General features: G+C 38.5%; 6 protein-coding genes and 1 pseudogene across 13 annotated transcripts; 5 read left to right on the top strand and 2 right to left on the bottom strand.

The window, feature by feature from the left end:
* Window positions 1-13,701: 13,701 nt before the first annotated feature.
* LOC106063891 (uncharacterized) lies at window positions 13,702-31,483 on the top strand. Of its 2 annotated transcripts, none has more exons than XM_056039178.1 (11): window positions 13,702-13,891; window positions 16,012-16,107; window positions 17,767-17,892; window positions 18,645-18,814; window positions 21,959-22,096; window positions 23,362-23,522; window positions 24,728-24,798; window positions 26,841-27,006; window positions 29,764-29,926; window positions 30,870-30,902; window positions 31,194-31,483. In XM_056039178.1, the coding sequence occupies exons 2-11, from the start codon at window positions 16,026-16,028 to the stop codon at window positions 31,347-31,349; spliced, it is 1,266 nt and encodes a 421-aa protein (XP_055895153.1). In that variant the 5' UTR covers window positions 13,702-13,891; window positions 16,012-16,025; the 3' UTR covers window positions 31,350-31,483. The 2 variants fall into 2 exon arrangements, with proteins under 2 accessions (XP_055895153.1, XP_055895154.1); XM_056039179.1 differs by lacking the exon at window positions 13,702-13,891 and adding an exon at window positions 13,990-14,114.
* Window positions 30,836-39,069, bottom strand: LOC106063892 (DNA-directed RNA polymerases I and III subunit RPAC2-like). Of its 4 annotated transcripts, none has more exons than XM_056039182.1 (7): window positions 39,017-39,069; window positions 36,645-36,701; window positions 35,207-35,307; window positions 34,689-34,765; window positions 33,865-33,944; window positions 33,005-33,103; window positions 30,836-31,349 (listed from the first exon to the last, which is right to left on the bottom strand). In XM_056039182.1, the coding sequence occupies exons 2-6, from the start codon at window positions 36,693-36,695 to the stop codon at window positions 33,044-33,046; spliced, it is 369 nt and encodes a 122-aa protein (XP_055895157.1). In that variant the 5' UTR covers window positions 36,696-36,701; window positions 39,017-39,069; the 3' UTR covers window positions 30,836-31,349; window positions 33,005-33,043. The 4 variants fall into 4 exon arrangements, with proteins under 4 accessions (XP_055895157.1, XP_055895156.1, XP_055895158.1 ...); XM_056039181.1 differs by having other exon boundaries at window positions 38,739-39,021; XM_056039183.1 differs by having other exon boundaries at window positions 38,791-39,021.
* A 3,381-nt stretch (window positions 39,070-42,450) lies between these two features.
* Window positions 42,451-76,177, top strand: LOC106075479 (alpha-1,3-mannosyl-glycoprotein 4-beta-N-acetylglucosaminyltransferase A-like). 2 transcript variants are annotated; one of them, XM_056039267.1, is made up of 15 exons: window positions 42,451-42,786; window positions 47,759-47,915; window positions 58,556-58,691; window positions 60,019-60,140; window positions 60,449-60,582; window positions 61,917-61,966; window positions 62,382-62,495; window positions 63,470-63,545; window positions 63,815-63,923; window positions 65,124-65,254; window positions 65,898-66,005; window positions 68,468-68,697; window positions 70,153-70,255; window positions 70,544-70,681; window positions 72,243-76,177. In XM_056039267.1, exons 2-15 carry the CDS (start codon window positions 47,819-47,821, stop codon window positions 72,267-72,269), a joined length of 1,575 nt encoding a protein of 524 aa, XP_055895242.1. In that variant the 5' UTR covers window positions 42,451-42,786; window positions 47,759-47,818; the 3' UTR covers window positions 72,270-76,177. The 2 variants fall into 2 exon arrangements, with proteins under 2 accessions (XP_055895242.1, XP_055895243.1); XM_056039268.1 differs by lacking the exon at window positions 42,451-42,786 and having other exon boundaries at window positions 47,487-47,915.
* A 1,352-nt stretch (window positions 76,178-77,529) lies between these two features.
* Window positions 77,530-181,807, bottom strand: LOC106075470 (alpha-1,3-mannosyl-glycoprotein 4-beta-N-acetylglucosaminyltransferase B-like). Of its 3 annotated transcripts, none has more exons than XM_056037531.1 (15): window positions 181,789-181,807; window positions 178,090-178,200; window positions 125,782-125,954; window positions 124,137-124,305; window positions 100,282-100,415; window positions 94,903-95,036; window positions 91,407-91,456; window positions 86,734-86,847; window positions 86,232-86,307; window positions 85,423-85,534; window positions 84,809-84,939; window positions 84,014-84,121; window positions 82,979-83,172; window positions 81,626-81,914; window positions 77,530-81,005 (listed from the first exon to the last, which is right to left on the bottom strand). In XM_056037531.1, the coding sequence occupies exons 3-15, from the start codon at window positions 125,870-125,872 to the stop codon at window positions 80,979-80,981; spliced, it is 1,629 nt and encodes a 542-aa protein (XP_055893506.1). In that variant the 5' UTR covers window positions 125,873-125,954; window positions 178,090-178,200; window positions 181,789-181,807; the 3' UTR covers window positions 77,530-80,978. The 3 variants fall into 3 exon arrangements, with proteins under 3 accessions (XP_055893506.1, XP_055893508.1, XP_055893507.1); XM_056037533.1 differs by lacking the exon at window positions 181,789-181,807 and adding an exon at window positions 181,628-181,648; XM_056037532.1 differs by lacking the exons at window positions 178,090-178,200; window positions 181,789-181,807 and adding an exon at window positions 158,498-158,874.
* On the top strand, window positions 136,449-139,901 carry LOC129927850 (putative uncharacterized protein DDB_G0282133). The gene is made up of 2 exons (XM_056039390.1): window positions 136,449-136,508; window positions 137,778-139,901. Exons 1-2 carry the CDS (start codon window positions 136,449-136,451, stop codon window positions 139,899-139,901), a joined length of 2,184 nt encoding a protein of 727 aa, XP_055895365.1.
* Window positions 142,879-142,978, top strand: LOC129927933 (U6 spliceosomal RNA; annotated as a pseudogene).
* A 21,357-nt stretch (window positions 181,808-203,164) lies between the features above and the next one.
* LOC106063932 (piggyBac transposable element-derived protein 3-like) lies at window positions 203,165-207,851 on the top strand. Its single transcript, XM_056037982.1, has 2 exons — window positions 203,165-204,071; window positions 204,480-207,851. Exon 2 carries the CDS (start codon window positions 204,488-204,490, stop codon window positions 206,276-206,278), a length of 1,791 nt encoding a protein of 596 aa, XP_055893957.1. The 5' UTR covers window positions 203,165-204,071; window positions 204,480-204,487; the 3' UTR covers window positions 206,279-207,851.
* Window positions 207,852-236,886: the final 29,035 nt, after the last annotated feature.

Here is a 236,886-nt window from a genome sequence, read left to right as displayed (position 1 = left end):
CATTTGTAACGTGTTAAATATTGTAACATTTTGTAAGAGCAACGTATAGTAACTGAAGATAGCATAATTTTATGACATGGTAATCATGTATAATAACAAAGAGTAACTGTATATTTATACAGGTAACAGAGTATAGTATTGTTACAAATGACCAGTGACAGGAAGAGGTTAACGTGTGACCCCGGCGAGATGACACAGGAGCGAGTGTACATGTATCAACAAAGACAGGATGTGACGTGTCCTTACACTGCACCGGGTGTTTTCTGGAATCTACATGCATAAACAAAGACAGGATGTGACGTTTCCTCACGTGTTGTTCCAGAAGATACTAGCAGTGTTTGTGGAACTTTGGAGGAGCGATTAGGGACTCTATATAAGCCAGAGAGTTAATGTGAAAGTCAGTCGTGAGTGAGTCGTATGGAGTCGTAGGTAGAATCGTCTGTACAGTCTTCGTTACTGTTGTCTACTGTGCGAGACAGTAGAAGAGAGATGTGTACGACTCGATGCAAGTTAACTAGGGTAGAGTTCACTGGAGTGGACTAATGTCAGTTAAAGTCAATACAGCGAACTACAGTGGACTTGAGCCGTTACAGTCGATATAGTCGATGTAAGACGTGTGCGGCTCTGATTCGGTAGACTTGAGTACGACTTGGTTCAGCTTTGGGAGACTTGGAGCGACACTGGGAAGTGTGTAGTTGGTCTGTTCTGTGGAATACGGCTCGATGCAAGTTGAGAAGAGATGAATTGCAACGAAGTGAAGAGATGAATTGCAACGAAGTATAGCTAACTGTAAACAGACAGATATTGTACAGTCTTCTACGCTACATGTTACAGCAACAAATTGTTAGAGTTAATAGTCATTAAAGTTATATGCAACTGAAAGTTTAGTCGTCAAGTTCTTTACAGTGTTTTTATTTGTGTGCCTACTAGTACATTTAGCCAGAAGATTCAGAAATACGTAACAGTATAGTAACAGAAGATAGCATAGTTTTATGACATGGTAATCATGCATAATAACACAGAGTAACTGTATATTTATACAGGTAACAGAGTATAACTATCAGGGCCGGATTTACTTAAGTGAAGGACCCAAGTTTTTTCCAAAGTTTTAATAAAATCCACTTATTAGGCCTAATAATAATACTATCTAAAAGCACGTGTAACGATCTTTTGTATTTGAGTGCCAGATGTGAAGATGTCTTGATGTTACGATAGGATAGTGTTGATCAGACATGGCGTATTGGATGTTATAATTTAGTGTAGATTTCTATTTTAAACAATTACTGAACGCTCAAATGAATATGCCCGCCCTCCTAAATTCGGCCCTGATAATTATAAATAGTAGCTGAGTATAGTTGCATATTGCAAAAAAAAATATTTATAAATCGTTAAATAATTGATAGTAACATAAAAAGAGAGTATAGTAACAACAGGGAACAGAGTACAGTAACATAAAGGAACAGAGTACGGGAACATAGTAAAGTAACATCAGGGAACAGTTTACAGTAATATAAGGAAACAGAGTATAGTAACATAAGAGAACAGAGTACAGTAACATAAGGAAACAGAGTACAGTAATATAAGAGAACAGAGTACAGTAACATAAGGGAACATAGTAAAGTAACATCAGGGAACAGAGTACAGTAATAATAATAATTTTATTTATAAAGCGCTGTTAACAAACAAAATGCGCTGTAATAACATTACAAACACAAACACGACAGTGGAAATCAATAACTAATCTAAAAAAGTTTTTAACAAGTAGGTCTTAATGTTCTTCTTAAAAGTGGTATAGCATGTTGTCTGTCTGAGATCAATGGGGAGTGAGTTCCAAACCTTTGGGACATATGGAGTAATCAGTTCTCTAAGGTACAGGGGTATCTTATTGTTATATATACACTGATGAAAAAGTGTGGCGACCTTGTAATCCATTCTCGCTTTCACGGGAAGCCAATGGAGCGTGCGCAAGAGCGTAGTAGCAGAATCTTGTCTTGTTTTTCTAAGTACTATTCGTGCGGCGTTGTTCTGTATACGTTGCAGTTTAGCTATTTCGTCATCAGGTATACCTGCTAGCACGGCGTTGCAGTAGTCAAGGCGGGAGAGTATGAATGCCACAGCTAGCGTTTTTGTTGACTCCGTTGTTAAATATGGTCGGATCTGGCCTAATCTACGCAGCTGCAGATAAAGACCCTTGCAGAGCTGACTTATGTGTGGGTCGAAAGATAGTGTTGAGTTGATAATAATCAGGGAACAGAGTACAGTAATATCAGGGAACAGAGTACATTAATATAAGGGGACAGATTACAGTAACATAAGGTAACAGAGTACAGTAACATCAGGGAACATAGTAAAGTAACATCAGGGAACAGAGTACAGTAATATCAGGGATCAGAGTACAGTAACAAAAAGGGAACAGAGTAAAAAAAGTATAATAACATAGTAAAACAACATAAGGGTAAGGGAACAGAGAACAGTAACATAAGGGAACAGAGTACAGTAACATAAGGGAACAGAGTACAGTAACATAAGGGAACAGAGTAAAGTAACATAAATGAACAGAGTACAGTAACATAAGGGAACAGAGTACAGTAACAAAATGCGACGGAGTAAAAACATAATGTTTTTACAGTAACAAAATACATTAACACAAAGAAACACCGTGTAACAACTTATGGAAACAACTAATATGTGCGTTATATTTAATGACAATATTTGATGCCTAGTAAATACTGAACCAGCTTGGAGCATGTCACGACGAAGCGCTGGATGGGTCTACGTGCTGACTCCAGGTCAACTTGAGACAGAAGATGACACTTTCCTCATTTTCCTCCGCATCTTTAAAATAGCGTCGCTTGAGTCTCTTAAACAGCAGAGACTCTTTCAGAGCAGGAGGCAACGGCAATGTCCTAACTCTCTCTTCTCTGTCCAACCCAGAACCTAGGGCTGTAGAAATACTTAGAAAACATAGAAGTTCCAGTTTAGGAGGTCTTGGTGACATATTCTGCAACACTTCACATGTTAGAAAGTCAAAGTAGTTGAGTGCCAGTTTGTGTCCCGACAGAATTTTGACGTCGCTTTGTGTGAGATACTTGTTTTCTATCAGATACTCCGCCAGGGCCAGGTTTTTTCGTAACAGACTAATACATAGCGGGGAAATAGTTCTGAAAGGCCATTCCTGAAACTCTCTCCCAAACACTAGATCAGACGGCCATAAACCTGATGCAATCAGCTGCTGTACGAATTTCCCATTTCCCATTGCAATGATGCGGTGTATGACGTCAGATTTGACGTAGTTTGCGTTTGCTCCATAAATTAACAATACCGACGCCATTCGTTGGTCATTCCAGAATGGGTACCAATGAGTTAGCAGAAGCGACAAAGCAGTTTGATGAGGGTTGCGTCCCTTCGCGACAATATTAACATCCGCTTTGGCTTTTAGAAGAACATGCATGGCGTCGTAGTGTTTATTATCTGCGGCCAGCATCAGGGGAGTTAAGCCTTCGTTGTTTGTTTCGTTAACATCAGATCCTGAGTCGATCAGCCACTCGACAACATCTGTTAGACATATGTTCTTTTGCCCAGTAGCTGCTAACAGAGGAGTGTTCCCCTCGGTGTCTCGCGTGAGCAGATCTGGGTTGACCCCAAGCAATGATTTGACCATCTCCAAGCTTGTACTGACCGCTTCGCGAAGGGCTGACCCACTTATCGTCCGTATGCTGCATGATTTAAATTGCAGACTAATGGCTTCAGTCTTAGATGCCGAATTGTTACTGTCGTCTGATCGATTAAAGCCTTCCATGTTGATACAACGGACTTACAACTCAGTAGACCGAGGCAACGGTAAGCATTGAATTTCTCTTGGGGATTTTAAAAAAAAGTGTGTTTAAGCCATAAATATAGATATAGAATAGTTTTTTTAATTAATTTTTTTAAATTTAAATTGTCAATTTAGCTGTGTATTATAATTTAATTTGAATTATTTAGACAAAATTTAGAAAAGTATTTACAAAGTTTTTTTACTCAGATGTCAAAATCTGAAATAATAACAGCGGCAAAAAATCTTGCCAGATTAAAAAAACAACAATATTTTGATGAATATATCGGTCAGTGGCAAAAATATTTATAATTAGATTACAAGCTACTTTTGAAAAATGCATCGCCCTATTAAAACAAAGGTCGCATGCTCAGCAATGTCTCCTTGGTAACGGCTCCTTATGTAATGTTTAGTGTCTTAGAAACTGTCTTGAGACACAGGCCTACAGAAAAGAAACACTTTTTTTAGAACGCAACAAAATCACATTGCCGAGAATTCACACAAAACAGATCTAAATAACATCTAAATATTGACCAGTTCTTCAAGAAAAAAAAACCCAAAAGAATCTAAACCCCTATTGACATGGAAAAAAACTTCGGGTGGGGGGGGGGGGGGGGTGTCCGCCATGAAAAGAGAGATAACTCTTTGAAATATTTTCTGCAGCCACAATAGTATTTTACGCTTAAGTCCCTGATGTTATATATCGATACATTAGTAATGGATGCCTCAATGTTGTTATTATTAAATAAATAGATTGTCAGTTAATTTTACCAATGTTAAAATTGTATTACTATCAATTATACTGTTATTCACTAGATTGGAAAATCAAAGACGAATTTATTATTCAGTATGCTTGGACGAATTCGTACAAGTGCTTTTTCTCCCCTCTTGAATACCATATGAGCATGAAATGGGTTGCCTGAATCAGCCAGGAAAACCAACGACTTATCAGGGTTAAAGTCACTGATTAACATGCATAACTAGATAGACACATGAAGAAACGTCTGTGATTTAAAAGATACGATAATAATTTCAAAGGGTTAAAGTTAGACTTTAATCAAGTTGTGTCCCTTTGATGTCACTTGAATGTATAACAGAGTGAATCCGCCTGTGTTGCTGTAGTGTAGGGGGCTAGATCTAATATAAACGTACAAATCAATTACTAATAATAATGGCCATGTCCGAAGATTAAGGATGAGCGCAGTGTTTCACATGGCTACGCACAGGGCCGGTCTTAGGCCACTGCAACCTATGCGGTCGCAGTGGGCCCCTCGCTTTCAAAGGCCCCGCGCTAATTCTATGTGTAATTATTAATTGCAAAATATATACGAACGATTGCTGGAAATGCCCTGTACTTATTAAAATGTTTTGAAAAATATACAAAATTGTTATTTGTGAAAACGGAAAAGGCATTGTCAGCTTTCATGTAATAAAATGAAATAATCGGACGAATTTTCCCCTTAGCCGGAGGTTCCAATACCTTATTTACTTTTATAGACACTGGATATAAATATGCCATAGGTTGCAAGGTTCGTAAAGTAAAGTCAATTTGGTCGCAATTTTCTACTTAGTAAAGAATGAATAAAATGCAAAGCGGAATTTATTTTCTCATACAAAATCTTAATTTTCACTTATCCTTATTCCCACCCAGATTAGGCCCCGCGCAATCAGTTTCGCATAGGGCCCCGCAATTGCTAGGACCGGCCCTGGCTACGCAAACCCACTAACGTTTTGCATATTCTTCCACGCTTGATACAGAGAAAGCCGTCGTCTGCTAGGAGTCTATTAACTTTCTTTCTCTCTTCTCGGGAGAGCTCCAACTGTCTCTTTCAGCGATCATCTTCTTCCACCTACTTGTCCTCTATGCCAAAAGAGCGCCTGAGTTGTTTTGGACAAATTCCAAAATGTCTTCCGTTGTTCTGATTATTAATTCCGATGAATAACTTCCATAAACAGATTTAAGTGATTCACGTTTATGATTTTATTTGTAATGCAAAGGCAATGCTTTAGTCACTTGAATGTAGGACAGGCTTCTTGTCTATAGCCTATACCAGTGTTTCCAAACTGTGCTCCGTGGAATCCTACTTTTCCGCGAGGCCTGAATAGGTGTTCCGCGAGGCCTGAATATGTGTTCCGCGAGGCCTGAATAGGTGTTCCGCGAGGCCTGAATAGGTGCTTCGCGAGGCCTGAATAGGTGTTCCGCGAGGCCTGAATAGGTGTTCCGCGAACTGTTCCGCGAGGCCTGAATAGGTGTTCCGCGAGGCCTGAATATGTGTTCCGCGAGGCCTGAATAGGTGCTTCGCGAGGCCTGAATAGGTGCTTCGCGAGGCCTGAATAGGTGCTTCGCGAGGCCTGAATAGGTGTTCCGCGAGGCCTGAATAGGTGTTCCGCGAACTGTTCCGCGAGGCCTGAATAGGTGTTCCGCGAACTATTCCGCGAGGCCTGAATAGGTGTTTTGTGAACTGTTCCGCGAGGCCTGAATAGGTGTTCCGCGAGGTCTGAATAGGTGTTCCGCGAGGCCTGAATAGGTGTTTCGCGAACTGTTCCGCGAGGCCCGAATAGGTGTTTCGCGCACTGTTCCGCGAGGCCTGAATAGGTGTTCCGCGAACTGTTCCGCTTGGTCTGAATAGGTGCTCCGCGAACTACTGGTATAATTAACTAGTAGCCCAGCACGTGAATTGACCTATCTAAAAAATCAGTAAAGTGTTCCGCTATTACTCCGAATGTGGGAAGTGTTCCGTTAAGGAAAAGGTTTGGGAATCACTGGTCTCTACTATTTGTACTTTACTTGCCATATTATTTCCCTTTAAATTAGTCTTCGGACTTCCTGGTACATCAAGTCGTTCAATAGACTACCGTAGAATATATGCAGACTTATTAGTAGGCCTACTATTACTACAGATTACGTCCCAGTTTGACTTAACTTGTAGGTTAATAATTTACGAAACTGTCATGAGAATTAAGTAAACTTATTTATGGAGGTACCTTGTCAGTACAGAAGTATCCAATCAAAGTCAACAGAATCCTTTTGTGTATGTGTGCTAGACCTCGATGTCTGTGTTGTTACACACAGGTCTAGCCCTCAACGTCACGTCACAACTACTCCAGTTTTTTCAATCCAACAGGATATAGGTCAGACATTTTACAATTCTGCTGGGCCATTTCTTCCGCCTTTAAATTCCGATAAGTCAACAGGCTCTCGTGTTTCATTGCAGCGTGCACGTATAACTTCCCTACCCGTATATCTCTGCCCTACCGGTATATCTCTGCTCTATCAGTATACCTCTGCACTACCCGTATACCTCTGTCCTATCAGTATACTCTGCCTTACCCGTATATCTCTGCCCTATCAGTATACCTCTGCCCTACCCGTATATCTCTGCCCTATCAGTATACCTCTGCCTTACCCGTATATCTCTGCCCTATCAGTATACCTCTGCCCTACCCGTAAATCTCTGCCCTATCAGTATACCTCTGCCCTATCAGTATACCCCTGCCCTATCAGTATACCTCTTCCCTACCCGTATACCCCTGCCCTATCAGTATACCTCTGCCCTACCCGTATACCTCAGCCCTATCAGTATACTCTGCCTTACCCGTATATCTTTGCCCTATCAGTATACCTCTGCCCTATCACTGTATCTCTTCCTTACCCGTATATCTCTGCCCTATCACTGTATCTCTGCCTTACCCGTATACCTCTGCCCTATCAGTATACCTCTGCCTTACCCGTATACCTCTGCCCTATCAGTATACCTCTTCCTTACCCGTATATCTCTGCCCTATCACTGTATCTCTGCCTTACCCGTATACCTCTGCCCTATCAGTATACCTCTTCCTTACCCGTATATCTCTGCCCTATCACTGTACCTCTGCCTTACCCGTATATCTCTGCCCTATCAGTATACCTCTGCCCTATCAGTATACCTCTGCCCTACCCGTATATCTCTGCCTTACCCGTATATCTCTGCCCTATCAGTATACCTCTGCCCTATCATTATACCTCTGCCCTACCCGTATATCTCTGCCATATCAGAATATCTCTGCCCTACCCATATATCTCTGCCCTACCCGTATATCTCTGCCATATCAGAATATCTCTGCCCTATCGTAAATCTCTGCCCAGGGCTGGCCCTAACAATTGCGGGGCTCTGTGCGAAACGGATTGAGCGGGGCCTTGTCTGGGTAGGGATAAAGATAATAAGTGAAATATGTATTAGAAAATAAATTAGTCTTGCATTAAATTGTTTTTAATGAAATCTGACTATGCTGTTTTTTTTTTATCGCGCGTTGGATTGCCGTTTTCCATATTGAATGACACCCCAAAATGACAATTGTGTCAATTTTTCAGGAGATTTGTGTATGCGTTTTCATGAGATTTTAATAATTTCAAGAGATTAAAAGGAGCTCCTGGAAAATTCAGAGGCCACGGAAACCCTGTTATAAGTTATAAGGATTTAATTTAATCATTTACACCTATGAAAGTGCGGCTCCCACTGCGGCGCATAGGTCGCAGTGGCCTTAAGACCGGCCCCGTCTCTGTCTACCAGTATATTTCTGCCCGACCCATATATCTCTGCCCTATCAGTATATCTATGTCCTATTTCGATGTTCAGGTCGTTGGCTTGTAGCCCCAAACAACTTGTAAAACTGAACCGATGTAGGCGTATTATACCTTCAATAAACAAGAAAAAGCATTATAAAAAAAAACTCCTTTTTAAAAGACAATACTTCCTTTGTGCAACATATAGAGCCATTATTTTTTTTCTTAATAAGTAATTAAAGTTAAATTTAAAACAAAAACATTTTTACACTGCCCCTTTCCCCTCTCCCACACGAGAAAGAATCCTGGTCAAGCGAAAGTATAGATCTACTAGATTTTATAATATTCCAATGATATACCAACTGACCTATATATATTATACCTATACTGGAAAACGGAAACAGATTCTTCTCCGATAATGATCTTATCACAGACCTATATATATTTAGCCATATCCGTGAGTTTTGAAGGATTAATTTCCCTTGTTGGCATCAAACAAAACAATTTCTTCACCAGTAATGAACTAAGATAAAATACGTATGTTTATGTGACTAGTTATGTTGATGGCAGTTGTCGAGGTCGTCAAATACTGCATGCTCTCGTATGAACAATAACTCCCAACTATAGATGAACAACATACTGATTAAACTATGAACTCATTTTTGTTTGTTTCAGTGCTAGTTCTTGTTTTTACATTTCGTATATCTAATTATTGTATCAACTCATTTTGTTTTGTTTTTAAATCATGAACTAAACGAATGTTGACTAGCATGACTATAACATGTAGATTTGTTCCGTTTCAATGCTAGTCAATGTTGGTGAGTTCTTGTTTTTAAATTTCGTATATCTAATTATTGTATCAACTCATTTTGGTTTGTTTTTAAATAATGAACTAAACGAATGTTGGCTAGCATGACTATAACATGTAGATTTGTTCCGTTTTAATGCTAGTCAATGTTGGTGAGTTCTTGTTTTTAAATTTCGTATATCTAATTATTGTATTTACCCTTTTTTTTTTCATCCCTCGAAAATCTCTGTCCTCTCTCTTTCTCCTCTTTATAACACTATTTTCTTCTTCCACTGTTTCCCACTCACTCTTTCACACTCTCACCTCTCTCTCTCTCTCTCTCAGTATGTCTTATTCTCCCTTTCTCTTTTAAATTCAGTCTCATTATCTCAACCATCTCTCTCTTCCAGTGTCTCGTGCTCTCTCTCTCTCTCACTATCTTTCTCTCTTTATTCCTGCCTCTTATTCTCTTTCTTGCTATTGCATTCTCTCTCTCATAGTCTCTCTCTCTCTATCCTTCCGGGTCACTTCTTAATTTTTTATATATAGATTAATGCCTATAGTAAAAATGCTTTTTTAAATCAATATTTTAACACTTTTCATACAAGCATTTATTTAAACGAGTAAAATACTTAAAAATTCTAAAAAAAAAAAAACAGCTTAGAACTCCGCACTTACAACTATATCTTTCAATAATGGAGAAGTTATTCGATATCAATCAAATAATTAATAACCAATAATAACCAGTTTTTCATCGATTTGTGTTTTGTTAGTCACAATAAATAATTGTTTAAAGTTTTAACATGATCCGAGAATTGGCGTGGGCGAAATGATGTGTACACTTATTTAAGGAGACGAAACCTACATATCTAGCCTTATCTGTGAATAATGAAGGATTCATTTCCTTGCTGATATCAAACATTGTAATTAATTACCAGTAATTAATTGACTAATTGGTAATTTTTTTAAAAATTTCTTCATGACAAATTATTATGCAAAGTTTCATCTTGATCCAAGAATGGGTGTGTGAGAAATAACGTGTACAAACCTGTTACCAGACAGACAGAAAGACAGACAGAGTTGATACAAACTTTGTAAAAATCAGTCTTGTTAAGTGTTAGATAGCTAGTTTAGTTAGTTGGGTGGCGCACTTTAATGTACTGACAGTGAACGGATATTTTAGAATGACGACATAGACTTTGGGGTTAGAGGTTAAGATTGACTTACAGAAATCAGTTACCGCTAGATTCTCAAGGGGATAACATCGTTCTACAGTGACAGACTAGACTGTGGCCCATTCTGTAATAAACGTTTGTTTGAAGTTCCCCTTGAGTCAACTTGGTCATTGAGTCTGTGATACCTGTTATTGTTGTGGCGGATGTTATGTACCGAACTTTGCAACCATAATGCACTCAACAAGGTACGCACGCGTCTAGGTTAAATAATCATCTTTAGAAATACTTCAGCCACATCTGACTTACACATGCATCCGTTACATAAGTAACCCAACGAAATAACGACAACCCACTGCCACCGCTCCCACTGGGTCAATGAGCAGCCAATGTCGTAAACATAGTGACCGAACTTTTGTCATCTAGTCCATTAGGGCCAATGTCTGAACCTTAAAGAATAAATTGCGACATGGTCGCCCTTCTGTAAAGTCAAGACATAAAGAGACATATTCTATTTCAATTTTCTATAAATCTATAAACAGCTTGGTCGAAAACACAATTAGCAACCAGTTTATTGCAGAGGTGAGAACTTGTCCACCTTAAAGTCTCGGGTATCGAATTTACCTACAGTAATCAACGTCACCGTATCGCTTATCTCCCTTGAAGTTTCGTTACACTAATGAAGATCGAACATTTTTTTTTATATTTGTAAGTAACATTCTATATCATTGTTGTTACAATTTCAAAAGTACGGGAACCCAACGACATCAGAATTTCAATTTTCTAAACAAAGAATATCAGTTGTTTTTTTTTACCAAATTTAATAGTTTTAGGAGCCTTTGTAAACAATAATAATAGTATCGGAATCACTAAATCGTTTTGAAGACAGCTACAAGAATTTCTCGTAGAAAAAAAAAAATTTTTCCTTCGGTTTTAAGGATCTTATAGTTTAGTAGATTTTTCTGGTATTTTATGTGTAATCTAGTAGATAGTTCTTCTGCTTTAATCATTTTCTACCATTCCTTATCAGCTAGAGTGTCATTCTTCGTAGATAATGTTTTACTACAGAAGCATGGTCGAGAGGCTAAGTGTGCTTGAACTTAGCTTGGCTTGGCTACTGATGAAGGGAGCTTCAAATTCAAATCGGCCTCTAAATTAAATTGATCTAACAGACCAGAGATTTTGTCAGACACTATAGCCTATACAAGTTAGTCAGGAGATGCTTTCTTTAGCGTAACTCATTTCAGTTAAAGCAAGTTGGCACCTGTCTTTAGAGCGCTTCTGTGGAGGTGGCATCCCTCTGTTACGCCGACCACCTTTCAGCTCACCCATACGGACACCTGCCCTGCTCAGCGCATCTGTCGAACTATAGTCCCTCTATAGAAGAGAGCAGCAGGCGGCTTTCAAACGAGACAGGTTGAGACTTCATATACAGTTCGCGTTATACACATTCGAGACCACAAGAAAATGCACATCCGAGGACAGACGTAGACGCCGAAAAGAGAACCTAAATCCACCACTGGACAACTGTTGTGTCTGTGTTGTATGTGACAAAATATGTAGGTCGAAGCTGGGACTGCATACCCACGTGATATACTGCACTCCTCACTAATCTTCAGACTTGAAGACAATCCTTATTACTATTAATAACAATAATAATGTCGTGATTATTTAACGTAGCTACCAGTAGACAGTCTAGGAGCAGTAGGGTCTATATCGTCTGTAATCCGAAGAGATTTCGTTCATCCTTGACCTTGTCTTTGTGATTTTTTTTGTTTATTCCTTACTGGTTTTACATTTTCTACTTCTACCAGGGAGCTGTCGCGGAGAGATGTAGCAGACGATCTGATGCAAAGAATGAGGCTTGCTGAGAACGAGGCTTGCCAAGAGAACGAGGCTTGCTGAGAACGAGGCTTGCTCTTAAGAACGAGGCTTGCTAAGAACGAGGCTTGCCAAGAACAAGGCTTGCTGAGAACGAGGCTTGCCAAGAACGAGGCTTGCTAAGAACGAGGCTTGCCAAGAACGAGGCTTGCTAAGAACGAGGCTTGCTGAGAACGAGGCTTGCTAAAGCGTGAGAACTAGATCTTGAACCCTTCCTTCCACTCCTGACATCTTTTTTTAAAACTTCTCCTCTTTAATCTTTCTAGGAAAGCTCTAGAGGACACGCTCAGCTCTAGATCTATTGACTTGTAACTAGGCAGACAAAACGGAGATATTTTAAAGTGATACTAAGCTCATAGAATTGCCACAAGGTCGACTCCCACAAGGCGTTCTGTATGGTGATCTAACAGAAGGCAGGAGAGCCGCTGCTCGTCCACTTGACATTAGCTGGGGAAAAGTAAAGGCGTTTGGTCGTTGTGCTGGCCACATGACACCCTCGTTAACCGTGGGCCACTGAAACAATTGACCTTTAAATCATCTAGCATATTGTTATAACTCTATTCGCGACGCAAAAGGGTTAACTGTGTGTGATTAGCTGACATAGATGACACAGGCCAGTTATACTGTTTAGCGTGCTATATTGAAAGGCAAGGGACAGTACTGGCATGAACTTTGCACGTGAATAGCGCCCGTGTTATGGTCATCTGATCATAAGCCTGCGCAGACCAGAGAGACAGTGTGTAGGAAGGCGGCAGTTCAAGACCGGAGAGCGTTGAGACCGGGACCATTAGTCAGCCACGAAGTCGGTCCTGGTGCAGTCCTCCAGTGAAACGTACGAGTCCAGGAAGAGACAGTAGAGTTTTTATGAGTTTAGTACAGTGATATACGGTCTAACGTTGTAGCAGTTGATTGTGTTGCCAATTGTGTCGTATTGGCTGTTTGATTTGACCATTATTAAAGTACCAGATTATTTAGAGCCTTGTTGTCACGTTCTTGATGTGTTGTGTTGTGTTTAGCAGTGTTTACAGAAGGCCGGAGTAGAAGAGAGAATCGTAACAATATAGATTGCAAGGTCTGAAACGGGGAACTTAGCTACTTCTTTTACTTTAGGGGAACCGTTGATTTAGAGTACGTTTACTTCAAGACTGCGAGAACCGTCTTCTATTGTCATCGTCTGTACCACGAGCCAGCCTCGAATTGAACATTTTTATCATTTTCTAATGAGATTGTTTGCCGACATTCATTATATCTACAATAAACACCAAAAAATGAATGTTGCTAAAGGCAATTAAAACAACAGAAAACATGACGCTTCTGGCTAGTGGACTTCTCTCTCTCCCCCCCCCCCCAGCCCCCTCACCTGACAATGCTCTTGTTAACCCTAACGACCCCCAGTTTTAAGTGTTGTTTAATGATATATTGACACTTCGTTAATGTTATATCGGACTATAAAAATGATATAAACCAATAATAAAAACGGCTAAAAAGTGTAGTGTAAAATAGTTTCATGATTTTGAAATGTAAATTTGAAACTTCTTGTCGGATTGCCACATCTAATAACAGAGAGACTTTTGAATATTATACAAATGTGTATTTGAAATAGTCTATTATAAGTTGACACACCAGGAAACTTGAAGTATTTTATCTAATTAACCTAATTTACCATACCAGTGAAGCGCCTCTGATAAACCGTGGTAAGTGATATCCCTTTATTTACAGTACGTTGGGGGACATTAAAAATAGAAAGTGCTAACTGTCAACACTCTTCTTAAGTCTGTTGCATACATCTTCATTGGGATGTAGGCTACTAGACCAGGATGATTACATTATGTGGACAAAGAAAAAACAACAACACATTTGCTCTTCAATGAGGCTGATCGCATTTCGCCACTGGAGTTCATTGTTGTGTTTTCAATGGTACTGGATATTTTTTTTTTGGTTTCATGTATGGTTTTGCTACATAGAATTGTTGACAAATGAGACTATTAAATTCAATTATATAGCAATTTTTTTGTACTGATATTATGAATGTAACTTAATGCGAATCAAATCAGATATTGGTTTTAAAGGCATTACTATTTATTATTGTAATACCTTGACCTCATTCGCCATTGAAAATAGAACGCTAAAACTTAATTAAACACCGAAAGGGTTGAACATTTGTTAATAATCGTATCTCTGAGAAGAGAGAACCAATCAGGAATTGAGTTTTAATCTTCTTCATTTTTGTTTTCTTTAAATTTATATGTAAAACAAAACTTTTAATTGACTTGTCTTAATGTGTTTGATATAATTCAACCTGTGGCGCCTCTGACTCCAAACTGTATTGACACTTGGGGGGTGGGGGGGGTGGATGAACTGCTGTGTAGGCGACGTCGTTTCGACCATGGCTAATGCCCAGGCATTCATTTCATTTTTATAAAATGATCTATAGTCGCTGTGTCATAGATAGACACTCTATTTATATCTAACTTCGAGTCTGTGTTGAAAGAAATAAAACTTGATTATTTAGCCAGGAAAACCAGTGACTTGGCAGAATTTAAGTCATTGGTTAATATGCATGACTAAATGCATGACGCGTAGGACGTAATCATCTTCTTTTTTTTGAAGTAACGTCTGTATAATAGGCCTATAAGATAAGAAGATAAGATGATTAGGTCTAAATTTGAGTCTGTGTTGAAAGAAATAAAACATGATTAGGTCAAAGACTTTTAAGCGATTTCTTTTCTAATTCCGTTTTTTTTTGTGTGTAGATTATGAGGAAAAAGTTTACTCCGGAATGAGATATTTACTTGAATTAATCAGACTTTTCTTTCTCTCAAAACGATCTCATTTTAGAGTACTATAATTATAATATATTATAATCGTGATCTAATAGAAGGTATGAGAACCGCTGGTCCAGAGGCATAGTTGGGGGGGGGGGGGGGCAAATGCGGCGCGATGCCCCAAGCGCCATCCTCAGGGGGGAGGGGGGGCGGAATGCGGCGCGATGCCCCAAGCGCCATCCTCAGGGGGGCGCGACACGCAGCCTGTATTTCTATGCCATGTTCATGGAAAATGGGGGGGGGGCGCAAATAAAGTAGCCTACCTTGCCCCGGGCGCTCGTTTTGTTCACTACGCCTCTGCACTAGTCGCCCAACTTGTCAGGTATACTGATGTATGCACGCGACATGAAGCTCTTCAAAATTGACACCAACAGATAGGAAAAAGGAGGCACTGTTTAGATCCAGATGGAGAGCGAGCATAAAGGAAGGGTCCTGGATAGCAGAAGGCGTACACACCAGACGTAAAAAGTAGGGTGAATGTGATACAGCGCCTGGTGATTACAGATGCCCAACCTGCAACCGCAGTTACGTATCAAAGATTGGCCTCTTTAGTCACAAGAGAAGTTGCAAAGGGAACAAATGGACTCTAAAAATTTGGAAGCGTAAAATACCACACATTAATCTAATAACATAATTTAATATGGCTGCCTGGTCGGGATGGCTGCCTGATCGTGCGGTTTGCGCGCTGGACTGTCGTTCAGATTTATCGATGGTCCAGGGTTCAAACCCTGCCCGCTCCCATCCCCCGTCGTCCTGCGGGAGGTTTGGACTAGGAAGTAATTATCTTCAACTCTGAAGGAACATCCGAAACATGTAAAACAAACAAAACAAAAAAAAACAACAATATTATTGTTTTCAAATTCATTTTTAGATTAAAAATACAATTAGAGTGGAAAAGCTGTCCTCAAACATATAGGGCAGACAATCATTAGATCTAATCTGGTTATCCTTTTTCATATAATTAAAAGTTTCCTTTTGTTTGATACCAGCATCACAAGTAAATATGGCAGCCATTTTATTTTGTTTGTCATTGGCCTGGATTCTAAGTTGTCTAGAGGCCAAAACAATTACTTCTAATGAAGGAGGTAGGTGGAGTTATATCATATCTTTTCTGTTAATATGTCATGTTTTTAATACATGTAAGTCATGTTTTTAGTACTGTTACTAAGCTTATATCGTTTGTCTAGTAACAAATGTGTAATATTGTGTACACGTGATTTCTCCGACACCCAATCTAGGATCAAGCTGAAATTTTTCATGATTATCAATTTTACCTGACAACATTAGAATCAATTTTAAAAAAGTAGTTAATTAACTATTGGTAATTAATAATATTGTTTTTATATTTCGAACAGATTTATTGTTGTTGGTCTAGATCTATTACCTATTTAATTACTTGACTAATACTTACTAATTGATAAATCACACTTCGTATAAGCTTTGCTATGGAAGTATTTTTTATTTAGGATTTCTTGTTGATATATCCAAGTCATGTTTTAATGTAGTGTGTGAATCTATGTAGGCCAGTGCTTTACAAACTTTTTCAGAACAGGAACCACTCGGTGAAGACCAGTTAACTCAGCGGTTCTCAACCTTTAAAGCTCGGCGACCCTTTTTTTTACAATCCTCCACTCTGCCGAGACCCCCCACCCACACAGCAATAAAAGAGTAGACAAAAACAAACCATATTTTTCGATGGTCTTAGGCGACCCCTGGCAAATCGTCAATCGACCCCCCAAGAGCAGGGGTTCTCAACCTGTGGGTCGCGACCCCTTTGGGGGTCGATTGACGATTTGCGAGGGGTCGCCTAAGACCATCGAAATAATGAATTGTTTTTGTCTATCCTTCTACCGCTGTGTGTGCGTGCGGGGGGTGGTGGTGTCGCGGCAGAGTGGGGGATCGTTAAAAGGGGTCGCCGAGCCTAAAAAGTTGAGAACCGCTGCCCAAGAGGGTCGCGACCCACAGGTTGAGAACCCCTGAGTCAACTAAAGTAGCACTGTCAGTGAATTGTTAATTTTCGCGATTTACAGTTTAAACCGTCGCTTCGTGGTTCTTGTACGTAAAAGTTGGCACTTTCCTGATGACAAATTAGTCAATCTTGAAGTGGGGCCGCATGAGATAAAGGCAAGAGGATGAGACTACACAACGCGTCATCTCCATTGAGACTAACTCTAAAAGTCTAGAGCTATATTGGACTCAACCACTGAGTGCTGAGAAGCCAGGCATGTCACTATCGAGCAAGTAGTAGATAATGATATGTCTCGAAATAAATCAGGGGAGATAAAAATAAAAAAAAAAGTTAAATTGTACTTTTTTTTTTGTTCCTAGATAGTTCACATCTCCCAGAGATAAATAATATAAAGTATAAAATAGATAAATAAGGAAAGATTGAGACATCGATTAGAGGAAAATAAGAAAAATATAAAAAAAATAAACTAATTAAAAAGACAATGCCTCATTTATACAACTTACACAACTTACAGAGCGATTATTTTGTTCTTTAAAAAATGAACTCATTCATTTTACATAGATGCGCCAGTTTCAATATCCTGCCCCAGCCCCAATACTAGTACCAGTTAGCATGATTTGTACAACTAGTGATACGCGTATCACAGTTTGAAAAGTACTGATGTAGGCCATACATTTGTTAACAGGTTTACATATTGAATGTATCTTTAAAGAAACGTATCAGTGATGCATTGTCTGTTGTTATATTTTTTTCTGTTGTTGTACATGTCCTCCAGTTGGACCGCTATGTGGCGCTCATACCTGTGCTACTAACGCCATCTGTAGCAGCAGACAAGGGGAGACAAGCTGTGTTTGTGACAGGGATTACCGCGGTATAGGCAGTTTTGTATGCGTGCCAGAAAGTAAGTAGAAATTAGGTGGCATTTTTTAAAACTTGCTTCCTTCGCCTGTTTTCATAGATCGGGTTCTGTGGTTCGATTCCTCTTTGGGGATTATCTCTGTTTCAACATAGTTTCTTCAACTTCATCTCTCAGTAATCTCGGTACCTTAGTGCTGCTATTATTAGATGTCACATGACATGTCGAAGCCCCGTCATAAGAAAAAATGAACTCGATGGACCTCATTCACCAATCGTAAACAAACAACATTTAGCCACGTGATAATAATGATAAGACAATGAAAAAACCGTATCACGTGACAGCCTTTATGGATTGCGTAACTTGTATAGAAGAGATAGAGAATCATGTGGCTAAATGTTGTTTGTTTACGATTGGTGAATGAGGTCCATTGATTATTGAAACCAGTACAAGTTATTAGACCTAGATATATGTCAAGAAAATCTTGATCACAGTTCTAGCCTATTACAGGTTTTCTTTTAGTCTAGGTTTTCTCTTAGAGAGAGAGAGAGAGAGAACAACATTTAGTCACGTGATAATATTGATAAAACAATGAAAAGAAACTTTTGTGTGTGTTACGTAATTTGTATAGAAGAGATAGCGAACCACGTGGCTAAATGTTGTTTGTTTACGATTGGTGAATGAGGCCCATTGTTCTTTCTTGGGCTCACTCTATAGACAAATATTTAGATACATTTAAAACAGTCTTTGCATAAATCGTACTATTAACCTATGATCTGTTTTGTGTTTGTTTACAGATGACAACTATTGTGCCATCTTCAATGACCCTTCAGTCAAAAGCTTTGATGGCTCCCACGTCCAGGTCCCCGGGGAGCAGATGACATTCGCCGCCCACTTAGGGACCAAGCTGTGCTATCGTAACGACAAGGGAGCCATCGTTACCGCGGCGGGGAGTTGTGATGTGCGAGTAAGGCCTGAGAAAAAATAAAACTTAGTACACATGTTTTAAAAAAACACAATTAAAACCCAAATCACTGACTAAAGTTTGCTGCACTTAAACGTTTTTGGACAATCCTTCAGATACGAAGATGATTAAGTATTGAAACAAAAAAAACCTTATTACACACGTTTAAAAAAACACAATTAAAACCCAAATCACTGACTAAAGTATGCTGCAATTAAACGTTTTTGGACAATTCTTCAGATACGAAGATGATAAAGTATTGAAACAAAAAAAACAACTTATTACACACGTTTAAAAAAACACAATTAAAAACCAAGAAGAAGAACAATGCATGTTCTGTTGGTACGTCTTTTTCTGATGTTCTTTCAGGGATGAAGATTATTACTTCCGGAAAAAAACAACTTAACACAAGTAAAAAAAAAACATAATTAAAACCCAAGTAGCAGAACAATGTATGCTACACTTGTAAGTACATTCTGACGATCCTTTAGAGATGAAGATTATTAGTACCAGGATTTGAACTAGTTCCCATCGTGACTACATTCCTAAGCGCATAAGATACGACCCGGCACCCATTGATATCCTTCAATTGATAAGGCTTATAATGACAATAGGTACCTGGTGTAAAACTAGGGCAGATGTAAAACAAACAAAGTACTCCTTGCACACCACGTGCGATCTATGGAGCAGACGATGTAAAGCTCATCTGTTTCTGTAGCCCACTGTTAACGAGGGTGTCACGTGGTCAGTATGAAGACTAACGCCTTTACTTTCCACAACTAATACCTCTGGGGCCCATTAGAGTTTGCTAGACAAAAAGGGGCTCTTCCTAAAAACCCCGAAGTTAAAAATTAAAAGTCATCATTGATGATTTGTGCGTGAGATTGTAACACTATTGTTTGGTGAGAATCATAAATAAATAAAGGTGTTACATGGACCCTTCGTTACATTTACATTAAAGTATAGCTGTTATATAGAGCTTGTATATGTGCTGATAGCATGCTCAGAGCGCTTTGGTCCAATCTGACTTGTGGACCAGTGTGGGGGGGGGGGGGGGAGGGGGTATCTGGGAGAAAGTAAACACAACTCTGCTCGAGTCGGGTGTCGAACCTCGAGCCCCCTTCATAGGTAGCCAAGCCAAGCCAAGTTCAAGAGTAATTAGCCTCTTGACCACGCATCCCACAACGAAAGCCAAAGCTCTTTACCACTCAGACAGCACGCCCCTGTAGACGTAAAGCCTACGACTAAATAGCCTTAAAGTACGGCACTAAAAAAGAAATTCTTAATACTCAACTCCCGAGATAAAAGAAGCAATTCTTAATACCCAACACCCGAAATAAAAGAATCTATTCTTCATAACATAAAACCCGAAATAAAAGAAGCCATTCTTAATACCCAACACCTGCAATAAAAGAAGCAATTCTTAACACTCAAAATAAAAGAAGCAATTCTTAATACCTAATACCCGCAATAAAACAAGCAATTCTTAATACCCAACATCTGCAATAAAAGAAACAATTCTTAACACCCGAAATAAAAGAAGCAATTCTTAATAACCAACACCCGCAATAAAAGAAGCAATTCTCAATTACAAATGCCCGCAATAAAAGAAGCAATTCTAAACACCCTAAAGCCTCCTTTTATCTGACATCCTATGTGTCGAGATATGAATAGTCTGTAGTAAGTCCTATGTTCTCAAACGTCTGTGTGTAGTCACTCAATGAACTTCTTTGTATGTTCTGTCTGTTCATGTGGATGATGTTGTTATTTGTTTGAGAATCATTGTAATCACAACACATTTTCAATAAAGATCAGTCTTAGTCCTGAAATCTTTTTCCAGTCTAAATGGACTTCGTTTAAATAGCTAACTTTAAATCTCCCATGATCAATCAAACAAATGAAATTTTACATTCCTTTAAGCAATCGTTTTCCCAATTAAAAAATGGTATGATTAATTTGCATGTACTTATGAAAGTCGGACTGCTTAACACAGCGAACGTGAATGATTTGTTTCAATGTTTGGCAAGAAATGAAACAGCCTGAGTGTTGATACAACTGTTGGGGCGACACTGGGAACTATGTATGTAATCAGTCAACGAGGGGCGACGCTTTAAGAAATGACTGTGATCTGAACACTACTCATGCATCTCACTTGACATAGTTCACTTTAATGACTTAACCGTCAATGGGTAAACGTATTTGTTAGAGAGAGGGAGAGAGAAAGAGAAAAAAAGGTGAGGGAAAGAGAAAAATAGAAAATGAGAGAGAGAGAGAAAGAAAGAATGAAAAAGAGAGAAAGAAAGATAGAATGAGAGAGAAAAAAGAGAAAGAGATATTGATAGAAAGAGAGAGGGAGGAAGAAAAAGAGAGCTCGAGAAAGATAGAGAGAAAAAAATAAAGAGAGAATTTGAGAGAGAGAGAGAGAGAGAGAAAGTAAGAGATGTATTAAATACATTCATCATGTAATGAAGTATAGTTTGATTTCATGCAAGAAATGACACCCAGTTACCCTCGTAGATCTTACTAGCTTTATTGATTTTATAGGCCAGTGTAAACAAAGCATTAACTCAATTTATTACTTTTTAGAAACCCAGAACTTTTTTTTTTATCAGAGACTAAAACAATCTTTCAGATACCACAAACAGAATACTAGCTCATCATAACATCATAAACTTAACTTCAAACCGACCCCATCCGAACCGACCCCCATCCATACCGACCCCCATTTTCTCCCGCTCCTCTACCATTTCTAAATGTGAACGTCATAACTGGATGACCCCTATAGTCCAGACACTTATGATCCCTTTAATTCCTATTTCTCATTCTTATATGCTAAGAGAAATCCCTACAAGAGCTCCTTTTCCATAGGTTCATTAAAGCACGAAATGGGTTGCCTGAATCAGCCAAAAACATTCAATGACTTAGTAGAGTCTCTAATTAACAAGCACAACTAATCTGACACGTGGGTACGCGAAGTCGTAAAAATCATTTTTAACGAACGTCTGTAATAAGATAAGATAATATAAGATACTATAAGATACAGTCTTGTATTTTAATTTAATGTGTAGGCCCTATATAAAAAAAAAATAAATGTTTTGACTCCCAATCTATTTTTGATCGCCCGTATATTCGTTGTCATGGCAACAGGTCTACGTCTGGTACTGCAGACGACGAGGGAAGTTCTTCACGTGCGGCATGCTGGTCAAAGTTATGGTCTTCAACAATTCCACAGTGAAGCATCACACCACAAGGATCTATGGGGAAGCGAGTCAAGGACGGTACATAGTAAGTAGAAAGTCAGTCTAAATATGCGTCATGAACTAGACCAAGAAAAAATATATTAACAAGACATTGAAATTACTATTTTTTAAAAATCAATTTCACGCTAGAATGTTACTGATCCTTTTCTCATAACCACTAATGAGTGTTAGATTAAAAAACATCCTTTAGTTGTTGATATGCTAATCCTTGTATCATTTTTCTGTCTTTGATGGTTTCAATAGTTATGAAGTATGTCTTTGCTATTAAATAATATTTTTTTTTTACTATTATTATATTTTTGTTAAGTAATTAAGTATAGGTTAATTATGTTTCAAATTTTCTCTTTAAGTCTTTATGATTTAATATTTGTGAAATGTGAGAACTTACAAATAAAAATTTAAAAAAATAAATAAATAAATAAAAAGCCCACAAAAGAGGCTGGAGGGCCACAAAAAATAGGCATATAAAGCCCCCCCCCCCCCCCCCCCCCAAAAAAAAAAAAAAAGAGGCCTGAGGCCCAAGGATTCCTATGATGACAAAGCTAAAATTGAATAGCGCAAATTCGTATTAAAAAAAAAGATTAAAAAACAATAGAACATCTTCCACCCCCCCCCCACCCCCCAGAAAGAATCCTGGTTAAGCGAATGTATAAATCTACAAGACTTTATAAAATTCCAATGTTATGTCTTTAGCTCTAGACTTAGACTCTTTATATTGGTTAATATTCATTGACATTAGCAATAATAATAAATATTCATTGACATTAGCAATAATAATTAATATTCATTAACATTAGCGGGGTAAAAATTATACATTAGGTATTAAAAGAAAAAATAAACGCTCTATAAGTTGTGTAAAAGAGGTATGGTCTTTTTTTTAAAATAAATATTTTAAATCATTTTCTTGTTTTACTGTTAAAAATGTTTTTAAATTATTCTTCTGAAAAATCTGTCAGTATCCAGTATCCTGTAATTTTTTGTACAAGTTTAATAGCAGTATCTTTCTATTTCCAATACCTTCATAAGACTAAGACTAAGACTGCTTTATTGATCCAGATACTAGGTTGTTGTGATTACCTTCCTTTAAGCAACTGTCTACTTCATTTATTCGTTTTATTTTAGTTTGCCTTATTTGCATATTGAAATGTATTGATTGATGCTTAGATTAAATGCTTAGGTTAATGCTTAGATTAAATGCTTAGATTAAATGCTTAGAGTAGTGCTTAGAATAAAGCTTAGATATGTTTCTGGTTTAACTGTTGATTCTCTATTCGTTGATCTCCGTCAAAGTTTAAGGAAGAGGGTCAGCGGTGCGAGTTTGGTAACGGTCTGTTTGGTGACCCTATCGAGACGGAAGTAGCTGGGATCGGTAGAATCAAATCAGCGTACAATTATTCAAATAACTTCGCCTTTTTGGACGTAGGGGTGTGTGGCATCAAGGTGGGACTACGGTAAGTAACTCTGGGAGATAACTAATTAATGCACGTGTAAGCGCGAGCTAAATTATAAATAATTAAAAAAAAAAAAAAAGAAGCCTTATACGATTGGTAGAGCTCCATATTTACATCCATATGTCTCAATACTGTAAGATCTTTGCCCCTTTTCTTTATGAAACAAGATTAATTGATTACCTATAAGTAGATAACTAAATTGGTTATTTTTTAAAAATGATTCATGTTTGGTTAGGAACACTACATAATTGTGTAAAGTTTCAACTTGAACTGAGAATGGCAAGTGGGAGAAATAATGTGTTCAGACTTTGTGACAGACAGACAGACAGACATAATTGATATAAGCTTTGGTACTGTGTGTCGGGTTCCTTTTTATTGCTTGGGCTTGGCTCTTTAGGGGTTACAATTAAATATTACTATTAATAACAATTATTACTAAACACATGTCAACTTCAACTACAGATCTCCATGAATAAAACAATTTTTTTTAAATATCCAATGGAGCACAAATAATACACAATAAATATTAATACCGGTATTAATAAACAACCACCAGTCCAGGAACCAACCTTCCAACCTTCCTGGACCGGGGACAAGACCCTAACAGGCTAACACACTCTCTAGCACATTCAAGGAAGACTAACTCAATTAGTTCATAACACGTGCAAGGCTAGTCACATTCATAACATGGGAGTACTTAAACAAAGGGATATAACTATCATACCAAAATATCAAAGTAACATATTCACTCTCGCCATACCGCCCCCCCCCCCTTGACACAGTGATTAGTGTGATAACTTGAGGAGGCTAGAGCCTTTGAGTTCGAATCCAGGTCGTTAAACTTAAATAAAAAATAAATTATAAATGCATTTTAAAAGTGATCACGGTAATATTCACACAGATACCCACTTCTTCTCCCCCCACCCCCATTTTTATTACCAAATGGTCCAGATAAGTGATAGGATCAGCGTATTGAGGAAGCTAAAAGTATGAAATAGCGCTACACAAAAACAATGAGTAAATAATATTATTAATCGCACAGTTTTATTGTTGTTGGTCTAGATGTATTATACATTTAATTACATGACTTGTCCAAACTTATTGGTACAACTACGCTTAATGTAAGGTTTTTGTTTTTAAGTATTTTTTTTTAATATTTTTTTTTTTAGTTACTTATTTAGAATGGAATTATTGAATTATTTCAGACCAGTGGACAGTGTTTGGGATCCGCTCATAACTCCTGCTGGACTTGTGGTGACCACATCTCAGGAATGTGGTAAATATTTGTAATCAGCAGACGATATAATATTTTTGTTCTTTAATTTCAATCTAAGCTATGCTAAAACAAGCAAGTGTATAATACGTAAAAAGGGGGAATAACTGTCACAAAATACAGACGTTATTTCAAAAAAAAAAGATGATTACTTACACATATGCAGCTACATCTCTCAATAAGTTGCATTTATTTCCTTTTTTGATACTTTATAAAATAATTAATCCCCAATATAATTAATTAACTAATTTGGTATTTATATAGGTTTCTTTATTTTTTTTTTAACAAATTCATGATATGTACAGTTTAAGCTTGATCCAATAATAGGTGTGAGAGAAATGAAAACACACACAATTTTACTAGACATACAGAGTTCATTTAGGCTATGTAAAAAGATAATTAGTATAATTTAAAATAAAGCAAGCTCCAGCACCAAGCGCAGGTCAGTGTTGAGGCCTTTTGTAACGCTTGGTTTCGGTTTGCGTAGCCATGTGGAACACTGAACTCATCCATAGCCTTCGGTATCGAAGACATTGCCATTGTCTCCCTTGAAAAAAGATCACTGCTACAGCCGGTCAAATATTTATATCTAAATCAGCGTTTCTGCTAATTGTGGGTCGTCTGCGGGGGGCGCGAAGCTGTCTAATTTATTGTTCAAGAATATTTTAAATAATAGACGTCTTTTAAATCTTTTAAGTAGGCCTATTACCTTGCTGTGTGTGTGTGTGTTTTTTTTTGGGGGTAGGGGGGATCTGACTGCCTCTAAAGCCACACTGTGACACATGATACACTCGTTCTGACAAGATCTGGAGCCGTTTAGTTTTCGTAGTACTCTAGCTTAAGCCTTTCCAACCATGCTTTGCAGTGAGATAGCCTACTACTTTAACTGTTACAGAGTGGCCACCCTTGTTTTATACATTCGTAACATCTTTTAAACATCTGTTTATGGTTGGAACCTCTCTGAATTGTTTGCAACGATGCTTATAGTTTCCTGGATCGCCTTGTTGTGTCAGGGAGAAGCTGATGGTGTGGTTGAATTGTTTTGTCTCTGCTGCCACTTACGCCATCTTGAGTCCGGTCCGGACGTTCATGTAACGATGGTGGTGGTGGACCTGGTAGAGATGATGGTCTTCGGCCTGTCGGCTTCCAGATGACTCTGGCTTTCACAGACATGCGTCATACACCTTCCAGCTGGGGATCCATCTTCTCCCAGGTCGTCCATATTTGATTTGATGTTTCTGCAGTTTTTTTTTTTTTTTACAGAGCAGGGTAGCTAGCCCTACACATGTCTCTCCTCATTATTTGAGCCTGGTTTGGGACCGTCCTTGGCGAAGTTTTTCAACTTAAATGCTTTTGATTTTCCCTAGAGCCTGATTACCTCTCTGTTAAGTGTTGTTTTTTTCATTAGAGCCTGAATAACTTTGTTAGATCTGCTTATTCTGTTTTTGTGGTCCACGCTTAACGAGGGTGTCATGTGGCCAGCACTACGACCAACTGCCTTTACTTTTCCCCAACTAACCTCAGGTACCCATTAGAGCTGGGTGGACTCAGAGGCGCCTGTTATGTACTAGTTTTGAGAGTATGTTCGTTTTGTTAGACAAATATAGTGTGTATAGTTTTAGCGACGGTAAAAGTAGTGACGTAGTCAGACAAGACTAATGACGTAGCAGACATAGGCAAGATAGCAACATGGCGATAATATAGAAGTAGTTTACTTTGGATATTAGTTAGAAATAGCGACGTTTAGGAAGACTGGACGGATTTCCCAGTGATAAATAAAGGTCTCATGTTATACAAGTGAAAGTCGTTATTAAGTATATTGTTAACCTGTATTGTTCTGTGGCTAAAGTGAAGTAACAATTGAGATAGAATCGAAGTCAGATAATATTAGCCCACAACACGTCCAAAGATGCCGAAGTTAAAATTCCCAGTCTTCACCAGGATTCGAACCCGGGACCGCAGTTCAGAAGCCACCACATCTTAGATTACCTCTCTGAGGTGCTTTTTCTTTAAAATAAAAATGCAAGTGTGTTGTTTTTCCATAGAGCCTGATTATCTCTCTGTGGAACAAACCATTTGTTCCCCTCCAACTGGCAAAGGGACATCACTAGAGCAGCAAGCTGCAGAATTGTCACAGGAAGTGGGGGATACGGTAACCAAAGAAGATCTGGCTTGTCTCAAGGTCATTTGTGGTGACGTCAATCAAAATTTGTAAGTTGACCATAATAACTTACTCTATCCACATTGTTAGCATTAGAACTGAACTGAATAGAACCATCTAAACTCGCTTTACCCATTTGAACTGATTGTAACAATCTGAACTGATTGGCTTATAAGAATCTGAAACGACTGCTTTATAAGAATATTGTTACGATCTCACCTAATCAAGCCTTCTGTAAACACTGTTGAACACACAACAACACATCAAGAACTTGACGACAAGGCTCCAAATAATCTGGTGCTTTAATAATGGTCAATTAAAATAGCCAATATGACACAATTGGCAATACATCCACACTAAAAATGCTATACGGCTATACTGTACATCACCGTACTAAAATAATAAACTCTATTGTCTCTATATCTCTTCCTGGACTCGTACATTCACTTCAGGACTCCACCAGGACCGACTTCATGGCAGACTAACAGTCCCAGTCTACTCGCTGTCCTGTCTTGAACTGCACTGCCTTACACAAACTGTGTCTCTGGTCCACGCAGGCTTATGATCATCTTATCTTATCTTATATAATACAGACGTTACTTCAAAAAAGAAGATGATTACGTCCTACGCGTCATGCATTTAGTCATGCATATTAACCAATGACTTAAATTCTGCCAAGTCACTGGTTTTCCTGGCTAGCTCAGGCAACCCATTCCATGCTCTAATAGCACTAGGGAAGAAGGAGTATTTGTACAAATTTGTCCTAGCATATGGGATGAGAAATGTGCCTATATTTTTGTGTCTTTCTGAGTATTTTATTAAATTTTGTTTTTGTATTTGAAGAGTATGGTTCAGTGTTTTATGTATAATTGCTACTTTACTTTTGAGTCTTCTGTCCTGAAGGCTTTCTAAATTTAGTGATTTTACTAAAGGTGTTACTCTAGTCAAATGTGAATATTCGTTTGTTATGAATCTCACTGCTCTATTTTGTGTCTGTTCCAGTTTCTTAATGTTTTCTTGATTTGAGGGGTCCCAAACGGAGGATGCATATTCTATTATTGGCCTAACCAAGGTTAAATAACATTTTGATTTTATGTTCTTATTTGATTTATAGAAATTTCTTTTAATAAATCCTAATGCTTTGTTTGATTTTTTTAGTTTCATCAATATGTGGATTCCATGACAGTTTTTCATTTATTATAACACCTAGGTATTTTGCGTTTTTAGTCTGTGTTACTGGTTTGCCATGAATAAGATAAGTGAAATTAATTTGTTTTATTTTTTTTTTGTTACTCTAACAACTGACATTTTTCTGGGTGGAAAGACATGCTCCAATTTGATTCCCATTTCTGTAATTCATCTAATTCTCTTTGTAAAATATCTGTGTCTTGTGTTGTTTTTATTGTTCTATATATTATGCAATCGTCTGCAAATAATCTGACTTTTGTTCCTGAAGTAATGCAATTTGGTAAATCATTTATGTAAATTAAAAATAGTAGTGGACCCAAGACTGTTCCTTGAGGTACACCTGAGTTTACTGTTATCGATGTTGATTTAGAGCCATTTATTATTACAGTTTGTTCTCTCCCTATCAGAAAATCTTTAATCCACTGATGCAGTGGACCATTTATGCCGAAATATTTTAATTTTTAAGCAAACTATGGTGGTGAACTTTGTCAAAAGCCTTAGAAAAATCTAGTAAGATAGCATCTATTTGATCACTATTATCTAAACCTTTTGAAAAATCATCAATTAGTCCTATTAGTTGTGTTTCACATGATCTATATTTCCTAAAGCCATGTTGGTATGGGGTGAGGACATTATGTTTGTCTAAGTGGTTTATGATGTTGCTACATATTATGTGTTCTAGGATTTTACATGTGATGCTGGTAAGTGATACTGGTCTATAGTTTCCTGGGTCAGATTTTTCTCCTTTTTTAAATAGAGGGGTGACATTAGCTTCTTTCCAGTCCCTTGGTACTCTGCCCTGGTTAAGCGATGCCTGAAAGAGTATTTTGAACACTGGGGCTAGCTCATTGCTTAGTTCTTTGAGTAATCTAGCTGGAATACCATCAGGTCCAGACGCTTTATTTGATTTGGTGTTGGCTAAGAGTTTTTGAATTCCGATGACCATAACCAGGGTCCTATTCACGTGCAAAGTTCATTCCAGTACTGTCCCTTGCCCTTCAATATAGCACATTAAACTGTATTATTGGCCTGTTTCACATATGTCAGCTGATCACACACAGTTAACCCTATTGCGTCGCAAATAGGGTTACAACAATATGAACCAATCGGCATATAACAATTTAAACCATTGGCATATAACAATTTAAACCTTTGGCCTATAACAATCTGAAATGATTGGCCTGTACAAATCTAAACTTATTGACTTATAACGATCTGAACTGATTTGCCTATATCAATCTATCGGTTTTCGTATATTCTATTTTTTTTTATAAATAAGTTAAAAATGTGATTACGTTGAGAATCACCCAGATATTCTTTCTCCTCCCACCATTTTCCCAACTGGTCCAGTGATAGGATCACAGCGTAGTGAGAAAGCTAAAGGCACGAAATAGCGCTAAACAAAAACAATTGGTGCAAATATTTCCAATCGCAGATTTATTGGTGTTGGTGTAGATCTATTACAAATTTAATGACATGGCTGATCCAAACTGATACAATCACACTTTGTATAAGCTTTGTTTTATAAAGTATTTCTTTAATTCTTATGTTTTCATCTTTTTTTTTTGATATAACGTCTGTATTTTATAATATGAGTAAGTGTTTTCTGTGTGTCTTAGCCCTGGCGCTCAAACCAACTTGAACAATCTACACGAGACGTGCAATTCTTGCGACAAGAGAACTCTGGTCCAGGCGATCAAACAGTGCTGCTTTATACTTCACAATCCTTCATTCGTCAACTGCTATGACAAACAGACAGATGTAGCCTACAGCATAGTCAAGGTAAACATTATATATTGTATAGCACCACAAGACATTAATAAGGTAGACATTGTACAGCACTTTTCAATGTTGTGAAATGGGAAACACTTTTTTTTCAAACTGAATATGACAATTCGGTCAATGTTATATCTTCTTATCTTATGAAATACAGACGTTACTTAAAAAAAAGATGATTACACCCTATGCAAATCTCTATTATAGGTTCTTCTAGTCATGCATGTTAATCAATGACTTTAACTCTGCCAAGTCATTGGTTTTCCTGGCTGATTCAGGCAACCCATTCCATAGCACTGGGGAAGAAGGACTATTCATGTAAATTATTCCTAGCATATGGAACCAGCAATGTGCCTTTATCTTTGTGTCTTTCTGAGTGTTTTATTTTTGTATGTGAAGATTATGGTTCAGTGATTTATGTATAATTGCTACTTTTAAGTCTTTCACTCTGAAGGGTTTCTAAATTTAATGATTTTACTAAAGGTGTTACTTGAAGTCAAAGTTGAGGTAAGAAATAATTAATGAGTTGTCTCTCTTGTAAAAACTTCACCAGAACATAGACACATTTGAAAAGGAAAATACTGATAGGAACAAGTTTAGAAACTTTAAAGAATTGAAAGAAATGAATTAATTCCATATTTGTTTCGTTTACTTCTCTCAGCTTGCTTTTTTCAAAGAACAGGAAAAGTTTTGTCTAAATTTAATCCAAATCGTTTTCAGTTTTGCTAGTAATGAATTGCTTTAAGAGTTATCTCCTTTTTTACAATGTTTATTTAACAAGCTTCATTTCCATAATTTAGATGTAATATAATAGTACTATTCATTTAAAACATATTTTTCCCCCTTTATTTTATGTTAATAGATTATATTAGATCTTAAAACTACGATGGTTAAAAACAACAACTAGATAAAAAGTTTAATATTCTACATTATATTTTAATTCTTTCAGAAACAAAAAACAGTGTTGAAAAAAACAAGCAAGGTACGAAAAGTATTTTATACAAAGATTTCAGTTTTGTCTAGAGACTAGTCCTATTGGAAATGAATTGAGAACTAGATTAATTAATATAGTATAACAACCCAAATATGTTTCTAATTAAGTTTTAACTATTTCAAGTCTGAAGTAAAGAAGTGTAAACTTAGACCATGTTGACATTCAATAAAACAACAAAAAAAAAAAAGATATAAAACAAAATACAAAAACAAATTTTCTTTTCAATTTCCATTGAAACAGATTATCACTATGTCTAAACAAAGTATTTCTATTTCTCAGTTGACTAGCCTTCTAGATGAGTGTCTCTTTGGTCTGTGTTCCGAGAACAGTGATATGTGCAGGCTGGTACAAAACTCCATTGAAGACTCTGGGTGTGCGGATAAAATTCGGCCAAACCAATACACCATTTTAAACAGCACATGTGAATATTACTGACTGGATGGGAAACAAAGAAAATATCATACTTTAAAACTGAAGCAGTGAACTGTCAAGAGCCCAAAGTTAACAAGGGAAAGAAATGCTAATGAAGCTATGCTGGAGTTGTGCACATTACAAAAAGATGCTTTGTCTTTTCTTTGTTGATTACTTTTAAATCAATATCTGTAGTTAAAACTAAATTCACAAAGTTACAATTGCAAATTAAACTAACTCTAGGTACATATTACTGCTAGTTATTCCACTGGCCTATTTGTTTATTTTCAGCTTTTTAAAAGTAAGTTCAATAGTTTTTTTTTATTTCTAACCAATTTCCTATCCAAATTTAAAAAAACAAATATATCTATCTATCTGTAAAGCTATGATTTTAAAGTAGTTCAATCTGAAGGAGATTTAGGGTAAAGAGTGGTATTGGCCTGCACAAGTCAATTATCAATTTAAAAATACACAGGCTGGAGGCCATGCAATATTTTATGCTGCACTACCATTTAATTTTAATCTTCAGGCTTAAAGACAATCCTTATTTATTATTTTAGACCAGGGTTCAATTATTGAAAAGATGTAGGACACACATATTTAAAAGCTTAGACACAAATAAATAACTTCTATTTACATGAACAATGAAAAGAAATGGCTAGATCCTAATATATCCAATATAAAGAAATTTAATTAGTAATATAAATACTCATAATATCTAAAGTCTAGCATTTTAAATTAGAAATGCTTCAGTAATCACGAATCACATAATCTCAAAAACATTACTATCACAGGAAAGAAAATATCCTTTCACAAATGGAAATTAGCAAGTAACCATCTGATAAACACACACACACACACAAAACAACAATCTATCAGTTTTAATATTAATGGCTGGCTATGTAAACTCAAACTCAGGACCTACAGATAATTATCAAATTTATTTTAAAAAAAACAACAACTGCAATAAAAAACAAAAAAGCCCTTCAATGTGACACCTGCCATAAATGGTATCATGCACAGCATCTGCACACACAGACTCTGTATACTTTGAGTTAGGTACATGGATGCATCTGTGTCTGTTTGGGTTAGCTCATTTTACATCAGGACCGTTCATTGATGCAGACGCTTCTAACTCAAGCAACATCTTAAATCATTTTTTAAACTTCAGAATATAAAACACTGACTACATTAACTCCAACCAAATGTGCAAACCTTTACTGCTCAAACAGAAAATATGGTTAAACATAGAATCTTAGTTCAGAAAAAATTCATCACTGAACTGAAAATCTTGAGTAAAGAACTATGACACAGTAACAGAGAAGTTCTATAAGCACAATTATAGCAAAGAAAAGCTGCTCAAACTCAAACACAGGTGGATGATCATCACATTGCAAAGAACAAATCTCCTTTCATCCATCTTGAATATGTTGGACAGTTTGTATTCATTAAACATATTTTATACACATTTGACAATTAGTAACTCAGAACACTATTACTTTACTAATTAGAAATAGCAAGTAAAAGAGATTTTCTCTTCACTTGATGTTGATTTTCACCTTTTAATTTACTTCATTAAAAAACAAAACAACACTTTTTAAAATACAACTGAAAGTAATCTTCCATACAGAGTGACATACAAGGATTAGCATCTAAACAAAATAGGAAGATCAACTTACTTTGATATATGTACAAGTGACGATGTCATGCCACAAATGTCAAGGATGGCTGTCTAATGTCTCCTCCATGTGGTTCTCTTTAAAGTATTTAGTAGAGGACTAGACAACGGAGTAGAAAAATAGAGAAAAAAAAATTAGCATTGTGATGCAGTGAATAGTTCAGTGTGGTGTACAAGCCTTTAGTACATATCAGGTCAAAGGGCAGAGAATGTACATATATTGGAGTATATTACACACTCACACCACATTATTAGTACATCATACTGTTGAAAAGATGATTGTTAAGAATCCAAGCATCAAACATTAGAACATTGAACATACACTACATGTACTGATAAGAATCTCACAACATTACCACATTTAAAGGAACTTTTTGAACAAAAGTGGCTAAAAAAAAATCAAAAAAATCTTGGAAGACAATGGCCACCCGCTCCATCAGAACTACGTCAGGTCGTCGTGAAGTGGGCGACTGCTGTCAATCAAAACAAGAACGGAGCGGTACAAAAACTCGTTCGTACCTCACTCGGTCAGACTCTATAAATATGATCAAATTCAACTGATAACCAGGACAGTCTTTCGCACACCTATTTCAATCCCCAAATAAAAAACAAGCTAAAAATAATATAGTTACAATGAAAGTAAGGTTTTCTTATAGAAGTACTTAGTATTGTCTGTCTAATGGCTTTAGTTTCATTGGTAAAACTAATTTGATACATTAAAACATGATTCGATTTATGGCTTACTTTTTAAATTAATATAATTCTCAAGAATAAAATCCTATTAATTTTTTCAATGTACAGCACTGAAAATTTTTAGATTTGACAAATAATTTTGATAGATATTTGCTTTACAAATCTCACCTCAAAAGTTGTCAGCATGTGTGAGCACATCTTCTTTAGGTCTCTGAAGGCTTGCTTCAATACATCCACTGCTGGAACACCTAGACAAGGGAATGGCATTTGACTTTAGACACAAAATAGAGCAGTGAGATTCATAACAAACGAATATTCACATTTGACTAGAGTAGCACCTTTAGTAAAATCACTAAATTTAGAAAGCCTTCAGGACAGAAGACTCAAAAGTAAAGTAGCAATTATACATAAAACACTGAACCATAATCTTCAAATACAAAAACAAAATTAATAAAATACTCTAAAAGACACATTCCTCGTCCCTTTTGCTAGGACAAATTTGTACAAATACTCCTTCTTTCCTAGTGCTATTAGAGCATGGAATGGGTTGCCTGAGCTAGCCAGGAAAACCAGTGACTTGGCAGAATTTAAGTCATTGGTTAATATGCATGACTAAATGCATGACGCATAGGACGTAATCATCTTCCTTTTTGAAGTAACGTCTGTATTATATAAGATAAGATTTGTATTTGGGGCTCATTAAGATGATTATCAGAATGATGTGAAACATGCAGGCTACCGATTGATCAGAATTAACAATGGAAACAAATGAATTATCTATAAAGCTATGTTGGTGTTGCACACATTATAAAAAGATGTTTTGTCTTTTCTTTGCCTAGTATCAGTTTCCTTAATCCAGTTAGAAACTTGGCGCTGCATTGCTTGAGTTTTTCTCTACATTTTCCATGATGAAAAAGCTATGCTGTGTGATGACTTAGTGATTGATGTGCAACAACAAAGTTTTAACCAATCAGAAGTTGTTGTGATCCTACCTGTTGTTTGTATACGTAAGTTGATTTTACTTTCTGATGGATGTGTAATGCTGTAGCCAACAAACGTTACCTGAGGACTAAATTAAATATCAACAGTTGAGTAGCTTATTGCATTTAATATTATCCATCAAAATGTAACAATTTAATTGATTATAATTCATTCAATAAAGCTTAGTGTGTTAAAATAACAATAAGGCTTGTCTTCGAGTCCGAAGATCAGTGAGGAATGCAGTATTTTCTGTGGCTGCACAGCCCCAGCAGTGACCTACACATCATCCAGGGCAACCATAACCATTGTCTGCAGGTGGTCGATTGAGATTTTCTTTTCGACGTCTGCGTTTGTCCTCGGCAGCGGATTTTCCTTTAATTAGTCTCAAATGTGTATCCCGCAGCCTTCAGGAGTGACCTCCAACTGTCTCATTCTGAAGCTGCATGCAACCAGGTGCTCTCTTCTATGTCAGCCAAGGCAATGCAGTAATTAGTGTGTTATATATAATATTAAAAAGATGAGTATTTACTTTTTATTCAACATATATTTCAGAGCGTTCCCTAAAGTGTGGTCCTCATCATGAAGAATAAAGGTCATCACAGTCTCATCACTTCCAGCTTTGGTATCCAACTGTAATAGAGACAATAAGATTTACCTTTTTTTTTTGTTGAATTCTGTTTGATAATATCTATCATTTTGGTTACACACATACTTATAAGTTAACTACGTCATGCTGCAATGATACATAGTAAAAAAAAAAAGTTTCCCCTTTCAGACCTTGCCATCTATGGGGCAGATGATATTAAGGTCATCTGTTTCTATGGCAAAAGGTTAACGAGCAGGGTGTTATGTGTCCAGCACAACGACCAACCGCCTTTACTTTCCCCAACTAAAGTCAGGTACCCATTAGAGTTGGGTTGACTCAGGGGTGCCCTAAAAATCCCGAAATCCAAAATCCCAGTCCTCACTAGGATTCAAACCCAGGACCTCAGGTTCGGAAGCCAAGCGCTAAACCATTTGACCACTGCGCCCCCTGTAATGATACATAAACATGTACAAATATGTCATTACTAAGCTTATCAGTCTATTTTACTGTTCTATACTGCTCCCAGTATCTAGTCAGCATACAAGAATTCAAGTGATACATTTCATTCCATTTTAAACAATGTTAAAATGTATTTAAGGGGACATAATGTTTCTAAATGACTTTCATCTTTATAATGTAGAAACACAAGTAACATAAGCATGCGACTCTTAGCTTCCAAGCATTTTAGCTAGGGGCTGATTCTGAAAAGGTATGGGAGCCAAGGCAGAAATAAAGATCACTTAAGTTTGATCGGAAGCTAAAAACTATTATATTTGCCAAAGCCAGAGTATTTTTTTATATTACAACCAAAATCTTTAAAAGTAATCAAAAAATTAATCCCTTTTGATCTTAAGGTAAAATTAACAGATGGTTAAAGATCTTATTTTTATTTAATAACAGAAACAACAATCTTGAGGCTAAGTCCTAACTGTAAAAGATGAGAAACAAGAAGCTTTAAGCATACTCTGAATTTATATTACATTATTAATATATATATATATATATACTACATATATAGTCAATCAATGTTTGTTAACACTTAATAGTAATATTGATTGACTTTTAGAGGTCAGACAAGAGAATTAAAAAAAAAAATTTGTTGGAAATGGCATAATATATATAAGATACTGCTAAATAATGCTAAATAAATAACAACTTAAAATATAACTGATAGGAGTGAAAAATTTTTTTTATGTCACTTTGGGTCAGAATTTTTTTTTATCTCTAGAGATCTAGAATAATATTAACAGAATTTTTACATTTTAAAATGTATAAATAAACTTTACATATAAATCTATATATATAGACTAAATGACTAAATCTAGTTCTATGGACCATTGACTATACATATAATATATATACAAAATTTAACTATGCCTACCACTTCCAATATTGGCTTTTTGGATGTTTGATCTTGGTTTGCGCTAGACATGGTATTCTGAAAAAAAAAATTGATACCCGAATCATTAGTTTTTGCTTCATTTTTATTTGATTAACTCTCTATAACAGTGATGCCCAAACTACGGCCCGCGGGCCAGATCGACGCGATTCTATCCGGCCCGCCAAAACATTGGAACAAAATGTAAAAAAAAAAGTAATTTTAAATTAGAATATTGAAAAAATATTCTCACTCTTTCTTTGAAGATTTCCATCTTTATGTTTGGTATTCTAATATTCATAGTAAATATTTTTTTTTAAATTATAAGAACACAAGTGTTTTTTTTTTCTTTTTCAATAACAATAAGACTTGACAGCTATTTTTAATTTTTGGAAAATTCCGCTACTGTCTTGAGCTAGCCGTGTCCTTGACACCTTGTGTGTGCAACAACACAGAGCATCATTGATGCTTCATTTTGATGTCAAAGCGATTGGTACCGTCAGAGTTTAATGTTTGTGATTTGCTCACATTTTAAGTAGAGCAATGAAGACTTTTCCGATGACGAAGGTGTAAAAAAGTGCTTGTTAGCAAGGTTGGAAGAAATGTGTCCTGAAAAGAATGCAGTAGAAGCTGTCAACATTTCTCGATGACAATTACAAGGCGAGTGGGAGATATGGATGAAAATCTCCATTCACAATTAAAAGACAAAGCAGCGGAATTCGAAAAGTTTTCTATTGCCGCTGACGTGTCCACTGACATAACTGATACCGCACAACTCTTGCTATTTATTTGCAATACAAACTGCAATTTTGATATAAGGCGGAAAACAGATTGAGCTCTCAACATTCTACTTTAAGGACCATTTTTTTTACCAATTTCAAAATTACTTTTATTGACATATTATATATCAAATTTATTGCCCAAGAATAGAGGAATTCAAAAAAAATAAAATCAGAAGCAACAGACAATTATTTAACTTGAAAAAATGAGGTCAAACACACTTACCCCTAATAATGAAAAATTCATCACTCACAGAAGATATGTCCCATAATCCATGAATTTCACAAATTCACAATATTATTTATAGAAAAATGATAAAAATGATGATAGAAATACAAAAATAAGTGTTTTGAAATGAAAATTGGCAAAATGTAATTTATATTAAAAAAAAAATGTACACATTGTTTGGCGACATCACAACTTCAAAAATTGCATAAAACAAAACCACTTCTTTTCATTCAACAGGCGGAAAGGGTACATCTTTTCCACTTTCCAGCCTGTACCACTCTATGAAATAATAAGCAGCTAAATTTGTCTTTCCCAAAAGAAAGAATGATCCAACTTCTGAGGCTCTTGATGGATAATTTCAGTGAAAGTTTTGTGGATTTTTATAATTTAAAAAATGAAATCCGTCTTTTTGAAAATCCGTTTGCTGCCGTTGTGTCAAGTGCCCAGACAGATCTGCAACTGGAACTGATTGACTTACAAAGTCAGACATCCCTGCTTGACAAATTTCAAGTGATGCAGACTTTTGACTTCTAGAAACTTTTCCAAATCCTCGAAAATCAGCGTTAACAATGATCACAATATTTACAAGCCACTGAACAAACTTTTTCAGTGATGAAATGGGTGATAACCATGTTACATAATTGCCTCACTGATTAACATCTACATTCAGTGCTCCGACTTGGTGTTTCATCTATGCAGCCAGATATTCAGAAGATAGTTTTGGATGAACTTCATGCATCACATTAATTTATGTAAGTAGGTTCACAGATAAAACTATTAAAAATAGCTTATTGTTTTTTTTTTTTTTTTCGTTTTTGTGATATGGCCCGCGACACGAATGCCGAAAATTAAAATGGCCCGCAGGCCAAATAAGGTTGGGCATCACTGCTCTATAAGAATTATTAAGTAAGTCTAGATCTAACTCTAAGTGTAAAAGTCACAAGTGACAAAAGTGTAGTTAAATTTATATTGAATAATATTGATTATATTTATATTCATATAATGATATATATTTAATATTATGATATAAATATGATTTTATATTAATATACATCTAGATTTAAATATAACACAACACATTACACTTACACAAGACAAGACAGTTACGAGTGTCAAGAGTTTAGAGTAAGACTCAACCAACTTCTCAAGACTGTGAACAGTTTCAGAACAGTGTGGTCTGGACAGTGTGGACACAAGTGTTGATTTTTTTTAAAAGCAAAAGTCGTTATGAACTATCAAACATTACTTAAATTATGAATAAACCAAAAGCCTGAGTCTAGAATTCAGATTAAAGAAGATGAATATCTAGAATAAAAGTCTAAACTCTGTGACAGATTTTATATTTTACACATGCTTTCATTGCTTACAAGAAAGTTACCAATTTATTTTGTTTTTCAATCAGCTAGAGTAGTTCCCCTTGCTGTCATATTTCAGTTTCGCTTTTTTTCCTTTTATGGTACTGCCTTTGTAACACCTAGACCTAAATAATAATTAATAACGTTAATTTATTGTTATAATACATAACAAGCATTACCCACTATAGCTACTCCCGTTCAGGGGCGGACTGGCTAAATGGGCATTCGGCAAATGCCCGGTGGGCCGGTACCCAAATGGGCCGGTAAGGCCATCGAAATGGCCGCATGGATGCCACTGTGACAAGTATTAAATTGTTAAAGGTTTTATAATATTCTCTTATATCAGTAAACCTTTGAGCGTCGTGTTAAAAGAAGGAATCTTTTACAAACTCTACACTCTACAGTGTCATACTAATTTAATCGAACACATTTTCCCAATAATGTAATAGCCTACACTCGTAGACAAGAGACGAGGTGGCAGAGTGGAAAAGCTTGGCTTACGAACCGAGCGATCCCTGGTTCAAATCCCGATGAAGATCCACCAAGCTCTTATGGTTATCCTGGCATTAGTTGGGGAAAAGTGAAGGTGGGTGGTCGCTGTGCTTGCCACAAGACATCCTCGTAAACCGTGGGCCACAGAAATAGATGACCTCTCTAGAAACAGATAACCTGTATATCTTCTGCCTCATAAATCGCAAGGTCTGAAAGGGGCACTTTATCAAGCTTAACGCTATGATTTCGAGGACAGGTAGAACTGGTTGCCTATCACATGAAATGTAAATTATGGGTCGAATGGTATAGAAATGCCCGGGCCGTTTTTGACACCCGGTCCGCCCCTGCTCCCGTTGATGTGTCCCCTACCTACCTACCTCTTTTTATTTTGCATTTACAAATCTTAACGAATAAAAACATTTGAACGCTCCTCATAACGTACTTTTTAGACCTTGGAACACCCCACTTTTCGCACCCTGTGCATCGCAATGTTTTTATTACTACATTGACTGGAACATACACACTTTTAGCTCGTCAATTTTCGTAACCGCTGCCCCAAACATGCGCATCCTCTCCAGAATAAAACAGTTAGCCCAACATAGTAGGCTTCCACGTACAATCTCTGATATTCTTAGGCTCTATTTTGTTTTTGTTTCCTTTGACCCGTGAATTCTAGTATCACTGATACCTATGCTTCGCATCGTTGAAATAGTTAATATACTAGTTTATTTTGACTGGAACTTTTTTTTTTCAAATCTTTAAAGGGAACGGCCCGCATTTTAACCCTCCCCACTTGGGCCATACAATATACACTTTGCCCGTGAATTCTATTGTGCGGAATAGGTATATCTAGGTAAAATAAACTCAAACCACAACTCTCTCGTAGCAGTATATTGTATAGCATGAAAACAAGTACGCATTTAGTCACGTGGGATGACACGTCATGCTTGTACCGTGAAGTTCAGTGACAAGAAATGACTGTTTCAAAGCAACTATATGGTCATTTTGCTGTCGCGGAGTAATATGAAAGTTCAGGTGCCATCTTTCACACTTTCAGCCGTACGTTTTTTTCCCCCGTTACGGCGAACACCATCTAGTGTTTCTACGCGCTTATTCAGACTAAGTACTCAAAATATCTAGGCGTTATACTATATAAAAATTTACATGGGATCCCCATATTGATGAAATCAGTGGGTGTAGCTCGTTGTGGTTAACTCAGAGTGCCCCCCCTCCCAAAGCGTTTTTCTGCATTTCTGAGCTTCAGAAAATCCTTCTGGCGTCTGCAACGCATTACTTCCCCTAGTACAGCGGTTCTCAACCTTTAAAGCTCGGCGACCCCTTTTTACAATCCCCCACTCTGCTGCGACCCCCCCCCCCTAACCACACATACACACAGCAATAGAAGAATAGACAAAAACAATTCATTTTTTCGATGGTCTTTGGCGACCCCTGGCAAATCGTCAATCAACCCCCAAGGTGGTCGCGATCCACACGTTGAGAACCCCCTGCCCTAGTAAGAAGATGCCTGTCGAATACAATAAAACTATGAAGGGATGAGATGAGTCAATAATGAAGTACGAGAGACATTTGATCATTATGCCAGATGTTTTTACGCTAAAGACGTCAATAAAACGATGGTAGGCCTACTTTACTCGACGTCACTTCATTTTAATAATTTAATTTCTAAAAATATTGGTAATAAAGTCTTTTATGTTAATAATAGCTCTACATACAGAATGGAAGACCACCGCATCCCAAAACGACTCTTGTATGGCCAACTAAGCGAAGGAAAGCGCTCGCAAGGTGGGCAAAGAAAGCGCTTCAGGGACACCCTCAAAGCTTCTCTGAAGGCGTTCAGAATAGACCCTGGCACCTGGGAGACAGGGGCACATGACAGAGCATCATGGCGTCGCGCTGTGAAAACTGTCGCACAGGTTGCTGAGGAAAAAAGAACAACGCAGGCAGAAGAAAAACGCCAGAAAAGAAAAGCAAGAAAAACGACACTAGCTCCAGCTGGAAAAACCTGCCCAGTGTGCAGCCGAACATTCCGGGCTCACATAGGTCTCACCAGCCACACGAGGAGGCATAAAACCCCAGTGCAAAGCCCTCAGCCCCCTGGATGACAAACTGGTCATCATCGAACCACGATGGACGAACTATATATAGCTCTACTCAGATTTGAAATAACTAATAATAATACAACCGATTTTTTAGCCATTAAAATAATGCCTCCATTTCCTTTGTGAGCAGGAAAGGTAGGCCTAATGTACATTTGTTGCAAAGTATAGCTTATCTTTATAAAATATCTTATATAGCTTATTTTATAAAATACAGACTTTACTTCCAAAAAAAAAAAAAGAAGATTATTACCCTGCCCGCTCCCCATCCCCCCGTCGTACAGCGGGAGGTTTAGACTAGGAAGTAAACTATCTTCAACTCTGAAGGAACATCTGAAACATGTAAAACATTTTACAAACATTTCTTCAATACTTCGGTTCAGTGCGTTCTATGAATAATTGCTACTTTACTTTTAAGTCTTCTATCCTGAAGGCTTTCTAAATTTAGCGATGTTACTCTAGTCAAATGTGAAAATTCGTTTATGAATCTCACTGCTCTATTGTGTGTCTGTTCCAGTTTCTTAATATTTTCTTAAGTTGAGGGGTCCCAAACAGAGTATGCATATTAGAACCCATGATCTCAAAAAAGCAAAAAGGAAAAAAAAATAGACGCAAATAAACTAGAGATTTAATTTGTAATTTCTTTCTTATTTTACCGGTAAACTTAAAATGTTTCCCACGGGTCGAAGGTCAACTGTGACAAGAATAACAATTTGAGGAGCCCAAATTTAAAAAAAATGGAATTTAAAATAAATCATATTAAATGCGCAAGTTCAGAAAAATTGGAAATTACCGAATTCAGGGGTAAACTGAATAGCTTGCTATATAAGTCTAGACGAAAAGGACAGGAATCGACAGCAATCTTTCGTAGAACAAAATGAAATAGATCTAGATTCTAAATACATCTTTAAACTTGATATGAGTTTATTAGGTTATAGATCTAGATCTAGCCCTAGAGGTCCATATTTTGATCTGTAGATCTAGACTCTATATCAAGAATCTAAAAAAAAAAACACCAATCAAACAAAACAACAACAACAATAATATTTTATTAAATTATTAGGCCTAGTATAGATCTAGATCTATATTCTAGATCAAGATCTAATAATCTTATATTAAATATAGTAATAAGTTGTGCGAGCGCCACCATAATGGCATAGATCTAGAATTTAGGTAGGTCCTATAGATTTAATTTTAGACAATTTAGACTGAAATCAGGGCCGGCCTTAGGCATAGTGGCGCACAGAAAAAAAGCGAAACTTGGATCAAATATCAAACATAGCAGAACTGTATGGTTCTTATGTCTGCTAGCCTAGCTCCAACAGCCTCTAATATGATTCAAGATTTATTAGCGAATGTTTAGATCTAGGCTACTTGTTAGATTACATGTGTGTTAGAATTTATAGTTAGAAGACCATTGTTTCTTCCTTTTGGTGAATGTCGAAACGTAATCTCTAGTCTGGTGATCATGAATCGTCCATGAAGCACTTTAGTGCTATATGAATTTAACTTATTTGTTGATTTAGATATAGATACAGGACTTTAAAAAAATCATTGCGTTTTTTTCGGTCTTATTTTTTTTTCTATTTCATTTGGGGGAACCCTATTAGCTTCGCCTAAGGCCCCGAATTATCCAAGGCCGGCCCTAAGGTGGATAATGATATCATTATAATTATCGAAATCCTATCATGACATTACCTATGCCATGTGTGTATTGTCATTCTATTTTATCAGAGCAGTGTTTCCCAAACTGTGTTCCGCGGAACCCCAGTGTTCCGCGAGGCCTGAATAGGTGTTCCTCGAACTACTGAAATAGTTAACTAGTAGGCAACCATGTGAATTAATATCTCTAAAAAAAAATAAGCAAAGTGTTCCGTTTCATACTCAGAATGTGGAAAGTGTTCCGTTTAGGAAAAAGTTTGGGAAACACTGTATTAGAACATCATGATCGTAACTACCATGTATTGATTGATCACTGTGACTCCTAGACCCTCAGCGGACATAGGCTTTGTCTGCATTAGGTGTGAAACAATAAGCAGGTCGCAACCTGGTTGGCCTAACCACGTGAAACTCTGCAATCATCCTTAATGTTTGGAATCTATATTGTGAGTCCGTAAAATGTATGTTCCCCCATTCAAACCTATCTATAGCGCAGATGGTGTGAAGATCATCTGTTTCTATGGCCAACAGTTAACGAGGGTGTCATGTGGCCAGCACAACGACCAACCGCCTTTACTTTTCCACAACTAATGTCAGGCACCCGTTACGAACTGGGTGTCAAAATCGTCCCGGGCATTTCTATACCAATTCTAAGTCTACATGTACTCAAAGTCAATCTTTACTTTGAGATTGATGGCTGCCTGGTCGTGCGGTTTGCGCGTTGGACTGTCGTTCGGATTTATCGACGGTCGAGGGTTCAAACCCTGCCCTCTCCCATCCCCCGTCGTCCTGCGGGAGGTTTGGACTAGGAAGTTAACCATCTTCAACTATGAAGGAACATCCGAAACGTAAAACATTTTTACAAACAATGTATCGATAAATGTACATACTGTGAACACTATATCCTAATATAATTAAAATCCCAGTCTTCACCAGGATTCGAACCTGGAAAGCCAAGCGCTTTACCGCTCAGCCATCGCGCTATATTGTCTCTGACAAACTTGTTAAGCAGTGCTACCGACTGGTGTCTCTGACAAACTTGTTAAGCAGTGCTACCGACTGGTGTCTCTGACAAACTTGTTAAGCAGTGCTACCGACTGGTGTCTCTGACAAACTTGTTAAGCAGTGCTACCGACTGGTGTCTCTGACAAACTTGTTAAGCAGTGCTACCGACTGGTGTCTCTGACAAACTGGTTAAGCAGTGCTACCGACTGGTGTCTTTGACAAACTGGTTAAGCAGTGCTACCGACTGGTGTCTCTGACAAACTTGTTAAGCAGTGCTACCGATTGGTGTCTCTGACAAACTGGTTAAGCAGTGCTTCCGACTGGTGTCTCTGACAAACTAGTTAAGCAGTGCTACCGACTGGTGTCTCTGACAAACTTGTTAAGCAGTGCTACCGACTGGTGTCTCTGACAAACTGGTTAAGCAGTGCTACCGACTGGTGTCTTTGACAAACTGGTTAAGCAGTGCTACCGACTGGTGTCTCTGACAAACTTGTTAAGCAGTGCTACCGACTGGTGTCTCTGACAAACTGGTTAAGCAGTGCTTCCGACTGGTGTCTCTGACAAACTAGTTAAGCAGTGCTACCGACTGGTGTCTCTGACAAACTAGTTAAGCAGTGCTACCGACTGGTGTCTCTGACAAACTAGTTAAGCAGTGCTACCGACTGGTGTCTCTGACAAAATTGTTAAGCAGTGCTACCGACTGTGTGAGTGTCGTGAAAAAGAGGAGGTTTAGGCTAGGACAGGGGTTCTCAACCTGTAGGTCGCGACCCCTTTGGGGGTCGATTGACAATTTGCCAGGGGTCGCCTAGGACCATCGAAAATATGGATTTTTATTGTCTACCCTACAATTCTGTATTTGTGTAAAGGGGGGGGGGGTCGTGGCAGAGTGGGGGATTGTAAAAAGGGGGTCGCCGAGCTTAAAAGGTTGAGAACCGCTGGGCTAGGATGTAATGAGCTTCAATTATGAAGGAACATCGGAAACATGAAAAAAAAACAAACATTGCATTTCGAGATAAAAAAAAAAAAAAAAAAAAAAAAAAAAAAGCAGCGTTAACCCTTAAAACGCGTGTGGTAGTTTAACCTCTAAACATCAGGATTGTGTATGCACTCATTGTAAAGCAGTTCAGCACTTTAAGGGTTAACAGTATCAAGTGATCGATATCTTTGCGCAGTTAACACCGATTCCGTAGGTGTTTGTTCTACCTAATAGGGGCGCTTAAAGAAATCATATCTACAAGTGAATGTAAGTCACGGAACAGTTTGGCGTGTACAGTTTCACCCAGTAAAGCGAGGAGACGAGCGCGGGCGACACGTCACTTCTTGGCACACTGTTTTTTTGTAGTGGCTAGAAATTCTTGCACTACTGCGCCCTCACGTTTCGGAATCTATTGTTCTTTGATTAATGTGTTTGTTCAATGAGAGACCTAGATCTGGTCTTGGGGGGAATGAGATAAGAAAAACGGTTCAAAATTAAAAAAAAAATAGCTTCTTGAAAGAGGGTCATTCATAGCAGTGTTTCCCAAACTTTTTCCCTAAAGGAATACTTTGCACGTTCGGAATATTTAGCGGAACAGATTGCTTTTTTTTTTTTTGTTAAAGAGATTAACTCACGTAGTGGCCTCCAGTAGTTCGTGGAACACCTATTCATGCCTCGCGGAACACTAGGGTTCATGTGACCAGCACAACGACCAACCGCCTATACTTTTCCCCCACTAATGTCAAGTACCCTTTAGAGTTGGGTGGACTCAGAGGCGCCCATTAGAGCTGGGTGGGCTCAGAGGCGCCCTTTAGAGCTGAGTGGACTCAGAGGCGCCCATTAGAGCTGGGTGGGCTCAGAGGCGCCCATTAGAGCTGGATGGACTCAGAGGCGCCCATTAGAGCTGGGTGGACTTAGAAGCGCCCATTATAGCTGGGTGGGCTCAGAGGCGCCCATTAGAGCTGGGTGGACTCAGAGGCGCCCATTAGAGCTGGGTGGACTCAGAGGCGCCCATTAGAGCTGGGTGGGCTCAGAGGCGCCCATTAGAGCTGGGTGGGCTCAGAGGCGCCATTTAGAGCTGGGTGGACTCAGAGGCGCCCATTAGAGCTGGGTGGACTCAGAGGCGCCCATTAGAGCTGGGTGGGCTCAGAGGCGTCCATTAGAGCTGGGTGGGCTCAGAGGCGCCCATTAGAGCTGGGTGGACTCAGAGGCGCCCATTAGAGCTGGGTGGACTCAGAGGCGCCCATTAGAGCTGGGTGGACTCAGAGGCGCCCATTAGAGCAGGGTGAACTCAGAGGCGCCCAAAGATCACGAAATTAAAAAATCCCAGTCTTCACCGAGATTCGAACCCCGGACCTCTTAGCCTGCGCACCTCCTGATCACTTAAAGAGTTGGAAGATTAATTTGACAATCAACAGTTGACCTTTGTTGTTGTTTTATTCTGCAATGATTTTGTTGATAGAGTGTTCCATGAAAGTAAATTTGGAAAGAAATAATTTCACTTGTGTACATTTCACTTCTAGATAAGCATCTTCATCATTACGAGACAACTCGTCTTCTCTACATGACAGACAATAAAACACTTTAATAAATCCGCAGGAGATAATTTCTAATCATACAAACTTATGGGCTACACAATAATATCATTGTCTTTACCTTGAAGTGTCATTTGGGGGAAAAAAGTGCATACAAACTATCAGAAATATAACAGTAAATAATAAGCCTCATCAACGTATTCAGTAAGAATATAGGCTAATAGAGAACTAATGGTAAATACGTCAGGGTGAAAGTAACCAGTTCAACAGTCCAAACATAGCTACATGATTTATATGTATATAAATGTCTTATTACATCTATAAAATATCTGTCTAACGTAAGTGTGAATTCTTGAAACATGTGTTCTTATCAATCTTTATCTGACAAGTAAATGATTCTGTTCTAGCGCTAACAGGCATCTGACACACACAAATATGGCTTTGATGGTGTGAGAACTTGGCATAGAAAACAGATCGTCAACTGATCTGTATTAGTAGGGGGTGGCGAGGGCTTTACCTGCGTTGCATTACGAGTAGACGGAAGCAATAAAATACTTGGTTTCTGGTCCCCCCCCCTCTCCCCACATACTTTTTGTCCACTCCCCTCTTTGTCTTGAACTACTTCTGGTAAACTGTAGGCCTATTAATGATCTAACTGTAAGGGTACCGCAGTGTTCTCCGTGTCGCCTCGCTTGACTGACCGTCTACCACTGCCAGCTCTCCACGAGACCTACATCTGGTCTTGATAAAAAATGTCCTTTGTCCCAGCGCGCCTGTGTGCGTGCGCGTCTCTGGTACGATTTTTGACCTGTCCTCCGTTTAGCGGGCCAAAGTGGATTAACGTAGCTAACTTCTACAACTGCTGGGGCTTTGAATCATATAGTGCTGAAAGGCGAGACTATCGTCAATTAACCCACACGAGCAGCCGTTGTTTTACTGCTCTCATTATTTGTCTGTCATCGTGTCACAGCTCTACCTGATGTGGGAGAGTGGCCACTGAAGCACGCGCGCTGACCAGAGGTGTGTAATAATGAAGTGCCTAAACAGAACCCTGATGTTCGTCATGGTCATCTTCTCCATGGTCACTTTATGGATCCAGTTGAAGATATTTCTAGGCAGTAAAGAAGGTAGGAGCCGAGTTCTTTGTAGTGTTACATGTCTTAAAGCTTACAGATAGAAGACATTATCTAGTTGAAGATATTAGCTGGCAGTTAAGTAGCAACAGGATGTTTTAGAATGTGTTGAGTTTAATACCTGTTGATAGACCTGGGCTAATACCTGTTGATAGACCTGGGCTAATACCTGTTGATAGACCTGGGCTAATACCTGTTGATAGACCTGGGCTAATACCTGTTGATAGACCTGGGCTAATACCTGTTGATAGACAAATAACTGTTGATAGACATGTGCTCACTAATAACTGTTGATAGATCTGTGCTCACTAATAACGATTGATAGACCTGTGCTGACTAATAACTGTTGATAGGCCTGTGCTAATACCTGTTGATAGACCTGTGATAATACCTGTTGATAGACCTGTGATAATACCTGTTGATAGACCTGTGCTGACAAATAACTGTTGATAGACCTGTGCTCACTGATAACTGTTGATAGATCTGTGCTGACTAATAACTGTTGATAGATCTGTGCTGACTAGTAACTGTTGATAGACCTGTGCTGACAATTAACTGTTGATAGACCTGTGCTGATAGTGTAATGTGCGGCAATCCCCCCCCCCCTTTAAGCTTCTATGGCCTGTTAAAGCTAGGTTACTAACATATTTGCATCTTATATTTATATCAATATGTCTACTTTACAAATTAGTTTTAAAACTGATTTTGTGTCAAGGCATTTACAAATTATTGCACGAAATTAAAAAAATTGAAAAAAAAGGTCATTTTACCTACCTACCTGTTGATAGACCTGTGCTAATTACTTTTCAACACAATAATAGATTTACTTGTGGAGTGCTTTTGTTTTTCTCGCGAAACACCCATAACGCAATAATTGGGTGTGTCACATTACGTTGAAAAGATTCCGAGAAATATTAATGATACTATCTGTATTATTCTGATAGCAATATGTTTTCATCCAGTGGACTACGCAAAACAAAATAGCACAACAACGCATTTATATTCATATAACAGTCACAGGCAAACATTGCGATCTGCGAACTTGTATGCACTAATTTAATTGGCAAGGGAATAATCGAGGTCTTTGTTTTTATCTTCGATTACTTTTATGGTTGCCTGGTCGTGTGATATGTGCTCTGGACTGTTGTTTGGACATCTTGATGGTCCCGGGTTCATACCCTGCCCACTGCCATCCCCCGTCTTCCTGCAGGAGGTTTGGACTAGAAAGTAAATTATCTTCAACATTGAAGAAAACATCAGAAACATGTCAACATTCTACAAATAAACATGACTTTTTGGCAGGGGGCGGACTGGGTGTTAAAGTCGGCCAGGATGTCAAAATCGGGCAGAGCAATTCTTAACAATCCGGCTCATAAATTGTATATCATATGATGTGATTCGAATTCTAGGTCTATCTGTCCGCAAAATCACTAGGCTAAGTTTGATTATGCAACGATAACTGTACGCCTGCATATATTAAACTCTATATCTTAAAAAGAAATATAGGACTTATGTTGCTTTTTAATCACTCAGTGTGTACCCTATAAAAGGATGAAGCCTACTAGTAGCGCTGTCAACAGATGTAGGCTATTACATTATTTAAGAAAATGTGTTAGATTAAATTAGTATTTTGTATATATCATATCATAAAAAAAAGAATTTGATACATAGTAGCATCCATGTGGTCTTTTCAGTGGCCCCACAGGCCCATTTTGGTACCGGCCCACCGGGCATTAGCCCAATTGCCCATATAGCCAGTCCGCCCCTGCTTTTATGTGATGGTAAAATATTACAACCCTATGCCTTAAAAAAGTGTTTATGTTCTAAAACCCATCTTTCTTTATAATGTTTTTTCTCTCACGGTTGTTGTTGCCAGTGATTTTACCAGCAGCGTTTAAGATCTTACTTTATTTTCTTATTTGTAATGTTCACGTGGCTTAACCAGGCAGCGATGTAGGACTGTATGTTAAATTACTTACGAACAAGCTATTTTTTTTTTTTTTTTTAGTATTGCTTACACGTTCAAACACGTTCTTATCCTACAGGCTATTGTGTTGTGCGTCTTGTCCTATTGTTATACAGAAATGAGAGATTTCAGTTTGTATTGAAACAAATGACCAAAGCTGTTGCACGACCAAGTCATGCCCTTCACATGCCCTTCACATGCCCTTCACATTGTACACCCGACCACCAGTCGCAGTAATGCATTGTGTTTTCTGAAGTAACATAGAGTTGTGTCTCAAGCTAGCGCGTTCTTATTTTTTACTTTAATACAAAAGTGTTCTTCCATACAAGACCACTATTTATCCCCCACACTAATACAATGTATTCCTTGTCGACAAGAGGGATGTCTCGCAAAGACAACAATCCATTAGAAGAAACAATTTCATTCAAATAATTTTAGCGGATACATGTTTGTCACGCAGCGGTTCTCAACCTTTTAAGCTCGGCGACCCCTTTTTACAATCTCCCACTCTGCCGCGCCCCCCCCCCCCTTCCCTAGACACACACAGCAATAGAAGAATAGACAATAACAATCCTTATTTTTTGATGGTCTTAGGCGACTCCTGGCAAATCGTCAATCGATCCCCAAGGGGGTCGCGATCCACAGGTTGAGAACCCCTATGTTAGTGGGATGTAAACATTTTTATAATCACACTTCAAAATAAACACTACACCTATTAATTGCCCTTTATCTACAATTTAAACTAACGCGATTAAATTTTACACTTCTTAGTTTGCTGCTGTTGTTGTTTTTTTCACTTAGCCATTAAAAAGCGCCCAAAGATCCCGAAATTAAAAATCCAAGTCTTCACCAGAATTCGAACCCGGGACCAAGGGTTTGGAAGCCAAGCGCTTTACCGCTCAGTCACCGCGCCACCTGTCACTTAGGCCCAATTACTTTCCAGTTATCCAATGGGCTATATTCTACTTTGTGCTTGTCCAACATAAATCTAGAGTGTTTTTTTTTTTTGGGACCTTTTATGAAGAAAGCTTGCAGTCTTGAAGAATCTATTTATAGCATACATTGTAAGCGTTGAAACGTTGTGCTGTGTCCCCAGACCTATATATATTGATACGATTCTCACCATCCAGGCTCTTTGCAAACTGCACCATACACCACCAATTTAAAGAACTTGACAACTCAGGGCTCCAAAGTAACGGAACGCTTAAATGTAAAATAAATTGCAGCCAATACTGAACAATTGGCAACACGTAACACTCTCCGTATCAACCGTACCGCCGTATCAACTCTTGCACTGGCCTCTCCGTCTCGTTCCGGGCTTGCACTGGGTTCAACAGTTCAGGACTGACTTCACACACTTGGCTCGTTGTGTCGGACTCGATCACAGACCAAGATCAAGAAGCCGTTCCTCTTGACTGTACTTGACAGTACTCCGCACTGAACCGTCGCAATGCTCCGTACAAAACCACACCGCTGAACCTCACTGAACTGTGCTGTAGTCGACCGGACTGTAGAGTACTCCGCACTGAACCGTCGCAATGCTCCGTACAAAACCACACCGCTGAACCTCACTGAACTGTGCTGTAGTCGACCGGACTGTAGAGTACTCCGCACTGAACCGTCGCAATGCTCCGTACAAAACCACACCGCTGAACCTCACTGAACTGTGCTGTAGTCGACCGGACTGTAGTGAACCCTTTTCTGAACCGTCTTGACTGCGACACCTGCGCTCTTTATATAGGGTCCCTACTGGCCTTCTAGAACCGGACAGAACGTCGCTCGACCATTCTGGGTGGTCAGGTGACTACATCCCCCGTGACGCTCCCGAACCGTCATGTTGACTCTCGTCTCGACTGACCGTCGTGACTCGTCACGGTTGACCACTCGTCTAACGCTGGGGCGATTAGCGTCGGCTGACTACACACACACACACCACTACCCCCATCTGTGCCACCACCAGGTTTATAACAATATTATACCTATACTGTGAAGTTCGAGAGGAAATGGTTGTGCTCCGCAATAAAAAGCCAACAAAATGATTTAAAGTTATTGATTGATCTATTTGCCGAAGGTTAAACACTTACCTATAAATAAAACTATTGTGTTTAGCCCATTGGTTTAGCTGTGAAATGTTGAGGAGGCGGGGGATATCAAGGTGCTAAATAGAAAACCTTTCACTAGTGCTTTAATAATAATGTATGCTTAAAAAAAAAAAGTTTATTTGATTTTAAGAATAGAAGAGTTCGGTAAATTTGATTTTAAGAATAGAAGAGTTCGCTCTTACAAGTCCAAAATAGACTTTACTATTTTGAGCATTGAATGGGCGCTGGTGGAGTATTTTTCAAAAGCGCTCTTTGAGTTCTGTATTTTTCAGGTCTTGATGGTCGGACAAACTGCATAAAACCAACCGGCGCTAAAACACACTTATGGTTTTCCTTTACATAGCATTGCCTTTAAAAAAAAAAAAAGCGTTTCCTGACCTTCCGGTGAACTGGAATATAATACTAAAAGAAAACAAAACAAAACAAAAACAAGGTTCCAATGAGTTGACACGCCACGGAACAAAGAAAGTACCACAATAGCTCTACGTTAAGAAAAGTTAACTCTGAAATTCTGTACGGTGACCAAATCACTTTGCTCATGACATTGATATATTTGTTTTCTTCATTTGTGACGAGATATTTTGAATTTGTCACGACGAAAATCTCTATGTGGTGAAGACAATAATATGTATTTGGTGAAGACAATAATCTGTATTTGTGATGACATACATCTGTATTTGTGATGACATACATCTGTATTTGTGATGACATACATCTCTATTTGTGATGACATACATCTGTATTTGTGATGACATACATCTGTTTTTGTGATGACATACATCTGTATTTGTGATCACATACATCTTCTTTCTTCTCAAACAAATGTTTCTTTATTTCTACAAAAGTTTGAAGACAAGGAAAAATAGCGACAGCTGCGAAATTCTTTTGACGCCGTTGACAAATTGTATTACACTCTAATTAGACACTTTTGTTTTCGTTTTTTAGTAACCCCACTTCCCCTTTCAGACCTTGCGATCTATAGGGGAGATGATGTAAAGGTTTCTGCGGCCCACGGTTAACTCTTTCTCTCCTAACTGACGATACCAGCGTTGATTCCACCAGAATGTGGTAAATAATTACGGAAAGAAAGAGTTAACAAGGGTATCATGTGGCTTGCACAATGACCAACCGCCGAAACTTTTCCCCAACTAATGCCAGGCACCCATTAGAGCTGGATAAACACTGGTCATCATCAGGAGTCGAACCCGGAACCTCTGGTTTGGAAGCCAAGCGCTTTACCACTCAGCCACCGCGTTTCCTTTTAGGAACTCTCTTTAATTAAATAGAAATGAATCGACCCCAGAACAAATCAGCTAGTTAAGCATTATTTTCATACTTCCAATAATACACGTACTGACATTGATCTAATTATAAGACAAGGGAGAAGAATCGTGTGGTTTTCAATAAAAAAAACAACAACATTGTTTGAGGCTGTGAATTCCTGTTAAGCTGCGTTACATTTGTATATTACAATGAAAGATCCAGACGAGGGCAAGAACTCTTGTCTCCTGTAAGTTTATTTTAGTGAGTTGCATCACTAAGGTAAACAATGAAGTTTTTTTCAATCAATACAAAATGGCACTATCGATTAGCTGCGCTTGAGTTCCCCCCTCGCGCGGACACAGTCGAATGATGTTTAAGGCTCGTGTATATGGTTCAGGAGTAGACCCATTTGTGTGAACTGGAAGTAATACAAAGAGATCAGTGGCATTGTTGGGATAGGCGATGACGTCATTGGGGGGAAACAACAGTTAGGCAACGCTTTGAAGGATTATATGTCACAAAGCAGACGATCTTTACATGGTCAAGCGGAGCATCAAATTACTTGACTGTCTCTGTATCACGTCTCTGGACATTGTGTCTCTGTATATCTCACTGTGTTCATAACACATCTGTACATCACACAACTCTTCTTCATCACACATCTGTTCATCACACATCTGTTCTTCATCACACATCTGTTCATCACACATCTGTTCATCACACATCTCTTCATCACACATCTGTTCATCACACATCTGTTCATCACACATCTGTTCATCACACATCTGTTCATCACACATCTCTTCATCACACATCTGTTCATCACACATCTTTTCATCAACACACATCTGTTCATCACACATCTCTTCATCACACATCTGTTCATCACACATCTTTTCATCAACACACATCTGTTCATCACACATCTGTTCATCACACATCTGTTCATAATACATCTGTTCATCATCACACATCTGTTCATCACACATCTGTTCATCACACATCTGTTCATCACACATCTCTTCATCACACATCTGTTCATCACACATCTGTTCATAATACATCTGTTCATCATCACACATCTGTTCATCACACATCTGTTCATCACACATCTGTTCATCACACATCTTTTCATCATCACACATCTGTTCATGACAAATCTGTAAATGGCAGATTTGCAGTGAAAAACTTTTGATTCAATTATTATCATTAAACCAATAAAAGCATATGACTGCTAGACATCATACACATTACATCTCTGTATGCTACAAATATGCATATCACATCTCTGTATGTTACACATGCATATCTCATCACTGTTTGTTACACACATACATATGACATCTCTGCATATTACACATATGCATATCACATCTCTGTATGTTACACATATGAACATCTCTATATCACATGTTTATATCAAATGTTACTTGCAAGAAATACGTTGCGATAGAAATCAATTAATTATGGACGATTGTTTAAGACCAGACACATTGATGTGAAGACATTTGTTTAAGACCAGACACATTGATGTGAAGACATTTGTTTAAGACCAGACACATTGATGTGAATACATTTGTTTAAGACCAGACACATTGATGTGAAGACATTTGTTTAAGACCAGACACATTGATGTGAAGACATTTGTTTAAGACCAGACACATTGATGTGAAGACATTTGTTTAAGATCAGCACATCGATGTGAAGACATTTTATGGCGGATGTTTGGTCCAAAAAGCGGAACAGAAAATGAATAGAGGGGTGAGGGCGTTGTTAAAGTTTTCTGTAAAAGTAAAGTTCCCCGTTCAGACCTTGCTATAGCGCAGATGATGTAAAGGTCATCTGTTTGTGTGGCCTACGGTTAACGAGGGTGTCATGTGGCCAGCACAACGACCAACCGCCTTTACATTTCCCCTACTAAAGTCAGGTACCCATTAGAGCTGGATGGACCCAGATGCGCCCTAAACATCCCGAAATTCAAAGTTCCACCTAGATTCGAACCCAGGATCTCCAGGTTCAGAAGCCAAGCGCTTAACAATTCAGCCACCCACCTCAAAGTTTTCTGTATTGGTCACATAAACCATTGGGACTATAGCCTAGAACTGATGACTATGTCTCACTGTTGGCAGACTCAAAGGCTGTGCAGCAAATACGCTTCACCTTCACCTATCTCTTAGTCTGTTGGGGCACCACACAAGATCTGTAAACCATCTTTCTCCATTCCACTGTCTTTTGGCTTGGATAGAATCTCTTTCAGTGGCAGGCCCGTCCATTCTTTATTTTATCTTCCCATCACTTTCTGTCTGCTTCTTCTTCTTTTTCCTGGTACTTTTTCCCGAAGGAAGGTCTCGTGATGTTTTGTAAAATGTTTTACATATTTCGGATGTTCCTTCAGAGTTGAAGATAGTTTTACTTCCTAGTCCAAACCTCCCGCAGGACGACGGGGGATGGGAGCGGGCAGGGTTTGATATGGCCATTTAGTTTTAGTTTGCTTTTTTTTTTTTTTTGACAGTAGTTTGAAGGTCATCGTAGGGTCCATTTGCTGTAGGCCTACTAATCCTGTCTCTAATATCATTGTTTATGATGCGGTCTTTGTATATCACATACATAGATAGATGCATACATACATACAAAGACCGCAGCAAATTCACTACTATTAATAAACCAGGAAGTCTTGCATATTTGAAAGATTATAGGCCTACAATCAGCCAATAGATAAGACAAGATGGGGGGGGGGGAGATATTCTAGACCACGCAATGAAATCGTTTAAATTCCTCCCCCCACCCCCCTTTCTCCAAAAAGCTGAACAACAAAATGTATTGTGGAATAGTTTTGTACTTCAGTAAAGAGAATAAAGTACAAGTCTGTGTTGGTGTGTGTGTGTGGGGGGATGAGTCGAGTTACAGAGAATGGGGCCAGGATTGAAAATAAATCGTACTTCTAAGTAGTGATGGGCAAAAGTTCACTAAAAAGTTAGAAACTTTTAGTTTAAGTTAAAAAAAAAAAGTTAATGCCATTGTATGGCTGCCTGGTCGTGCGGTTTGTACGCTGGACTGTCGTTCAGATTTATCGATGGTCCCGGGTTCAAACCCTGCCCGCTCCCGTCGTCCCTGCGGGAGGTTTGGACTAGGAAGTAATTATCTTCAACTCTGAAGGAACATCCGAAACATGTCAAACATTTTACAAACAAACAACAATTCATTGCGGCAAACAATAATTTTTTAACTGCAGGAACGTCAAGTACACCAATTTTATAGTCTTAAGACAGTTAGGCCTATATAGATCTTAAAGCATTAGGATAACCAACTCTACACCCTCTCTTGACCATAAAGTAAATAGACTGTGTCCAACTGATTATAACAACCTGGTCATCTAGACATACACATGTAGGCGTAGTGTACTGTACGTGTGTAGTCGATGACTACCCTGCATTTTTTTTTTTCATTACGCTTTATGCAACAGTGTTTGCTTAATGTGGAGTGGTCAGACGAGGCATGGCTAGTCAAGCATGTTCTTTACACTAGAATAGTTACACGCCCTCCCAGCCCAGACTGATTTTAACAACCTGGCCAGATAGTCGTACACGTGTAGGCCTATATAGTGTACTGAGTATGAAGTCCATAATGACAAGACCACCCTGTTTTTTTTTTTTTTCAGTACACATTTAACGTTTAACGGTTATGCAATAGTGTTAGTTATATTTTTTAGTGGTCAGACAAAAAAAAAGCACATAGTCAAGCATGTATTTTACACTATAAAATAGTTATACAGGTAAAACTCCAGCAATTTTGTTTCTATTTTATTGGTTACTAGATCTAATTTTTAAACTCTAATTGCATATTATTTAAAGAGAATCTAAACTTTACCGGTATAAGTAATTCAATTTTTTACGTTATATATAAGTTAATATAATTGAAAAAAAAAAGAGTACCATTCTTTTCTAAAGGTTTTAATTGAAGGCAAAAATACAGGAATACATCTAAACTTTACCGGTATAAGTAATTCCATTTTTTTTCGTTATATATAAGTTAATATAATTGAAAAAAAAAAGAGTACCATTCTTTTCTAAAGGTTTTAATTGAAGGCAAAAATACAAGCACACACATTTATTTAGACATCTTTTTAAAAAAAATTGTATTGTGCATTAACGTTTATGTAAGAAACATATATTCCTTATTATAAATACTGATTTTATAATGAATAAATATTTCTAGTTCAACCCCCCCCCCCCCACCATAAACAAAAAATGTTTGTTATAGTATAATTAATTTCTTTTAGTTTAGTTTAACTATATTCTAAATTTCATGATAAACTTTTAGTGTAACTACTTCATTTTAGTTGAAAACTAGTTTTAGTTTAACTTTTGAAAGTTAGTTTAATTAGTTCCCATCACTACTTCTAAGAAGGAGATTATGAGAATTGCTGGTTTGGGGGGGGGGGGGAGTAGACTGGTCACCCCCTTTCAGTTTTGTTTTAGTTTACAACTTTTTAAAAATTTATACATTTTTTCGTGACACTATCTCCAAAAATATAAAGTATTACAAGAAATATAAACATTCATAAAACAAGGAAAAAGAATCTACTTTTATTCGACATTATTCTTTAAATGTGACATTACTCTTTACATATTATGCGACATTATTCTTTACTTGCGTTGTTTTCAAACGTTTGTTTATGAACAAGTCATAAGTCCGGACTATTATCTGTGGATTTAATGTATGTATTACCTCCCCTACATTGAGAATATAATTGCACGCAGATCATTTTTTATTTAACTTTAATTTCTATAATTTTTCATCTTCAGCCTTTCTGGCAATTAACCACCTGCCATGTATTTCTATATTCTATTTTACTACACTATAACTCACTCAAGCTTTTATTTCTATTTCTAGACTACTATATTATAACTCTACCAAGCCTGTATCTCTATGTTCTATTCTACTATATTTTGACTTTTCCAAGCCTGTATCTCTATGTTCTATTCTAATATATTTTAACTCTACCAAGCCTGTATCTCTATGTTCTATTCTACTATATTTTAACTCTACCAAGCCTGTATCTCTATGTTCTATTCTACTATATTTTGACTTTTCCAAGCCTGTATCTCTATGTTCTATTCTACTATATTTTAACTCTAACAAGCCTGTATCTCTATGTTCTATTCTACTATATTTTAACTCTCCCAAGCCTGTATCTCCATGTTCTTTTTCATTATATGTAACTCTCCCAAGCCTGTATCTATATGTTCTATTCTACTATATTTGACTCTCCCAAGCCTGTCTATGTTCTATTCTATTTTCAGGTCTGTACAAAGATGAGAGAAACTCCTCCAATGTTTTCCAGTATTTTGTTCAGTCCAACAAAATCAACGAGATTCAGCATTATAAAACTTTGTCCCTCACAGCAAATGAAACAGGCAAGACTCAAGAGATCTACAGGTACTTTATCAGTGAGACTTCCCTTTCAGGGAGATTTCACTTAGAGTAAGACTTTCCTTTCAGTAAGACTTTACTTTCTATCTACAAATGTAATAAAAATATTTTATCCAAATAATCTTCCCTGTCAAAAAGTTGAGATATTAAAAAAGAGGACAAGACAAAGATACAGACAAAGACACAGACAAAGATAAGACAAAGACAAGACACTGACAAGACACAGACAAGTATCTGAAATAAATGAAAGTGCCACAAAGTTACTAGTACCAAACTATTTACAAGCAAAGTCAGGTAGCATTCTCTCATTCATAAAGCCAGTAACACTTGAACAATAGAATAAGTCACTAATGGTGTTTAGTTATTATATTAAATAATAGTTGAAATATTCATTATATTCTTTCAATCATTTCATTTTTCTTAAATGGTGTTTAAATAGAACTAAAAAATGCATGACGCGTAGGACATAACCATCTTCTTTTTTGAAGTAACGTCTGTATTATATAAGATAAGATAATAAGATACTGGCTTCTTGTCATTTGTTATCCAATGTATACCTTCTTCTCCCAAGAGTTCCAACAAATTAACCTATAGAAACATATAGCATCTTGTAGAAATTGTTTATGTTTATATTCAACAAGAAAAATATGAAAAATACTTTAAAAGAAAAACAACTAAGCTTATACTAAGTGCAGTTGTATCAATTAGTAAGTAAATTTGCAATCGATCCAGACGAACAAAAATAAATCCGTGTGATTAGAAATATCTTAAGGTACTGTTTTTGCTTAGTGCTATTTCATGCTTTTAGCTTTCTCAATACCCTATGATCCAATCAGCCAATCACTTATCTGGAGGAGTTGGGGAAATTGGAGAGGGGGGGGGGGGGAGGGGGAAGAAAGAAACTCATGACTCAAGCTGACATTCTAACCACTCTGCTAGTGAGGTGCATGAAAATAGAAGATTGTATAGTAATTTTTTGTTTGTTTCAAACTTACTTTAAAGTGGCGACCTATGATGGGGACTAATTCAGCTTATACTACCACCTCAGTCAAGTACAATTACTTAAATTTGTTTGAGATACCAAAAAAAATAATTTATTACCAATTGAGTTAATTAAGTAATTAGTGTTTTTTAAAAATTGGTTCTAGTGTTGTCAGGTAATAGAAATAATTGCGCAAATTTCAGCTTCATCTGAGATTGGATGTTAGAGAAATAATGTGTACAAACTTTTTACCAGACAGACAGAGTGAGTTGATAAAAACTTTGCAAAAAATTTGTATGTATTATTTATATATTTATGTAAAATATTATCCTTTATCTTTCAATTTGTCAGTGATGAGATGGAAGACTTGATAGACATTGAACTGCCTGGGACTCACACCTATTTGCCTCACTTAAAGGGTCACCCAGAGTACCTCAAACCAATATTTAGGATGTCTCGGAATAGGTCAGGAGGTAAGGATCAAGTTTCTGGGATAGTGATTACAACAGATGATAAAGGCATAAGCTAGGACAGATTCTTATGAGTGCTCCTTCTTTCCATTAGAGCATGGAACAGGTTGCCTGAGGAAGCCAAGAAAACTGACTTATTATTAGAGTCTCTAATTAGCATGCACAGCTAGATTGACACAAGGATATGTGTAGGGCGTAATTGTCTGCTTCTTCTTTTTTGAATTAACATCTATGATAAATAATAAGATAATTAATAAAATAAAGAGCTAAGAGTGAAGAAGCCACATCAAATGTATGTTCTCTGGTTCTAGTGGACTTGGTTATTGGCATCCCAACAATCAAGAGACTTAATGCCAGCTACCTAGATGACACTCTGAGCTCACTCTTTGCTAATCTTTCTCCATTGGATGCTTCACAATGTCTGATCATAGTCTTCATAGCTGAGGTATGTATAGCATCAGGGCATGGTGGCTGAGTGGTAAAGTGCTTGGCTTCTGAGCCAAATGGTCTCAGGTTTGAATCTGTGTAAAGGCTGGAATTTTGAATTTCAAGAGTTTTTAGGTTTCCCCTGTCTCCACCTCTGATGGGTACCTGACATTAGTTGGTACCTGACATTAATTGGGGAAAGTATAGGCAGCTGTCATTGTGCTGGACACAGATAACACCCTCGCACCGGCCATAGAAACAAGATCTTTACATCTGCCATATAAATTACAAGATATGAAAGGGCTACTACTACCACCATGAAGTTGATGTAAAAGATGTTAATATCAGACATAGTCTACATTAAATGTCTACATTAAATGTAGGGCCTACTACTTTGTATAGCATAAGAAGTTGGTAGAGTGAAAGAGGCTGATGCCAGAGTCTAAATTATATGTCTACATTAAGCGTAGGGCCTACCACTATATTATCTAGTTCACTTCTAAATCTTTGTCTGTTTAAGTTCAACCAAGAATGTAGATAATAAAAATACATGGATTCCCTACTTTACAAACTTCATGTAAAAAACTCTAGTTTGTAATAACAAAACTTGACCTAAGTATTCATACATTACTTCAGAAATGAAAATTATTAAATCTTTGTAAAAAACTCTAGTTTGTAATAACAAAACTTGACCTAAGTATTCATACATTACTTCAGAAATGAAAATTATTAAATCTTTGTCCAAACCTCCTGCAGGCATAACAGGAGATGATTATGGGCAGCTCACAGCAATGTTATTTAGGAAACATCATCAGAAGCTCTTAAGCCAGCAAAAAAAAAAGTTCCCCCTTTCAGACCTTGTGGTCTATAGGGCAGATGATGTAAAGGTCATTGGTTAACGAGGATGTGATGTGGCCATCACAATGACCAACTGCCTTTACTTTTCCCCAACTAATGTCAGGTACCCATTAGAGCTGGGTGGACTCAGAGGCCCAAAGCCCGAAAATTAAAAATCCCAGTCTTCACCAGGATTCAAACCCCAGACCCCTGTTAGGAAGCAAAGCGCTTTACCTCTGAGCCACTGCACCCATCTCTTAAAGCCAGTAATGATAATTAAAATGTCAGGTTCTATGACACTCATTGACAGTCATAGGACTGTGCAGAATGTGTTCACCTTTGTGTACTGATAAAGAATATAACTAGCTAAGACCAAATATGTGTGAATAAAACAATGTGAATAAAACAATGTGAATAAAACAATGTGAATAAAACAATGTGAATAAAACAACGTGAATAAAACAAATGAATTCTTGGCCAAAAGTAATGTGTGTTTTTTTTTCCTTGTGCCAACAGCCCTGGGACATGAACTACTTAAAAGAAATGACACTTGACCTACAACTTAAGTAAGTAAAACTTGGGTATCTCACATGGGCCTCTTTCCAGTTCATGGACAAATATGCACACACAGAATCACCAAGAATTAAACAAATGGTTTGAGATCTCCCTATCCTAAATTTGGTGATCTTATTTTAAAACATATAATATTGGTATTTTTACTTAGAAACTACTATTTGTCATTAATTTAGTAAAATGGGGAAGGTTCTATGTCTTGTGATGTCATTCAACAACTCCTGGTTTATATGGATACATAAATATAAGTAAAATATAACTAAAAAGTATCTTAATGAAGGTAACGGAATATCAATAAAGAATTGATGCATTGCAATTTTATGTTCAGTTAATATAATACTAGCCAATAAAATGCTTACATTTTTCACTAACACTTTTTTATATTGTTTCTATGTCCCACTACTACAGATATCCTGTTGAATTGTCAACTGGTCTTCTAGAGATTATGGCCCCTTCTTTTAAGTATTACCCAGACCTGGATGCATTACCACTAACTCTGAATGATGACAAGGAAAGAGTCAAGTGAGTTTTAAGGTTCCTCAGAAATTATCCTAGAAACATTCAAACTTTTGCAGTTTGACAATAGTTCTCTGTCCTTCTTATTTAGGGTTTCACTCAGTAAACATATTTTCTTGTACTGTCCTTTTCCTCTATCATTGCATTTAAGCCTTACTTTTTAATGTGAAAAAATAAAAAATTATTTTGTGTGTGCAAGTTATGGTCACTTGATCCTCTGTGACTAAAATCTCATCACTTAATCTCCTGATCATTTAATCTCACTCACTTAATCATAGTTAAATAATATTTATAAAGCATGTGTAATGGGGCTGTTAAGACGTTGACTTGACTTTAAGCATTAATGTCTTCTAATAGTCTTACATATTTATTTATACTGTTTATATTTTTGCCCTGTTTGTGCAGTGTGCACCCCCCCCCCCCTCTTTCCATTACAAAATTTAGTGCATAGATATATGCTGCTGAATTTTTTTCTTCTGTTTTGATGTTTTGAGTAATATCAGCTACTATGTAATGGTGAAATGTCTATACATAAAATGTTGTATGCAAAACGAACCTACGCTATAGCTTCAAATTTCTTATCGGGGATATTATGACTGTATGTGCTTTTTGTTGATCTGAAAGGCGGTCGGCACAACAGTGGTGCACCCCACCCCCAAAATGGTTTAAAGACGAGTTTAAATCACCAGTTTATTTTAATTGGCATAGAAGAGAGGACCTAAAGGAAATCTACAGATGAGGACAGAGGTATGCATTGGAAAGACAACATAAATTGACTAATGGCAGAGCTGGATGGGGCAAAATATGTAGATCACAGCTAGGATTGCATAGCCACGTGAAATACTGTACTCCTCCTTAACCGTTAGACTTGAAGATAAGCTTTATTATTATTAGTTCTGGCCTCTTGAAAAAAAACTTTTCTATTCACTTTTGAATTAATTTTTTTTTTTTTTCTTTTTTTTGGTTACAAAAATGTTTAGATGGCGTACCAAACAAAATCTGGATTATGCATTTTTGATGTTGCATGCCTATAGACGAGGTCAATATTACATTCAAGTAGGTTTTTTTGGCAGAGCTACTTTCCTTTGCACTGTATAGTGTATTATTCCTGGACAATGGCAACGAGCTAGATATTATTTCATTGCAGACTCTTTTAGTGTGGTATTGTAAATTTGAATAAAGTATATAGTAATCATTAATAAACTTTAAATTTTAGTCTTCCTATAATTTTCACTATTAAAATAATAGAAGTGGAAATTCTCAATTTTTTTTTCTCAAAATGTTTTTTTACAAGAAATTTTTATTTTTTGTTTGTTTCATTACAGTTGGAAGATGATATTGTGACCAGGCCAGGATATTTTTCTACCATCATGCAAGCTACAGCTAAACATTCAAACTGGACCCTCATACGCTGCTCAGCTCTAGGTTTTATAGGTCAGTTAGTACTTGTAACTATAAGGGCAGAAGATTTAATTCAAAATTATTTTTTTTTCAATGCTCATTTAAAGGATTTTAGCAATAAATTTGTCCTAAACTTCAGCAGTTCATTGATAGCATTTGATTATTCTGATACAAGAGTATGCGACAAAGGCTGCCTGGTCATGTGGTATGTGCTCTGGACTGTCATCTAGATGGTCCGAGGCTCTTACCATGGCTGCTGACAACCCCTCATCCTGCAGGAGGTTTGGACTACCAAACTTGAAACCTCTAAAAAAAAGACTTTTTCTTCACAAATGTCTGTCTCACTACTGTAGTATGGCCATCTGGTCTTGTGGTATGCACGCTGGACTATTGTTTTGTCATTTCGATGGTCCCAGGTTCATACCCTTCTCCCTGTAGGAGGTTTGGACTAGGAAGTAGATTATCTTTAACTATGAAGGAACAATCAATACATGTAAAAAAAAAACAAACTCAGAACACTTACACTGTATATCATCATCTTGGTTTTTTTTTGGTGATTTTTTTGGTTTTCCCATAGAAATAGAGACTACTAAATAAGTCACATGATAAGGTCAACTGAAGGCTATATTTTTTCTCTTTTTACCATTAGCATACTATGTGATGAATTTATTTTTACAAAGCTTTTATCAACTCACTCTGTCTGTCTGGTAAAAAAGTTTGCACATGTTTTTGCACCGATTTCTTATTTTTGGATCAAGTTAAAACTTTGCACAATTATTCATTGAACCTTACAAGACATGATTCAATCAGAAAAAATAACCAATTAGTAAATAAATTACTGTTGATTAATTTTTTTGTTTGACATCAAAATAAGGGTAATAAATGCTATTTAATGAGAGATGTAGATGTATATATGGATTTAATCTGCTTATTACATTTTGATAAATATTTTTCTCCCACTTGTCAATCTCGAATCAAGTTGAAATTTAGCATAATTATTCATAGTCAATGACAAAACACAAATCAATCAAAAAATTAATCGATTAGTAGTGATTCATTAATTTTGTTTTAAATATCAAGAAATGAGCTAAACACTTCCATTTTCATATAAATGGCAGCAATTAGTGGTTCCTTTCTTTAGATGAGCTTTGTTTTGTCTATTGCTTGTTTCCACTTTATCAGTGTATCTATAACATTAGCAGACTATAGGATAATGTATTTCTTCATCTGCAGGCAAAGTGTTAAAGACATCAGACTTACCACTAGTTGTGGAGTTCCTGTTTATGTTTCATGGCAATAAGCCTTGTGATTGGCTGCTGGAGAACTTACTGACAACTAAAGTCTGTACCAAAGACATGCTTCCTGTGAGTGAAGCTTTTGCTTAGATCATACATGTCTTTTGTCAATGTGATCTGTTAACACATGAAAAAGTGCTTGTCAGTGGATGGCTGCCTGGTCGTGTGGTTTTTGTGCTGGACTGTCGTTCAGATTTATCGACGGTCAAGGGTTCAAACCCTGCCCGCTCCCATCCCCCGTCGTCCTGCGGGAGGTTTGGACTAGGAAGTAAACTATCTTCAACTCTGAAGGAACATTCGAATTATGTAAAACATTTTACAAAACATTTTTTTAGTTATATTGTGAGTGGCAGGTCACATTCAGCTATAACACAAATCTATAAAGGTTTTAGATTCAACTCATATCTCTGCTTAATGATGATACCATCATTGATTTGATCAAACTAAATTATATTTTGGTTTTAAAAACATTAAAATGTGTTATTTAAAAAGAGCATGCATTCCCATTTAATTCTATACCAAAATAAACATTTTTTGATTACCAAGTTATTGAAGCTTAATCATAACAGAAAAGTGAACTACAAAAGAGCAAAATGAATAATATTGCCCGATCATGAAAATAATTACGGAGAGAAAGAGTCAACTTGCTACATGTCAAAGTTTAGAATCTTAGAGACTATTGATTTCATTTTGTTTCTTTGATACTTTTCAGAAAGAATGCCAGAAAGCAGTCAATAATATATCAATAGATATCAAACCTCCATTATTTCAACACATTGGCCTAAAGTCTTCTCTGAAAGGCAAAATACAGAAACTTAAGGTGATCTATTCAACACATTGTGTTTTGTCTTCTCTTGAGGGTTAGACAAATGTTTCAAACACTAACTCTATTAGTGCCTCAAGTGTTAGATCGTGATGTCACTTTATTGACAATTGTTCATTGAATTTAATGTGGTTGATACAATTAGTTTGTTGAGTGTAACATTGTTGACCAATCAATTTGTTTGTTGATTTTAACTTTGTTGACCAAACTTAACTTTTTGTTAAATGAATACTTACACAAGGGAATCATTAGTTATAGAGACACTCTAGGACAGGATGTAAAAAATTAAAAAGACGACTGCCTGACAATGTAGTATGACTCTGGACTATGGTCTTGATGGTCATGGGTTCAAACCCTGCCTGCTGCCATCTCCTACACTCCTGCAGGAGGTTTGAGCTGGGATGTAAAAATATGTAATATATAAAACACTAAAACCACAAAAACAGCTTGGCTGCCTGATCATGCCTATAAACAATCATCCTGATTAGTCCTGATGTTCCTGGTTTTGTTCCCTGCCTGTTTCCATCTTCCTTCATCCTGCAGGAGGTGTGGGTAGGATGTTGGCAAATAATCTTTCAATTTGAAGGAACATTTGAAACATATAAAAGAAACTAACAACATTTCTTATGTTAAAATAGGACAGCCTAACCTTCTAAAATAAGTACACAAAGATACCCCCACAGCCACACACACACACACACTTGGAAGCCATGTAAAACATCTTTCAATAGAGCAGTGTTTCCCAAACTGTGTTTTGCAGAGTCCTAGTGTTCCACCAGGTATGAGTAGGTTTCCACAAACTAGTGGAATAATTAACTAATAGGCCACATTGTGAATTAATCTCTCTAAAAAATAAGCATATTGTTTTGCTCAATACTCATAATGTGCAAAGTGTTCCATTAACAAAAAAAAAGTTTGGGAAACACTGCATTGGAGCATGGCACTTGAATCAATCAGGAAAATCTTATTTATGTTAAGATTTAGAGTGTCCAATTGTTAGTCAGTTTCTTTTATAAATTACTTTTGCTTTAGAATTCCTACTTACAGCATGCACTCTGAATCAATCTCTTTGGTGAATATGTTGGGGGAGGAAGGTGGGGTAGAAAGTTTCCATGCTGACGTATCTCATTTTGGAGGCGCAGTGGCTGAGCATTAAAGTGCTTGGCTTTTGAACCAGTGGTCCCGGATTTGAATTCTGGTGATGACTTGGATTTTTAATTTTGGGATCTTTGGGTGCCTCTGAGTCCACCCAGCTCTAATGGGTACGTGACATTAGTTGGGCAAAAGGTGGTTGGTCATTATTTAACGATAGGCCACAGAAACAGATGACCTTTACATCATCTGCCCTAAAGACCACAAGGTATGAAACTGAAACTTTACCTAGGGTACCACATGAAATAACGTCTCAAAAAAAAAAGCAAAGTGTTCCGCTAAATACTCAGAATGTGAGAAGTGTTCCATTAAGGAAAAAGTTGGGAACCACTGCATTAGGGAGTGAAACTGAATCATCCAGGAAAATCAGTGACTTTTTGGAGTTTAAATCTTGTGTCAAAGACTAGGTGAACACATTGTTGCATAATAGTCAGCTTATCTCATTTTGAAAGAAAAATTTCAAAACTTATATGACAAGAACACTGCTGTTCAAACCTATTCTTATTTATGTTCAGATTTAGAGTGTCTAGTCTTATACAAGAATTTTAAATATAATCTAGTTAATTAAGACTCAATATGACTTAATATGATTAGGTCATACACATGTCCTTAGATGAATCTAGTCATGCATCAATGACTTAAACTCTGCCAAGTTGTTGGTTTTCCTGGCTGCTCAGACCATTCTCTAATAGTACTAGGGAAGAAGGAGTATTTGTACAAGTTTATCCTTGCATATGGAACGAGGAATGTGAATTATCTTTGTGTCTTACTGAGTATTTTATTTGATTTTGCTTTTGCATTTGAAGATTATGGTTCAGTGTTTTATATATTATTGCTACTTTACTTTTTCCTGTCTTGGACAGGATAGAAAAATTAGACTTGGCTGTCTACTCACACAGGAGAAGGAAAACTCTAAATTGAAACCTTTATTGTAACTATACCCAACATGAGGCTTTGGGAGTCAACATCAGGAGCCAGTGATCCATAGGCAGCTTACAGCACACAGTGCTACACCTTGGCAGAAACTGTTATGCCTCTTATCCCAAACTGTATTGGCACTTGCCTTTCCTTTGGACAGGGGAGAGGGGGGGGGGAACTGCAGTATGCTGGACAACATTCCCACCATAGTTAATGCCTAGGCTTTCATCTCATTTTAATAAAAATCCATAATCTCTTGGTGACAGAAGGAGGCCATAGATTAACCTACTGTATATGTTGCAGTGGAAACATGTTTTCCATGTTGATTATCATGTTGGTTATCATATTTGACTATCATAATTGATTATCATGTTGATTCTATTTATCAGGAGAAAGCCTTCAAGCTTCCAGTTATCAAAAGGAATAGTTTCCTGTCAGTCAAACGTGATGTGTCTGGTGGGCCTAACCCTCCAGCCAAGTATATCACGAGTAGCATCCCACAATTTGAGAACTTCTCCATAGATGCTGTCTACACTGGCGTGTCGGGCTTCTGGGGTTACACACCAATGTACGGGGACACCATCGATATAGCCTATGAGCCACCTCTCAAGATACATAGGTTAGTGCAGTACATAAAGTGACAATATTAAAGTATGCATATTTTCATGGTGAGATTTTAATCAGATACAAAAAGGCAGTAGATCTATGAAAAGTGAACATAAAATTACATTAGATCTTGACATTAAAACTTCTGGAAGAAATCAGAATGAAAAATAAAAGTTACCTGTAGTGATAGGAAGCAGTAAATGCTCTGGACTGTCACCTCAATGCTCCTAGTTTCAAACCTGCCTGCACTATCCCCCCCAAACTGGAGTAGGTATGGCCAAGTATGTTTTAATCTTCAATTCCTAAGAAACATAAGAAATATGTAAAACAAAATTTTATACAAATGTTTGACATCCAAAGAATAAATTTTACAACAAAATAAAAAAAATAAATATTTTCACCATTTGCGTTCTCTTTGCTTCTTAAATTAATAAGACAAAAAAAACTCAGTCCAAAACACTGCCAATAATACAAGAGATCTATCTGTCAAGACAAACATAATGTCCTTACTTCATACTACCAACATGGCTTTTGGAAATATAGATAATGAGAAACACAACTAGTGACGTAATCATCTTCTTATTTGAAGTAACATCTGTATTATATAAGATAAGAAGATAATAGGACTAATTGATGATTTTTCAAAAAGGTTTAGATAATAGTGAACAAATTGATGCTATATAATTAGATTTTTCCAAGGCTTTTGACAAAGTTCACCACCATAGTTTGCTTAAAAAATTAAAATATTTCGGCATTAATGGTTCACTGCATCAGTGGATTAAGGATTTTCTGATAGGGAGAGAACAAACTGTAATAATAAATGGCTCTAAATCAACACCTATAACAATAAACTCAGGTGTACCTCAAGGAACAGTCTTGGGTCCACTACTATTTTTAATTTACATAAATGATTTGCCATATTGAACTAGTTCAGGAACAGGCACAAAGTAGAGCAGTGAGATTCATATCAAACGAATATTCACATTTGACTAGAGTAACACCTTTAGTAAAATCACTAAATTTAGAAAGCCTTCAGGATGGAAGACTCAAAAGTAAAGTAGCAATTATACATAAAACTCTGAACTATAATCTTCAAATACAAAAACAAAATCTAATAAAATACTAATTTGTACTAATGCTCCTTCTTCCCTAGTGCTATTAGAGCATGGAATGGGTTGCCTGAGCTAGCCAGGAAAACCATGGTCACTTAGGTCATTGGTTAATATGCATGACTAAATGCATGACGCGTAGGATGTAATCATCTTCTTTTTTAAAGTAAGATCTGTATTATATAAGATAAGATAAAATAAGATGCTACAGATCAAATAACATTTATTTTATATCTGTATTTCCACTTTGTCCTAGTCACTAACCAATTCTCACTACCAAATGTACACACCAAATCTTATATACAGTTCATAGAGTTTAATTGTTTGAAGCCTTTTTTTTTTAATTTTTTGTTTTACAGTTACAAAATAGAAACTGGATGCAAAGAGCACCCACTGGATATATCTCCAGCTACCACAAGTATTTGGGTACTTTCTGACAGCTTTAATAGTAATTCAACTATGGTAAATCAGTGACTCAATCTCTAAACCATTAAATAATTTGTATATGCCAGTGCCTTTACTATAAAACAGTTTTGAACTCATTTATTTAACTGTATTTCTACGTTTTAATAGTAATTCTACTATTGTAGGTCAGTAACTGTATGGAAGAACTCTATCTTCAAACCTTGATAAATTGTATATATGTCAGCATCATCTTTGAAACACTTAAGTAGCTTTGAATTCCTTTGAATTTTCAAAAACTCTTTTATGTACTTATGTTTCTTTGTGTTTAACCTTGACCTATTATAGGTGGATAGTTTCTACCAACTGGGCAACTTCAATGACAAGGGCCTGGCTCAAGGACTGATTAGTGCCAACTTCAGTAGCATAAAAATATTTCGGATTCGTTTCAATGAGAATATGAAGACATGGGTCTGGATAAATCAGGTAAACAAATCTCTGCTAATTTATCATCAAGGGGACTGAGTGGTCTAGAGCTTGGCCTCCAAAGTGAGAGGTATCAAGTTTGAATCTCTTTGAAGACTGGGAATACTGGGATCTTCAGGAAACTCAGAGTCCACCTAATTTTAATGAGTACCTGACTTGAGTCCACCAAAGTTTAATGAGTACCTGACATGAGTCAACCTAACTTTAATGGATAACTGACATGAGTCCATCTAACTTTAATGGATACCTGACATGAGTCAACCAAACTTTAATGGATACCTGACCTGAGTCCATCTAACTTTAATGGATACCTGACATGAGTCAACCAAACTTTAATGGATACACCTGACCTGAGTCCATCTAACTTAAATGGATACCTGACCTGAGTCCATCTAATTTTAATGGATACCTGACATGAGTTCACCAAACTTCAATGGATACACCTGACATGAGTCAACCTAATTTTAATGAGTACCTGACCTGAGTCCCCCAAACTTTAATGGATACCTGATATTGGTTTGGGAAGTAAAGGCTGTCATGGTGGCCACATGACCGTTGCCCATAGAAGTAGATAAGCCTAACATCATCTGTCCTAGCGCTAAGTCTTTAAGAGGTTACTTTACTTTACTAATCACCATTATCAAACATTTTTTTGTCCAGTCAGAGAAATATGAAGAACTGAAATATTTGACTAGGGTTAGCTCAATCATAAATTTCTAAAACCATTATGAATTGTGTTTTAAACTATTTAAACTTAAAATGAGATTTTGCAACTACTTGACAAATTTACTAAGAAACAACAATACTGGATCATACAAAGAAAAGGATGTAGTGAATTTCAAGTCACCTTATTGTTTTCTTTGTAAAGGTGTGGTGGCCGTGAAGTAAATCCTGTGGGTTCACAAGTTTAAATTCTGATGAAAACATTCATTTGTAACTTTAGGAGTTTCAGGACAAATCTTATGAGTGCCAGACAATATCAGCGGAGCTATATGAGTTTCCCCCATAAACCATGAACTTGACATCTTCTGCTCTTTGAATTGTGTGGTCTGAATGTAGCGTTACTTAATTCTCTGTATTATTAGCATTGTTCAGCATTTTATAGGAAGTACATTCAGAGCATGGGTCAAGTCAAGGCAAGATCATCTGTCTTGTCTGCATCATTCGCTCTGAGTTCAAGTGATTTTTTTTTTTGCCATCAGCTGTCCATTTTTTCACCTGATCTGAAACACCAACACTTAATAATGTACCATTCATCTTCAGGCCATATCATAGGTATTGACTCCTCATCCCTTGAGGAAGACCTTGATGCTATCATTCTATCTGCTGTGCTGAATCACTTGATCATGTCTATGCACAGCAAACTAGTTCTTTAATGCCTCCACTATCAGACACTTCATACTATAATAAACCATAAACCATAAACTTTGTAGATAGTATAATCTCCTTAACCCAAGACACTGTATTAGTATGGTAGTAGTGTAACTGTAACACTTAAAAAGAAAATAACTTTTAATTTTTCAAGATGGCCCTGATGTCATTGTTTATTTTTACTTTTCAGATTTCCATTCGAGCAGCCGCTACTTAAAGTCAATCAACATGGAGACTTGTGAAAACTGTGATAGATGGAAACTAGTCAGTTGTCACATGGTTCAGTTGGAATGTTTTTACACTACAGTAATAGGATTTTCTGAATCTCTAGTTTTACACATAATACTCTATCACGACTGTCTTTCAATTGGTGTCTTAGTTCTATAGGACTTGATACCAAAGAATGTGTGATTCATTATTGATAATTTATTATTTCATGTTGATTTCTGTAACTCAATATTTGAAACAGCTGGAATGTCTGTTAGTGTTAGTGATTATAATTTTTTTTATATCAGAATTTCTTAGTCATGTATTTGGCTGCCTCTTCATGCAGCATACGTGCTTGACTGTCATTTGGACTTCTCCATGGTCCCAGGTTCATACCCTGCCCACTGCCGTACTCTTTCTTCCAGTGGGAGGTTTCAACTAGGAAGTGGTTGTCTTCAACTCTGAAGGAACATCGGAAAGATGTCAAACATTTTACAAAAATTAATATCACCCAATGACATCTGTTAGAAATTTGCTTTTTAGATTTGTGCAAAATAGTTGACAATTTTAACTTTCTGAATAGTTGGATAAGGCTTAATTTATTACTTCTTTGTTTAAAGTTTGCCATTTTCTGTAGCAATTGAGGTTTTAGAGGGTGGGGTCACTAGCCCCCACACCAAACCCTCCTCCTTTCTCACCCGGGCTTGGGACTAGCAGATGGCGGAGTTGGATAGGGCTGGACAAATAAAAAATGTAAATTGTTCACTGTGTAAGAAAGTTTGAAGTTAATAGCTGAATCTTGAGAACTTTTTCTATAACACCATGGAACATTCTAGTCACTGGGCTGTTAATTGAAACATTCATTAATACTATTGTTTTAGAAGATATGTTTTGGACCTGACTTGGACTTGTTTCTGACTAGATTATTATGTCCTAGAAGGGCGCTGTGGCTGAGTGGTTCAGTGCTTGGCTACTGAACCTTGGGTCCTGGATTTAAATCTCGGTAAAGAATGGGATTTTGAATTCCGAGATTTTTAGGGCGCCCCTGAGTCCACCCAACTGTAAAGGGTATCTGACTTTAGTTGGGGAAAGTAAAGGTCGTTGGTCACTGTGGTGGCCACATAACACCCTGCTTGTTAACCGTTGCCTAATAGATAACCTTAACATCATCTGCCTTATAGATCACAAGGTCTGAATGAGGAACTTTACTTTTGAGTACGTGGCCAGCACAATGACCATTGAGATGACAGTTGGGACAGTTAGAGATACATGTTATGAAAACTTACTGGGTATATAATATGAAAACTTAACCATTGCCTAATAGATAACCTTAACATCATTATGCCTATAGATGACAAGGTCTGAAAGAGGAACTTTACTTTTGATTATGTGGCCAGCACAATGACCATTGAGATGACAGTTGGGACAGTTAGAGATACATGTTATGAAAACTTACTGGGTGTATAATATGAAAACTTAAAGGGTACATCTTATGAAAACTTACAGGGTATATCTTATGAAAACTTAGAGGGTGCATCTTATGAAAACTTACAGGGTATATCTTATGAAAACTTAGAGGGTAATTTATGAAAGCTGGACTTCGGTTTAGGCTTAAATTTAAACACATTTTTGCGTAAAGCTAAAATAGAAATTATTGTTATGAATAGAAATCTGCCGCAGGTCATTTTTTCAACTTTTACAAAACTCATTTCATCCATCCGCACACGCATAGTTTATGGCATTCATTGTATTTCCTCCCACCCCCTCCCCCTAATATGACTAACCTGTACAAAACGAGAAGGTAATTTTTTTTAATGTTGAAAGTTGTAGTTACAGAAATGAAGATAAACTTACGTCCTCAGCTGCTTTGAAAATACTGAATGGTGTGAATGCTAAAATGGTCTGAATTTTTTGTAAATATCAGCTAATGTTGAATGTGAGTTCCATTTAAATTATTTTTATATAGTATGTAAAAATACATTCGGATATCAAATTTGTTAAATTCTGTTTTTATCTACATAATTAGATCACTAATAGTTTTATAATAGTCATAAAACTGGAAGTCTTTTTTTTATATTGAGTTTTGGGACAATTTGATTTTTTGACTTTCAAAATGAATTATATGAGACTGATAAATTGTAATGATCTGCTAGGTGTAGCTAAACATTCACATTGTTAGACTTGATAATTGTTTAGTTTAACTTGCCAGCCACTATTTTTTTTGAAATGGCCTTGTGGTAGTCATGCTTGACTTGCCTTATTGGACATAGCTCTTTTAACTTGCAGTTTTGGCTTCCCCATAGGACTCGGTTCTGGGCTACTCCTTTCTGCCCTCTTTTGCTCCTGGTCTACTGATCTTCTCTATGTTTGCTTTGGTTCTCAGCCTTTCTCTTCCAATGGTAGATTCCAGCCTCTATTTCAATAGTAGTCATGAGTTACAGAATGTTATTATATATATATATGTCATTAGCTGTACAACTTCAAAGCTTGATTTACCATCTTTAGTACTTGATGGTAAGCCCCCAGTATCAATGGATAGGTTTGCACTTGTGATTGTAGACATGCAGCTACTGAACTGCCACGTCATCAGATTTGAAATTTGTATTGCATGTTTTTTTTAAGTTTGTGTAGGGTGCTACTCTGTGTTATTGTTTTAATTATGGTGTACTACTTGCGAGGATGGTATCTGGAGATTTAGCATGTAAACAACAGGGAGGGGGAATACAAATAGAGTACTTGATGACTCACAAACATATTGGGAACTGAAACTTATCCTCTTTTGCATTAAAAGGTAGTCATTCTTATCTTATATGATACAGACGTTACTACAAAAAAGAAGATGATTACGTCCTATGCGTCATGCATTTAGTCATGCATATTAACCAATGACCTAAACTCCGCCAAGTCACTGGTTTTCCTGGCTGGCTCATTTTTTTCCCTTTATATTAGATTAGATATGAGAGAAAATGAATGCTTACATTTATATGTAGATAGAGGTAGAACTGTGATATTACTGTGACAATACTTACATCATGTGTTTCTAATTAGAAGATAATATTACTGAGTGAATACTAGTCAAAACCTTTGTATCAAGCTTCATTAGTTCTCCCTGTTGTACTGGTACATTGAAACCCAATACAATGTTTATGCCATAGGAAGGGACAATGTTTCTACAAAAAAAAATCAACAGATCATTCCCTAAATCATCTACTAGTCTATGTTCACATTACTTGCAGATTTGTTACCTGCAATCTTTTGTGTAAGAGTTAGGAAATGTTCACTACATGGAGCAGACGTGACTCTTTCAATACTTGTGAGTTTAGATCCTCACACTGCACATTGAAATATTGTCAAGATTTTCTACACAGACTAGTTAGTTATTGTTACAAAAATATGCAGCACATTTCTGAACACGTCATAGCTCTTATTTAGCCAGCCATGTTAATTATTTCACTACTAAAACTCTTAAAACTACTTGACAGAGGGCAGGCACAAATGTGAAAACTTTGTCCACGTCTGCTTGTAAGGAACTTTTTTTTTGTGTATGACTTTAACACAGACATAGCAATGCTTTTATTGTCTGGGACGATTTCTTTAAATATTTTTCTGAATTGTTTTCCTTACTTTATTTTTGTTTAATGAATGACTCTCTCCATTGAGTGTTTTGTTCCCATCCATGGTTGATTAGGTTCCTGCTAGTTTGATATCCAATGTATGTATGTAACTAGGGTTCAACATTTAAGTGGGTTTCTCTTTTGTTGCACAAGTTTTCATTTTAACTTGCCTAAGAAATTTTTAAACTTAACATATTTGATTTGAATGTACATTTGGCAGCACCAAACATATCTGAATATTTCATGTGTATCTCAAGTGATGATTGATTCACTCCACTATCAGAATAAATTGTTTGAAATTTTGTTTGTTATCTTTTAAATGTATTTATACTTATTAGACTGGATTGTTTTCAATTTAATCTATGATAATATAGTTTGTTTTTGAGTCCTAAGATTACGGAGAAGTGCAGTATTTCATGTGGCTACTCAGTCCTAGCTGTGACCTACATATTTTGTTACATCCAGGGCAGACATAACGATTGTCTGCAGGTGGTCGGTTTAAATTCTCTTTCCACGTCTACATCTGTCATCAGCTGTAGATTTTCTTTAGTATCCCAGGGCTTTTGTAAGAAAACTCCAGCTGTCTTGTTCTGAGGCTGCCAGGTTGCTCTATTCTATGTCAGTTAAAGCAAGCTGGCAGCAGGTAACCTGATCTTTAAAGCACTTTTGGGGGTGCGTTTAACAAACCTAATGTAGTTAAAATACCAAACGAATCTAAATAAGTTTTGAAAAAGCTCTTGAGTATAGTGAAGCATTGGGAGCAACTTTGGAGGTACGCTGAAAATATAAGATCTTATATGACATTTCTTGTCTTCCAGACTGATTCAGCAATGTTTCTTGTTGTCTACGTGCAGTAAATAGACCGCCCCGGAACTCAACTATCTTAAATGTGTACGCTAAATTAATAATAATAATAATAATAATCAAAAAACTTTAATAGTTAATGTTTATGAAGCAGCAGTTCTTACATCTCTATGATCCTGAGACCTGGTTGCTAAATTGTAAGCAGCAAAGTCAGTTTAAGCTAGTTGTCAAATTAACTTCATTCTTTGCTAGCTTTAATTTCTTTAATTAATGACCTCTTGGGAAATGCAAATTTCAGTTACCATATTTGTGACTAATGCAAATGATAGGAACAAATATTTGACAAGACAAATAGTTGCATACATTTAGTACTAAGATGAAAAGAGTTGAAATAGATACTGTCTTCTGGCGTAAATTTTTGTTTTAAGGAAATGCTGAATGTATTTACAGATTTGGATTTACAATGATCAATTGACCCAATCAATTGATTTCTACATGGGTATGATTATGTTCATTCTGTGTTGCCACAAAATTCATAGGGGAGTGTGTGGCCTTCACAACAACCAACTACTTTTGTTTCCCCAACAATCACATCTAACAAATCTACAATCAAGTTTCTCTCAATCAAGCAGCTTGACAACCACAGAACCACTGTCCAGTCAAATTAAAATTACCAAACGTTTAGGGAATAGTGCTGTTTAAATATATCTTTAGGCTAAGGCAAGCATTTAAACCTATTTGTTATCTGCCCTCCCAACAGGCTTGAACAATCAACAAGTTATGTAAACAAATCAACAATTCTAATTTTGGATTCACCAAATTTCAAACACACACTTCAACAAGCAAGAATAGTTTAGAAATTGTATATGTTTAATGATAAAGTACAGTGAAAATTCTACACTAACAGGTCAGTCAAATCACACAGAATAAAGTATCAAGACGCGCACTCTCTCTCTTCCGTTAATAGTGAAAACAGCAAAGTCTGGCAAATTATATAAACAATTGGCTTTAGTTTCTAGGTGACAAATAGCAGGCATAAAAAAATAATTCTGAAGGAAAAAATATTTCTAATTCATATGATTTCTAGTATTTAGTGTCATTCAACTAGATGACAGAAGCCAAACCCAAGATGAATAGAATTTAATACCCATTTAGAGTGGATCCAAATTTAAAAAAAAAATCTTTTTAAAACAAATATATTAAACCAGTTTTAAGCTTCAAATGATTTAACTCTTTCTCTCCTAACTGACGATACCAGCGTTGATTCCACCAGAATTTGGTAAATAATTACGGAGAGAAAGAGTTAAACCTAGTTTGAAACCACAAAATAAACTTAGTCCATATCCCATGAGAAAGAAATGCTGACATCATTAAGAGACAAAAGATGATGTCAAGTCTTGTCCATGAGACAGCTTTACAACTCAAGTAAAAAAAAAATTTTTTTTTAAACTTCAGTGAAACATTTAAAGATGGTTAGAAAACATATTGGGCTACAACATTTTCTAATTCCCATGAGAACAATAACACAGAAGTGACATCAGAACTTCTAGCATAGATACAAATACATTTGCTGTGTACTTTAAACAGATGTACATTTGTTTACAGTCTGATTATACTTTCCTTTAGTACATCTTGACGACACAATGAAACTGAAAATCGGCCAAGCCAAACTAACTTTAGTACTACTGACATTGTTTCTTATTGTTATGTTTTAAAAGTGTGGTTACAATAACAATGAGGCTGTTATTTAGTAGTTTGTCATAAACATTCAATAGTTGTTTGTTAGGGAAAGGCAACATGTATAATTTGATAGGTCAGTCCATGGGCAGATAACTTATCAGCAAGCAAGAAATGGTAGGTTTTAACTTAAATGCCAGGGGGATGAGACATTCTCTACAGTGCTTCTGCTGTTGGTCATTAATTTATGTAAATTTCTGTTCACTTTGTGATTCCATACACACAGCAGCTTTTGAACATCACATTTTTGTTGACATTAAATTGATAAGATTTTAGCCATTGCCATTTATATAAATCTTTAAAAACAAATGTTAAATCAACATCAAGTACTAAGTGCAGATAAAGGAAAAGGAGAGTTTTAAATAAAGTGAATAATCTGCAGAAAAGAGAATGTTCATTTCCTGAACTAATAATTTGTTCATGTTGTGTCTGAACATAGGCAGCGATTAGGAATGTATTTTTTTTTTTTTTACATGCACGCACCTTGAAGAACCAGACCTTAGAAACAGGCACACACCTTGAAGAACCAGACCATAGAAACACTGTCACACTATGGATTTATTTTCTAATGGATTATGTACCGAATATCTAAGTATGTAGATCTAAATAAACTCCACACAATAAGAACACACAAATTTACTTAGCAGACAGCATATAATTACTAGAATTATGGATCGTGCTTAGTTTCAGGGGCTGTAACCGAGAGCAATTGTTATAGAAGGCCTGACACTGACCTACAACATCGCAGACCTGGTCTACACTACCCACAGGTTGTAATGTCACTGGTCAGCGTTCAGGCCTTCTATAAACGATTGGGTCTCACTGTAACTCAACCAGGGGACATCACAGAATTCAGGTGAGCATCAAATGATATCATAACAACAAGTGACTTGTGGGAACAAGAGGCATCCATGTGGTTGGGGTAGGGAGGGGGTGACATGACAACAAGAAACTTCATCCAAATTAAGCCTTTCACAGGTACCCAATGTATGCAACACACATCTGACAGCGTAGTTGAAATCATAAGAGCAACAAATCAGTAAGAGAATGTAACAATATGAGTCATATATCTAATGATAAGTTGCACCTCAACCACAGTTTTCTGAATTAATAAATTAAGCAAAACATTTTTAAATACTATTTTTCTAGAATTTGCAATGTAAAATTTGCTCTAATAAACATTATTATTAAAATACTTTGAAAAAATACTTTAATTTCTGGCTTAAACAAAAACAATTATCTAGAAACAAACAAACAGTAGAACCATACATTCTAGATTCACAATAATTGTGTATAGACAATCTCAGGAAGTTACATCCAACAGTATTCTCACAATTGTGTTTAATAATTATATCAAATTAGACTATCAGTGGTTTGGACAGTAATAAAACCTTCAGTCCCAAACATTACACGAGAAGAATCGGGACACAAAAAAAAGGGTATATAACTCTATTTAAACAGACTGAGTAAATCACAGTCGTAGATATCTCTGTGTAAAAAAAACAAAAAAAAAAAATTTCTCCAGGAACTATTTACAAGTAACATATTTCAAACTGACAGAAACTTCATAACAAATTTTGTGGCATGCTCTACCTGAAACTATTTACATATGAGAATGACTGAAAAACAACGTTAGAATTGTACTAGGGTGGGTGCCATTAGAATTGTACTATCAACAATTGACAAAAAAAAAAGCAGGACAACAAGAAAAACAAAAGATTTATGAAACTATGAAATATTGTTCAACCAAAGTCGGCCATTTTGCCCAAATTGTTAATTATAACAACAAATTTAGTTTCAAGAATATGCATTAAGAAACCCTACATTCAAATATTTGATTAAACTGTAATTAACCTCATATAAAATAATTAAAGTTGAATTAAAAAAGAAAATAATTGTGATTTTCTAAGGCCCAGTTGAAAATACTTCATCCTCTATTTACCTTTGAAGTTTAGATTTATATCTTAAAGTAGGTGGCAGTTGCAATGCTTAAAGCAAAACAAAATACATTGGGCATACATTTGACTTCTTAGGTTAAAATTGACATTTGTTAAAACCATCCATCTTGAAAATGGGAAATAACATCGAATGAAATTATCAGAGGGCAAAAGTCAACTGGACTCCTTATCCCCGCAAAAAAAAAAACAAATAAATGTGTCTACGCTTCTTATCAAGAAACTGTCCAATAAATACATGACATTGAGAGAATGGATTTCATGCCAGTTTCTCACCGGCTGATCAACCATTGGACTTGACATACTGTCAGTTTGAGGCAGTGAATTAAGTACCATCAAATTAATGTCTGTAACACATTCATACATTGAGGAAACAAAAGCTTGCGCAGTCTCGTGCAGCTGGAAATCTTTGAAACTAACGTAAGCACATTTCAAATTATCTTTCTGTTTGAGCTCTCCAACAATGTCTTATATATAGTTCAGTGCAACAAGTGCATCATGGGATCAAGACAACTGCTTCTTGGTTTTGATTGGCTGCAACATTGGCTTCATAACTTTGAGTGTAACAAATAATTGAGGCATCTGGTTGAATGTCCAAATCTGTCGCTGTTATCTTTTACTTTCTTGAATCATTATCTAGAGAGAGAAAGAAAGAAACTCTAAATGCCTATTTAGAACAAATAACTGAAAAAATTTTGAATTGAATCATTACAAAAAGTAAAGTTGCAATGTTGGCTTGCTCAAGAAGCCAATAAAGTTGTTATTTTCTAGCTCTATGCAGAATAATCTAGAAAATCTTCAAAAATAATAAAATAATCTTTAAATAAACTTAAAATATGTCTAATGCGGTTTTGTTTATTAAAGTATTTGTTTCCTAAAGTATCATATTTTGTATTTTAATACTAATTTGTAATAATAGGTATCAAAATATGGCAAATGTCTATTCCATCAAAAATAGCTTTCACATGTCTTTGAAAGCTATTGAGTTAAAGAAATACAATTGAGTTAAATACAATTGAGTTGTTTTTGTTCACATTTTTTTTTAACTGAACTAATGTGAAATGGCGAAATGCTTTTATTTGATTTCAATTTTGAAGGTGTACAGTAAATAATATCAATTAAAAAAAAAATACAGTGAATGGATATTTCCCTACTGTCACAGAAATTGAATTTTCCCAGAATCATTAACATTCTATCAACATATGAAAAGAAATTCTTACAACCTGACAAGTCATCTTATTGAAAAACAGACCTACCTCACTCAGTATAACCCAAGCATCCGATGGCTCGTGGACATGGATTCTGATTGTATCCACAAGCCCCACTTCATCCGGTACCTCTCCTTGAGCAAGGCCATCGTCATTAAACTTCCCAATGGGAATGAATCCATTTGAAGTATTCTGAATCTCTGCCTGACTCAAGCCAGCACGTGATATGATTCGCTGCCTTACAGTATCGGAGACTTCCTCAGGGGTGAGTATCTCTATAGTGGTATTGTGGAACACATCACCTGGATGGTCCATATTGCCGCTACGGAACAAGTACCTAAAAACAAGGGCATACAACTTTTTAAAATCTTTATACCAAAAATTGTCTCAATGGCTACTACTTTATAATCAATAGTTGTAAGTTACATCCTCTATCCAAATGATTTATTTTATTATCTTGACACTTAAGAAAAAAGATTGAGCTCATTCCATTTAGTGTTCAATTTTAATTTAGTTAAAGAGAGATCAAAGTCACAGAATACAAGCAACAATGAACAAAAGAAAAAGTCTATATTTATTGCAAACATATCAGATGCTAATTATCCTGGAAATAGCAAATGTCGAGTCTGTTTGGTAATCTAGAGGCTACAGTTCAGCTTTTACCATGGGTTCATATTTAATATGGCCATATTACAAAGTCTTTGGGGCTCGCAAAGACCTTCCTTCAGGGAACTGTACCAGGAAAAGAAAAGGAAGAAGAGGCAGACAGAAAAAGTGATGGGAAGACAACATAAAAGAATGGACGGGCCTGCCATTGAAAGAGGTTCTAACTAAGGAAAAGACAGAGAGGAATGAAGAAAGACGGTCGACAAATCTTGCATGGTGCCCCAAGAGACTAAGGTATAAGTGAGGAGAGGTGAAACAGTCTCATACAACCATTGTTTCCAGTTTCTTTTTTAATTAAATGGCAAACACATGAGGGGCTGAGTTTTAGAAAGAAAACTAAAATTAAAATATTTCCTGTATCATCATTTTGGTGTTTTAAGTATAGAATCTAAATACTAAGAATAATCCCCATCCACTCAAATGGATGAGTCACACAGCTGATGCTTATTACAGCCACACCTAATTAATCAAAAACAATTCCAACCACTTCATGAATTACTTGCTCAGTCATTTATATCTGGCTGCTTCCATAAACATGAGTTTATTTTAACAACACAAATCAAATATGCAGTAATGATTTCAACAATGCTTTAGTCTTTCTTGTCTCACAGTGTAACAGGCTTTATAAAATCTTTATCATCTATGATATAGTCTATTATATGTGTTTGGCATTATAGTGTTTTGTCTTGAAAAGCCATTTCTAACGACTGATCTCCAAAACAAGCTGTGACTTACATCTCCACATGTATAGGTGGCGTGTACTTGAAGTCTATTAGGTCCCCCTTCGATGGGTTGGAGGCCCAGAAGAACGTCTCTCCTACGTACGCTTTACTCAGAGTAAATTTCTGGTACGTTTTTAGCGAGGAGGCCAACTGGACTGCAGGGTTGACGTGAGCTCTGTAGAGACCAGCTTTACCAAAGTCACGATCCTGGTGGGATTGCAAGTTGATAAATGAAATTTCAAGACAAGTTCTAAATCAAAATTTCAACAATATTATTGTGTTAATTTAAACATGACATCAGACTATTTGTACAGCAAAATCTTAGGGATGAATAAGTATAGATCCTGGTGGGATTGCAAGTTGATAAATGAAATTTCAAGACAAGTTATAAATAAAGATCTTATTTCAACAATAATTGTGTTAATGTAAACACGTCATCAGACTATTTGTACAGCAAAATCTTAGGGATGAATAAATATAGACTAGAGACACAGAGTTTGAATCAGGATATTTACTCAACATGCTAGTGACATCTGTTGTATCATCAACCTGGAATGTTGTTCCCCTTATCAATAAACACTATGGCAGCGGTTCTCAACCTTTTATGCTTGGCAACCCCTTTTTACAATCCCCCACTCTGCCGCGACCCCCCCCCAGACACACACATACAGCAATAGAAAAATAGACAACAACAATCCATATTTTTGATGGTCTTAGGCGACCCCTGGCAAATTGTCAATCGACCCCACAAGGGGGTCGCGAGCCACAGGTTGAGAACCCCTGCACTATGGGATACTTCAACCATCACCTGACCTCTGTTGTTAGACTTATAAACTGATATACAATCTTAAAAAGAACTCTTAGAATCTTGTGCCACCAAGAGCTATAATCTATCAAAGTACTGAGCTTTCCTGAGTTGTAGACTTTTAACAGTCCTAAAAAAAAAGACAATGGTTGATTCCAGGCTGGTAGCTTTTTTGTTTTCCCTAATGTTGACTATATGATGTTTCACACAATACCAATAAAAACATTTAAAATGAGCTCTCACCTTGAGTTTCTGAACTTTGCCTCGCAATGATGACTCGACTCCAATATGTTGAAATAGAGAGGGTTTAAATCTTCTTCTGACAGACTGAATCATTCTCTGACAATGTTTCTGTTCAGCAAAACACAAAACAGTCATGAGTCAAACTACAAACTATTAATATTCAAATTACGAATGATAAATATTCAAATTACAAATGATAAATATTGAAATTACAAACTATTAATATTCAAATTACAAATGATAAATATTGAAATTTCAAATGATAAATATTCAAATTACAAACTATTATTATTCAAATTACAAATGATAAATATTCAAATTACAAATTATTAATACTAAAATTAAAAAACAATTAATTTGAGTATATTAAAATGAACTTAATTTTTCTGCTCTTGGAAAATGCAGTTGACTAGTCTGATGGTTTAGTAGACTGTGTCAGATTACCGAAAACATCACATTACCAAAGGTAAGTGGTTAGCTGTTATTCATAAAGTTTAACAGCATGTTAAAAAATTTGACATAGTCCACCCACTGGTGTTGTTGCAACAGCAGGCTTGGAACAGTATGTAAATGTGGAGACGAAGATTGACATGTAAAAGTCCAATCAAAACAAATGCCTAGTTAAGTCAAGTTACTTTTTGCAGGGCAGAGCTATAAGACATTCCACCAGACCAGACCAGCAATCTTTTTAACATTATCGATACAGACAAATCTTTAGAGAGAGAATGAAAGAGGGAGGGGAGAATACTTTTGGAAAATAAGAACAAGAAAAGAATTTAGAGTTATTGGACTTACTGCATCTTTCTCAGGGTTACAAACTTTGACCCACAGGAAGTGATCCATCAGCCAATCAATTGGCTTGTCAGCATGAAACATCAAGAAAAATTCCACAATCATGGGGACATCAGATGACTTGAACATTTTACCTGGACGATATCAAATTAAGAAACATTCATAAAGATCAAATAAAAAAAAACACAATTTTAAGTTTATTCTTTGCAGATAAGTTTTATGTATGTTGCCTGTGTTTTTCACAGCAAAGTTTAGAAGCTGCCTGGTCATGTTCTATGAGCGCTGGACTGTCGTTACAGTGTCTTGGTTCAAACCCCGCCTGCAAACATTGCCCATTGTGTTGCAGGAGGTTTAGACTAGGACTAGATTATCTTGAACTCTGAAGGAACATCCGAAACACATTGAAGAAACAAGTGAGAACAAAACATAGAGACTCACCAATAAAACCAAGGACAGAGAACTCTATCATTATCCACTCTTCCTTCTGCTGTATAGCAAAAGTCAAAGCCCATTGTGTTGCAGGAGGTTTAGACAAGGACTAGATTATCTTGAACTCTGAAGGAACATCCGAAACACATTGAAGAAACAACAAGTGAGAACAAAACATAGAGACTCACCAATAAAACCAAGGACAGAGAACTCTAGCATTATCCACTCTTCCTTCTGCTGTATAGCAAAAGTCTTCATGATAGTCAGGTAGCCAGGTTTAGCAACAACATCATCTTCCATCTGTCCAAACAAAAATGTAAGTTTATACATCTATAGAGCTTGAAAGCTATGTAATTAAAAATTATTGTTATTAAGTGGTGTTTAATTCTTGTTGAGTTATTCTGTGTTAGTCAAATGGAGGGTGTGTTGATGTGTGAGATGGTTTGATAATTAGAGGCCATAGAAAAAAGTGTCTGATTGATTTGGAACTGAAAAATGTTGAATAGCTCTGTGTGTGTGTAAAAGCTGAAAAAAACAAAACAAAAAAAAACTAAAGTATGCTTAACAAGGAGGCACGGTGGCCGAGTGGTAAAGCACTTGGCTTCCAAACCAGGGAATCCTGGGTTAAAATCCAGGTGAAGACTGGCATTTTAAATTTCAGGATCTTTAGGCCACCTCTGAGTTCACCCAGCTATAATGGGTACCTGACATTAGTTGAGGAAAAGTAAAGGCGGTTGGCTGTTGTGCTGGCCACATGACATCCTCATTACCAGTGGACTTCAGATAAAAAAAATCATTTAACCCACAGATCGCAAGGTCTGAAAGGGGAACTTTACTTTTTTTTTACTTTGATGCATAATAAACAAGATATGGGGATTGAATGTGTGCCAGTTATTGTATATGTGCATGCGTACATACACGTCTAGTTTTGTGGATACACAGTGAACAACAGAAAAAGACTAGAATCGTAAAATAGAAATGAGCCCTGCTGCCTAACCTGAACATAGTAAACAGCCTTGGGTCTGGCGTACAACATCAAAAATGCATAATCCAGATTTTGTTTAGTTCTCCATCTGTTTTAAAAAAAATAAAATGTTTCAACTCGAGTCAATAATGTTTTTATTCAGAAATCAAACAAAATTTGACATCCCCATAGTTACAAAGTATCTAAATGACGATAATACTTATTACATATTTGAAGTCTAAGGGAGATATGACGAAGCATTAAAAAAAAAAAAAAAAAATTCTAAGATAACATTATTTATTTAATTACATAAAATGTGAATTAAAGATTTAATTTTCCACTACAGTTTATTTTAAAAAATCCAAACCTAAAAAGAAACATAAAGGTCTTAGTATATAGTAGCATGATATTTGTAAATGTTTTGTTTAAATCCTAAATCACATATAGGAATGTTTGTAAGCCAAATATTTCTATGAATACTGCTCAGTCATATTCAGTGTCAGTATTAAGTGTACTATATGGGCAGATAACTCACTTCACTCTTTCTTTTGGGTCTCCAAACGTCTCCTTCAAATTATTTAGGTCTGGATAAAACCCAGCAGGGGGGACAATCACCTCTAAAAGTCCAGAGTCTAGAGAGCTTTGAAACCTGCAAAGGGAGAGAAAAATAAAGGTTTAAAAAAAAAAATAGAAAGATGAAATAATTGTTCTTGGTATGGTAAAAGACATATGACACAACTCAATGCCACCTTTTAACTGTTATACAAAAAAATGTGTTTGGGTATAATAGTTAACAAATGGTTGCAAGCCAAATTAGTATTCATTCTCAATGCATAGACTTTCAATCTACCAACACATACATGACATAGGAACACAAGAATAATAAAGGCTGTGTGTTTGTTGAAATACCCTGGTAGAACTTAATCAGTAGGTTATGTCTATTTCTGCTTCTCCATTGTTTTTTGTTCTTTTTAACATTACCAACAAGCTAACTTTTTTTTTAATTCCCTGACATTTCTATACAATTGATTTCACCTAAATTCCATGGCTACAAGAAGCCTAACTGGCTCTTTTAAAAACCAACCATGTAAACAGCTGAGGTTTGTATTTCTCTTTGTGCCAGAATTTTTACCTTGTGTCTGCTTGAGGCCAAACAAAAAAATCAATACACCAAACTATAAATAATTACAAAGCCAAACATTTTTCATTTAATTTTAATACTTTTTTTCTCTTTTCAAATTGGATATTTCATCAGACTAAATGGAGAACCAGCCTGGCATTAGAACATTGAAAAAAGCTTTTAATGCTGACTTGAACAAAAGCAGTGGGGGAAAAAAAAAACATAATGGAACAAGCAAGTCATTAATGGTACGCCCAGGGATAAAATCTTTTACAGATTTGAAAAAAATTAGGGCAGAATTATTAATTACAACTAGGAGCAAAAACCGTAATTTCATCACCATGGAACCTTGAATCTAAAAATAAAAGGGCAAAATAGCTTATTTTTTTTTATTTAAGCAAAACGACAGTATCATTTAAACACATTTTCACCCGTTTTGCAACAAACTTCAGTTTCTCACCCCTAATTGACCTTTAAACTAATATGTCTTAGAAAGCTCTAGAACAAAACTGATTATCTCTACATAGCAGTACAGAGTGGTAGCCATGTTAAGAGAACAAGTGTATCACATATCAGCCAGAGCTCACATCACATGTTCTGCTCACATCACCCAACAGAAAGAAAAAAAACACACTGCTCACATCACCCAGCAGAAACAAAAAAAAAACACACTGCTCACACCACCCAGCAGCAACAAAAAAAACACACTGCTCACACCACCCAGCAGAAACAAAAAAAACACACTGCTCACATCAACCAGCAGAAACAAAAAAAAGACACTGCTCACACCACCCAGCAGAAACAAAAAAAACACACTGCTCACACCACCCAGCAGCAACAAAAAAACAACAACACAATCTCAATGTAACAGTTTAGAGAAGAGAACTTCATCAGAGATAGACAGGCCAGAAAACTGTAAAATACTTTGAACATTTAATACTTGGCCTTACCATTCTATAGAATGGTTTAATACAGCAGATATTACAGTCTCATTTCAAAGATAAATTGTTTAACATTTTTTTTATCATCTTACAATGATGTAAAGTACTTGGCTTCCGAACCGGGGGTACGAGTTCAAATCCTGGTGAAGACTGGGATTTTATTTTTGGGATCTATAGGGCATCTCTGAGTCCACTCAGCTCTAAGTTGGACATAAGTTGGGGAAACGTATAGGCGGTTGGTCGTTGTGCTGGCCACATGTTAACGTGGGCCACAGAAACATAAAGTTTGCATCATCTATCTGCCCCATAAATCACAAGGTCTGAAAGGGGAACTAACAGTGATGTACGAGGTGAAATATATAACAGAGAACTAGACGTCTAGTTTAGCTACAAGTTGAACTGTGTTGCAATCAAACCAAAACTTGTATGTTTTAACACTACTGACACATGGTGGGGAAAATAATAAAAAAACTATAAGGTCTGATGCAAGTATGTTGGTACTTTGGCTCTAAAAACACAAATGACTCAATAAGTAACTGACTCTATTGATGAGATCAAACAAGTTATAAAAAAATTTGAGAGTTGGTGATAACTGGCACAATGAAAAAAGATGTTGATGCTAATGAGTCTGTACAATATCTAGGCTAATAGAGAAACAAGAAAAACATTAAAAATACTTGATTTTCTAAAGTGTAATTGTATCAATTAGTTTGGATCAGTTATGTAATTAAATTCATAATACATCTAGACTAAAAATATTAAATTTGGGGATTAGAAATATTTTTACCGCTTGATTTTGTTTAGCACAATTTCATGCTTTTTGCTTTCTCAATGCGTAATGATCCTATCACTTGTTTGGACCAGTTGCGAAAGGGGGCAGGAGAAGGGGTATTTGGTCAAATGTTACAGCGGTCGCTTTTTAAATGCATTTATAAATTTTTAAAAACTTGATCGACATTAATTCAAACTCAAGAGTTCAAGCCTCCTCAAGCTGACACACTAACCAGGGAAGTGCTTATAAAAATAGCATATTTTATAGTTATCTATTGTTAGTCTCAAACTTTAAAGCAGCGACCCATTTTTCTCTACAAAATATAAAGGGGATAACTCAATGTATACCACCATGTCAGTCAAGTATGATTTCATTCCCTTGTTCGATACCAAACAAAAAAATTAATTACCAATAGTTAATTAACTAATTGTTTTTTTTTCTATTGGTTCTTGTTTTGTCAGGTACAAGAAATAATTGTGCAATATTTCCACTTGATCCGAGATTGGGTGTGGGAGAAATAAAATAACATGTACAAACCTTTTACCAGACATAGTCAGAGTGTGTTAATATAAGCTTTGTAACAAAAAAAAAAAGAAAAAAAGTCAGACACTAAAAAAAAAAGTGTAGATCTCAAAAGTGGTCTGTTACATAATGAATGTTAAAGACTGTGACATATTGCCTGGGGCAAAGAGAGACTCATTTCTCATTTAGACCCTGTATATTTTTTCAAAGGGTCGTAAGGAAAATCAATAACGTGCTATCAATTTTTGAGTCTACATAGAACATAATTGGCAAACTGACCCCAATTAAGGTAAGGAAGACGTAATCATCTTCTCTTTTGAAGTAACGTCTGTATTAGATAAGATAAGATAAGGAGGAGCAACCATTGTTTGCAGCTTCTCACTGAATGCCTATCCCTTGGATTAAATAATCGTTCTATGGACACCTAAGACTTCCATTATATACCTAATATTACCTACACAAAACGCTATCTATCTAATAAGTGCATCATAAAATCTAGCATTAAATGACCAAGCCTGGGTTATAAAAGCTGGACTGAAAACAACATGCCATTAAAATACAGCACACAGCTGCTGACTCTGGCCCACGAATACATAATCCATACGTCTGAAAACATTAATACCTTTCTAAAGAGGATGCTCACAATATCTCCATGGTGCAAAACATTAACTAGCATCTTGTGGTATGAGCCATCAGTAATAAAAAAGTAAAGTTCTCCTTTCAGACCTTGTGTTCTATAGGGCAGATAATGTAAAGGTCTTCTGTTTCTGTGGCCCAAGACTTAACTTGTCTCAAGAGTTTGTGTGAGTGTATTTCCTAAGAGCTCCGGTCATTACCAAAGGAAAAGTTAATTTCATAAAAACATTCAGGTATCACTAATTACACAATTTTGACAGAAGTTCCCAAGCTATGGACTTTTAAGTCCTATTTCTTTGTTTCCATTGTTCTAAGCTTGCCTCCATCTGTTTGAAACAAAACTCTGTCTGGGAAGGTTCCAATGTAATCATTTACATACTTATTACCGATGGCTGGGAGGTGTGGTGTGGCTGAGCAGTAAAGTGCTTGGCTTCCCGGGTTCGAATCCTGGTGAAGACTGGGATTTTTAACTTCATTATATTTTTCAGCACATATCTGAGTCTACCCAGTTCTAATGGGTACCTGACATTAGTTGGGGAAAAGTAAAGGTGGTTGAGCGTTGTGCTGGCCACATGACACCCTCGTTAACCTTGGGCCACAGAAACAGAAGACCTTTACATCATCTGCCCTATAGATCACAAGGTCTGAAAGGAGAACTTTGATTTTTTATTACCGATGGCTCATTCCACAAGATGCTCAGGTTAGAAGCGAGGCCAAAGAGGTTCTCACACTGATTACAGAGGTTCCAAGGCTATGTTACACATTCTGTATTTCTAAACAGGGACCAACAAAAAAGTTTTCTAACCCATTTTATGGGTTTCGACTGTTATTTGTCTCATTAAGTTTTTAGAATCCTGCACTTTCCCACGATAGCATGTACCAACCATATCTTTCTGTGCATTATAATGTCTTATCAAACCTACAGACATTGCCAGTGTATCTTCTAAAAATTATTATTATAGCTTTTATATAGCGCTACTTTCATGCTTACAGCATGCTCAGAGCTCTTTGGTCCAATCTCATTTGTGGACCAGTGGGGGGGGGGGGTATCTAGGAGTTGGTTTTCCGTGCTGCCTTTAGGCGCTCAGTAAACACAACTCTGCCCGAGTCGGGTGTCGAACCTCGAGCCCCCTTCTAGGTAGCCAAGCCAAGCCAAGTTCAAGCGCACTTGGCCTCTCGACCACGCTTCGCACCAATGAAAAATGAAAGAGACTTACTTTTCTTGAATTGTTGCAATCACTTCTGCTGGATACTTGGTGTCCCATGGCTAGAAGTGAAACAAACAAAACATGTTAGAACCTACAACACAGCAAAACAAAATAAACCCAGAATAAACAATCTGATCAAGTGAGATCAACAAGACAGCAAAACAAAATAAACCCAGAATAAACAATCTGATCAAGTAAGATCAACAAGACAGCAAAACAAAATAAACCCAGAATAAACAATCTGATCAAGTGAGATCAACAAGACAAAAAAACAAAATAAACCCAGAATAAACAATCTGATCAAGTGAAATCAACAAGACAGCAAAACAAAATAAACCCAGAATAACCAATCTGATCAAGTTCAAATAGATGAAGAGTTTCACATTCATCACAGATGTACCTGACGTGATAATTGGCCCCTGCAGTGTATTATATAAGCATCTAGAGTGTACACTCTGCACTGCAATACCATTGAGTATAAAAAAAGTCAAACGATTAACCCTTAAGACGCTAAAGTTGCTTAATATTTGTTCATCATTAAACCCCCAAAAAATGTTCTTGAAACAAAGGAAGAGATTTAGACTAATTTCACCTGTGACCCTAAATTTGTAAGCCAATCAATATCCCCAAATTGTCATGAAAAGCATTGGTTCAGTTTGTACTAGATGACTTGACTTTGTACAGAAATGAATAAGAAGTCTACAAACAATCATTATTTGTTTTGTTAGTACAGACAAGATCACTGATAGTCATTGAAGTATTTGGAAAATTCTCATTGTTCTCTTAAGGAAATAAATCAAACTACCCAAAGTGAATGTCCAATGGATATTTGTGCAAGATAATTATTCTAATGGACCTCATTCACCAATCGTAAACAAACAACATTTAGTCATGTGATTGATAAAACAATGAAAAAAAAACTGTCACGTGACAACCATCATGAATTAAACATGAGATCGTAAATTATATAGAAGAGATAGAGCACCACGTGGCTAAATATTGTTTGTTTACGATTGGTGAATGAGGTCCATTAAGATTATTATTTACAGCTGACAGTGTCCAGCTGTATTATTATTATACAATCCTGAGGACACCAACAAACTGGTCACTAATCCACTGAGGCAGCCCTTGACACAAGTTTAGCCTTTTATGTCCACAGCTAAAAACATGCACTTACTAGATCCACTTCTGGCACACCTAAAAGGTACATAATTAGTTGTCAGGTGAAGACATCTTAACTCTCCCCTCAATTGTGTTTTTTTCTTTTGGAGGAGGGCTTAAACCAAAAGATGGAAACCAATGTTGTATGCTAGTTAATTCCTTGTTCATGTCCCTATTACTTGGGAATGATAATAATAATAATAAAAGGGATTGCCTTCCACTCTGATGAGATACAGGAGGACCAGCCAGACCCAGTTCATGACAAAAAGAAATAATAGCTACAATGGCGGGTCGGGGGAGCATACACACACCATTTCAGAAAGCCTTAGGGCGACACCAGTAAGACGAGGTTAAATGTTTCCCGTCTGCCCTTGGTGTGATGTCATGTCAACATTAACTTGAGCAGAACTGTCACTAAGTCTGCAATACGTTCGCCATCAAACTACTGACAAACTGACAAAGCATTAGTTCTAACTTGCCATTTATAACAATGCTTTTGCTATCACCACAAATGAAGTGTGCCTAAACTAGAGCGATCTCTCTTGTACGTTGGCAGATTTACGTCTGCCCAGAGGAAAGAAAGTTTGTCTCCCTTGATCCCATTCCAGTCAATGCCCCAGTTATTATTCAAGTAGGTACCGTTTGCTGTTAAACGGATGACATCCAATCTGGCCATGCAACACGCCTGGACAGTTTACTAAGATGTCAGGCCAAAGTTCGAACTTTTAATTGTGTCTGGACAATTTGAAAGAAAAAAAATGCTTTAAGTTTTTTTTTTAAAGCTGAATCCTAGCTATCGTCGCCAGCATAAGGCTTTACAGCAGCACCAGAAATGCTCCGCGAGATGAGGCATAGTCGTCTTCCCACTGAAGGCGGCCAAAGATGGCTGCCTGGTCGTGCGGTTTGGGCGCTGGACTGTCGTTCGGATTTATCGACGGTCGAGGGTTCAAGCCCTGACCCTGCCCGCTTCCATCCCCCGTCGTCCTGCGGGAGGTTTGGACTAGGAAGTAAACTATCTTCAACTCTGAAGGAACATCCGAAACATGTAAAACATTTTACAAACAAACAAATATGATAAAGTAACTGCAAGTGAATTGCAGAGCTTACCCAAGTTAATTATAATAATTACCACTCATCACACAAACAAATATGTTGTTTTAAATTAACACTGTGAACACAAAAAAAAAAAGGTCTCTCGATGTCTACCAGGAAGTGAGTCCAACACTACAGTGTTAATGAGGAGTTTATCAATACATAGCATACTCATCTAGTGCATATGTTAATAGAGACTTCTGTGACCCTCGACAAAGAGCTTTTAGGAATGGACTGTCATGATAATAATGACAACTGACCTCAAAGATACCTTCAAGCCCCTAAACATTCCTAAAAAGATTCTCGTTGCCTGTCAGAGAGCGGTACTGCTGCAGGCTTACCACATCACACCAGAAAACTCCTCAGAGGACACTGATAAAGGGAGACTACACTGAATTTTGTTTCCCCTTAGCAAAACTCGACCCTGGCAGTGCCAGAGAATGAAGACTCGTTCGTTTCTAACATAATGCTACTATTTATTACCCATAAGGAAATGTGTTGTACAATGTGTGCATTACACCAAACAAAACATTATAACTATAGAAAAACCCAAATATACATTCACACCAGACTCACTCCTGATTTACAGGTGAAAGATAATAGAATTGTATTGAATGATTGGATTGCCAGGGGGACATCTAAATGTGTGTGTCTGTCTTTGTGTCTGTCTTCCCTATCGGTGTCCGTGCACGTCTGAGCTCTCTGGGAGCGGGGCAAGGAGAGCCGCATCGTCAGCGACGATGATTACAATGGATCCTAGGCTATGCACTTTGAGACCCACCTTGAAAGTGTTCCCACGATGATTACAATGGGTCCTAGGCTATGCACTTTGAGACCCACCTCGAAAGTGTTCCCACAATGATTACAATGGGTCCTAGGCTATGCACTTTGAGACCCACCTTGAAAGTGTTCTCACAATGATTACAATGGGTCCTAGGCTATGCACTTTGAGACCCACCTTGAAAGTGTTCTCACAATGGGTCCTAGGGTATGCACTTTGAGACCCACCTTGAAAGTGTTCCCACAATGGGTCCTAGGGTATGCACTTTGAGACCAACAGCGAAGGTATTCTCACAAGATTAGACAAAGAGCTTATGCTAGTGGACCGTCCTAAAATAGCAACACGATCTTTTGAGTTATGTCAAGCTGACCTTGTTGATAAGCAATCTGGTTCGTGTCAGACCCCCCCCCCTTCCCACACACACTGCTTCTCAGTATCAATCAAAATACAAATAAAAAATGAGTGTCTCACCTCGGCAATAAAGACAACGATGAGACAGTCTTTGATCTCCTCTTCGTTGAGGCCAGCAATGAGCGAGGACAACGTCTGGGTCAGGTAGGAAGCCTTGTCCCTCTTGATGGTCGGGATGCCAATCACTATACTCACTGCCAGGAAAGAGAAAATTGTACTTCCTTAAACTGAAACAATATTGTTTGGCTCACCTGTAGGAAATATCTTTTTTTTTTCACCTGATTGCCTGCCAGGTAACACTAGTATAATATCCATTGTGTATCTCAATAGAGTGTTCACATGTCAAGGCCTCGGGCAAGATAGTATTCGGGAAATCTATCTCAAACACATAGATCTACATCTCTAAATGACAGAGGTAATCGGGGATAAGGATTTTAGGTCTAGAAACCTCCACACACACACATTATATGTAAAGTTAAAAGAACTTGACCCAATTATCAGTACTGTAAAAATAATTAGTAATGATTGGTTATTGGGTTTAAGATCTAGAATCATCCATATAGACATTATCGGTACTGTAAAAGAAGTCATTATTGATACTGTAAAAGAAGTCATTATTGATACTGTAAAAGAAGTCATTATTGATACTGTAAAAGAAGTCATTATTGGTACTGTAAAAGAAGTCATTATTGGTACTGTAAAAGAAGTCATTATTGATACTGTAAAAGAAGTCATTATTGATACTGTAAAAGAAGTCATTATTGGTACTGTAAAAAAAAATACAACGGGAACCTGACAATAAGGCCTTGCTTAGCTAACTGATTTGATTTTGATTTTAGGCACATCGGCACAATTTAGGCCATGTCGTGCCTGCAGTCCCTTAAGGACTACTCTCTCTCTCTACATAACAAGGGCTAAATTCTATACAGTCTATTCACAGTTAAAATAGTAAAGGTAGTAAAAATGTAATAATTTGGTAAAAATCTAATGTAAACAGTACATGTTCACAAATTCATAAATCAGATCTTCGCAGACAACCCCACTTCCCGGATACAGCCCCAGTACCTTCCCAGGGTCGACATTGTCGAATAGTGTTTTCAAGGTGTGTGTTCTAAAATATTTCTCCCTGACATCCTGGTATCTGGGGCAGCCAACGAGGATATGTTCCACGGTGAGGCGAGAGTCACAGTACTCACAAAGTGGGGGGCTCCTCTCTCTTCAGTACAAAAGAGTGCGTGATGTAGGTGTGGCCAAGCCTAAGTCTGGACATGGTCATGCTACCACGCCTTGCTTAGCTAACTGAACCTTGAATGAAGACGCGTGAATACTACAACACGGACATGTCTTCGGTATACATACACACACATACACAGAAACATGACCTATAGAAAATTATCTTGTCTCATTACGTCATCAACAGCAAGATGGCGGTTTGCTCGCTGGACTGTCGTTCGGATTTATCGACGGTCGAGGGTTCAAACCCTGCCCGCTCCCATCCCCCGTCGTCCTGCGGGAGGTTTGGACTAGGAAGTAAACTATCTTCAACTCTGAAGGAACATCCGAATTATGTAAAACATTTTACAAACAAGCTCAGATAGAAATATTGGCATCACGGGAAGAACGCGGATGTCCTGTATTGTCAACAAAGGGAGACAATATAACAATATTTTTTTAAAAAAAAGGTGCTCTACCGAGGCGGTAAGCAAACATGCTAATAGAACTCTGTCCAACAAACGCAGAGAGAAAGGGGGGAGGGGGTGTCATTAAACAGATCAATCCAGCACAGACGTAGTTCGATATTCGCCATTCACCTGAGACAGGATGACCATTTAGAGAAGAGATCAAACTGAATCACTGCATTGATGGAGTAGAGCTGGCCCATAAGAGTACTGGTTGAACTTAACTTCTATATAACTACACATAGCACTATCTTCTTATACGATACAGACGTTACTTCAAAAAAGAAGATGATTACGCCCTACGCGTCATGCATTTAGTCATGCATATTAATATTAACCAATGACTTAAACTCAGCCAAGTCACTGGATTTCCTGGCAAGCTCAGGCAACCCATTCCATGCTCTAATAGCACTACGGAAGAAGGAATATTTGTACAAATTTGTCCTAGCATATGGGATGAGGAATGTGCCTTTATCTTTGTGTCTTTCAGAGTATTTTATTGAATTTTGTTTTTGTATTTGAAGATTATGGTTCAGTGTTTTATGTATAATTGCTACTTTACTTTTGAGTCTTCTGTCCTGAAGGCTTTCTAAATGTCTAACAAACTGGCACTAAGAGTACTGGTTGAACTTGACTTCTATATAACTACACATAGCACTAGGTCTAACAAGCTGTCCATTGGTAGATGAAACTCAAAAAAGCAGACCACTGATAAATAATAGCACTAGGTCTATTCATCTGACCACTTGGCATTGTCTTCGACGCCGAAGATTAAGGATAAATGCAGTATTTCACATAACCACGCAAACCCAGTTGTGACATGCATATTTTGCCATCTGAAACGCAGACAAAGCTGTTGTCTGCGGGAGGTCTACTCTTTTCGTCGACTGTCTTCAACAAAGGTCCTTTAGAGTCCACCAACTTAACGGCATTTAGCTTTCTTGCCCGCAGACAGCCTTTTTCATTGGAGAGAACCCATCATTTGTTGAAAAGTTTAAACACTTATATCAAACTAACATTACCACTAACTCTTCTGGATTTCTCTCTAACAATTCATAGTCACAGATGAAATTCATACAGTAAGATTCAGACAATCCTATAGTGTGTGGACCAGTAAGTCTTCGCCAATGCGATTCTAGAGTCAATCCGTCTTTCTAAAGTGGAAAAGATCAACTTGGTGGTAGGTGGGGAATACAGGTCTGTGGTTGGGGACAACTTTAAAAAAAAAAAAGGGGGGGGGGAACAATATCAATTATGTGTATCGTAAGTTACAAATTGGTCAGAATGTTGTGTTGACATCTTGGCGTGAAGAAAACAGTCCCGCTACAGAATAGTCCAGCTACAAAACAGTCTCGCGCTACAAGGCAGTGCCGCTACAAAACAGTCCCACTACAGAACAGTCTTGCCGAACAGGAGAATGATCATCTCTGACTCCGTCAAACAATTACCCATCTCTGACTCCGTCAAACAATTACCCATCTCTGACTCCGTCAAACAATTACCCATCTCTGACTCCATCAAACAATCACCCATCTCTGACTCCATCAAACAATCACCCATCTCTGACTCCATCAAACAATCACCCATCTCTGACTCCGTCAAACGATCACCCATCTCTGACTTATGTCTCAATATGACTGAACCCGACACCAGCTGACGTCAACAATCCTTTTTGTAATCTAACACAGACCTACATAAAATGAGCTAGTATTACATCCGGGTTACAAGAACACATTGCAGACGATAAGATGTCGCGTGACTTGGTTTTTTTAATACAAGAGAAGTTTTTTTTTTTTGTTAAACTAGATAGATGTATGAGTAAGAAGACAATGAAGATCGTTACTGAAACAGAATACGCTGCTACGGTCAGGTCTGGGTAGGTAGCCATATAACACACATCGATATGTAGCGCTACTCGCGGGGATTAGGAAAAATGTGAAAAGTTACACTCGAACCGATTTCTTGCTTTCTCCAAGAATGGAGGAAGAAAAATGACAAGCCGTCTGAAGACCTTAAAGAAGGCAATAACTTAAATAGATCTATGATATACAGTCATTTTTTTTGGTGTGTTTATATGCTTATATAACTGTGATAAAGGAAAGGGAGTGAAGCAGGTCTGATGTTTTCATGAACAGTAATGCAGCTGATGTAGACAGTTACTTTGCAGTGTTTTGGTGCCAGCAGAGTTTCACTGACGTTGAGATGAGAACTTTGTTTGCAATGGGAGAAATGAATAAAACCTTCAGCACGCAAGCTTCAATACGCTCTGGTGGATCTGGGCGCTAAACTCTTGTGTGAACCTGAAAGTTCCTTGCTGCCTTTGGGAGCACGGCTCTAAGCTAATCCCAATTAAGCATTGCTGGTCTTCGTCAAGGTTCAAACTCGAGCCCCCCCTTGTTTGGTTTGTTGCACACAGTGCAGTACTTCAGTCTCATTCAGATAACAACTGTGGGCCTTGGTATTTATTTCACTATCCGAACCGGAGGCAGTCAACAAGTCAGCTAGCTTAGGGCTTCCAGGGTCTTTCGGCGCATGGGGCGCACGTTCTCTCGACACAGAGACAGGTCATATGCAACTTCCACAGCGTCTTTCCGGCTAGAGCGCACAGATTTTTAGAAGGGTGCGACGCCATGTTTTATGTTAACTGCTTCGTTGTTGCCTTCCTCTTTCGGCTTCCTATTAAGGACTTTGTGAAACGTGTTTCGTCTTGTCTAAGGATATATCCAACAAATCTCGAACGACGCTGGAAGCGCGGTGGATGAACGGTAAAGCGCTTGGCTTCCAACTGGGGTCCCGAATTCGAATCCTGGGATTTTTAATTTCGGAATATTTAGGCGCCTCTGAGTCCAGCCAGCTCTAATGATTACCTGATCTTGGTATGTTATTCAAAGATCCTTCTTAGTCATCGCTGCTGAAACACGTTTAGTCACTTTTCTACCTTTATGGAGGATTTCCATGTTTCCTCCAAGCGGAAGTGGCCTTTGGTACAATGATTGTATTGACCAGGTGGATCTTGGTCTTCAGGCTAGTAGATTTTGTTTAGTACATTCACGGCATTAGCTTTAGGCTTTTGTTGATTGTTATAAGACTGTCTTCAGATGATTGTTATAAGACTGTCTTCAGATGATTGTTATAAGACTGTCTTCAGATGATTGTTATAAGACTGTCTTCAGATGATTGTTATAAGACTGTCTTCAGATGAATGTTATAAGACTGTCTTCAGATGACTGTTATAAAACTGTCTTCAGATGAATATTATAAGACTGTCTTCAGATGAATGTTATAAAACTGTCTTCAGATGAATGTTATAAAACTGTCTTCAGATGATTGTTTTAAGACTGTCTTCAGATGATTGTTATAAGACTGTATTCAGATGATTGTTTTAAGACTGTCTCCGGACTAATCGGGCCAGCTGGTCACGTTACTGTCCAAGTTACAACACTAAGTGGGGCGGAGAAAGGGCTATAGTCTAGGTCTAGGATGATGCGAAAACACACAAGTCAACAACGATGAAATATTAGATAAAAATAATGTTTCAATCCAGCAGTTTTACTGAGCCCTGATCTAAAACCTGTATTGGCTTGTGGCTCAAATCACTAGGCATTAGTTTCATTTCATTGCTTAGTTTGTAAGTTAAAGGTTTGACTTATCTTGGTTGATTAGGAAAAGGAAGAATAGACCTAATCTAAAACATTCAATCTACTTCAAGGATAAGATCAAGATGGCCAAGAGGACCTTCTTCTACTCTAGTGGACCTTACCTCCACTGACCCCTTGTGACAGGGACGTAGCTGGACGGAGGTATTCCGGGTGACCAGTTAAATGAGGCAGGTACGAGTGTATCCCAGGCACTTGGAGGCCACTGGCCAGTTTGGCTATATTACTGACCACATCACTGAGGAAAAAAAAAGGGGGGGGGAGGAAACAATTAATATTTTCAATATTGTAGACAAAACAGCAAGCAACAACACACAAATATAAAGATCTATTATATTCTGATGAAAACCAAACAAGTAAAAGTTATTTTAAGTTGAATCGCATTACAACAAATAGCTGTAATAATTATCTCCCTTTTAGAGACAATAGTGTAAAGCCCAGTGTTTCCCAAACTTTTTTCCCTAGCGGAACACTTAACTCTTTCTCTCCTAACTGACGATACCAGCGTTGATTCCCCCGGAATGAGGTAAATAATTACGGAGAGAAAGAGTTAACATGGTTCTGAAAATGAAGCGGGTCACTTTGCATATTTTGTCAGAACGATGAACACCTGTGGTGGGCCCACTTGTTCATTAGTCCAGTGGTTCGTGGACCACCTATACAGGCCTCGCGGAACACCAGGGTTCCGAGGAACACAGTTTGGGAAACACTGGTATATCCCAATGATTGGTACAATGGAAATTCACAAAAGCAATAAAGATTCATTTTAGTGGGCAAAGATGAACAAAGAAAATAAAAAGAGTTTTTCCCCCCAAATCAATTGAATCACTCGGCACTGCACGTGATCAGGGTCACGTTTCACGCTGACGTGGTCCGCTAAAGGTTTAGTTGTTACGTTGAAAGCCCTCTAGCGGACGAGCTAATAGTAGACAGCGACACAACCATGTCAATAAGGGTGCATCATGGACTGTAATCATCTCAGTACGTACTCTTGAAATCAACCGACAAGCTTCATGGAGCTGAGATTAATCATTAGGTAAGCGAGTCGCTGATCTAGATCTTAGATGGGGGAGACAAAAGCATACCTTCCACACGAAGGGGTGGGGGGAATGGTAGGTGGGGAATAGAAGAATGTAGATGGACACACACACACATTGGATAGACTGCAGTAGGTCGACTTCCACAGGACATCCTGTTTGGCGATCTAATAGAAGGCAGGAGAGCCGCTGGTCGCCCACTTTTACGTTATACGGATGTATGCAAACGCGACATGAAGCTCTTCAAAATCGACACTGGCAAATGGGAAGAGGTGGCACTGGACAGATCTACATGGAGAGAGAGCATAAAAGGAAGGGCCACGGATTGCAGATGCCATACACAACAGAAGCAGAAAGAAGGGTGAAAATGCAACGGCGCCTGGTGATTACATATGCCCAACCTGTGATCGCAGCTGTGTATCAAGGATTGGCCTCTTTAGTCACACAAGAAGTTGCAAAGGGAAAAGATCGTCTCTCGAGACGTAAAATGCCACAGCAGCAGATGGACACAACTGGAAAGGGGGATAACTCTATACCAGATATGTGAAGTGTAAGTTACATCCAGTGAGTGCAAGTTGGCCCAGTGAAACAAATAGAGCCTTATCAATGGCGCAGAGTTTCGCTATACAAGTCAACACCATGCGATAGCTGGTCGACGGTCCTCAAAATGTTTTACTTCGTAACCTTCTCAAATACGTGTACGTAGATTTGAACCCCCTCACAATACATCAATGTCAAATCAGACTGATATACATGTAGCATGCATAGAACTTGACACCGAAATCACGTGACCTTAAATGCCGCATGCACAACAAAGCAAAGATCTACAAAGATCTGAGACCAGAAAATCAAAGATCTACAAAGATCTGAGACCATAAAATCAAAGATCTACAAAGATCTGAGACCAGAAAAGCAAAGATCTACAAAGATCTGAGACCAGAAAAGCAAAGATCTACAAAGATCTGAGACCAGAAAAGCAAAGATCTACAAAGATCTGAGACCAGAAAAGCAAAGATCTACAAAGATCTGAGACCAGAAAAGCAAAGATCTACAAAGATCTGAGACCAGAAAAGCAAAGATCTACAAAGATCTGAGACCAGAAATGTTCAGTCCTTGTATCTTAGATTGTTTTCTAAATTTTTGAACTGGTAGATTCTGATATTTTATTTTATATTAAGAAATACTTGATGCGCGAAGATTTATTTTAATGAACAAAGGGGAGGTAATTAGCTACGGAGAGGGAGATAATCAATTAAATTAAGTGGTTATGTGTAACAAGCAATCACTATTACAGCAGCCATGTTTGTTAGCATGTTTGTTGCTCTTGTTTATACAAGTCCTGTCATGTAATCACACAAAGATGTTCTCCGATAGTTTATCGATCTCTGTATCAAAGATGCGCCAGGTTGTCAACCAGAACAACGTATCGACAGAAAGGCTAATGACGTCACGTAACGTCTGCCGCGACTCTTCACCAGTAAAAATCACTTTAAGTTTTCTTCATTACGAGGCTTCTATCAACTCACTCTCTCTGTCTGGTCAAAAGTTTGTACACTTTTATTTCTCCCACACCCATTCTCTTTTAACTTACAAAAGCAAGAAAATTATCAATAGACCAATTAGTTAATTAAAGTATTGGTATTTAATTATTGTGTTTGGTATCGAACAAAGGAAAGAAATTGTACTTGGCTGATATGGTGGTATTAGTTGAATTAGTTCCCTTTATACTTGTAGAGAGAAAGCTTTGAAGCTTGAAATTAACAATAAATAGCTATAAAGCCTTCCGTTTTCTTAACCACTTTCCTGGCGCAGCAGTTAGTGTGTTGGCTTGTGGAGGCTTGAGCCCTCTAGTTCAAATTTAGTTTTTTTTTTCAACTTTTATTTTATTTTTTATAAATGCATTTAAAAAGTGATCACGGCAACATTCACCCTTATTTTGCCCCCATCTCTTTTTCAACTGATCCAGACAAGTGACAGGATCACAGCATGTACAGAATGGTAAAAGCATGAAACTGGGGAGGAGGGAGAAAGGGGGTAAAACATTCCGAATTTCAAACAAACCTATTCAGTACTTAAAGGAAGACACCGTCAAGAGTAACCAAGTCACTTGCTTTTCTTGTTTTGGTGCAACAGATACTTATGACCCATTAGAACTTTTCTTTATAAAAACAGTCACGGTACTAGCACTATACTGCGGTAGTTTAGTGATTTAATTGCATGATTGATTCAAAAGAACTGATGCAATGTCACTTAATATAAGCTTTGTTGTCAACTGTTGTTGTGCATATTTAGAGACCGAATATGTGAGAGTATTTCTGCTGACGCTGAGATTTGAATTCCTCAACGCTCTGACAAGCCTCTGACTCACTGCAGAAAGATAAGATGCATTTCAAAACAAAGGTATTAGGAAGGCCAATTACTGGCCACCTTGTTACCTTCTGGCCACCCAGGCAACACTTCCTGTTAGGCGAGCCAGCATCTGCCGCCGCGGGGGTGGCCAAATTAACGGCTACAGAGACGACGTGAACAGACCGCCGCCCCTCTCCCGTAACGCCATCCCTCGGAGGGGGTCCATGAGCTGGGGGGGGGGGGGGGGATATTGCGATCGACGGACAGGTTGTAAGTGAAGGAACCCAACCATCACATAAATTGGCATGATCTAAAGTGGTATCGGAGAAGTTGTCATGGTGGGAGGGGAAAGAAGGAGAGAGAGAGAGGGGGCGAGAGAGGGAGAAAGAGAGAGACGGGTGGAAAGAGGGGGAGGAGAAGAGAGAGAATGAGGGAGAATGTGAGAGGGATGGAAAGAGAGAGAGAAGGAGAAGAGAGAAAGAGAGAAGAAGAGAAAGATAGAGAGAGGAAGAAAGAGGGAGAGAGAAAAAGAGGATGAGGGTGAGAGAGAGATCTGTCCTGCCCAATCGAAGTCTGAGCAATTAATGTGGTGAATTCGCCCCAGTGGGAGGTTTGTAATCCAGCGATTAGGCACATATGCTAGATATATCATAGCACACGATTCTATGTGAACAGCTCTATGTCACACAAGCAACATGCACTCAAGTATCTCCACACACACGCACAGTCAGCACACACACACAGTCAGCACACATCCACTGAGATAATTAACACACACACACACACACAGAGTCAGCACACATCCACTGAGATATTAAGACACGCACACACACAGAGTCAGCACATATCCACTGAGATATTAACACACGCACACAGTCAGCACACATCCACTGAGACAATTATCTGATGGTGTTGTCCTCGAGAATTAGTGTTAGGGACATTGCCACATTGGGCCTATCAACTAACTGCCATGATACTTTGTGGCAGCTATCTCTGACCTTTTGAGGGTTCTTTTTTTATGCACTGCTGTCAGACTTTCATCAATAAATACTTGTAACACGAGACATTGCTGTCGAACTGAAGAGAACAAAAATGTAGATTTGTCGAACTTATATTCAACAAACACCAAATATGAGTTTATTCCAATCTAATGAACTAATACTAGTTTCAAATTTAATAGAAGCTACGCACACTTATGCACAACAGTTCAGGGGTTCTCAACCTGTTGATCGCAACCCCCTTGTGGGTTGATTGACGATTTGCCAGGGGTCGTCAAAGGCCATCGAAAAAATGGATTGGTTTTGTCTATTCTTCTATAGGTGCGTGTGTGTGCGCGGGGGGGGGGGGGAGAGTGGGAGATTGTAAATGGGGTCTCCGAGCATAAAGGGCTGAGAACCGCTGCAATAGTTGCTTCTAGTGAAAGACTGAAACAGATAACAATAATTTCCTACGGAAGAATACATTCTTTCTCATTTGTTAAGACCACATAAATTAACAAATCTTAAATGATAGTAATGATAATGGCAACGTCTTCGATTCCGAAGATTCAGAAGGACATAGGACGGATTCGGTCCAACGCAGTTATCCCATGTTCTTGCCGAATGTACAATAATCCTTATGTTCGAAGTTTGCCCCCTTCTGTAGCAATGGGAATCCTACGACACATTTTATTTATACAAGAAACGAATGGGTTAGAACAGGTGTGTGGTACAATTACTAGAGATACATATTCCCCTAAAATGTGTGAACATGTTGGTTTTAATTCCTTGTTCTCTCTTCTCGCTAAATCCTTTTAAGTATTTTATGTTTTATATTTAGACGCTTGCCCCCCCCCCCCCCCCCCCGGCGTTTATTCACAGACAACTTATGAGACATCAGCACATTTGTAATTCATTCTAATATCATCGCGTGATACACATCACTTTATGACGTATTTTAGGACACGAGACAATGTACCCACAATTCTCTCCCAGGACTCTTGTAAGTTAACTTCCTGTGACCTACAATGACCCCCATCCCCTCCTTCCAGGTCTCACTTTACCTGTTGTAACCAGCAGACGACACGACTTTGTTGTCACTAAGGCCTGAAGGAACAGACAGAACCCACCATCTCTAAACCCGAACTTTAAAAAAAAAAAGGGGGCAGAAATATTTAACAGTCCGTGAAATTGCATGTCTTAGAGAAAAGCAGACAAAAGTCAACCACCAAGCGTGTGTCGTCTGATAACTTGGGAATTTGTAATTAGTAGACCGAGTCTCAAGACACTTAGTTCTACATTGTTGTAAATTAACAGACTCCCTGCCGCCCGTTACATGCTCTGCCAAAACACAATCCTCCCAACGACACGCGTTCTTCAGAACACAATCCTCCCAACGACACGCGTTCTTCAAAACACAATTCTCCCAACGACACGCGTTCTTCAAAACACAATCCTCCCAACGACACGCGTTCTTCAAAACACAATCCTCCCAACGACACGCGTTCTTCAAAACACAATCCTCCCAACGACACGCGTTCTTCAAAACACAATCCTCCCAACGACATGCGTTCTTCAAAACACAATCCTCCCAACGACACGCGTTCTTCAAAACACAATCCTCCCAACGACACGCGTTCTTCAAAACACAATCCTCCCAATGACACGCGTTCTTCAAAACACAATCCCCCCAACGACACGCGTTCTTCAAAACACAATCCCCCCAACGACACGCGTTCTTCAAAACACAATCCTCCCAACGACACGCGTTCTTCAGAACACAATCCTCCCAACGACACGCGTTCTTCAGAACACAATCCTCCCAACGACACGCGTTCTTCAAAACACAATCCTCCCAACGACACGCGTTCTTCAAAACACAATCCTCCCAACAACACGCGTTCTTCAAAACACAATCCTCCCAACGACACGCGTTCTTCAAAACACAATCCCCCCAACGATACGCGTTCTTCAAAACACAATCCTCCCAACGACACGCGTTCTTCAAAACACAATCCTCCCAACGAAACGCGTTCTTCAAAACACAATCCCCCCAACGACACGCCTTCTTCAAAACACAATCCCCCCAACGACACGCGTTCTTCAAAACACAATCCTCCCAATGACACGCGTTCTTCAAAACACAATCCCCCCAATGACACGCGTTCTTCAAAACACAATCCCCCCAACGACACGCTTTCTTCAAAACACAATCCCCCCAACGACACGCGTTCTTCAAAACACAATCCTCCCAACGACACGCGTTCTTCAAAACACAATCCTCCCAACGACACGCTTTCTTCAAAACACAATCCTCCCAACGACACGCGTTCTTCAAAACACAATCCTCCCAACGACACGCGTTCTTCAGAACACAATCCTCCCAACGACACGCGTTCTTCAGAACACAATCCTCCCAACGACACGCGTTCTTCAAAACACAATCCTCCCAACGACACGAGTTCTTCAAAACACAATCTCTGATTAAAAAAAACACACGCTCTCTTCAAAATGTTCTGATTAAAGCTTTCAAGAATTGCACAACGTGACCCAACACATCATGGAGACAGAACAGATTTAGATTTAATCCAAAGGGTAAGAGTATGAGATTATTGTGTAATTATTTCTTGCGTGAAATGCCTTTAAACCAAGCTTTGATCCGACGCCAAGCAAGTATGGCTGAGCAAGTCTAAAATATTATCATCTTATCAAATACGGACGTTACTTAAAAAAAATGACGTCCTACGTGTGTTCCTAGGTAAATCTAGCCATGCATGTAAATCAATGACTTTTCCTGGCTGACTCAGGCAACCCTTTCTATGCTCTGACGAGCTCTAGGGAAGAAGGAGCATTAGTACAAATTTGTCCTAGGATATGAGACAAGGAATTCGCCTTTATCTTTGTGTCTGAGTATTTTATTGAATTCTGTTTTTGTATTTGAAGATTGTGGTTCAGTGTTGTATGTATGATTGCTACTTTACTTTGAAGTCGTCTCTCCTGAAGGAACATTGAAAGACAAGACTCAATGCATGTAGTGATAGCAAATTTAATAGAAAAAGTCTCTCCATTATGTTTTAAACACGTGGGTCAACTAGGAACAACATGCGCGAAATCAATGCGCAAAGCAAGAGAGAACTATCCTAACATCCGTCTGTGCCCGTCTCTCTGGCCCTTCATTCAAAGCTAACTTTAAAGCAGGGGTTCTCAACCCTTGGGGGTCGATTGACGATTTGCCAGGGGTCGCCAATGACCTTCGAAAAAATGGATTGTTTTGTCTATTCTTCTATTGCTGTGTATGTGAGCAAAAGGGGGGGGGGGGGTCGCGGCAGAGTGGGGGATTGTAAAAAGGGGTCGCCGAGCTTAAAAGGTCGAGAACCGCTGGTCTAAAGTCTAACATTCGCCAATATCACGTGACGTTTGTCAGTCCGTCTACCTACATGATGCTCGTAGTTCCCTCCCCCCCCCCCCATCTCTCTCTTGGCTCTGTCCCCCGTTCTCAATCACCCTCATCACGGATCTCATCCGAGTCACCATGGCAACACTGTAAACAAGTCTGCCGACCTATCACGTGATTAGACGCCAACAGTATCACATCAAAAAGAAGGGAGAGGGGGGAAATCCCTCTTTAGTTCAATTATTAACTAAGCACGCCATTCCCAGAGATGGCACGAAGTCACGTGACCACAACAGGACTTAACTCCCGCAGTCGGCTGTTTGTTTTTTTTGTTGACGAAATCTTCCCCCACTGTTTTGCCGTTGTTTCCCATTCCTCCATCTGAAATTATTTATTTCATTTACAGAAGGCCTTGCACAATGAGCAGTCGTTAAGGTCCAGTGGTTTTATTCAGATTTAGATCTAGAGTGCGTGTTATTTGGGCGCCAGGAGTTGACTACAGAGTGCGTGAGGCCAGTAACAATCACCGCCCCGTAAGACAGAGCCAAATAGTAGCGTGCAAGCAGCCCATGCATCCCTGGCGGAATGTTCATTCTCTAAAAAAAACAACCTGAGAAATAAAAGAGAGCGATACAGAGAAGAGACAGAGAAAGATGCAATCGCGTAGTACAAGTTGAGAAGCACTGTCTTATGTCGAGAAAACTCCATGTGTAATCGCGTCGTACAAGATGAGAAGCACTGTCTTATGTCGAGAAAACTCCATGTGTAATCGCGTCGTACAAGATGAGAAGCACTGTCTTATGTCGAGAAAACTCCATGTGTAATCGCGTCGTACAAGATGAGAAGCACTGTCTTATGTCGAGAAAACTCCATGTGTAATCGCGTCGTACAAGATGAGAAGCACTGTCTTATGTCGAGAAAACTCCATGTGTAGTCGCGTCGTACAAGATGAGAAGCACTGTCTTCTGTCGAGAAAACTCCATGTGTAGTCGCGTCGTACAAGATGAGAAGCACTGTCTTATGTCGAGAAAACTCCATGGGTAATCGCGTCGTACAAGATGAGAAGCACTGTCTTATGTCGAGAAAACTCCATGTGTAATCGCGTCGTACAAGATGAGAAGCACTGTCTTATGTCGAGAAAACTCCATGTGTAATCGCGTCGTACACGATGAGAAGCACTGTCTTATGTCGAGAAAACTCCATGTGTAATCGCGTCGTACACGATGAGAAGCACTGTCTTATGTCGAGAAAACTCCATGGGTAATCGCGTCGTACACGATGAGAAGCACTGTCTTATGTCGAGAAAACTCCATGTGTAGTCGCGTCGTACAAGTTGAGAAGCACTGTCTTATGTCGAGAAAACTCCATGTGTAGTCGCGTCGTACAAGATGAGAAGCACTGTCTTATGTCGAGAAAACTCCATGGGTAATCGCGTCGTGCGGTTTGCACGCTGGACTGTCGTTCAGATTTATCGATGGTCCCGGGTTCAAACCCTGCCCGCTCCCATCCCCCGTCGTCCTGCGGGAGGTTTGGACTAGGAAGTAATTATCTTCAACTCTGAAGGAACATCCGAAACATGTACAACATTTTACAAACAAACATTTTTACAAGATGAGAAGCACTGTCTTCTGTCGAGAGAACTCCATGTGTAATCGCGTCGTACCCCAAGTTGTGAAACAGTCTTATGTTTCTAAGCAACCAGCACCATGGCCCTGGCCAATCCAAATCATTTTTCATGTACACATCAAACTTAAGCGCCTTTTCGCTTACACACACACCCCCTACACACACACACCCTACACACACACTCAATAGGTACCGGTAGTTGGTATTTTCGTAAGCGCGGAGTCGAACTTTAGTCAAAGCCTTTCCCTCTTCTAAACACTTGTAAGAGAGAAGACCTTGACATTGCTTATCTACACTGACCCAGAAAATAGGACTAAACACAAAAAGAAGCACCAAACAAAACACAGCTACATGTCAAGGCTAAAACTATAAATTTGTAAACTTCGGCAGAAGGGAAAGAAACAGTTCTCTCGCGAGCATCTGCTAATGACTGCGTGGAAGTTAATCAATGATAGATTTCACATTACGGTACCACGGTCATTGGTCACTGGAGGTACTAATGACATTTGCCGCTTGGTTGGCCATCTACTGTCATTTAGGGGGGGGGGCACTCCACCCGCGCACACAAACACACACACACACGTGCAACAGACTCACTGGCATGCAGAGATTTGAAACAAAAATGTATGTGTGTGTGTGTTTGCTTGCGTGGGAGGGGAAGTGAAGATTAAACACCAGGTATCTAGGAAATCGATGACCAATGCGTTTTCTCTGACCATAATAAGGTCAGCGTTTTCTCTGACCATAATAAGGTCAGCGTTTTCTCTGACCATAATAAGGTCAGCGTTTTCTCTGACCATAATAAGGTCAATGTCCTAGTGAAACTTTGATTTAGCGACTGTCAAAAGTAAGTGAATAGTTCGGTCTCATGATAGCTCTCGACGTCTACCAGAATTATTAGGCAAAAGAAGGGGGAGGGGAGATCGAAGCTGTTGGAGAGATCCAGGAAGTGAATTGTCGTTAACGGAAACGAAAATGAGTGTTATCAGTAAAAATGTAAAATAAAAATAATACTAAAAGCAACCGAAGCGAAACTAATGCTTTGGTAGGAGGTGTTGTGTGTACTTCCGCCCGACAGGGATATTGTGCGATAATGTACAGTGTCATCAAAATCATGGTTCAGGGCTGCAGTGTGTCTTTGGATTTATGGAAGATTCGATTATGTGAGAGATCTAACAGACTTTCGACTTCAACTGAATAATAAATAACAGGAGTAGAATGCGTAGGCCTACTGATAAAAGCTTGTGTTGCTGTGGTCACCGGTCGTTGAGTGGTTGCACCAAACTGCTGGTAGACAACTAAACCGTCGTAGCCGTAATATATCTTAATTAATCAAACTTCAAATAACTTGAATCACTTTCAATACTAAATAGGACTTTATTGTAATATAGACAAAAATCAGCTTGTGATCAAATGAAATAAATGTAGTAGTCTTTAGTCATATATTCCTTCCCAAAATCTATCCCACTACAGTAGCACAACCTTTCAATCTAACGTTTTGGAGTCGTCTCCCCTAACTAAGACCAAGTGACGACACCGCCACCTATGTTGCATCATTTACAAACAATCGCTAACCTTTTCCCACCGTCACCATAGAAACATACACATACACTCCATAACAGTTGCCCTATTTCATTGTACCATCAAAGACTATATTTGAAAATAGTTCCAAAAAATGATTCGTTTGTGTGTGTGTGTAGATAAATGGAGGGCGCCGTGGTGTTGCAAGGGTTGGTGTTACCCGGTGCAATAAGCTAACGTTGTCACCCTATCAACCCTTCCAAATAATAAACTTGCCCAATTAAATCTCGTTTTTTTCTTTCTGAAACATAATACCAAGAACATTCACCTAAGACTCATTGGGTGTATAATGTGCGTTAATTATTCTTTTATTTTCATTGTTAGAGATTTTTTTATAACTTTGGTGTCACCCCCCTAATGTGTGTCACCTGGTACGTCTCACACCCCATACCCCCCGTACGACGCCACAGGGAGATTTGGAAAGTTGTTCCTGTGAAGCAGACACCCCGTTATTGTAAACAACAAAACAAAATAATTCAGCAGCCCTTCACATGTTCATCTTTTCATGTGAGTCAGTGAGTGGGCTATGCATACAGATTTAAGTGTTCATTTGTCCAATTTTATTTTTGGACTCTATTCATTTATCGTAGTCCAAATACCTTTTTTTTTTTTAACAAGGTCATGAAACTCCGCCCACATAGCCGAAGCTAAATATAAAACACAAGTTAATAACTTTCTTTTAAAAGCCAGGTAATTAAATGGGCTAAAAATAGACGTCTCTTTTTCTAGTCACGTGACTATGTTTAGAAGCCCAAACAAACAGTGGGGCAACAGTTAGAAGCAAGAGTTAATGTTCCTGCTCGGTGTAGGCGCGATGTCCCGTTTGAAAAATAAAGTGAAACCAAAACACGGAGCCGTCAAGAAGTAGGAGAACAAAGATAAAGAAACCCAGCAGACGAGAGCTGAACAATTATTTGGACACGTACGAATTTCTAATATTAGCAAACATTCACACACAACTTGTTTAAATCTGAACGCTGCCACGAAAAAAAACAAAGTTTTTGATATTTTAAGCTTACGACGTGACTGGGGGGGGGGGGGGGGAGAGATAATAGATTCAGTTCTCCTAAGAAATATAATCCTTTATTTTTTTTTTATTTGAAAAATACATTGCACTTGTTGGGTAAAATCTTATCCTAAAATGTTTCTAATACTACCAGCTACAATGCAAGACTCAGCGACAAGAACCAGCACAGACTTTGGAAATGCTACTTTGGCTTTTATACCTCACTGTCCACATCCACACGCATACATCACGTGACTGTAAAAAGGTTCAGTCCCAGGCATAGTGAAAGTGAGATTGAAAGTACAGAAACAGTTCAACTATGAAGCACAAAGAAACACAACTTAAAATAACAACTAAGTGTTTCCATTAGCTCTAGCTCTTGTCATTCTTTGTCTATAGTTCTGTCTGATTTTTTTTTACCAATTTATATTTCCCTATAGATGACTACTGTGCTGAGATCATGGTTTGGTACATGTTGATGGTCGATCGTTGGCTTGTAGCTCCAAGCAGCTAGTACAACTAAACCGATGTTTGCGTGTTATATTTTTTAAAGTCAATAATCTTTACAAAACGTGAAGAAACTTTTCTTGTGAACAAAGACTCAATTAATGACTTTTGTAACTGAAACAAACTCCGTTTGGGACCCCTCAACTCAAGAAAACATTAAGAAACTGGAACAGACACAAAATAGAGCAGTGAGATTCATAAGAAACAAATATTCACATTTGACTAGAGTTACACCTTTAGTAAAATTTAGAAAGCCTTCAGGACAGAAGGCTCAAAAGTAAAATAGCAATCATACATATAACACTGAACCATAATCTTCAAATACAAAAACAAAATTTAATAAAATACTCTGAAAGACACAAAGATAAAGGCACATTCCTCGTCCCATATGCTAGGACAAATTTGTAAAAAAGCTCCTTCTTCCCTAGTGCTATTAGAGCATGGAATGGGTTGCCTGAGCTAGCCAGGAAAACCAGTGACTTGGCTGAATTTAAGTCATTGGTTAATATGCATGACTAAATGCATGACGCGTAGGACGTAATCATCTTCTTTTTTGAAGTAACGTCTGTATCATATAAGATAAGATATTCAACCCAAATCTAATTCACTACAAAGACGTGGCTTTACTCTTGTCAAATTCTCTGGGGTCGTCTGCCGTTTTTTACATCGATGACAGATCCGCTCGTGATTTCATCATTCTTCAAGACCAACAATGAATGCTCCCTTTCTTCATCACCATGGAAACACAGACACACTCCATAACAGTATAACTACTAGGTGACGCAACTCTTAGATGCGTTTGGTAAATCTACTAGATGACGCAATTCTTAGATGTGTTTGGTAAATCTACTAGGTGACGCAATTCTTAGATGTGTTTGGTAAATCTACTAGATGATGCAACTCTTAGATGTGATTGGTACATCTACTAGGTGACGCAATTCTTAGATGTGTTTGGTAAATCTACTAGATGATGCAACTCTTAGATGTGTTTGGTAAATCTACTAGGTGACGCAATTCTTAGATGCGTTTGGTAAATCTACTAGATGACGCAATTTTTAGATGTGTTTGGTACATCTACTAGATGACCTAATTCTTAGATGTGTTTGGTAAATCTACTAGATGACGCAATTCTAAGATGTGTTTGGTACATCTACTAGATGACCTAATTCTTAGATGTGTTTGGTAAATCTACTAGATGACGCAATTCTAAGATGTGCTTGGTACATCTACTAGATGACCTAATTCTTAGATGTGTTTGGTAAATCTACTAGATGACGCAATTCTAAGATGTGTTTGGTACATCTACTAGATGACCTAATTCTTAGATGTGTTTGGTAAATCTACTAGATGACGCAATTCTCAGATGCATTTGGTAAATCTACTAGATGACCTAATTCTTAGATGTGTTTGGTAAATCTACTAGATGACGCAATTCTAAGATGTGTTTGGTACATCTACTAGATGACCTAATTCTTAGATGTGTTTGGCAAATCTACTAGATGACACAACTCTTAGATGTGTTTGGTAAATCCTACTAGATGACGCAATTCTTAGATGTGATTGGTAAATCTACTAGATGACGCAATTCTTAGATGTGTTTGGTAAATCTACTAGGTGACGCAATTCTTAGATGTGTTTGGTAAATCTACTAGGTGACGCAATTCTTAGATGTGTTTGGTAAATCTACTAGGTGACGCAATTCTTAGATGTGTTTGGTAAATCTACTAGGTGACGCAATTCTTAGATGTGTTTGGTAAATCTACTAGGTGACGCAATTTTTAGATGTGTTTGGTACATCTACTAGATGACCTAATTCTTAGATGTGTTTGGTAAATCTACTAGATGACGCAATTCTAAGATGTGTTTGGTACATCTACTAGATGGCCTAATTCTTAGATGTGTTTGGTAAATCTACTAGATGACGCAATTCTAAGATGTGTTTGGTACATCTACTAGATGACCTAATTCTTAGATGTGTTTGGTAAATCTACTAGATGACGCAATTCTAAGATGTGTTTGGTACATCTACTAGATGACCTAATTCTTAGATGTATTTGGTAAATCTACTAGGTGACGCAATTCTTAGATGTGTTTGGTAAATCTACTAGGTGACGCAATTCTTAGATGTGTTTGGTAAATCTACTAGGTGACGCAATTCTTAGATGTGTTTGGTAAATCTACTAGATGACGCAATTCTTAGATGTGATTGGTAATTCTACTAGGTGACGTAATTCTTAGATGTGTTTGGTACATCTACTCATTCTACTAGATGATGCAATCCCTGTTAGTTTAGTCAGTAATTACGACTTGGTTTAAAGAGACCCAAGCCGCTATAAGAACAGATCACTAGTTTTAAAGGATCAGAGTAAAAAGGGCATAGCGGGGGATGGGGCGAAGTTAAACAACGAACATTCAAAGTTTGTCTCGAACATTCAAAGTTGGTCTCGCTACTAAAAAGCACGTCTTCCACATGCAATGAATACAGTGCTCTCTCTACCTGTGGTGATAAGTGAATGTATACAGTCTGCTCTAGCACAGTAGCAACCTTGTAAAACGTATGGCAAATATATTCTTTTGTAAGCGTTTAATGAAATAGATACTAGCGTCCATTGTAGGTTTAGCTACGTGCATAGAGACTTGAATGTGATGAACATGAAATGAACACTACTGTATGTCAGAGAACAATGAACTAACACAGGAACTTGAAATGTAACATAACACCCGTACCTAACACTTGACACTAGTGAAATATATAGACTGATGAATAGATAACTGATGGAGTTCACATACACATTATTAAGCTAGTGTTAGAATTGATTCCCTAAAAGTCTTTTAAAATGTTTATGTTTTCTAAGCCGATCCCTTGCTAACCAACATTTGATAACAATAATAATTTTATTTGTAAAGCTGTTAACAAACAAAATGTAGGCTCAAGGCGCTGTAATAACATTACAAACTCAAACACGACAATAGGAATAAAAAACTATCTAAAAAAATTTTAAGCAAGTAGGTCTTAATGTTCTTCTTAAAAGTGGGTATAGCATGTTGTCTGTCTGAGATCAATGGGGAGTGAGTTCCTCATTTGTGTCTGCTGTTTTGAGCCACCATCAAATGTTGTGTGTTCTTTGAGATGGCTGATAACATCAGGAAAGAAAGGCCACTATTTCTTAGAAACAGATTTGTGCCGGATACTGAAATGGACATGAAGTTGTATAAAAACCTGGCCAAACTGAGAGCATCGCTATTGAAACAATATAGTTGAGTCTAGATTCTAAATCTACAAGGAAACTAGCTATCCGTGCCATAGCCATAAACGAAACTAGCCATCAGTGAAGCTAGCCACTAGTGCAAGAAGCCTCCAACAAAACTAGCCAGCAACAAAACAAACAGCAATCTGACAAAAACGAATGCCAGTGATGGGAAAGTCAGTCTTCCCCCCATCCAATTAAACTGACATAAACACAACAAAATGACCACTTAAAACATTTTGAAATGTTCCCTCTGATTGGAGAGACTTTGTTTCCTCTTTCCCCCAATCCATTCACCAATCACTAAATCAACAAGGCGAGCTCACTGGTACTGTTGCATTTTGTGTAGGGGACATACGTTTATTTTGTAAAAGAAGGCAGCAGACATATATGTATTTAAGAAAAGGAAAACAGAAGACATATGTGTATGTAAGGAAATGAAATCAGAAAACATACGTGTATTTTGATAAGGAAAACAGCAAATAAGTAATAAACTCACAAAAATAAACAGTCATGGGGGATTCCATGGAATTCATTGTTTTACCAACTCAGGATTATGATTTACTGTCTATGACTTTCTAAAAGCTTGCTAACATGGCATAGAGTGGTTACATATCTTATCTTATCTTATATAATACAGACGTTACTTCAAAAAAGAAGATGATTACGTCCTACGCGTCATGCATTTAGTCATGCATATTAACCAATGACTTAAATTCTGCCAAGTCACTGGTTTTCCTGGCTAGCTCAGGCAACCCATTCCATGCTCTAATAGCACTAGGGAAGAAGGAGTATTTGTACAAATTTGTCCTAGCATATGGGACGAGGAATGTGCCTTTATCTTTGTGTCTTTCAGAGTATTTTATTAAATTTTGTTTTTGTATTTGAAGATTATGGTTCAGTGTTTTATGTATTATTGCTACTTTACTTTTGAGCCTTCTGTCCTGAAGGCTTTCTAAATTTAGTGATTTTACTAAAGGTGTTACTCTAGTCAAATGTGAATATTCGTTTGTTATGAATCGCACTGCTCTATTTTGTGTCTGTTCTAGTTTCTTAATGTTTTCTTGAGTTGAGGGGTCCCAAACAGAGGATGCATATTCTATTATTGGCCTAACCAAGGTTAAATAACATTTTAGTTTTATGTTCTTATTCGATTTATAGAAATTTCTTTTAATAAATCCTAATGCTTTGTTTGATTTTTTTGTAGTTTCATCAATATGTGGATTCCATGACAGTTTTTCATTTATTATAACACCTAGGTATTTTGCGTTTTTAGTCTGTGTTACTGGTTTGCCATGAATAAGATAAGTGGAATTAATTTGTTTTAGTTTTTTTGTTACTCTTAACAACTGACATTTTTCTGGGTGGAAAGACATGCTCCAATTTGATTCCCATTTCTGTAATTCATCTAATTCTCTTTGTAAAATATCTGTGTCTTGTGTTGTTTTTATTGTTCTATATATTATGCAATCGTCTGCAAATAATCTGACTTTTGTTCCTGAAGTAATGCAATTTGGTAAATCATTTACATAGAGTTATAAAACTTGTACAGATGCTGTTTGTTTTGAATGTGTTGATTTCTAAAAACTTATTTATTCTCTACATTGTATTGGGGCAGTGGCTGATTGTATTGGGGCAGTGGCTGATTCCATTTTGTTCAGTTCATTTGTCTGTGTCTCTGACTATATGTCATTTTCCTGCATTGATGCTGTAAGTCAGCAAGCATTTAATTCTATTGTTTGGAAAGAGTGCACATTGAACCAAACAGCCTAGCCGTCACTCATCGAAAATAAACCCTGTTGTGCACACCACTTTATTTCTAATGCTTGGAAATGTATAGTGTATTTTTAAAGGCTCGGATTTCTTGTGGAGATGGGAAAGAACTACAGCTAGGTCAAGGTCATTTCTGATAACAAACACATGGCGTGTCAAAACCAGAGACGAGAAGTGTGAATACATCTTTTATACACCGAGTCCCCCCCTCCTCCCCCCCCCCTTTTTTGTGTTTTGAGGTAGCACAAAATATCGGGAAACCTACCCGCCCATACTTAACTACAAGTCATGTTGTGGTCATGGTTAGTTGTGGGCCTTACGATACCATAAGTCATAGAAGGCCTAAACACTGACCTGCAACGTCACAACCTATGGGCAGCGGAGACCAAAAGCTCGTTGCCACGTCACAGATCTGTAGGACGTGGTAACGAGGTTTTGGTCTCGAATGCCCACAGGCTGCGACGTTGCAGGTCAGTGGAGATTCATCCACTGGGCCCCAAATCACTGGTTCGAATCCCCATGTTGAAGTATCAGTATTCCCTACTTTAGAATTGATTAGGTCTCTGATATAATTGGCAGCGAGGTGGGTCAGGGGATTGTGGACTCAATATAATTGACTGACCTGTGAACACAGTGAACTACAACCGCCACATCCTAAGTTTTAGTTACGCTGGACCTTAGTAAATGACTTTAGACTGGACCTTATTGAATGACTGGACCTTATTGAATGACTGGACCTTAGTGAATGACTTTAGACTGGACCTTAGTGAATGACTTTAGACTGGACCTTAGTGAATGACTGGACCTTAGTGAATGACTTTAGACTGGATCTTAGTGAATGACTTAAGACTGGACCTTAGTGAATGACTTTAAACTGGACCTTAGTGAATGACTTTAAACTGGACCTTAGTGAATGACTTTAGACTGAACCTTAGTGAATGACTTTAGTCTGGACCTTAGTGAATGACTTTAGACTGGACCTTAGTGAATGACTTTAGACTGGACCTTAGTGAATGACTTTAGACTGGACATTAGTGAATGACTTTAGACTGGACCTTAGTGAATGACTTTAGACTGGACCTTAGTGAATGACTTTAGACTGGACCTTAGTGAATGACTTTAGACTGGACCTTAGTGAATGCCTTTAGACTGGACCTTAGTGAATGCCTTTAGACTGGACCTTAGTGAATGATTTTAGACTGGACCTTAGTGAATGACTTTAGACTGGACCTCAGTGAATGACTTTAGTCTAGACTTTAGTGAATGACTTTAGACTGGACCTTAAAGAATGACTTTAGACTGGACCTTAGTGAATGACTTCAGGGTCACCTACCACATTTCATGTTTAACAAAGACGTATAAACTACCATCGGGTAAGTTGTGCTGGTTCCGTCATTTGGTCTCATATTAATAACTTTAGTGCCCATTCTGTTTGTGTCCCAGAGATAAAAATATTGAAAAAAAAAAATTAAGTTATCTATCGGTGGAGCGGTGGTCGAGTGGTAAAGCGCTTTGCTTCCGAACCAAAGGATCTCGGGGTCAAACCCCGGTGAAGACTTGGATTTTTTAATCTTGGGATCGTTTGGGAGCCTCTGTGTCCACGCAGATGTAATATGTACCTGACAATAGTTGGTGGAAAATTAAAGGCGGTTGGTCGTTGTGCTGGCCACATGACACTCTCGTTAACTGTTGGCCCACAGAAATAGATTATCTTTACATCATCTGCTCCATAGATCACAAGGTCCGAAAAGGGAAATATCTATTGGTAAGTGTCACAGTCTTAGTTGACATTGCATGATCTAAAGTTCACGTCATGTTAAGAGTTTAAAAGACACGTGGAATTCCTGATGTAGAAAACAGGAAGTAGAATGAATAAAGTTAGACTTAGAGGTCAGTCAGGGAAGTCAGGCAGACAAGTGAAGTCAAGTTAGAAGTCAAGTGTTATTCTTTGGACCGTGTGGTCAAGTAATATTTTAGTCCGGGATGAACAGTAGCGACTTAGAAAAGTCTGTAGTAATTTCAGTTAGAATGTAACTTGTGGGCAGTTGTTGCCAGTGGTCTTTTGAGACATGTATTAGTTGATCTATATTTCTACACAGTGTTACCCGCTGAGATGCGGACGTGATTGATTAGTAACTGACATATATTGGATACTTTTGATACCGCTGTTATGCGGATAGGATTATTATTTCTTGACTTGTAGCACTAACAAGGAGTGCAGTGTATTATTATTATTATTGTAGCAAAATAAACTTCATGTTTGTCTGCTGAAACGGACTTAGGTCAGTTTATACTATTTGTCTTGTCACGTGTCAAGAGCAGGAAGACCTCAGGAAGCAAGAACTCAGTATTACACGACATTCGCATTCTGCAACCTTTACGCCATTCAACCTTTCAAAAGAATGGGGAAAAAAAAAGAAGAAAATAGCAAACAATCTCCATTTTAAATACAGACGTTGACATCTATTCATAGCGTGGGGTTTCCGTCAAAAAATATTGGAGAGATTTTCACAGCAAAATTTAAAAACAGTAATCTGCTCTTTGATTGCACTTTTGATTTTTAAGATCCGGTTCAAGTTCTTAAAGCAATAAAATTCTCAAATAAAATTCAGTAAGAAAGAAAAAGAAGAAAAAGTGCTATGAAGAAATATGAGGGAGATATAATGGAATCTACATAAAAACATCAGAGCTTGAAAAATCACGATTGGAAGATGACAATGTCAAGGACGCCACATCGAAAGAACGCTGCTGTCAACAAAATACTGAAAAATACTTAGTGCTACAAGCTCAAGACTCGAGACATTTGATTCTACAGTGCTGACCAAGTGCACACACAAACAATTCTAAAATGATTGAGTGAAATGCTTCACTTCTGCTTCCGTATTTGATGTTATACAACGGATACACCAAAGAAAGCTAGCTATTTACGGATTGGTCTCCCTTTATGAAACTCTCCAATAGCTAGAGTTGAAAAGATTGATCTTCCTCTAAGATGTCCGTACACTTCAAGCTTCGTATTTTGTAGTTTCGCACTATGCGTATCGTAACAGCCTGTAGATGAATTACGCACACCAAGAGTTGCGATAACATGGAAGCCAATACGAGGAAAGCGCAAACAGGGACGTCCTAGTAATACTTGGCGACACACCTTCATGGAGGACCTCAGAGCAGTGGACACCAGGTGGGAGGAGGCTTCAGACATTGCCAGTGACAGATCTTTATGGAGACAGCTTGCCGCCCAATGCGCCGAACGGCGCGGGAGGACCTAAGTCTAAGTAAGTATCGTAACATCTCAAATCTTCAACAAGTCTCCAGTATTCTGTTCTCTAGATAGCTGCTCAGTATTTAGGGCTTTGGAGAATTGATTCAAGATTGAAAAGCATCCTGGACAGTATCTTAGATCTACGGGCTCCTTGGGCCAGGATGATTGATCTCGTTTTGAAAACAATTATATTTAACTCTGATGGTAAAAAAAAAAAAATATGATACCCACATGCTATTGAAAACATTCCTAACAAACACCCACGAGGCCTTGACGTATCAACTGTTTGTCTAGGGGATATCAAAATAACATCACAGTTGGAATCAGATACGCAGTTTAAAGTTTAATATTTTTAAACAAATCCCAGGCCTACAAAAGAAAAGAAAAATGATCTGTGAAACTTTGGGTCTGGTTTCAAACGTCTGCTAGCGAGTAAACAAGGGGAGGCAAATATCTAATGCAATATTAATCAGGAACTATTGATTTCTTCCATTGTAAAATGTTGAAGTTACCTGGATGTGGCATTCAACTAAATTGAACCAAAAGCGACTGATCTAGAGATACAAGGTGGCATTCAACCACATAGAAACAAAGCGACTGGTCTAGAGATACAAGGTGGCATTCAACCACATAGAAACAAAGCGACTGGTCTAGAGATACAAGGTGGCATTCAACCACATAGAAACAAAGCTAGTGGTCTACAAAATATCGGGTGAAGGCCCTGGACACACAGTCTAGTTTAGACATACAGTCTACTTTAGACACACAGCCTAGTTTAGACACACAGTCTAGTTTAGACATACAGTCTACTTTAGACACACAGCCTAGTTTAGGCACACAGCCTAGTTTAGGCACACAGCCTAGTTTAGACACATAGCCTAGTTTAGACACACAGTCTACTTTAGACACACAGCCTAGTTTATGCACACAGCCTAGTTTAGACACACAGTCTACTTTAGACACACACACTAGTTTAGACACACACACACTAGTTTAGACACACGCACTACACCACACACTAGTTTAGACACACAGACTAGTTTAGACACACACACTAGTTTAGACACACGCACTACACCACACACTAATTTAGACACACAGTCTAGTTTAGACACACAGTCTAGTTTAGACACACAGTCTAGTTTAGACACACAGTCTAGTTTAGACACACACATTAGTTTAGACACACAGTCTAGTTTAGACACACACATTAGTTTAGACACACACTACTTTAGACACACAGTCTAGTTTAGACACACACACTAGTTTAGACACACACACTAGTGTTTTAGATTATCTATCATTAATAAAAAAAAAGATAAGAAACTTTGTGAAACGTGGGTTGACCCTGAGGGTCTGTTCTGCTCACACATTAAGCTGCACACACACACAAAAATATAAAAAATATGGATTGACAGAAACTAAATTTTGTTTTAAAAATGTTTTACAAGTAATGACATACACAATGTAGCCTATACTTAGTTTGAAAAAATGGAAGAACATATTTAATGAGCACCATAGTAGAATTTGTTTTTTGGATTTGACAATTATCACAACATTATTTGCACATGTATACGGTTGGAGCACCTGTCCAGCCTGTTTCTGTTGCCCGCCATCACAGCGTTCAAACCTGACCGAAACTCAAGTGTTCTGAAAGATAAACCGAAGTTGCTCCCTAGTGACAATGGGTCATAGAGAATGCACTTTGAGACCCACCTTGAAAGTGTTCTCACAATGATTACAATGGGTCATAGAGTATGCACTCTGAGACCCACCTTGAAAGCGTTCTCACAATGATTACAATGGGTCATAGAGTATGCACTTTGAGACCCACCTTGAAAGTGTTCTCACAATGATTACAATGGGTCATAGAGTATGCACTTTGAGACCCACCTTGAAAGTGTTCTCACAATGATTACAATGGGTCATAGAGTATGCACTTTGAGACCCACCTTGAAAGTGTTCTCACAATGATTACAATGGGTCATAGAGTATGCACTTTGAGACCCACCTTGAAAGTGTTCTCACAATGATTACAATGGGTCATAGAGTATGCACTTTGAGACCCACCTTGAAAGTGTTCTCACAATGATTACAATGGGTCATAAAGTATGCACTTTGAGACCCACCTTGAAAGTGTTCTCACAATGATTACAATGGGTCATAGAGTATGCACTTTGAGACCCACCTTGAAAGAGTTCTCACAATGATTACAATGGGTAATAGAGTATGCACTTTGAGACCCACCTTGAAAGTGTTCTCACAATGATTACAATGGGTCATAGAGTATGCACTTTGAGACCCACCTTGAAAGTGTTCTCACAATGGGTCCTAGGGTATGCATTTTGAGACCAATGACGAGCTGTGTTGGACTGAAGCTGGGGAACCTCTGGTACGAGGCTATCAGACCTGACCGAGACCAATCACTGACCTGCAGCAATAGCTGGCTGCCACGTGACAGGCCTCTACGACGTGGCGACAAGCTATTGGTCCAAACTGCCCCACAGGTTGTGACGTTGCAGGTCGGTTGTGAGGCCTTCTAAGACGAATGGTCTCGACCTGACACAACGCTGTGTAAGTTGTGTTGTAACGATGGGGTTGTCTGAATCCAAGACTTGCGTCTCAAATAGCCTCTGATAACCAGTCCAACTCCTGGCCTTCACGTGTGGCTCAGATATTGAGTCCGGCGGAACTGTTCTCACTAACAGGAGAAGGGGCAAAGGCGAGTAACTGGCGCCTTAATCAGTAAGCTTCGGGCAGGAGGGGCTCGTTAGCCATGGCTGGCTACCCACCTAGGAGAAGTGAAACTCTGAACCTCTGTTGCCTTGCAGCTATACCCAATCATGGAGAGGCTTCGGGAGTCAACCTTGAGGAAAAACCAGGAGCTGGCAACCCTAAGGCAGTTTGCAGCACCCAGTGCTACACCCTGGAAGAGCCTACTACGCCGATGACCCTAAACTGCATTGGCACTGCCGCTCCTTTAGATACATCAGTTGCGTGGAGGGGGGGGGGAACTGATGTGTGGGCGACATCGTTCCGACCACAGCTAATGCCCAGGCATTCATCTCATTTCCATGAGATGATCCATAGTCGCTTCGCGACTGAAGGAGGCCATAGAAACATCCATCATCTTATAGAACTCTCTCCGTTGAGTAAATTTACAATAATAATAACAAACGCAAGCACACAAGATACTCACTTTCTTGACAGGTTGGTGTCACTGACACTGTCCTCCACTGGGGGGTTCCGTGACAGGAGGGCGAAGAGAGCATCCTCTCGCTGACGGTTGAGATTCTCAGACTTGTGGAGACGCTCCTGGAGGTCCTGAAGCTGGTGCTCTAACAGAGGATCCTCGGAGGTCAGTGTCACTGAAGTCAAGCAAACAACATTACAGGATTAACAATCTAACAAATATAACATTACAGGATTAACAATTTAACATTTTTTGAACTTCTTTCTTATCTTATTTAGATTTGACAAGTACCCAAATTACAAAAATCAGGACATTCATATATTTTTTAAAGAAATTTTTTGTTTACCCTGAGGAAAGAACTAGATCTAAGCTATGCTTTAAATTTGACTATGTTAATATTTTTGTCATCGTTATGATATTGTGAGCTGCCTAAGCTCAAAGAAGACTATTTACTTTTAAACAAAACGTTCTTTACTAGGTTTCTAAAAAATACATAATCAACAGTCTTGCCAGTTGTTTTTTAAAGTTGTTTTTATTGATTGCACCGTTTTGGTTTCAAAATGACACTTTTATGTGGACAAATCTGGATGAGTAGCCACCTTCCCGCACTGCAACTACTTCGTACTAGATCAAAGTGTAGTCTCTTCATCTTCACAGCTTCTGTTCTCGACACCAAACTTTCAAAATTTCTCAGAAATCATGCATTGTGGGGTATTGATGGGAACGCTATACAGTTGTGGGACCACCTCAAAGATGGTGCCATACAGCAGGACACCCTATTTGGATGTTTGAGTTCTCAAGATGTACGGGGCACAGTAGACAAAACAGAGAAACAGACTTGCCATTGAATCTTAAGGACTTGTGATTAGACGTCCCACTTTGTAAGACTTTGTCCTCTTTTCTGTCCTACTTTGTAAGACTTTGTCCTCTTTTCTGTCCTACTTTGTAAGACTTTGTCCTCTTTTCTGTCCTACTTTGTAAGACTTTGTCCTCTTTTCTGTCCTACTTTGTAAGACTTTGTCCTCTTTTCTGTCCTACTTTGTAAGACTTTGTCCTCTTTTCTGTCCTACTTTGTAAGACTTTGTCCTCTTTTCTGTCCTACTTTGTAAGAATTTGTCCTCATTTGTAAAATTGTATCCTCCTTTCTGCCAATGCTGTGCAAAGCTTAGTCCTCCTTTTAATAATTCGCCCGCTTTTCTGTCCTACTTTGTAAGAATCAGTCCTCCTTTGTAGGACTGTCCTCCTTTGTAGGACTGTCCTCCTTTCTGCTCAGGCAGTGTAAGGCTTAATATGGTTAATATGCATGACTAAATGCATGACGCGTAGGACGTAATCTTCTTTTTTTTTTTTTGAAGTAACGTCTGTATCATATAAGATAAGATAACTTCGTTTTGTGAAGTAACGTCTGTATTATATAAGATAAGATAAGATAAGGCTTGGTATTCCTTTCTGTCCTAGCTTGTAAAATTTTGGTCTTTGTCCCTGCTAGGACGCGACGGTACCAACCTTTTCCAACTTTTCCTCGGCGTTCACGGAATCGCATTGCAAGAAATTTTTCCCCATGACAATTAAAAAAAAAAGCTTACTTCTAAAATCACGATGCTAATGTTACGGAGGTCATTGCTAAACAAGACAGGGGGGTTGTACATACCATCTTGTCCAGTGGTTGCTAGCAACAGTACCAGGGCCGTGGCCAGCACTAGTCCAAGGCCGACAGCAACCACTTTTTTCCTCAATCGCATCAGTTCTGTCGACAGCCCTGCTGCTCGTCTTGTTTGGTAAGCCTTGGACGACTACATTAAGTCACTTCACACTACTGGCAACCTACAGATAGTAGAAACAAGACAAATGATAATGCAGGCGACATCGATGGGTCACAAGCCACCAATGGTGAACATTGTTATTGTTTCCATGCAACTCAAGAAAACATTAAGAAACTGGAGCAGACACAAAATAGAGCAGTGAGATTCATAACAAACGAATAGTCACATTTACCTAGAGTAACACCTTTAGTAAAATCACTAAATTTAGAAAGCCTTCAGGACAGAAGGCTCAAAAGTAAAGTAGCAATTATACATAAAACACTGAACCATAATCTTCAAATACAAAAATCAAACCTAATAAAATACTCTGAAAGACACAAAGATAAAGGCACATTCCTCGTTCCGTGCTAGGACATATTTGTACAAATACTCTTTCTTCCCTAGTGCTATTAGAGCATGGAATGGGTTGCCTGAGCCAACCAGGAAAACCAGTGACCTGGCAGAATTTAGGTCATTGGTTAATATGCATGACTGAATGCACGACGCGTAGGACATAATCATCTTCTTTTTTGAAGTAACGTCTGTATCATATAAGATAAGATAACTTCGTTTGCCTAATTTTACAACCATACTGCTTCATAGCAGACGTCACTCTTAGAACCGTAAATGACGCATTCATAACTCATATGACTCATTTATCTCGCCCATGACTCATGTGTGTCTATCATAACTCCATCTAAATCATGACTCAGTTCATCTCACCTCTGACCTATCTATATTTAGTCATTGACACGAGAACATGTTTTTATGTTTACATTTTTCAATATCACACATTTTTAAATAGCCTTTCAAAATATGGAAGTATTTATAGGTAAAGCTTGCTGGCAGAATTGTAGCCTAGGGTTCAAATCCTCTGAATGCAGTGATGTGATTAGGAATTTGATGAGTCTCTTGAGTCGCCTCTTCTAGAACAGATACTGGACAAGTTAAAAGTAGGTCAAGGTAAAGATATGGGGCGGGGGGGCGGGATTGTACCGGACACACATGACATCATGCTAGAAGTAGAGATGACATTGTTTTTGCCATCATCAGCCTGTTGCAAGGAGCATTACGAATGTAAACATGTCAACAGCTCAATGGTGGCTATCATCATCACTGCCCAAGTGGAATCTAGAAAGGTTGCCACTCGTAAAATAAACATCCGGTAAATTTAGCACTGGACAAAATGTCTTTTTTTTTTTTCACTAGATGGTATCAAAGAGAGGCCTTTTTTTTTTTTCGGTGCTTATTTATTCGTTTTATCAAAAAGTGCTCTATTTAACCAATGGCCATTTTAAAAGGTGGCCAACTTTCAAGTCGTAGCGTTTTAAGATGGTGATTAGAGAAAGTAGATCTAACACAGTTAAGTGGCAAAGTGCTTGGCTTCCAAAATTAGGGGTCTTTAAGTCGTAGCGCTTTAAGATGGTGATTAGAGAAAATAGATCTAACAACAGTTGAGTGGCCAAGCGCTTTGCTTTCAAAACTTGGAGTCTTGGGTTCAAGTCATTGTGCTTTAAGATGGTGATTAGAGAAAATAGATCTAACAACAGTTGAGTGGCCAAGCGCTTTGCTTTCAAAACTTGGGAGTCTTGGGTTCAAGTCGTTGTGCTTTAAGATGGTGATTAGAGAAAATAGATCTAACAACAGTTGAGTGGCCAAGCGCTTTGCTTTCAAAACTTGGAGTCTTGGGTTCAAGTCATTGTGCTTTAAGATGGTGATTAGAGAAAATAGATCTAACAACAGTTGAGTGGCCAAGCGCTTTGCTTTCAAAACTTGGAGTCTTGGGTTCAAGTCATTGTGCTTTAAGATGGTGATTAGAGAAAATAGATCTAACAACAGTTGAGTGGCCAAGCGCTTTGCTTTCAAAACTTGGGAGTCTTGGGTTCAAGTCGTTGTGCTTTAAGATGGTGATTAGAGAAAATAGATCTAACAACAGTTGAGTGGCCAAGCGCTTTGCTTTCAAAACTTGGGAGTCTTGGGTTCAAGTCATTGTGCTTTAAGATGGTGATTAGAGAAAATAGATCTAACAACAGTTGAGTGGCCAAGCGCTTTGCTTTCAAAACTTGGAGTCTTGGGTTCAAGTCATTGTGCTTTAAGATGGTGATTAGAGAAAATAGATCTAACAACAGTTGAGTGGCCAAGCGCTTTGCTTTCAAAACTTTCTGAGTCTTGGGTTCAAGTCGTAGCGTTTTAAGATGGTGATTAGAGACAGTAGATCTAACAACAGTTGAGTGGCCAAGCGCTTGGCTTCCAAAACTAGGAGTCTTGGGTTCAAGTCTAGTGTTTTAAGATGGTGATTAAAGAAAGTAGATCTAACAACAGTTTAGTGGTAAATCGCTTGGCTTCCAAAACTAGGGGTCTTGTGTTCAAGTCGTAGCGCTTTAAGATGGTGATTAAAGAAAGTAGATCTAACAACAGTTGAGTGGCCAAACCCTTCCAAAATTAGGGGTATTGAGTTCGAATCTCTGTGGGAACTGGAATTGTAAACAGCCTTGTTAAGTAAATCTTATTTTATCACATGACGGATGTAGGAAAGATTACAACCTTACAGAAAGTGTCACTTCACACGACCCTATCAAGAGATCTTAACTCTTTCTCTCCGTAACTATTTACCGCATTCTGGTGGAATCAACGCTGGTATCGTCAGTTAGGAGAGAAAGAGTTAAACATTAAGATTGCACCTCTCAGCCTATATAAGTGCAATTAGTAGTGTACCTGAGAGAGACGCCTGCAACTTGTGAGTTGTGGTGACCTGACCTAAGAGGTCACAGGTAGTAATAGTTTCAAATTCAAACCACTCAGTCATGCCGCGTCAAAATGTCGGGGCACGCATTGAGACTAGACAGTTCAAAACGAGATCAACCACCTCCGGACGAAGGAGAGACAACAATGGAACAATGAGGGCAGCTCCACATTTGACGCTCACTTTCATCTCATTGTAACCCAGTCGTGGAGAGAAGTCGGGGGGGGGGGGTAGACAACAGAGAGAAAGGATCCCAGATTTCTTTTTACGAACGTTCGGATGTTGCGTAACAGGGTTTAGGGAGGGGGGTACTCAAATTTGTTATTATTTGATACGAGGAAGGAGGGGGGGGGGAGTTCTGAAGAGCTGTGACGTCACAAACCAAAAAGAGATTCAACTGAAATAACGGGCTCAGTGGCCCCACCGACTTTCGCGAAAAGGCTACACCACTGGTTAGAACAAAAAATAGCATGAAAAGACATATCCTTATTTTTGTTTTTTCAAACATCACGGATTTTCTTACGTATTTCTTTTTTGTTTTTTCGAAATCGAAGAAATAATTAATTCCCAATGATTAATTGACTAATTGGTTAATTATTAAACGGATTAATGTTTTGTAAGGTATAAATTAATAATAATATTTTTTTTTTTCAAGTTTCAACTTGATCCGAGAATGTGCAAGAAATTGGGTTCACAATGAGATAAGGGGACAAATCCCCACATATTTAGACATATCTCTGAATACAGAAGGATTAATGTCCCTTGGTATCAAACAAAACAGTTACCAGCAATTCATTGACTACAGTGACACAATGTGACAGAAACCTTGGGACACAATGTGACAGAACCCTTGGGACACAATGTGACAGAAACCTTGGGACACAATGTCATTGATTCATGTGTAAATTGGACACATTTTCAACCTAATCCGAAAACGGGTGTGGGAGAAATAAAGTGTTCCAAATTGTTACCAGAGTGAACGGATACAAGCTTTAGAAAAAGCTGAGTCTACTGGAGATGGTATTACAATACGACCAGTAGGATGTGTGTACCGAAGCATTAACAAGGAACACGGTTTTAAGAGATGCATTTAAAAAAAACAAGTGGAGACATTAGGCCATAACAAAGGTCATGCCATTTATTTCAACATCACAATTACGCCTGACTGTCAGAGACCACGCCTGCCATCCGTCAATAAGATTACTTGACTTCACTGGGACAACTGCTCTATGTATATATCAGACTGTTGGTAGGCTCGCTTTACATTCGTCTTCTTAGAGACACACACACACACACAGCAGTAAGACTAGAAGTAATACGTCTTTGACCTAACGGCTACGCCCGGGAGTTTGAAATCCGAAATTTTGACTGTCCGAAATTTCTAAACATCCTAATTCCCATGAGATTCATACTTGGGCCCACTCCCCCCTCTCTCTCTCTTTACCTCTCCCTCCTTTTCTCTAATGTCATTTTGTAGTGGACATTGTTCCGGGCATGTCTAGAATCACTTTGTAGTGGACACTGTCCCAGGCAGGCCTAGGGTCACTTTGTAGTGGACACTGTCCCAGGCAGGCCTAGGGTCACTTTGTAGTGGGCACTGTCGTAGGCATGTCTAGGGTCATTTTGTAGTGGACATTGTTCCGGGCATGTCTAGAGTCACTTTGTAGTGGACACTGTCCCAGGCAGGCCTAGGGTCACTTTGTAGTGGACACTGCCCCAGGCAGGCCTAGGGTCACTTTGTAGTGGGCACTGTCGTAGGCATGTCTAGGGTCATTTTGTAGTGTACATTGTTCCGGGCATGTCTAGAGTCACTTTGTAGTGGACACTGTCCCAGGCAGGCCTAGGGTCACTTTATAGTGGACACTGTCCCAGGCAGGCCTAGGGTCACTTTGTAGTAGGCACTGTCGTAGGCATGTCTAATGTCATTTTGTAGTGGACATTGTTCCGGGCATGTCTAGAATCACTTTGTAGTGGACACTGTCCCAGGCAGGCCTAGGGTCACTTTGTAGTGGACACTGTCCCAGGCAGGCCTAGGGTCACTTTGTAGTGGGCACTGTCGTAGGCATGTCTAGGGTCATTTTGTAGTGGACATTGTTCCGGGCATGTCTAGAGTCACTTTGTAGTGGACACTGTCCCAGGCAGGCCTAGGGTCACTTTGTAGTGGACACTGCCCCAGGTAGGCCTAGGGTCACTTTGTAGTGGGCACTGTCGTAGGCATGTCTAGGGTCATTTTGTAGTGGACATTGTTCCGGGCATGTCTAGAGTCACTTTGTAGTGGACACTGTCCCAGGCAGGCCTAGGGTCACTTTGTAGTGGACACTGTCCCAGGCAGGCCTAGGGTCACTTTGTAGTAGGCACTGTCGTAGGCATGTCTAATGTCATTTTGTAGTGGACATTGTTCCGGGCATGTCTAGAATCACTTTGTAGTGGACACTGTCCCAGGCAGGCCTAGGGTCACTTTGTAGTGGGCACTGTCGTAGGCATGTCTAGGGTCATTTTGTAGTGGACATTGTTCCGGGCATGTCTAGAGTCACTTTGTAGTGGACACTGTCCCAGGCAGGCATAGGGTCACTTTGTAGTGGACACTGCCCCAGGTAGGCCTAGGGTCACTTTGTAGTGGGCACTGTCGTAGGCATGTCTAGGGTCATTTTGTAGTGGACATTGTTCCGGGCATGTCTAGAGTCACTTTGTAGTGGACACTGTCCCAGGCAGGCCTAGGGTCACTTTGTAGTGGACACTGTCCCAGGCAGGCCTAGGGTCACTTTGTAGTGGACACTGTCATAGGCATGTCTAGAGTCACTTTGTAGAGGACTATGTCCTAGACATGTCTAGAGTCACTTTGTACTGGACACTGTCCTAAAAGACACTGTCCTATCATCATATACATATATGTTTATGGCCAAGAGATAGACACTTAGACGTTTCACCAGACAGACAGATATATAGATAGATGAATGAGCAGAGAGAGGGAGGGAGAGAGGTTTAAACCTTTCTACTCACTGACCACACAAATCCTTTCATTACTCAGTCGGGCTGGTGGACCAGTGAGTTCGGATTAGTGACTAATGGTCCTTGGAAACAGCCATTGGGTCAAGCAAGGGCACGTAATCCTGTTTAATGATGACCACAAATAGTCCCAGATCTAACCACATAATAGATTTAGAACGGGCATACATCATCCATGTACCACCAGACATGACCACATAAAAGACGGTCATTCATATATTCTAGTTACTTTTTAATGCCTGAACATTTGAATTCAGTGGTCCAGATTCCCTTTCTCTGAAACTCAACCAAAATCTGAGTTGTTTTTACTATGTGTGTGTTTGTGAAAAAAATCTTGCAGTATTCATAGATGGAAGTACGGTAATTAAGCAGTTTTCCCTATAAATAAGCTTTTTTTTAAATATATATTTTGCTTGTTTTATTGTTTATTTATTAAAGAGATTAGTATTTGATATGCAGTGAGGCAAAAACTAGGATAGTATTTGCTGATAAACTTGATGTAAACACCAATACGTGAGTGTGGTTTAAGAGTATTTCAATCCAAATCACCCATTTTGGCTGGTAAATTGGGCTTATTATTACATAATTGTATTTTGAGGAGCAATCTTTGAAACATGTATAGTTTGTTGACATTCACAGCCGATCTAGCAGCAACCTTCTGACTAGCCAAGTATAGAAAAGTGCGGTCAGAGAAAGTGAGATTGACCCGAACAAAAAATGACACTGTCAATGAAATTCTCTATCACCCTTCCCCACTGTCCCCCCCCCAACCCAGATTTCCTGACCATTATGGTTCCCCCCCCCACAACCCAGATTTCCTGACCATTATGGTACCCCCCCCCCAACCCAGATTTCCTGACCATTATGGTTACCCCCCCCCCCCCCAGATTTCCTGACCATTACGGTACCGCCATGTCCCATCAAACTGAGGATGAAGGCCTCAATTGACGTGCCGGTCACTTGTCAGCGTGGTCATCTCCATTAACCAGGCCAAGTGACCAAATAAACACTGACCAACAAGTCAGCATAACCACAACGGGGGTCCACCAATAATAGCCGTGGGCGGAGACAGTAATAGGCCGGGGAGCGATTGAAATGGACAAGGAAGGGGGGGGGGTAAGCAGAGATTTATTCGCGAGCAATTTTCTCCAATTACTGGCGAAGGGGTCACGAGGGTTAAGTCTGGACCAAGAATCCGCGTCCATCACTATTAACTCATCACACCGTAACTATTAATATTTTAATAATGCGGCTAAGGAAAACGTGGCACTGGCATATATGGCATCGGTAAAAAAAAAATAATCAAGGATTGGCCTCTTTAGTCACACAGGAAGTTTCAAAGGGAAAAGATCGTCTCTCGAGACGTACAATGCCACAGAGAGAAATAAACTATAAAACAAATGATAACTAAGTGTAACCAGTGTGTGTAGCGATAGTCAATCATCACTTAGTACAGCCCTTACCCATGTGTAAATTAGGATAACTATTGAATGTGCTAAAGGGTTCCCTGGCTCACTGTCAAGGTACGCGTTTCCGGTTGTCTGCACAATGGGTAAAAGTTCGAGGCCATGATTGCGTCATCCCCCGGCATAATGCTTCATGTCTGAACCAGAGCGTTTTATTTTTTCTTTCCAAAAGTATTTTCAGAAACATGTGCAAACAACTGTAGAGTTAGTCAAGAAATGAGGCTCTGCGTCTACAGAAATTGGAGCCTACGTGATGGCAGAGTTCCAAGACACTTCACATTAAGTATTATTCATCAAAAGGAAACAACAGAAGCCAGAACATGTCGAGCGAGTCTGGGCTCTCTCCAGATTTAGCAGTGAATTGAATTTGGTGCTAGTTTTTTTTTTATATAAATCACTGTTAACGTATTATTTCTGCTTATTTCTATTGTGTCTCTATGTCTGAAGTATTCAGTGTGCTTAGTTATTGTACGGTTCAAGTTGGTGATATTTATTATTTGGATAAAGTGAATTAGCGTTAAATTAGTTCTATACAGAGGATCCCTTGCCAGGCTTGTATATTGTGTCAGTAGATGTGCATCTAGAACAGCGGTTCTCAACCTTTTATGCTCGGCGACCCCTTTTTACAATACCCCACTCTGCCGCGACCCCCCTCCCGCTCACACACATACAGCAATGGAAGAATAGACAAATAGCAATCCATATTTTCGATGGTCTTCGGCGACCCCTGGCAAATCGTCAATCGACCCCCCCCCCCAAGGGGGTCGCGACCCACAGGTTGAGAACCCCTGATCAAGAACTACTATTACGTAATGACTTCACCAGTGGTTCCAGAGTTCATGATACAATAGCGTGTTAATAAACTGGACAGTACAGGATCGTGTACCCCACCAATACGTCGTCTCAGAGTACACAATTCTTCATTAGGTTTAACAGCGCACAATGTGGACACCTTCCTTTGTAGTGCAAGGTAGTTGATTTCCAGTTTTAAACGGATTAATTTCTATTGAAATGCGCACAATGTGGACACCTTCCTTTGTAGCGCAAGGTAGTTGATTTCCAGTTTTTAAACGGATTAATTTCTATTGAAATGCGCACAAAGTGGACACCTTCCTTTGTAGTGCAGGGTAGTTGATTTCCAGTTTTAAACGGATTAATTTCTATTGAAATGCGCACAATGTGGACACCTTCCTTTGTAGCGCAAGGTAGTTGATTTCCAGTTTTTAAACGGATTAATTTCTATTGAAATGCGCACAAAGTGGACACCTTCCTTTGTAGTGCAGGGTAGTTGATTTCCAGTTTTTAAACGGATTAATTGCTATTGAAATGCGCACAATGTGGACACCTTCCTTTGTAGCGCAAGGTAGTTGATTTCAAGTTTTAAACGGATTAATTGCTATTGAAATGCGCACAATGTGGACACCTTCCTTTGTAGTGCAAGGTAGTTTGATTTCCAGTTTTAAACGGATTAATTGCTATTGAAATGCGCACAATGTGTACACCTTCCTTTGTAGCGCAAGGTAGTTGATTTCCAGTTTTTAAACGGATTAATTTCTATTGAAATGCGCACAATGTGGACACCTTCCTTTGTAGTGCAGGGTAGTTGATTTCCAGTTTTTAAACGGATTAATTGCTATTGAAATGCGCACAATGTAGACACCTTCCTTTGTAGCGCAAGGTAGTTGATTTCAAGTTTTAAACGGATTAATTGCTATTGAAATGCGCACAATGTGGACACCTTCCTTTGTAGTGCAAGGTAGTTTGATTTCCAGTTTTAAACGGATTAATTGCTATTGAAATGCGCACAATGTGGACACCTTCCTTTGTAGCGCAAGGTAGTTGATTTCCAGTTTTTAAACGGATTAATTGCTATTGAAATGCGCACAATGTGGACACCTTCCTTTGTAGTGCAAGGTAGTTTGATTTCCAGTTTAAACGGATTAATTGCTATTGAAATGCGCACAATGTGGACACCTTCCTTTGTAGCGCAAGGTAGTTGATTTCCAGTTTTTAAACGGATTAATTTCTATTGAAATGCGCACAATGTGGACACCTTCCTTTGTAGCGCAAGGTAGTTGATTTCCAGTTTTTAAACGGATTAATTTCTATTGAAATGCGCACAATGTGGACACCTTCCTTTGTAGTGCAAGGTAGTTTGATTTCCAGTTTTAAACGGATTAATTGCTATTGAAATGCGCACAATGTGGACACCTTCCTTTGTAGCGCAAGGTAGTTGATTTCCAGTTTTTAAACGGATTAATTGCTATTGAAATGCGCACAATGTGGACACCTTCCTTTGTAGTGCAAGGTAGTTGATTTCCAGTTTTAAACGGATTAATTGCTATTGAAATGCGCACAATGTGGACACCTTCCTTTGTAGCGCAAGGTAGTTGATTTCCAGTTTTTAAACGGATTAATTGCTATTGAAATGCGCACAATGTGGACACCTTCCTTTGTAGCGCAAGGTAGTTGATTTCCAGTTTTAAACGGATTAATTGCTATTGAAATGCGCACAATGTGGACACCTTCCTTTGTAGTGCAAGGTAGTTTGATTTCCAGTTTTAAACGGATTAATTTCTATTGAAATGCGCACAATGTGGACACCTTCCTTTGTAGTGCAGGGTAGTTGATTTCCAGTTTTAAACGGATTAATTGCTATTGAAATGCGCACAATGTGGACACCTTCCTTTGTAGCGCAAGGTAGTTGATTTCCAGTTTTAAACGGATTAATTGCTATTGAAATGCGCACAATGTGGACACCTTCCTTTGTAGTGCAAGGTAGTTTGATTTCCAGTTTTAAACGGATTAATTGCTATTGAAATGAAGAGACACACGTAGCCATGACGTATATAAACACACCGGACAAATGCTCACACATACAGTGACACACGCTGATACACAGCCGCCAAGTAAGAAAAACTCATTGTATCTCACATTTCACTAATTGAATCCATATCTGTGAAGTCGATAATCAATGCGCGCTGTACGTCACGTCAACTCACAAGAGAGAGAGAGAGAGAGAGAGAGAGAGAAAGAGAGAGAGAGTGGACATTGAGGAGGAGGGGGAAGGAGAGGACTAGGTCACGGTAAACATCACTGGCAAGTGTTTATCGAATTTATTTAAGTTCACAATTTCAACTTGTTAGCCAGATGATCGATTGACGGTTTGATCAGTTGACGCCTTGAAACCATTCCAAACTGTTTCATAATAAGTTCGATAACCTCTTTCAGTCTTGTGAAAATGTCTCTACGGAGCACGAGTCAATAGAAACTAGATCTAGTATTTACCGCAGTTGAGGATATGAAACAGAACATCTATGATTCCAACAAAGTTATGGTCAAACTTAACAACACAAAGAAGGTGGGTAGCATTTAGAATAAAGACGAATTGATGCACTTTTATGCTCGAGGCAGCGATGACGACAAACGACCATGACCCAGGCCGACGAACGTATTACGTCGGCTAACGAGTGATAAACTGAAGGCTTCACGACAAACAGACCAAACTAAGGCCCGCGGGTCATATCCGACCCGTGGCACGCTGCTATCTGGCCCATTCAAACTTTTGACCACAGTGCAATGCATAATGAAGCCGACGGTGTTTATTTCCATCAGACTCGGTGATACGACACGAGAGTAGGAAATGTATGTACCCCAAGGTCGAGAAAAGTTCGTTACCACTGACATAGAACTATCGGAATGAAAAGTGGGTCACCACTGACATAGAACTATCGGAAAGAAAGGTTAGTCACCACTGACATAGAACTATCGGAAAGAAAGGTTAGTCACCACTGACATAGAACTATCGGAAAGAAAGGTTAGTCACCACTGACATAGAACTATCGGAAAGAAAGGTTAGTCACCACTGACATAGAACTATCGGAAAGAAAGGTTAGTCACCACTGACATAGAACTATCGGAAAGAAAGGTTAGTCATCACAGACATAGAACTATCGGAAAGAAAGGTTGGTCACCACTGACATAGAACTATCGGAAAGAAAGGTTGGTCACCACTGACATAGAACTATCGGAAAGAAAGGTTGGTCACCACTGACATAGAACTATCGGAAAGAAAGGTTAGTCAGCACTGACATAGAACTATCGGAAAGAAAGGTTGGTCACCACTGACATAGAACTATCGGAAAGAAAGGTTAGTCAGCACTGACATAGAACTATCGGAAAGAAAGGTTGGTCACCACTGACATAGAACTATCGGAAAGAAAGATTGGTCACCACTCCGCAAAGTGTAAATATCTCTCCGCATAGTGTAAACACCTCTCCGCATAGGGTAAATACCTCTCCGCACAGTGTAAATACCTCTGCGCACAATGAAAATACCTCTCCGCACAATGTAAACACCTCTCCGCACAATGTAAACACCTCTCCGCATACTGTAAATACCTCTCCGCATACTGTAAACACCTCTCCGCATAATGTAAACACCTCTCCGCATAGTGTAAACACCTCTCCGCATAGTGTAAACACCTCTTCGCATACTGTAAATACCTCCCCGCATACTGTAAATACCTCTCCGCATAATGTAAACACCTCTCCGCGTATTGTAAATACCTCTCCGCATATTGTAAATCGTGTAAATACCACTTCGCATAATGTAAATACCTCTCCTCAGCGTGTAAATACCTCTCCTCAGCGTGTAAATACCTCTCCGCATAGTGTAAATACCTCTCCGCATAATGTAAATACCTGTCCGCATAGTGTAAATACCTCTCCGCATAATGTAAACACCTCTCCGCATAATGTAAATACCTCTCCGCATAATGTAAACACCTCTCCGCATAATGTAAATACCTCTCCGCATAATGTAAATACCTCTCCGCATAATGTAAACACCTCTCCGCATAGTGTAAACACCTCTCCGCATAATGTAAATACCTCTCCACATAATGTAAACACCTCTCCACATAATGTAAACACCTCTCCACATAATGTAAATACCTCTCCACATAATGTAAACACCTCTCCACATAATGTAAACACCTCTCCGCATAATGTAAACACCTCTCCGCATAATGTAAATACCTCTCCACATAATGTAAACACCTCTCCGCATAATGTAAATACCTCTCCGCATAATGTAAACACCTCTCCGCATAGTGTAAACACCTCTCCGCATAATGTAAACACCTCTCCGCATAATGTAAATACCTCTCCGCATAATGTAAATACCTCTCCGCATAATGTAAACACCTCTCCGCATAGTGTAAACACCTCTCCGCATAATGTAAATACCTCTCCACATAATGTAAACACCTCTCCACATAATGTAAACACCTCTCCACATAATGTAAATACCTCTCCGCATAATGTAAACACCTCTCCGCATAATGTAAATACCTCTCCGCATAATGTAAATACCTCTCCGCATAATGTAAACACCTCTCCGCATAGTGTAAACACCTCTCCGCATAATGTAAATACCTCTCCGCATAATGTAAACACCTCTCCGCATAGTGTAAACACCTCTCCGCATAATGTAAATACCTCTCCACATAATGTAAACACCTCTCCACATAATGTAAACACCTCTCCACATAATGTAAACACCTCTCCGCATAATGTAAATACCTCTCCACATAATGTAAACACCTCTCCACATAATGTAAACACCTCTCCACATAATGTAAATACCTCTCCGCATAATGTAAACACCTCTCCGCATAATGTAAATACCTCTCCGCATAATGTAAATACCTCTCCGCATAATGTAAACACCTCTCCGCATAGTGTAAACACCTCTCCGCATAATGTAAACACCTCTCCGCATAATGTGAATACCTCTCCGCATAATGTAAATACCTCTCCGCATAATGTAAACACCTCTCCGCATAGTGTAAACACCTCTCCGCATAATGTAAATACCTCTCCACATAATGTAAACACCTCTCCACATAATGTAAACACCTCTCCACATAATGTAAACACCTCTCCGCATAGTGTAAACACCTCTCCGCATAATGTAAATACCTCTCCACATAATGTAAACACCTCTCCACATAATGTAAACACCTCTCCACATAATGTAAATACCTCTCCACATAATGTAAACACCTCTCCACATAATGTAAACACCTCTCCGCATAATGTAAACACCTCTCCGCATAATGTAAATACCTCTCCGCATAATGTAAACACCTCTCCGCATAATGTAAATACCTCTCCGCATAATGTAAACACCTCTCCGCATAGTGTAAACACCTCTCCGCATAATGTAAATACCTCTCCGCATAATGTAAACACCTCTTCGCATAGTGTAAACACCTCTCCACATAATGTAAATACCTCTCCACATAATGTAAACACCTCTCCGCATAATGTAAATACCTCTCCGCATAATGTAAATACCTCTCCGCATAATGTAAACACCTCTCCGCATAGTGTAAACACCTCTCCGCATAATGTAAATACCTCTCCACATAATGTAAACACCTCTCCACATAATGTAAACACCTCTCCACATAATGTAAATACCTCTCCACATAATGTAAACACCTCTCCACATAATGTAAACACTTCACCGCATAATGTAAACACCTCTCCACATAAAGTAAACACCTCTCCGCATAATGTAAACACCTCTCCACATAATGTAAACACCTCTCCACATAATGTAAACACCTCTCCACATAAAGTAAATACCTCTCCACATAATGTAAACACCTCTCCACATAAAGTAAACACCTCTCCACATAATGTAAACACCTCTCCGCATAATGTAAAATACCTCTCCGCATAATGTAAATACCTCTCCACATAATGTATCTTTATTTCCCCATTGTTTCTTCACAGTTTCTCTCTCTCTCTCTCTCAATATCTATTGTATTCTAGTGCTGCTCCAAGATCTGTATGTTACATTAATCCGACATTTATTTGGTTCAGTGCTTATCCCCATAGTTTCGCTGGCAATTAATGTAAACAGTTTGTAAGTAAACAGTATATCTTTAAGTAACTAGAAAGATCAAAATGGGCGCATGATATAAACCTATGTAGCTGCCTGGTAAAACCCATGCAGTTTACAAGGCAAAACCTATATAAATACCAGGTAAAAACCGATCTAGTTGCCAGGTAAAAAAAACCTATAGAGTTTACCAGTAACACTCAACAAGGTGGCCAGTTAAACTTATCTCATTGCATCTCAAGGCTATTTTTCCACTCGATTTAAAAGCCAAACATCGCTGGTACAACAATCGTTAATTAAACCTATACAACAAGTTAGGAATACTATTTCAGAATTCAATTGCCCAGTGCCGTATGTATTTCAAGCCTGGGAGGGGCAGTATTCCACAGCTCCGTTACGTTTATTGAATCAATATTTGTCTGACATTCTAAATATCATATAAATAAAGAAAATAAAAGGTAAGCCTCTTGTTTCTTGTTCATTAAGAACAGGCTGTACCGCACCCCCCCAAACCCCTCACACAGCCAGTTTTTCTCTTCCACTAAGAAAGATCCTGTGTCTGAGACCCCGGTACGTCGACGTGGTAGAGCAGCCGTTTAGGCGCTCGGGGAGTAATTGAAAAGGACACGTTCAATTAGGCCGCAGCGGTTCTCAACCTTTTAAGCTCGGCGACCCCTTTATACAATCCCCCACTCTGCCACGACCCCCCCACACACACACACACATACACACATACAGCAAATGATGAATAGACAAATAGCAATCCATATTTTCGATGGTCTTAGGCGACCCCTGGCAACTCGTCAATCGACCCCCCCAAGTGGGTCGCGACCCACAGCTTGAGAACCCCTGAATTAGGGGAATCAGTAAAGCACAACCCCTTTTTTTTATAATAATTTTTTATTTTACTGCAGTATATAAAAGGTGGCCCAAAAGTAGGCATACAGACCATTTAAAAGATAGTTAAGTAACTGTAAAGCTACTTCTGGGCCAAGCCATATAGTAAACATTCTCATCACCCCCACCCCCCCACACCCCGAAAAAAAACACACTATAGTTTAAAGGTTTGAACCTAATCCGAACCAGGGAAACCCGGGACAACAGTCCGGAAGCCTAGCGCTTACCGTTCAGCCACCGCGCCTCCACCCTAATTAAAATAATTAGTCCTACTTAAATATTCAAAACCAGTACAATGAGAGATGAGGTCACTGGTACTGCATACTAATGTGTTCAACCCAAAACGTTTGAGGATCCCCCGGTGCGCCGGGGCTTCCTACGTTGAGCCCTGTCGTATAAGGCTGTTTGCATACGGCTGGTCAAGCAATTAAATATTGGCCCTATCATTTGCCTCCCCCCCCTTGGGCCCCATCTCGCTACCAAAATGTTTGCTGACCTAACTGGCTCCTCGTGTCCCCGGGGCCTGACGGTGGGAAAGGAAGACAGTGAGACACTGAGGCAAGACAGAAGCCCTGAGACGGCTGGGGCTGAGACGAAATGTAGAAGCGACAGGTGTTCTGAATACAGTAGATCGACTTCAAGACTAGCAACAAGCCTTTTGTGTTACACATTAAGTGTCATGGAGTTTTTAATAGGCTGTAGCTCGATGACGAGAGGGAGGATGGGGAAGAGAAAGTAAAAGAGGGAGGGGAGGGAGAGGAAGGGGAAGAGAGAATAAAAGAGGGAGGGGAGAGAGGGAGGATGGGGAAAAGAGTAAAAGAGGGAGGGGAGAGAGGGAGGATGGGGAAAAGAGTAAAAGAGGGAGGGGAGAGAGAGTGATAGAGAGAGGAAGGGGAAGAGAGAGTAAAAGAGGGAGGGGAGAGAGAGAGGAAGGGGAATCAGAGAGTAAAAGAGGGAGGGGAGAGAGAGTGATAGAGAGAGAGGAAGGGGAAAAGAGAGGGGGATAAGAAGTGGAGAGGTAGGAAGAAAGAGGTTGGGAGAGAGAGAGAGTAGATAAAGTAAGGAAAAGAGGATCACTTTCAGACCTTGCGCTCTAAAAAGGGGGGGGGGGGAGGGCAGAAGATGTAAATGTCGCTAGAACAACGACCAACAGCCTTTACTTTCCTCAACTGATGTAAGCTACCTATTTAGAGTTGGGTGAACTCAGGGGCGAACTCACGACATTAGAGTTGGGTGAACTCAGGGGCGTCCTAAAACTCACGATATTCAAACTCCAGGTCTTCACCCAGATTTGAACTCGAGCGAGACCCCTCGTTTGGGAAAAGCGCCTTACCAGTCATCTACCAGGCCCTCAAAAAAAAAAAAAAAAAAAAGAATAGTTTAATAGAGAGAATCAAAATGAAGTACATAGCATTAGTCTCCTACTGAGGAGTCTGGATCTTTCCAGAGTTAGTGTTAGTGACCGAACTCTTTCTGACAGGCTACAATACAAAAAGATGTCTTCAGGACTAAGTCACGATGCCCCAATGTGAAGACTTGTCACTTAAAGTTGGACGAGCGTGTATGCTCCATTTTACGTCTGGTGTTCTGTTTTCACGTCTTCCACTTAGCTAGTCGAGAGAGATGACATGTAGACCAGTGGCGTTCTTGTAGTCCTGGGTGCGGACAGCACTGGGCCCAAAGAGGACAAAGGAAATGAAGTTCCCACAACAGATCAAGTCTGGGTTCAGCAAGATACATTGTGTTTAGACCTGCTTGGGGTTAAATAAATCTACCAGTGCATCAATACATTTCGTTGTTTCTTTCGTCGCATTTTTTTTGACAAAATATGCAAATTAACAAAACCATACTTAAAAGCTTGTGCCAAAAACTTAAGTGCACTAGGAATAAAAGTGTCCAATGATTATTGAAAGCTAGAGAACTACAGTACATATACTAAAATTGGAACGATACAGAGAAGATTAGCATGGCCCCTGCGCAAGGATGACACGCAAATTCGTGAAGCGTTCCATATTTTTAGAGCAAGAAAAATGAATTCTATATATCAAAAGAGTCTTACCAATCATTCTATTGGTACCGGCTTTATTAAAATCCGTTTAAAAAAGACAACAAAGTTACAAAAACAATGCTTATCTAAGAGAAAGAACCCTGCAAGTAAATGTTAACTTGTCTATTATTTTAAACAAGCTGCCAAAACTAAAAAATAAAATGATACATAACTTTAACTTGATTATTGTTTCCGAATACAGGAATCTTGTTTGGGCTAGCTGGCTCAAATGACTACATAATAATAAGGTGTTTGATCCTAATTACTTGGAATTAACATTTAGAAAAATAATGGACTTTAGGGTAGAGAATTATCTAGTTTGATTTTCATATACCTGTACAATGCTCATGTAGTTTTTCAGAAATAGGGTGTTGGGGGTCAGGGATATCTGATATTGTGTTGATTGTTCTGGAGCAGAGTATACTTGTATCATTTTTCTGTCTTTAGGGGGTTCATTGGTTAGGTAGTATGTCTTTGATATTAAATAATATTTCTATTACTATTATTATATTTTTAGGTTAATCACTTTTCAATTGTTTATGATTTAATACTTGTGAATTATGATAACTTACAAATAAAAACATATTGCCCACAAAAGAGGCAAGATGGCCCATAAAAGTGGCACATAAAGCCCAAAAAAGAGGCAAAGAAAAGATGCCTAAGGCCCAAGGATTCCTATGATGATAAAGCTAAAACTGAATTGCGCAAATTCTAAGGTTTCCTTTTTTTTAAAAAATTTAAACACGCTTATATTAATCCACTCTATCTGTCTGTATGGCAAGTATTTGAAAACGTCATTTCTCCCACACCCTTTTATCTGATAACACAAGAATTATGAGAAATCACGACTCAATATAAGCTTTGTTTTTAAGAAAGATATCTAATATTTGTTCGTGTTAGCATTTCTCTTACAGGTTAATATAGTGTAACCAATTAAAGACTTAATAAACGTTTCGACATTCTGTATTGTATAGAAAGAGCACGCCTGATGCACGATAACGTTGTATTTTCAAGTCGGTCCATAGCTAGATGTAAATCAACATTCGCCAGAGATTCCTGATTGTGTCAACACCAAGCAAGGACTTAGACAAAGGACTTTAAAAAGTAGGTCAAAGCAATGAATGAATGAATGTAATGTATTACTGTATAACATTTGATTTGCTACACACGACACAACACACTGGCAACATATACTTTATACATATACTTAACAAAACATACCCCAACAGAACACACTGACAGCACATAACAGCAACAGAACACACTAAAGGCACATGCACCAACAGAACACAATGGAAGCACATACACCAACAGTACACACTGACAGCACATACACCAACAGTACACACTGACAGCACATACACCAACAGTACACACTGACAGCACATACACCAACAGAACACACTGACAGCACATACACCAACAGTACACACTGAAAGCACATACACCAACAGAACACACTAACAGCACATACACCAACAGAACACACTGACAGCACACACAGCAACAGAACACACTGACAGCACATACACCAACAGAACACACTGACAGCACATACACCAACAGTACACACTGACAGCACATACACCAACAGTACACACTGACAGCAAATACACCAACAGAACACACTGACAGCACATACACCAACAGAACACACTGACAGCACATACACCAACAGAACACACTGACAGCACATACACCAACAGTACACACTGACAGTACATACACCAACAGTACATACTGACAGCACATACACCAACAGAACACACTGACAGCACATACACCAACAGAACACACTGACAGCACATACACCAACAGAACACAATGGAAGCACATACACCAACAGTACACACTGACAGCACATACACCAACAGAACACACTGACAGCACATACACCAACTGAACACACTGACAGCACATACACCAACAGAACACACTGACAGCACATACACCAACAGTACACACTGAAAGCACATACACCAACAGAACACACTGACAGCACATACACCAACAGAACACACTGACAGCACATACACCAACAGTACACACTGACAGCACATACACCAACAGTACACACTGACAGCACATACACCAACAGAACACACTGACAGCACATACACCAACAGAACACACTGACAGCACATACACCAACAGAACACACTGACAGCACATATACCAACAGTACACACTGACAGCACATACACCAACAGTACACACTGACAGCACATACACCAACAGAACATACTGACAGCACATACACCAACAGAACACACTGACAGCACATACACCAACAGAACACAATGAAGCACATACACCAACAGTACACACTGACAGCACATACACCAACAGAACACACTGACAGCACATACACCAACAGAACACACTGACAGCACATACCCCAACAGAACACACTGACAGCACATACACCAACAGAACACACTGACAGCACATACACCAACAGAACACACTGACAGCACATACACCAACAGTACACACTGACAGCACATACAGCAACAGAACACACTGACAGCACATACACCAACAGAACACACTGACAGCACATACACCAACAGAACACACTGACAGCACATACCCCAACAGAACACACTGACAGCACATACACCAACAGAACACACTGACAGCACATACACCAACAGAACACACTGACAGCACATACACCAACAGAACACGCTGACAGCGTATACACCAACAGAACACACTGACAGCACATACAGCAATTTTCTGACTTTGTTGGGAAGATAGAAATCTTCTACTTCTGACTTGGTTGGGAAGATAGAAATCTTCTACTTCTGACTTGGTTGGGAAGATAGAAATCTTCTACTTCTGACTTGGTTGAGACGGTAAAAATCTTCGACATTCTGACTTGGTTGGGAAGGTAGAAATCTTCGACATTCTGACTTGGTTGAGACGGTAAAAATCTTCGACATTCTGACTTGGTTGGGAAGGTAGAAATCTTCTACTTCTGACTTGGTTGAGACGGTAAAAATCTTCGACATTCTGACTTGGTTGGGAAAGTAGAAATCTTCTACTTCTGACTTGGTTGGGAAAGTAGAAATCTTTTACTTCTGACTTGGTTGGAAAAGTAGAAATCTTCTACTTCTGACTTGGTTGGGAAGGTAGAAATCTTCTACTTCTGACTTGGTTGGAAAAGTAGAAATCTTCTACTTCTGACTTGGTTGGAAAAGTAGAAATCTTCTACTTCTGACTTGGTTGGGAAAGTAGAAATCTTTTACTTCTGACTTGGTTGGAAAAGTAGAAATCTTCTACTTCTGACTTGGTTGGGAAGGTAGAAATCTTCTACTTCTGACTTGGTTGGGAAGGTAGAAATCTTCTACTTCTGACTTGGTTGAGACGGTAAAAATCTTCGACATTCTGACTTGGTTGGGAAGTTAGAAATCTTCTACTTCTGACTTGGTTGGGAAGTTAGAAATCTTCTACTTCTGACTTGGTTGGGAAGTTAGAAATCTTCTACTTCTGACTTGGTTGGGAAGGTAGAAATCTTCTACTTCTGACTTGGTTGGAAAAGTAGAAATCTTCTACTTCTGACTTGGTTGGGAAAGTAGAAATCTTTTACTTCTGACTTGGTTGGAAAAGTAGAAATCTTCTACTTCTGACTTGGTTGGGAAGGTAGAAATCTTCTACTTCTGACTTGGTTGGGAAGTTAGAAATCTTCTACTTCTGACTTGGTTGGGAAGTTAGAAATCTTCTACTTCTGACTTGGTTGGGAAGTTAGAAATCTTCTACTTCTGACTTGGTTGGGAAGTTAGAAATCTTCTACTTCTGACTTGGTTGGGAAGTTAGAAATCTTCTACTTCTGACTTGGTTGGGAAGTTAGAAATCTTCTACTTCTGACTTGGTTGGGAAGTTAGAAATCTTCTACTTCTGACTTGGTTGGGAAGTTAGAAATCTTCTACTTCTGACTTGGTTGGGAAGGTAGAAATCTTCTACTTCTGACTTGGTTGAGACGGTAAAAATCTTCGACATTCTGACTTGGTTGGGAAGTTAGAAATCTTCTACTTCTGACTTGGTTGGGAAGTTAGAAATCTTCTACTTCTGACTTGGTTGGGAAGTTAGAAATCTTCTACTTCTGACTTGGTTGGGAAGGTAGAAATCTTCTACTTCTGACTTGGTTGGGAAGTTAGAAATCTTCTACTTCTGACTTGGTTGGGAAGGTAGAAATCTTCTACTTCTGACTTGGTTGAGACGGTAAAAATCTTCGACATTCTGACTTGGTTGGGAAGGTAAAAATCTTCTACTTCTGACTTGGTTGGGAAGTTAGAAATCTTCTACTTCTGACTTGGTTGGGAAGTTAGAAATCTTCTACTTCTGACTTGGTTGGGAAGGTAAAAATCTTCTACTTCTGACTTGGTTGGGAAGGTAAAAATCTTCTACTTCTGACTTGGTTGGGAAGGTAAAAATCTTCTACTTCTGACTTGGTTGGGAAGGTAAAAATCTTCTACTTCTGACTTGGTTGGGAAGGTAAAAATCTTCTACTTCTGACTTGGTTGGGAAGGTAAAAATCTTCTACTTCTGACTTGGTTGGGAAGGTAAAAATCTTCTACTTCTGACTTGGTTGGGAAGGTAGAAATCTTCTACTTCTGACTTGGTTGCGGAGGTACAAATCGAAGAAAAAAAAAAGCTTGTGTGAAAAGTCTATACGTTGAATCTAAGAAATTGAACCTTTAGCTGTGGGACTAGACTTAAATTTGGTATTGTGTTTTGTAACTTGTGCATTGTGTGTGTGTGTGTTTATCCTATTCTGCGAATTCCTTTCGGTTCATTAAACGGATTCATTCGTCAAAGTGAGTCTCTGTTGGTTCTTCAGCAAAGCCCATTTCCCGGGCCACGCTGATTGTTGTGCAATTGGACTTCACGTCTGAAAGTAAAGATGTGTACTAACCACACACAAGACCAGCGTCACAACTGTCAGCACTTACACTGAAGCACACACACATTCACAACACATGTAATGAAAATACACACACACACACACGGAAAGTATTCCCAAACACATGACCAGATGTCGCAAGTTATAACACATGGAAATATGATTAAAAATAATTGAAATGCCTAAAGTTTAACATTTCAAAAAATCATGATTCAGTTGTAAGCTTTCCAAAATCAATGTACCGTATGTCAAGATTTTGTTCCTTTGATTTGCATATATATATATATGCATATAATATGTATAATAATATAAATGTATACTTCAAGACGAAAGTCCTATTTAAAGAAAAAGGACATAAATGGTGTTAAAGATCTGGGAGCAGCCTCTCTAATGACAGTATGTCAGTATATCGGCAGTTTATTCACTCAAACATAAGGTCAGTAGATTGGCAGTCTATCACACTTAGTACTTACAGTATGTCATTAGGTAGGCACTTTATTGTACTGACGGTATCTGTCGATATCTAGCTATAAATAACTTCGCAACAATGACCAGGCTACCATCTATTACATATTCAATTGACAACCGCGCTTCACGAACGCTACATCAGTAAATTGCGAATTGAACTCACTCACTCTCTCTCTGTCTCTCTCTCTCTCTCTCTCTCTGTGTCTCTCTCTCTCTCTCTCTCTCTCTGTGTCTCTCTCTGACTCTCTGGTAGCGTTAACTATTCATCAACAGGTGATCTATGTAGAGTGAACACCTGAGCCACCGTCCCACTGCGCTTGGCCATTGACATGTAAGTCTTGACTAACTTAACGGCACTATATAGTGGCCACTTCTTGAGCCACCGTCCCACTGCGCTTAGCCATTGACATGTAAGTCTTGACTAACTTAACGGCACTATATAGTGGCCACTTCTTGAGCCACCGTCCCACTGCGCTTAGCCATTGACATGTAAGTCTTGACTAACTTAACGGCACTATATAGTGGCCACTTCTTGAGCCACCGTCCCACTGCGCTTAGCCATTGACATGTAAGTCTTGACTAACTTAACGGCACTATATAGTGGCCACTTCTTGAGCCACCGTCCCACTGCGCTTAGCCATTGACATGTAAGTCTTGACTAACTTAACGGCACTATATAGTGGCCACTTCTTGAGCCACCGTCCCACTGCGCTTAGCCATTGACATGTAAGTCTTGACTAACTTAACGGCACTATATAGTGGCCACTTCTTGAGCCACCGTCCCACTGCGCTTAGCCATTGACATGTAAGTCTTGACTAACTTAACGGCACTATATAGTGGCCACTTCTTGAGCCACCGTCCCACTGCGCTTAGCCATTGACATGCAAGTCTTGACTAACTTAACGGCACTATATAGTGGCCACTTCTTGAGCCACCGTCCCACTGCGCTTAGCCATTGACATGTAAGTCTTGACTAACTTAACGGCACTATATAGTGGCCACTTCTTGAGCCACCGTCCCACTGCGCTTAGCCATTGACATGTAAGTCTTGACTAACTTAACGGCACTATATAGTGGCCACTTCTTGAGCCACCGTCCCACTGCGCTTAGCCATTGACATGTAAGTCTTGACTAACTTAACGGCACTATATAGTGGCCACTTCTTGAGCCACAGTCCCACTGCGCTTAGCCATTGACATGTAAGTCTTGACTAACTTAACGGCACTATATAGTGGCCACTTCTTGAGCCACCGTCCCACTGCGCTTAGCCATTGACATGTAAGTCTTGACTAACTTAACGGCACTATATAGTGGCCACTTCTTGAGCCACCGTCCCACTGCGCTTAGCCATTGACATGTAAGTCTTGACTAACGTAACGGCACTATATAGTGGCCACTTCTTGAGCCACCGTCCCACTGCGCTTAGCCATTGACATGTAAGTCTTGACTAACTTAACGGCACTATATAGTGGCCACTTCTTGAGCCACCGTCCCACTGCGCTTAGCCATTGACATGTAAGTCTTGACTAACTTAACGGCACTATATAGTGGCCACTTCTTGAGCCACCGTCCCACTGCGCTTAGCCATTGACATGTAAGTCTTGACTAACTTAACGGCACTATATAGTGGCCACTTCTTGAGCCACCGTCCCACTGCGCTTAGCCATTGACATGCAAGTCTTGACTAACTTAACGGCACTATATAGTGGCCACTTCTTGAGCCACCGTCCCACTGCGCTTAGCCATTGACATGCAAGTCTTGACTAACTGGCACTATATAGTGGCCACTTCTTGAGCCACCGTCCCACTGCGCTTAGCCATTGACATGCAAGTCTTGACTAACTGGCACTATATAGTGGCCACTTCTTGAGCAGCACCGACACACCGACACACGAATCGTTATTAAGAATCTCTGCCACGCACAGGTTCAAGTCACGTGACTAGATGCTTCCAATGCAAATAATGGGGCAAGCGGGGGGTTTCAATTAGGGTGAAACTTAATTGTGTTCAAAGATTTGACCTTCTCGGGTATGTTAAACTGCGCAAGGAAATTTAAAAAAAAAATTGTTTTAATAGTGTCTGGATAAAGTAAACAAAAATAGTTTATATAGGCTGTTCGTTTCCTACGGCGTGGCCACGGGAAATATTGCGTTTCTCATTAGTCTTCGGACTCGAAGAAAAGCCTTATTATTTCGTATGATGCTTACTTTGTCAAGTACGGTAAGTCAACAGACTAGATGCTGGATGACCCTAGATCCGGCACTACCAATTAGATCAAGTAATGAATGATACTACTGGAACTTCGAATCGAAATTAAAGCGACCCCATGCTGACAGTATACAGCAGATGTGAAGTCTACGGGGTCACTGAAAGGTCAAAGAAAAAAAAATTGACTGAATGAATGAACAACACGTAACAAGAAGGTCATACCTCGCAACTAGCAACTGAGCGTCGACTCTAGCTGACTGCGACACCTCCGAAAGAGAAGGGAAAGGATAACGAAAAGAACGTTGGCAGCCAAGAGAAATTGAAAGAGACGGAGAAAGTGAGAATAAGAGAAGCAAATTTAGAGAAATACTATGTGAGAATTACAGAGAATGTGTGTGTGATAGTGAGAGAGAGAGAGAGAGAGAGAGAGAGAGAGAGAGGGGGGTGAAAGAGAGAGAGAGAATGTAACGGTAAATGATAAAGCTGATGCAGAAATATATAAAATTGTATTTAAAAAATATAATACAAATAAATCCCAAGCCTATAGGCCTACTTCAATAGAGTCCCTCCTGTTGACAGGTTCAATAATAATGGGGCCATTGATAAAACAAGTTTTGAAAAGTATGGACTCCAGCCCACCCTTTTGATTGCCCCATTCCTGGAGTTCAAAGAAAGCTTTCATGAAAGCGAGTTTGAGTTTTTGGCACATCGGCACACTTTAGGCCATGTCGTGCCCGTAATCCCTCAAGGGTTACTCTCCCTTCTTACCAAAAGAGCTAAGTTTTATTTAGACAAGTCATTGAAAACAAGGTCTATTCACAGTTAAAATAGTAAAGGTAGTAAAAATTTAATAATTTAATAAAAAATCTTTTGTAAATATTATATGTTCACAATTTCACAAAGCAAATCTTCGTAGACAGCCCCCACCTCCAGGACAAAGCCCTGTACCTTCCCGGGGTCGACATGAAAGCGAACGGAATGATACTTCCCTTTAAATTTCTTCAATTTACATTTCCCACAATCATCGTGAAAACGTTTATTAATAGCAGTAGTACAAACACGCTGACGACTTGACGTCACATGTGGAGGGGGCCTGGGCCCGTACACTCTGTCCTAGTTGTATGTTACATTCCACGTGTACATAACCACAGAATACAGACTTGGTACACATGATAATGAACATAACACCGGACACCCAGCTCAAATCTTTTCATCTTAAAGATTATAGAGGGTCTTGCTGCCCTGAGCAGCCAGAACTTGATAACCTAAAAAAAAAAAAAAAGGTGTAAAGAAAATGTGACCTACATTCCAGGCACTATCAAGAGTTAAAGAGTTAAAACACGAGCTCTTCTAGGAAACTGAACCGGAATCGAAGTTTTCGACGTCGAGCACAGTGTTTCCCAAACTTTTGACCTATGTGTACCCCTTTTATAATTTGTTTAATGCTGAGTACCCCTCGCCCATACCACACTTTTAATTTATTAACAGAACATAATAAATGGGTACCGGTATTTAAAAAAAAAATCAGCATAGTTAATGGGGTGCAAAGCGTACCCCTCCAAAGTCTTCCTGTACCCCTGGGGGTAGGCGTACCCCACTTTGGGAAACACTGGCCTAGCAGAAAGAACAGCTGGTTTAGCCATAGTCAGGAAGAAGCAGACTGTGTGGACACAGATAACTGAGGAGTAGTCATGCAGTCAAGTCGAACTACACTCTTTATTGGCATTTGGCAATCCAGTAGAATTGCAGGCATACAATCCAGCAGAGCTGCAGGCCATCGCTTATATCAACGGCGAGACTCTTTAAAGAAAACAATCATGTAGCACTATATGCACCATTGTCAAGTCTACAGTAGAACTATTGGCACCTTGTATAGTACTGACTATGGGTCTATAAAAACAGTTAAACAGAATATGTTTCCCACATTTCAAACAAATGATCGCGATTGTGTAAAGCCAAATGAAACCAGTGCCTTAGCATCCATAGCGACAGGGGTTCACCACTGACAGCTGCTGCCCTTCGTTAGAAAAGTAAAGTCCCCCTTTCAGACCTTGTGGTCTATAGGACAGATGATGTAAAGTTCATCTGATTCTGTGTCCTAATGTTAACGAGGGTGTCATGTAGCAAGCACAACGACCAACCACCTTTACTTTTCCCCAACTAACGTCAGGTACCCATTAGAGCGGGGTGGACTCAGAGGCGCCCGAAGATCCTGAAGTTTAAAATCCCAGTCTTCACCAGGATTCGAACCCTGGACCCCGGTTCGGTTGCTAATCTCTTTACCGCTCAGCCACCGCGCCTCTGCCCTTCATTAGAAAAGAATTTAAATGTACACATTTATCACACAATTTTCTTTAGTACACCGTGTGTATCTATCTAGCGTTAGTCTCTCTAATGGGGAAGAAACAGCCGACAGTTTAGACAAGAGGTGCACTTGGGCCCACACCTCGCTACGCTACTGCATGCAACGTCCCTTTAGAAACCTAATTAAAATATTTTGAAATGATCACAGTTAGAGAAAGGTTTCCCACCAAGGTATTTCATGTCTAGCTCTCGTGTGGACACTAGCGAAAAGAAAGGATACGCACACCCACACACATTAAATCAATATTGATTCAATTAGGCGCTACACCTTGAACTATTTTTCTCAAAGGTTGACTTTGACTGAAAAGGAAATTGACTAACACCAGTACATCGAACTTTGGTGACACTAGCTGGGGCTGAATGACTTTGGCACTCCCATTCAGTCAGAACAGTCAATGTCTTAGATCAGTGTCACCCAAACTACGGCTTCCATGGTCAAGTTCCCCTTTCAGACCTTGCGACAGTTGATGTAAATGCCATGTATTCCCCACGGTTAACGAGGGAGTCATGTGGTCAGCACAACGACCAACCGCCTTTACTTTCCCCCAACTAACGCCAGGTACCCATTAGAGCTGGGTGGACTCAAGAGGCGCCTAAGGATCCCGAAATTAAAATCCCAGTCTTCACCAGGACTCGAGCCCGGAACCCCGGGTTCGGAGATAAACGCTTTACCGCTCAGCCACCGCGCCTCCGTGTCCTAAAATACAACTTTCCTATTCTGCCTTACAAACATTTTAATGAGAATCGTATTACCAGAAAAGTAAAGATTTTGGTGTCGATATTTTTCATAGTGCAATAGCGACTGTGTACAAACATACTAAACTTTAGACTACTAGAAACTACTAAGCGCAATGTGATGAACAACAGCCCGCATCTGGTCCACTTAACACTAAAACATAGCCCGGTCACATGCATATTTACAAGGCAATACATACAGAGTAACGGTAATGCCCCCCTGCTATCTATCCAACGGTATCTATAATTCATTTCTTGCAGGACAGCCCTTGTGGCGGGAAAACAGAATATTCTGATAAGCCTGTTGTCAAGAATAGGTCAAAAGGTCAGCACGGGGAAGTGGGTGCGACAAGGTGTGAGACAAAGATAAGAACTAAAACTTCAGTCGATGAAAGATTCAAGTTTATTATAAGAACTAAAACTTCAGCTGATGAAGGATTCAAGTTTATTATAAGAACTAAAACTTCAGCTGATGAAGGATTCAAGTTTATTATAAGAACTAATACTTCAGCTGATGAAGGATTCAAGTTTATTATAAGAACTAAAACTTCAGCTGATGAAAGATTCAAGTTTATTATAAGAACTAAAACTTCAGCTGATGAAGGATTCAAGTATTGTAATTATTATAAGAACTAAAACTTTAGCTGATGAAGGATTCAAGTTTATTATAAGAACTAAAACTTCAGCTGATGAAGGGTTCAAGTTTATTATAAGAACTAAAACTTCAGTCGATGAAAGATTCAAGTTTATTATAAGAACTAAAACGTCAGCTGATGAAATATTCAAGTTTATTATAAGAACTAAAACTTGAGCTGATGAAAGATTCAAGTTTATTATTAAAGAACAAACACAGAATGTGAAACAAAAAAATAAATATGCTTTCTTGTATGTGGCCTAAACTGTGGATAAAAAAAGAAAACAGAGGACTTTGAGATCTAGTGTCCAGAGATTGAACTATGAGTCTACGACACTGAAACAATGTCACTGTCATGTCACGGAATCAACTGCGCGTTAATTTAGTGTTCTTCAAGGCAGATCAGATCTAGACTTGGTCCAACGAAAGGGTCAAAGAACTGTAAGTTGAGTGGGTTTTTTCCGCAGTCTCCATATTTATGGAAGTTTTCAGAAATTCGGTCCAATAAAAGGGTTCAAGCAGTTTCCCAAATTGTGTTCCACGGAACCCTAGTGTTCCGCGATTCAGGTGTTCCACGAACTACTGGAATAATTAACTAATAGGCCACCACGTGAATTAGTCTCTCTAAAAAAAAAGTATGCGGTCTATGTAACGAATGAACAGATTTCAAACAGAATTAATACAACAATTCGACCCCACGATGACCTGCTAACCCCTGTCAAAAAAACGTAGTAAACTCATAAAACTCTATGGCCACAGTACAAAGTCCTTCCTTCAGGGGACAGTACCAGGAAGAAGAAGAGGAAGACAGAGGGAGTGATGGGAAGACAACATCAAAGAATGGACAGCCCTAACATTGAATGAAATTCTAACCAAGGCAAAGGACAGAGAGAAATGGAGAAAGAGGTTGACAGATCTTGTGTCGTGCCCCAAAGGTTCAACAGACTAGATAAGTGAAGGTGAAAGAATAAGCAAAGTGTTCCGATAAATACTCAGAATGTGCGAAGTGTTCCGATAAATACTCAGAATGTGCGAAGTGTTCCGGTAAATACTCAGAATGTGCGAAGTGTTCCGATAAATACTCAGAATGTGCAAAGTGTTACGATAAATACTCAGAATGTGCAAAGTGTTCCGATAAATACTAAGAATGTGCGAAGTGTTCCGATAAATACTCTGAATGTGCGAAGTGTTCCGGTAAATACTCAGAATGTGCAAAGTGTTCCGATAAATACTCAGAATGTGCGAAGTGTTCCGATAAATACTCAGAATGTGCCAAGTGTTCCGTTAAGGAAAAAGCTTGGGAAACACTGGGTTAAAGAATTGAAAGTTGGGCGTTTTTTTTTTTTCAACAGTCTTCACATGAAAGTTTGAGATAGAGGAACTTGGGTCGGCTCCCAAACCAAATCGCAGGGCAGAATTTTGTACGGATTTAAAAAACTGTGAGTATATCCCATTCAAGTTGCCTTGTAAATAACAATCCATGTTCCAAGCATGATATAAAAAGACTAGTACTGTGGAGCAGAGGTGGCATGACACACGTCTCCAGAGTTACTTTGAAGTTTTAGCATGTTCTAGAGTTTTTAGGCTGAGCACAGAAACACACCAATACACAGCATCCAACACAACACAGTTACACGCTGAGTCAACACACTATTATATAGGCTGAGCACAGAAACACACCAATACACAGCATCCAACACAACACAGTTACACGCCGAGTCAACACACTATTATATAGGCTGAGCACAGAAACACACCAATATACAGCATCCAACACAACACAGTTACACGCCGAGTCAACACACTATTATATAGGCTGAGCACAGAAACACACCAATACACAGCATCCAACACAACACAGTTACACGCCGAGTCAACACACTATTATATAGGCTGAGCACAGAAACACACCAATATACAGCGTCCAACACAACACAGTTACACGCCGAGTCAACACACTATCATAGAAGCTTTGCACAGCAAGAGTACAAGGAAGTAAGTGAATCGAGGTCAAGCGGAATCAGATTAAATGGCAAAGAACAAACTCAAGTTCAAAGAATTGTTCTCGTCTGAATAAACAAAACAGAAAGACCAGGCACGGGCTTCCATTATGATACCTTACAGTGAATAATGTGGCTTCCCATTATGATACCCTACAGTGAATAATGTCTGTTTCCTTTGAAAGCGCGTGTTTATGTTAAGGCAAGGAGTGATCAGCGAAACAAGAGCTGATCAAATCGGAAATTCACTGGAACAAATGCTTTCGTTTTCAAAGATGTCATTTTGATTGACATAAAGTTAATGTCACAACTGACACAAGGGTACGTGAAAGAACTCAAGATTGTCCCTTTTGTGTTCTTCTCCCGTGTCTTAAATTTCTCATTGTCTAGTGTACACCTAAGTGTCTCGACTGTCTCGTCTTACGTACCCTACGTGTCTTGACTGTCTCGTCTTAGGTACCCTATGTGTCTTGACTGTCTCGTCTTATGTACATGTGTCTTGACTGTCTTGTCTAATGTACCATAGGTGTCTTGACTGTCTCACGAGTCTTATTATCCTATGTGTCGTGACTTTCTCGTTACCTGATATACCTACTCAATGTGTCTTAACTGTCCTGTGTGTCTCATGTAAACTGATACTAAACATTATAAATATAGATAGATACTACCAAGTCTAGTAGGAAGCAGATTGCTTATTAATTCATCATCATCATCATCAAACTCCATTTGACTGAGGCCTTGAGAGGCTCAAATCCTCTCTTGCAAAAGCCCTGGACAGAAACCCTGCTGTTTTTGCGTAGTGCATACATGTCACCATACAGGTCGAGAATTTTTGGTTTCCCAGACCTGCTTATTAATCGTACCCACTAGGCCCAACTGAGTTTCCGTCCTAATCTTTCATTACGTCACTGAAAAGAAGGGTGGGTGCGGATGTAACTTGACCCCAAAGTTGGGAGTATATCGCCTTAGATCTAGTTAGAATATTTAAAAAAAAAAATGGATTAACCCTTAAAACGCGTGTGGTAGTTTAGCCTCTAAACATCAGACTAGTGTTTGCACTCATTGTAAAACAGTTCAGCACTTTAAGGGTTAACAGAAAGAATGATCGTGACAACATTCGACTAGCGCCAATTGGATTTATCGCGATTAGTATTTATGTATTTATTCCCCTTTTTTTCGTATTCAAATATAGTGATTAAGATAATAAGATCTTTCAGGGAGGGGGAGGGTGGCCTAATATGAGTGAAATGATAAATGTTTCAAGGACTCTAGCACGGTTAAAGCAAATACAACAGACAGGCAACGAAAGCAGTTTTCTATGCTGTAGATACGACTCTATTTGATGACTAATTAAACAGTCTTATCTTATCTTCTAATCTTATATAATACAGACGTTACTTTAAAAAAGAAGATGATTACGTCCTACGCGTCATGCGTTTAGTCATGCATATTAACCAATGACTTAAATTCTGCAAAGTCACTGGTTTTCCTGGCTAGCTCAGGCAACCCATTCCATGCTCTACTCTAATAGCACTAGGGAAGAAGGAGTATTTGTACAAATTTGTCCTAGCATATGGGACGAGAAATGTGCCTTTATCTTTGTGTCTTTCAGAGTATTTTATTAAATTCTGTTTTTTTGTATTTGAAGATTATGGTTCAGTGTTTTATGTATAATTGCTACTTTACTTTTGAGTCTTGTACCGCTAAGATAAGCTTACAAGGCAAAGTCTGGGACATCTGGACTAATTTCAAAATAGTTGATTGTTGCAGACGAGTTGAGGCGACCCATTGATTAGCCAGTTTAAGTAATGCATTGTCATCATACGGCCGCAACCAACGTACAATATCTACTAGAGTAGTGTTGTTGTTGCTTTTTTAAAACTATGCACATTAAATTCAACGAGATCAAGACTCTGTTTCATTCATCGTATCTGTTTTTTATATTTAAAAAATTGTCTTAATTGAGTGGTGTCAGAAGTGGAGAGGCGACACTTTGCCACAGGGAATCGGCAACACTCATTAAAAACGTTAGCCCCTGTGTGTAACAACTTTTAAAGTGTCTAGCCTAAATTTCCACCAAAGTCACGTGCCACCGTTGACCTGATTAATGTCAAATAAAACGTCAAATTGAAACTTTAAAGTTAAAGTGAATCTCTCAATGTAAAGCCTACCTGCTCTTGGTCTAATCTCTTCAAGGTGTATTAATAATCCGGGAAAAATAAGCATGAAGTATAATATAAATCCAAACACTGGCTAAAGAATACGATTCACACTGCTAACGAAAAGACTAGAATCTTATTAACTCTAGTCTAGATTTATCTACGTCAGAGCATGCGAGCGACTGTGCTAGAAGCGAGGTAAACATAGACTTTGAATGGGAGACAATTCTTGTCACTAAGTCAAGAAGATAGTTCTGGCTCTTAAAAAAAAAAAGTGGGTGCTTCCCCTTCTCTCTACTGTAGATAAATATAACTCGAAGGCTGTCACGCGCGGCATAGATCGCGAATTTGTTTTTTTTTCTCTCTCTTATGGTCACTAACAATTAAAACTGGGTTTATTTCCCCTTAGCGCAAGGTCGCGGTGTTCATTCGATGGCCCGTCGCGCAGTCTATGCTGTTTCGCAAGTCGCTCGCTCGTTGACTAGGAACAAGATAACGTGAGACAAGCGGGACAGGGAACGTCACTCTCGCCCGCTGGCGGGAAACTACATTTTGAAAGCAGACGTATGTTAACAAAGATGGCGGAGAAAACTGAAACATTAGATGTCTTAATCTCGAGATATAGGGGGGCAGTGGCGTAGCAAGGTACCCGTGGGTCTGGGTTCAAGAACATCTTAATGGGCCCCCCTCCAGCCAATAAGACAATTTTAGTGTGAGACAAAAAAAAGAGTAATCTAAATGTGAAGACATTCCAATGTAAAGATCGTACTTTTTTAAAAAATAAGTAATTATGTCATAACGTTTGATTCAGTTAGGACTGCATATAAGTAATAGTATCTTAAAAGTCAATGTTTTTACAACTTCTTAACAGAGTTAAACGACTTAAAAGTGTTTCAAATGAGCAAACAAATGTTCTACCTAAGTTATAATGTGGGCTCCAACTGGTCATTAGTCATGGGCCCAAGCGTAATGATCTCCTTCGCGCCGTGGTTGCTACGCCACAGCTGTGGGCCCCCATTGCCTATTGGTCGTAGGCCCGGGTTCATTGAACCCCTTCGCGCCATGGATGCTCCGCCACTAATAGGAGGACAGACTTAATGTGTACCGAAAAGATATATGCGTACGACTACCAGACATCCGCAAGCCCATTGGAGGTCAAGCCTTACCAACTCATCTTTCTCAGGGTCCTCAAGCGATGTTCTGAGCATCGGGCGACAAGCTTTATCCTCACTTCTCAGAGGGCGACTTCTGCAGCCCTTTTCCCTAGTCGATGACCACGGACTTTGGGTCTCCAAAGAAGGTGCGACGCCAAGTTCGTCATGGACGTCTTCGTTTTCGCTGTCCTCCATGTTATGACGCCACTGCTAACTTCGGTAAACAAGTTTCATCTTGTCTGGGGCTAGATCCCGGTAAATCTCACGCGACTTTTTGGTCACCTTTTCATTCAAGGAGGCGAGAGCCCATGGGTAACATGATCTCGGCAGGGCCGGCCCTGACAATTGCGGGGCCCTATGCGAAACAGATTGCGCGGGGCCCAGTCTGTGTAGGGATAAGGATAATAAGTAAATATAAAAAAATGTTATTAGAAAATCAATTCGTCTTCACCTTTTATTCATTCTTTACTAAATACAAAATCACGATCAGGTTTACTTTACGGGCCTTGCGTGTAGCCATGTCGTACAGTATTCAATTGTTCAATCTATCTTAGTGAACTGTTGACCTCAAGTAATTCTTGATTAGTTTTGAGGCGAGGGAAGCTTCTTCCACCAGATGCCAAGTGGTACAGTATTAAATTGTTCAATCTATCTTAGTGAACTGTTGACCTAAAGTAATTCTTGATTAGTTTGAGGCGAGGGAAGCTTCTTCCACCAGATGCCACAGTTACGGGTATTGTTAAAAATATACTGAGTGCAACAACGTAGTTTAGGAAAGCAGTGTATATTTTATTAGTGGACAGATAAGCTAAAATTTCTGCCGGGTTTTGGTGGTATTTGGTAGAATATGCCTTAAAGATCAATTCTGTCTATTTTTTCAGTAGATTTTAATAATTTCAAGAGATTTCCAAGAGCTCCTGGAAAATCAGGAGGCTGCGGGAACCTTGTTAAAAATTATAATGGTTTAATTTAATAATTTACACCTGTTATTAGCGCGGGCCTATGAAAGTGTGGGGCCTAATGCGGCCGATTAGGTTGCAGTGGCCTAAGGCCGGTCCTGGATCTCGGTAGGTTATTCGTAGAAAACTTCTCAGCCATCGCTGTTGAGCCACGTTTAAGTCTCTTTTTTACAAAGCTTTTATTGTAGTCAAACTGAATTTCCATTTGATTGGACCAATAAACATTTTCTTATCTTATGTTATTATCAACTCTGTCTGGTACAAATCTAACGCACGTTATTTCTCCCACTTCCCATTCTCAGAACAAGTTGAAACTTTGCACAATTATTCATTGTCGTGAGCAATACATGAATCAAATTTTAAAAAAAACCGGACCAATTAGTGTCATTAATTTGAGGTCAATACTTAACTTTAGCTGTGCAACGACGAGATTCAGACTGAAACTTCCCAGACAAAATAACCTTCCGCGTGAGTTCATCATCCGAGCAAACAATGATTACATCTTGTCTTACATCTTCAGTCGGAACTATTTCTCATCCAGTCACGTGTCCGTGTCATTCTCTGATTGGTCAACTCTTCGTTGATCCGACACGAAAATGTTTCTTTCCATTTTGTTTTGACGTGTATTTCTCAGAGACTTTTTGACAAATAAAGAGTTTTACTTCAGCGGTACGCGACGTTTCGGCGGCGACGTTTTTGGCGCTGAATGTTTTAGACACGTACATGTTTATTTTATTTTGCCTTCAATAAGAATGATACATGCCTAATTGTAAGCGTGTGTGTTTGTGTTCAAACATTTTGTTTTGAGAAAAAAAAAACAATAGATTGTTATCCTTTATGAGAAATGAAGAAGCTCTCATCAGAATCACAAGAAAGACGACGCCTTTTCTTAAGCTATCCCAATAAGATCTACGTCTAACCTTTCGTCTCAGGACCGGACACAACAGAATGAGACAACATATGTTCCGGGAGCTCAAAATTGGAACCAGTGAAATCTGCCCATGTGGAGTGTCACCAGAGAATGCTGACCATGTCCTTCAAAACGGCATTCTCTACCAAGAGGCCCGAACAAGACACTGTCCCCAAATCACCCCAATAGAAAGAAAACTCTATGGAGAGCTCCCAGATTTGGAAACCACTGCGCAGTTCATCTCACATATTGGACAAGTGTCATCTGAACGCTCCAACAATAGTGAGAATGATGAAGGAGAAAAATTCATTCGATTTTGGATGTAAGTTTGTTGTGTAATTACTGTTGTGTTAATTGACATCACCCAATAGTATGGGTTCCAATATCAGGACCGGTCCTACAAATTGCGGGGGCCCTATGCGAAACGGATTGCGCGGGCCCCAGTCTGGGTAGGGATAAGGATAATACGTGAAAATTAAGATTTTGTAATAGAAAATAAATTCGTCTTTGCATTTTATTCATACTTTGCTAAGTACAAAATCATCCCGAAATGACATTTTTGTCTGCTTTTAAGGAGATTTGCATGAGTTTTCAGAAGATTCCTATAATTTCAGGAGGTTTTCATGACGTTTTCGTATATTTTGCAATTTCAGGAGTATTCCAGCATTTCCAGGTACCCTTCAATAACAAGTTAAAATGGTTTAAGTTAATACTTTCTTTACACCTAGAATTCGCGCGGGGCCCACTGCTGCATATGTTGCAGTGGCCTAAGACCGGCCCTGTCCAATATTGTCCATTGAACCACGTGACCTATCATTCATGCATGTATATGCCATTAACTTTGTCAATACGTCCTGCTTCGAGTCTTCAGTGCCGAAATGTTTAACAAAATGTACCATAGGACGACAGGATGGCTGCCTGGTCGTGCGGATTGCGCGCTGGACTGTCGTTCGGACTTATAGATGGTCCCGGGTTCAAACCCTGCCCGCGCCCATCCCCCGTCGTCCTGCGGGAGGCTTCGACTAGAAGTAATTATCTTCAACCCTGAAGGAACATCCGAAAAAATGTCAAACATTCTACAACAAACAAGGAATGTTAACATGGGTTTCAACTAGGAACCAGTCTGAAGACAGAACCACACACCACATGGCCTGGCAGACAAAATATTTGCGGGGTAACAGGTTTCTGTAGAAAAGTTGGGCAAAAACGATTACCTTTTCAGGGAGGAGGTAGTAAAAAAAAAAAAATAATTTTCCTGCTAATTATGATTCCATTTGTTTGCTTAAACCAGAAGAATTCGATGCAAGAAGTATGGAGAAGTCTGGCAGAATTGAACTTATCCCCCCGGATAGAACTGAGCTGTAATAAAACCCAGGCTGACATTGGCGGATCCACAAGGGGGAGCAGCGATCGTGGCGATCGCTATTTTCTCTTCCTGAAGCCATGGCTGAAGTTTTAAAATCATCTTTTATAGATCGCAAGCTCTGAAAGGGGCTACTTTACTTTCACTTTGACTAAAACTGACGTGAGACTCTTCTAGTAGTTTTAAAAGTCTTGCAACTCTTTCTGTGGCCAATACTTCTAGACAGATACAGATCAAATGAAGACACCATACTTGCTCAAGCTGTCTACGTATTCAAAAAATGTATTTCCTTTCATTTTTAGACACTCCTGTTCTCAACTCCAATGACAGCAAGAAATGATGACCTCATTGATGTCTTAAATTGCTAACATGACTTCCGGTGGGATTTTTTTTTTAAAACTCCCTAATTTACAGCTTCCATCTGGCAAGTGTTAAACTTGCACTAATTATTATGTTTTGGACGCCTGAGAGAGAGAGAGAGAGAGATCGAAATTTAAAAAGAAAAAACATCGGATAAAAATAAAGTTGACGATGACTTCCTATAGTTTTTATAAGAACGTACAATACAAATGAAGGCTAAAAGGTCTAGATCGAGAACATGGTTTAGATTTTATTTAAAACAAAAAAGCTTGAGTAAATACAAGAGCTACCTAGTTTTGGTGTCTGAAGTTATGGAGATGAAGTCAGAGATACTTAAAGGATACTACTCACACACACACACACAAACACACACACTTCCAGTCTCTCTCACACAAAGACATGTTAACAAAATAGATTGAAAAAAAAAAAAGAGTAGGGAACATAAACTCTAAAATCTCAATCAATGATGAACAAGCTTTTCGTCGGGGGGGGGGGGGGGGGGTCACTGGCATCATCAGGTCAAAAAGTCGAGTCCACTGAAACTGGACAAATGCAAGAATTTCAATGAGCGGGACAGCACCGCGTCACGGGCCGAATATGGTCCGCGGGCCGTAGTTTAGATAAGACTACTATAAATTGTTCAGGAGGTGAACTGAACTGACAAGTGAAGTCTTGGGCCACAGACTGACATGTCTTACCACAGACTAACAGGTCTTACCACAGACTAACATGTCTTGGGCCACAGACTGACATGTCTTACCACAGACTAACATGTCTTACCACAGACTAACATGTCTTGGGCCACAGACTAACATGTCTTGGGCCACAGACTAACATGTCTTGGGCCACAGACTAACATGTCTTGGGCCACAGACTAACATGTCTTACCACAGACTAACATGTCTTGGGCCACAGACTAACATGTCTTACCACAGACTAGCATGTCTTGGGCCACAGACTAACATGTCTTACCACAGACTAACATGTCTTGGGCCACAGACTAACATGTCTTACCACAGACTAACACGTCTTACCACAGACTAACATGTCTTACCACAGACTAACATGTCTTACCACAGACTAACATGTCTTACCACAGACTAACATGTCTTGGGCCACAGACTAACATGTCTTGGGCCACAGACTAACATGTCTTACCACAGACTAGCATGTCTTACCACAGACTAACATGTCTTACCACAGACTAACACGTCTTACCACAGACTAACATGTCTTACCACAGACTAACATGTCTTGGGCCACAGACTAGCATGTCTTACCAAAGACTAACATGTCTTACCACAGACTAACATGTCTTACCACAGACTAACATGTCTTGGGCCACAGACTACCATGTCTTACCACAGACTAACATGTCTTACCACAGACTAACATGTCTTACCACAGACTAACATGTCTTGGGCCACAGACTAACATGTCTTGGGCCACAGACTAACATGTCTTACCACAGACTAACATGTCTTGGGCCACAGACTAACATGTCTTACCACAGACTAGCATGTCTTGGGCCACAGACTAACATGTCTTACCACAGACTAACATGTCTTACCACAGACTAACATGTCTTACCACAGACTAGCATGTCTTACCACAGACTAACATGTCTTACCACAGACTAACACGTCTTACCACAGACTAACATGTCTTACCACAGACTAACATGTCTTGGGCCACAGACTAACATGTCTTACCACAGACTAGCATGTCTTGGGCCACAGACTAACATGTCTTGGGCCACAGACTAACATGTCTTACCACAGACTAACATGTCTTACCAAAGACTAACATGTCTTACCACAGACTTACATGTCTTACCACAGACTAACATGTCTTACCACAGACTAACATGTCTTACCACAGACTAACATGTCTTACCAAAGACTAACATGTCTTACCACAGACTAACATGTCTTACCACAGACTAACATGTCTTACCACAGACTTACATGTCTTACCACAGACTAACATGTCTTACCACAGACTTACATGTCTTACCACAGACTAACATGTCTTACCACAGACTAACATGTCTTACCACAGACTAATATGTCTTACCACAGACTAACATGTCTTACCACAGACTAACATGTCTTACCACAGACTAACAGGTCTTACCACAGACTAACATGTCTTACCACAGACTTACATGTCTTACCACAGACTTACATGTCTTACCACAGACTAACATGTCTTACCACAGACTAACATGTCTTACCACAGACTAACATGTCTTACCACAGACTAACATGTCTTACCACAGACTAGCATGTCTTACCACAGACTAACATGTCTTACCACAGACTAACATGTCTTACCACAGACTAACATGTCTTACCACAGACTAACACGTCTTACCACAGACTAACATGTCTTACCACAGACTAACATGTCTTACCACAGACTAACATGTCTTACCACAGACTAACACGTCTTACCACAGACTAACATGTCTTACCACAGACTAACATGTCTTACCACAGACTAACATGTCTTACCACAGACTAACATGTCTTACCACAGACTAACACGTCTTACCACAGACTAACATGTCTTACCACAGACTAACATGTCTTGGGCCACAGACTAACATGTCTTACCACAGACTAACATGTCTTACCACAGACTAACACGTCTTACCACAGACTAACACGTCTTACCACAGACTAACATGTCTTATCACAGACTAACATGTCTTACCACAGACTAACATGTCTTACCACAGACTAACATGTCTTACCACAGACTAACATGTCTTACCACAGACTAACATGTCTTACCACAGACTAACATGTCTTACCACAGACTAACACGTCTTACCACAGACTAACATGTCTTACCACAGACTAACATGTCTTACCACAGACTAACATGTCTTACCACAGACTAACATGTCTTGGGCCACAGACTAACACGTCTTACCACAGACTAACACGTCTTACCACAGACTAACATGTCTTACCACAGACTAACATGTCTTACCACAGACTAACACGTCTTACCACAGACTAACATGTCTTACCACAGACTTACATGTCTTACCACAGACTAACATGTCTTACCACAGACTAACACGTCTTACCACAGACTAACATGTCTTACCACAGACTAACATGTCTTACCACAGACTAACACGTCTTACCACAGACTAACATGTCTTACCACAGACTAACATGTCTTGGGCCACAGACTAACATGTCTTACCACAGACTAACATGTCTTACCACAGACTAACATGTCTTACCACAGACTAACATGTCTTACCACAGACTAACACGTCTTACCACAGACTAACACGTCTTACCACAGACTAACATGTCTTGGGCCACAGACTAACATGTCTTACCACAGACTAACATGTCTTACCACAGACTAACATGTCTTACCACAAACTTACATGTCTTACCACAGACTTACATGTCTTACCACAGACTAACATGTCTTACCACAGACTAACATGTCTTACCACAGACTAACATGTCTTACCACAGACTAACATGTCTTACCACAGACTAACATGTCTTACCACAGACTAACATGTCTTACCCAATTAGATGCTTATAACAATTTTACTAGCTAGTATAGTCTTCTTGTGACGTATAGTCTCTCATTGTGAACACATCGTCAGATAGAAGTTATGTGCGATACAGTCAAATGTATAGAATATAGAGTTTGATAGAAGTTATGTGCGATACAGTCAAATGTATAGAATATAGAGTTTGATAGAAGTTATGTGCGATACAGTCAAATGTATAGAATATAGAGTTTGATAGAAGTTATGTGCGATACAGTCAAATGTATAGAATATAGAGTTTGATAGAAGTTATGTGCGATACAGTCAAATGTATAGAATATAGAGTTTGATAGAAGTTATGTGCGATACAGTCAAATGTATAGGATATAGAGTTTGATAGAAGTTATGTCTTGCAAGCGATACAGTCAAATGTATAGAATGTAGAGTTTAGAGATAGAAGTTATGTTATTGTAGGCAGACGAATTTGTTAAGTTCACTTTGATGTTTTCAATAAACAAGAGACGGTAACTCTAAATAACCAGTCAGACCCAAAGAGGAAGCTGAAGTCTGTGAATAATATATTCCTTCTTTATGTCAGGTGAAGCCTGGAGTCGATCACCCAGCAGACAAGACCAACTTTGTTTCATAATTCTTTCAAGTGCAACTCAGACCTGTGTGCTCATTATTAAAAGGGAGGGGGGAGGATTGAAGTAAAATAAATGTTTCCCACATGATACAGGAAGACCACAGACTTTGCCGAGTTGAAGACTCTAATTACCATGCACGACTACATTAACCCATGGATACGCGCGTAGGACGTAATTATCTTCTCTTTGAAGGAACGTCTGTGATTGATAAGATAAGATAATACAGGCAGAGCTATTGTTGTTTTAATCTTATAGAAACTATTTCAGAGCTGCCTAGTTGTATTGTGTATATACTCAAAGATAAGGAAGATTTATAACACACAGAAACATGAAACTATATCTTGGTCTTGCTCGTGTTGAATAATAATAAATAATAATAATAATAATAAACAACCGCTTATAGACAAAGATTTCTTCTGTTACTGTCATCTAATCTGCTACTATTTATTCACCTGAAACTCACGAATGTCCGTCTACGTCGGCACGAAGTGATTACATTTATATAGTGACAGGCAGAGAGACAGGCGTAAGCCTTTACTTGTGTTTTTTTTAAACAATGACATTAATCTACTTGTGATCCGTTGAGTAGACAAGTAAATACATGCGACACACACACAAGAAAGACATAATGAGGACAGATATCGATTTTAAAGAAAAGTATAAAAAAATATTTTTTTTAAAAAGCAAAGCTCATATTAAGCGTAGTTGTATCAATTAGTTTGGATCAGTCATGTAATTAAATCTGTAATAGATCTAGACTAACACCAATTGTTTTTCTTTAAAGGGCAATTTCATGCTTTTAGCTTTCTCACTACGTTATGATCCTATCGCTAGGCTGAACCAGTTGGAAAGTATTGGGAGGAGAAAGAACGGGGTATCTGGGTGATCGCTTTTTAAATGCATTTATATAAAAAAAAAAAAAAGGTGAACTACATGAACTCAAACTCGAGGGCTAGAGCCTCCTCAAGCCAATACACCAACTACTGTGCCAGGGAAGTGCTTATGAAAATAGAAGTTTTCGTAGTTATCTAGTGTTAGTTTCAAACTTTAAAGCGGCGACCTATTCCCTCTACAAAGTACACAGGGGACTAGTTCAACTTTTATCACCACATCAGTCAAGTACAATTTCTCTCCCTTGTTCGAGATACCAATCAAAAAATTTAATTACCAATAGTAAATTAGCTAATTGGTTAATATTTTATTTTAGCGATTCTTGTTTTGTCAGGTAAAGGAAATAATTGTGCAAAATTTCAGCTAGAACCGAGATTGGGTGTAGGAGAAATAAAACTTTTGTAAAAACTTTTCAGCTGACAGACAGAGTGAGTTGATATAAGCGTTGTAAAAAAAAAAAAAAAAAAAAAAAAAAAAAAAAAAAAAAAAAGATAATAATGGAGTTTGTGTTTTCACAAGAACTTGTAGTCGGTCCCCATGGGTCCATCATTTGGTCAGCAATGTAGGCTGGTTATGATAGTTTTAGCAGCATGAACATACGGATGAAATCAGATGACGATTTCCTAATTATCACTAATGATGTTTTTTTTCAGTAGTAACCATTTATACAAGGAGCTAATCGTGAATTTGTAGTTACATTTCTATCCTAAATCTAACATCAGGAGTATTCTCTAACTAGCCAAATGGACGGCATTAAGCAGACTGTCCTGACATCACTTAAACAGAGTACTGTTGAAATCTTTTTTAACTCTTTCTCTCCGTAATTATTTACCACATTCTGGTGGAATCAACGTTGGAATCGTTAGTTAGGAGAGAAAGAGTTAAATAAAAAAATCCTGCGGACAAACGTACTCGGTGAACATTTTGTAAAGATGTGTGTATGAAATAAAATTACGTTTCAAGCTAAAGTATAACTTTATAAAAACACAAAACAACGTTACCCGTTGTTCTAATCTTATACAAGATACTTCCAAATCTGCAAGTCTATATATATGTCTAGATGCGTCGCTAGAGATTATTCCCACTTGCTGGATGCTGCCAATATGTCAGTTCTCTTCAATTCCATCATATCTCCATGGACTTCTTTAAGAGTAAAACTCTAAAGTCAAAATGAATTGTCTTTCTCTCGTTCTGAACAGTATTATCTATTTCGCGTTGAAATAACTACCAAGTCCAATCCTTAAGCCATGTCTTGCCAACTATAAAATAATTGTTCAAAAACATTCATCAGTGACTTGGCCCCCAGTTCACATTTGATCTTGTCTTGCCAACTATAAAATATTTTTTTCAAAAACATTCATCAGTGACTTGGCCCCCAGTTCACATTTGGTCTTGTCTTGCCAACTACAAAATTTTTTTTTTCAAAAACATTCATCAGTGACTTGGCCCCCCAGTTCATATTTGATCTTGTCTTGCCAACTATAAAATAATTGTTCAAAAACATTCATCAGTGACTTGGACCCCCAGTTCATATTTGATCTTGTCTTGCCAACTATAAAATAATTGTTCAAAAACATTCATCAGTGACTTGGACCTCCCAGTTCACATTTGATCTTGTCTTGCCAACTATAAAATAATTGTTCAAAAACATTCATCAGTGACTTGGCCCCCCAGTTCACATTTGATCTTGTCTTGCCAACTATAAAATAATTGTTCAAAAACATTCATCAGTGACTTGGCCCCCCAGTTCACATTTGATCTTGTCTTGCCAACTATAAAATAATTGTTCAAAAACATTCATCAGTGACTTGGACCCCCAGTTCACATTTGGTCTTGTCTTGCCAACTATAAAATAATTGTTCAAAAACATTCATCAGTGACTTGGCCCCCCAGTTCACATTTGATCTTGTCTTGCCAACTATAAAATAATTTTTTTCAAAAACATTCATCAGTGACTTGGCCCCCCAGTTCACATTAGATCTTGTCTTGCCAACTATAAAATAATTGTTCAAAAACATTCATCAGTGACTTGGCCCCCCAGTTCACATTTGATCTTGAGAACAAGTTGTCCAGTCAGAAAGAATGTTCTCCTTTAAAACTGATGTTCTAAAAACAATAACATTTCATTTCTATTTTGGATCACTTCAATGGTTGTTGTTTTTTCTCTAAATAATTAAAGCGTCCCCATTTGACGAAACCAAGAAATCAATAGTGGTGCAGAGATCTTAAAAGTCCATTTCTTTTGCTGGCGCAGCCGTAAATAGACTTAATGATAAGCTTATGAAGTAAGTCGATGTTATTAGGCTGTGAGTGGAGAAAAATTAGAATCGATCTTTTGTTGCTGCTGACTTTGATCTTGTCCTGCCAACTATAAAATAATTTTTTTTTCAAAAACATTCATCAGTGACTTGGACCTCCCAGTTCACATTTGATCTTGTCCTGCCAACTATAAAATAATTTTTTTTTCAAAAACATTCATCAGTGACTTGGACCTCCCAGTTCACATTTGGTCTTGTCTTGCCAACTATAAAATAATTTTTTTCAAAAACATTCATCAGTGACTTGGCCCCCCAGTTCACATTTGGTCTTGAGAACAAGTTGTCGGGTCAGAAAGAATGTTCTCCTTTAAAACTGATATTCTAAAAACAATAACATTTCATTTCTATTTTCGATCTCGTCCATGGTGGTTGTTTTTTCTCTAAATAATTAAAGCGTCCCCATTTGACGAAACCAAGAAATCAATAGTGGTACAGAGATCTTAAAAGTCCATTTCTTTTGCTGGCGCAGCCGTAAATAGACTTAATGATAAGCTTATGAAGTAAGTCGATGTTATTAGGCTGTGAGTGGAGAAAAATTAGAATCGATCTTTTGTTGCTGCCGCTGTGGTATTAGAATTAAGCTTAACATTTTTTTTTTTCATATCTGGGACAAACAAACTCACCTTTAAAAACAAGCAAAAGAAAAAAAAAGAATGCTTTTTAAAAAAAAGAAGCTTATCAAAGGGAGATTACTACCATTTATATCGAGATAGCAGAGTTAACCTCCCTTTCTGATTACATATTTTACATACATTAATTTTGGTATATTGATTTGTATATTGCCATCGACTACGAATAATTAAGCAAAATTTCAATATGATCCGAGAATGGGGAGCGGGAGGTAAAAACGTAAGAAGGGGAATAAATCCGTAATTACATCCACAACACTCATTAAGTAGCCTTCATTCCCCTTATTTCAATATCAAGCAATGTAAACAATTACCAATAATAATTTTAAAGATTGCTACATTGTTTGTATTGCTTCCTGTTTTGTCAGGTACAATGAATAATTATCCAAAGTTTCAACTTGATCTGAGAATAGGAAGTGGCAGAAAAAAAAATGTTTAAAGTTTTTTACCACACAGACAGACAAGAGGGAGTTGATGTAAGCTTGGTAAAAAAAAAGACGCCACTCTCAACAAAGAGGCGACCTTGTCCCACACATACACATGAGTGCGCGCGCACACACTCACACAAACAAAACCTTATTTGATGAGTGCATTACCGCTGTCCACTCCCAACAAATTCCATCATTTCCCGCCATTGTTTTCAGCGTTTTCCCGTGCGTCAGTCCAACATCGGGTCTTCACGCGCGGCATGTATTGACACACTAAACAAGCCCGCCGCTAGTGTCGTCGCGCTGGGGTGGGGAGGGGGGGGCGCACACCAAACACAAGGTAGCCATCATAGTCACGTTGTCCGGACGAGTCTCCGAGCTGTCAGTGTCAGAACGCAATCGCTTGGCAAAACACTGCCCCCCCCCCCCCATAACTTGGCACCCCCTCCACCCTCGAACTCATGGTCATTCGGAACTCACTGGCCTCGCTTTTCTCCCTGGGACTCTAGTCAGGACCAAACAATAAAAGAATGGTGAGATTGTTTGTGGTATGGAGAGAGAGAGAGAGAGAGAGAGAGAGAGAGACAGAGAGAGAGTAGCAGAAAGTGAACATCAAATCCTTCAAGTTAAAATACTGCAAAGAGAAAGATTTCAATCCAAATCTAAAAACTAACAAACACGCTGTTTTTTTTTTTTCTTTTTATCATTAAAGATTCCTCCCTTCCTTGTGAAGCTGGTGTTGGTTTAACATTTCTCGTCCTATTTATTTCTTGTCATTCTTGAATATTGCAAGGAGTCTCCCTGATTAGCTTGCACAGTGAAAGTCTCTTCTATTTGAGTCCAGCTCATTGCTACAAAAGACGGTGCGCGAAATGTACATAAACGTTTATTCCTTTTATTATTCTATTTACCGAATGCAAAGTAACAGTTGAGTCGAGTGCGGGAATTCCCAAATGAAGTGAGTAATAATAATAATAATTTTATTTATAAAGCGCTGTTAACAAACAAAATGTAGGCTCAAGGCGCTGTAACAACATTACAAACATAAACATGAGAGCTAAAACGACAGTTAATCTAAAAAAGTTTTAAACAGATAGGTCTTAATGTTCTTCTTAAATGTGATGTAGCATGTTGTCTGTCTGAGATCAATGGGGAGTGAGTTCCAAACCTTTGGTCCGTGAACTGAAAAAGCACGCAGACCGTAGCTTTTGAGGGAGAAACGTGGCGCTACTAAAAGCGTTGAGTCCATTGAGCGCAGGGCTCTCTGTGGGACATATGGAGTAATCAGTTCGCTAAGGTACAAGGGCATCTCATTGTGCGGTTTGCGCGCTGGACTGTCGTTCGGATTTATCGATGGTCGAGGGTTCAAATCCTGCCCGCTCCCATCCCCCGTCGTCCTGCGGGAGGTTTGGACTAGGAAGTAAACTATCTTCAACTCTGAAGGAACATCCGAAAACATGTAAAACATTTAAAACAAAACATAAACACTGATGACAAAGTGTGGCGACCTTGTAATCGATTCTCGCTTTCACGGGAAACCAATGGAGCGTGCGCAAGAGCGTAGTAGCAGAGTCTTGTCTAGTTTTTTTAAGGACTATTCGAGCGGCGTTGTTCAGTATACTTTGCAGCTTGACTATTTTGTCATCAGGTATACCTGCTAGCACGGCGTTACAGTAGTCAAGGCGGGAGAGTATTAATTCCACAGCTAGCGTTTTTGTTGACTGTGTTGTTAAATATGGTCGGATCTGGCCTAATCTGCGCAGCTGCAGATAAAGACCTTTGCAGAGCTGACTTATGTGTGGGTCGAAAGATAGTGTTGAGTCGAAGAAAACTCCAAGATTCCGCACTACATGGACAAAAGGAACATGGCAGTTCGTGATAAAGAGAGAATCTGTGCTTTCAACTTTTGAGACATTGTTCCTAGTGCCAATCTTAATTATTTCTGTCTTGTCTTCGTTCATCTTGAGTTTATTTTCAACCATCCAATCGCTCACCCTTGCAACGGTACTACTGATTTTCTCTGCCAGATGCGACACCTCTGAGGGTACTGATGAATCGTATAACTGTGAGTCATCGGCAAAGAAATGGTATAAGATGCCGGTTGGCCGTATGACACCGCTGAGTGGATATGTGTACAAAGTGAACAGTACTGGGCCTAGAACTGATCCTTGGGGTACTCCGTACTTCAAAAGTAAGCTTGTTGATTCCGTCCCGCTAACAACGACACTTTGGGTGCGTTCCGTCAGGTAGGATCCAAGCCACTTTAGGACGACTCCTGCTAAACCAAAAGTTGCAGAGAATCTGGCCATCATAATTTCATGGTCTAGCGTATCAAAGGCTGCGGACAAGTCCAGCATGGAAAGAATTGATATGTGGCCTTTGTCGGAATTGTGAAGTAAGTCGTTTAGTACCCTGACCACTGCTGTCTCTGTGCTACGGCACTTCCTATATGCAGATTGAAATTCTTCCAAGAGACAGTACTGTTCAAGATGAGAAAGAATTTGCGCTAACACGATGCGCTCGAGAAGCTTTGACAGGAAGGGAAGATTTGATACCGGGCGATAGTTTTTTAGACATTCCGGGTCAAGACTGGATTTCTTTAATAAGGGCCTGACAAGTGCATGCTTAAATTGCTGTGGTCAGTGAAGAGTTCACAATGTTAGTAATTGTAGGTACAAGCTCATCTAAACATTCAAGGAGCAAGGAAGTTGGAATAGGATCAAGGTCACATGACTTATTTGGCATCTTTAAAATAGTACTTTTGACATAATCTTCAGATACACGCTGAAACTCGCAAAAAGGAGTATTTTGAAAAAATTGGAGAGTGGTCAAACTGTATTGAGAGGGATGGCATGTCATTTCTAATCTGCTCAATCTTCCCAATGAAGAATCTATTGAAGGAATCAGGAAGTTCAGATACTGGGATAGATAATAGATAAATACAATTACACAGTTGGGTCGAGTGCGGGTATTCCCGATGAAGGTGTATTATAAATACAAATTACACAGTTGGGCCGAGTGCGGGTATTCCCGATGAAGGCGTATTATAAATACAAATTACACAGTTGGGTCGAGTGCTGGGATTTCCGACGAAACGTGTTATAAATACAATTTTTTCGCTGCTGAATCCCGACATATTGGTTTATGTACTTAGTTTCATAATACCATTTAATAACAAACCTATTGACTTTATGATCAAAGTTCCACAGGAAAGCAAAGATTTGTCCACTTTTCCTGGAAGTTTGTTTATAAAGATTCCACTTTTCCTGAAAGTTTGTATATAAAGATTCCACTTTTCCATAAAGTTTGTATATATAAAGATCCCACTTTTCCATAAAGTTTGTATATATAAAGATTCCACTTTTCCATAAAGTTTGTATATATAAAGATTCCACTTTTCCATAAAGTTTGTATATATTAAGATTCCACTTTTCCATAAAGTTTGTATATATAAAGATTCCACTTTTCCTGAAAGTTTGTATATATAAAGATTACACTTTTCCTGAAAGTTTGTGTTTAAAGATCCCACTTTTCCATAAAGTTTGTATATATAAAGATTCCACTTTTCCATAAAGTTTGTATATATAAAGATTCCACTTTTCCATAAAGTTTGTATATATAAAGATTCCACTTTTCCTGAAAGTTTGTATATATAAAGATTCCACTTTTCCTGAAAGTTTGTGTTTAAAGATTCCACTTTTCCTGAAAGTTTGTATATAAAGATTTCAATTTTCCTGAAAGTTTGTATATAAAGATGCAACTTTTCGTTACTGTGTCTCTTGCGTTTCATTGGCGCATAGAAGATGGCCCTATACCACAGGGGTTGATACCAAAAAAGAACATGATTTAAAATGTAACATTATGCCATTCGTCACCCACACACACACAGAGGATGTAAGGACACACCCGCGCACAGAGGATGTAAGGACACACCCAAACACAGAGGATGTAAGGACACACACACAGAGGATGTAAGGACACACACACAGAGGATGTAAGGACACACCCACACACACAGAGGATGTAAGGACATACCCACACACAGAGGATGTAAGGGGACACACATACACACAGAGGATGTAAGGACACACCCACACACACAGAGGATGTAAAGACACACCCACAGAAGATGTAAGGACACCCCCCGCACACAGAGGATGTAAGGACACACACACACAGAGGAGGTAAGGACACACCCACGCACACAGAGGAGGTAAGGACACACCCACACACAGAGAGGAAGTAAGGACACATCCACACACACAGAGGATGTAAGGACACACCCACAGAGGATGTAAGGACACACTCACACACACAGCGGATGTAAGGACACACCCACACACAGAGGATGTAAGGACACACCCACACACACATAGAGGATGTAAGGACACACCCACACACAGAGAGGATGTAAGGACACACCCACACACATAGATGATGTAAGGACACACCCACACACAGAGGATGTAAGGACACACCCACACACAGAGGATGTAAGGACACACCCACACACACATAGAGTATGTAAGGACACACCCACACACACAGAGGATGTAAGGACACACCCACGCACACACACAGAGGATGTAAGGACACACCCACGCACAGAGGTGTCCCCGAGGTTCCGCTGTAATTAACGAATAAAACAACTAAACAACTAGATCAATACACATCAACTTTAATGAACTCTCCAATACATGAATAGATTTATTACTATGTTAAGTCTACTTTATTGAATTTAATATCTAATTAAATTAGATTGTGTGTTAGTACAGTGTTTCATCTTTTCATGACTTCTTCTTGAAGGATGGATTGTTGTTGTTTTTTTGTAGAAACTAGGCAAAAGAAATATATGCATGTGTGTCTTGGATGCTGACTGCAGAGCTATAGAGGAGGACCCAAACAATGGAATTGAGATGCTACAGAAGGATTCTAGGTATCGCATTCATAGACCGCACCACAAACCAAGAGACGAGAGGCAGGGTTATTACAGCGATTGGACCCCACGATGACCTGCTAGCTATTGTAAAAAAAACAAACAAAAAAAAACAGAAACTCTATGGCCATATTACATGGTCTTCAGGGCTTGAAAAGACCTTCCTTCAGGGAACAGAACCAGGAATGAGAAGAAGAGGCAGACAGAGAAAGCAATGGGAAGGTAACATAAAAGAATGGACGGGCCTGCCATTCAAAGAGGTTCTATCCAAGGCAAAAAAAACAGAGAGGAATGGAGAAAGATGCTTGACAAATCAAGTGTGGTGCCCCAAACAGTCTAACAGACTAAAGGATTGGTGAAAAAGAAGGTGAAAAAGAAGGTGAAACAAGGATCTTCTGCATCAAGGAAATTTGGGTTGTTCCATTTATTGTGTTGTTTACATTAATGGCCTCATTGATTTTATTCTTATTTGAATATGAAAATAGTATCTATAGTCTAGATCTAGATATCTTTAAAAAAAAATGTGTTACAACAATTCACTCATCAAAGTGACTATTTAGTAATCTACTAGGTCTAGGCCAGTACTAAATCTAGGTCTACATATCTATCATTGGAAGACATTGCCATTATTATGTATAAGATCTTAGCCTTAACCATGTGACTTATTTTAAAGTAGGCCAGAGATTCGGAACAGCCCTAGTGAACTATCTGATTGAAGTCATGAAAATACAAAGACACCACCCAATTCCACTGTAACATACATCATGAGCTAGACTCTGTGTGCATAGAGATATCATAAATGGTAATACATTATTGTAATAGAAACTGTATTGAAGTCATTTAGTTCAGTATTGACAGCATACTCCACAAAGCAAAAGAGAAAGCCTAATAGGAACTTCTGCTATCATGTATCAACACACCAATAAACAACAAGCCAGCATCAATATTTCTTTCCCACGTTTGAATTTCTATAAGTACAACTGGCAAGTCATTGCCATCTGTCCCATAATTACAAACCTGGCCAGGGAGTGCTCTACATGACATGGATTAAATAGGTAATAGGATTTCTAGGTGATTAATGACTCTGTGGGATCTGAGATAACAACAGTTAGCAAAAAAAAAAAACTTGTAGAGAGAATGCATCCTAATGACAATGCTTTATGTAACAACTTTGAACAATGACACCCAATGATTTGAATGTGGAAAGTACACTATTGACAGTTGTTTGACTAAATGAAATGGACACACAATTCCCCCCCAACACAACAAGCATTGAAGAAGAACAGGGAGAGAAAAAACTACAGTACTGTAAAATATGAGGCGGAGGGGGGTTACAGTCAGAAATATACAAATATAAAAAAAATAGATTAAAAATGATATGATAAATTTTTTTTTTGCACAATTAAGGCCATTATGTGCCCATAATCCCTCAAGGGTTTCCTCCCCTATCTAGGTCAAGAGTTAAGAACCATCCTACCTTTTGATTTCAAAATGCTAGAAATTCCTTTTGAAACAAATCCATATTTCGTTGTTGTTCTCTATTTGACTAATTCATGAATGTCACAGTATATCCAATTATAACCAATTTCTAAGAAAAAGAAAAAAATATATATTATATAGCTAAAAATGTGTAAATAAGAATTTCTTACAGTGCTCTAATTAGAAAAAAAAAAATCACACAAGCATGAAATGAAATTATGTAACATTTTATGAAGTTGTATCAGTCTGGTGGAGGTGTCGCCCTGACTGTTAGTTTGATTGGATCACTCCACGCGGCCCTGTGAGTTGAAAACTCTCAACTCTTCCATACAGTTATCTTCAATATATAATTCTTCAAAAGGTCCCTCTACCCATTATCTTGAGCTAAGCAAAGTTTTATCAGAATGTTTCACTAGACTTCAAAGCGCTAAGCAAAGTTTTATCAGAATGTTTCACTAGACTTCAAAGCGCTAAGCAAAGTTTTATCAGAATGTTTCACTAGACTTCAAAGCGCCTTGCAAAGTTTTATCAGAATGATTCGTCAAAAGCTCTATCTCCCCATCATCTTTAAACCTATTAAGTTTCTACCTTCCCCAATCATTCTAACCTGTGACCTTACTTACCACCAATAATTTAGAATTGAATATATGCATTATTTCTTTTTAGCCACATATTATACTGGTCTCTACATTATCATTCTTATCTATATAAACTGGCCGCCTTCAGACTATGGTTCATCTCATAGTGATATATTATCACGGGTCTAAAATATATGTAATGCATATATTTATATTAGAAATCATATGTGCATGATTTATTTATATGTCGATTAAATTTTAAGTCATTACTTGTGAGACACAATATATATATATATATATGAAAACCACATCCATTATATTTTTTCAGCCCTTCATACATCTAAAACATAAATAAAATCAATGAGCAATCCAAGAAACTGTACTATTATCCTTCTCTTTGTTCACAAGAGACTTGATGTTATCAAAGATAGCGATGGAGCCATTCATTTTTATTTGTTCCTAAGTAGCAACATGGATGTCAGACTCAACATCAAAACTATGTTGATGTCTCTTCTTGTTTCATTTATTGCCCTTATAAAATCGGCCTCATTTTAAATTTTTTATTGTTTTAATATATGTATGTTATTAGATTTATAAGTTTATGGATTCTTTTGATATATATGTGCGTATATAAATATGTGTATACAGTGCTTTTTATCAGTGATTATGTGCCAGTACTGAGTGATTGACTGCCTAACTTTTAACTACTAATAAATTAATAATATACGTTAAAATACACGAAAAGTAATAATGTTTTCCCCAAATTCAAAAAGGTGCATACCGTCACAAAAAAAAGCCCAGTATATATATACATGTACGTATGTCTTTATATTATCTTCTTTTATGAAGTAGCCTCTGTATTTTATAAGATACATAGATATATCAAAAGAAATCTACTAGCAATTTTAAATTTTAATTTGGTACAGAAAAAGTCTTTCCCAGAAATGAAAATAATGTTTTAATGGTTTTAATAATTCAGAACTTATGTTGCTTCACAAGTTTATTTTGAGTCACATGTCAAAACAATGATCATCAATCAATGTGGAAAGCTTTGTTGTTGTCGAGAGGTTAAGTCCACTTGAACTTGGCTATTTATGAAGGGGGCTCCAGGTTCAACACTCCAACCAAGCAGAGTTGTTTTTACACCTTCTCCCAGATACCCCCTCCCCACTGGTCAACAAATTAGATTGGACCATAGGCTCTGAGCATGCTATAAGCATGAAAGTAGCACTATATAAAAACTATTTATAATTATTATTATTATTATCAATTAGGTTGCATTATTTTGCATTTTTCACAGAGTAACTGAATGCATGTGTGGTAAAGCTTTGCAATTACCAAAATACAGATAGTTTTAGATGTTGTCTTAGGTCACAAGTACAAAAAGAAGTAAAAAGTAAAAATTCAGGGCCAGTTGTTAGAAAATTCAAAACAATCAATGTGAATTTATTATTTCAAATCTAATTTATGAAACTGTGCATTTATATTTTTGAAATATGATTCAATTTTTATATATGTCAAATTATTCAATTTTATAAGGTGGAATTTAGTGTCAAGTGATTACTTTGTTATGTCTCTGGCACAACTTGAATGTTATGTCACTAAATTGACCTCTAAAATTACTCATTTCCGGGCAATGCTTCTCAGCCTCAATAAGGCAATAGGGTGGAAACACAGTCATTAGAAGAGAGTATATAAGGCCTAAAGGGAAACAAAGCAGAACCTTTGTTGGGGTGCATAACGATCAAGTCTTTAAATACTGGCCGGGATGGAAGAAAGCCCCAACAACATGTTACAATACACACACTGTTCCTCAAGGTGAAGTAGACACCTGCATGACTGATGAGGTACAGAGAGAAGGAATATGGGGCAGTTCTGTCACACATAATTTTTTTGATATTGTTGTGTAGGTCTATAATCATCATGGTCATTTTGAATTTCAAGATATAGATCTATCTAGATCTGGAATTTATATTTAATAATATGAGCCAAATTACTTGCACCATAGATCTATAATAATCTATACTATACTATATAATATTATATTATATTCTAGATCTAGGTACTAGTTATATTTATTTAGATTCTATGCATTTTTATTTTTACAGATTTTTGTCAGTAAGTGGAGTTGATACTAGACCCTAGACCAGATCTAGACCCTATATAAAACTTTTAGTGATAGTAATAGATTTAGTATTTAGTGACTAGATTGTCACTAGATAGTAGATCTAGATCTAAAAGATAGTATCATCTAGGCAGACTACGCTACTGATATTAATTATTCATGAAGATCTAGATAATTTATATATAGAGAATTAGAGAGAGTTAGAGTAGAATAGATAGATTAGTTTTAAGTTAATTATTTAATTGTATTTTTTTGTACAAGTTAATTAATATTTTATAAATATTAATTTAAGTAAGAAATAAAGAATTATTCAAATTGTAAACTTGTTAATACCATTCTAGCTTACTTAAATGTAGATAATTAGAGTCTACTTGGAATGGGATTCTAGTCGAGTCTAGGATACTAGATCTCTAATCTCTATCTAGATTCTTAGTTTAGACAAGACTAAGTAAGAGTATAGTACTATGTCATAAATGTATACAGTGGCGTAGCTATGGTTGGGGGGGGGGAGAATTTGAAAATCCCCCCGGGCCCCCACTTGAAGGGGCCTCCAAATCGGCAAATGAGTGTATTTTACATTGAAAATTTAATATTAAGCCCCTGGGGCCCCCAAATGATGGAAAATTTCCTATCTACTGCTACTATATTTACTTAAGACATAGAGTCTAATTGATATGGTAATTTCCGCTTTGACAGCCGAAACCTGATAATATCACTATAATATCAGTGATATTACCCGGGCCTAGTAGATCTACAGTCTTAGTTAAGTCAAGAGTCTAGTCTAGTAGTCTAGTACTACTCAAGATTGATAGATAGATTAGATCAATTATTACCTAGACTAGTAGATTAAATGTAGAGCGTGATTTAGATTAGACTAGACTGTAGACTGTAGACCTTGAAACATAGCAATATCCTTTAGACATTAGAATACTGTTTGTCTAAATCTAGATTTTATATATATAATAATATCTCTAAAATTTGGACTAACACCTACCTCAATGTGAAATATTTTATCCGGAAACATACTAAGGGAAGTAAGTCTCATATTTTAAAAATATTTTTTTTCCCTAAAAGTTTTATTAGTAATATGGGAGCTAATTATTTTAAGACTACCAAATGATAGTTTAATTATAGTTATCTCTCTTTGTAGGCTAAACATAAAGATGTCTTTATCTAATCAGTAGTTCTCAAAATCGTTCTGGGGATCCGTGTGACGACCCTAAGAGATCAGAAGAAAGTTGAAAATTGTATACAATTAAAATAATCTCCTTGCTAAAAGCCAGTTTATTCGATCGGATATTTGAATAATTAACTCACCCCTCAATACTGTTTAATTAGTCCATTACCTAAACTGTCCTAAACCAAAAATTTGAAGATATTAAATTCTTACTTAGAAGATATCTCACAGGGTAATGAGCATTGTAATTGTCACAGTATATAAAATAAAACATACAAACAATAGATGAATCCATTTTTATTCTAGGAGCAGCTTACTGAAATATCGAAAAATCGAGGAATATTTATAAATGTAAAACTGTCATGGAATCCACATATTGATGAAACTATAAAAAAAAAATCAAACAAAGCATTAGGGTTTATTAAAAGAAATTTCCATAAATCAAACAAGAACATAAAACTAAAATGTTATTTAACCTTGGTTAGGCCAATAATAGAATATGCATCCTCCGTTTGGGACCCCTCAACTCAAGAAAACATTAAGAAACTGGAACAGACACAAAATAGAGCAGTGAGATTCATAACAAACGAATATTCACATTTGACTAGAGAAACACCTTCAGTAAAATTATTAAATTTAGAAAGCCTTCAGGACAGAAGACTCAAAAGTAAAGTAGCAATTATACATAAAACACTGAACCATAATCTTCAAATACAAAAACAAAATTTAATAAAATACTCTGAAAGACACAAAGATAAAGGCACATTCCTCGTTCCGTGCTAGGACAAATTTGTACAAATACTCTTTCTTCCCTAGTGCTATTAGAGCATGGAATGGGTTGCCTGAGCTAGCCAGGAAAACCAGTGACTTGGCAGAATTTAAGTCATTGGTTAATATGCATGATTAAATGCATGACGCGTAGGACGTAATCATCTTTTTTTTTTTTTTATTTTTGAAGTAACGTCTGTATTATATAAGATAAGATAAGAATATAAAACCAATGTTTGAACAAGGAGACCTCGAATTCTTGTTTCCAAAAACAGATTCCAATGTTATCTCCTGCATTATGGGTTGTACAGAAGTTGTTGGCCACTTTCCCGTCTTCTTGTTTGGTAGAATGTGACGTGGAGTCTCGAAAAATTAAAGAAACCAGTGTTTCCCAAACCTTTTCTATTACGGAAGTAAAGGCACATTTCTCGTCCCATATGCTTGGACAAATTAGTACAAGTGCTCCTTCTTCCCGAGTGCTAATAGGGCATGGAATTGGTTGCCTGGGCTAGCCAGGAAAACCAGTGACTTGGCAGAATTTTAGTCATTGGTTAATATGCATGACAAAATGCGTGACGCATACGACGTAATCATCTTCTTTTTTGAAATAACGTCTGTATTATATAAGATAAGACGGAACACTTCGCACATTCTGAGTATCTAGCGGAACACTTTGATTATATTTTAGAGAGATCAATTCAAGTGGTGGCCTTCTAGTTAATTATTCCAGTAGTTCGTGGAACAACAATTCAGGTCTCGCGAAACACTAGAGTTCCGCGGAATACATTTTGAGAAACACTGATCTATGGAGAACTAGTCCAATTAAACAGTTTTGGGCGTATCAATTTCATCGCCACTCTTGGTATACGAAGTTCATTTTGTCGTAGAACATGTCCCGCAAACCTCATGCGATGCTCTGTCACAACCTCATTATAAGTGTTTGACTCCCAGTTCGGCATAGGATTTCCTTGTGTGAGACCCGATCTCTATAACTGACTCCTAAAATCCGTCTCAGCCATTTTTGTTGAGCCACATTTAGTCCTTTTTTTTATTTTATTTTGACAGATGACTGCCATAAGGCATAAACAAACTTTATTAAAAATGAACAAAGCTTTGATTAACAGTATATACACAACTTTTAACTTCAACGAAGATGCAGGGGCGGACTGGCTATATGGGCATTAAGGCCCGGTGAGCAGCTATCCAAATGGGCCCTTAAGGTCAGTGAAAGGATCTCTGAGATGCCACTATGTATTAAATTGTTAAAGGTTATAATATTCTCTTATAAATTATCCCTTTGTGCGTCGTGTTAAAAAAAAAAAACTCTATACAGTGTAATCTAACAAATTTTCAGCAATGATATAATAGCTTACATCCGTAGGTGTAGTATGAATCATCCTTTTAGGGGCTACACACTTAGAGATTAAAAAGCAACATAGGGCCTATACTTCCTATAAAAAAAAATAGAGCTCACTGTATGCACGTGTCTCGATGCTCAAGCTTAATAGAATAATTGTAAGGACAGGCAGGCCCTGAATTGGATACCAATAATATGATATGCAATTATGGGCCTGATTGTAAAGAAATGCCCTGGCCGATTTTGACACACAGTCCGCCCCTGCGTAGATGTATGTAGAAATACGAACTCCAACGAACTAGAGCTCACTTGAAACTACACGCCTGTCTGTCCCTCGTCTTTGGCGTGTCCTCCAGCCTCAACTTGAATTCTAGCATTTATTACATCCATTTCAATGGAGTTACACGTGGTTATATCAGAATATATTCAAACAACATCAACGAATTAATCGCCAAAGTTTTTTTTTGTTTTTTTTCCTTCAGAGTTGAGGATAATCTATGTGTTAGATCTAGACTAACTTCGAGATGACAGGGGATGGCAGCAGGCTGGATATGAGCCCGGGACCATCGAACAACAGTCCAGCGCGTTTACCGCACGACCAGGCAGCCATACATCAGAAACACAGACATACTCCATGACAAGTAGGCACAGTTTAGTGGTTATTAAGTACCTCTCCCTAAAACCCTCTTTTCCTAGAATGATTGACCCTCATAATCTTTTTCATTCTGCTCGGTGAGTGCGCCATATATAATTTTATAGGCCTACATACATTTTTATGCACACATTTTTATACACACATTTTTTTCGGGTCGTTTCAATGCTTTTACAAAGCTTATATCAACTCAGTCTGTCTCTATGTCTGTATGGTAAAAAAGTTTGTACACGTTATTTTCCCCACACCCAATCTCGTATCAAGCTAAATTTTTTTCTTTTACCCGACAACAGGGTCGGTCCTACAGATTGCGGTGCCCTTTGCGAAACGGATTGCGCGGGGCCCAGTCTGGGAAGGAAAAAATGATCAAAAGTGAAAATTAAGATTTTGTAATAGAAAATAAATTCTTCTTTGCATTTTATTCATACTTTACTAAGTACAAAATCAGTGTCGAATTAACTTTACGAGCCATCTACAGTAGAAGGTAGTTTTCCAACAAAAAGCCGATAAACATTCAGAATTCTGATCAGCATTTTAGATTTACTATCGACTAGCAAAATATCGCTTTAGATTTTTTTAAAAGGTCGAGATAGATTTAGATCCATATTTATATGCCAGTGACTATTAAAATAAATTAAGTACTGTAACTTCCTGTTTTGGTTAAAATTCGCCTTATTATTATATTTTTATTAAACGAAAGCTAAGCCTTTTTTTTTTTTTCCAATTGCGAAAAGGATTAGCATTATCCATATTGAATGACACAATTGTGTCAAAAAACTATCTCAGGGGCACAATGACGCAAGAAAGGCTTAGCATGGCTTTAATCTTAGTGAAATTTAAAATGCTAGACAGTATCGATGTAGATGATGTTATAGATGCCTTTTGCTGCACAGAAAGCACGACGTGAAGCGATATGAATTGAGATTTGTCACTTGTGCATTATTTCGCCAATAAACAACGGCAATATTCATTAAAAGATTCTTAATGATTATTTTTTTAAAATTCTACTGATATACTGAACCAATTTGAATGTAGGCTTACGTATTTAAGTACATTATCTCATGTCATGATGTCGAATGTCAAAATGCAAGAGGCCCCTAAAGAGGTGTACCCCCAGGCCCCCCAAATCCTTAGCTACGCCCCTGAATGACAGCCCAAAATGATGAAGTTGTCTATTTTTCAGAGGAGGTTTTGAAAGAGTTTTCAGAAGATTTTAATCATTTCAGGAGATTTTCATAACTTTTTCGCATATTTTGCAATTTCAGATTTCCAGGAGCTCCTGGCAAATTAAAGGCCGCGGGAACCCTGTAATACTAAGTTAAAATGGTTTACTTTAAAAATTTACACCTAGAATTATCGCAGGGCTAATGAAAGTGCTGGGCCCACTGCGGCCGCATAGGTTGCAGTGGCGTAAGGCCGGCCCTGTCTGACAAAACATTGCTTCCTATGCATGTTTTATAATAAATAATCTAATAAGTAATAAGCCACTGTAGGCCTAATAGTTGTTATTGTAACAAACATTTAGATGAGGGGTCTCGCAAGCATCCATTAAATTGGGTTCTCGCTATTCGTAAGGCCGGCCCTGCAACTACGCTTTATATAAGCCTTATTTTTTTTATTATTTTTTTTTAAAGTATTTTTTTGTTTTATATTTTGATTGTCACTGACCTAGACACTGCCTCCTTCAATGGCAACAAAGAAGATTTAGACCAGAACGCTATGATCATGTTACAATAGCAGAAGAACTCTATACAAGGATTAACCCTTTCTCTCCGTAATGATTTCCCATGATCCTACGGAATTATTCATTGTGCTCATTTATAGTTCACTTCCCTGCTATGATTAACTCTTTCTCTCCGTAATTATTTACCACATTCTGATGGAATCAACGTTGGTATCGTCTGTTAGGAGAGAAAGAGTTAAACTTCAATAACGTTTTAATCAAAAAAATATTTTATTTGGCATAGAATTAAATGGGAATGCATGCTATTTTTATAGAACACAAATTAATGTTTATGAAACCAAAGAAATAATTTAATATGGCCAAATCAACGATGGTATCGTCAATCAGGAGAGAAATTTGCTAGAATAATGCTTACAAAATGCTCTTTCGTCATCTTTCGTATACATTAATTTCTAAAACCCCTTTTTATAACATTTGGCTTCAAAAATAATAATTTGTATAGTTGGTTGAACTTAACATAAAAGTGCTATTTAAAAGAAAAACAACAAAAAAGGTGAGAAATTTCGGGAAGGGCCAGGCCGACCCCCCTGATACAAGAAATTTGCGAGTTACTTTATCGACCTGTCATGTCACAAAATGGTGATGAATCACGTTAGCCTGGCGCAGCACTGACAGAAGCCAAGCGAGGCTATCCCTTGAATGATTCATGGCTATTTTTAGCTGACTGCTTGGTCAAAGAAAGAGAGTCGGCTGACTATCGGTCAGCACAAAGAGAATCGGACAAAGAGACTGATAAACCAGTTTTTGCCCTTGCTGGTAGTTCGACGCATTATCAACTTGGATTCTTAATTATTTTTTTTTGATCCCTTGAATAGTGAAGAAGAAACAAAGTCAATTAAGAGAAAATGTTCATAAAGCAGTTTCCAATTAAACGAGTTCTAGATCTACAAACTAACTACAAATAGAAAAGAGTAAATAATACTTTCAACTTTTAGTATGGGTGTAGAAGTGAAAACTAATTGGTAGAAGTCAATCAAATACGTGAATGAGAGTTTTGATTAACTAAAGACTGGGCAATAAGTTGGGCAATGTACTATATAACAGACAGGCAACAAGCTGGGCTATACAGCTGACTAGACCACACACTAGGGGCTATACAGCTGACTAGACCATATACTAGAGAATATACAGCTGACTAGACCACACACTAGGGGCTATATAGCTGACTAGACCATATACTAGAGAATATACAGCTGACTAGACCACACACTAGGGGCTATATAGCTGACTAGACCATATACTAGAGAATATACAGCTGACTAGACCACACACTAGGGGCTATATAGCTGACTAGACCATATACTAGAGAATATACAGCTGACTAGACCACACACTAGGGGCTATACAGTTGACTACTGGACTAGACCATATAATAGAGAATATACAGTTGACTAGACCACACACTAGGGGCTATACAGCTGACTAGACCATATACTAGAGAATATACAGCTGACTAGACCACACACTAGGGGCTATACAGCTGACTAGACCATATACTAGAGAACATACAGCTGACTAGACCACACACTAGGGGCTATACAGCTGACTAGACCATATACTAGAGAACATACAGCTGACTAGACCACACACTAGGGGCTATACAGCTGACTAGACCATATACTAGAGAACATACAGCTGACTAGACCACACACTAGGGGCTATACAGCTGACTAGACCATATACTAGAGAACATACAGCTGACTAGACCACACACTAGGGGCTATACAGCTGACTAGACCATATACTAGAGAACATACAGCTGACTAGACCACACACTAGGGGCTATACAGCTGACTAGACCATATACTAGAGAACATACAGCTGACTAGACCACACACTAGGGGCTATACAGCTGACTAGACCATATACTAGAGAACATACAGCTGACTAGACCACACACTAAGGGCTATACAGCTGACTAGACCATATACTAGAGAACATACAGCTGACTAGACCACACACTAGGGGCTATACAGCTGACTAGACCATATACTAGAGAATATACAGCTGACTAGACCACCCACTAGGGGCTATACAGCTGACTAGACCATATACTAGAGAACATACAGCTGACTAGACCACACACTAGGGGCTATACAGCTGACTAGACCATATAATAGAGAATATACAGCTGACTAGACCACACACTAGGGGCTAAACAGCTGACTAGACCATATCATAGAGAATATACAGCTGACTAGACCACACACTAGGGACTATACAGCTGACTAGACCACACACTGAATATCTGACTAAAAATCCCACGAGATAACTAACTACATACTAAATAATCCACTGGACAACTGCCCGGTCAACAGACTATACATTTGCAGTGGCGTAGGTAGGGATTAGGGGGACCCGGTGGGGGGGGACTTGACCTCTTCAGGAGCCACTGCATTTTGACATTCGACGACATGATATGAGATAATGGCGTAATATTTAATGTAACAACAAATTTCGGACACTCGTTTGTGGAACCCCCTCAAGTGGAGGCACGGGGGAATTTATTAAATTTTGACTCCCACCCCACCCTAGCTACGACACTGTACATTTGACAAGACGATCAGTCAACAGACTGTACATGTGACTGAGTGTAACAAAGTGAGATTTGCAAAAACTCGCCAGCTTCCAAATTTCATATTGTAATATTCATGGAAGTCAAACCTATATTGAACACAATATATTTGTATTATTTGTATTGAACATTTATAATCGTTGCTGCCGCACAAAAGGGATGAGTAGGCAATTAACCTTTTTTTTTTTCATTACCCCCTTCCACAGTTCTTTCCTCTATTTCCTGATAAAAATTATTTCATTAAGTTTTTTAAAACTTCTCTTCCCTACTTGCTTATAAAAGTTATCTAATTATATTTTTTTTTTACGATATTCTCCCCTACTTTCTGATTAAAGTTTGTTAATTTAAAAAAAAAAAACGATTGCTGTTCCTGGTCCTGACTGGAGAAGTGGTCCCTACAGTTTCAGACCCAACAATGTTAATGATCGGTCGGCACTCAAATAGATCAAATTGGTTGATTTTATTTTCTATGAGTATAACTATGTACAAAGAATTATGTGAATTGTTTATCATTAGAAGAGTCCAACAATCTTAATATATGTATACATCTATATAGTGTACACAAATGTAAAACTTGATTTGCTAACAGAGACCAAGACAGAGAGAGAAAGAGAGAGAAAGAGAGAGCGAGAGAGCAAGATGGAGAGAGACCAAGATAGAGAGAGACCAAGACTGAGAGAGAGAGAGCAAGATGGAGAGAGAGAGAGAGACCAAGATCGAGAGAGAGAAAGAGAGAGAGAGAGAAAGAGAGAGAGCGAGAGAGCAAGATGGAGAGAGACCAAGATAGAGAGAGACCAAGATTGAGAGAGAGAGAGCAAGATGGAGAGAGAGAGAGACCAAGATCGAGAGAGAGAAAGAGAGAGAGAGAGAGAGAGAGCAAGATGAGTTTCAGACCCAACAATGTTAATGATCGGTCGGCACTCAAATAGATCAAATTGGTTGATTTGATTTTCTATGAGTATAACTATGTACAAAGAATTATGTGAATTGTTTATCATTAGAAGAGTCCAACAATCTTAATATATGTATACATCTATATAGTGTACACAAATGTAAAACTTGATTTGCTAACAGAGACCAAGACAGAGAGAGAAAGAGAGAGAGAGAGAGAGCAAGATGGAGAGAGACCAAGATAGAGACCAAGAATTAGAGAGAGAGAGAGAGAGCAAGATGGAGAGAGAGAGAGAGAGAGAGAGACCAAGATCGAGAGAGAGAAAGAGAGAGAGAGAGAGCAAGATGGAGAGAGACCATGATGGAGAAAGAGAGTGAGAGAGAGAAAGAGAGTAAGATGGAGAGAGACCAAGATGGAGAGTGCGAGATCAAGAGAGATTCTACAATGAGACGTCTGTAAAATCTTACACAGATGACTTGGTCCAGCCCTGATCGATAGTCATGTCACGGTGACCTCTGCATCAGCTTAGCTCTTTTTTCTTTATTTAGATACCAACTTGACGAGCTGTTTTGTAACGTAGAATGACTGACAGACTACAGAGCTGAGCTTGTCAGTTTTGGACACGGGCGAGGAAGAGTGTAAGTGACAACACAATTTGAGAGCAACAACATAATTCTTCGATACATATTTCGTTTCAACGCAGATTTGATTTTTGATTTTGAAAAAACAGATCTTATATATATATATATATAGATAGATATAGATAGATATATATATAGAGAGAGATAGATAGATAGGTAGGTAGGTAGGTAGGTAGGTAGATAGATAGATAGATAGATAGATAGATAGATAGATAGATAGATAGATAGATAGATATAGATATAGATAGATAGATAGATAGATAGATAGATAGATAGATAGATAGATAGATAGATAGATAGATAGATATTTCTAAGGGCCCTGACTGACTCACCTATCACTTACTCTCCATTTGCCGTGAACGAAAAAAGAAGAAAATTGAACCTGTTACTACTTGCACACTAAGCCAATCTTATTTACTGTGGTGGAACTTCAGGATCATTTTCTAGACATCTAATGTTCGTAAATTAGTAATTAGAGAAGATTGTTGAGTCTTGCAATGATTTGTTTTGTTTGACATGTTTCGGATGTTCCTTCAGAGTTGAAGATAGTTTACTTCCTAGTCCAAACCTCCCGCAGGACGACGGGGGATGGGAGCGGGCAGGGTTTGAACCCTCGACCGTCGATAAATCCGAACGACAGTCCAGTGCGCAAACCGCACGACCAGGCAGCCATTTCATTTGGTTAAACCCTAAAAGACACATTCCTCGTTCCATGTGCTAGGACTAATTTGTACAAAAGCTCCTTCCCTAGTGCTATTAGAGCATGGAATGGGTTGCTTGAACTAGCCAGGAAAACCAGTGACTTGGCGGAGTTAAATGACTAAATGCATTACGCATAGGACGTAATCATCTTTTTCGAAGTAACGTCTGTATCATATAAGATAAGATATCCCAATGAAATACCAGTATGTATTTTTATTGCACTATGGTAGGCCTATGTTTAAAAAAATAATTTTAAAAATCTATTTTTGAGTTCTAAAATAAAATAATTTTAACAAGTAAAATATGAAAAAATACAGCTTTAAAAGACAAGGTTAGAGTTCCCTGTAGATATTTCACAATGACGTTTTTCACCAGTTCTACTTTTCAACCTACAGATCACCTTTACCTATCCCTTAATCTGTTGAACCGTTGGGTCACCACAAAAGATCTTTTGACAATCGTTCTCCGTTCCTTTCTGTCTTTTGCCTTGGAGGGAATTTCTTTCAATGTCATGCTTGTCTAGACTTCCCATCGCTTTCTCTGTCTGCCTCTTCTCTTTTTTCCTGGTACTGTTCCCTGAAGAAAGGTCTTTGCGAGACCCGAGAACCTTGTGATATGGCCATAGAGTTAAAGTTTGCGTATATTTTTACAGTAGTTAGAAGGTCATTGTGGGGTCCAGCCGCTGAATTAGACTAATCTTATTAGAGTTCTAATAAAACCAGTCATTGTTTTCTCTGGATAAGGGTTCGGAGGTCATCAACGCGTGTGTCCAGTATCCGAAAGTTATAAATTTTTAACATCAAATCATGACACATCTCGAGAACACAATCATGTTTGAGGAAGTATTGACTAACACAAAATACACACATACACTCACGATTAGCACATTCAGAATCACGCGGGAGCCCCACTTCCAAGATCCTAGACAGGAAGTAGAAATCTATGTTTAAGGCAGTGGTTCCCAAAGTGTCTTCCTTAATGGAACACTTTGCACAGTCTGAGTATCTATCGGAACGCTTTGCATGGTCTGAGTATTTATCGGAACACTTCGCACAGTCTGAGTATTTATCGGAACACTTTGCGTATGTTTTTATTTTAGAGAGATTAGTTCACGTGGTAGGCTGCTAGTTCATTATTTCATTAGTTCGCGGAACACCTATTCAGGCCTGGCGGAACACTAGGGTTCCGCGGAACAAAGTTTGGGAATCGCTGGTATAAGGAAATGAAATCTGTGTTTTGTTTCTTTCACTCTCTTCTCTGTTGCTATCTTTCATTCTTCACGAGTGTTGCATCCATAATTCTTTCTTTCTATCCTTGATTATAGTTGTTCTTCCTTGTAGTCGTTTTTCTCAGTATGAATAATACCATTGTTTATGTACAAGTGAGAAATCTGAATTCATATCGCCTCACGCCGTGTTTTCTGTGCAGCAAAGGTCAAAGGTCATCTATAACATTATCTAGAATAAAATCTAGTCCAATGCTATCCAGTATTATTGACTCCACTTGAATGGTAAGATACAATGGTGGTGGCACAGTATTTAATATTTAATAAAAAAAAAAAAAAAGGACATTTATAAGGGGGGGGGGGCACCCTCAACAAGAGACCCGGGGGAATTTTGAATTTTGATCCTCCTTCCCCCACCCTAGCTACGCCACTGGATACTATATTAGTAAATAACATTATTTAAAAAAAAAAATTAGAATAAGAAGTCAAGCGTACCTTAAGGCTTTGGTTGTAGCATAAGCACAGGCTAATATAAGGCTCGTAATTCTATCTTAAGTAGATCTAGGTTATAACTGGGTTCTCATAGGCATGTGAAACACTGCACTCATCCTTCATCTTCGAGATCGAAGAAATTACCATTTTGATTAGATAGGGCAGCGGTTCTCAACCTTTTATGCTCGGCGACCCCTTTTTACAATCTCCCACTCTGCCGCGACCCCCCCCCCCCCGCACACACACACACACCTATAGAAGAATGGACAAAAACAATCCATTTTTTCGATGGTCTTTGGCGACCCCTGGCAAATTATCAATCGACCCCCAAGGGGGTCGCGATTCACAGGTTGAGAACCCCTGCTATAAAATGTATTTTAAAATTATTACTTTTTGTACCTTATGAGTTTTGTATTTGTTGTTTTATCTGTTCCTCTCTTTCTATATCTTTTATATCTTTCTCCCTTACACATTCTCTTTCTTTGGCCATTGCAGTTCCTTTGTCCAGCATACGTTCGTACTTCTAATATTATTTTTGTGTTCTGTACTAGGTCTACCATGTATTGCATAATTTCGTACATTTAATATATCCAAATACCTCTCAAGTAAATTTACGTATTAAATATAGACTTAAATGTTACATGTCTGGATGGTCGTGGGGCATGAGCTTATAACTATAGTCACGATGGTCTTGAGTTCAAACCCTGACCGCTGTCATTATCTGACGTCTTGCAAGAGGTTTGATCTAGGACGTAGTGCTCTTTATTTCTAAAGAAACGTCCGAAACGTCGAAGTCAAACAAAACAAATCTATTTATGTGGCCGTGGAATGGTTCAGTTTCTACAGCCTGTATTCTACTGAAACCTCTTGGAATGTAGAAATGGGGGAGGGGGGGGGGAGATAAGAACTATGGAATTAGCATTAGCATGTCTTTCATTATATATTCAGAAGTTAGCAGAAGGGAAGACTTTTAGGAGAGGCTTTGACTTTCCACTCTTTCATTCTCTCTCTCTCTCTCTCTCTCTCTCTCTAGTTCCAACCTGCCTTGCCTCACTCGTCACTTCGCGCAGTGTGCCTCGAGACGCCGGCACGGACTAGCTTCCACGTGACACGAGAGCTGTAGGCCTCTCATTCGCTGCACAGACTGCCTGCCAGACAGATCTACCAGCTCCTGGTGAGTACATTCAGTAACTAGTAACATTCAGTCTACTAATGTTTGAGTAATTTTACCCGGTGGTTATTTCACCATTTCTTCATTGTTTGAGCCCAAAGTTCTGCATCATTAGTGACAACTTATTTTAAATTTAATAAAAAACGATTATGCAGACGTTATGCGCTAGTAGAAATACGTTATAGAATTCGGAAAGAAACATATTCTGTCACTGGGCTGGTTCTAGTTCTAGTGTCACACATTGAATACTTGCCCCATGTTGTTAATAATACTTCCTGGTACCCAAAATGTTAACTTAGCATTTAAGTCTGGTTAATATGTGTAGTCCAACTATGTAATTAAGCCCTGAATCTTAGCTCTTGCTATCAACGAAGATCTGTTTGAAAATGCGTGTATGTTTATCACCTGGCTTCTTGAAAGGCATTTTAAACCATTCTTAAGTAATGAGTAGACAATTCTAACGTAAGGAGTAGGTCATTCTAAATTAATGAGCTGGTCATTCTATAATTATAAATAGGTCATTCTTAAGGAATATGATGGTCATTATAAAGTGAGGAGTATTAAATAGGTATTTTAAAGTAAAATTAATTAATTCTAAAGAAATGTCTAAGATATTTTTAATTACTTCACGGTAATAAGTATGTCGGTCTAAAATCATAACTACGTCATTTAAAAGTAAAAGTAAAGGCCAGAATTTCGTTATCAAGTAATTAGTTGATCAGAGTGAAGGTCAGAGTAAAGGTCAGAGTATTTCTAAAAAAAAAAAAAAGAAACTTCAAGGCCACAATTTAATTTGAAATGCAGTATTTCTGCTTTGAGCCCTCTGTTCCTGTTATTATCTTTCTCCCAGTTCCTCTGTTCCTGTTGTTCTCTCTCCCAGTTCCTCTGTTCCTGTTGTGCCCTCTCCCAGTTCCTCTGTTCCTGTTGTGCCCTCTCCCAGTTCCTCTGTTCCTGTTGTTCTCTCTCCCAGTTCCTCTATTCCTGTTGTTCCTTCTCCCATTTCCTCCCCCCTCTCCCCACATAAGCACACACACTTTTCAAGAGCATATCGCTTCTCAATGTGGGTTTAGCGGTGGAAGTTTATTTAAAAAAAATAATAATTAAATATTTTTGTGTTTTCGCATTTCGGCTAAAGAAACTAGAAGTGTACTCTTAGGAAGGATGTACGTGTCGATGCTAAATGTGCTAGATTTTTTTTTTTTAACCATCCGGCTGTCAAACATCGGAAGGTCTCGCTACTCTGTCATCCACCATCATCCTCACTCCCCCCTCTTAACGCTCAAGTGCCCACTTTCCTGTTGTTGGAGGTTGCCAAGGTTTTGGTCGACTTACAGTGCTCACAGTGTCGCGATTACATCTGATGTGTAAGCCTAGTAGGTCATAAATATAATAAACGTCGCTTTCTTTCGTAAAGAAAAGAAAAATGCAGAAGATTTATAGAAACAACGCTGCACATGGGAGATAACTAAATTTAATTCGTTTTATTAAAATATTGAGCTATCCCCCCTGAGGAAGTAGAAGTCTATGCGCCAGCTAGGCAGAGAATCGAATTCCAAAATTAGTGATTGATCTTCTTGAAGTGGCGGTGTAAAATTTCTGCGTTATCTATCCAGATAAATCACCAGCGCACCCACCGAACCCCTTTATCATCCACTCGCTCTAATTCGTCAATAAATAATTTATGATTGTTTGTTAGCTGGATTTTTTTCTATGTGTCGAGAACCTAACCGGAAGTAGAATGCGTGGCGAGGATAGCAGACGAATGATAATAACCAGACAATTTGGTTTAGAGATTATTATTATTATTTTTTTTTTTTTAAGAAAACAAAACAGTCATCAGCATAACACTTTGAAGCTTTTTAGCTGCAATGACGTTATTAGATTCTACGAGTATTTTTTTTTTAAATTTTAATGCACTATTTTTGGTGGTACAATCATTGACTTAAATGAAGGGTTAGTAGCCTAGTAAATTCTAGATCCATGGAAGTTTTCCTTCGTCCTATGAAACCATGCAGTACAAATGATACCAACGATTTTTCTTTGTCTCCCGGATAGGGCTGAGAGCAGGGGGGGTGAACGAAACGGGGAAGGGCATTCTGAATACGAGGGACGCCCATACTCCCTCCTCCCAGCAGGGCGTCTGAATTGCCCTATTCAGAAAGGCGACCCAGGCAGAGTGCCAAAAAAAAAACAACAAAAATCCATAATTTCGTCTGGGCGGGCGACGAAAAAACATCTCCATCTCCATGTAAGACTAGCACTGTCGAATCTAAAGAGGAAGTGCAATAGAAACACAAGTGCTCAGAAAGTGATGACGCAATATGTTGTTCATGGTTTTGACATTACACAATACGTTTGTTATTTATATATATATGTTTTTAAGATAATTTTTTTGTTATATATTCTCTCGCCCCTTCTTATTTCACCTTAACAGTAACCTCACCCCCCCCCCCACTATTTTTTTTCCTGATCGATTTTCACCCCCCCCCCCAGTTACCCCTCATACCGTGTTCGTTCTTTGTTAACTCCCCCTGCTACTATTACAGCTCACTGATGGGACAGAACTCGCCTTTGTCTGGTCCACCCCACAGCATGAATTCTTTCCCCTTGCTTTTATTTCTGACTATTGCCAAAACCCGATTAATGTACGCAAAAAAGTGGAGGGGGGTAGAAGTCTATATTTTCAGGTCTTTGTATTAAAGTGTTATCTTCGCTTATATTCACAAAGGATTAATGTTATTGCTACGTTTTGATGACATGGATCTAATAATAATAAGGCTTGTCTTCGAGTCCGAAGATTAATGAGGAATACAGTATTTCCCGTGGCTGCGCAGCCCCAGCTGTGACCTGCATATTTTGCCACACCCTGGGCAAGCATAACCATTGTCCGAAGGTGGTCGATTTAGATTTTTCTTTTCGTCGTCTGCTGCTGAAATGGATCTAATGACTCTTTTGATTGCACTCGAGCGTCATACAAATTTGTCAATAAGTGAATGACAGGAAGACGTTTGATGCTTTAACTCTTTATCTCCGTAATTACTTCCACGTTTAGACAGAATTGTTCATTTTTTCACATTTCTACCCTGTTATGATTAAACTTCAATAATATTTTTTGCTTGTAATCAGAAAACGTTACTTTTGGTATAGAATTATAGGAGAATAAATGCTCTTTTTATAATGGGGTCAAATCAACGATGGTATCGTCAATTAGGAGAGAAAGAGTTAAATAAATAAAATCAGTAATGTACAGTTTCATCTCTCAATTCCAATATTCTATCATATGCAATATTTTCACTAGGTCTACATTTATCTAACTGAATTAACGAACAAATGAGCCCCAGAATCTATTATCGACTTCCTTCATATAGTTTTTCCAATCATATGCTTCCGGGTTATTCTAATACCTTCGAGATAGAAAATGGAATTCCACAATCTATTTATAGCCTTACTAGAGCGGTTCTCAACCTTTTATGCTCGGCGACCCCTTTTTACAATCCCCCACTCTTCCGCGACCCCCGCACACACACACACACACATACAGCAATAGAAGAATAGAAAATAAGAATCCTTATTTTCGATGGTCTTAGGCGACCCCTGGCAAATTGTCAATCGACCCCCCCAAGGGGGTCGCGACCCATAGGTTGAGAACCCCTGCCTTACTAAAACTACTAGAACCCCTGAGTACGTGACGTCATTCTACTTAAAATTGTCTCCTCTGCAATTGAAATGACATTGGCCACGAATCCGGCACTTGCCTACATAGGTTTGGGGCAGTTATACTTTCAACGTTGAAGTATCAGTACTTATCTATATATATATATAATTCTCTTCGTCGCTCAAAAGTTTGGACGAGAAGAAGAAGTAAAGGAAAGATCACTCTTTTATTTCTGCAATTTTGTTTGAGTTTTCAAAAGATTTTCATCATTTCCGGATATTTCCATGACTTTTTCGTATATTTTGCAATTTCGGGAGATTTCAAGGAGCTCCTGGTAAATCAGGAGGCTGCGGGAATTCTGTTATAAGTTATAAAATGGTTTAATTTAATAATGTACACCTAGAATTAGCGCGGGCCCTTTGAAAGTGCGGGGGCCCACTGCGGTCACATAGGGGCCTAAGGCCGACCCTGCAGAGTAACGGCGTGTGCTACGTCGTGGGTTGACTAGCGTACTATATTTGACTTTCTTGAAGCATCATTACGGTGGTTGACCGGCGTTGACGTGTAACACTAAACTGCTGGTAAACATTTCAAACTTCTTGAAATAACTTGACCAACTTCTTTGTGAATAAAACTAAATATAACTTTTATTTCAATACAGACAAATGTAACTTGATATAAAGTTATATTTTAACTAATCTAACTCTTTACTCTCTGGCATCCTGGAGTCGATCTTAACATAGATTGTAACAGAGCTGCTTGTTTTGCATCATTCTACAAAACTAACAATTAATGCTCCCTTTCTTCATCATGTAACAATTAACGCTCCCTTTCTTTATAATCTCTTTGGAAAAACACAAACATTCCATAACGATTCTTTTTTAAAACCATTTTACGCTTGCCCCTTGCGTGTGTGCTTGTTTAATGGTTTCTTGAGCATCTCTTGAGGTTTCACCTACTATTGCCAAGTTTTTATTTGCAAAGACACGCCTCTGAATGTTATAAGAGACATGATAGGAGAGTTCAATGACATCCCCATCTTATGAATAACATTGTGAATGTTTTTAAAGTACAAATCGCTGATGAGGCTGAATCCTTAAAACTAGACTATTGACCATGGCGCCATAAGGGAAGTATAGTATGTAAGAGTGCAGACTATTTGAAAAGAATCCCCAACGAGTATGTTCTGGGATTCGTCTTCTATTAAGTGCGCTATTCGTCCCAATAACTTGCTTTCAACGGCAATTGAAATTAAAATTGTTAGGCCTAGAGTTGTTTCCCTTACATGTAGCAAACGATCAAATCTAGATGTCGCTGTATGAATGAGTTTTCTTTACAAATGAGTTTCGTATATGCGTTAACAAAATAGGGCAGGGTGTTGGTGTGACCTTTGCCCCTATGCAATGTTTTCCTTTTTTTTTTCACATGAGAATGGCTATTAGAAAATATATTTGTATACTTTTTTTTTATCATCACAAAGACAAATTGCAAGGCTCAGTTGCGTAGCTAGGGTAAAGCAATGGGGGGGGGGGTCACATTTAAACGTTCCCCCAGGCCCCTACTTCACGGGGGCCCCCCCAAAAGTATTCGAATTATTTTTTTTTTGCACTAAATATTACGCCGCAACCATTAAATCTCGCTATTCACCTTGTTATATAAGTTAGTGCCAATGTTGTGAGTATTCCACGCACTAGAAGTCTATATTTATTATGTCAAAGTGCAGGGGCCCCTATAAAGAAATCGAGCACCCCCCCCCCTCCTGGCATCCAAATCCCTAGCTGCGTCACTGGCAATTATTGATTATTAATTACATCTTCAAGTTTTATCCTAAATTGTTTACCGTGCCGTTCTTAGAATTTAGAGATCCTATGCATATGGCCCTAGATAGTGGCCCTAGGAAGTGCTGAAAGGGGTGGGGGGTGGAGAGAAGAATTCATAATCAGTTCCTCCCACTGGAGTCCCTCCCACAAGTCCATTACCTCGGCTCTGTGTGTCGTCATCACTGACCTACGTACACATTTAAGGACATTATTACTATGGTTAGCAGCCATATTGGCTCTTCGGATATCCAAGAAAATCCATTCCAGTGGCGCTACAGCCCATGGAGGGCTCTATCCTGCTTTAGCACATCTCTCCATTCTATTCTATTCTGTGCTTTTACTTCCCCATGCCCGGACTTTTAGCTGTTGTAGATCTGCCTCTACGTCATCAAGCCACCGTACACGTGGTCTTCCTTTGGGGCGCCTGCCTTTTGTGTTTAGTAGGTGAACGATTTATCAAAGTAAATACCCGCGTCTTAAATACATGGACCAGCGAGCTGTACATTATTGGTACAAGACAACAACGCCAAAACAGCTAGTTTGGCAATGCCTAAAAATTCGTCTGCTGTTTTGAATCTATTTCTCACACTCCTGATTTTCTCTTCAGATCTCCCAGTTCTGGGACTCAAATGTCACTCCAGCCAGTGACTCAAACCAGTGACTCAACCATATGTCTATGAACTTAAATTTTAATAGTGTTAAGCCTTTTTTAAAAAAAAGTTTTGTTTTAAAGTTTGTTTTTTTTTTTTCAACTTTTTTCTTCCGCATTTTTTGTTTTCTTGCTTGGCAGAACTACAAAGTCATCAATTTGTGGCATCTAAAAATAGAACTGCGCTGTCTGCTGCAACAATTTGCATATACCAGGCGACCATCTGTTGTTGAGTGTTGGAGTTTGTTTTTTTTTGGTTTCTAACAGTTGAAAGTTAATGTGTTGCTGTTCTTGTATGTATTGGACACTTGAAAGCAGAGATTAGCCAACTTAACGCTAACAATGTGCCTATATATTTTGTTACTTCTGTTTCGTCAAAGTTCTATTGTTACTTTCTTTTTTGTTCTCTATCCCAAGAAGAGTTCTGTATCCGTATTTCTCCCATTCCCACTCACTCAATAGTTGTCACTCGAGTGACTAAAATTATGGGATTGTGTGGAAAAAAAGTTACATTTTATTCTGTTGCAAATCGTTGATGTCGACAAGACATTAAAAAAAAAAACAAGACATGATAGATCGGTCTCTGATCACGTGGTCTTCTCTTTAGAAGCAGAGTGCAAAACCGGGTCAACATTTCTTTCATAATATTAGTTTCAGTGTAACCAGATCTTCTGGGGTGTCTTCCATGTGCTTCTCTGTGGCTCTCAAAGTATTTATTTGCTTCCATTTAAGTTACACTGTCACCACAATGTGTCTCAATGTTTCCTTCATAAAGTATATCTATGCTAGCATCATAAAGTTTATATATAGGCTACCTTCACAATGAGTGCTACCTCCGTAAAGTGTATCTATGCTATCTTCACAGTGAGCTTTAGTGCTACCATCAAAGCGTTCTTCCATTCTGCCCTCACATTTCATTATCAGTTAGTTGTACATAAACACACACACACATAAACACACTGACCATGTACATGCACTGAAACAGAAACAGAACTGCAAATATTATCCCCCCCCCCCCTTTTTCCATAAACACACAATTTTTTGCTTCTCTAAGATTAAACACTATAAAACGAAAGACGTTTTTTCCCGCCAAAATTTTTGACGTTTTGAATTCTACCAATCATATCTCGCGCTTGAAGTGACGTTTTACGTAAACTTTTTTTTTTTTCATTTGTGTGTGTGTGTATTTCTTTTGAGTTTGAATTTTTAAAGATGCTCATTGAATACCAATTAAGCGTACTCATCAAAATTATCTTCAGCCTTTAGAGTTGTATGCAGAAGTGAAGACTCACCAAGTGTGTGAATGTATCTGCGTACGTGTCTAGACAATGCAAACTTTTATTCACTCGTTCATTTTCTTGAGATACTTTTTAACTTAACCTAATTTTCAAATCACCTCGAGTCTTAGGGTTTATTTTTATAGCATAGGTTTTGTCTGTTCAGGGCTTAGCCATAGTTTTATAACGTGTAAACATATAGTCTTTTAATTATTGTAAGCAGCAATCTATACCCAAATATAAGCCCGCTTTTTTTGTAAATCACTACATGCCTTATTTATATCTCTCTTGGCTTGCTTCTAGATATTTTAACGCCATTATTTTTAAATAAATGCTTCACTATTTTCACAATCTTCCTCTGCATTGCGTGGTGAAAAAAGTAAAATTTAACGATCTATTATGTATGCTAAATGTAATGTGAAGGTATTTTATTTATTTGTTAATAACCAAATCCGACAGCTGCAGTTTTTCAACTTGTTTCTGGAAGTTAATAATCAACTTCGGTTACCATTCCTTGGCTACCAGCGGACCAGGTCCAGGGAATCGTCTGTAAAAAATATCGATATTCCTTTTCGGGCGATACTCATGCTGTCTGGCCTAGACGATACCAAGCGTGTTCGTACACATAACCAAAGCTATTTGCACGACGAGAATTATTTGACAACCAAGTGTGTGCCATGGCATGCTAATGTGATGCTCTGGCTGGCTTGTGGGTTATTCTGTTGGTCCCACTGATGGAAATGTTTCCTTTAAAAATGTGATGCAATACAGAAATACTTTGAAAAGTCTATTTTTGTCTTTTCTATGCTTTAGTTAAGTTTTGACTGGCAAGATAGACTCATAAGCCGAGAGAGAGAGAGAGCACTATCAAATACTAGTTACCTATTTAAAAGTTCCTATTTAAAAGTTACACCTTTCAGACCTTGTGATCTATAGGACAAATGATGTAAAGGCCATCTGTTTCTTTGGCCAATGTTTAACTAGGGCGTCATGTGGCCAGCACAACGACCAACCGCTTTTACTTTCCCTCAACTAATGTCAGGTACCCTTTAGAGCTGGGTGGACTCAGAGGCGCCCAAATATTCACGAAATTTAAAATCCCAGTCTTCACCAGGATTCGAACCCTGGACCCGCTCAGCCACCTGGTCTCCATTATTAGTTAGACCCTAAACGATAAACTGATAAAGAGAGACACAACTATAAAATACTAGTTACCAATCAGCTAGGCTCTACATTGCACTGGAATATCCTCACCTGTAGTATGATATATCCTTTTGAATGAGATAACTCTAGTGTATATATATTTATTTTTAAAAAGTCACGTGTACCGCTGCACGGGAGAATCACCGAGCCACGTTCGTAAAATGTCAATATTTGTTTATTTCGTCGGATTTAAGCGCATGAATCGGGATAAAAAATGTAACATCTTTTTGAAGATATCTCATCATCACAGCCTGTGGCCCCGTCTGGGACATGATGATTTAACTTGGTGTAATTATCCCCATCTGTAAAAACAACCACCAGTTAACATCAGTAAAGCAATCAATGATTTTTTTTTTATGAAAATATGTATAAATATAGATACTAATATTTTATCTTAAATTATTAGATCAAATAAGTAAAATTTATAAATAACGAGAGGGCATTGCGAGATTATTCTTTTGCTGATTTTTTTCCCACACAAAGTTATCAAAATATGATGGAGGCTGTTGCCGTTGAAACAGTTTGCTAAACATCTTTGAAGTGATATTGTGTATCGGTGTGTACTGGGTCCAGGTGTGACACACGCTAGGCTGGGCTAGTTGAGATGTGGCTTCAGTAACATATGCCGGACATGTAAGCTTAGTCATGGACACATGTAGGTCTATGACTCATCCTTCATGTATGTAGCCAAAACAAACATTAACTCGGCCATTAGAAGAAAGAGTCTAAATCAATCACTGGCGCATTCTTAATTTAGTCTTGTGTACGCTTCTATAATCGCGAGATTTTATCGCCATTTGAAAAAGGACAGATAGAACAGGTATATGAATTAGTTCTACTAAGGGGAGGAGAGGAGTGTCGCTCTAGATTTGAACCACTTTACTAAAAAAGTTTCGGTCTCTCCCAACTTGTGGCCCCACTCCACCCGGATATGCCCTGAATGAAAGGGCGTTAGGGCATGTTAGGTTTGTCCAGGTCATGTAAGTCAATTTGACGAGCAGGGGAACTAGAGTATATGTATCTTAGCCCTGGAAGACCCAGTGGGTCACGGGTGACCCATAACCCAAAACTACGTTTAAGTAAATGTCTACTTCATTTTTTATGTAATTTTTACCATCAATACCCAGTGGCCCATCTATGGAACACAGGGGAAACAACTATTATGTTAAATTTTTCTTATTACTGAATAATATCCCTTTTGCATATGGCTACCTCCATGTGAAGTTGGGAACTCAGATTTCGACTGAAAAAAATATTTAATTACTGCTTTATACAAGGTAAGACACAATCTTTTTGTTAGTATTAAATATCTAAATAATGTATTTAATGATTATATATAGTATTTAATACGAATTAGTTCTCTGTTTAGTATTAATTACATTTTTAAAATCATTGGGTCATGGGTGACCCATTGGGGCTTTAGGGTAGGTGAAAAAAAAATATAGATCTAGATCTAGTGACGTCTAAGACGTCGTCTAATCTAGATGTAGATCAACAGTATCATTGTCAGTATTTGATTTTAGTATTTAATTTACAATATTTTGAACTAGATCTCTAAAGAACTTGATTTTAAAGTCTGCACTACTTTTATAAATGATAAATAATAAATCTAAAATACAATGTTGTTATTTTTTTACTATATATCTGGTATATATATCTAATCTTGTTAATTTTTTTTTCACCAGAATATACAATGTCAGCTTCACTCCCTAAGAAATTCACTGCTCAAGAAGTGCTAGATATTTTAGAAGTCATTGATTACAATGAAAGTGATTTGGAAAATGATTCAACTGATGATGAGGACTATGAACCAGAACCTGATAAGGAAACAGGAACGCAAGACCTCAGTTCTTCTGAATCCTCTTCCGATGAAGAAGTGACAGAACCCTTGCCATCTACTTCTAGTGCCTCTGCTAGAAATAAGAAAAAGAAAGTCTATGAGTGGACAAAAGATAATTTCAATCCACCAGACTCAGTTTTCCGGGGCAAAGTTCTAGAGCTTCCTGAAAACTATGAAGTTCAGTCACCAATGCATTATTTCAAAAACTTTCTTACGGATGACATGCTAGAGTTGATTGTTAAATTTACAAATGAGTACAGTGTTGAAAAGAGTGGAAAAAATATTGACACCAATAAGAAAGAAATAGAGCAAATCATAGGCATGTTTCTGAGAATGGGCCTAGCCAAGATGCCCGGTGTCAAGTGTTACTGGGAAACAGACACTCGTTATGATCCAGTTGCTGGAGTAATGAGTCGGAATAGGTTTCAGTCACTCCTTTCAAATTTGCACTTTGTTAATAACAATTTAGCTACAAATGAAGAGAAATCGGACAAGCTTTGGAAGATACGCCCTTGGCTCAAACTGTTTAGAAATAATTGTTTAAAAGTTATTGCTCATGAAAATAACAGCATTGACGAAATGATGATTCCCTTTAAAGGAAAGTTCAGCAAACTTAAGCAGTTTATAAAGGGAAAGCCCCATCCTTGGGGAATAAAAGTGTGGGCTAGAACCTCGTCAGCAGGTATGCTATGTGATTTTGATGTTTACCAAGGCAAGAAGGATAAAAAGGATGCTGATTCTATTGGTGTTGGTCCTGATGTAGTACTTCAGCTTAGTTCTACATTGCCACAGAATGAGCCGGATAAGCCATCACTAAATTACAAAATATTTGCGGACAATTTCTTCACAACTTTGCCTCTCTTGGAAGATCTGCAGAAAAAAGGCATTCACTATACTGGCACAGTTAGACCCAATCGTCTTCCTGGCATTTTACTTGATTCCGAGAAAAATATGAAGAAAAAAGGTCGTGGCACAATGGATCAATGTGTTGAAAAGTCTACCAACATAGTAGCTGTCCGTTGGTATGACACAAAAGCTGTCAATATGCTCTCAACTTTGAGTGGTGTCGAACCAAGCAAAACTGTCAACAGATTTGAAAAAGCTAAGTCAGCCTATGTTCAGGTCCAGCAGCCTGCTGTGATAAAACTTTATAATGAAAGCATGGGAGGCGTAGATCTTCACAACTGTTTCATTGCCAAGCATTCATTTCACATTAGATCAAAGCGTTGGTATTTGTACATATTTTGGCAGACCATACGCATGATGTTTGTGAATGCTTGGCTCTCTTATCGTCAGGCATGTCAGCTCATAGGGATGTCTAAAAAAGATGTGTTGAACCAACGCAACTTCCAAACAAAACTGGCATCCCTTTTGATCAATTTACATGCGCATACACAAAAAAAACGAGGAAGACCATCTTTAGAAGGTGCAACTGCAAGCCCATCAAGAAAGAAATCTGCCTTGAGACCTATGCCTGAACCAGAAGTCAGAACCGATGGCTTTTTCCACTTCCCAATAAAAACGGAAGATCGCCAGCGCTGCAAGTTGTGTAGCATGAAGACAAACAACATTTGCGAGAAGTGCAAAGTATATCTGTGTTATACAGAGCAAAGAAATTGTTTTAGAAGTTTTCATGTTTCTTAAATAAAATTTTCTAACATGCTAAATATATTTTTTTTATTTTCATGAAAATATAATAATTAATACCAACATAACCCAGTGGGTCACCTGTGGAACAAATTGAAAAAGTAGGTCAAGGTCACGTGACGTTAAAAATTAATGTTGATATTGAATTATCAACATATTGTATATATGTATACCAAAGGAAATAATTTTAGAACCTCTGTAAGATAATGTGGGACTTCCAGGGTTAAATCTGAAGACCATAAGACTCTGCCCCACCATAGACTATATATAGTCTTTGGCCCCACAGACCAAGAGGCAAAATTAAACAATTTGTTTTAGAGAGTTCGCAATCCATGTCAAAACATTTGCTGTAAAGAGTTTACTCTTCCATTAGAAAAGATCACTAAATAGTTTGATTATAATTTCAAATCAAATTAACAATTCTTAATATTGAAACAGATGAGATAAAGCTTGTGTGTGAGTGTGTATGTTTAACGATGACTGTGTTTTTATCTGGGTGTGTGGTAGGTCAGGGCCGGCCTTAGATAATCGGAGGCCCTAGGCGAAGTGAATTGGTTGACCCCAAATGAAATGGAAAAATAAATTAAAAAGCGAAAAAAAAATAAAGTTACGCAATATATTGAAAACCTATTATACTCCAACAATAACATTGAGGATAAGATGAAGCTATTTCTTCTCTGAAAAAATATGATTGAAAAAAGTATGAGTATGCAATGACCCAAGGCGACTGCCTAGTTTGCCTATGCCTAAGCTTAAGGCCGCCCCTGGCTAAGTGCTCCGATTCCATGCTACAAAGCTTTTTGTGGATTTTAGTCTAAATACTAAGAACCTAGTTTCTACCGCATGTGCCAGGATGTCTGGGATTGTTTGTTTGTGTGTGGGTGCGTGGGTGTGTGTATGTTGAAAATGTTCATAAGTTGATTTGTTTTGGTTGAGTCACGTGGCCCGGTGTAATGTTGTAATGTCAATATGACCTACGCTTTTGATCAAAGTCGCAGTGACATGGCAAAGCTGTTCTGGCCCCCATATTCTAATCGTTCAAACAGGAGAGCTCTCTGTCAATGTTTTAACAAACATGACGCAATGACACAATCTCTTGGAATGACTTCTCAAAGGTCAAAGTGCAAGGAAACACTGATTAAATTATTGTTTTTAAATCCATTTATTATACACAGGATGGGGGCATTAAGATCTCCCACATTTTGAATGAATCTACCAAAAGAACTATCTAGAAAAAAAAATGCTTACATTTCTGAAAACAACAACAGTATGTTTTAATGGGTTTTAAAAATCATTTTTCGGTGTGGTACAGACGCATTTCGACTGAGCTCAAAGCGTCGCTATTACATATAGTTTTGTTTTTCAGAGTATATCTTGAACAAAGCCACAAGTTTCACCATTTCAGTTTAGGATGGGTTCTAAAAAGAATAATTGCAAATGGTAGAGCCTAGCGTACCGAATGAAATTTGTGCTGCCTCTCTGCTTCAACTACAGCAGCGGTTCTCAACCTTTTAATTTCGGTGACCCCTTTTTACAATCCCCCAATCTGCCGCGACCCCCATTCACCCCCCCCCCCAACACACACAGCAATAGAAGAATTGACAAAAACAATCCATATTTTCGATGGTATTAGGCGACCCCTGGCAAATCGTCAATCGACCCCCAAGGGGGTCGCGACCCACAGGCTGAGAACCCCTGAACTACAGCCTTTACGATGTCCACTCCAACTCCAAATGTGGGAGATCTTTATGCCCCAACAAGCATTTTAAGAATTTTTTTTTTTTTTTTTAAAGTCATGCTTAAAGAAAGATTTTTTTTCTAGTACTTATTACAGTGGAGGCGCGGTGGCTGAGCGGTAAAGCGCTTGGCTTCGGTACCGGGGGTCCCGGGTTCGAATCCTGGTGAAGACTGGGATTTTTATTTCGGGATCCTTGGGCGCCTCTGAGTCCACCCAGCTCTAATGGGAATCTGACAATAGTAAAAGTAAATACCAGCACAATGACCAACCGCCTTCACTTTCCCCCCGATAATGTAACGCCATCGATCATGGAGATCACGGCTATTGTCGGGTCCCATTGGAGCTGGGGGTGACTCAGGGGCGTCTTCAAAATCCCGAAATTCAAAATGTAATCACAGTCTTCACCGAAAAGAGTTTGAAAGCAAAGTTCTTTACCCACCCCACTTTTACATTTTTATTTTCACATTTATTTTGTTTGATCTTTCTCTGGTAAACTAGTCTTGACTGCACGGGTGTGTGAATGACTGTTTATGGTTCAACAGTTTTTTTTTTGTTTATAGGTCTACAGCTATCAATCTATTCGGTTTCTTTTAGGTAGATTTATTTGTAATTTTTAAATAGCTCTATTATGAACGATTACCAGCTACGTAAAAAAAAAAAAAAGAATTATACTATATATATCGAGTGCGTCAACACTGAACAAACATGAGAGCCGTAAAATGTCATACTCTACTGGAGTGTGATCTCAAACTAATAACATGCGTGTACGGTACAATTTCGGCTTAGAGATTAAATTGCTAGAGAGATTAAATTGCTAGAAGTCCATTTTTTTATATGGTGGAAAGTGACTAATCAAACATATTCGCTTTATTTTATTAACATTTCGCTCAAATATGTAAATTTAAAAATACGAATTTTATTGTTCAAGTCAATTTAATTTAGAAACATAATTTTAAATGATAAAATTCTTATTTAGTTTATTTGCACTAATATTTAAGTATCATAACTACTTGGCTAGAAGCAGAAAAAAAAAAGCAAATACTTGTAATGAAGTTATTTCTCTTTTTTAAGTGGGAAAAAAAATATGATGCGGAAGAGAGAAACGAAAATTGGTGTCGCATTACAAGCCAATCGTTTGAATGTTTGCCTTGCACGCCACAGCAAGAAATCTGAGCAGTTGTCAGCAGACGAGTAGCTGCCAACTAGAATGTACTTTATCTGTAGTACTGGCCAACAGGGTGCAGATAGCAGCTCAGATAGGAGGGGGGAGGGTCGAAGATTCTTAACTGCTTGTTACACGTCAGTGCATGAGCTGAGCTCTGGATAGCTCTGAAGGGGCTAGTTTTTGTGATTGGAGAATAGATAGGATAAGAACGACGCTGGAGAGACGGTTTGGGGAGGAGTGAGGTGGAGAAAGGGGGGGGGGGGAATGATAAGGACTGGACAAAGAAAACGTCCTTGAGGGAGAACAGACCAAGAGTGAGTCACCCCTGATAGTTGGGAGTGTGAGTGTGAAGAATGTGTGGTGAGTTGAAAGTGTGGGGAAATGACTGATGGGGAGAATGGTGTGTGAAGCCGGGTGTAAGACAGAACAGAGAGGCGTAGACAAAAAGCGAAGTTTGAGATGAGGAGACTTGGAAAACAATCTATTTTGTTTTGTTCTGAATCTAGAGTCCGAAACTTAAAAACTCCCCGTCTAGATCTGGTAAAACACTTGACTCTGATGCCAGTCAAACTGCTTTGTAACTCTTTACTTGACTCTGATGATAGTGAAACTGCTTTGCAACTCTTTGTTTTAGGTAGACAGCCTGCTTTGCAACTCTTTGTTTTAGGTAGACAGCCTAAGCCAGCACTTCCCTTTTTTAAACCTATATCTATTTACCTGTAGATATAATTATTCCATCACGTTTAAAAAAAAATTCTGTAAACTTGAAGGAAACAAACTGCGAGCCAAGTTTAAATGTGTTGGTCTGACATAAGTGTGTCTGACACAGTCTGTGTGTTTGACATAAGTCTGCTTGTCGTAGTCTGTGTGCTGTTTGATTCACATCTCCCGCCTCATTCACTCCCCCAGTCTCAACTGGTGTAATCAGACAGGAGTCAGACTACCCGTGCACGACCTTTCACCCCTAGTGCTCACCCTTGACCCGGAGTATTTTTGTTGCCCTGACCCGGCATTATCTCTTTAACCTGACGTCGTGCTCTTCTCACCGCTTACCCCTCCCTCTCCCGATTTCTCCTCTTTTTTTTTTAACCCATCCTCACCTCCCAGAAGAGGTTACACATTTTCTTCGTGGTATGCAGCTCACTAGGCAATAAATCTAGGCAGGATCGTAGTCTATCTACACACTTTTTTTTGTCAATGTACACACTTTTTTGTCTATCTACACACTTTTTTGTCTATCTACACACTTTTTTGTCTATCTACACATTTTTTGTCTATCTACACACTTTTTTGTTAAACAGAAACAGACACACTTTTTTGTCTATCTACACACTTTTTTGTTAAACAGAAACATGGGAATTTTACGGTTGTGTTTACCAACTGAAAGAAAAGTGAGGGCTAGAGAGGTGAGCTTCTCGCTCTGATAATCACACAGCGAGTCGACACATTTTACTGGAGTCCTCTGTGACTCAGTATAAATAGCTAGCGTAGAACTAGGATGGTTGCACTAATACAGCGACTGTGTTGATGTAGGATTGATTTATTTAAAATAGGCCTAAATAAGGGGGAGAGGGGAGGGGTGCATGTAAACATCGGGGGGGTTCCAGAAATGTTATTTGTTGTGTCTCCTCAAGTATGAGCAGAAAACCTTGGGCCCCCTTTCCCAGCGGAGTTACGATACGCTTACATTGAAACAGACAAAAAACATCAATTTTCCCTAATAAAATGTATTGAAGGGTGGGGAATGGGATGGTACAGTTCAAAGGTCAACGGAATGCCCACGTGAACAAATTATAATTTCGCAAACTTTCTAAACGAAACTCAACGCATTGGATCAGGATCGACCTTTAGGTCAGTTATTATTCATGATCCCCTGAAGAGTTGCGTCGACCTTCCCGTTACGACGCCGCTCCGTGATTGATTACTTTAACTCATTGGCTGGTGAGTCACGTGGGGTGACCTGGTGATGATATCACAATAACCGGTTTGCGCATTCTACCCTACTTAGTGAATGGTCAATGGCCTAAATCAGGCCATTCCAATAGAAGAAATTCAATTAGGTAAGGTAAGAGTACTCGCGTTCGTGTGTAGCATTAGTAAATAAAAGCTAGCTGCCCCCCCCCCCCCCCCCCAAACCCCTGTTCGCTTTGGCCAAGGCCGGATTTATGCGAGGGCAGCGGGGCTACTGCCCTGGTGACCTCCACAATAGATTTATTTATTTATTTATTATTAATATATATCTGCCTTCCACGAGTCAGAAACTTTTATGTTTTACTTTGAATCTTACGGTTGACAACACTGTCATGGTTTAAGATGTGTGCGCATGTAGCGTGCTTGTAATATAGGCCTATAAATGCAGCTGTGGATTTACCACAGTACATCAACCTAGACCTAGAGGCTTGCCCCAAACAAACTAAAAAATACTCTTTTTTTTCTCTATAAAGATGGAAAATGAGATGAAATGAACAAGTGCTCTTATTTTTTCTTCTAAAATATAGCGCATGCTTTAAGGATCAAGTATTATTAACTCTTTCTCTCCTAATCGACGATACCATCGTTGAATTGAACTCACTTAAAAAAATTAATGTTTAGTTTTAAACTTGACTTTGTCTTGTATAAAAAGAGCATGTGTTCCCCTTTAATTGTATACCAACTACAACATTTTCTGATAACAAACAACAAAACAATGGAAGCTGAATCATAACTGGGAAGTGAAATTGTAAGGAGCGTAATGGAGAATTCCTTCAAAACGTGGAAAAATAATTACGGAGAGAAAGAGTTAATAGGTGGATTTTTATCAAAGCTTTCTTAAAGTGTAGTGGCCTCCACAAAATATCCTGCCCTGGAGCCTCCACTGTCTTAAATCCGGCCCTGTGTCTTTGGCCGCCATTTCGTTTCATAATTATAGGACTAGATTCCTTAGGCTACTTTGTATTTTTCTTTTGTTTTAAACTTGATAAACCCTTGACCACTAGAGTCCAGTTGTACTTAAAACTTTCCTTTTCCATGTTCACTCTATACAACAGACGTCTTGAATATATCTTCATGCATTGTAAATGTCCTGCGTGTGTAGGTCCTGTAGGTGGCATTGTGTATCAATAGGTCTACTTGGACTGGAGTAAACATCCTGCTAACTGTCAGCGGGTCTCAACCTTTTAAGCTTGGCGACCCCTTTTTTACAATCCCCTACTCAGCCGTGGACCCCCCCCCCCCCCCAAGCAATAGAAGAATAGACAAAATACAATCCATATTTTCGATGGTCTTAGGCGATCCCTGACAAATCGTCAATTGACCCCCAAGGGGTCGCGAACCACAAGTTGAGAACCCCTGTGCTAACTGTCATTTTATTTTATTTAAGCTTTAAAAACAGTTTTGGTTTCATTTTTTTTTAAACTTCAAAATTGCAGTAAGTGTAAAAAAATAAAAATAATAATATTTAATTAAAATGTCTTTCATCCGGTAATTACTTCCGGTTCAAGTTTCCTTCTCCTTCCTCTTCCTCTTTCGCTTTAAATGTTGAGACAACACTTGTCAACAGAGACATAAAGCTTCATTGTTATCACAAGTCATGATCAAATAGAATAAAATGTCTAGTCATCACATATAAGCTGAAAACATTTATAAAATGTATGAAATATCTTCCATGCGAACAATGTACTGTCTTAGATCTACAATGGGAATGAGTTGCCTGAGACAGCCAGGAAAACCAGTGACTTGGCAGAATTGAAGTCATTGACTAAATGCATGACGAGTAGGACATACTCACATAGTCATCTTCTTTTTTTTGAAGTAACGTTTGTTTTATATAGGATAAGTGAAGATGTCGCAAAGCTGAAAGAGTTACTGTTGAAAAAGGTGCTGAAATTATAGTAAGTGGAGGATATTTGTTTATTTTTAAACCAGTAACGGTTTCCAAATGGAGTTAAGTCAATATAGCTATTTTGTACTTGGAGGAAAGTCCTGACCATAAACGTACAGACATGCATAGATAAGTGGAACAAAAAAGACAATAGCTCTTTCCTAATCTGTAATCCTAATTTTCATTTTCCCACCTCGTCATAGTCAACTTAAGCAGACGTGAATCCATTTACCGAACTTATCGGTCAACATTAGCAGACACGAGTCTCCATTTCCCAACTTGGTAAGCTCGTAGGTAATTATATCTATACCACCAGGAAGTTAATTGTCTATCTCAATTGTCTCTTTTCAATTATGAAGGTTGCTGGCGTCTGCTCCCGGAAGCTTGACCCTATAACCCGGATGTTAAACGTTATTTAAAGTAACCTCTAGTAACAATTGCTAGGCGATCCATATTCTGTGTGTTATGTATGTAATTGTGTTCCGTTAACTTGGCTTATAGGGAGAAAGTGCAATATGTATGTGTTAGAAAAGTTACTGTGTGTGTGTGTGAATGTTGTTCGTGTGTGCACTATATTGTTATTGTTACAGCAGTAATTCTGAGGTGGATAACTCTAGTCAAACTGAATTTCTATTTGTTTGGACCAATAAAGTTATTTTATCTTATATTATAAAAAGATCACATTCTCACCAAGCAACGATGACTTCAAATTTAAAGGAAGACAATTTTTGGTTGCAAATTTTCAGTGGGCGACTCCCTCGTGCGAAACGGTCGCCCCCCCCCCATTCTTTGACCCTTGACCCTACTCCATGGCGTGTAAAGCGGACATCAATGTATGCATGATTCATCGAACTCCTCCTCCCCCCCCCCCCCACCCCATTTGTTTTTTCTCCTAGATTATCTATCAATTGTGTCAAACTGAATATAACCATGTTACTTCTAAAATTAATCAAATGCTTATCAACCAAAATAATATTTATTCACATAATGGGATCTGTACTGGATGAGGGCGGGCGAATCACGGCAACAGATCAGAGATAAGCTTTTGTGTATTCATTCAGAGAATCTAAGAAGGAAGCGAATGTCACAGTGCATACCCCTCTTCTTGTGACACTAATTTCCATCTGAACAAATCTTTTGGCAGATAGTTAAGTGATCTTTTTTTTTTTTTCCCTATGACCAATGTTAACGATGGTGTCATGTGACCAGCACAACATCTAACTAAACTATTGTCTATCCTTTCCATTACTGAAGTTGTTTTTTCTACCACTCAAGTTTATTGTACCCTTTCAATGTATGTGGCTCACCTGGTCGTGTTGTGTGCGCTCTGGACTGTCGTTCGGTGGTCACTAGGATCCCGGGTTCCAACCTTGCCCGCTGCTATCCCAAGAGGTTTGGACTAGGACGAAAGTATCTTCAAATCTGGAGGAATATCCGAAACAAACAAAACTAATGTTAAAATTATTACAACAGTTTGGGATCTAATAGTTGGTGTAAATGACTTGTAAGATTTGCTTTTAGCATAGCTAGATCTATAAAGGCCATAAGGCTTTCATTATTTTCGTTTAGATTCGAGTTCTATGGCATAGGCGAAGCTAGGAATTTTCCATCGTTTGGGGGCCCGGGGGAGGCTTGACCTTTTTGTGGGGCCCCTGCATTTTGCGTAATATTTAATTTTTAATGTAAAAAAACACTCATTAGGGGCCCCCATCAAGTGCGTGCCCGGGGGGATTTGTACATTCTTCCCCCTCCTACCCCACCCTACCTACTACACTGTTCTATGGTACTACGGGGCCCCCATCAAGTGCGTGCCCGGGGGGATTTGTACATTCTTCCCCCTCCTACCCCACCCTACCTACTACACTGTTCTATGGTACTACGGGGCCCCCATTAAGTGGGTGCCCGGGGGGATTTGTGCATTCTTCCCCCTCCTACCCCACCCTACCTACTACACTGTTCTATGGTACTACAAATAAGATCATAGGTGTCCCGTTTCGGTGTCGCAGTGCCCCATCTCGTTTGATTCAATGCTTTCTAGTGGGTCCTTCTTTCCTGTACCAGTTTTACCGTATTATTCAGCTTAAGAGAGACATTCCTCCAGCGCGTAGAAAATGGCATGTTGATGAGGTGTACGTCAATGACCACTGTGCTGCAGACTAGACCAATTGCATGTGTTTATCCAGCGCAAACTTTGATGACGTAATCTCGACTCAGTATGCCGGGATAGAATGAATGTGTAGAACTACTTCAATTTGGGTTAAAGCATGCCTCGTTTTCAGATATTTAAGTCGCGTGCAAAACATTGAGAGCGTGGGCCTAGTGTTCACGGAAATGTTGCATCGATCATTGTCACTGCTCAAAATGATAAATTAGCGTTTGCTTAGTTTTATGTTATGAAATGTTAGCAGACTAGAGAAAAGCTCGCGCTCAAATAGACAATTAGCTTCCCTGCATGATTACCTTTTCATCATTGGACCTCATTCACCAATCGTAAACATGCATTTAGCCACGTGATTCTCTATATCTTATACACAAACTATGTAATCCATAAAGGCTGCCACGTAATACGTATTTTTCCATTGTTTTATCAATATTATGACGTGGCTAAATGTGTTTATTTACGATTGGTGAATGAGGTCCATTGAAGTGACCTACTTATGAAAACGAGGTGTAATTTTAAAATCCTATTTCCGAGTAAATGACCACAGAGATAGTGTACTCAAATTGATTTAGTTAAGGTGTTTTTTTCTACATGTAACTGATGTTCCTACCAAATTGAAAATTATTAGTCTTAGCCGAAGATTACCACAGCATGGCGTGGGAGTGTGGCGGGCAGGGTTCGAACCGGACCATTGAGACTAGTGACCAGAGCGTTTTATCTGCATTATGTGATCTGTGAATTACTAAAATGTCTACAATTCTAGTGACATTTTTGTACGTAATACTTTACTATAGTGGCCGTCATTGTGATTTTTTTCTGAAATATTCAAGCCAAGTTTTAAAATGTGTTTGACCAATGTGCTATTCTGGTCTGAGTTCGATCCAAAGTCTGGCCTAAAATGCAACATTCTACTCTGATCGCAATCCGTGTATTCTGAACACGGCTGGAGTCGTTTTATTGCAAAGGAATGAATTCTCTAGTGGTTCATGCATGTGTTACATCCCTTGTTTTATTTATTTTTTTATTGGGTTTCCTCCATTGCGCTAAAGCGGTTTCCCTCCCCGTTACTCGTCGTTCCACAAGCCTCCCTCTTGACCCAGTGAGGAGACATGGGAGGAGAGAGCTTGAACAAGGCTGGACACTTTGGCTCTCGGCCATCGATCGGTGTTTGACCTTCACTCCTCAGCTTGGTGTGAGTGGCTGGTGACGTCACCGTCTCGCCTTCTCTCTGGCCGTCTGACTGAAACACACGAATTTAGTTTTTAATCGATTCTATCAATTCTCTTTCTCCTTCTCTCTCTCTCTCTCTCTCTCTCACTCTCTCTCGGTCTCTCTCCGTATCCCTCCCCCCCCCCACACCCCCACATTCTCTATCCTCACCCAAACTGTGTCGGTTAAAAATTACTTTTTTTTTTTTGTTATTGTGGGGGAAAAAATCTTGGCTCGAAGATTTGTCAGTTGACCGAAACTGTTTGGGCTGGAATATAGAAAAGTATATTTACTAGTCAGAGCAAACACCCAGCCTTCCGCCGAGTGAAAAACTCAAATCATCAGAGTAGCCGACTCTGCGCGCTGTTACTGGGTAAAGAAGCTACAACAAATAATGGTCTGTATCAATCAGGATGTGTACAGCAATAAAATAATAAGCACATTCAGCTGGTATTAATATATACAAACATACAACATACATTAAACCTTGCAGCACCAAACATTCAGAATGCAGTACCAGATACTTAAATGCAGTACAAGATATTTAAAATGCAGGGCAAGATACTTAAATGCAGGACAAGATACTTAGATGCAGGACAAGATACTAAAATGCAGGACAAGATAATTCCAATGCAGGACAAGATAATTCCAATGCAGGACAAGATAATTCCAATGCAGGACAAGATAATTCCAATGCAGGACAAGATACTTCCAATGCAGACAAGATACTTCCAATGCAAGACAAGATACTCTGAATGCAGAGAAGATACTCTGAATAAAGGGCACAAGAAAGTTTAGGAAAACAATATAATGAATGATTGAATGTTTCCCTCTAACAGACAGCAGACATCACAACCTGTAAATGATTGTCAGATACATCTACATTACTTATCTAAAGAAAACAATGCAGCACTGGAAATGACGTCACATTTTGCGTCACAACGGCTTGGAAGAATATAGATGTAACTCTTTTGTAACTTAACCCTCTCTCTCCTTAATTATTTACCACATTCTGGTGGAATCAACGCTGGTATCGTCAGTTAGGAGAGAAAGAGTTAAGTTATTCAGTCGCCCGTGGGAAATTTGATGACCTTTCACTTCAATGCTCGAAGTACCGACATTAAAAAATTCGTTCTTTACCCAGCTTCCAACTCGAGTCCTTTGGCTCAGAAGTCAAGCGCTTTCCCGTACCACCGCTACTTTTTTTCACATAAAAAGATATTCGATCTGATAAAATATGTTGAGCTTGCGGATGTCGCGATTCAACAAGTCCCTCGTCGTCACTGACCCATATTTTTTGTTGTTGTATTTGAACACGCAAGGCAAGTGGGAAATCAATCTTGGGTAAAATATGTGTCATCTTCTTGGGGGAAATGTCATATGACGATCTCCGAGGTCGGGAGCAGACGTACTCCAATCATCTCCACACCCACCTACTCAAGAATCACCTCCACACACACACACACACCTCCACAGCCACACACACACTACTCTTAACCCCCAGACCGACTGCCACAAGCCTGGATGTTACACTCTGAGCAAATGTCAAGTAACAAGTGACAGATACCAGAGCTCAATACTGAGTTGTTTTTTTATGTGTGTCTCCTAGCCTCTCGAGGCGTTCCTATTGCAGAATATCAATAAAACGTATGTGGGTAAATGACTTTTTAAAAATATTATCTTGGTTAAGGAAACACCTATTTCTTTTACATAGCCTGCGTGTGTAGTACGCGCTGTCGTCTCTATGCTGTCAAGCAGTAGGTTTGGACTAGGATGCACTAATCTTCTTCTGAAGACATTAAAACAAGCGATACGATTTTGGGCCTTATTATATGCATAGGCCCGTTGACCATAAATATTTCTGTCATTTCACAACCCACATCGCCGTAAAAAGTCTTCAAAACCTGTAAAACATTGTGTTATTACATTTCCACTATGTACTGTGGGTGGAAGATTTGAGGGGCTCGACTGCTAAATGGGCCGGATATGACCCGCGTGCCGTAATTTGGACATCACTGCCCCCATGGTCCTCCTGGTAGACAAACGATTCAGTATTGAAATGTATCACATGTGTTAAGTCATGGTTAATCGTTAAATGCGACGGAGCATCCTTAAAACACAATATAAGGATTGTGTGTGTCTAATAGACCACTTTTCTGTTCTACATTATTGCCAGAATGGGCCATGGAAACTGTTAGTTTTCAGATTTGCAAATTTTCTCTGTGGCCAGACTAAAAATAAAATTGGCCACGTCATGAAATTCTGGTGTTGAAAAAAAAAATCGGCTTCATGTGTTTGTGACAGATTATTTGTCAAAACACGCCAGTGAAAGGCTGTTTAGACATCTCCTGTATACCCCCCTCCCGCACAAACACACCCACACACACACTTAGATGAATGAATAGTTAGTGACAGACGCAGAAGAAATCTCTCACACACATACACAGATGTACTTGATGACAACTTGACAACGTGGCGCTGTCGTAGAAAATCGAAATTGTTCTTTCTTCAGGTGGCGCTATAAGCACTTTAAAAAAACAAACAACAGACATTATTGAGATGGTGTTCTTATAATGCAACTAAATCTATCTTTTTTTACAAACTAACTAACCTTTCTGTCTGGTACACATTTTGTACACGCTATTTCTACCACATCCGATTCTCGGATCAAGATGAAACTTTGCATAATTATTCATGGTCACTAACAAAGCATGAATCAATAAAAAAAATTTTAAAAAAATTATTTGATAATAAAAGAGATATGGCAGAATATGTGCAGTTCTTCTCCTTATACAAGCAATAAGTGTTATTTCATTTTTTGATTTTTAAATTCTAAAATGGTCCTTAATTCTAAGCACTTTAACAAACCTGCTATATCCATGTGGCCAAATTAGATCATTTTCGAAGATGTCATTATTGTATTATCAATAAACTTAAGAGTCCGTGTTTTCTGTTACACTTCACACCATATAGAAAGGTCTCGACTAAACAGAGAGACTGGTTGAAGGCGCAGAAAGTAATTTCTGAAGTCTCTTTGTTTACAATTAAAGATGAGGGGACGTGACATAGTGTCATATGGCATACGATATAATATTTTATTCATCCCTGTCGTCAAAGTTTTGGCTGGGTATAGATAGAGCATATTATTCTGCATCAAGCACATATTGGAGCTAAGAAGGACGAATGGACAGGCTAGGTTTTAAACCTGGTCTTACAGACCATTAAACAAAAATCCCCCTAACATTCTTCTAAACTGTCTTCCAGACAGACTAGGGCTCAAACCTTTCCTTACAGAACATAAACCAAATCACCAAACATGACACAGTGTTCTCTAAAGTTAAAGACTGCTAAAAGGTCGGTGTCAGCAGTAACACTTGCCACTTGGGCGTGCTAAAGGATATCTAATTACCAAACAAAACACTTGGTAGCTACAGGACTGAAGTGGTCTGTCCCTGGCGAACATTGAGACTCATTAGAGAACGTAGCCACTTAAGACATTTTGACTTACATCGGCCTTCACATTGCTGGCTACACTCTTTCTGTGTTTTATTTGAATGTTTGTTTTGTCGAGGAATAGATCTTACCACTTTTTAACTGCGTTGTCCGGGTACACTTTTTACTTTATTTGAGATCATGACTTTTATGGGTTTTTTTTCTGATCTTGTTCAAATCTTTCATGTCTTGTTCAAGTCTGTCATGTCTTGTTCAAGTCTTTCGTGTCTTGTTCAAGTCTTTCGTGTCTTGTTCAAGCCTTTCGTGTCTTGTTCAAGTCTTTCGTGTCTTGTTCAAGTCTTTCGTGTCTTGTTCAAGCCTTTCGTGTCTTGTTCAAGTCTTTCGTGTCTTGTTCAAGTCTTTCGTGTCTTGTTCAAGTCTTTCGTGTCTTGTTCAAGCCTTTCGTGTCTTGTTCAAGCCTTTCGTGTCTTGTTCAAGCCTTTCGTGTCTTGTTCAAGTCTTTCATGTCTTGTTCAAGCCTTTCGTGTCTTGTTCAAGTCTTTCGTGTCTTGTTCAAGTCTTACGTCTTGTTCAAGTCTTACATGTCTTGTTCAAGTCTTACATGTCTTGTTCAAGTCTTTCGTGTCTTGTTCATGTCTTTCGTGTCTTGTTCAAGTCTTTCATCACTCGTTTAAGTCTTTCATGTATTTTTGTTACCAACGGAGGCCTTGTGACAGCCACTTCTGTAACTTCTGTTAAAAACTCTGTAGGTCAGTGCTATTCTCTATTTGTTATGTAATCGTTTCCTGTCAATGTTTTTAAACACATCTAATAATATTGGCATGTAATTAAGAACATGTTGCACAATGACTACAGTAATGACGTGTTCTCAGCTCATAGCAATAAACCTAGCTCCCATTCAATTGCAATGCCTTATCGCTGGTGTCCTACTCACATTGTGTGAGATCCGCTACATTCTCACATTTCAGATTTGCATGGAATTGTACAATAATGTTATGGGAGATAAGTCGTGATTAGCAAGTCATTATTTTAAGATATATAGATCCATTTATATACTGTCTGAGCTGAAAGTTCCGCCTGAACAAGCCGTAACTGAATATAATGCAAACATGCGTCCCTAGTGACATTGTGGGCTTTGGCAATGAAGGCAAAATGATGAAGCAATAACAATATAATGTAGCTATTCCAATATAGTTTAGCCTTAACAGTAGCCTAATATGTAGGTATGGAAATATCGACTACGCTAGGGAAGAAATAGTTTTCTCTATAATAACTTTAGTGACCAATAATTTAACCAGGATTTTTTCTTCTTGTTTATCTTCTTTGTAAATATCAAAAAAGTGCGTTCGTACACTCTTAAAACTCTAGGTCCTTTTTCCTCTCTCTCTCTCTCTCTCTCCATCGGCCTGACTAAACAACTGATATGTTTAAGAGGAATCCAATCAATACAATGACATACTGACCTAACCTTAAAAATATTGGTCTCAATTGCCTGTTAGTGTTAAGGAAAATGACACGCGAAGAACAAAAAAAATCTGGCAGACACAGATCAAATTTAGAGACAAATTATTATGGTACAAAACATCAGCCTTCTCACGTGACCAGTGATTGTGGCGCTCTTCTGGAAAGAAAAAAAACAAGAAGCCGCCTGGATCTGTAAATCGGAAACAAAGTGTCATTTGAATGATGTGTCTTATTGTGTTTATGTTTCAGGTCTGCCCGTCCTTATTGTTGTGTTAGCCCCTCCATCTTTCCTTTCATCACCATGTCTGACAAGCCCGATATCTCTGAGGTCACCACATTCGACAAAAACAAACTGAAGAAAGTCGAGACGACCGAGAAGAATCCTTTACCGACCAAAGAAAGTGAGTCTTTTAGAGTTAAGTCATTTAGTCTAGAGTTAAGTCATTTAGTCTAGAGTTAAGTCATTTAGTCTAGAGTTAAGTCATTTAGTCTAGAGTGAGTCAGTCTAGAGTGAGTCATTTAGTCTAGAGTTAGTCATTTAGTCTAGAGTTAAGTCATTTAGTCTAGAGTTAAGTCATTTAGTCTAGAGTTAAGTCATTTAGTCTAGAGTTAAGTCATTTAGTCTAGAGTTAAGTCATTTAGTCTAGAGTTAAGTCATTTAGTCTAGAGTGAGTCAGTCTAGAGTGAGTCATTTAGTCTAGAGTTAAGTCATTTAGTCTAGAGTTAAGTCATTTAGTCTAGAGTTAAGTCATTTAGTCTAGAGTTAAGTCATTTAGTCTAGAGTTAAGTCATTTAGTCTAGAGTTAAGTCATTTAGTCTAGAGTTAAGGCATTTAGTCTAGAGTTAAGTCATTTAGTCTAGAGTTAAGGCATTTAGTCTAGAGTTAAGTCATTTAGTCTAGAGTTAAGTCATTTAGTCTAGAGTTAAGTCATTTAGTCTAGAGTTAAGTCATTTAGTCTAGAGTGAGTCATTTAAGTCTTTGTTTGTTGTTTTGTTTTCAAATGTTCTTCAGCTTTGGAACTCGGGAGGCGCGGTGGCTGAGTGGCAAAGTGCTTAACTTCCGAGCTGGAGTGTCCCGGGTTTGAATCCTGGCTAAGCCTGGGATTTTTAATTTCGGGATCTTTAGGCAACTCTTGAGTCCACCCAGCTCTAATGGATACCTGACGCTAGCTGTGTCCACATGACACCCTCGTCAACCGTGGGCCACAGAAACAGATGCCTTTTAAAAAAGTTGAATTTTCGCTGTAACACATCTAGAGCTTACAAAGAAACAATAAATAGAAGTCTGCGAAACAAAAGAAAAAAAAATGTCCGATAGAAAAACCAATCAGTTGAGAACGGTAGAAGAATTTGCGGGTAGTATTGAGATAATCGAGTCTTTCTCGTCAACCCTCTGCTTGGAATTACAAACAATAATTCTCTACACAGAATCAAACGTAGCAAATATTACACCGTTTGATACTCGCGTCGTGGTATCGCTACTCGTCGCGGTATCGCTATTCGTCGTGGTATCGTTCCAATCCATAGTGAGCAATGCATATGTCGTGTGACGTAATTACACAGCGTAACATAACCTACTTCTTTGTACTCGAAAAAAAAAATGGGAATAATTGTTGTTGGTCTACTTATTAAATATATTTTTTTAGCATCGATGCTTGGTAAATGATGTATGTCTAGGCACTGACTACAAAGTAATGATATGCTATTTTTACATTTGTTCTCGATCTAGCTATAAATATATGCACATAAATTGTGCTTATGACTTTAGTATTTCTCTTAAAGTCTGTGGCATTTTACGTCTCGAGAGACGATCTTTTCCCTTTGCAATTTCTTGTGTGACTAAAGAGGCCAATCCTTGATAGACAGCTGCGATCGCAGGTTGGGCATATGTAATGCCACAGTCTTTAGTATATCGATACATCTCAAGTATCCGATGTTTATGCTACCTGAGGTACTTACTTTATTTTCATTTCTCTTCAACTGAAGAGGTTGTCACGGAAATATAGTGCGGATGATTTAAGGCTTGCTAAGTGAAGTGCATTTTGTAGAGCTTTCAATCTATTGAATTCAATTCAGATTTTTTTCTTCTTTCCTCTAGTCACGCTCGCTTAATTTTATTTGAGTCTGACGATTGGTATTTAAGTATCGAACTTCTGTATCAAATCAGACGATTGATATTATAGTATCGAATCAGACTATTGATATTTCAGTATCGAATCAGACTATTGATATTTTAGTTTCGAATCAGACGATTGATATTTTAGTTTCGAACCAGACGATTGATAATTCAGTATCGAATCAGACGATTGATATGTCAGTATCGAATCAGACGATTAATATTTTAATTTCGAATCAGATGATTGATATTTTAGTTTCAAATCCGACTATCGATATTTCAGTATGGAACCAGACGATTGATATTTTAGTATCGAACCAGACGATTGATATTTCAGTATCGAGTATCTTCTCTCAAAATCTAGACGGATGGATTGGAATACGTTCATACATTTCACACTGCAGCACTCAGGGGCTATAGCGTTACATTAGATGGGGAGACACCTACATATCATGTTGGAAAATCAGATGGTGCTATAATTGCCCATAAAGAATATTGGAGGCAAAATAGATGTTGCTATTGCCCATAGAGTATGTTAAAACAAACTCAGATGTTGCTATTGCCCATAGAGAATGTTAAAACAAATTCAGATGTTGCTATTGCCCAAAGATAATTTTAAAACAAATTCAGATGTTGCTATTGCCCATAGAGAATGTTAAAACAAATTTAGATGTTGCTATTGCCCATAGAGTATGTTAAAACAAATTCAGATGTTGCTATTGCCCATAGAGAATGTTGGAGGCAAATCAGATGTTGCTATTGCCCATAGAGAATGTTTAAACAAATTCAGATGTTGCTATTGCCCATAGAGAATGTTAAAACATATTCAGATGTTACTATTGCCCATAGAGAATGTTGGAGGCAAATCATATGTTGCTATTGCCCATAGAGAAGGTTGGAGGCAAATCAGATGTTGCTATTGCCCATAGAGAATGTTAAAACAAATTCAGATGTTGCTATTGCCCATAGAGTATGTTAAAACAAATTCAGATGCTGCTATTGCCCATAGAGAATGTTGGAGGAAAATCAGATGTTGCTATTGCCCATTGAGAATGTTTTAACAAATTCAGATGTTGCTATTGCCTATTGAGAATGTTTTAACAAATTCAGATGTGGCTATTGCCCATTGAGAATGTTTTAACAAATTCAGACGCTTCTATTGCCCATAGATAATGTTGAAGAAATCAGATGTTGCTAGTGTTATCAGATTATGTTGAAGAAACTTATTTTAAATGTTTCCAAACAGAAGTATTTAGAAACCAAACGCACCCGTTAGTTTGATATCATTAATCGTCTCCTTGCGCTATACCTTCAGCAGCTCCCTCTTGTATCCAAAATATTTCACTTTTGGAGAAGAATGTTATAAGGGCATGACCTCAACATCCGATAATGAATTATCTGTTGTGATGATAGATTAGAAATTAATTAGAACCGCGCGCCGGTCCCCCACGAGTGTTTGTTTTGCGCGGTCACACAATGACTCAAAGTCACGAGAGGAGAACCGGAAGGAGATTGATGTGTGCCACACACTGGGCAACACATTCACCAACACATCACGTAGACGTTCAGTAATACATCACGTACATTCACCAGCACATTCACCAACACATTCACCAACACATTCACCTGCACATTCACCAACACATTCACCTGCACATTCACCAACACATTCACCAACACATTCACCAGCACATTCACCAGCACATTCACCAACACATTCACCAGCACATTCACTAACACATTCACTAACAAATTAACTAACACATCCACCAACACATTCACTAACACATTCACCAGCACATTCACCAACACATTCACCAGCACATTCACCAACACATTCACCAACACATTCACCAGCACATTCACTAACACAATCACTAACAAATTAACTAACACATCCACCAACACATCCACCAACACATCCACCAACACATCCACCAACACGTTCACCAACACAATCAACACATTCACCAACACATTTACCACATTCACCAACACATCAACCAACAAATCACGTACACATTGAATCACACATTACGTACACATTCCGTACACATTCAACAACAAATCAAGTATACATTCAACCACACACCACGTACACATTCAACCACACACCACGTACATATTCAACCACACACCACGTACACATTCAACCACACACCACGTACACATTCAACCACACACCACGTACACATTCAACCACACACCACGTACACATTCAACCACACACCACGTACACATTCAACCACACACCACGTACACATTCAACCACACACCACGTACACATTCAACCACACACCACGTACACATTCAACCACACACCACGTACACATCCAACCACACACCACGTACACATTCAACCACAAATCTCCTTCTCGCCTGTTGGTATTTTTATTTAGATCATTTTGTTTTTCATTCACCCCCCCCCCCTGTTTGTCCCGTTCCATTAGACTAGTGAAGTCATTTGGACAAAACTAAGGGAGTTAAGTTGATTTCTTTTTCTTTATGACTCGTATTTTGGTGACTCTCACGATAACAGGTTCCACTGCTTCCACTTATCATCAGTGTATCTTGTTTCTGATTCAACTTATCATCAGTGTATCTTGTTTCTGATTCAACTTATTGTCAGTGTATCTTGTTTCTGATTCAACTTATCGTCAGTGTATCTTGTTTCTGATTCAACTTATCGTCAGTGTATCTTGTTTCTGATTCAACTTATCGTCAGTGTATCTTGTTTCTGATTCAACTTATCGTCAGTGTATCTTGTTTCTGATTCAACTTATCATCAGTGTATCTTGTTTTTGATTCAACTTATTGTCAGTGTATCTTGTTTCTGATTCAACTTATCGTCAGTGTATCCTGTTTCTGATTCAACTTATCATCAGTGTATCTTGTCTCTGCTTCAACATCATCAGGGGTCCTGGGTTCGATTCCTGGTGAAGGCTGGGATTTTAAAATTCACCTCTGAGTCCACCCAGCTCTGATGGGTACCTGTCATTAGTTGGGGAAAAGTAAAGGAGGTTGGTCTTTGTGCTGACCACATAACACCCTCGTTAACTGTGGGCCACAGAAACAGATGACCTTTACATCATCTGCCCTATAAATCGCAGTCTGAAAGGGGAACTATACTTTACTTGTGGGGCTATATGCCTAATACTTAATTATTAATGTAAAGGATACTTTTTAGAAATCATTTCAATGTCATGTTGTTTTTTTTACTTCGCAGCCATTGAACAGGAAAAGACTGCTTAGGAACTCCAAATGTCAAAGCATTGCCACGCCTTTCTTGCAGACGGTTGATAGGATTCGAATGTGTGACGTGAAAGTGGGAAATGTCTTCAAATGAACAGTGGTCGCCCTTGCTTCTTCATCTCGCAACTTCAAGTCATGGAGATGGTTGCAATATCGCCTGCTCGAAATTCTGTTCAGTAGCTGTTACCAAGCAGTCCATCCTGGCACCACTAGAGGACGACAATTTATGAATGGAATATGTCATCATGTGACGTATGAATGAATGCAGAAAAAATCTGGTCATGTGAATGTGTGTGTTGTTTTTTTTTTATTTGCATGTTATGGCTTTGTTACAAAGCTTTATTTTTTTTATTTCATTGTTATAACGATTAATTTAATATTATTGCATTGCAAGATATTTCGCCACTGGGACCTAAATAAATAGACAAATAAATTTTAGCGTAAAAAAAGGCAGGGGGGTTCAAAACTAAATAGGCCATGATTTTTTTTTTCTTGAAGCGAAACCTTTTTTTCTCGCGAATCTATAATATGTTAGCATTTATATATGTAGTTCTACACATAGCTAAGGAAAATGCGTCTGTATTCATGAAATTTAAAGTAAAACATATCCATGTTTCTACAACTGGCAATGTTTTCTTGTAATCATGACAAGCTCATGTTATATTTCAGCTTATATAAACAGCAATACATATGTAACAGTGTTTTGTTTTCCCGCGTAGAATACAGGCATTGTGATGTTTGCTAGCACAAATTTCTGTTAAAAGTTGGCATGTGTCTTTACAAATGTCTAGCACAAAATTCTGATAAAAGTTGGCAAGTGTTTACAAAATGTATTTGCTCATTCTGTACCATTCAACATTGATGAGATTTTTTGCTTTCTCTGTAACTTATTTACTGTCATGAAATTTTACAATAAAAAAAAATATTTCTTACTTTTCAATGAGACTTGACATTGTGTCGCCAGCGCTAATAATGTTTGTATATTGTTCTTTGTCGGCTTTGTATTTGATTTTTTTTTTAAATTTCAAATCAAACTTTAGTTAAAATTAATTTGGCTTCTTTTCTTGACAAATGTGCCAGGAAGATTCACTGAAGTCAGCCTCTTGTTATTAAGACAGACTCGGTTATGCTTGAACATGTCCAAGAATGAATGTCAGACCAACTAGTAGTAAAAAGTAAAGTACTCCTTTCAGAATGTCTATGATCTCCGCTGTCGACAGCGCCCTCGGAAGTTTTTATCGCACTGTGTGTTATCCTCAGTGTTGACTATAACAATGTTTCTGGGGAAAAAAATGGCAGTTGGACTATATATTATTCGCTCTACAATAAAAATGAAAACACTTGGGCTCCGCTGAAGCAGATATTGTGGAACATTCAATTATGATGACGGCGCCCTCAGAAGTCGTCTTTTTATCGCCTTGTTTTGTTGGGTTTTGTTTTTTTGTGCGTTGTGCAAAAGAAATTGATATAAATAAAAATATACTGAATTAAACAAAACAAAAAAAAAAAAGCGAAGTGCGGATCACAAATATTTCTTTAAAAAAATAATTTCGACCCGTTGAGCCAACATTAGACCTGCAGAGAGGCTAAATCTGGCCAGCAGCATATTTATGAATTAACAGATCAACATTTTCGCTCACAATGTAAAAATTCAAGAATTTAGTAAGAGATGGTTGTATTATATGAAATTAAAATGTTTATAGGATTCCTTACTGGTTGCTTTAGTTGATTTGAAATGTAATGAAGGACCTCACCTTCTACATTACTAACTAAACGTTTAATTTGACACTCAACACGCGCACACATACTCCATAACATTCCCGTCTCGCAAACCCAGGTTTTAAACACTTTTTTTTGTTTACATTGTAAATAGTCTTGTAGCGGTACGGTAGACGCTGAGCCCCAAAAGTCTATACGAAATGTAATCTATAGAGCCTGGACAATCATATCTTCTGTAGGTTGACATAAGCCATTTAGCAAAGTTTAAGTGGCTCGAAATGTCCAGATGTCCGGAAAGATTGTGTTATATATATAACTATTAAAATGTAGTCTCATTCTGTGCAACGTATAATCCTATTGAGAACACGAGGGTATAAAGTATCAGTGGTGTACCCCCAACTCAACTATTATACCAGTTACAAGCAAACTATAAAAAAAAAAAACAACTTTAAAAACAACAGAGTTAAGATAAGGAAAAGGTCTGTAGCCATATCTCTCAATACAGGGGCGTGACGCAGTACATGATTTAACAATGGTGTGTCGCAGTGCATGACTTCACACTGGTGTGACGCAGTAGGTGATTTAACAATGGTGTGTCGCAGTGCATGACTTCACACTGGAGTGACGCAGTAGGTGATTTAACAATGGTGTGTCGCAGTGCATGACTTCACACTGGTGTGACGCAGTAGGTGATTTAACAATGGTGTGTCGCAGTGCATGACTTCACACTGGTGTGACGCAGTAGGTGATTTAACAATGGTGTGTCGCAGTGCATGACTTCACACTGGTGTGACGCAGTAGGTGATTTCCCACTGGTGTGTCGCAGTGCATGACTTCACACTGGAGTGACGCAGTAGGTGATTTAACAATGGTGTGTCGCAGTGCATGACTTCACACTTGTGTGACGCAGTAGGTGATTTAACAATGGTGTGTCGCAGTGCATGACTTCAAACTGGTGTGACGCAGTAGGTGATTTAACAATGGTGTGTCGCAGTGCATGACTTCACACTGGTGTGACGCAGTAGGTGATTTAACAATGGTGTGTCGCAGTGCATGACTTCACACTGGTGTGACGCAGTAGGTGATTTCCCACTGGTGTGTCGCAGTGCATGACTTCACACTGGAGTGACGCAGTAGGTGATTTAACAATGGTGTGTCGCAGTGCATGACTTCACACTTGTGTGACGCAGTAGGTGATTTAACAATGGTGTGTCGCAGTGCATGACTTCACACTGGTGTGACGCAGTAGGTGATTTAACAATGGTGTGTCGCAGTGCATGACTTCACACTGGTGTGACGCAGTAGGTGATTTAACAATGGTGTGTCGCAGTGCATGACTTCACACTGGTGTGACGCAGTAGGTGATTTAACAATGGTGTGTCGCAGTGCATGACTTCACACTGGTGTGACGCAGTAGGTGATTTCCCACTGGTGTGTCGCAGTGCATGACTTCACACTGGTGTGACGCAGTAGGTGATTTCCCACTGGTGTGTCGCAGTGCATGACTTCACACTGGTGTGACGCAGTAGGGGATTTCCCACTGGTGTGTCGCAGTGCATGACTTCACACTGGTGTGACGCAGTAGGTGATTTCCCACTGGTGTGTCGCAGTGCATGACTTCACACTGGTGTGACGCAGTAGGTGATTTCCCACTGGTGTGTCGCAGTGCATGACTTCACACTGGTGTGACGCAGTAGGTGATTTCCCACTGGTGTGTCGCAGTGCATGACTTCACACTGGTGTGACGCAGTAGGTGATTTCCCACTGGTGTGTCGCAGTGCATGACTTCACACTGGTGTGACGCAGTAGGTGATTTCCCACTGGTGTGTCGCAGTGCATGACTTCACACTGGTGTGACGCAGTAGGTGATTTCCCACTGGTGTGTCGCAGTGCATGACTTCACACTGGTGTGACGCAGTAGGTGATTTCCCACTGGTGTGTCGCAGTGCATGACTTCACACTGGTGTGACGCAGTAGGTGATTTCCCACTGGTGTGTCGCAGTGCATGACTTCACACTGGTGTGACGCAGTAGGGGATTTCCCACTGGTGTGTCGCAGTGCATGACTTCACACTGGTGTGACGCAGTAGGTGATTTCCCACTGGTGTGTCGCAGTGCATGACTTCACACTGGTGTGACGCAGTAGGTGATTTCCCACTGGTGTGTCGCAGTGCATGACTTCACACTGGTGTGACGCAGTAGGGGATTTCCCACTGGTGTGTCGCAGTGCATGACTTCACACTGGTGTGACGCAGTAGGTGATTTCCCACTGGTGTGTCGCAGTGCATGACTTCACACTGGTGTGACGCAGTAGGTGATTTCCCACTGGTGTGTCGCAGTGCATGACTTCACACTGGTGTGACGCAGTAGGTGATTTCCCACTGGTGTGTCGCAGTGCATGACTTCACACTGGTGTGACGCAGTAGGTGATTTCCCACTGGTGTGTCGCAGTGCATGACTTCACACTGGTGTGACGCAGTAGGTGATTTCCCACTGGTGTGTCGCAGTGCATGACTTCACACTGGTGTGACGCAGTAGGTGATTTCCCACTGGTGTGTCGCAGTGCATGACTTCACACTGGTGTGACGCAGTAGGTGATTTCCCACTGGTGTGTCGCAGTGCATGACTTCACACTGGTGTGACGCAGTAGGTGATTTCCCACTGGTGTGTCGCAGTGCATGACTTCACACTGGTGTGACGCAGTAGGTGATTCCCACTGGTGTGTCGCAGTGCATGACTTCACACTGGAGGGACCCAGTACCGGTGCATGACTTCATATTGGTGTTACGCAGTACATGACTTTGTCCAAAAATGTATAACTGGAATGTCGAAACAGATGAAGTGTGAAACGGGGAAATTTTGTAGAGAACAGATCAAGAACACTATTTGCTGTTTTTTAAACACTCTTCCATCGATTATTTGAAGGACTATGTCAAGGTTCTTTCCTTCTATAATATATGTAATGTGTATTTCAATGCTGAATACTAAATGTAACCAAGTACTGAACAATACCTTAACGAAACATCTTACGACACAATGAAGAGTCAGAAAGCCGATTCACTAACAAATTAACTTCTTTATTACATACTACTATGTATAATACAGGCACAGTTCTGGCTAATAAAATATCCAGTTTCAATTAATAAATAAAAGCTCAATATCCTATACACGGAATAATAACTGTACAGAAATAATAACAGTCTATACTTATACTCTATAACCAAAATATAATCGTCATAGACAAGAAATAAAAAAACACAGTTTTACTATGAGTTACATTTCATATAAAAAAAAATTCAAAAAAATAAAACAATATAAAACAAAAACAATCTTTAAGTCAACAACCTGAACTGCCCCCTTTCTCTATAGTTAACACACCTGAAGGATGGACTGGTTATCACAGGCTATTTAAGACAAATGTTATTGGAAGCATTTTGTAGGTAGTGGAGTGTTTATATTCTTGCAGATATATGGGAAAGGATTCGGGAGTCAACTCATAGGAAAATTAGAAGCCGGCGACACTTCAGCAGTTTAAGCACATAGTGCTACACCCTGGCAGAGTCTGCGACACCGCGTTTCCCAAAAAACGCTATAGACACTTGCTGTTCCTTCTATACATCATATGTTTTAAATTTTTTTTTTAACTTTAACTCTCTTAGGCTTGATGCCTTCTTTCAGCAATCAGCTACCCACTTTTACAACCTTATAAACTAAAAGATACACAAGCAAAGAATATTGTTTTTATTTAACGTTTAGATATTTCATAATTAAATCATGACAGAGCATAACAGTCTCAACTATGTTTTTAGAAATCTTATTTAGTGATCAAACACCTTTCATTAAACAAGATCCCACAAAACAATAAAGTAAAATATGTACCATCAAAACTTTATCCCTCATATAGGCCCTTAATCAAGTCTCAAGAACATGAAAACAACATGTATCGTGTGCTTAAATAGAGGGTAAGCATGTAACCTCGTAGATTTCAGAAATTTAAATAAATATAAATTATCTGATTGAACTACGACTTACAGCATACATAAAATGTAAGGAAGATTCAAAGAGATTAAGAATATTAGGGAAAAAATACACTAAGTCTATATATGCAATAAACCTGTATCTGCTAGTTAGCTCAGTCGTACACCATCGGAGTTAAGAGTCGATGAGGGTTGAGGGTTCGATTCTCCAAGGGGGTATAAAAAATCCCCCAACCCCCCCCCCCTCCGAAAAAAAAGTCCTGGCTACGCCCATGAAATCAAGGTACGTCAAGGCGTCACTGCTTTGTGATGAGACCTGTTTATTTCAAATGTTTTCGGCGTATCTTCAGAATGAAATACTATTATAGCTTTATATCATAGTCTTAACTTTCGCAGGACAGTGGACAATCGAGATAACAGTACAGAACGCATACTGATTCCACACGACCAGATAACCCTCTAAAAACTATACCCCAAGAAGATGACGACTTTGGGAATTTGTTCAGCCAGTCAAAAAAATAAAAAGAGGCAAAAACAGTGTGCAATATAGACTCTATCAGCCAAAATGATAAAGAAAAAAAGATGACTCCTTGATAAACTGAAGTTACTCACTTTCTCATGTGAACATCTACCACCCCCTTTTTTTTTAAGGAGAAAAAATCTCCTTTGACTCTTCTTCCTATCCCACAATCCCACTATCATCACTTCCTTTTCTTCCCGTCTGCTGCCCGAATCTCGAGCTAACAATATTTGTTTGAAGTGTCTGTCAAATAACAGCGCATCTCATTGTTACTTCTGCCACCAAAATGCGCCGTAGCGTTTTAACTTCAATAATCTTAGAAGGCAAAAAAAAAAAAAAAAAAAATCTGGACATTTCTAGACATGCTAGTAAATTGCAGTTGCCTGCTTGTAAAATTTGTGAAACTGTAAACAAAATGTTTTGTTGTTTTGTGTTTGTGTGGGTTTTTTTTTTTCGATAATCGAGAACAAATGATCACCATGCCCTTGACCGAATCAATAATGTTAAGTTGCAAAAAAGTTGGGGGGGGGGGTAGAAGCGACAAAATGGGCAAATATTTAGTCTAGAGTCAAGGTTGTCTTTTACCATAAACCTTGTCTACAGACAATTTCGACTCACCGAGTTGGTCTTTAGCGTGCCACTCGGGATATGGTCTCTAGGTAAAGGGACACTATCAGTGATATTACTGAAGTCTCCAATTATCAACCTTTACTTTTATGTTTCCGCTACATTTCATCTTCAACGTAATGACATTACAATTTTTAAACTTATCATTAAAAAAAAAAGTAAAAATAGAATCTACATAGTCCGGTCAAACAATACAGTTTCTTGCATCAATCATGTAAATTTATAAATAATGTAACACATCAATAATGTAAATTTGTAAATAATCTAACACATCAATAATGTAAATTTATAAATAATGTAACACATCAATAATGTACATGGACGGGACATTGGACACATCATTAATGTAAATTTGTAAATCATCTAACACATCAATAATGTAAATTTATAATTAATCTAACACATCATTAATGTAAATTTATAAATAATCAAACACATCAAAAATGTATATTTGTAAATAATCTAACACGTCAAAAATGTAAATTCGTAAACAATGTAACACGTCAAAAAATGTAAATTTGTAAATAATGTAACACGTCAAAAATGTAAATTTGTAAACAATGTAACACGTCAAAAAATGTAAATTTGTAAACAATGTAACACATCAAAATGTAAATTTGTAAATAATGTAACACGTCAATAACGTAAATATGCTAGATTTCATGCTTTTTGATCAAGAAATACCATATTTATAGTATACCCTTTTAGACCCCCTACAATAGCGACACCATAGCGCACCATATTCCCTTCCGTTGTGGAAGTAATCAGGGTCGGACTGGCTATATGGGCGCTCGGGCAAATGCCAGGTGGGCCTGTACCACCGAAAGGGCCGCATGGATAGGCTCGTATTAAATTGTCGAAGATTTTATAATATTCTCTTATAAATGGAACCCTCTAGTTCAGGGGTGGGCAAATTACGACCCGCGGGCCACATGCGGCCCGCCGGAGTGTTATATGCGGCCCGCGAACACCCCAGAAATCAGGAGTTCTCACATATATTTTTTTTTTTAATATGCAAATATATTTTAAAAAAAATTTTTTTTTTAATCTATTGACACTTCTAATTTTTCCACTTATGATTAAGAAGCTAAAGAAACGTCTATACATGCAATTCTGAAACGTTTGAAGTAAGCGAAAATTATTCTTATTAGCAATATTTCGAAACATTCCGTCAAAGACACAAACTCAGGCCAGTAGTTATTCTACACAATGAAGAACTGTGTTGAATGTGTTGGGTTCGCTTGAAACACGATGGTAAGTGTAACAACTGAAATAGGCCGTGTTTTTACTGAGAAAAACAGTGTGTTTTTTTTTATAAATGTAAAGAAAAATATCCCAACCATACACGGGTAATCAAACACATTATTCCCCAATTATCTCATTGGTAGAACTGATCAGATAGGGGTCTTAACCACAGGCAGTTCAAAGAAGTACGATATTTAGCAACACAGTAGTGTCCGCTGGCTTAGCATGGCCAAGTTATTGAGAATTTGTGATCTCAATGAAGAAATTATGTTCATTGAAGGACATTGACTGTGACTTTGTTACTAATATTTCTAATGGAGAATGGAAGACTTCAATGTATTTTTATCAACATAATTGCAATAGGTTGTTTGCATTTGAAATGTATACGCATAATAATTCTTTTCAAACAAAGCTATCCCATTACTCTATCAAGCAAGTGAAAACATGTTTTGTTATTTTCCTTTGATGAAAGATGAAACTATTTCTAGTGAAATTGAAAAGTACAAGACTTATTTGGACTCAGGGATTGTGGACATTGAAGGCAACTTTTAAGACATCAGTTTTCTATACCCTCGGCTCATCATTAGTGCATTAGCGCAGAAGCTGCTTCAGCTTCAGAGGACATAATTTAGTTAGTCCTTCCGGTGGAGCTTTGTGGGTGCCAGAAGCTGTATTTCTGCACTTTACAAAAAAAAAAACCTAGCTGCTAAACTTTCACATTATTTGGGTTCAAATACATCTGTGAATAAGTAGTCTATGTATTTTATTGAAAATAAACAAGTGTAAGAACAGGTCGATGCTGACTGACTGTAATTTGACAGCAGTCCCAAGGATAAGAATTAGTAAGCTATTTTCACAGTTGTGGAACATTACGAACGAGTGTATACGGCTTACTTCCCCACACTTAGTACAATTGTACATTTGCTGTGAAATGTTGTGAGGTGAAATGGTAATGACAAAAAATAAAATCGTAAAATTGTATTTCCTCAAGTGGAGTGTAAAAAAAATGAAATGTAAATGTATAACACAGTATAAGTGTGAATCAAAAGACATCAAACACAGTTAGCTAGCGTATTTTCCTAAGTTGTAAGTACATACATACACACACACACACATCTGCCAATTTTTTTTAATGCGGCCCTCGATAGAAAAAGGTTGCCCACCCCTGATCTAGGTCTATAACTTGAGGGCCGGAGTGTGTGGAAATGCCCAGTAGGCTCCTGAAAATAACGATAATAGTGCCGGAACCACGAATAAAAGTAAATGTTTAATTTGACCATGAATATGATTGTAACATCTGTCTAGTGAAGATTTTATCCTGAGTTCTTATATATACGTGTAGTTTTATCTGCTCCAAACTATCTAAAGCTTGAGCTGTACAAAAGACCGCAACGAAGACTAGACTACACTGGGCAACACTTGTCACTTTATTACACAAAAATATATAGCTTGATGTAAGCCATACGTTGCTATTATCAATGTTGCACATAATCACAGCAGGCATATATCACGAATAATATCCAATACTGAAAATTATACTAAGTCCAGTAAACACCACGAATCATATAATACGTCCTCTCTCTCTACTGAGCGCCAGCGAGACCAATCGAAAGGCCTAAACACTGAGATGAATCGTCACAACGTGTGGGCAGTTTAGACCGAGGGCGCTTTGCCACGTCAGGAGAGGAATGGTGAAAGATAGTCGACAGATCTTGTGTGGTGCCCCGTCGGTTCAACATACTGAGTGACGGGTGAGGTGAGGAGATGTAGCTTATTACCTTATATCTTATTTACAAGTTATACAGGTGTTAGCCTACTTTAAAAAAAAAAAAGATGATTGCGTCTCTATGCGTGTCGCTGTGTCAATCTAGTCATGCATGTTATAACTTTAACTCAGCCAAGTCGTTGGTTTTGCTGGCTGATTTAGCCATATGATCATACAGGCCTATGTTCTATATGCTAGGACAAATTTGTACAAATGCTCCTTCTTCCCTAGTGCTATTAGAGCATGGAATCGGTTGCCTGAGCTAGCCAGGAAAACCAGTGACTTGGCAGAATTTTAGTCATTGGTTAACATGCATGACTAAATGCATGACGCGTA

This window comes from Biomphalaria glabrata, chromosome 8, assembly GCF_947242115.1.
Source record: "Biomphalaria glabrata chromosome 8, xgBioGlab47.1, whole genome shotgun sequence".
NCBI lineage: Eukaryota > Metazoa > Mollusca > Gastropoda > Planorbidae > Biomphalaria > Biomphalaria glabrata.
Note: the sequence above shows the minus strand (reverse complement) of the source record. Positions and strands in the feature narration are given on the sequence as shown.

What these genes read in the sequence shown, in the direction of transcription:
- LOC106063891 (XM_056039178.1), top strand. Translation starts at nt 16,026, where the DNA reads ATGGCAGCCATTTTATTTTGTTTGTCATTGGCCTGGATTCTAAGTTGT. An exon ending in AATTACTTCTAATGAAGGAG is followed by an intron (nt 16,108 to 17,766) that starts GTAGGTGGAGTT and finishes CATGTCCTCCAG; the next exon opens with TTGGACCGCTATGTGGCGCT. An exon ending in CGAGTCAAGGACGGTACATA is followed by an intron (nt 22,097 to 23,361) that starts GTAAGTAGAAAG and finishes TCTCCGTCAAAG; the next exon opens with TTTAAGGAAGAGGGTCAGCG.
- LOC129927850 (XM_056039390.1), top strand. Translation starts at nt 136,449, where the DNA reads ATGAAACAGAACATCTATGATTCCAACAAAGTTATGGTCAAACTTAAC. An exon ending in AACTTAACAACACAAAGAAG is followed by an intron (nt 136,509 to 137,777) that starts GTGGGTAGCATT and finishes ACCTCTCCTCAG; the next exon opens with CGTGTAAATACCTCTCCTCA.
- LOC106075479 (XM_056039267.1), top strand. Translation starts at nt 47,819, where the DNA reads ATGAAGTGCCTAAACAGAACCCTGATGTTCGTCATGGTCATCTTCTCC. An exon ending in ATTTCTAGGCAGTAAAGAAG is followed by an intron (nt 47,916 to 58,555) that starts GTAGGAGCCGAG and finishes TTCTATTTTCAG; the next exon opens with GTCTGTACAAAGATGAGAGA. An exon ending in TTAATAGTAATTCAACTATG is followed by an intron (nt 70,256 to 70,543) that starts GTAAATCAGTGA and finishes GACCTATTATAG; the next exon opens with GTGGATAGTTTCTACCAACT.
- LOC106063932 (XM_056037982.1), top strand. Translation starts at nt 204,488, where the DNA reads ATGTCAGCTTCACTCCCTAAGAAATTCACTGCTCAAGAAGTGCTAGAT.
- LOC106063892 (XM_056039180.1), bottom strand. Translation starts at nt 37,667, where the DNA reads ATGAATTTTTCATTATTAGGG. An exon ending in TGAATTTTTCATTATTAGGG is followed by an intron (nt 36,702 to 37,646) that starts GTAAGTGTGTTT and finishes TTTTTTTTTCAG; the next exon opens with AATACCATGTCTAGCGCAAA. An exon ending in CTTACGTATACAAACAACAG is followed by an intron (nt 33,945 to 34,688) that starts GTAGGATCACAA and finishes TCCCTTGTCTAG; the next exon opens with GTGTTCCAGCAGTGGATGTA.
- LOC106075470 (XM_056037531.1), bottom strand. Translation starts at nt 125,872, where the DNA reads ATGCGATTGAGGAAAAAAGTGGTTGCTGTCGGCCTTGGACTAGTGCTG. An exon ending in GTCACAAGGGGTCAGTGGAG is followed by an intron (nt 95,037 to 100,281) that starts GTAAGGTCCACT and finishes CTTTCCTGGCAG; the next exon opens with TGAGTATAGTGATTGGCATC. An exon ending in GTAACCCTGAGAAAGATGCA is followed by an intron (nt 84,122 to 84,808) that starts GTAAGTCCAATA and finishes TTTGCTGAACAG; the next exon opens with AAACATTGTCAGAGAATGAT.